At 42.1% G+C, this 288358-nt stretch overlaps 1 protein-coding gene across 1 annotated transcript; it reads left to right on the forward strand.

The window, feature by feature from the left end:
- The first annotated feature begins 61810 nt into the window (after nucleotides 1-61810).
- EPHA4 (EPH receptor A4) lies at nucleotides 61811-167260 on the forward strand. Its single transcript, XM_058031631.1, has 18 exons — nucleotides 61811-61927; nucleotides 62857-62924; nucleotides 67247-67910; nucleotides 102697-102852; nucleotides 118018-118356; nucleotides 138362-138486; nucleotides 139652-139811; nucleotides 141685-141796; nucleotides 146932-146990; nucleotides 147755-147868; nucleotides 148050-148235; nucleotides 152122-152183; nucleotides 152716-152925; nucleotides 155432-155581; nucleotides 157955-158148; nucleotides 161427-161582; nucleotides 161867-162740; nucleotides 164945-167260. Exons 1-17 carry the CDS (start codon nucleotides 61837-61839, stop codon nucleotides 161979-161981), a joined length of 2961 nt encoding a protein of 986 aa, XP_057887614.1. The 5' UTR covers nucleotides 61811-61836; the 3' UTR covers nucleotides 161982-162740; nucleotides 164945-167260.
- The last annotated feature ends 121098 nt before the right edge of the window (nucleotides 167261-288358 follow it).

The following is a 288358-nucleotide window of genomic DNA, read 5'->3' on the forward strand; positions in this document are numbered from 1 at the left end:
GCAAAGCCACATCCCATGACACAAATGAGATAGCAGCATTTGCTGCACTGCTCAGTGTGCCTGCCAGGAAGGGGCAGCTGTAACTCTTGCTGCCTGTGTTTCCTCTTTCTTTCTTTAATGCATGTAAACTTTGTCACAGGGATGCTGTCCTTTCTGAAAGGGAAAAATTCAGCCTTTGCAAAACTGTTATATCAGTCAGGCCTTGGGAAGAGGGAAGTTTGCTCAGAACTGTTGTTTCATACCAGGCTGAGGAGTAGACTGGGCACCCTTTGCTTGCAAACAAAAATCCATTAAAAAGTAAGGAAACCTACTCTCTTAGGTCAGTACTTGTACCAGACTGCCCTTAAGGGCTTTAATTCATTATTACTTAATCTCCCAAGCATTTATATAATACTATACTTCACTTACAACTTCATACAGTACAATTTCATACACCTGCAGCCTTTGGTACCACTATTTTTACTTTAAAAAAACTCGTGAGTCAAGTGAAGCCAACTTGAGCTTACTTCTATGAAGGACAATAAAGTTATGTGGGCGTGGTGACCATTTAATATTTTTGGAGGTATTTAGCACAGGATAGAATGGCAACTTGAAATACTAGAGCCAGGAAAAACACAAATTTGATAGGGCAAATTTCTTTTTCCTGTCAGAGATGTGTATTTTAGCAATCAATAGTGACTTGTACAAAGCCAGACTGTGTAATCTATATATGAAATCTATTTTATAATTTTGCAATTTTACATGGCAGATTTTCCTATGAAATATCCAGATGGATGGTGGCTTATTTTCCTTGTGACTCTGTCTCTCAAGTGTGCATGACTCTCACTCTAGGAAACGCTGCTGCATTAATAAACCCATAATGAATTTTATCTCAGTGCCATTTTTCTGTGCAACAGGACTCAGTGTTGTTATTTTCCAAGATACTCCTCACTACTGTCACCTGCAGCACCTTTGTGCTGAAAGTGTGAGAAATCTCATTGCCTAAGAGTGTGGCATTCACATTCTCTGGAAAAATCCCTTCATCCAGGATTTTTCTCCTGGGAAGCTGAGAACCCTCAGAGAAAAGGAAAACAATATTATCTCATTTGCTTCTCCTGTGTTGTGCTCACATGTGGAATGTGTTTGGAGATTGTTTACCCACAGGTGATTGTTTCATTGGATTCTGCTGTGAGTTGTTTTCACTCTTTGGCCAATCAGGGCCAAGCTGTGTCAGGACTCTGGAGAGAGTCACGAGTTTTCATTATTATCTTTTTAGCATTCTGTAAATATCCATTCTGTGTTCTTTAATACAGTTTAGTTTAGTATTCTTTAATATAATATAGTATCATAAAATAATAAATTAGACCTCTGAGAACATGGAGTCAGATTCATCTTTCCTTCATTCATTAGGGCACCCTGCAAATACAATATAAGAGCTCAGTTATGGGGCTGTGGAAGGCAGCACTTCTCTCACATGCTCTGTGTGAGCACTGCAAAAGAAATATGCCAGCCCAACAACCCTGAATAAACTTGGCCTGTCAAGCAGACAAACAACAAAAGTGGGAGGGGAGTAGAGTGAAATAATGAATAAGTGAAAATCCTGAAGACAGTATGATGAAAAATTTCCCTTTTTTTTTCTTGTGTGTGTGAGACGTGAGGTGGACTGATACAGATTTTGGAGGGAACACTGCCCCTGCTTCCTGGGCTCTTGTAGAGGTGATCTGGGGAAGGAGGAGCAGTGTTGCACCCCACAAGTTGGAAATGTGAGCAGAGCTGAGGAAGGGAAGGTTGTCCTTCCCTTTCTCAGCCAGGGACATGCCTCTCCAGGAGTGAATCGGTGCATCCCATGTTCCTCCTGCTCTCCAGCTTCCCTCCCTGGCCCAAGGGCTGGCTCCTCCACCAGGCTGCTCCTCTGGGTGCCTCCATGGGGGCTGAGTGCTGCTGGCTGTGCCTGTGTGCTCAGGATCCTCAGGTCCTGCCCTGGCTGGAGATGCTGCTGGTGCACAGGGAGGGAATCAGCAGTGATGCTTATTGGTGCTGTAAAGGCATGAGTGACTCTTTTAGTGTCCATGAAATCAAGGCAAATGCCACAGAGGAGCATTTGTTTTTAACAGCCGCTTGGCTGGGGAGATGTCTTGCATTGATCTGGTGCTGTTGGACAGCCAGATCTTCATTCCAGCACAGTTGTCAGTAATGAACTGGTGGTAAGGAGTGCTTGGAGGGCTGAAAAAACTGCAGCTCTCCAGTGAAAATCTCACCACAGAGAGAAAGGATGGTTCCAACACACATAAATATAGGAAAATTATGATCTGCAAACAGAGTCCTGTTGCTTGAAAGGCTGCTCTCTGAGACTTCACCTCTGCTCATTCTGGCAAGGTCCTGGTAGAGGAACCTTGTAGGGTGTCACACTGCACTCCTCTGAGCTGAGCAGGGAATCTTTCACAAGAAAGATGAAAAGTTTAAAAAAAATAGATTCCATGACTGAAAGAAGAGCAGATAATTGCTATTTGTCTCTCTGAGCTTTTGTGGGCAGATATTGAATAGAAAATGGTTCATATAATTGTATTTTTGGGAGCCTAGTTGCAGCCAAAGATTTATAGGAGTTTTTTTTCCCTGCAAAACCCCTGCTCTTTTCTATTTTAAAAAAGGGACTATCACCAAGTGTCACCCTGAAGAATTGGAGCCACTGCAGCATTTTGTTACATATCAGAAAACGAAGAGCAAGGCTGGTACACTATTAAGCAGCAGCAGCAGAGATGCCACTCTCAACCTCATTATTCAAGGCTCTCTTTAGTTCAATTATACACCTCTACAGCTAAGGAAGATAGATGAAGGTCATTTGGGAGCTGTAAACCACAATGCATTGAATGCAGAACTATGTTCTTAAGCTGATTTACACCTTGTTCTCCAGTGTTATACAGCATGGGGCTTCGATTGAAATGCAGAGGCAGTGATTGAAAAGCCTTTTTCCTCTTCTTAGCTCCAGCTCCTCTGCCTGTAATTATTGTCTTGATTAGATGGTGAGAGACAACAGCTTCTGCTTCCATACCTGGGTGGCAACAAACCCCAAAATCTTGGGACTTGGGCAAAGAACCACCAGGGATGCACAATGGTGTTTGCATCTGCAGTCAGTTAATTCTGGGTTGTGTGTATTGGTCCAACAAGGAAGAAACCCAGCAATTGAGGGAAACAATTTGCTTTTCCAGGAGAGACAAAGAACTGCCATCTTGTGCTGATTTACCTCCCATATTTCTCAGCATGAGGAATGGCAAGTACATTGAAGAAAGTTAATTAACACTGCAAATGCACACAAAAAAGAGAACTCTTTCATGTTAATGACAAAGGATTGTAGGCTTCACTCACAGGAAACAGAGACATTTTAAGAATGACATAGTCTGAGGTGTGCTGTGCAAGCCTACCTGGGACCAGATCCTGCAGCAGGGAATCTGTGGGTGCTGATGCTGCCAAACTTCTGATTCCTCAGTAAGGCCTCAGGGAGAGACCAGTCTGGGTCTCTGGCACTTTGGTAAGGAAAAAAAAAAAACATTGGTAAAAAATGTAAATCAGTCTCACTGTCCCTAAACATGGTTCTAGACCCTGTGCAAAGCCCCTGGCTTTGTACACTGAGGTCAAATTGCACATCACACTTTCACCCATCAGTGGAAGCAGATGCAGCTCTGAGGATTAGATCTAACTAAATATCACCTGCAATTCCAGGCTGCCTTGGGAAATATTTTGTCAGTCTAAGCTAACTGAAGAGGAGAAGATAGGCAATAAAAGCAAAATGATTTGAATTCTTTTCTGAAATGCGGTTTGCTGAACATCCTGCATCTCTAGCAGCTCATATTTATTTAGAAATAAATTCTGACAATACTCATGCTTTTGTCCATTTAGCAGAGAGAACAGGAATCAGCACAGAGCCACTAGTAGTTATGACAGAGAAATAAAGACTACTTTAGCAATATTGTACTTCTATCCGTGGACTAGAGTTTGCTTTATTAACATTTCCCCTCTTTTTATAGCAAGGTAGAAGATTGAGCACCATAAATGCATATTTGTTTATGATATTTCAGCTGGAGATATTTTTTTGGGTATTCTTATTTACTGGAAATAACCACAAGAGACTTTTAAACATTAATATTGTATGAAAAGATTTTTGCTCTTAAATATTTAAACTTTTACACATATTTATAGATACATGTTTAATTTTTAGAATTAGTCCTTTCAACTTAAAATCATGCTATGATTTCAATGTTGTAACTCTGTAAAAACCTAATTCTGTCCACAGATGTGCACATGTGGTGCCTATTCATTTCATGATAGTACCTTCACCTGAAGGCCAGCATTTCCTCTGTGTTGTGGGCCTGAGTTTTTTACTATTTGCAGCACCTGACATCCTTAAAAAAAGAGTTTTCTGACAAGTGCATGTCAGGTTTTCCCTGCTGAGTTTGGCCTAGGAACAAATATGCATCACCCACTTCTAGAATGGCCCCATACTTCATTAGCTCTAATTGTACACGAGGCCACTCCTGCCTCTTTAAAAATCAATGAGAGCACCAAAGGGGCCTGAGGTTGTTGAAAATTGGGATCTCTAAGAGTCCATCAGGGATAAATGTAATGATAATACATCCAAAGACAATAAAATTGCAATTATATAAAAATTGCTACTAACTTAATTATAGATATTCTACACAAAAATCTGGACTCTCCTTTTCTCACAGGAGAAATCCTGCATTAGTCAATAAGGCTGAGGTGTAAAAACAAAAAGTGGGACTTGGCTGGGATGCACATGACTGCAATTTGCAGTTTATCTGAGATTCTGCATTGATTCTTCCCCGCACTGAAGATTTGTGCTGCACTGTTTATAATCCTTTATCTTCTATTAAGTATCTTTTTAAAGGGGAAATCAAGTCTCAGAAATAGTCCCACAATACTTCACAATACTTTTGCTATGAGATACTGGACATGCTGAATGTGCTTCTCAGCAATCATTGCAAATGCAATGAGCTGCAATTGTTAAAATGAAAGTTCTCTAGAGTTAATCCAAAACTTTTGGCATTAACATTTAATAAAAACTTTGGGCAGAAATTCCCTCATATAAATTGAAGTTTGTTCCCTGGTAGGATTTTGTTAACACAAATAACAATTTAGTTGCTGTCTTATTTTTCCCCCTTGGTTGTACTGATGCAATTCTTTCCAGTGCTGCCTGGCAAATCAGATTAGGGAATGATCTGGATTAAAAATCACATCAAAAGGGCTCTGAAAGCAGTGGAGGTATGGCAGCAGAGAGAATGCTTGGGAATGCCTGGGGAAGGATGAGCAGGAAAGCTCCTTATGCCAGGATAGATGCTGACACCTTTCAACCTGGAACTGAGTCTCAGCAGACCCAATGCCAGACCAGGCAGTGCACTCTGATTGTGAGGGTGGGAGCTACCCACACATTGCAGGCTGATAATGATTGATTTTCTTTCAGTCTTCTCCCCCCTTGATTAATTAGCAATTGTACTCATGAGGCAAAATGAATAACTTTGAATAATCCTGGCTTTCTAATTTTTTCCCTTCTTCTGGAAGTAAATTTTGAATCGAACATTCCAGCTGAAATGCTTTTCTGAGGCTGCACTGGCATCCTGAACATTCTCTTGGAAAGGTCAAGGCATGGCTGTGCTCCAAATTAGGGGAGCAGGGAGGAAGGGATGTAATCACTCTGGGATGCATGTGCTGTACCCTGTGTGCAGAAATTCCCTGCAGAGAGCACTTCAGGGTCCATTTTATCTGCAGGGGTTGGCTCAAATTCCAGATTCTTCCTTCAGGGAAACTTTGGACACCTGGAGGTGTTGCTCTTCCTCTGATGCTGCTGGGTGAGATGACAAACCTTAATTTCAGGGGTTGAAAATGCAAGATATCATTGAAATTTTCAAGCCAGGGATAGACTAAGCCTTTTCCATCCAATCTTCCATTTCCTTCCCCCCTTTTTTTGGGTTTCACCATGAAACCCAGCAATGTCAGCTCCAGAAATGATTGCCTCCTCCTAGAGAGGGCACTGAGTGCATTGCAGAACTGGCAGGTGATGGTTTCTAGAACCATGCTGGTGCCCACAGAACCACATGTGGAGCACTGCAATGTTTGCACCTTCCTTCTGCACCTTTCTTACAATATAAATGTGGGCAGGACCAATTGTGTGTCCTTCCTTCTGCTCCTTTTCCTCCTGCAGAAATCCTTGGGGTTTTCCGTTGAGAAGGGACCAAAGTGAAATCACCCTGCTGGTTTATTGGGACATGTGGCAGGCATGAGAGCTCTCCCCCCTTGTCCATTTGGCCCTTGGAAAGGCTGTGCCTGCCAAGGCTGGGGTACCCACCAGCTCTTAGCTGGAGCCTTCTGAGAGAGGATATGGCAGGCTCAGCTCATTCCAAGAACTATTGGAAATAACAATCCCCTGCATGTGTCTGAGTGCTTAAACAGAACACTTAGGGGCTTATTTCAGTTTTTTCATGCAATAATCTTCTTCAGCAGCAACATCTGATAGCTTTACAAAAAAATCAGAATGAAGTACTTGAGCAGATTATCCAGGCAAGCTCTCAATTAGCTGAGACATCTTGACCTATGAATCTGAATAAAAGGTGCTGAGCTTATTGTTGTGACCTTTCTAACAAGCATGAAGCTGCTGTGGGTAGAGGAGTCCCTGAAACAGCCCTAATGTGGGGCAGTAATTCTGAAAGAAGGTTACACCTACCCAGTTTTCTTTTTTGCTCCCTGTATGCTGCAAAAGGGTTTATGAGCTTTGGTTAATGATCCCAGCTGTTCCCAAGGAATTCTGCTGCAGATTGGCTTGGACTGAGAAATGTAACATAAACAAGGAGTAGCTCCGTGTATCCGTATCTTAATCAAGCTGGCTGTAATGCATTGCATGGGTACACACTGTGCACATCATTGAAATGCAGAGCTGTGTAGGCACCAACCAATCAGTAATGATATATCTTATCAGAGAGATGTATTATTAAGCAAAGACATCACTGTAAACTTTGTCTGTAATCAAAAGTACAAGAAGCCTCAAGCTGAGGCACCTGCCTTTCTTGGTCTTAGGATAGAAATAGTCTTCTTGGGTCTTATGCTAGAAATTTGCATGCTCTACATTGTTTGGTTTTCCTTTTATTTTTTGGAAGGTGTTGAGCTGATCCTTCCAGAGCCTCAGTCTGCTCTCAGCTGCTCTGTCCTAATAAGGGTCTGTTAATTTGAGTGTGCAGACCTCCTTCCACGCCCTTCCATCTCAAACAGCCTACTTTGTATTCAGAATTCTTGCTGCTTCCTGATGTTTTAATGTGAGATAGATTTAGACTAATACATTCCTGGTTTTTGGATTCTTGCTGTCTTGGCCAGAGCCTGATTTCTTAGAAATGACAGACTCCCATGGCACAGATATATTAATGTCCTGTGTGCAGCCAGAACCAGGGCTGTTTTCCCACGTGTCCTGGCCCTGGTTCCTGATTCCTCTTTGCATTAACCATCAGGCTTGAGCAACAAAAGGTGTGATTCCACCTCCTGAGGGCCCTGACAGCAGGACCCTGCTCCATCCTGCATGAGCTCTAACCCCAGGAGCTGCAGCATCTCCTTCTGTGCAGTGCCACAGTGTGTGGAAGGGAATGAAGCATTCTGAGTGTGCCAGTCTGGGACTGCACTGCTCTCCTCTGAGACATGAGCTCTTTGGGTCCTGCAGGTCCTCTGACAGTGACCACCTCTCCTCTGACCATGCCTATTTTAAAAAACAAAGGCACTACAGATACATTTTGCAAGGCTGTCATTCCTTAGATCTGCTCTGAACATGGCAAATGGAAGGGGCACCTTCAAAGGACTGGGGTGCTGTGTCTGCCCGCAGATCGTCAGCCGTGCTCAGGCTGGGTGAATAAATGCACAAGTAAAATGCAGAAAGAGATTTCACTTGCAGGTGAAATTTAAAAAATTACTACATTTAGCTGCTCCTGTGCTGAAGTGCTTGTTGAAATACTGAGAAAACTGCAGGTGGAAGGGAGCTCTGGAGCTCATCCTGTCCAGTCCCCTGCCCAAGGCAGGGCTGTCAGACGGTCCTGAGGGTAAGAGCACCCAACCCACAGATCACAGAACCAGCTTCCACAGTCCTTGCTGGACCTTTTCCAAGCTGCCAGGACCCTCCTGTTACCTGTGCACAAGGAAATGGGTGGAGTGGGGAATCCACAGCTCTGGAGGATGAGATTTGTATAGCACAGGAAAGGAAAAGCCCTGAGTGAGTTATGTGGCAACACAGAATTGCAGCAGCGTGTAGTCTGGGTGCTTTTAATACAGCCACAGGTTTGGAGCCAGAGGGGAACATTAAATTTGCCTGTTCTGACCCTCTTCATGATGATACAGGGGCACTGAATAGTTCTAATGCTGGAATAAGAGCCTGCTTAGCATTACTTTTCTATAACAATTTCTAATTATTATAACATTTTTCTGAGTTATTCTCTAACCCCTAAATTACTCTTTTTCATATAAGGCTGTCTGTCAATCTCTTCTTTACTCCTCTGACAGCTCATCCCCACCTTCCAGTGTCTTGGGTGCCTTTTTTTCTGCTGTCAAACTCAGGCTAATTCATTTTCAGTTCCCTTAAGAGACCTGTCTGAGCACTGAAAGATCTGGACTCTTGCTATTTCATTAGCTCTCATTATTTTTCAGTTAATGGTTAGCTGGCAGCATTGGTTTTGATTTTCTTTGTAATAGGAATGAAGCAGGTTTGTATTTTATAGTCCTTTCTCATCAGTCTCTGGGAGGAAAATATATCTGCCTACCAAGATATTACAGTCTCCCTGAATGCAAGCTTTATTGTTATTTGCATCACTTTCAGTTATGCACAATTTTAGTGGGAAAAGTAGATGAAGTTGGAGTGCGTGCAGCTGTGCAGGATGCTGGCAAATCCTGCCAGAGATGCTCCCTTCCCTTTGTGACAGGAGCATCATTTTCTCAGGGCACCGAGAGGGAACCCACTGGCAGAGACAGAGCAACAGCACTCGCTTTTCTCATAATGCTGAACGTTTTCTGAGACTTTAAAGACACAGCAGAGCTTTTAGGGGTAACATGATTAATTTTGCTACTCTGGAAGAAAGCACAGAGAGTTATTGACTTCAAAGTGTCATTGTTCATGCTGGCTTTGCAGCCAGCCGGGGCTGAGCCGTGGTTTTCCAGCAGGGACGTGGGAGTAGCATGCTTCCCTGATTACCCTCCACTGATGTTATTAATTAATCAAGCACAAGATCATTACAGTGACTGAGGAATGACTCATGAACAATCATATCAGCTTTTTAATTTTTTTAAATTTTATTTTGGGGAGGAGAGATGAGAGAGATATAAAAAATATAACAGTAGCATTTGACAGTATTTTCCTGAAGACAGCAGGTTCACAGGGAAGGAAAGACTGAAAATATTCAGGTCATTAGCCTGAAGTTTACAGAATAAATAGGAGTGCTAGATTCCCGTGTTTCCTCACCAGCTTTGGTAATCTCAGCTAATGCAAAATCTATCAGAAAATCAGCTAAGTATATCTTAATTCAGAGGAGGCTTAATTGTCCTGTTGAATTTACCTGCATAAAATCATGTCTGCAGGGTGACTTTCCATAGCTGATCCAGTGAGAAACAGAACTTTGGAGCCTGGGATTTGAGGAGCACCACTAATAGCCCTTGCCTTGAGCAGCAGTTGCATGTGAGCAACCCCTCTCAGATCAAGGTGCTTGTCACTTTTGATTCCTTCAACAATAATCTGAGTGGTTATCTGTAAAAAAATATTATATTCTTCCAACCTGGCCAATCTCAGAATTGATACGAATTCCCCATTTTTCATTCCTTCTTTCATTGTTTGTTCTCTGTTGATCTACCATGGACAAACCATCTCCATAACTGAGTTTACATGGAATGTCAAACCTATGAAATTAACATTAGTTACAATTATGTTTCAGAGATGATGAGGAAAATGGCAAGAAATTTATATTTAACAGAGAAAGGAGGAGATGGAGAAAGGATTATGAGTAGTAGTGTTTGGTAATGAGGTTAGTGTCATAAAAGAGTTATCCAGAATTAGCAGCAGGAGCAGCATTTGCTTTCCTGCTTTTCCCAGAAATGGTTCTGCTAATAAAACAAGCACAGATGTGGAATGGTTTTATAGCTCATCCTTAAGTATCCTCGTGCAGTGTCTGAAACCTAATCATTACAATGTTTTGCATGAAAGCCAGAAAGTGAGCAAGTCATTATGTTGCTACGTGTTGACATGGCTCCTCGGTATCTTCCTCCTGAAATAAATACAGCCTCTCTGTAGATTTGCTATAATTGGATTCTACTGCACAGTAATATGTAAATTATAAACTTCAATTACCAGTGTATAAAAATAGAAAGTCATGTAAAAGTCTCAGGGAAAAGTGTTTGAGCAACTATGAATATTTAGGATTACCAAAATGTGTGCTATTTTGTTACAGTTGTCATTACCCCAAATCTTTAGGGTGTTTTTGTTTGGTTTTTACTTCTTATTTTGCAGTTCTTGTTTGGTTCAGCAGTGGCAGTGAGCTATATTTCACCTGTGTTGTCCCATACAGCTGGCTGGAGGTGTGTTGGCTTTTTAGTCTGCCTGTGTTGGCTTTTTAGTCTACTTTAAAAAAAAATAGGTTAAAAGATGTTTTAATTTGTGGTGTTTCAATATAATCTGAGTGTTTAGCTTGCCATTTATTGTTCCTGAAAGCTCTGTGGTGAGTGACTTCAGCAGTTGGTACATCTGGCTTTTCAAAGGTATGAGAGTGGGGATGGCTTATGCAGCACCTCCCAAAACGAGGTGTTGGTGCAGTGAGGCGGATCCCACACAGGACACTCAGGCTTGCTTCTCCCACAGGTGACACTCCACAGGTGTGCTCTGCCCCAGCAGAGCAGACTTGGTCACAAAATAAGGAGGGGAATTAGGGGACAGCTTTTCTTGGAGATGGCATTTCCTAGCCCAGATGTGCTGGTTTCACCACAGCTCACTGCTCGTGCCGGTGGAGAAGCTGCTGTCTCACAGGCCTTGGCAGGGAGCAGATGGGAACAAAACCTGCAGCAGCTGTGCTGCATCAAAGGATGGAGCCTCATGCACAAGGCATGAGATTGCGCTTGCTGATGGAATTTGCCAAGTACTGTTTAGAGGCAGCCAGCAGGAAAATGGGAGAGGGGTGGGTGAGTTCATCAGTGCCAGCTGAGTTAAAAGAACAAAAGAAGCAGTCTTTGCCCCTTCATAATTTTATTTTATTTTATCAGTGAAGCTCACTTGTCTTGATTCCTTAAATAAGGAGGACCAAGCCCAAATTCCATTTCCATCTTTCCACACAGTTTGTGGTAAGGGCTGTGGGGCTGCAGCCTCATCCCCAGTGGGCACAGCTGTGAGGAGCAGGTGAGCAGCACTGACAGCAATGAGCCATGGAGTGCCCAGGGGCACTGACCAACCACCAAAGGGAACAGAGGGCACACAGGTGCAATTCATGTAAGATGAAGGGTAGAAAAGAGGAGAACATGCAATGATGAAGAAGAGGAGCCTTCGATATGTTACTCAGTGTGGTGGTTCTGGCTCTGTCCATCTTGACTGCAACAAGCTACCTGTAGAAACATGCTCCATCTACATTCTGTTTCCTGTATCAGTATGCAGGATTCAAACAACTGGGGTGAGACCTCATGGCTTAAGGTGAGCTTTACAACTGGTGTCTATCACCATTTTCTAGAGAGATCATTCTATTATAGTCAAATTACCTTTACTTTAGCGACATGAGTAACACCAAGCCTTCTGTGGTACAGGTTATTCTACGTCAATGTGTCTCAGAAAGACACATTTTATTTTCTTACCCATCTAGAGGATTTCAGTAACAAAGAGAACAAGAAGGGAATGTGATTATCTTCTACCTACTTCTTGATTCTTAATTGTTTTTTTTTGTCTTGGTGCAGTTTAATGTTATGCCAAAGAAATCCAGCATTCTCTTTCTGTAGAAAATGTGTGAATTCAGCTGTTGTCTTTTGTTCACCTCATATTCTGTGTATAGGTCCAAAGAATAATTAAGGAAAAAACATTAAAAAATACCTTGAAAGGGCTTGATTTTCATTGAATTCTACTGTGATATTGGTGTCTAGTTCTTGAAGATTCTGTGTAGCCTATGAGCCTAAACAAACTTCTGTTACCAAAGGGGCAGTACAAGTTCAAGTAACTTTAACAAACTCCTGTATTTCTCCACTGTTCATTAATGTCAGATGATACTGAAATTTGCACTTTGATAGGATTGAGTGCAATGCCTAAAATCCCATGATAAACCAGGCCTTACATCCTCAGTAAAGAAAACAGACCAAGGAAAGCTTGCTTAAAAGCAGTACTGATTTCACAAAACTTTTGTACTAAAGTGAAAGAAAGAAAAACCTGCTGCTCACTTCATCAGAGTTTACAGGTATGGCTAAAGGGGAATGCTTTTATTGTTAAGAATTGCATTTCCAGGGAAAGGCCTTTGATACTAAAAAATAAAAAGAATTGGCTATGCAATGCTGGAAAAAAATCCCTTCACTTCTCTCCAGCTAGACCTGAGCCTGTAATGCAACAGGAGACTATCACAATCTTTTTCATTCACTGAGACCACTATATTTTTTCTTGACAGAGCAATTACTACTTAATCTCATTAGGATAGATGGTAATGGAGCCTAGTTGTAAAATATCCCTTTGTGTTTTTCCTTCTATTTTGTTTTGAATATATTGCTTTGATTTTTATCACATTTATGTGCACATTAAGGCACTATTATTCATTGTTAAAGTCAATCTGCAATCAATGTCGTTTTCTGTATTTTGTTTACCCAGATTAGAGGTTTGATCCTGCTCATTGACTTCAGTAAGTGCTTGACTTGGCCTCTCCCCCCTCTCTCTGGGCTCTCCATTTCACAGAGGGGTTTGTCCTTGGCCCTGGCTGGGTGCACAATGCCAGGGGCCCCTGGTGCAGGCTGCTGTGTGCTCTGGGGGAGCCCTGCTGGTGTTTGCTGGGCTGGGCAGGGCACAGTGTCACCCTGACAAGTCTCCCTGGCTTCCAGCAAAGGATAAATGGAGGGCAGGGGCTGGGAGAGGCGGGAAGGGGAAGTGCGAGGAGGGGGATGACAGATAATAGCTAGCAAATGTTTAAGAAAGAGACAAAGCATGGCATCCCAGGGTAAAGGCTTTGCCACACCGAGAGCTGGCACTGGGCTCTCCTGTGGGTATGAAAACCTGCAGGGCTTCTCTGAGCTCTTGGGACACATGTCTGTGTATACGGAGAAATTCAGGCAATGAAGGCAGCTGGAGGGAGGAAAAAGGAATGTTCTCAGTGCTTCAAGGGACAACCTAGAAGGATGAAAGCAGTCCTTTCTGACCTTCAGATTTGTCACTTCTTCACAGTGGTGCCAGTTTCGAGCAATTTTCTTTGTGTTCACTAGAAACCTTCCTCCCCAGTGATGGGATATTTGTGCTCTCCACCCTTTCCTGTGATTTTGCCACTTGTCATATATCCCCTTCCTTAAGTTACAAATAAGTAGTTTTTTCTCCTATGAGGTGCATTCCTGCTGTGGTGAACAAGAAACTTAAGGTAATATTAAGCAAAGAAAGAAACTCATTTCCCTATCTCTCCAACCTGACTCAAGCTATCAGTTACCCTGGAGTAAAGTGGAGATTAATCGACCCCATGTGTACTTGCAGTATTTAACAATAACAGTCCCCTTGTCTTATCAGCCTCCCTGTGGAAGTTTTGATCACAGAGCTGGAGGAAGAATAAGCCTGTGTTTATTCTTGCTGAGGATCTTGACGTCTGGCAGAGTGTTTGCCTTGCTGGTTCTGTGCCAAAGCATTACAGGCTCCCTGGCTGTGCTGGGCTGGGGGGAGACAAGAGAGAGACAGCCCCATTAGGGAGTGCTGGGAGAAAAACCTGCAGAGCTCACGGGGCAGTTCTGCTGCCCAATTTAGCTGGGAGAGGTGGCATAGGCAAAGCAGGGTTTTTCCACAGGCAATGAGCCCTGCCTGCCACAGGGACCACACCAACTTAGCCAGGCTGTGATGTTTTCAGTAATTGAAGTGTGTTACTTCTGCTATTCTTGTTTTTCTCTGAAGCCAGACTATTTTCTGATGCTCCAGGTGAGATCACATCTTCCCCTCACATATTTCAGTGTGAGGACTATCCAATTACCTTGATTCTTGCCAATCTGTCCATGGCAAAAAGAAATGTTCTTCCTTGAGTGATCTGAAAAGTCTAAATCATCTCCATCACTTAATCCTGCCTTAAGAAATGTGCTGTACACAGGAGTTCAGCTGTAATGTGCTGTGCACAGGAGTTCAGCTGGTCAGCTCTGTAGATTAGTGGCACTTAGCAAAGAACATGTTTCATAGAGAGTTTTGTTTAATAAATGATAGTGAAGAGTGTCCTGGAGTGTTGTAACTGCTAATGTTGCACTTCCTCTGCCACTGCCCTAATTTAATTTCCTAGAAAAGTACATTTTGAACATTTCAAGGCACTGAAAGTGCCTGATGAATGCAGCTATGTAGAGTTTATAAATTCATCCCGGACCGTGAAATATTATTTCACATAAATTACAATTAATAACCTTTGGAGAACATTCTCAACTCATATGTATGACCAAAAGTCTGGAGCCAGCCTGTCAGCAGTGACTGTGATTTTGCACCCATAAATTGAAACTAATCCCCAACTTCTCTTCAGTACCAGTTCTGTGGTGGAGACCATCTCCTCCCTGTGGCTCATGTGTGGAGCACCATGTCCCATAGTTTGGGAATGAGGAGAGCAGGGCAGCCCTGCAGGCTCCTGGGTCTGATGGCACCCAAGGCTCCTAATGAGAAAGGGAACAGGGTGAGCAGCAGACATGCTGCCTCCTGCTTTGGCATTTCCATGGAGGAGCTCTTGTATGACAGCTTGAGGCAAAGAATGCAAAGTTTAGTTTTTAGGGGGGAAAAATAAGGATAAAGAACACTTCTAAAAAAATAAAATATTATTGTTTGTACTTGATTTCTGTCAGTACATTTCTAGCTTTTTTTAAAATTAATCTTTATTCAACATTACAAATATATAATTTTCATTGCAAGCTATAGTTATTTTGCTAAGTTCTACTTTTCCCCTCTATTGATTTTGTTCCTGTCTAAAACCACTTTCTGTCACTCTGTAATAGAATAAAAATGGGCTAAATCAAGCACTTTATCCAATCGATGGCTCTTCATACTTGACCAAGAATCTCTGTGCCAGAAATAACATTCCACAGTCTGCAAGTGATAAGGATGAAAAGGTCCATTACAACATATTAATCACTGTTCCTCCATTTTTCTTTAGGCAAGACAAGTCCCATTGCTGTTTATTTTGTGACTTGTGATGGGTATCTCTGGAGCTGCCTTTACAACAGCAGTGACCCTAGGCTCTACAAGATTTATTTATTTTTTTATCTGCTGTGCCATAATATATGCCCTGCATAATTCTCATGTGCAGTTCCAGGAGTGGACACATTGGTTGGTCATTTTTCTGAGCCTGGCCTGAAAGAGCAGGTGTGGTAAGTGGATGGTGAAATGAAATTCCAGCCATGTGTGGAAATGCTTGGATGGGAGATATTGCCTGTGCAGGAGGTGAGCTCTGGGGTGGAGCAAGGAGGCTGCTAAAATCCATCCTTCTCTGCATGTTTCAGGAGAAGGGAAATAGGCAGAAAGGGTGAGAGGTCTAGGGGTGGTGAGAGCTTATCAAAGAAACACAGTCCAGCTGCTTCTGTACCAGACAGGAGAAGGAAAACTTGTGCTCGATTTGGAGTAGGGCTGCTGATGCTATAAAGTAAATGCCAGAGACACAGTAGAAGAAAATCTTTTCATTTTAAGCTGAGTGTTCATCTCCTACCTTGCTACTCTGAGCTCTTTCTGTCACATCTGTGCTAACTGGGACGTGCAGCACCAAGTGTTTGTTTGCAGTGGGCAGGTTGATTGCCACAAACACTGCTGTAGCTTTTCTCAGTTCAGGAATAGATCTAAGAAAATATTTCAGAGTGGCTGCCCTGCCTTGGGCTCCCTGACAGTGCATGGGAAAGCACAGGGCAGTTTCAGAGTGTCAAACAATGCACGATGCTGAGCAAGGCTGTACAAACAAGGCTGCGGGAAAATGGGAGAGAGACAGTAATTGTCAGTCATTTTCTTCAGCTGCAGAGAGACTCTGTGCAATGTGTTACCCAGAGCTTGCAGATGTCTCCTGAAGGTAGGGACTTCTCAGCCAAGCAGGGCTCTCACCCTGCTTCTCATTCCTCACTTCTATAAAATCAATCAGAAGAAGAAAAGGAAGAGTGGTGCTGCTCAGTCTTTAGTGGTTTAACCACAATCAAATCCTCCTTCCGCCAGAATAAGTTCATCCACACATCTTCTGGAAGGGTTCTCTGTAGGCAGTTGTGGAGAAAGGTATGGTGTCATGAAGACAAGAAATTGGGATCAGGAAATCAGGCTAGACAAGGAACTGCAGCTGTGAACTGGTGTGGATTATGCAGAGTGGGATTCCCTCTCTCTGGATTTTCACAGTCACTCTGATGCAGTGTACTCCATTATTCTTCTCTTAAATTCATTTTTACAGGAAGGATGGGCACTCCAATTTCCTATCCCAATCATATGTATTTGGGATACATTCAGAGTATTGCCCTGGAAGAAGGACATTTACACAGGCTTAGGGATTTCCCTGCAGAAGGCAGATATGGCTGGGAATTGCCTCACTCAAAAGAAAATCTGAGGCAAGGCTGTGGTAGAGGCACTTCCCATCCACATCTGTCCTCAGTGTAACCACCATCAAGATCACATTATATTTATTTGACCACAGGCTTTCAGGACAGAAATTTTGACATGACCTGAAACAGAATTTTGGTACTTGAGCTTTATTCAAGAACTAGCTCCTGATCAGTGCAGAGGTGATGTGTCTTGCAATCAAAACTGGATCTTTAGAAAGAGTGTTCTGCTGCATGTGCTGAGTGGAGTACTTGACCCACAGATATTTTTTAGCATGCAGAACCTGGCAGTTTAATTCAGATGGTCAAGCTTTACCTCTGAAATAGCTGGACAGCTTACACTGCTTCCTCTTTACAGCAGTACTTACAAAGCTGGTAAAATTGAACATTGTGGAGTGTAACTGAGATCAATAATTAGAGCTACTTTACATAATCTCAGTCCATGAGCACAACTGTTGTGCATTTCTCATAGAAGTCTGTAGAATGTTCTTACTTTCTTGTGCTTAATGTTACCTGTGTCTTGGTGTTTCTGCACAGACTTGAGATAGATTTTTTTGATGTGTATTCTACCATTTTCCAATTGATGTGCATCCCCATTTCTTGTCCATTTACTTAATCAGAAGTTTTGCAATGACTTATGCAGCCCTCAAAACCATGGTGGGAAATATTTTCTAGGGTTTGTCATTTTACAACGAGACGGATTTTTTAAAAGGCCAACATTCCTCATACTGAATCACATGTTGTGAAGTAGAGATACACAGTGTGGTGGCATGTCTATTCATGACAGATCTATTTTGTAAGGAAGGTTATTGTGAGAAAATGCAAAACAAACTGCCACAAGAGGTTGTAACAGAGATAGATCACAGGTGACATTGGTTTCTGTAAAAAGTGTAGGCAGATAAACCCAAACAAATTAGTAGAAGAATGTTTCTTTTCTGGTATTGTTGTCAGAAGGATCAGATAACTTATTTACTTGTTGCCTAAAAAACAAAGGAACAGAGGAAATGTCATCAGGAAATATTTTAGACTCTAGATCAAGTGCTTCTATAGTCCTAGAAGGAAAGCAAGCAGCAATATAATCAATCTAAAATTGTGACGTATTAAAATCAAACATTCACACTTGGATTCTTCCATGCTCCTTGTGCTGAGCAGAATCTTTCAGGAGCCCTCAGGTGTCCAGAACCAAGCCTGTATGAGGAGCACAGTGCTGACCAAAGACAGAATCCTGCCCCTTAGAGCATCCCCCTGCCATGCAGCAGCTGGCATGGTGCAGTGCCAACATGGGGCTGCCATGGCAGAGCAGCCTGAGCTGGCACTGCAGCATCCCTGCCCCTGCAGCATCCCTGCATGGGGCTGGGGCTGGCAGGGTGTCTGGGTTTGGAATGACAGGAGTCTGCTAAGGAAGGCAGGAGCCTCCCCTGAAATGGAGAATGTAAACCCTCCCCACCCCTCCGAATTGCTATAAATTTTAAATTAAGGAGCTCTCAGGCAAAAATATGGGAGCAGGAAATAACAGTTCTTTAATTGGGAAGAAAAAAATTTAAAAGGATAAAATAAACAATGCAGTACACGAGAACAACACTGACAGAGTCAGAACCCAACCTGACACCCTGTGGGTCAGGGTGTTGGTGGCAGTCCAATTGGAAATGTGACTGCAATCTTCCTGAAGTGTCAGGGGTGGTTTTGCTGGAGCAAGGGTGTCCTGTAGAGAAGGATGTATTCTTCCTCTGAAGATCCAGTGGAAGGAGAGGCAGCTGTTGTTCCTCTGGGGAATCCAGTGGAGAAGCTGTGCCAATGTCTCAAAAACCTCTGGATTATATCTAGGTAGCAATGTTTGGCTCCTCCCTCTGGGCGGAGCATCTCACAATGGGATGTTATAGTTCTTATCAGTCATGCAGCGACATTCAATAGTCTGTTATCAGCAGATGTCCCCTCCTGAGGGAGGTGTGATTGTGGTCACTCAAAGGCAAACTGCCCACTTTACAGAGGTAATAGAAAACCTTGCAATCTGGAACACATGGGCTCTTCTCTGGGCACACAGAGACTGGGAAAAACAAAACCTGCCCCAGGTGAGCAGGGCAGTTGGGATGCTCTAGGAAGAGCTGTCTGAGCACTGTCACAGCCCCAGAGCACTCCCCACATTGCCAGTCCCGAGCAGGGGCTGCCCTGGGAGCGCCCTGCCTGCAGGTTGGGGTGGCAGCAGTGACTGCCCCTGGCTCTGGATAGTGACAACAATCTCTCCTCCACATTACTTCTGATTATCGCTTCTCCTGTGGCTGGAGGGTCCAGCTTTTGTGAAGGATGTTTCTTCGCACATAGTGTAACAGATATCAAATTGACCTAAGGGTTATTTCCTCTAAATTTCCTTTGGGTTCTGTTTTTGTCGGCTGGCTGAAACCAGGTTATTTCAAATGAAATTAGCCTGCCATAAATCTTCTTTTGCCTCCTTTTCTGCCACAGGCTCTTGCTTCCATGTCTGTGGTCTTAGATGCTCTAAAAAATATTTGTTTTAACATAGCTCTTAAGCTGATTATCACAAGAGTGTAAATTTCCAAACTCTAGTATGAGTAGCATGAGAAGTTCCTAGTAACGAGAAGTTGCACCCTGCCCCCAAGGATGCTTGCCATCTTGCTCCTCTTTTGTTGTGAAAAGTAATTTTAACATGTCTTTGTCACTATCCAAGTTTGATATTCTTTCTGAAGTAATTCAGAAGGAAATGATTGAGTTTTCTAATGCAATGGCTTTTAAATGAGCTGGCCATCCAAGAGTTAAATGAAGATATTTCAGCTGTTGCTTTATAGGTTCTAAGTGCTTGGTTTTCATCAAAGCCTTAAAGGTTAGCTTATTCCAAGGGGTCAACTGTTATATTATATATCATTTATCAAGGATTAACACAAAATTAAGTTTTAATTGTACAGTATGAAGGAAAGTTGGATTAGTTTAAAAGGGGTAATAAAAGGAAATTTATGTCCCTAACGGAGTATCCGAGTGGGATTGGGTGACTAGAGAATGCCTAATGTTTTCTCTAGGAAAAGTGAGGAGGTGAAGGCAGAAGGGCAGACAGGCACTGTGCCTGCTGATAACCCTCCCAGCCCGGGGAGCTGGGCTGGGCTGTCGTGCTCGGGTGTTGGGGGATGACACTGCCATGGGATTTCATTTAAGGCAAGCCCCACAAAGATTAAAGCCACTTAGGGAAAGGCCAGCTCGCCAGCTTTTCTTCCATCCTCAGCTGGGAGGGAAGCTCACTCTTCACTTGTGTTCCCAGCAATTTGGGGCTTGACTGAGATTGAGTTTGACAGTAAAAGAGATAAAACTTATCATTTGGTGTCATGATTCAGTACATAGCCCAGAAGATAAATGACTCATTTCAGAGGTTGATAAAAATGTATTTGTTCATTTGCCATTATATGATCTGTTATATTTGCAAGCAATCTTACAACTGAAGGAACATCCATTAGCTCCAAACAGCTGCGCGCTGTCTGCAGAGTTAAAAGGAATTAAAGCTCAGTTGTGTTTAGAAAACATATGTGTATTTTCAGATTGTAGCCACAGCTTGATGAAGCACCATTAGGTACTTGGGTGGCCAGAAGAGCAGTCAGTGCTGACATGGACACCCAGGGTAATGTCAAGTGAAATTCCTCCAGGAAATTACTCAGAGTGTGCCAGTGCCTGGCCAGTGCCCAGCCCCACAGAGAGCAGCTAAAGCTCAGCCTTCAAGGAGCCCAGCTGTAATCCGGGGGGATCCCTGCCTGTGCATTTGGTACCCAGCCCTGTTGGGAAAGGTGGCAAAAAGCCCATGTGAATATGCAGAGATTATGGGAGGATTATCTCTGTGAGTGAGAGTTCAGCAATCTTAATGGGGTTATGTGTTACAAATATCAAACCCTTGAAGCCTAATTTTAAACCAATGGGAGAATATTTCTTCCAACAGGGCTGAAGTAAATGGTATCTCTTCTGTCAAAGAGCTCTGAGCCATTTTCTTCATCTTTTATGCACTCCCTTTCTTCTTTTGCAATTTCCTTCGTGTCCTTCCTTAATGGACTTTTGCCAATCTTGCCTTTGAGTGTGGGAGACTTTGACTCCTGTGCTGTTTTCCACAACTGTCAGAACGGAGAACAAGCTGCTCTCTCCTGTTTTCCTACCACTGGACTCACATTAGCATCCTTTGCACAGCTCCTATATCAGGAGCCAGCACTGTTCTGTTAAATCCTGCTGTGAACAGTGCTAACCATGGCCTCGAGGTTTCTTTGGCTTCTTCCCCTGCTTCTTTGGAGGAAAAGACATTGCACACTCAGAGGAGCCAATTTAAACCATTGGGAGATGTATCACCAGTAAGGCATTGTCTTTAGGTCTGCAGATGCAAAAGTGATCTTAAAACCAAAATGACTCTTGGCATGCTTTACACAGGTCCCACAACAACATGCATTCCCTCAACAAAAAGTTAAACTTCAGCTCCCAGCTCAGAAACACAGTTCAGGCAGTGCTTCAGTTCTTTTTTGATTCATGTTTCAGCTTGCATTTTCTTCCCTTTTCCAATGTACTTACACTAATAACTCGATGGGAAGATGTTTCACAGGATATATTTTTGTACCTGAAAATAACTTTCCTGTAGCCTGTGAGATGCAATATGATGCATTTTCCCTGTGTGGAGAAGTTTTTTTCCAAATGTTCTTAATAAAATTATTATTACAAATGTAAATCCTTGAAACAAAATGAGATGAAAAATGAGAGGAGATTTTATAGGTTCCTCAGAAAATAAAAAACATTTCAATGAGCACATTATTTATCAGTCCCATATATTTGTATTTATACAGGACTTCTCATTGTGAGCTGCATTAATTATCCTTTCAAATACTGTCCTCTAAGCCAGGGAGTACTGTATTTTCTCTTAGAAGAAATCTGCTGAGAATTCATGTGGTTTCAACCACTTCTTGAGACCATACATATTTTTTATCCATTTTAAATATCCCTTCCATAGCACAGAAGGATGTTTGATTTGTTTCCCTTGGTTTATTTACAAGTCAGTACTGTTTTCACTTTCTTATGATGGTTTTGTAATTAGATTTTTGTCTTCTTTCTCTCCCCTTGATTTTTTCATAATCAACTCCCAAACATGCAGAATCAGTTATTAGTAACATCATCCTCCTTTTCCTTGCATTGTCACCTTTCTGAGCTAGGAAGTAAATCTGTTGTCTTGTTAATAATACAATTAAAACTTTTGTACAGGCATGATAATAAATGGTTTGTATTTCCCTGTACATAAGCCTCAGAATGATGCAGTGCTGTGTTCCCATGATGGATTTGGGCGCTGGCAGCATCACAGGAGGGAACCTGGGCAGTGTGGAGCCCGTGCTCTGCAGCAGCCCTGCCCAGCCCTGGCTGCCTGGGGCCCTCCTTTCTTTGGCAAAAGCCCCCTCAGCTCTCCCCCTTTTCCCTTAAACCTTTCTGGTGCCTTTTCTCTTTTCACGCCTTGTGCCACCTCTTTGTGATACAAAACAGGGGTGGCAGAACTGAGGAAAGATTGACCTTTTGTTCATCTGCACTTCTCCTGGATGATTTTTAACCTATTTTTGGATGAAGAAGAATTTTTTGTCTACTAGGAAGGAGCTCAGTTTCAAAACTAAAGAAAATATTTCTGAGCCATGTTCAATTTAAATTTCCTGTGCTTCTTGACTTTTCTGTCTGTCCCAGATTTATCCAGACAATTGTCTAGATGTGCAAAGAAGCTCCTTATTTAATGAGAAGGAGATTTCTTCCTAGTAGGAGTGAGGCAGACCATTTACTGCAAGCTTATGTTTTTGTTTGGTTTTGGTTTTTTTTCCCTGTTTACACCAATCTGCTGATCCCTAGTGGTTATTCTGTAATATTTGGTACACAATATATTTGTTCTTTTCTCATCTGCTTGCTACATTCACCTGTGGCTGTTGGGGAAGGATTTACCTTTCCCAGGGACTTGATGGTGCAAAGAACAATGTGGTGATGTTCTTTAGGGATTAGCCCCACCTAAATAATACCCAGCAGTGAGCTGGCTGTTTAATTCGCTGTGAGCAGTGACTTTGTGTTACTGTGCTCTTTATGAAAGATGGACACAAGACAGATGAAAGTATCATCAACAAAAACCCCATTACTCCTGTGCCACATTTATCTGTTATGTTGCTTTTGTATCCTGCCATATAAGAGTTAAATCCATGCAACACAGTTCACCTCCAGCACCTTTTTAGAAAATCAGAACAAGTCTTGTTTTGTGTACAGCATCAATTAACCCAAAAGGCAAAAAGGCACTGTCATTGATTGAATCTTGCTGACTGAGTGAAGGTATAGCAGAGCTTTCCCTGAGAAAACACCTATCAATACCCTGTGCTGTCAGGGGGAAAAGGCAGAGCAGGGTTCAGTCTGTCCATGTGCACCAGCTAATGTCTCTGTGACTTTTTATAATACTGGCAGGTAATTATTCAAAACACAAGCAGGTTCAGGAGCATTTTCCCCCAAGAAGGTAAAAATCTTCAATAAAAATTAGTGTAGAGAGTAAGGAAATTTTCAGTCATCCAGTCTGGACTCAGCTATTTGTTTCATTTATAGCTGTGACTGATTGGCCTGGATTTTCTTCTTACCTCATTCTCCTCCTTTTTAAAATTAAAATAATAGTTTAATGACATTCATAGATGGCTACTTAGCATATTGTTATTTCTTCTAGAATACAGCAAACTTCAGAGATATGTTTCAGTCCCAGTCTGTTACTGTGGCTGGTACCATTTTTGTCATTTATTTCTGCAGCTGTACAATGTGGATTTGTGACAAAAGGTTCAATCTATTTTGATAGTGTGGAGATTGAAAAAAGGGTTATTGTGATTTTATTTAATGACATTATTTCTAAAAAGAAAGCAATAATGGTTTCCCCCCCCAAAACAGAATATAGAGTCCATGTTTCAATAAAAACATGCAAGCCCTCTTTTCCTTAATTATTGTCCAGAAAAATGAAAAGAAATGAAAAAATATTTCACTCAGGAGCTCAGGGATATTTGCCACAAGTCTGTTACCACATCCTGCAGGGCAGGTCACAGCCATCTGCCTGCTGTGTGCACCTCACAATTTTGGCAGCACCTGCAAACAGGGAAACCCCCAGACAGGGGGGGTTTGCATTCCCCAAACCTCTCCCATCCTTTTCCCTGCCCTCATTTTAGCAGGTTGGTTTCCTCTGCAATTCTATTGATTGCAGAGCCATTGATCAGAACTGATCAATAATTGGCAGCCTGGATTTTTTAGTGTATGCTGCAAGGTTTGGAGGAGGAAATTCTGACGTTCTCAAAGTGAAAAATATTATTTCATAAAAGCCCCACCTGCCCCCAATCATAGTTTGGTTTCCATGCAAGGTCCACCTGAGAGCCTCAGCTTGGCTGCCAGCCCCAAACTCCTGCAGAATTCAATGGCAGCTGCAGATGGAGCTTCCAGAAGCACATCCTTAAATCAGACTTGGAGGGGAAAGTGCTTTCTCCTCTCCCTCCCCTGCTCCTACCACTTGGAAATGCTGTACAAAAAGGTCTGAAAAGATGGAGCAGGGAAATCTTCAAACTGAAGCTTTCTTTTTAGATCTTAAAATAAGGTCAGCAGCAGAGACATTGGAAGGCCTTTCCTTTTGTTAGGCTGTTTTAATGAGAGTGTATAAACTGGCACTGTTCTCTCCACATTAGGGTTTATTGCCTTGCCATGCTGGAGATGTTTTTAAGTGATAAAGTTCTGCTCAAGTGCTCACTAAATAAATGCAGTACTAGAGAGATTTGGCTTATGTCAAGAAGAGATGAACCAAACAAAATGGGCCATAATAGGCAACTTTTTTATGAAAACATTGGGGTATTACAGGAAAAATGGAGTTTGCCAGTGTCCTTTGAACTCCATGAGAGTGGGTTCTGTGTGGTCTTATTTTAAGGGTGGGGGAAATTGGATCAGGTCTGAGTGGCTTTCTACGTTCTCCTCTTGGCTCTGCTGTCGTCTGCAGTAGATGCTGCTAAGGCAGATCAATGTTTCTGTTGATGTAAAGTAATCTTGCCATTGGAAGAAGTCTAATTTAGACACAGCCTAATTTAATTTGCTCTGTTTGGACATGCTGTTTAATCCGGTGCTGAAAACCAAATCCTAGAACAGCTTTTCTTGACTGTACTGACAATTACACAAGTTAAGTGGTTGTGCCTTTTGGGACAGCGTGTTCACGTCCTTGTGGCAGGTCTATATTTGTTTTATTTAGGTGCTATGTCAAGCCAGGGCTTATGTGATAACCACTCAGGCAGACAAATTAGCTGTTTCTGTTCTAATTAATCTCAAGTAACTTTTATTGGACGTCTTCAGGAATATTACTAATGAACATATTCAAGATAGATTACTTACAAACAAATACTTATGTCTTTATCCCTAAACCATCATTTAAGTCTGAAAATATTGTCACACGATTTCAGAAAGTTGTGCTCTATCCAGTGTAAATGTAATGATTACATTACCATCACATTCACAAGCTGTCAGCTGTCAGATTTTACTGGTAAATATATTGAAGTAAATAGAGAAGCAGCATTGCAATTTCTTATGTTAATAGGGTTCTGTAGCTATTAAAACAGTCTAAATACATAATAAATAAATAAAACTCAACTTTGTGTGAAATGCTGACATGAGGCACGGTTTGTTTGCCTCTCCAGCAGTTTGTGGCTCTTATGGAAGCATTAGCTTGGGACACCCCACCAGTGGGTCTGAGATTAATCCTCCCCTCGTGTGTTAACACTGGCAGGGCCTCTGCCAGCTCAGGGGAGTCTGCTGGCTCTCAGAATTGAGAATATTTTGGGTGCAATTTGCCTTTGCTGACCTCTTGGAGGGGGTGGGTTTCTCTCTTGCCAAGTTCCTTGGGGTAGATGGAAAAGCTTGCATTGCAGAAATGAGCAGGAGAAAAAGCAGTTTTGTGTTTTTCTGGTGCAGTGGAGGGGAAAGTGGGGCTGGCAAAGTGCTGGGATGAGCATAACTCTGGGTTCTCTTTCTCAGCTTGTAAGGAAAATGACCCATCCTTCCCTCCAGGTGGCTCTTTCCTTTCTGCAGGGCTGGGAATAACACTGAAGTGAACAGTAAAATATAAAGTGCCCCATCTTACAGTGTGTCATATCATTTTTCCCTGACATCTCATAACTTACCCTTTTCTACATCTTTTTGTTCTGAGCCAAATGTCACTACTTAACGCATGAATAAATGAGGATGGTTCTCACCACTTTCATGATATGTTGCAAAATATACACAGGTGGTGCTTTAAAAGCTGCCATTTGCCTCAATAACTAAATGCCATTTGCATTTTACTGGCTTCGCTGTGTGTCAGATCCCACACCTGTTCCAGACTGAGTTCAGCAGGCATTATACCAGAGCCTATATTTTACTTCTCTCCAGTGGTAAATAGGTCAGTATTTCAAGACAGAAATCTATTAGAGAGAAAGTAAGTGTTCTGTCTGAGAGGAAATACAGCCTGTATGAAGTTAAATTAAAAATAAATTGGGTAATAATCAGTCAAAAATTATAGAAGTGCTGGAGAAATCAGTCCAAACAGGAGAAGTAAAAAAAAAAAAAAAAAAAAAAGCAAAGAAACCCCAACCTCGAACTCTCATGTATCAAATTCCTTTTTCCATAAAACCTGTAAGTATGTGCTTAACTCAGATATATGACTTGCCCAGCTGTAATCAAAACACATATGCTTGAAGTTATAGGTGTTGTTATGTACCTTGCTGATCTGTAGCTGAAGGGGTCAAGCTTAGTAAGTATCTCTGGAAAACATAGCTCTGATTACATGCAAAAAATTCCACTTATGTTCATAATATTTGTTCCAGTGAATATCCCTTAAAATACAGCGAGTTTGACCATGATTAGAGGCATTGTGACAGTGGATGTTGTGACTCTAAATGAACAATAGCAACAATTGTTTAAGGGTTGTTCTCAATGCATACGTGATGCAAAGGATAGTGGCTTTGGGGAGAGGTGATTTTTAATATTCCTGTCAGCACCAGGGGCTGCTCTAAGAAAAACACTCTCCCTTCAAGGCATTATAACCTGTCTGGAAGGATTGCTGGTGCTTTTCAGCTTGCTGCACCCCAGTAAGGTGCTAGGAGTGGTTCCAGTGCAATGTGAGCATTGCCTGCCTGAAGCCATCCATCAGCATTCCCAGGCATTTCATCTTGTGCCTCTTGTGCCCAGCTAAGGGCTCAGAATCAGCCTGAATGAGAGTGTTCATGATGTTTACAGTTTACATTAAGCAGCTTTTAGGAAGGAAGAAAAGCTTTTACTTCACAAATTAATCGCTCTGTATATATTATTAGGAGGTACTAATAGGGGCTAGTGTACACAAGAAAGCAGAATAAAAACACATCAGCTCTCTTTGTCAGGCAAATCAGAGTTTTTAAGAGTTGCATATACACAAATTAAGTTATGTTAAGAAATTTATAATGCTATTAGGTGGCCTTTACAGGCTTTAAATTTATGGAGCAGGGTTTAGGCTTTCCCATATCCAGTTGTCAGTGTTGTGTGTGCACACTGAGGGCTGTAATGAAGAGAATTAGAGACCAAGAGCAGAATCCAGCACACAACTAGAAAAATGAACTACCAGCAAAACCCTGGGGTAGAGTCAGGTGCTTTGTCCAAACTGTGCTGTCCTGAGGCAGCTTGTACAGTATTTGCTAAGGAAATCTTATTGTGGCATGCCTGTATGTTGTGATGTTGAGAGGGTTTCTAGGATGAGGTGAGAGATGAGAATTTAACTTTAAATTTTTAAAAGGCTGATTTATTATTTTATTATATGATATATGAGAGATATGATATGAGAGAGATGATATGGAAATTATATACTAAAACTATACTAAAGAAAAGGAAAGGATGCATCAGAAGGTTAGACAATAATGAATAATAAAAACTTGTGACTGACCAGAGCCCTGACACAGCTGGACTGGGATTAGTTATTAAGTTAGAACAATTTACATGGGACCAACCAAAGATGCACCTGTTGGTAGGCAAATTTTAGATCACATTCTAAGCAATCAGATAATTATTGCTTACATTTCTTTTCTGAGGCTTCTCAGGAGAAAAATCCCGGTGAAGGGATTTTTCAAAAAATATCATGGTGACACCTGTACTCCTGCCACAAGGTGCAGGTTTCCCCAGAACAAGCTCTTGGAGTGGATGTTTGTATCACCAGAGACCCTTTAAATCAGTGTCAGAATAGAACAGAAAGGGATTGGTGACATGGTGACCACAGAAAAATACTGAAAACCTTGGAACAGAGCTGGAGTGCTCTGAACCAGTCCTTCAGCACCACCAAGAGATTTATAACAGATGTCCAGAAGGATCCTTGGGAACATCAGAGCCACAGCAGTCCATCCTTCGTAGCTTTCCTCAAGGCATAGTAAACCAGTATATTTGTTCATGAAAAAGTAGAAACAATGTGACTTTCACTCAGATGTCTGCTGTTTGTTCTTCAGCACTAAAAAAAAAGTATGTTTCAGAAATGTGCAGCATTTTCTGCAGGAAGTTGAGTCTCAATTAAAATAACAGTATTTTTAAAGAAAAGGTAATGAGAGTGCTCTCACAGTATAACATTTTGACTTTTCCTTCCTCAGCCATTATAAGGAATACAAATATTCATCTGGGACCATTGAAAAATACCATTTATAGAAATAAAATTACTCCATCTCAGTTGGCTGAACCAACACCTTAAGTGCTGAAGTACATTTATGCCTACTACACGAGGAAGGGTGTTTTATAGCCTAAAAAAACACCTTCAAAATTACCACTGTAGAGTTAAACTAAATTTTCCCCCATTTTGCTGTAGTAGGAGGCAGCACACAACTGTGCTGCCTCAATGCAGACCTGAGAGGTGCCTGGTGCTGGAGGGAAATGTGAAAATTGTGGCCATTTTCATCACCCAGGGGCAGTGGTGTTTTCACAGGTGGGCTCCTGCTGCTGGTTGCTACTGGATGCTGTTGATGGCAGGTGGAGTTTCCCTGTGCTCTGTCAGCCCCCTTGGATTCCCTGTGAGTGACCCTTTGCTGCTGAGCTGTGCAGAAAGGTCCCAGCCCTCCCTTTCTTGCTGCCACTGGTGCCACTGGCCACAGCACAGCCCTCACCATCACCTCCTTGGCACGATGAATCAAGGAAGGAAAGCAGCTACACAAATAAAATCTCCGTAGTGCTGAGCTGTTATTCCTGAATAAATCATCTGCCAGCCCCAGCCCAATGTGGGCACAGGTCTGAGGGTGCTGAGCTTTGCAGTGGGGCTGGGAAAGCTGTGCAGCTGCCCTGGCTGCTGGGGGAAGCTGCAGCGGGGCTGTGCCGGTCCCTGCTCCAAAGAGCTCCCTCAGAACCATCACAGAGCGAGGCACAAAGCACACAGAGCTCACATCAATCCAGCTGCACCCTGCCTGGCTGCCTGCTGCTCCTCTCACAGCTGCACTGCCTCTCAGAAGGGTTCTGCTCTTACCTGTGGAGGAGAGTTCCAGCCTGTCTCACACACCATGTGCATCTCTCTTGGCACTGAGGCTTCCTGAGGAGACATGTAGAGAGATTTTTGAGAGTGGAAAGGAATTCTCTGCTTTCCCAGAGTGCTTTGAGTTGGGGAAAGTGCTTCTCTACACAGAGAAATTCCAGGTAACCTCACTGTGCATGGGCCATGCTGCTGTGCAAGGTACATTGCCAATTCTGCCATTGTGAACCCACCCGGCCATGCTGCTCCTGCTCTGTGATGTCTCTGGGAGAGACCTCTTGGCAAAGGCAGGATGTGCTGTGCTCTGATTCAGCCAATCTGCCTCCCTGCATGCACCCCTCAGGCCATCCCTGGGCAGCCAGTGTGTGCAAGTCTCTGCTCCAGCAGGAGCATTTCCCAATCCATATTTAACAGGCTTTTTGGCAAGTAGGCTCACCTGTGACTTCTGCTGGCTTTGAAGGGATGAATTCATGATGTTCCTTAAAGTTGGATGAGTCTTTGATTCTTTTGGCCAGCATTTTAAGCTCAATATTTTAAAACATTTCTCATGTCATATCATGACCATATTGTAGGAAAACTATGGGGTGAAAGCTGAATCATGGACTTCCACCCATGTATTGCTTTATTCAGGAATGTTCCTTAGCCTGTGCATAACTGTCCAGCCTCCCAAAAGAGCAAATTTTGTAAGTATGCTTAAAAAAAGAAGCTAAAACTAATGTGTGTTTTCCTTTGCAAGTTTGGATTTTAGTGACCTCCATTTTCCAGATGAAGTCCTTTCTGAACCTTCCACCTGCAGATTATGGTGCACATTTTCCATGGGTGTAACATTTGTTTGGGGTGCTGCTTGTGTGTAGTGATCATTTGTTGTTGGTGTCATCACATGTGCCAAACATCAGTATCTTCAGATTCTTATCACCTGTTCTCACAAATGCTCTCAGAATCTGGAGGTGCCAAAATCCTTTTGAGTGTTTACCTATTCTTACATTTATGAGGCTTTCCAAGAGACACCCAACATTCCTGATGTGTTTGTTTGCTTTGAACAGGTACCTATTTTCTAAACACTGGCTGTTACACCATGAAGGATTGGCATGGTTCTCATAGCAATTAAATCATGTTTTTTCCAGCTGAGATTAATTGTCTGCATTTCTGCATCAGAGTGGAAAGCTAAATAAAGATAAGCCCTTTTAGAGTGGCTGTTGCAGAGTCAGAATAGTGGAATGTGGAGGGGGTTTAGCCCTGGAGCTGAGATTTCTGCAGAACCCCAGTGGCACTCAGAGCCTGCCCAGCTCTAATGTGCTCCCCTGCCCCAGCCAAGGATTTGGCCTTGGGATTTGTGTTTGTTTGAGTTGTGTGCTAAGGGAACGTGCAGGGATGTGGGCATTGTTCTGTTGGCATGGAAGTTACCCAGACTTATGTATATTTACTTTACTGAACCAATGGGATGAAGCACTTGAAACTGTTAATTTATAATGAGACATAAATTCGCTAACATGGTAAAGAACTTACTGCAGAATGATGGACAACTTGTATTAGAATTCCCCTACTAATGCAGTGCAACACTCATTTATTATTATTATATGTCCAAAAGTGCTTTTGGCACAGCTTTGACACACTTTGCTAACAGACATCCAGTCCAAATTTATTGCCAAAGATAGATCCCCAAAGGAATGGCAAACTATCCACACTGTTCCTGTACTGTCAGATACCAGGCTCTGCCAGCTATCCAAACAACTGCAGGCAGGGGGCCAGGGAAAACATATTATAACATATTATAAAACTCTATTTTGACTTGCACCTTTGTTAAAAAAACAGAAGGCTGGATTTTAAAGTAATAATAATAGAAGAAATGCTTTTGAATTGGAGACCTAGTAATCTGAAGGTAATTCAGTGACCTATCAGACTAATCACATATAAAATTCTGCAGTCAGTGCAGGGATGTGAAATGCAAACTCCTACACCTCACCAATAATTTCTCCTTTCCTTTATGATTTAATATTGAGCAATGATGAAATATGTCATCCATAACGGGAGAATTGGATGAAGTGATTTTCCAGTAATTAAAAAAATGTATGGAATCTGGGTCAGTTTTCCAACAAAATAGCCAACATAAATTGATTCAGAGAGAGCCTAATCCATGAAACATATGATTTCAGTTCATTATCTGATTTCTGCAACGCTGTAGTACCTGAGGATCTTGTTTTCATTATCTAGGCAGGTGGAAGGTGATCCAGATTTATTTTAAAAGGAGAGGGGTGCATTGCAGTCTCCCCGTGATGGAAACCATGCTGGGCATGATTGAAGAGAGCGTCAAAACTTCAGGAAGTCCAGTGTGCAGGGAGGGGAGAAGCATGTTAAATCTCTTCTCTGGCCCTTCCCTGGAAGGAATTTTCTGAGTTGCTGTGGTGCTCCCTGCCCCTCTCTAGCAGTGATAGGCCGAGTTCTGGCCATGCACTTGGTTAGCTTGAAGCCAACAGAAATATTTTTCTAAGTAACAAGAGTGGTCTCTAGCTGCACTAATTGCACTCCTTTTTTTTTCTCTATTCATCCAAAAGGCTGCCCTCTGATTTCAGTGAGCATTAGATGTAGATTTTACAGCTTATTTCTTTTTTTACTATAGTAAATTCCTCCTGGTTTCTGAGATGCTTTTCTGGCAGAAAGTCTGCAAGATCATCCAGACTGCAAGTAACTCCCTGGTAGGATATTTAAAATTTGGTGTTTGTTTGTTTTGGGTTTTGAGGTGTTTGGGTTTTTTGTTTTTTCTCTTCTTTGTGGTAACAAGAGCTATAATCTTATTTGAAGCCAGACAGTTCCCCTGTCAGCAATTTCAGCAAAGTAGATTGTGAGATTTTGTTTTTTAAAATTAGGATCTCTTTATTCCTATTTCATTAGAAGAATTACAGATTTGTAATAAAGGGTTTGAAATCACCCTAATTTAATGGAAGCTCTTTCTAATATGAATGATAGAACCAGTACATGACTAATCAAATATATTAATGCACAGAAGGGAGATTGCACAGGCTCATTTGTCTTTTTGTCCATGTTTTATACTGGCTATATTACACTATTTTTTTCCATTTTCCCTCTACCTTTTTACTGAGCTTCAACTGAACAAATTCACTTTGGGTTCATTATAAGATGGTCCAGGAGTAGATTACACAGTGCTTAATGGATTGTATTTCTGCAAGACCATTTAAAATGCATTTATTAGGGAGGTTAAGTTTATAGAAAATTAATACAAATATCAAAAGATTTGTAGCATTACATATGATTCTGGGGTCTATAATTTTAACAGTTTTGTGTGGAGGTCCACCATCTTTGCAGACCATGCAAGTGATATGTAAGTGAAACAATCGCTGCTTTCTACAGAGCTTTCATGTTGTACTGTTTGCTCAAGATATTTTAAAAATCAAGAAGTCTTATAAAAGTTAATTAGGTCTTTAAAAAAGTGAAGTGTAATCAAAGAGTTTTCATGGCTGGATTTCAGTGCTAGACTACTGCATGATTAAGAGTCACTCCTCTAATTTAGCTATTAGACAATCATTAGCCTGACTACCACATATTGACTGCTGCACTTAGCTCTGCCATCATACTACAGGAGGGGAAAAAAAATATAACAGCAGAAAGGAATAATTTACTGATGACAGCTCTGCTTAACAGTTCTCAGAGCTGCTTTGGTTTTTAAATCATTTTCCCTTTCACGGCAAAGGCTCACCTTGGCATTTGGGGATGTAAAGGCCTGTGGGTTGTTAGAGCAGACTGTGTGACTGGGGCTGGGGTTCGTGCTCTGGATGAGGCCAAATGCTCCCTTTGTATCTCAGGCTCTGAAGTCACTCCAAAGCCAGGCTGTATTTTTATAAGAGAAGGTAGAGTTTTATTCTGCTTCTGAGACCCAGAAAGCTTGAAAGCCATACTTCAGAAACATTTCCCAGCTCCTATTGAAACCCCTGTATGTAACAGCTTCCTACCTGGAAAGCAGGGCTGATGTTAATGGGGTCTGTCTGGTCCTGCAAGGCTGCAAACCCTGGCAGAGGCTGTCTGCAACCTCAGGGTTGGGCAGTGCCTGGCATGGGGGGACCTGATTCCAGCTGGAGCCTCTGAGGACAACAGCAGTAATATAAAGTAAAAGGTAATATGAAGGCAAAAAGGACAGGTTTGCTTTCAGCAGCAGTGTGGTGGCACAGCCAGCCTGCTCTCCTGAGCTATGGATGCAGGGAGCAGTTTCCCTCCTGCCCTCCCTTCTCAGGGACCCTCATCTGTCTGAGCTTTCCAAACATCTCCTCCCATCCCATGCACCCCCCTGCACTGGGCAGGAGCGTGCTGACAGGGAGGAGGCAGAAGTCCTTCATCTGCCTCTCTCCCAAGGCTGCTCTGAGCCCATCAAAGCCCCCCTTGCCTGGACACCAAGGCACAGGCATGGGCTGGCAGGGGAAGCTTGGGCTCCTCCTGGAGCCAGGGCAGTCCTGGGCAGAGCTCTGCTGCCTTTGCATCTCTTGTAACATTTGTGCAAATGAACTGGGCCAGTGATGGACAGCCCAAACCCTGCCTGTTGTCAGCGCAAGAAATGGGTTCCAGTGAAATCTAATCAATGCCTTAATTGAATTTGGGGCAAATTTCTCCCTTCTGAGTTTGTTTTGTCCTGATCAGGCTGTTGGAAGATGAAGCCCTGGGAACAGTGAGTGCTCTGTATCACCTGTGGCAGGGCTGATAGCTGCTGCTAACAGCCAACACTTCCATTCTTCCTCAGCCTGGCCCCGTGACCACTCTTTGTGCCAGGCTGTTTGTGCTGAAATGGAGCTCATCATACCTAGCATGAGCACAGAAAGCTTTATCATCCACTGCTTCTCTGAGGCTTGTTCTGTGGCTGCACTCAGCAGCACAGTGAATATCATCCATAGTAAGTAGCTAATTTAGCATCTCCTTTCTGAAAATGTGGTAGTGATGAATAATCAGCAAAGATTTAAATGATCAGGAACTTAGATACTTTTTTGAAAGGCTGAAAGATGAAACTGAGATCTTCTATTACAATATTCTGTGTATACTATATAATGCTAAGTGCCTATACAGTAACTTATGTTAAAAGATTACATGAACATTGCTGCAACTTAATCCCATATAATGCATTTTTATTCTCTCTGCAACTAATCTTGAATTATTTTCCTTGTCAGTATGATTGACTGATCCTGATTGAAGAATCTTTTATCATTAGAGAATGCCTTTTTGTTTTATAATTTCCCAATTAGCTCTAAATCCTGCTACTCCTCTCTGTAAAGAACTGATGTCTGCCAGACCTAACTGCCCACATAAATGCAGACCCCTCTGAATATTGCCTCACAAAACTTTCTTTTCCGTATCAAACTTTCTTTTCCATATCAAAACTTTCTTTTCCATATCAAACGTGCCACACAATAAAGCTAAATGGCTTCAGCTAGGAAAATGATAAGCATAGAAACACTTGTCTCAGATAAAATACCAACCTGCCCAAGCCTCCCTGGCATACTCATGGCAGCCTGGGCTGCTGCTGTTGAATGTGTTCTGCTGGGTTTTGGGGATGATTTACAGCTGTAGGGATCCTTGTGAGCAGCATCCCCCCTCCGTGGTTTTCCTGGGAATTTAGTCCTGAGCCTCAGGCTGTGGGTGAGAGCTGCTGGCTGCTACTGGTGCCTATTTTACATCTAAATCCCAAAGTATCTCAGTTCTTTCCTACTTGTACTTCCCTTCAGGTTCCTTCCTCGCTCCAGGAGCTTTTCCCCTTTGGTGGGCAGTTTGCAGCTCAGGAGGGCTACAGAAAGCAGAAATGGTCACTGTTTAGAGGCCATGGCATGGGCAGAGGGGCTGGTGCCCCAGAGCCCTGATGGGGATGGGGGCAGCTGAGCCCCCCTCTCCCCCAGCACAGCTCGGGGCTCCTCTGGCCATGCCACCAATTGGGGCTGCTCCTGGAACGGGGACCTGACCTGCATGAGACTGGAAAATAGCACCAGTCGTGGTTTTCTGAGGCTTTCAGCTCCATAAAGGGTTTAGATCAGCTTTGGACAAGTTTCTGAGCTGAAGCTTTTGTGGGGCATGAATCTTTTTTCTGCTCACGTCAATGGGTTTTGGATCAGGCCCCTGGTTGGGATAGGCTGACGCCTTTGATATATTAGCCTGTTGCTGATTAAATGTATATTTCACTTTTTAATTTTCACTTTTTGGGGTAGCCGTCATTCTAATGGAGACCCATTTAGTCATTGCTATAGATCAAACACCAAGCTTGCTCTGTGCTGCTATGGATTTTCCATGGAGCTACCCATAAGAGCCTTGTAGTTATTAAATCCTTTGTTTTGCTGTCAATTAAAGATGGGTAAACATCAGTCAAGGAAGGGTGGGTTGTGGTTTTTTTGGCTTGTTAATTAATCAGCGAGCCCCTTCTCCCTTTCCTCTATGCTTTCCCTCTCCTTTCTGTGCTTTATTTTATATCTGTCCTGGATTCTTTCTAACAGCAGCAGGCAGCTGTACATTGTGGACTTCAGTGCTTTAGCAGCAGCACTGTGTGCCTGATCAGTCACAGCCTCAGCAATTAGAACAGCCCCTGTATGCATGTCCAAGCAGGAGAGAGAACAGCCCCTATTTCATTTCATTTTATTTTGCAGTACTGCTTTGCACACAGCACACACAATGTCCTTTCACATTAAGAAATGAGTTATGTTTCCTTGATGACTCACCTTCTTATTATGTTACAGTTGGTATAACTGTTTAGGGCTACTTCTAATTATTCATATAATATTGTCTTATGTATGAGGATGGCCCATTTTCCACTAATTTCTCAACCCTGTTTTTCTTTCTCTAATGGCATATGACCAGCTCCTAACGTAAAAAAGAAAGAAAGGAGGGTGAATAAAAGGATAGGGAAAGAAAAAGAACTCTGCTGTACAACTGAAACGGGTAATTATGCTCCTCTAAGCACATCACTAGAGCCCAGCTGGCACAATTAAAGAAATAGCTGATCAGTTCCAGTTATTGATTCTGCTAACATGTTTGTTCACGGCTGCTTCTTGTCTAATTAGTTTTTTCTGCTTTCTTAGTCTGAAAGCATACCTTTTCAGTCAAATCTGTTTTCAGGCATCAGATAGCAATGCTTTATTTAGACCACTTGCTAGCCATTTATTTTAATGCAACAGTACTTCTGTTCACTTTTTCTTTAACCCTCTGTGGGGCTGGTTCTTTGGGACAGTGTTGAATTTCCCGGAGCATTTTGAGATAGTCTAAAATTTAAGATGAGGCTTCATAATGGTGCAATGAACAGATCTGAAAGCAGGGGTTAGGGGATCTCTTGGGACCACCTAAAAACATTTAGATACCTCTTGCAGGTTGTCAGAAGTTAGTGGCTGTACTTGGCAATTAGGGAAGAATGAATGCTAAGGCCCCGTGCTCACATTCTAACTGCATGGATTGGCAATTTTAACTGCCCAGATACTCTTCTGTTTACCTGAATTTGTCGTTTTTTTCTCTCTTTTGAAAAAACAGATCCTATGTAGAAAACAGTACTTTGGCAAAATGGCCCTTCTTCACAAAATGGGGACTGGACAAAGCAAAGGCAGCAGGAACTTGGTGAGAACCAGGTTTTGTCATTTCTGAAGTGCAAATATATAGCTATAAAATGCTTTTTATTTAAAATATGAGTTTTACATGAAAGTGAAGAGAATTGATATAGCAAACAAATAATAATTTCCCTCCTGTAAACCTGGATGAAGTGAAAACATTTAGAAATACAGCTTTTTTGCCCTGACTCAAAGAGCAACAACAAAAAAGAAGAAATCTTGGGCTGTTTTGGAGGACATCAAACCTATTTTCTAACCAGCTCTAGTTCTGGTGTTCCATTGTGCTGCTGAGCAGCTCTCACGCTGCACCTCAATCACAAATGCATTTCAGTGCTGGATAAAGCTTCATATATTTCAATGAACAGTAAATAGATCATTGCAGTCTGAATAATTTTTATTTTTAAAAACACCAAACAGAGAAGAATATCCTGCAGTCTCCATGACACAATGTATGTGTCTGCACACATGAATGAACACAATAGTCTAAAATGGATAGTGGTAGTCTGACAGATTTAAAGGTGCAGAACATAGGAAAGATGTCATAATTCTCTAACTTAAAAGTGTTGTTCAGGTAGGGATTCCTTCATAAGAGAGAATTGCTTACTGCTTTAATTTGAAGAATTGCAAAAATCTGAATTGAGAGAAAAAAAATCCTTTTATGTCTGTTTGAATCATGCTGTTATTAAGATTTCTTTTTGTGTTATTGCGACTGTATAAATACAAGTTGATTTTAACTGCTTTCAGCACCCAGAGATATGTACATATTTTAGATATTGCAGTAGTCCTTGTCTCTGTGATTGACATTATTCATTCCTGATTTCCCATTTCCAACTAAGTGGGGAATCCAAAAAGTATTTAAGCAGTCAGGAGATGAAACCTGCACCCTACCAATCTGGTTCTCATTCCAGGAGCACACACCACAAATATCCAAAAGTTTTTGACACCTCTTGGCTCTTTCACTTCTTTCCTGGCTGAAATATTCTGTGCAGCTTAATCCAGCTCTTGTCCCAGCCTCGCTCCCTCTGCTCCCTGGGACACTGTGCCTTTCCTGATACCTGAGGGCACCTTGCAGGTCCCTTCCTGCAGCATCATGGCCATCCAAATGTAGAGGGGAAGGGAAGGGCGGGAGGGAAGAGGTGTTGAATGTATCTGGGCTAGGTGCTGGAAGGGCCTGGGGATGTGCTGCTGAGGGACCTGGGGGATGTGGGATCTGCAGAGGGTGGCTGAGCTGGGGACAGGGTGTGGGACAGCTTTACCTACCCCTGGGAACTTGTGATGTCTGGTCTGCCCAGGGTGCAGGTGACTCACTTTGCCACAGAGATGGGTTTGCTCAATAATAGCTGCTCATGAGTAGCTCACTTGGGTTTCAGGATGGCAAACTTAAATTCATTTTGCTTGGTTTTTCTTGCTAGACCATGATGCAAAAGGTACAAGGGCCAATCTTTGCTGTTTATAGCTTAGTTTTCATCTTTCCCTTACAGTACGTAGTCTCTGTCACGCCAATGGTGTCTTTTCTATCGCCTATACTGGGACTAGTAAATGCTTTAGTTGGGTGTGGGGAGTAGCTTTGTTATTCCAGGTCATGTCGATTGGGCTAGAGTTATTCCAGGTCATGTCGATTGGGAAGGGCCAGCAGAGAGACCAGGAACAGCCCCCCAGTTAAAGAAGGGATTTGGGAAGCTGAGGTTCAGCTCCAGCCCTGTCACAGGGGACCTCAAGCGGGTAACCTGATTTCACTGTGCCTTGGTTTGCTGTCTGTAACATACAGAAAATAGAGCAAACGTGCTTTGCACTGCCTGGGGGTGTTGTGGGGATGGGAGCTTTGGGGTGCAGGGATGAGAGGGGCAGGATTGCCTGGGGAGCCAGGGAAGAGGGGCTGCCTTTGGCAGGGGGCTCTGGCAGGGCTGGGCTGTGGCTGCGCACGGTGCTCAGCCAGACGTGGGGCTGTCTGACCTGCCTTTATTGAGCCTGCAGCTCATTGTGGTGAAGCTTTCTCTTCTGCCTACCATAAAAAAGAGATGTAAATTGGAAGGGTACAGCACTTCTCATAAAAACTCTGTGCATTTATATTTAAACGCTGAAGTCACACCACTCCCTATTGAAAAGCCCTCGGCTCCATTGTTGCACATGACTAGTCCAGAAAGAGGCCATTATACTCAGCAAAAATGTATTTTCCTTGCTCATTTTCCTGGAAACAAAACCCTCCTGAGCTCTGGTGGCACAAGCCTCACCAAATGGTATTGATAAAGAGGGAGAGATTGCACATGGCACCGAGTCACCGGCTCCGTCTGAGAGGGAAGGAGAAAAGCTCTGAAATATGGCAGCAGATGCCTGGGAGATTGCCTTTGTGGCAGAGCAGAGCAGTTTACCAATAACGCTCTCTCTGGCTGTTATAGTTGTGTTCAATAGCAATGACAGCTGTCAAGGAGCTCAGGGACTTGCTGGGATGCCTTCAACATTTTAATCACTCCAGCAAAGGCACGGAAAAACTGTTTGTGTTTGGAGCACTGCTATTGTCATATGATGCTTAAAAAGAATTGGTAATTATTATTTACCTGAAAATGAGAAGGAGCTTTTAATTGTTGCAATACAGCTCTTGTTTCTGTAAACAGAAAGGACAGGTCCTCTCTCATTTTAATTCTGAGCAGTTAATTGGTTAAATACGTAGCCCCTTTTACTATCACACTCTCTATCTTCAGATGATGAACTATTTTTCCCTGTGAAGCTCAACTGACAGATTTTAATATTCCATTAACTTTACAGTTTTACTATAACATCGCATCTTGAGACACTGGGGCACTTTGATTCAAACTGCAGGAAATTAATTTTCTCTCTTTTATTATACCACCAGTAACTACCTTAAAAAAAGAAACTTTAAAACTCCTGGTGACATGAGTATAATACGTAAAAATGACAGGAAGAATTATGAATTTTATTTCCATAAGAGAAGGAAAAGGGGAGGGGGGTGTAATTATAGTGCTGAACCATTGTATTCAATCTGAAATTAAGATACTTTTCTAAGACATGAAATTCACATAGTCAAGAAATGATCATGATGGAAATCTTTGTAGTTGAAAGGTATTAACAGTTGTTAACCCCTTTCCCTGCAGCCAAAATGTTTTGACTGAATATCTCTGCAAAAGAGGGGAACAAAAAAGTCACAAAATTTGGTGTTGGGAGGACTGAACCTTTAGGTCTTATCTAAAATGACCACAATTCTTCCTGGGAAGGAAAAAAAAATATATCTGCTTGACTTGAATTTTAACTCCCATCTGAATGGGAGTTCAGTTTCTTGGTGATATTCTATTGTGGCAAAAGTTTGAAAATATGCTGAAACATTGGTAGTTCTGGCTGGGTCTTAGCTTTTATTTTATAGGCAAATATAGAATATATTTATGAATATAAAATATTGCTTCATCTATATTAAGCAGGAATATATATTTTAATGAAAGAGTATTTATATATTCCCTGAACACAGGCAAAAAAATGGTTAAAATTAAAATACTTTCAACTGGAATAGCGCATTGTTCTTCACATATCGAAAAAAAGTAACGAAAAGAATTAAAATGTGCTTTATGCAATTTCCCCAGGCAGCAGAAATGCTGTGAAGTCAAGAGGCTTCCTGGCAGCTTTCCATGCTGCTGGCCTCACTTATCTCTGCTGCCACACTCCAATCTCTGTCCCCTGCCAAGCCACCCCCATCCCCTGTCCCACGCTGGGAATTCCAATGGCAATGCCCAGGCACGGCTGCAGTGGGTGCTGCCCCCACAGCTGGACGCACAATTTATTTCTAACAATTCAGTGATTAAAATGGCACAAGATGTTTGGGTTTAGGGAAACCAGTCTGGCCCTAAGCAATGGATGAGAAAAGGAAAGTTTCTGAAATGCAGTAGTGTAACCCATATTACTGGGATCATGGAAAAACATGAATGGGAGGATTCAAAATGCCTTGGTTCTGTTTGCTTTTTAATTTCAACTCAAATGGGGATTTCCAGGCTCCCATGCCATAGAATTATTTTTAAAATGGGATTACGCACATGAAGGTTTCATTCGATTTACCTTAAATTTACACAGAAAGGACTTTCCCATGGAGTGTTGTGTTGGGTTGCACAAGGCTGGGATGTCTGCACATCATCAAAGACAGCAAGTGCCATAATTGCTGCACAATTTGTGGCTCAGGTTGAGAAGGCATTTCAATTGCAGGGGGAGGGATCCTGCCAGCAGAGAGGTTTTGGTTGCAGAGTGTTCACTGGTTCTGCTTTAAAATGAGAGTAGCTTGGGGAAGCTTTATTATTCCACAATAAGGAAGTGAGATTTCTGCTATGTTTTTAGAAGGCAGGAGAAAATATGAGCATAGCTTCTGAGGAGATTCCAAATAAACACTGTCTCTGTCTTGTTGGAATTAAGGCAAATGGAGACTAAATAATTTGAAGGTTCTCTCTTCTCTTTCTCAAAATAGTAATATCCTAATAATATTGTGTCCTTTTAGCTCTATCCTAATGAAAAGATTGCTCACCATCTTAATTGTTTAATTAATGTTTACACATAGTTTAAAAAACTGAAGAACATATTTTGCTCATACTTTTTGTGACACATAATCCATTGCATTAGGGATGACCTGGGAGTTGTAGCTCCTGTCTGCTATTTTCACACAGCTTTTAGCAACCAATCCCTGCACCTTTATATCCATGGGTGAAGGATTAGTCATGTGGAGAGGAACCTGTGCAAAGTAAGCAATGTGACACTAATATTCCCTGCTGAGATAACAGCTCCACTTTCACAACAGGATGAGTGGAGAGGTAATTGAGATCTCAGAGAAATTAGTTCCACGCACATTGCAGGCAGTGACTCTGGCTCTGGTAGCTCTATGTTACCATAACATGAGAGTTTTAGCATAACTTCTATGTGTTTCATAGGAAGGAAAACAGGGATTTACTGCAGTGCTACAACATAGGAGGATCATACTGGCTGCTTGAGAATTCCACTGAGGTCTGACAGATAAGCATTAGCGTTTAGAAACAGCTTGCCCAATGAAGTCTCCTGCCCCTAATCTACATGCATCCCATAGCTTGAGAAATTCTAGTTTGAAAGTGTTGATTAATCTATATAAAGTCTCAGATAAAAACTGTCATTCACCTTTAACCAGTCCAGTAGCCTCTGTGATGGCTCTGTATTTATTACTGGTCTGAAATGTTGTCTGTGAGGAGATAAAGGAGAGGAGCAGAGGATTCTTCCATGGCTGTGCCACAACACAGATCTGCTGTCAGGTCTCTGCTGTTCCAGCCAAGCCAGCACAGTGGAAGTGAATGATAAATGCAACTGTTCCACAGTAAAGAGTTGGTTGTAAATTTGGGCTGAATTTGGGGGTTGAGACAGTTTTTTTAAGTAGCTCTGACCTATCCATGCATTTTCTTTCAGAGTTGGAGATTGAGCTACTCTTTCAGCTTAATCCCCATGAAATGCTGCAGTAAATTCAGGTCATCTTACTATGGTAATTCAGAGCCCTGGAAATGTTACTCCTCTGCTCTGCTTTGATAACTAGTGAAGAACCATCTTTAGTTCTTCACTAGTTATCAAAGTAAATAGTTTTAGTGCTTCAAAGTTATCATGCATTTTACACATGCCTGTGTGCCCAGTGATGAGTTCCTTGCTCAGCACCAGAGCCACCACTGTGCAGGATGCTAGCAGGACAGATATTTCACTATTTTAGTATTAACAGTAGAAGCACTGGAAAAGATACACAAGTATTTATTGCTTCCTTTGATATATTTGTAAATGCCTGTTGTGAGTCCAGTCTGCTGCAGAGGTGCTTTGGGGCACCACAGCTGCAGAGCCTGGCCAGGGTAGTGGGGCTGTGGGACAGCGTGTCCCTGCTCCTCCTGGGGCTCCTGCTGGCCTGTCCCCTGCCACGCTGTCCCCTGTCACTTGCCTGTTGCCATGGAGAGCAGATTTGGTCCTGCACACTCATGACTCCCGTGCGGCTCCTCTCTGCCAGGGTAATCTGCTGTCACTGCGGTCATCACAATAACTAGCTTTGCTTTTTTTTTTTAATATACTTTTCTCTGTACCACAGCTTGTTTTTCAGCTGCCTAGATACGCTCTTGGTGTCAGCAGCATGATGTGATGCTGCTCATTTAAACTGGGAGACAAAACCCTGATGTGATGCTGCTCACAACATTGCTCAGTGCTCCTGTATATTCTGCAAGGTTACTTAGGATACACACAGCACTGCTTCACCTTTTGTCTTTAAAGTGATGTAGGATGAAAATCTTTCAAATGGAAAGACAGGCAACTGGAAAAAAAGGGGGAAAAACAAGTAACAAGATCAAAGACATAAATAGAACAAAATATGCACAAGAGATCTCATCTGAGATCAAAGATGTGAACGTAATTACCATGAATAAGACGTGCAGAGCTCACCAGAACAGAATGGTTTGTGCCTGGAGAATTCTGCAGAAATAAACCATTCTGTGGGAAATTGAGTGCTCCACAGAGTGACAAAAGGACATTTATTCTGCACTGGAGGGGGAATAGCAGAAACCCACCAGTACAGCAGGGTTGCTCATTGCTGCCTGACCCTGTGTGGGGCTGCAGCCATCGAAGTAGCTCAAAAGAAATCTCTGAACCTTTTATGTTAAAAGATTCTGATCTGGGGCAAAAAAACCCCCCAAATCCCAGCTCTTTAACCTTGGGAGGTGTGTTGTTCTTGGGCAGACATTTTCAAGGGCAAATGAAGTGATTGTGTTACAAGTGCAGTTGGAAGAAAAACAATTGCTTCAGTTAAGCTTAACACATAGAGCAATTTTGCAGAGCATAAATCATTTCTTTTCACTAACCCTGTTTGGTCAGGGATTGTGATTGTATTTTTGATTTTTATGGCTGTTATGTACACGTGTCCACTGGCCCTAACAGAAAATCCTTAGAAATGCAATAAATAAATAAGAGAAGTCGAGAAGAGAGTGTAAGGAAAGTTACAGTGACTGAGCTGAAATTGCAAACTGCTGATTCTTCTTTATGAGCTATATGCTGGTCATAGATACAAGAACATTGTTTGATTTTTAGTGGAGTTACTAAATAAATGCCACTAAAAATAGAAAAGAAAAAATAAATCTTTATTTTTCTTTTTCTGATAATGCAGATCTGGACACTGATCAGTCCTTCCTGTATTTCCAGATAAGATGTGCCTTTGCCATGAATATCTGAAACCTGATGAGAACATGAAAAGTCAGAAAGTTTTAGGAGTGAATTTTGGTTTGGTTTTATTTTACCTTTCTCTTTCTGTTGACTTGAAACAGAAATTCAGACACAGGTCTACATATCAGGCTTATTTTCACTGGGGAGAGAGGTCCAAAAGGAAATCCTGGATGCTGAGCCTACTGTCAAGGCTTATTTTCACAGAAACTTTGTTAGAACTGTGTTTAGCATGTAGATGATTTCATCAGCAGCCTAGTCCATCTTTGCACAGAAATATCTCCTGTAGGGAACCTGGAAAGCATGTGCAGCCACTAGAAATGAGCATTTCTGGCTGCTTTGTTTTTGGGAAGAGCCCACCGCTGTCCATGTGTTCTGCTGCCTGTGACTGAATCAAACAGTGGGAGTAGAACCATTGTCTGTATCAGATCTCATGTGGATCTGTGAGCTGCACAGCCTGGGATGGAGATCCAGCTTTTCCATGGAAATGGAATTCCTGTCTCCATTGCAAAATCCCCATCAGCAGGCATGGGTGTGGTGCTGTGCCAGCTGATGCCTTCAAAGGGTCATTTCTGCACAAGGCACATTTCCTCTTCCCATGACAAAAACAATAAATGTAAAACTGTATAGTTTGCATCAGGCAAAAAAATCAGTTTTCTTAGTAAAGAATGTCCAGCTTCTCCTATTTTTTTTTGGAAGAAGAGGCCCAATTCTGCCTTCAGTTGTATCCCCAAGTTCTTTGTGAAACAGAGGTATCGAGATTGAATTGAGAGAATGCTGTGTCCTTTTGCAGGGGATGTTACTTCACAAAAACAGCTCTTTCTGTCTTTAGGCCAAAATGATGTATGATGTATTATCTTAAGATCATCAGTTACTGTCAGATTGGAGACTGAGGAGAGTTTATTTTGTGATGTTCATAACTGTTTCTGTTCTCCTGCAAGTCTTTGCTTTGACTTCGGTTCTCTCAGGAATCTGTAAACTTACTCATAATGTGAAATCTATTTTTTTTTTTTTTTTTGCTTGGAGGTGTTTCTAGCATTCACATACTTTCAAAATAACAAGTATGCCCATGGTTGTGGGAAGCCTGTGGTAGGTGACCCTCCTTGAGAAAGGGGATGGATAAAATTCTCTCCACAAGTCCCTGCCGGTCTCGGTCAGGCTGTGGCTCTCTGTTTGTGACTCTTCATTGGGATTCAGGTGATAGAGCAATAGAAACCTCTGTCCTGTTTTATTCTATAAATGTTATCCATTCTACAAAATGGACTTCCCACAGCAATGGCACTCACAAAATTTGTGAGTGTTTTAGTCCAGTATATACAGTTTTTTCTTTAGTTAATACTATGGATTTTGGCTCAACTTAGTGCTTAAATGCCAAAGGCAGGCACACAAATAATCTTGAGGAAGTCAAGAGAGGTGCTTTTATACTTAAGCTTAAGTGCTTGGCTGCATAAAAGCCAGCCTGATTTTCACTGAAACAGTACTGAGAAAAGCACATAGTTTGTGCAGCAGAGAGATGGGTGCATGTCATCTCTACCCTTTACACAGCCTTTGAAAGCCTGATGCTTAACTGATTGATGCACAGCTATCTCTCAAAACACAATTTACTGCTTAACAATGAAGTAAACTGGATTTTGGACAAACACCATCTTGCCCAATGACCAAATAGTTATTTCAGTTTTTCAGTTTTCTTTTCTTTTTTTTTTTTTTTTTTGACTGAGCTGTCTAACCTATTTTGTGGGCCAATATAGACAGAAGACAAGCTCTCCTCCCCATCACCTTACCCTGCTCTGCAAGTATTCTGTCAGCTCAAATAGTTTATTCTTACCTGAGAGCTGCTGTAGCTCATGGACTGTGGGCAGCCATCAGGGGATCACAAAGCAGCTTAAAGCAGTATGGCAAAAGAAAGCCATAGATACCCTCTCAAATCTCTAAATGTGTATACCTTTTTATTTATTTTTTTTACTCATTACATCCAGGTTGCATTGAATATATCTAAATTGTAAGATTAAGATTACCCCAAAGCAGTAAAAAGTAAAAGTTATGGGACAGTGTGAGCTCGTCCCACCCTTACAAAGGAAACCAGGACAGGGATCACTCACCATTGTCAGGGCACGTGGGCTCATCTGCCCTCTTTCAAAAATATTCACTGTGTTTTCTTGCGTCTAAAAAGTTCTACACATCCACAGCATTTGGGTAAATGAAACCAATGAGAGCTGGGTTCCAGGACAGGATCAATACAGGTCAGGCCCTTGTGGGTGTCTCTGCTGCACGGGGCCTCCTGTCTGAACTGGCACTGTCACAATATTCTGATCTGCCCTCTCCCAAAAATCAAACCCTTCCTTGCAGTTTCAGCACTGACAACAGTTTTACAGTGGGTGTTAAGATGATGCAAACCTCAGTTTAAATGGGACTCAGACCTGGAGTGAGTGTATTGAAGACTATTTGAATTACATTCAGCACTGTTCATGGGTTCTCAGGAGCTGCAGAGCCTGTTAGAAATGAAATGAAGCTTATAGAAAGGGGCTTATGTTTTCTACTGTGCTGAAAAAGAAATGAAGAGGAAAACATATTTGTGCCTGTTCAAAGGCTGCCCAAGGACAGCTTTCATTCTTTGTGACCCAGTTACATTAAATGCTTTCACAGGAACTCCTCAGATACTTATTAAAAAAAAAAAAAAGAAAGAAAAAAGGAAAACACAGATCAATGCTTCTGATCTTCACTCTGAGGACATATCCAGGCTTGGAGCCATTGACAGCTATCTTGCATCCCTTGTTACCTGTGCAAAAATTAAACAAAGCAAGAGATGAGCAGCACTGGATGAGAAATTAACTGTGCCCATGGAACTATTAAATGCCATAGTTTAAGATCATTTTGTTTTTAAGGAAAAGTGCAATCAGTCATGACTTTGGCCAGAACAAGATTATTTATTGCTCTTACCCTCATTCTCTGGTATTTTACCCCCTTTTTGGCACAATGTGAATCCTTTGAGAATTTTGTCTGGTATGACCAGAGCTCCCCAGTCCAGCTGAAAGTTTTCACTGGCTTTTGACAGAAGGTAGGAAATCCTGCATTGTACATATGGGGACAGACAGGAGCTCAATTCCTTCTGAAACTGATGGGCCTCAGTGTACCCTGTGGCTTGAATCCTGACCAGGTGTATACAGGAACTGATCCCTCTACAAATATTATTGATAATGAAGCATGTTGTAGACTTTGTTACATCCTGCCTAAACCCCAAATTAGCCTGTGCTTTGAGGGACAAAAAGCAAAGCTCTTTCTGCTACTTCTTGGTATTGCATCTGCTTAATGGTGTTTGCTGCTATTTGAGGAACTCAAAGCTGGAAGGATTTTTTGGGAGTTGTAGTATATCCCTTTCTATGTGCCAGGGCTTCCAGAAGTGAAAGAGAGTACACAGAGCTCCAGAGAGCACTGGGCAGGAGTACTGCAGGTACACAGTGACAGAAAAAGCCTTCTGTGGACTTGGAGTTCCTTTGGCTATCTTCTTGTCAGTGACTGAAGTAGTTGCAAGTATTTTCTTTTTGGTGGTGTTGTTTTCTAATGAAGGAGAAAATACAAATTAATTAAGTCTATTGTAATTGCTTGCTGTGATTTGAAGAAGTTGAGATATTTACCATCCACTATACTATTTCCCCTGACACTGTGCCCTATTACATTTGCCAAAATCAAAAAGATTTTTTAAAAATTCAATGTTTTCTCAAAACACTGGATTCTTGTGTTTTTCTGTCATATGAATATTGAGTCATTGATATTTTGTGTGTCACACAGAATGGTTGAGATATCAGAGAAAACTAATGATTTGCATAAGCATCCCAGAGGCATTTTTGGCTTCCCGGCATGCAGAAGCTTTAGCCTGTTGTCTTTACACAGACTCCGCTGTAATGCTGCATGCCAGGGATGATAATTCACTTTGTGAAACATGATCAGAAGAACCTTTATGGAGGTGTGACAGATGCAGCTGTAGCCATCACTTGAAGCTCTTTTCCATAACCTTAAAAATGCGTCTCCTTCTGATTTTCGTTCTTGATGACTTTTTTAGGTATTGTTGAGTTGCAGCTGTCATGGGAAATGAAATTCCTAAGAGAGCAAGGAAATAAAAAGGTTAAAGTGCCCCCAGTCACAGTTTCAGGACTTAATTGGACACTAGCAACTCGGTTATGAGCATTCCCCCAAAGAATGGCGGAGTTCTTGCAGGCTTTAAACAATGGAGATGCGTGGGTTGATGCCATCTGCAGCCTAGGGCTGGTGGAACAAAAAGATGTTTGAAGAAGAGGGAAATTCTCAGAGATATGGTAGAATGGGACTGATCTGAAAGTAATCAATCATTAGGGTGACATAAATCACAACGCACAAGAGCCCAGAGCCAGGAGATGTCAAGCACCGCCCGCGGCGCATCAGTCTCTCTGGCATCATCACTTTTGTGTGCTGTGCCACTGCTCTTTTGTGGCCCATCCATTTTGTGGGGCGCTGACACCCAGGAATGCCGGGCTGCCCCTGGCTGGCTAATACAGCTTTATGCTTGCGCACCCTGACGTGCACCCGGGGCGCGCTCGTGCCCTGACCCGAGCCAGCGATCGATTGTGAGCCGGGTGCCAAAGCCGCCAGATGTGGCTTGATCTCATAATTACGTTAGCTCCGTCGCTCCAGTGCAGCAGCATCAAAACAATACCAGCCAATCTGGGGCACAAAGAGAGGCTGCAGCTCTCATGTGGTCATCTGGGCCACGCTTGACATTTTTTGCCTAAAGCCCTCAGATGTTAAACTTAATTTCTCTTCCTTGATTATAAGCAAAATGATCTGTGCACATATATTAAAAAAACATTTATCAGCTGGAAAACAGCAAAAGGCATGGCATAAACTCATATAAATGTTAATGAAAGGCAGACAAAATTGAGCAATAGTATTGTATTCTTTAGGCTTTTATACACTTAAGAGAATCTGGGGGAGGAGGTCAGGACAGGATTGAAGGATAAGCACAGAAAATATTGGTTTGAAATTTACACCAACTCTTCTTATTGTTTAAAACCCTGGTCTGGAAGTCTTGTTAGATGGGACAAGTATAATCCTCCTTTAACTTATTCTGATATTGATCATCAGATCAATGTAAATCATAAATCCCTTTACTTCAATAGAAAGGCTCCATCTTTCTACTGTTGCCCATAAAAAAACCCATGAATTTTTGGCTGCCTAGCTGCTTTTAAGAAACTGTCCAAAGTGGTAAAACAAAGACTGTGGCGGTTGTCTAATTAGGTCTATTCCTCTGAGTTAGGGTGATGCTATTTGGATGGTCTACAGGGCAGCCTGAGCAGTGGCCTCCAGGTCCCAGTACAAAAATACTTGAGTGCATAGGACTCAAATTATCCTTCCCTTTGTCACATTGATCTTTAATTTGCTAATGTAGAGCTGAAATACAGCAAGGGTGTTTTCATCCCATTTTTGTCAGCCCTCAGCCCCCCAATTACTCACCAATTGCTCCTTTCCTTCCCCTGCTTTCCAGCCCACAGAGCTCCAAGACCTGTGCTTGAGTTGTTCAGCAGTGCTGCTGTACGTGGGGGCAATAGGGCTCTGCACAGTCCATTGTAATTTTCTGCTTTTTCAAATAAATGTAGTGAGTTCTCATCAGCAGCAACTCTTAAATTAAAGCATTTTCCTTCCTCTCAACTGTGAGCTGCAACACATATCTCAGACTAGGCACAAGGAAAATTGTAGTACAGGACAGGGACTATCAGCTAAAAAGATATTCTAAACAATACAAGTTGGCCTCAGAGTGCCCCACTAATATTCTCCATCTTGCAGTATTTTCATTTCAACTAAGAATACGAAATCATGCCACATATAAGAGAAATTTTATTTCCTGTACTACTGCAGTTTTTTAGCATAATGGCCCATGTAGATCACTGGGCAAATATTACATCCTAAAGTTTCAAATAATTGCCATCTTTACATTTCATATCTGATCTTTAATAAACATTATTTTACACAGTGCAATTAGACTTCAGGATGTAAAACTCAGAGTAATCCAGAACCTTGTCACAGAGCTGGGTATTTTCAGGGTGCACTGACATCTAGATTCTGATCTAACTAATGGCACAAATCTGAAGCAATTTCCTAGAAATCAGTGCAATTACATCAGCACAATCCCCATAAAACTAGGATGGGAGTCAGACCTTTATTTCTTTTCCAGCCTGCTCCAGAGATACAGTATTTTCCATTTAGTCAACTGAAGAGAACTGTAAAGGTATAGAAAGAAATGATAGAACTAAGTTTTACTATTTAACATATGGGAAACTTGGTTATTATTTTACCATAAGCTTACGTAGGAAAAAGACTGTGCTGCAGTAAAATGGAAAAAATCCACCTCAGGTGCTGTATCATGAAATCCAAGGAAGTGACATCAAAGATTAAACCTGGCCCATTTACTTTTAATCTGTTTTGTTTAAGTATCAGATTTTATGTCTGGAGATTTTCTCTACTCTGTGAATTTTATTCCTTTTTGTAAGCATAAAACTGAATGAGGACCAAAAAGAATTTATTTTGTCGTCTCAATGCCAACATCAGACCCTCGTGTTGGCCCCTGAAATTCTTCAGACAGTTTTGAGTGTTTGGTACAGAGCAGCTGCACCCTGGGGTCAGTGTGCACAGCAATTGTGGTGCAGGGTGGTTTTAGCCAAGCAGGAGACATTTCTGTATCCATGGGGAGCCCTGGCTCTCCTACTGCCAGAGTGTCACCATCATATCTTCTGAAAAATTCTCTTTGCCCAGGATTTCTCTCCTGGGAAGCCGAGAAACCTCAGAGAAAAAGGAAAACAATAATATCTCATTTGCTTCTCCTGTGTTTTGCTGCTTTGGAATGTGGTTTGAGATTCTTTATCCAACATGTGAATTATTTTTGCTTATTGGCCAATTACGGCCAAGTTGTGTCGGACTCTGAAGAGAGAGTCACGAGTTTTTGAGTATTATCTTTTAGCCTTCTGTCTGTATCCTTTCTCTATTCTTTAGTGTAGTTTAGTATAGTATTCTTTAATATAATATCATATCATAAAACAATAAATTAGCCTTCTAAGAATATGGAGTCAGATTCATCTTTCCTTCCTGCCACGGGGGACCCAGAAAATATCACACCAGAGCAGCTTCTTTGTTCCAAGGACAATCGTCTGCACTACCTGGTCACACAGAGACAGTGTGGGATAATTCAGTGTGGGATAGGATTGTCTCCTGGTCATTGCTCTGTCTGGAGAGGAGAAGTGGGAGTGCCAGGGCTGTCTGGGCAGGCAGAGGTGCCGTGCTGTCTCCTCACACCGCATGGAGCCACAGCCTGTTCCCAGCTCTGCTGCCTTCCTGGGCTCAGAATGGTTTCCTTTAATTCATTTCACTGGCTCAGAAGAGTGACAGAAGATGCTCGGGAAACTACAGGAAAACTTCCAAACTCCTATGGGAGAAAGATCTAAAGGGACACAAAAGGCTTTGTTTTGGATAATGGGAGCCAATGGGGAGAGCACATCAGGGATGGGTGATGTGGGGACAGAGCTGGCTCTGGGCTGACCCATTGCCTGCAGGCAGGAGGGTACATGGAGGTCTCTCTGCCATGGGCCAGCCCTCATCACCCTGTCCTGGTGCTCTCTGGAGCATTTACATGGACTTTCAGGAGCTGGAGAACTTCAGAGCAGTGTGGCAAGTTTGGTACAAATGAGATGTATCTGTCATACGAAATTTTGTTCCCAGTCCAAAACTGAAAACTTTTTTTTTGTAGGAAGAAGTTAACTGGAACTGATGAAGTTTCTTTTCATGGATTATTTAAGCGGTACAAGATGTTGTTAATTCTGAGTTTCTTCCATGTTATTTGGGAAAGTATGTCTGATTATGTAAATTAAAAGTTACTGCTTAAAAATATTTTGCTTGAGAGATTGCAAAGGCAACACAGTAAATGAATTAAGATCAGAGTCTTGCTCAAGTGAGAAGATTGCATAAGTAACCACATGTGGTATTGAAAAATACATACTGTTTACAACGTATTCTTGCAAGATCCTTAAATATTTCACTTTGAGGTTTGCTTGATATAAAATATTGCATTTGTTCAAGCTGTCTCACAGGCTGGGACCTAAGCCGATTTGCAGCTACATGCAGATTAAAACCACTCTGCTGTCCCACTGCAATTTTGGATTTAATTTGGTTAGTTTCCGTCTTTTTAAGAGAAACAAGAGAGTTTTCAAACCAACAGGCATTGACTGCTTACCTAATTAAAAATGTATCCATCTGCTGGTGGCTGACTTGTTATTCAAAGCATGCAGATCTAAGTAGGTTGATTTATTTATGAAGACCTTATGACACTGAGAGATATGCACTCAAAAACATGCAAAAATAAATGTGGTTGCAGATGGGTAGACACACACAGATCTTTACGGGGTTCTAAATAACAGATAGAGAGAATTTGGAAAATGTGCTCTAAAGGGAAGATCCTTTTATGTTGCTTTCACGTGTTTAACATTTAGAGCTCAAATAACAGAGCAGCCAGAGAACATGTTGTGAGATAACTCTAGTCTAAATATCCTATAGTGCCTTTTAAGTTGCAACAATTTTTTTTCTGAAAGCTTAGTGTGAGTGATAGACTCTGAAGCAGATGCATTTTAAGCAATGTTTTATTTAGAGAACACTTTAAAGGGAATTTTAATTAAAGGAGAAAAAAAAATCATTAGCACTTACAAACGCCATGCATTGAAATCAGGCTAAATGCTGTCTTATATTTGATTTCATTGGTGCATTGGTAAATGTCTCCCAAATTAGGTTTCTATGCCCAAGCTTTGGAAACTTCAAGTTCCAATGTATTCATTCTCAATGTTATAAATATTGTTGCAATCCTCAGGTAAATTTTATTCATCAGTTTATGAGCTCCAGGAGCTTCCCAGTGTGACGAAGCCATCAGGTGTTTCCAGGTGGGGTGTGGAGCTGCTGCCGTCACACTTCACGTCACCCCTGGTGCAATTCCACTGCCCTGGGACTTGTGATCTGACACAGAGGGAGTGGTGCCCGAGCTTGCTCAGAGCTCTCTCCATGAGGCTCTACATGTAGGTTTGCATTTGCCACCTGAGAAGTTTGAGGAGAATGGAGAATGCCATGTCTGGGACAGCTCTGGGGTGGCTTTATGGCCTCTGGTTCTGTTCACAGCACTGTTTCTACTGGGCCCTTTTGGTTTTTCATTCCATCCACATGCTGGGCAGTGTGTTTATTCAGGTTTTGCACATTTGCATGCCTGTTTGTGTTCATTGGTAAAAAAATGTATCAAAAATAGACTGAAAATATTTCTTTACAGACTGCCTTATCATGCTGCTGTACCCTTAAATTGAAACTGTCTTCCACTAGATGATAAAGTTGCTTTCAGAAGAAATGTGTTTCTTACCAAACCATGCATTGACAATTGTGCTCAGCTTCTCAAAAAGATAATTCTCTAATCCCAAGGTCAGTTTAAGCTGATTCCCCTATATATACATTTTCAGATTCCCTTTGAATTGCTTTTATTTCCATGTCAAGACAAGCATGTGGGTTTTCTAGTGCCAGCAAATATAGAGACATGCTTTGTATGTAGATTAGCTAAGGAGGATATTAGACTGAGTTGTCTTTTGGTAGGAAGCCATCCTGGCATTTCTTTGAAAAACTCTAGAGATGTTTAAATAATCCTTATACTAACAGATGTCACCACTGGGAATCTGTTTTACTTTTACAGTTCTTTGTTTGAGTGTTTTGCTGGCATTTTTTGATATTTTGGAATGGGGTGTGGGTGTGTGTGAAACACAAACAAATCTATATTTTCTTTTACTTGATTTCTCCCAAATATATATTTTGATTAAAGTTTCAGATAGTAATCAAGGGAAGAAAACCCATAAATTTTGCTCTGGGTGTTCCTTTTGTGCAGAAGGGAGAGGACAAAAAAAAATGACCAAGAATCCTTTCCTTTAGTTTTCAACACACTGCAAATGACTGTTTGCTGCTTTCCTGGTCCTGTGCAAGCCCTGGAAATGGGGGACAAGGGATCACAATGGGTCAAGGCAAATAGTTAGTCACACTCTCTCTTAGAATTGAACCCATTGTTCAAGCAAGGCAAGCAAGTTTTCCACTACTAATTTTGCATTGGAAACTGTGGCCAGTGTGGTTGTGTGAATAAGGATTAGTAATGGTGGGTGGGCACGGGAGGTAGCTGAAGGGGTGGCATTTTTGTGCCTGTAAAAGCTGTAGTGGTTGCACATTTCTCCCCAAACCTAATATTTTTGCTGTTTACCTCAGAATACTGCGAGGTGACTTCATAGGGAAAAAAAATATCACTGGAAATACCAATTGCAAACATGACAGGAAAGTCTTACAATTGACTGTCTCAGTAAAACACCAATGAGTAATTTCTAATGGAAATCTGGCCTTAAGGTAGAATTCAGGGAGATGTGTCCCTTCTCTTTATTGTTGTTACTGATCTGCTTACAAGAAAATATGCTCAGGGTTTGGGTCTGACTTTCATTAAGAGAATGAGATAGTTACTGCTGAAGGGAAACTCTGAGGGAAATGGGACACACAAAGAGTGTTTGCAGCTGGAGAAAAATTGTTTGTGGTGCCTTTGGTGTAGGGAATAGGAGAAACTGATCTACATGTCAGAAATGTAAAAATACTTAAAATGAGGTTGATGTCTATGGAAGGTGTAATGCAGGTATAAGACAAGTGAACACGTTTTGTTCTAAAGCAGCAGTGATGTTCAGCTCCTTGAGAGTGGATTTGAGGTCTGGTTGTGCTAAAAGCTGTACCAGAATATCTCAGTGCAGGACAAGGCCCAGCAGATGGGCATAAATAAAAAGAGAACAAGGAAATACTCTGGCAGCATTGCCCAGCACAACAAACTACCTTATTCTCTGAACTCCTCCACTATCAGTGACAGCACTGAGGGAAATAATGGCTGCCACTTTTCTAATATAAAAGCAAGGGATGTTTGGTTTTTTTTTTCAATTGTCCTTGCAGTTTTTCATCTCTGTGCCTACTATTTTGCTTTCATGAAGTTAATCCAGAATTTGCAGTATTCTCCTACAAAATCAGTGCAAACAGTGAACTAGAGCACACACATGTACATATACTCACTTCTTCCAGCTAGTGGCTCCCTAAAATAGGACAAGTAGTTCCTTAGCTAATAAACAACCATTCTTCTCTACCTATACATAATCTGAAAACAGGACAGAGAAACACAGGAATGCTTCAGATCCTGAGCAAGCTCACCATTACTTAAAAGCTGGCCAACCTCTAGACCACAAGTTCCACACTTCCTTACACGTTACCCAAGGAATTGCACATCTCAAATTTTTGGCAATGATGGCACAACAGGCTCTGGATCCCTACAGATCTCTCTGACTTTATATTAATTTAGCATCACAGTTTTAATGGGGCAATCACATACATTCAGCTTCAAAAGTGGCTATTTCAGGAGGTCTGTACAGAACTTGGAGTAGAGTGCTTCTCCCAGAGGTAAATTCACAAAATTCATCTTTCTCCTGTCCGGTGAATGTATCAGTCATGCCTGCATGCATAGAAAAAACTTTCCACTTTGTGGAACAAAAAGCAATGATTTTTTAATTTAATTGTAAAGAAGGACAAAGAGTCTGTCCTCCTATTAAAAACAGCACACATTAAAAAATAAGGAGGAGTTGATATTTTTTCTTACTTTACAGAGTTTTTTCCTATATGGTTGCAAATATTTTGTTCATAATAATGGGTGGACCATCTCAGATAGGATGGTTTAATCTGAGTTAATTAGAATTTACACTCTATTAGAAGTGCCAGAAAGCTTCAGTGCTCTGTAGGGAACCTGTCTCTGATGCAGTTTGATTGGTACCATCATTGCATAAATAATCTCTGAAAAGATTGCTGTCTCTGAACACAGAATAAAAATGAATTAGTGCTCTGACACTCTATTCTTTTGACAGTTTTACATAAAAGACAATTCAAAGATTTTTGCACAAAAATTATCTTTGTTTATACTGAACTTTTACTGGTGCAATTAAAGTAATGCTTTATTTTTTTTAATAATACCTGTAGTAAATTATGGCAGGAAACCTAAAACTCCAGTATGAAAAAAATCTGGGAAACACTTTGTTTTAATTTATATTAATTTTAGATTTATTCTGTTTTCACATGAAGGGCCCAATTCTACCTACATATTAAAGCTTAGTAGCTAAGCTGCTGGTAAAATTCAACTTCAGAACAGGCTGGTGCAGAATCTTAAACTGCGACCCTATTCTTGACAGACAAAATCCCAGCCTGCCTGACTGATTGTTTTTCCCGGTGCAGAAAAAATGTGTGGGTGCTTTTAAGGCAGTCTGGATGCAGTTTGCAGTTTGAGCTTTACCTTTCCAAGCAGCCAGGGCTCCTGTGGAGCTGCTGCGGGCGATTCCCGGCGCGCTCTGGCACGGGCGCTCGGGCTGGCGTTTGTTGCGTTATTAATGGCACACGGAGCCCTTGGGAGGAGGCTGTCCCTGCCTGTCCCCTCTGGCTGGTGGCCCTGGCCCTGCCAGAGCTCTCCTGCCTCTGGCACCGCTCCTGTGCCAGGCTGACATCACCATCCCGCCAATTTTTCATTTCTGGAAGCGGAGCCACTCCCAAACGCTCCTGAGTAAGGAGCGCAGCTGCTGAGGACAGGCAGCACAAAAAGGGAGATATTCGAAAGCAGTTTGTAATAATTAAGGTGTCTGTTAACCTCCACAGCTTTAAATAACCTTTCAGGGAAACGTGGGCAGGCACATTCCTCTGCAGGTTGCCAAGCATCTGTGCACTGCAAGCAGACTTACACAGTTATTTGCTCTGGTTTATTGGTCACACTTTCACAGGAAAAACCTGCAGGTCTCTGCTTGCCCCCGGCCTTGCTGAGGGTGAGAGCTGTGGTGAGCTAAGCCGACACCTCTGCTGCAGAGTGGGAGCTTGCACTGCTTACATTTGATCTGCCCATTCAGTGAAAAGCAGTAATACCTGTTCTGACATTTTGCTGCATTTATTTCTCTGCTTCATCCATACTGATTTTATCTTTTGCCAGTACCCTTTTGGGTTTATTTATTTTAGGAAACATAATCTGCATTGTAAACACTCCTGGATTTGTAAATAGCTTTGCTGATAGGATTTCTTTTCACCGACCTGGTAATGGCATATTATAAATTTTAGACTAACTATGAGATTTGAGTTGTTTTGCCAGGACCAATGTAATAAAAGATACTCCTTCAATTGTCATTAAAATCCTGTTACATTTCACTTACGCTTCTCTAGTTTCCCTTAGAACTGCTGCTTAGAAAAGGCAAAAAAATCTATGCATCTGTCTGTCTGTATATTGTCAAGTCACGCCGTGTGCTTCCTCTGAATAAAGACACTGTCACAGGTCCTGTAATCAGCATCAAGGCAGTAATGAATAGGAAAATCTTGTGATGATGATCACGATTAACAAAAGGAAATGTAAATAATCTACAGTGCCTAAAGCTCACTTTTTTTTTTGCAGAGTGGATTTGCAAGTGAGCTATAAACCTGATCCTTTTCTTATTGAGGTCAGTAGCAAAATTCCTGCTAATCCCAGCTGAAACAAAATCATTCTGCCAGCTTGATGTTTATAGAAATGCATATTACCTTCATGGAGATGTTCTCCCGCTACAGCTTTTTGTATTACAGCCTGCAACTTCATCTAAAGCAAACATGACCTGAGGAATGAAATCTTACACATATCAAATAAAAAGCTGTTATTCTGAAATAGCTAGCAATAAATTTTGTCAAGTAATCTACTGGAAATGTTTAATACTCACAGATCCAAAAGAATCAGTGAATCCAGGGAGGGGAAGGCTGGGCACATCTGAGCACTTGTACTGGGAAGGAGCCGGCGGTGACTGGCTGGTGCCAAGCCTGATAAAGGTGCACCTTTGGGGCATTATTTCCTTTGACAATGAGACTCTGTGTGTGACTCTTACACTTCCTGGGGTTGTTTTACCCTCTTTTGCAAATACCCAAGTAGTGTGGAAGTCGTGTGGGAGTGGAGTAAATAGGATTGAATTTTTGTAGGAAAAGGCTTTTCAGAGGTGAATTTTTCCTTCAGGCTGTGGAATTGCATACTAAAGGAAGAGCTGCTTCCTTCCCCCTCCCTGCTTTCTTATTTTTCCTTTTTTTTTTTTTTTTCTTTCCCCCTTCTAAATGTAGTGCTGGGCCTCAGGAGGCCCAAGAACACACAGAGCTTCCTACTGAGGTTGTCACTTGACTGACAGCAAAAAGCTTCTGGGGAGATGGACGAGCATGAGTAGGTGGACATAGAAAAATGGAGAATGAAAAGATAAAATAAAAATAGAACCAAATGTTCATCCAAAATCACAGCCCTTTCAGGGGCTTAATGTAACTTACAAATGTTATGTTTGTGATTGGAAAAAACATAAAACAACTCTGTATGTGTAAGCATACATGTGTGTGAGACATTTGATATCCATTCAGTGTTCTGCTAGAAATTATATTAACTACAGGGATACATCCAAGACAACGCCCTTGTGTCAGTGCCCAATTATTTATACACTAATATATTCCCTCAGTGCTTTAAAATATGAGGAGAACAAATTGTGAGTGAGTAGGAAATGCAGCAATATTTCAGTCCTTACATTTCAAGATGATTTAGAGTTTCTCAGAGGGTCTGTGTTTGTGTGTCCATGTGCCTGTTTGTCTGTACCGCTCGAGTCCTGATCTCTGAATAATTCAGCTGAGCTTGAGCTCTCTGAAGCAGACAGGATCAAACATTTAACACACTGTCATAATTATTGCAATGTCTGCTGCAAGTGAATACAATCTCACCATGGAACTGAGACAAATACAAGCTCTGAGACAAATACCAGAGATGCTGGCTGTGCTTTATTGAGCTGCATTAAATTGACCGTTTAAATGGTGTAAACTTGATGATGGTGCAAACATGATTAGTTCCCATCAAAGCCAAATCACTCCTGATAGTGAGTTACAATAACATAAGTTGTCAGGTTGGCAGCAGAGCAGGCTGCTCAGGTAATAGGCGTTTAAGACAAATGTAACAGCTCCAACAGCTGTAACAAAATTTTAAGGAATAAATTTTGATGTCAGATACTTTGTTGAAGGGTGGAGTTATTGGCTGAAGCTGAGAACAGGATTTAGTCCAAGTATCAATGACATCTGTTAAAACCAAGCTGGGCTTTTAGGATTCGTTGAAATGACACAAAGTAAGGAAATTGTGATTATTTTGGCAAGACTTCTTAAAAAAAGCCCCACATACTGGAGGCAAAATATAGTAGTTTTGGTAGGACTGCAAACATTTTATTTTATGACATTTGCAGGCCTTTTTTACATTGTCTGTGTTTATTTTATGTGACTTTTTTAACAAATTAAAGTTGCATTAAATTACAGAAAAAATTTTAAGATTTCAAAGCATTTTATATATATTTAATGACGACTGACTTTTCTGGCATTGCCACAAAAATAACTTTAATTAAAAAAAGAAGACGTTTTGACGCTTTACCATTCCCATAAAGTTTATCCTGACTAGTAGTAGATCTGTCAGAGGCATCAAAGATGTGAAAAGAACATTCAGATAGTTTTAATTGAGGACTGCCTATATTTCTGTGTAAATAATAAAAAAGGCACTAAACCTTTTCTTCCTTCTCATTAGGCCAAGAATTCTTGTAGATAATTAAAGTCAGGAAGTACAAGTTTTAACAGTTGCATTGACTGTGCTACGCTGTTTTCTAACTCCCATTATCCAAGCAGCCGCCTTAAAGATTTATTTTCTACGGAAAGAGAAAAACACACCAGCTATCTTTGCAGGGTTATCTTGAAAGTTCTGCCAGTGGGAGCTCCAAAAGAAATGTTCAAGGCTAAGGAAAACAATCTGAGCCTCAGAAATAGGAACCTCATTGTAAATACTGTGTTACCAAACCTTCTTAACAGCAGTTTTAAGAGCCAAAAAAAAAAAAAAAAAAAAAAAAAGCGTCCTCCCAAGATCTTCACCTGAAATTAAACCAGGTGAAAGATACTCTATGTTTTAAACAAAAAGCGTCAGTAAGGGCGTGTTTGTAAGTATTATGTTTCAGACATACTTGGATTTGGGGAAAAGTAGAGCGATTTAAAGAGAAAACAGCAGATTCTGAGCAGGCGTGTTTCCCGATGCACAGAATTGTTAGTCAGACTTTAAGCCGCATTCAAAATATTTTTCTAGCTAATCGGGCCTGTAAAGGGCTTCTGTGCGGAAGCTACAGCTAACTCTGGCAAGGATTCGTTTGAGCCCAGACGGAGGAAAAACTCCTCGGAGCGCCTGGATGCGATTCCCCGAGTGCGGGGCGCTGGGATGGAGCCGGGGAAGGAGCCGGGTCCCGCACGGAGCGAGGGGAGCGCCGGGCGGGCCGAGAGGGCGCCGCGGGACAAGGGGTGCTGCTGCTACCGCCTCGGGAAACTGAGGCAGTGCCCCGGGACAAGGGGGCTGCCCCACGGGATAAGGGGAGCTGCTGCTACCGCCTCCGAGCCTCGGGAAACTGAGGCAGCGCGGCCGCCGGGAGCCGCGGGCGGGAGCCTTTTCCCTTTCGAAGAGGGACGCGCTGTGGGAACCGCCGGCTGTGGAGCATCCCGAGGCTCAGGCAGCGGTACCGATAGCGGCGGAGGGACGGAGCATCACAGGGAGGGCAGCGGGGGAGCTGCTCGGTTTCCCCCGGTCCCGCAGCGCTGTCTCGGCAGGCGGCTGGGGCGGCCCGACAGACAGACAGACAGGTCTGGGGGCTGCTCTGTGAGTGCGGACTGTTCAAGGAGGTGCTCAGGACACTGACGCTGCCTGACCCACCAAGGCTTAGCGGGCTTCTAAGCTACGCTCTTATTGTCAAGGCGCGTTTAGAGAGCATTATTGAAGAAGTCAGGTGTTGGGAGCGTCCAAAGCAAAGCGCGGCTGTGGCTGCTCAGCGCAGGAGCCCGGGGACAGCCTGAGGGCACCAGCCAGCGCCGGTGTCCCCGGCACGGCTCGGGGGACGCGTCCCGTGTACGAGAGGGATGTGCACACCGCGAGCTTGTGCGTCCCGATGGATCTTAGCGTTCACAAGGGACCGCTCCGAGCCCGGCTTTCCCTCCAGCCCGCCTCGCCCAGCCGCTGCCCCGGTGCACAAAAGCGTGAACGATTGGCACCTTCGCGGTGAGCGCCGGGCCCGGCCTCTGCCGCTCACAAGGGAAGCGCTGCTGACGGTGGCCGTCCGCACTGCCTGTCCCTGCACATCTCTGCCCACCCCGGTCCGTCCCGGTCCGTCCCTGCCCGGCCACGGGGAGCCGCTGCCGCAGGAGCCGCTGCTCCCGCCAGGTGGCGCTGTTGCTCAACGGTGGCGCCGGGCCGGGCCGGGCCGGGCGGGGCGGCGGCAGCTCCTGGGACGCTCCCGGGACGCGGGGCCGAGGCGGGCTCGGCGCGGGGCAGGTCCGTCTGCGCGCCGCGGTCGCGGCTCCCCCGCTGCTCTGCCTCTCCAAACTTTGTCTTTCCGCCTTTTCCATCATCTTTCGGAGTTTGGGCACTGTTGAGGTCGCAGAGCCCCGCGGAGCGCTCACCGGCCGCGGCCGCTCGCTGCCGCCGCCCGTCCGGGGCAGCGCTCCCCTCACGGCCGGCCCCGCCGGAGCGCCCCGCAGCGCCCGGCCCGGCTCCCCGCGGGGCGGGACGGGGCGGGGCGCGCGGCGCGGAGCGGGCGGCGATTGGCGGCGGCGCCTGACGGACGGGCCGGCCCCGCCCCCTTGGCAATGTCTAGCGCGCGCCGCGCGCCCCATGTAGGCAGTTATTCCGCTGGGATAGCGCGGCCGGAGCGCGGCGGCGGCATGGCCGGGGTCCCGATCTGCGCCCTCCTCCCGCTCCTCGTCGGCGTCTGCGGCGCCGTCACCGGCTCTCGGGTCTATCCCGCCAACGAAGGTGAGCCTTGCCGGCGGCCGGGCTGCGCGTTCTCCCGGCGCGGCGCCGGGGGCGAAGTTCGGTGTCCCCGGGCGGGCAGCGGTGCTGTCCCGTCCCGTCCCCCTCCCCGCCGCTCCGCTCGCCGTCCGGACGGCGCTGGCCCCGCGCTGCCCTGGCCGCTCGCCGCCCGTCCGGCGGGCGCGGACCCGTCCGAGCGGCGCTGCCGGGGCTGCCCGCGGTGCCGGCACAGGTGTCGCGGGGCGGAGCGGAGCGGAGCGGCCGCCGCCTGCCCCGCGCGTCCCCCGCGCCGCCGCTGCCCCGGCCCGGCCGCCCGGGCTCAGCGCTCCCGCCAGCCGCGCCGGGGCGGCCCCGGATCGGAGGGCGGCTCATGGAACCGGTTCTCCCGGGAGCGCTCGGCGGCTCCGCGCCGTTCCCCGGGGCCCCGGTTCAGCCCGTTCTGCGGGACGCTCCGGCGGCGGCTCCGCGGGAGAAGCCCGCGGCCGTCCCGCGCTGTGGGCGTGCGGCGCCGGTCCCTCGGGAGCCCCTGCCCGGTGTCTCGGTGCCCCGCCGTGCTCCCGGGGTGTCTCGGGATGTACCCGCTGTGAGCCCATCGCTGCTGCGGGCGCTGTCCCGGCGGCGGGAGGCGCGGTGCCCGGCGGCGGGGAGCGCTCCGAGCGGCGCTCCGGTGTCTCCCGCAGGTGTGCTGGGACTCCGCCGCTCCCCTCCGCGCCCCTGAGCGGCTCCAGTGCGCCGGGAAACCAACACGCGGTTCCTCAGTGAGAGTTTCGGAGTGTTTTTGATATTGACGCGTTCGGAAATAACATTTCGTTTCAAGTGGAAGGTGGATGCGATGTGCTCCGCACATATGGAAACGTTCAGGTAAACCATTTATTTTAGTATTGCCTTTTGGCAGCTGGAATTTAATCTCTTTTATTTGTACTTTTCTGCAGTTACCTTGCTGGATTCCAGATCAGTTCAGGGCGAACTGGGGTGGATAGCAAGTCCCCTGGAAGGAGGGGTAAGTTTTAAACCGCTATCTGATCAAAAGGGTAAAGGGGGTGATTAGTAACTTTCAGAGAGTCCTAATGGCTCGATTATTGTTGATTGTGGTGAGGAGGTCAGATTTCTTCCCTGGCTTACCAAGTGAATTACTCTTTGTTGGAGAAACTCTATACTCCCTTTGGATAGCTCTGTCATGGAATAAGTGGAAACCAAAAGGGCAGAAAAGAGGTTTCAGAATTAAGAGATTGGTTGAGGCATGGGCTTAGATGCCTATTTAAAACTGAAATACCAACAAGAAATGTGATCTGCAGACTGAATTTGCATTCTTGACTGCTATTATTTTATCTGTGGACTGTCTCGGCTGGGAGATGTTCAGGGCAATTGCTGTTCTATTTCTGGATGAGGGAGTAGGGATCAATATACACGATGGACCTTTTGTTGTGATGGGACAGTTGTCCTGTTCCAGGGTGTAAACATCGTGTGTTTTGGTTTCTGAGCAGATAAACTGCAGCACCCAGTGCTTGACTGTGATTCCTTGGAGTTTCTTTTTATGTTCTTTTACCATTATCTTATTGAACAGAAGGCTGCTTGAATGCACTGCCCAGTGCTGATGTGATGACGTTAAGAGGTTCATTGCTGGGCTTAGAGTCCCTTTGCTAAGAGAGCTTTAATTTTTGGTGTAGCTTTATATTATTGGATGCTCCTTGCTGTTCCCTCATTTGTGCCCCGACCTACACGATGCCCAGTGCCTCTCTGGGAAACTCCTTGGAATGTTGGACTCTGGAATTGCTGGGATCTTGGGATCTGGAGGAGACTGTACTTCATGGGACTTGCTTTTAATAAGCAATTAGAAAGGCTTTTTCTTTCTTCATATGAACAATTTAAGCAAAAATGCCAGCAATGTGCACTAAACACTAATGTAAAAAAAAAAAATCCCAAATCCTTTTAATATTAAAGGAGTAAAAGCAGCTTGGAATCCTTAAGCAGAAGTAACTAAGTCAAAATGTTTGAAAAAAGGAAAATGCTGAAAGATCAGGACCTGTGCACAACAAAGCACTGGATTCTTCAGGAACCTACAAATTTACTTTTTTTTGTGTGAGTGCGTTCCCGCTCGTAATTAGAAGAAGCAGAGCTAAGGAAACAGCAGTGAGCGGAAGGAATCCGAGGCTGCGTTGGCTGCTGATGCATTATGCATAAGCTCTGAATAACCATAACACGGGAGAATGGGGGATTGTTTTGCTCCCCCATTGTCGTTCTGGGTGAACTTGACTACAGTCCTGGCTTGTGCTGCGCCTGAGCGCGCCGTGCCGTCCCTGAAACTCGCTTTTTCAGAGAGTGGGGATGTGATTGGCAGGCCTCTGGCAGCGCCCACGGTGCACACTCAGCGCTGATTGCAGGCAATTGCCCTCGTCTTTTGACAGCGTGGAAAGGTACAGCTCTATCTCGGGCAGGGTCGGGCTTCCCTGCTCATCCCACAGCCTGGAACGAGACGGGGTCTTTCGGACGCCTCTCCAAGGGATATCTACGCTGTGTATTCAAACAGAACCTAAAATACAAGTTTTAATAAGTCAGCAGTGGAATCAATGATCAGAGGACAGCTGTGTATTATTAATGGCTGTTGGATTCCCCCCTTTCTCCACATGCTTTTTCTGAAAGCGCCGTGCAAGCTTGAGAAGGAGAAATGCGTGCTCTTATTGTGGACGTGACTCGTTTCACTAAACCTACATATGTGTGTTCTATTTTTAAGCCTGTAGTGAAAAATTTAAGAGTACATGGTCTGTTTCTGAGATACAGTGCTTGGAAAGCATTTACTTTACTTCATATGCTGCAGATTTATTTCAAGCAGCAGAAACAAACTCCTTTTTCTTCCTGGGAAGAATTTGTCCTTCAGTGTTTTTCTTGAACTGTGTATACTTTATTGTCTATTAAAAAAAGGCATTTTTCTAGATCTGAACCACACTGTTCCTGGGGTGTGAGGGTTGTGTGGACAAGAAGGGCTGGAGATAAAGATTTAGACATTTAGCAGTGACTAGCTATATAGTAGCCCCAGAGGAATTAATGAATTGCATTATAAATGTAATTAATGATTTACTCTTGTAATTCACAGTTGAAAAGCAGGTTTTGTGCCCAGAATGTTTTAATCTGCATCATTAAACTGTGGGAAGGGCTGAATTATAAAATTTAATTTCATCTTGAAAGCAAAAAGTTACAGCTTTGACCACATATTTGGAGTCACAAGTCATTTACATTTTGGGCTGGACATTTTGGGCTGTCGTTATTTTCAGCTCTGTCAGGAAGATGCACTTGGGTTTGTTTCGTATTTGTGTAAATGGAATAAGAAGCCCAGCTCTGCATTTGTGTGTTGGTCAGCAGATGGGTGTGTTGAGAACAGGATCCAAAGCTTGCTGAATTCAGTTGCCGTGTCTGTGACCTCAGCGGGCTCGCTATTGAATCCTCCAGCAGCATCCTCCATTGTGTAAATGCACTAAAGGAAATCCCATCAACAAGTATTATTTCCCTCTGCTTTTTCCTTTCTCTTGTACCACACACAATATTGGTAGCATAGGCAATCTGAAGATAAGCAGAATGGAAAGTGATGGATCATAAAGACAACATTGTAACAGTGCACTAGCTCTGTGGTGCTCTAAATTAAACAAGTCTGTCTTCTTACTAACAACATGTTACACTTTACATTGATAGATGGCTTTTTTAAGATTTATTTCTTCCCTTTCTCTGGAAAGGAGTGACATGCTGAGTATTGATTTCCCCCCTCCTTCATTTTAATTTGCAGTTATCTCTAGGCAGCAAATAAAATATTATTCTTTCTGCTCCTAGTGACTCATGGTGCTAACTGCTGTCATTCTATAAACGGATTCAGCTAAGCTGGAAGCTTTTTAAGTAAAAATCACTTGCATAAGAGCAATCCTTGTGAGAAGAATGCAGGATATTATACAAGAAGCCCCTTCATCTTAAGAAGGCTTCTGTTTATCAAAGCTATGGCTTCAGTAGTTTTGAAAAGCACTTCTGAGAAGTCTCTTTAAAGTTATTACTGTTTTCTAAGGATAATTTTATATGCTTCATTGTATTGCTTGCAAACCTAGTCAGCATATCATTATCTAATATTGTTATAGGGAAGGATAAATTGAATGATATGAATTGAAGTGCTATGGTTCTGCTGGTTTTATTTCCTGGAGAGATTTCTTTTCCTAGTGCCCCTACTTTCCCTTCTCTCCCTGCCAGTAGAGCACTCTGATAAAGTTTCTTCTGTCCATGATAATTCTTTGACCAATTTTTTTCAGAGCTGTTGAGTATGTGCTTTCCTTTTCTGAATTCATTATGCTGAACTCCTGCATCTCCTCCTTCCATACCCACCTTGGATTACACATGTTGTTGTTGTTTCATAATCATGTTGCCTGGTTGGCACTTCTGAAGATGCCTGAACTTGATCTGAGGGGTGTAACAATTCTGAGGAATGCTGCTATCCTGATCTTTCAGCACTTTCCCTCTCTGCTAACCCTTTTGGGATTTTGATAGCATGAACTTAGATGTTCCTCCAGAAAAAATTTCCTCCAGAAAATACGTAGTATTTCCTAATTTTTTACCTTCCTGCTAGTAAGAAACTCTGTTTGGATAACAAAGTTATGGTGATGTTGCTGGCGGACTGATGATATTGTCTTTTTACGTGTTTTTCCTTTCTAAGAGCTACCCAAGTTCTTTGTAGACAGCTATTTCTGCCCAGCTCCAAAGCAGAATTTACTGAGTCTCTCTGGGGCATTGGTTGCCCAGGAAAGCAGTTGGCAGCTTAGAGAAGTAATAAGAGATGGCTTGAGAGTTTTGAAAATAAGTGGTAGTGATGCCTGAAATGTGGATTCACCCTCTCTGTGTGACTAAGTTGCACTGTGTCACCTGCTGGCTATTCCCAGGTGTGAGGCAGGGTCCATGGGATATCTGCTGCAGAGAAAACACTGCAGGGCAGTGCTGCTCTGTGGGCCTGTGAAGTTCTGTGTGTAGCCCTGCTCCAGGCAGTGGACTGGAGACTGAACTGTACTGAAATAAACCCAGTCAGTCGAGGTAGTGTTCTTGGATTGGTTCAGAGGGCCCTTAAAGCACATGCTTGCTCCTCAAGGCATGAGGGATTTGGAATTTGTTTCTCCTGAACAGATGCTTCCCTTAATGTCCAAGTAGTTGAAGTCCTGGCTATGGCTTGGTCTGCTGGGTTGTTTTTTGGTCTGTTTATTTTGGTTTCCCCGTAATGGAACAAGTGCATGTTGTTTGTTGTGAAGCTCTGTTGTTCCTTTTAGCACTGATGTGTTTTTCTGTCCCTTTTCCTCCCTGCAGTGGGAGGAGGTGAGCATCATGGATGAGAAGAACACTCCTATCCGCACCTACCAAGTCTGCAACGTGATGGAGCCCAGTCAGAATAACTGGTTACGAACTGATTGGATTCCCCGAGAGGGGGCTCAGAGGGTTTATATTGAAATCAAGTTCACGCTCAGAGACTGCAACAGCCTGCCAGGTGTCATGGGAACTTGCAAGGAGACTTTCAACCTTTATTACTACGAATCAAACAACGATAAAGAGCGCTTTATTCGCGAGAGCCAGTTTGCCAAGATCGACACCATTGCTGCCGATGAGAGCTTCACCCAGGTGGACATTGGTGACAGGATCATGAAGCTGAACACGGAGATCAGGGATGTGGGACCGCTCAGCAAGAAGGGGTTTTATTTGGCTTTCCAGGACGTCGGTGCCTGCATTGCTTTGGTCTCTGTCCGCGTGTTCTACAAGAAGTGCCCGCTGACGGTTCGGAACCTGGCGCAGTTTCCAGACACCATTACTGGGGCTGACACCTCCTCTCTGGTGGAGGTTCGTGGCTCCTGTGTCAACAACTCGGAAGAGAAGGATGTGCCAAAAATGTACTGTGGGGCAGATGGCGAATGGCTGGTGCCCATTGGCAACTGCTTGTGCAATGCTGGCTATGAGGAGCGCAACGGAGAATGCCAAGGTAGGATGAGCCATATTGTACTGTTCATTAGGGCTCAGTGGAATGCATAATTGAATCAGAGATGAGAGTAAATGGACTAAAGCCAGCGATTAGCAGCCCTCTGGGATGTGGTGGGACAGAGGGGTTTAATGAAGAAGTCCAACAGCTCCAGGTGGCAAGGCTAAGAATTATATAATGCAAAACAAATGATACTGCTGTAATAGGCAGAAGGTGAAACACATTTTCTAGCAGACGCCTAAATTTGATTTGGCTCGAGATAGTCACCAAAATGTGGATGACTGCAAAGCAGTGCAGTTGAGCTACCATTGTTTGAAGAGAGAAATCTTTCAAGGGAACTCTGTTAAACACGGGAAATTCTGGCAAAGTTGACTTTGGATAATGCAGTAGGTTAAGAACCAGTCTGGGAGGCAGGACAGGAGTTTTAGCTGGATTACTTTCCCACTTTAGGAAGTGGAAATCTTTGGTGTTTTACTTATCGCAAATTTTTAGCACTAAATACCCTTTGATATTTGACACTGCTGCCTTTGTTAAATATTTTCATTTCTCAGAGAGTCTCTATTGTCAGTTAAATAATAGAGGTGCTAGGATACTCTTAGAAATGCTAAAAGTCTCCACCCCACCCTCCCACACACACACACACTATCCTGTGTGCTGCAGAATTAGGGATTAAAGTTTGTATAAAAGAGAGATTCGCCTAAAAGAAAAACCTTCAATAGCGATATTCTCTTCGCCTTCCTTTTCTGGATAAAGAAGCTGTAGAAGGTTAGGGAAGGAGAGAAGACAGTTTATAAATAAAATATCTTTAGCCTCTGCTTTGAAAGTCTTGCTCATGTAAGCATAAATTAAGATCAAACTTAAATGGTTTTTTGCACAGGTCAGTGAGCTTAATTTTGCTGGGTGCTGAATTGAAGGTGCTTAGCTCCTTCAGGGATTTGGAGTTATGTTTTTAGAGAATGTTCTTTGGAGTCAGTTGCCTCATCTTCTTGGTGTTTTTTACTAGAGCATTTTTATCATCTTGAGACTGAGAAGGAGTTAGCAAAGCAAGTAACTGGCTGGTTTTGTGATGGATTCCTGAGAGAATGGTGTCTTTTTAATGTCCTACTTGATTTCTTTTAAGTAGTAATTTACAGTCAATATCAAGTTCATTATTATGCATTGAAATTATATTTTAGTAGGAAAGAACTGCTATGTGTGAACTTCAGCCTTTATTTCCTGAGTTTTTGCTCTATGACAGAAGCCTAATGTGGCATAGTGGCAACAAAACTGCCATGGGCTGAATTTACAGAGGACTGAAAGATGAGCTGCACAATGACAGGCCATCCTGTCTGGGGTAAAATGCTGTTTTTGCTTGTTGGTTTTTCCATCCTGTGAGATGGAAACTCAAAAGCCTGTTTGTCACCCAGTGTGTGAACCTGTGGCTGTGGCACTGCCTGGGTGCTGCTGGGGGAGCCATTGGTGGCTGGGGAGATGCTGTTAATCTCTCACAGCTCAATAACCTCTGATCAAAGCTTCCCGACACCTTACCAGCCGGGGCTGTGAGGGGAGGAAGTGAAGTGAGGAAGCATTTATTGGTTTATTGCATGGAGATGATTCCACCTTTTCCCAAAGCCTATTAGGTCAGTACTGGGTCGTTCTGACTGACACAGATTATCCATTTCTCAGTGTCAGTGGCCCAGATGTGGTGAGCTAATTGTCCAACAAATCTTGTGTTGTTTGGGGGAATCTCTTGAGGTTTTGCTGATGGGCAGTGGTTATACTGGCATGCTTTTTAAGTTCATTTTTGTACTGTTGGACCAGACCTTGGGGATGACTGCCAGCTTACCTAAAGGCTCTCAGCTGCATCTGGGGACGTTTGGGCTCAGGAAACCCAATTCTCCATTTCCCAATTAAAAGGGAGATCAGGTGATGCCATATTGACAAAGGTGTTAGAAATGTTCTGTCTCTTGGGCTCTCCAGAGTGAAGTTGGCCGGTGCTCGTCATTTTGAGAGCGTTCCAGCCAGCACATAATTGAAAGTGCTAAACTCATTTCATCAGCTGTTACTTGTGGTTTCCTTTTCTCACACTTGCCATTCTCCAGCCAGAACAGTTAACTGGGAAGCTCCTCCTGATGAATTCATGAAGCTCACCAGAACTGTGCAGCTCCTCTCCAGTTTCCAGTGAGGCTGTTAAAGCAGTTTGGCCTTTGACACTACTGAATGAGGTTTCCCCTTTTCTTTCCACTCTTAAGTTAATCGTTGAGCTAATGTTCTGCTCTGACAGGTTTTTGGAGGGGAGGAGGAGGATGAAGTGAGGAGGATTCCTGTGGTTTTGATGCAGAGGACTGGGGGCAGGGGAAGAGACTTTGAGTTTGGGAAAGGCTGTGAAAGGGCGCTGGTCTGGGACAGGAGCTGTGAGCAGGTTCCACCCCAATTGTTTTTCAATAGGTTGACTGTGGCAGGACAAATACAAGGAAAGGTCAGAGGTTGTCCGTTTCCTCATCCATCTTCCCCTGTGATCCTAGGGTCAGAGTGAGGATTGATTAAGATCTTAAATGTTTAACAAAAGCTCAGTGGGCAGGAATAGTTTGGGCCAGTGGGCTGGGGCTTTGCACTTGTTGGGAGATGCCCAGTCTGTGCTGGAGCTCCTGGTCCTTCCCTGGGAGCTGCTCCCTGCCCACAGGGCTGGGACAGACCAGCTGGCCCTTGGGTTGCCCTGCAAGCTCCTTCAAGTTCACTCGCCCTCCCAATTTTTAAAATAATCCATTTTCCTTGAGATTCTTTTGCCTAATTTCTGATGTCTGTGTGGGAAGCATAAAGGAAAGCCTTTTCACATCTAAAGTTCTTGTAGTGGGAGTTAATGACTTTCTGACCTCAAATGGGATTTTTTAAAAATTGTGTTGGTGGTATGGAGGTGTTTGATTTTGATGACAAAAAGCTGTCCTTTCTCTGACTGCTTTTTTATCCCAGTTAATTTTATTGATGATGATATTCTTATTGAACATCCATAAGTGTGTGTTTATGTATATATGCAAAAACCTGGAACAGGAAGGAAAAGGAGCTAAGTATTAAATCCATATTTATTTGGGAAGCTTCACAGGTGTGTCATGGCAGTAGTTCTGCAAAATTGGTCCTGATGTGTAAAAGTTGTAGGTGAGTTCTTATTCTTTGCTTGCAAATGAACTTGTAGCTGGGAATTAGATGCCAAAACAAATTCCAATTTGCTGTTTCTACTACTGTTTATTCTCCCTCAAATGTTCTGTGTTAGGGGCTGTCCATTTAGGAGAATATGAATGTGGAATATTGTTGATGGAAGATGACTATCCCAAATAGTGGAATAGACATCTCAAGACTAAAGCAATTAGTGCTTTAGGGCAAAGCTGAGACATAATTTTAAGCTTCACTTGTAGACATCATTGTTATGTAAATTGTTTTGTTACACATTAATAAAATGTGGTTTGGATTTAGTTACGATTTCCTTATGATAAAACACATATCTTTCTAACTCAGAGGAGGGGGGAAAACAAGCAGGAAGAGAGAAAAGACAGATTAAAGAAGCAATAGACTGTAGCCATCTGTGATGATTTTGATGCTGTGAAATTACAAATCTCAATTTTAGACCTGCCATTTAGTATAAATATGTGAGACAGTTGAGATTTTTACTGTGATATTGTAAAGGTTATGAGAGCCAACAGCTTTGTCTTCATCTACACTTGCTTTTTCTGAGTTGTGAATTGGCCAATTGGCAGAAAATCCAGTGTCATTTAAAATATGGCTCAGTCCTGGTTTCATATCACTGCTGTTTTTAGAATTTTCCTTCGAACTTTGATAAGAGCATCCCTAAGAAGTAATAATTTGAATGATAAGATTCTTTTAATCTTGGAGGCTTTGAAGAGTGTCTGTGATCATTGAAAGCAGCAGTTCAGTTTGCATCAGAAGTATACAGTCTAATTATATGTTTTTCTGTGATAAGATTCTTGGATGGTGGGTTTTTTATGGGTGGGGAAGCAATGTAATTTGCGTGTGCTTTCCCATTTTAGTCATAGATAACTCTTTTTGTCAAAATAGCACTGATGTACAGTCTGTCTGCACAAAAGGGTGATCAGAAGGGTGACTAAGACTGTGCAGATTTGAGATTTCAGGAGGATTTCTTTTTCAGGTTGATTATTTTTGGCAGGGGAGAAAATGCACAGACTCAACATGTTAGGTTTTAAAAGGAGCCGAGAAGACGGAAGCTCCAGGCGGGGCCTGGGAGCGATACTGAAACACAGTCTGTCTGAACCAAATTTAGTTGGTTCTCTGCTCTGCTGATTTGGTTATGGTATGTTCTCATGTAGCTCAATAGATCTTCCAAGGGTTACTCCCTCTGTGAGTTTCTTGTACCACCTGGTGCATTTCAAAATCAGCATTTAAATGTTATTGCAGGAGCTGTGCTGCTTTTCTCCTGCCTGGCCTCCTCCAAAGTCAAGTTACAGTTGTCAAACAATTGTCCCTTCATGTATTGCTTGGAAAAGAGGAAGCAATCACAGCCTTTGAATTTCTGACAAGATTTCTTCTAGTATTGCACAGGGGAGCAATATCTGGTCCTTATTCTGTGTGTTACTGGTGAAAAGCTCAATCCTCACAAGCAAAGCCAGATGGGCTTTGTGGTGGTAATGAATTTCATGGTAGGTCTGGGTAGTCTTTTGTGGGACTTCCAGCCCATCTTCTGGTTTGTGTGTTCTTTTAGGATAAAAAAAAAAGGCAACCCAAAACTTTCCAGACAACTCATCCAGTGTGTGTGATGAGTTCAGTATTAGATCTTGGCTGGGTGAGGGTTATTATCTGTCTAATAATATGCTCCACTGAGCTTGGTCTTTATTGTGCCTGTGAGTAGTGATTAAAGAAATGCTCAGCAGTACTCTAAGGTCTTTTGAGACTGCATCAAAAAGCCCCCCAAACTTGTGAGATAAATATCTTATCTGGTTTCCTCCCATTATGTGACATCCTTTTCATATGTTGCAGGGAGCAGGTGAGGTCACAGAGTTTTGTGAATCAGAGACAATTAACACTCCCATGACTAAACGGCCATTTTATGAATATTCAGAGCCTGCTTCACCTCCCTGGGAAGCAAACATGTTGGTTCCCTTCTCCTTCCTCCTGCTGGAGACTAGGGAAGCTCTCCCTGTGAATGGGGATTGGCAGCTGTCGGCCCCTTTGCCTTTTGCATGCAGCAAATTCCTCATTTCCATCATTTGTATACACCCTCATGCAAAGCAGCACACCCACTTCCCCATTTCACAAAGGAGATAAGAGCTTCCTTTGGAAACGCCAGCCAGAATCTTCTTCTGTTTATGCAGAGCTCAAAAGATTTGGATTTTATGCAAATGAATTCTGGTTTGATTTTTTTTTTTTGATCTCTTTGTTTAAGAGACAGTGTGGTATTTGCTCAGTGTGCTCCTCATGTCTTGCCCATGGCTGGCTGTCCCTCTCGCTCCCTTGCAGCTGGTGTGTGTGACAGTGCTGTGCTCACACCCTGACCACCTCCAAGGCCATGGCTGGGTGTGCAAGAGCCTCTCCCCGTGCCTGGAGGGGCTGCAGGCCCCTGGGTGTCCTCTCTGTGCTCCAGATGTTCACCAGTGGTCACCAAGCCCTCCTGGAGCTGCAGCCTCAGCTGGGGGGTGATGAGGTTCAGGAGGTGGGATCCCCTCTGGGCTGCAAGTGAGCACTTAGGGCATGAAAAAGCAATATTATATTTGACATTTCCTATGCTTTGGGCCAAGTACCTGCTCAGGCCTGGGCTAGGGTTCTTCCCTTTGCTGGGCTGGCCTTGGCCCATGGTTATAGCGTGGTGAAAAGGAGCTCCCAGCACTCGGGTAAGTAAACATGCACAAATGCTCTGCTGTCTTTATTTATTGAATGAAAATAATCTGTGAGAAAAGTTCTGCTTTCTTAAGCCTCATGATTATACGAGAACCCATATTTTATTTTATTTTTGGTTTTAGTGGCTTTCTTTTCTTTTTAACTTTTCTTTATTTCAACTTTACTTAAAATTGCCTTTGGCTTGAAATAAAGCTGAGGCTCATTAAATGCTCCCAAAACACAGGCTTGTTCAGAATGGATTTGTTGAAAGGTTTATTGATATAAGTTAGAACACATGCTGCATGAATGTACAGTATTTCTTTAAAGGACTGGTTTTCATTTTGTGTCTTTATAAATCAGTGGTATGAAATTGGGACCCCGATCGTGTTGGAGCTACATCCTATAAGAAACCAGAAGGAAAAACATGGTTGTGGGGGGCTTTCATTTTTGTTGGATGTCCAATTAGTGTTTAACTTGAAGGTAATTTCACAGGGGTAGTAAACTGCTCAGTGTGAAACCGGGTGGCATAATTAAATGGAGGAAAGGCTCTTTAAAACAACAAAGGAACGTGCAAAAACTTTACTTTTGTCCTAACAGTCACCCAGAAGGGGAGGTCATGCTGTTCAAAGTACAATATAGATGGGCTATTAAGGTTTGGAGGGGAAAAAAAAGCAAAAAAAAAGCACTATACTATACAGTTGGTATTTGCTTTGGCTCATTTAATCATGGATGCCTAGAAAAAAACCCATTTGCTGGTCTGCTTTTTATACTTCGCTTAGATGAGTGTGTGTAAACCTCACTAAGATTGAGTTGATCTGTACCCAGTGAAAGAGGTGTGCTGGAAGCAGGCTTTGTATTCACTGGGGGCCAGCTCAGGCTGGGACAGGCAGCAGTTTGAGCAGCCTGGGCAAAGGCAGGTCCTGGGCAGGAGCAGGAGGATGAAGGATGCTGCCATGCTGCAGCAGCCAGAGGATGGAGGGATGAAGCCTGGGTAACTTTCCCAGAGGCACACAGTATGTCTGTGACTGAGATAAGACCCCAGTGAGGGCTGAATGTAGATGAATGTGCAGATAGCTTCTGCCCCTCCTCACTTGTCAGAAGTTTTTGCTCACCTTTTCCTAATGAGGGACCCATCTTACACATCCTTAAAACATCATTTGAGCTAAGGCAATCAATACCTATTGCTTCTGCTTGTATATGTGAAAGCTTTGTACAGCCACACTACAAAGCTGCAGTACAGTGTCTTAATTACCCAGATAATCCTGTTTGCTTGTATTTTTAAACTATGGAGCGCTGGGTAATTATTCAATTCTTAATAGAAGGCAAATGGCAATGTAAACAATAATTAGGATGTTAGACTAATGTGCTTCAAAGCAAATTGGATTTTTTTTTCATACTGTTCAGCATGAAGTCCCATAAAGCTGACAATTTAGTGGCAAGGAAGCAAGTTCCATTTTGCTTGTGTTTTCTGGTGTTATCTCCTCGTGCCTTGTTTCTGTGAATGAGCGTGCTGTGATGCTGCTGCCTGCTCCAGAGCAAAGGCCAGGCTGATAGTCATTTCTCCCCATTTGCCTGTTCTCTCTGCAGCTTTTTGTCTCCTGCAGCCGGGGGTTAGAGGTCAGCAGCATCCCAAATTCCCTCCTTGCCAGGGCGTGTGAGGGTGGAGGGGCACAGCTGGTGCTGCTGGTGTAGCTGGCACTGGGCTCAGTGTGCTGGGACTGTCCTGGGCAGGGTCCAGAGGAGAGGGAGCACGCTGAGCTCGGTGACTGAAGCTCTTCCTGCATTTGGAAATTAAGATGTATTTCAAGGGAAAATCAAGTTTTTGGCTCTTAAATCTTTGCAAACAGAGTAATATACTGTGTGTCAGAACTACAGCTCGTTATCTCCCTTAGCTTGGAGAGCACTCCTGGTTTTCATAGCTCATATCAGGTTTTCCTAGGTGCATGATGCAAGCCACAAACACTGATGCAAAGCACTGAATTGATTTCTGTTCTGCCTGCAAAACTTGTGCAATGTAACATATTTCAGTACTTGCCCAGATCTTTAATTAAACCCTGCTATTTTATCCATTCCTCACTTTGTATTTAGCCTGTGATTGAAAGGCCAGTGTTGGTAGCAAAGGCGTCAGTCAATAACGCTGCTGCTTCCCGAAATACTTCAATAATGGCTCTGGCACACCGAGGGTTTTGTCTGGCCTTCCCTGTGTGTTCTCAGCGGCCTGAAGGGATTGAACAATTGCCTTTATTCTCCCCATTATCAATGCTAAGAAAGGCCAAAATGTTCTCCAGTGTTGATGCTGAATTACAGAAATTGAATTACAGAAATTTAATTTTAAATACATTTTATTCTTCTCCTAAGAAGTGCATGTGTGGGGGAATCAATGGAACACTTCCAGAGGTTATGGCTGAATATTTTTGATACAAATACAGGCTATCTTTATATTAAAGTGCACTTAGAGGGCGTGGATTTTCTTATTTTAAATCCCAGAGGGTTTTTGCCAGGCCACATTTTAATAACCCTAATTAACAAGTCTGTCTTTCAGTACATCAAACATCTCTGTCCGGGGAGCTGAAGAATACCTGCGAGTTCTTCTGCGAATTTGGGGCTTGAATTCATTTGCTTCCAGTTTAAGTTTTTCTGCTGCTGAAAAACACATCGCAGCTTTGCAAAGAGTTTCCTTTTGAAGCGTCCAGCCTGGCAATGACTGAGCAGCCACTGGGCAAATTAGCATGTTAAAAGGAGCGGATCAATACTTTCTCTTCTCCTGATCTCTGCCGGGGCTGGGTCTTGGCAGCCCCTGCTCGGGGTCTGGCCAGCTGCACCCCAGCATTCCAGGGGAGCCGTCAGTAGCAGGGTGGGTTGTGTCAAGCTGAGACTGCTTGATCTGGTGCCCAGGCTCTTTCAAGGATGGTGATTTGAAAATGGATTTGAGGGAATTGATAGCTTTGGGAAGATCAGACGGCTTGTGTAATTATAAACAGGATTAGAAGGAAAGTGGAGGGAGAAATAGGAGATCAATCGTAGGGCACAAGTTGGCTGAACTCCTCTTCTGATGCTTGAGTTTTGTTGTACTTAGCTGCTGTGTGTGGAAGATTTCTTTGGGCTTTTTGAAGAGACAAGTAAACACCAATTAAAGTGTGTGGGCAGTCCCTCCTGCTTGGAGGCAGTGGCTGCTGGAGAAGTGTAGCAGGAGATGCTCAGGTGCAGCTGTATTTGCCAACAAGCTGCAGAAGGTGGTTCTGGCTTCTTGTGTGAGCCCCAGCCTGTGTGCAGCCCTCACACCTGCAGGGCACCCTCTGGAGCTGGTGTGGGCTGCTCTATCCAGTCCTTGGCTCTCTCTGCCAGACTCTGCTCACCTCCCTCCCTGGGCCTTGGCAGAGCCCTGGTCTGCTCCCTGAGGAGACACAGCCCCTGCCTTGGGAGTGGGGCAGCACTGGGGCTCCTCCTCTGTCCACCACTGTTAAAACAAAAAGAGCAGTAATCCAAATGGCTCTGGAGCTGTTCTGAAATGGAGACTGTTCCTTGAGAAGCATCCTGCAGTCTCACTCACCAGAGGTACCAGAAGATAGCAGAGTTCTCTTGCCGTTTCTTTTTAGTGGCTTCAGTATTTGCATCTTGCACATCTGCCAGCCTTCCCTTAATCTCTGAAGTACCCTAACACAGTTATTAGGTTGACACATTTTGTCCATTCGTAATTAGTTCTTGGATGTCCTCATTTATTTTTGTGGTGATCAGTAGTGTCCAGGGTAGAGCTAATAAGACAGCTGAAATCAGGACCAGGTCCCTGTGTGCACTCCACCTGCTCATTAATCAAGGACTCTGCAGTTAATGAGTGTAATTTCCAGGTAATATTTAATCTTAGGGTAGCAATAGTTACACTTAATGTGAAAGAACTTTTTTTGTGGTTTGTTGCTGCAGTCATTCCCATGGCACGTTCCCATTCCTTCTGCTGCTCCCAGGTGCTGCTCAGTCAGGCTGGCCCAAATTTGGACTACTTCCAAAAATCCATACAAGGTGAAAATACTGGATCCAAGTATTTAGGCTGGACAGGACATTTCAGTGGGTGCTAGTGCAGCACACATGCCTACAGACGTGGCTGATAATGTAGAGTTTTGTCATGCTTTGAGGTTCAAAGGCCTCTCTATGTGGGGAAGAAAGTTGAAAGCAATCAGCTAAAGGGGTGAAGTCAGCTTATATAACTGAAGGTGCATCACTAATTACCTGCAAGACTGTTTCCATCCTTTTCATCTGAATCTACCCCAGTGCAGATCCTTTATCCATTTAGTTGATTCACCTTAAAGTTCTCAGTGGCTCTTTGAAGACGTGCTCTTGGTGCCCAGTTTTAATGTGCCCAGAATTAATGCACTGGGTAACCTTGAATTCAACACACCCAACAGCTTGGGAAAGTGAGCTCAAAGGGTTGTGGGCACTGTGAAAGCACCCATTTGTAGCTTTAGGATTCTTTAATTTGGGAGAGAAGAGAGAGCAAAATCCACCTCCAGTCGCAGCAGGGGCAGGAGCACGGCCACAGCTCTGCCAAGGCCAGTGGCTCCAGAGAGGGGCAGGAGCCCTTGTCCACATGCAGGAGCAGCCCTGGCTGGCACAGAGGCTGGTGGAGATGCACTCTGGGCTGGTCCAGCACTGTAAGGACCTGCCCTTGTCTTAACAGGAAAAGAGCAGTCCCAAGAGCAGTATGTGGCCTTATTATCTCATCTCCTTCCCATTAGGCTGCGCTGAGGCGGTGACTGTGCAGTGTTTTTATTCAAGATGATCTGTAATTGGGGTATGAGAGCGTGCAAAAGGAGATCCCCACCCTCTTTCCTGTTTGGTTGGGCATTGGTTTGTCTGTGCAACCAGAGGACCCTGCTGCTCTAACTTGTGCTGAGCTTTTAGCAGCTCCCAGCTCACTGTGGTGATATGGGGGAAAGAGTTCTGCCTACTATATTCCTCTGCTTCTTTAAAGGTAGCCAGTAACTCCTCTTTCTTGTGGCTGTGTGTTTAGCTAGCCTTTTGCAGTAATGCTAATTTGACCTCTCTATACACCTGTATTAAAGTTTGAGTCAAAAATGTAGTGTAGCAAAGGAGAGACATTTTTCCGTGGGATTGTTGAGCTCTTTGAGAATGCCGAATGACAAAGTTAACTCTTGTGCAAACATTGCCTTTTATTTGACTTTGTAGTTTGCCCTTTGAAATACAAACATATTTGTGTCAATCAGCAAGTCTCCTTTCCGGAGTTCTGGTTGACCCTGTGGAAAGAAATGTGACTGTGCAATTATTAAAGGTGAGGCCTTCCCTTTAACAAATGCTGAGTAATTGCTATTCACTCCTTTCTGTGCCTGTGCCATAAATGACAGTGAACTGCCCTTCAGCCTGGCTAAATAACAAGGAAGATACTTGTTTGCAAGGAATAATGCTTCAGAAATTTGCAATGTGTCAGAAGTGTTGTGTCACAGGGACTTGTGGGGAGGAAAAAAGTTGTCTGTCTCAGCTTAGAGTGCAAGAACCTTAGTTGGGCTTTAAAATGCAATTAGGTCAAATACTTCATCTATGTCACTCAGAGCTACTAGGGGTTGTCAGAGTATAGAAGAGGGCAGACTTTGCCCATTATAAAAGAATATGAAGTGTATATGGAGGTGTGATGCTCTGACAATTTACCTATAACTCTTTATGATTAAAAGGATGAAAGCTCCTCCTCTCCCCTGCCAGAGTGTTGGCAGGAATTGGAAAAAGGCTCCTAATGTTTCCAAGGAGTATTTCCACAGTCTGGGAACTTGGTCCTGCTTGGTGCCGCTGCTCTGATTGATATTGTCCAGGGAAGTTGTCAGCCAGATAGTGAGGCTATGGATGAGTTGTGCCAATGAAATATAAAGTTAGACCTCATTACTATTTTTGGGAAATAGCCCCTGTCCTCTGCCAGGTATTTCCTTCTTGTTTTTTATGTAAAAACCTTCAGAAGAGCCACAAGTATGGCATAAATTCAAGTTTATTAATCATTATTGATGCTTTATAGAGGTCCTATTGACGTGGCCCAGTGTTGATTTGACATGTACATTCTTTCTGTATTAGGTTCTGACTTCTATATCTTCAGTCAGTCTGTGATTTCTCAAAATTAATTGTTTATTGCTCTGAGTTTAGCATCATGAGGCTCTGCTTTCAATAACAAATAAGTCCTCCTGGTGAGGTAAGGGGAGATAAATTTTTGAGAGCACTTCTCAAAGAGATTTTTCAGAAAGTAATAGATTCTGTTTTACCTATTCACATCAACAAGCTTATTTTGGCCTTACTCCAGAAGGAAATAATTGAAACACTACGCATCGGCTTTCTAAGTAGTCCAGAGCTTGATTGATGGATTTGTAGCCCTTAAGCAGGCTTAAGAGACTAAGGCATCCCTTCTGCCTATGGTAGGGCTTACTGTCCAGTTCACTTTTAGTAGTTCAAAGGCTGGAGTTGCTTAAAATTGAAGATATCTTGAAATGTCTCTCACCTTTATTCTTTAACCAGAGGTGCACAGAATTTGGCTGTAAAGAGCTGATAAACAGGGCAAGAAAAAATAGCAAAACCAAAAGATTAGGCTAGACACAAGGGGGAAGAAAAATTAAATGACTGAGATCTGTAGTGCCAGTGCAGATTGCCCAGGAATGTGGGGGAATCTCAGTGTCAGAGGATTTTCAGAGTAAGTTAGACATCCAGTAGCATGGTGTAACTACATCTTATCCTGTGTGGGGCTGGGAACAGGCTGACTGGGATCACCTCTACCTGTGTCTCTTGTGGAAAGGGCTCCTGTACAGTTGTTGTGGGATCACCATTGCCTTACAGGTGAAAAGCAGCTCTTGAGGTCTGACCTAGAAAGTGAGATTTGATCATACTGTCTCCTGGCTCCTTTCCCTCAAGAGAAACTTTTTCAGTCTGAAGAGGTCTCTTGGCTACTAGAGCTCTTGCTGTGCTGTTCAGCTTTCCAGTTTAACCAGCTCCTTCCAGCTAAACAGAACCTTCTTGAGGTGTCTTGGATAACCCTCTGTGTGTGTTCAGGTCCTTCATGGAGCCAGAGGGATGCTGGACAGGCCCCGGCTTTTCCAGTGAATCATGGCCCTACATAAGAGATTGACAGCTTCATTTTCCTGGCCTTACTATCCCCTCTGAGCATCTGAGCTGTGGTCATGATGGAGAAATGTCAGGGATGCTTTAGAGTGGCCATGAAGAGCTCTGCCTGGCTCACCTGGAAAGAGGAGCAGAAGTGCTGCTGCTGCTGCCTGGCTCCTTGCTCTGCTCTCCTCACTCCGGAGCCTCCTGGGCACTCAGAGCAGCCCAGAGTAGATGTGTGCACCAGAAATGCTGCTGCACTCCTTGCTTTGTGGCTCTGTGCTGGATTTTGGCTGGATTTTGCATTCCCTCCTGTGGGATACTTGGCAGATGTATCTCAGCCTGTTGAAGGATGCTCCCCTTCTGGCAAAGGAAGCCTTCTCTTTGCATCCAGGTTGATTTTAATGTGGAGTAGTACATGTGCTCACTTACAAGTTGAATAAGCAAGTAACTGCTGAGGAGATATTGTCTGCTCAGGTGCAGCCCTGTATCTGTGAGGATGTGGGGAAGGGATATTAAAATTGTTTACGAGGTCGGAGCTATAGTGAGCCTTGCAGAACCTTTGAGTTATGATATCATTACCTGAGCTGCAGAACCAAGAAATAAAACCTTTTGCAGTGAAATGTGAGGAGTGCTTATGATTTTGAAGTATAGAGAGGCAGAAAAATGTGCATTATGTCCTAGTACTTTTCTTTGTTTGGGTTTTTTGGTGGTTGTTTTGGTGTTGCTGGTTTTGTTTTGGTTTTGTTTTATTTGTAGGGGTTTGCTTTTGCTTACTGGTGACAAACATAGAATAGATACAGCATTTGCTAATGTTTGTGGTAGAGAAATGCTCTTTTCATTAGTTAATTTCTTTTTTGGGTCACACTAGGAAAAATGTTTCTTCCTAAAGGAATAAATCATTCAAGTTTATGTAAATAAACATGCTATTATTTATCTACCTGGTACCCGCACTGTTGCAAGTCCAATCACTTGTTTTCATTTTCAACACTGTGTTTCCTGTCCTTTCTGTGAACAGGCTTTTTCTGCCCTGGAGTAGGAGCCACTACGACATTCATGCCATATGAAAAGTTGCACCTAAAACATTGATGGAATAGAGCAGAGGTTGCTGAAGCAACTTTGATTAAGCTGATTATCCCCAAAGAGATGAGAGCAGCTAGCAGCTTACCTCTGTTATGAGACCCACTAGCTGTTTTTCAAGGACTGAAAGCAGTTGATGCTCTACAGGTAGTGATCTATCAAAACATATTTTGACAGTTTTTGTATTGTCCTGCCTAGGTACTTGTCTCATAAGTCACTTTTGTGGAATTAAACAACACTGTTATGAAGTTATGTATCTACAGAGCAAGAAAGAAATAAAAAGCTGTGAACAAGAGAGAAGAAAATGTAGGTGTAAAAGCTGAATGAATGTGGGCTATCAAACAAAGATGTGCTGTGGATAGCAGGAGAGGCAGCAGAGATTGTCCTGGGAGAAACTGAGGGACAGCTGCCATGCACTAAACCAGTATTTAGCAAAGTTAGCTTTCGGTTTCTCTAGAAAGTGGATTTTGTGGTCCTGCTGGTCTGCTGTTATGTCAGTGACTTGCATCAAAACTTCCTCAAGTCAGAACATCTGTTGCGGCCAATGGAAAGATTCCACTTGACTTTTATGTGCTTTGGATCAGGCCCAAAATGCAAATAGTTTTTCTCTCATCCTTTGAAGTCTTTAACATTTCATGGGCTCCCTTATGTTATTGGTAATTTGCACCAGAGGTATTTTGCATGCAAATGAAATTTTGGCAGTAACAATGACTGCATTGGTGAATATGCATGTAGGTGTATCAGTAAAGCAGATTTTACTTTTCCATGTATCAAACTAAAAATTTCTTTGTAACACTGAGTTGTTCACAGTATCTACAGCTGCAATCAAATGTATTGACAAATGCATGTAAAAGACTGTATAAAACTGTCAAAGTACATTTTGATACATCTGTATAGAGCCAATTGATTTTTCCTTTTTTTGTGGCTTGTGCACGTTAATACATGTTTTCTATATGAAATTGCATTTGTCACTAACTTCACAAAGCACTGTGGATGTCATAAATTTAAATACTGTAATTGAACCTGAATTTACTATGGATTTATTTAGCAGATCAAAGAGTAGCTTCAACCTACAACACTAATTTTGTTTTCTAGTATAAACTCCTGAGCTTAGGGAAGTGCCAGAGAAGGCCTGTTCCTTTGAATTATGTGAATGTGAGCAAATCACCGGGTTTCTAGTTTTTAATAAAATTGGAAGTGCATTTTTTAGCTGAGGGCTCATGCTGATTTTAGTGTAAACATTCTGAAGTTTCTTAGAGTCATAAAGACCATTGTAGTGTTCTCATGGGTGAGTGCAATACCAGTGCAATAAAATATGACAAGTTTACAGTGCCACTGTTTACCTTCTATTAGGAGCTTGCTTTCTCATGTGAGGTGGGTGTTTTGCTGTCCAGTGAGCCTTGTCTGAAAAACACTGAGCCCTAATGAGGGCAGCATCTTCTCACCATGGCTAGTCACCCACCCTGGCCACTGGGATGCTCTTCCCCATTTCAAAGCCGCCCTGTCTTGCTTGGTTTGATCTGGTCCTGAGCCAGCCTTTGTGCCTGAGCCCTGCCTTGCAGAGCAGTGCTGCTAAGCCCAGCAGGCTGAGCTGAGCTCAGGCCCTGGGGCTCAGCCCCTCCTGCTCCCTGCAGCAGCAGCTGGCCCTACCTGTCCTGGCTGCTCTTCAAGGGCACCGCCAGCCAGGGCCTGCCAGGAGAAAGGGCAAAAACAATTTGTGTTTCTAATTGCTCTAAGATATGATTACCAGCATCTTTCCACTGAAAAAAAATATGTCTGCTAAATGGGGTATTGCAGGAAGGGCTTGTCAGTGCTGTTGCTGTTGGGAGATTACCGTGTGTGACTGGAAATGTGGAGAGTTAGTCACTCTCCTTGTACCCCAGGCTGTTATTTAAAGCTCTTGCTGGGAATGCCATTGCAACAGGGCGGGAGTAGCAGGAAATTAAGGGCTGGGGTCAGCAGTGATGTTTGCCTAGCAGAGAGAGAGGATGTGTCAGCTGAGCAGGGGTGGCAGTGCTCAGAGCCCTCACCTGAGCTGCAGGGATGGTGCTCACAGCAGGGCTTGGCTGTGGGGGCTTCTCCCTGTTTCAGTGCATCTTTTTGTGTAAGAAAGAAGCACATAAATCATCAGAACCTGAATGGGGTCTTGTAAAATTTTAGGTGATTACCCCGCTCATAAAAAACACCAGTTGCCAAAAATACTTCTCAGTGAAAAGTCTTTAAAGGAAAGAAGGGTCTTTCTGGTCCTCTGTGTTTAATTTTGTGTGGATTTAGCCAAGTTTTGTTTTGAGAAAGAGGAAAGGCCATGTAAGGGTACCCTAAGGAAGCATAAAGGGAGGCAGCATTACAAGTCACAGTATGTCACTGGTGGCTTTGCTGGGACAAAGTAACTGTGGCAAACTGATGTACTCAAACTGCTGAGGACAGCAAGTGGTTGACTAACTCTGGTTGTGATGCCATAATGCTGATGGGAAGGGAAGGAGTGGGGCTATGGACCAGGCTTTGCTAAAGAGTGGATCTGGAGGAGCTTTAAGCCAAGCCTTTCCCACGGGCTGCTCTCAGCCTGGAGCGCCCAAGCCTTGCTGAGTCAGCCCCTGCAGGGCAGGCACAGAGGGCTCAGCAGCCCTGGGGAGCCAGGACCAGCCTGCACACTGCAGAGGCAGCCTGGGGCTGCCCCGTTCCATCCTGGAGCTCCTTGAGCAATCCCAGCTTCAGAGGGCACGGCTCTGATGCCTCCAGCTCCCTGTGCTGCAGGGCGGTGCCCCAGCCAGGCTCCACTTTCCCTCCTCAGCCTTCCTCAGGGCACAGCCTCGGGAATGGCTGCAGGAGAGCAGGAGGGGTGCAGTGACATCCATGCAAATCCTCACTGCTTTGGGCTCCTCTGCTCCAACCCAGGCTGGGGAGGTTCGTGCTTCATGGCCCGTTCCATTTTGTTAAACATGCTGCTTGTGTTTTCTGCAGGCAGGTGATGCCCTAAATTATTATGTAGTATGGATTCTTTAATATCATTAATTTGAGGGTTAACTTTGATATGAGCTGCATAAGCAGGGACTAAGAGTTGCTTCATTCCTGGCAGAGCCTTGGTGATAGCCCCTGCCAGTATCTATCTAGTTAATTTTTGAACTCTCTTACTCCATCCAAAGTTAAAAGCTGATCCCAAAGTTAATTGCTGATGACATCTACCACCTAAAACTGGGTGGTTAAATCTCAACCCATCAGCTTTGGTGGTTCAGGGGCCCTGCTCAAGCCATGCTGTGATGGCCAAGCATGCTTGAAATTCACCTCACAAATGTGCTGTTGTGTTCCTGATTCATTGCCACCCCTCCAAAGAGTCAGCAAATGACAGTGGGTGCAGTGAGAGCTGGGTTCTGTCCGAATTAGCATTCCAAAATAAGTGTGAGGAATTGCCCAATTAATGTACTCTGCATTACCTAAGACCATGAACAGCCTCTTTTGTGAGGACCAAAGTTGTCTTTATAAAGAAATAATACAAAGATGTGTTTAAATATGCATGGAATGTGTATTGGTTATTTGAAACACTAAAAAAGCCTTGTTATGTGGGGGACCAAGGACAGTTGTTTTATTGTATTGAGTCTTACAACATCTCTGAAACTTTTCAGCTGGGTGCTAGTCTAGAATGAGAATGTTCTCTTGAGGCTGAATCGCATTGAGTTGTAAGCAGTATTCTATTGTCAGTGCAGAGGGCAGGATGCAAAGAGGAACGTTGTCCACCCAGTAATGAGACAGGTTTAAAATGCAGAAATTAGGGGTTTACATGGTGTTTGTTCCCTTCTGCAGTTTGGGGTGGGGATGACTTGGTTAGTTTAATTTTTTTTTTTTGTTTTAAGCCCACTGGAGAATTATTCCAGGCTTTTTCTCGCTGCCAGGAGGGATGTGCTTTGCCTCTAGGATGTGAGTGACAGTGCTCACTTAATTGTCTGTGGAGGGTGGGATTGATAAAGCAACACACAGCGTGCAGGGAGTGCAGTGCTGATAGCTGGCCTCTGGCAAGCCAAACCCAGGCATCCTGAGGTGCACAGATCTGCTTTCTTGTGAGGCTTCTCAGTGCATGGCCCTTGGCCCTGCTTCTCCTGCCTTACAGCTTTTCCATCTGTGAAACCCCACTGACAGAGGATGAGAATTTCAATTTGCTGTTTAATTTTATGGTGATATCAGGGTGAGGAGGCTCAGGCCATGCATTATGAGGGCGGTTTTATGAGAGCAGTGAGCAGGCTTTGAGTCATTACATCTACTTTACACTTTGGATTTTAATTGCTTTATGGAGCTTGTTAATTTTTGTTTAGTTTGCTTGTAGCTTATGAGAGGTAGTTGTCTTTATCAAAAACTTCCACCAGCTCTTTCATCACTAATTCTCCATGGTACCACAGTTCTTAGAAACATGCAGGCAGGATTTTATCCCACGTGGCTATTACATTGTGGCTTCAAAAATACCATTATGTTTTATTTTGGCTTGTTTTCCTCTCTCAGTTGCTAGGAACAGATATAACACTCAGAACAGTGTGAGTAATAATCAGAACTTCTTAAATATCAACTAATGTGGGAGATAAAACTACCCAGGTGACATATTTCTAAGTGCAAGCAGTAGTAAAGCCATATGAGAAGTCATTACCTTCACATTTTTTAAATCATTTGTTGAGATGTATGTGGCTGTTTATTTAAAATACCCTTAGTACAAAGCTCCTGGGAGTACCAGTGAGAATGTGGTTTGCAAGTCTCTCTGTGCAGGGGTTTCCATGGGCAGCTGTTCTTTGACCTTGCCCTACATGAGGAGTTTCAGTCTTTCATTTCTGGATTACCGACCATCCTCTCTCAGTATCACACATTCACCTTAGCTTTCTCAAAATGCAATGGCAAATCAGATTGCATTAATGGAAAATGCCTGGCCTAGAAAACAGCTTTTACTGCTGACAGAATGGGCTGATGAAATCTGGGCTGGTAAGGTATGCTATTTTTGACTGTGAAAAGTAGCATTTTCTGAAGGTTTGCTGAATGCAGTAATGTGATTTCATGTTCCTCTTTGTTAGTTATCTCTAGCTGCTGGTGATGGTAATGGATGTTAATGTTCAACATTTAATCAGCTAAGGTATGTGTCTGTCTGCTTTTCTTTCTCGAAATTTGCAAGGATTGTTATCAGCTCCGTGTGTTTTCTAAGAATCAAAAGCAGCTCAGAGAAGATGAACAGAGGTCTGCTAAATCTATTTTAGAAGCCCATAAGTACAAATGAATGATTATGTGAAAAAAATTCATTCTTCCCTCTGACTAAAGAGGTGCTTGCAGTAAATGTTGGCTGGCACTCTCTTCCTCCAACCTTTCCATGACCATTTAGTGAGGTCTGATTCAGACTAATTCCCACAATCTCTAGGTTTTATTCCCTGCTGAGGCTGGAATATTTGGATGTCTGTTCAGACACAGAGTTTACTTTCTAATTAGCACATCAAGTGCTTTTTTTTCCCCTCGTTTTTTTTTTTTTTTTTCCCTTTTTCGAAGGCAACAACCTCTTGTCCCAATGTGGGCAGGTGAAATTTCACGGGCACTTCATCATGGCTCATACCTCAAGCATCCGGACACGCCTTTGTGATTGTCATTCATATCCGCCTGCCATTGCCTCTGGCATTTGCTGAGTTCACGTTTCCATGTGATTTACTGCAGAACAGTTTGTTTAACGAGTCTCTAACACACACTGACAGGGAAGTCCCCCTCAAGAAGCTGAACTAATGATAGCCTTCATCTTTGCTTTCTTCAGGTAGAAGCTAAAAAATCAATCTGTTGGTACCCCTGATTTAGACTTTGCACTTAGGGTGAATTCCTGAAACTTGGAAACTTTGCCCTTGAATCTGTGAGTGCTCTGAATTGCAAATGCTCTTTGTCATGGGCTCTGTGTGCGTAACAAGGCGGGGGACCTCTGAGGCAGCCCTGTGCTCCCCAGTTGCAGAATTTCCTGTGCAATTGGGTTATGAGTCAGCAGCAGCTCTCTGTGAGTGTTCAGGTAACCACTGAGGTGTCTGGATGCTGAGGCTGCTCCTTGACAGCATTTCTGGGAAACCTTTTAATGTCCCAGAGCAGCTGCCATGTCTTTTGGCCTTGGCTTCTTTGGCGCATGCCTGAATAAAGTCACTAAGTGTTTGCAATACCAAGATCCGCTTAATGTTGGAAAAAGTGATTCGTATGGGTCTTACAAAAGATTGCTTATCTCCCATGATGGGTTGGGTACAACTGCAAAAATAGCCCTATGTGTCTCATTCACAAAACCTAAGCAAATGCATTGGAATAAAATATAGCAAAAATCCTCTCTTCCCCCAGTTGGTTGCTGATCTCATGTATTTGGGGCTCTGCCTGGCACAGTGCAGATTTACTGATCCATTAGTGGCTGCTGTTTGGCTGCACCTCCACATAGGAAAATTATGTCTAGAAAATAAACTTGGCACATCAGACACGCCATAACTAAATCATTGCAGCCAGCACATTTCCTCCTGTTCTGCTTAACTGCCTCGAGTTTTGATTATGTACAAATTTAATGGTTTGGTTCTGCTAGAAAATCTGGGGTTTGTTTATTTAAATTTATATTTCTTAATGAATGCATGCAAGAGAAAGCGCTAAGTAATTACAAGTGAGGAACATGGAAAACTGCTATGCTGAGCTGAGCATTAGTTTCTGAAAGTACAGGCTCTCCTTTTTAATAGTCTAATAAAAATTTTGGTAAGCGAGTGACGAAGTGCTTGCAAATTCAAGCTGATGGTGGTCCCTGGAGGACTCCTTGCTGGAACAACCTAACAAATCTTCTGGGAACTAGGTTTTGCTGGTTAAAAGCAGAGTACAAGTAACCCTTCTGTGGGGTGGGCACAGGGGAAAAGCTCTGGTGGCCATAGGTGGATGCTGGGGCTACTCTAGAGGATTATCCATCTGTAGTTCTGAGGTTCCTCTCTGTGTGAAACTCAACAGTCAGAGGAACACCAGGAAGACAATGAAATTTCTTGAATACCTTCAATGAAAAGGTATTTCTACTTTGGGAAGACCCTACTGGTAGTTGGCAGAGGCAGAGTGAAAAAGGGGGAAAAAATCCATTTCTGCTTCAGGTCTTCTGTCTTGGCTGAGGGTGGGAGTGGAGGTTACTCTGTGTGACTTTGGGATCTCTTGAAAAGTGAGAAATGTATGCTGGAAACAGATTGTTCTGCATACCCAATCAAATTTGTTTAACTTCTGTAAGATCATCATGTCAAGAGCATTTTAAAACCTCGCTCTCCTAAGCTATCTTATATAAAATTCGGATGTTGGTGATAGCATTTTGTTAATTGTTGAGGCAAAATTAAGCCTTGATATGGTTTAGTGAGAGCAGATAAGGTGGTGCTCATAAGAGCTGATAGCTTATCATAGCAGGAAGAGCACAGGGTGATCAGGGCGGGCGTGAGCCACACGCCAGCATTGCCACCACTTCTCCTGGCTGCAATAAATTCTTGTGGCCTGGACTCAAGTCAGTGGTGCTTTTGGCCATTTCTAAATAGCTCCATGGTTACCATAATTAATTTCTTTATTATCTTGCATTAATTTAAGTATTGTGTAGATATTTGAATATATGACTATCGTGTCAACCATGGGGGCCTCCAAGCCGAAATGGAATGTTATTGTTGAGTTTATTTGCCAGTAGTTTTGTTGGGGACAGATGCTTTTCCAGATTAAGAAGCAGAACTGTGTTTGTTTTGTCACTTTCTCCTAATTAGCAGCTGTATGACATCCAGCAGGAATTCAAAGGGAAACTTTCCTTCTTGTGTGTCACCATTGCTGGAGTGAAGGCTCTGTGGGCTGGGCTGTGTCCTGACCTGGATCCCAGCCTGGGGACTGTGTGTGCCCTCTGGGTACCTGCTCTGGTGACCAGAGCTGCAGGAGGCTTGGGGCTACCTGACAAAGCCCCACTAGGAATGGGGTTGGCATCCTGGGATCCGTATGGAGAGAGGGAAGAAAACCCCTCGGGAGCACTAGCTGACATTAGCCAGTCACCTGGGAAGTCTTCATTTGCTTTAGCAGTTGGCTCAGCTGTGGGCTCATTCCTCATGCTGGAGCTGGTCTCTAAACTGTGTTATCCTGCCGTGGTTTGTGCCTCCTGCAGTGCCCACGGTGTGAGTTCCATTCCCACAGGAGCAACAGGCTCCTCCACCGTGCAGGCTTTCAGCCACGGTGGCTTTGCTCTGGTACAGGTGGATTCACACTCCAGATGCTTCCCCTGGAGCAAGTCAGAGGGCCCTGCCATCCTCTTGTAATTCATCATTTCTGCTGCTCACTGGTGTGTCTGCTGAGGGCCTCCCTGGAGCTGCCTGGCAATTGCTAAGCTGGGACAGGAGAGACCTATCACAGCTATTTTTGGTCATGCCTGGCATTGGCTTTGTTCCCTCAGGACTTTATTTAATTTACCTTCTCATCAAAAGGGAGACTTTCTGCAGGACCCTTGAAGAGTTCTTAAAGCATTCATTAAATGTCTGCCTCCATAAAAACCCCTACTTTAAAGTTTTACCAGGTGATATGTCCATTGCAAAACTGGGCCAAATCCTGTACTCCTGGAGCAGCAGCTGTGCTGTAAATCTCTGGGTTGCCTGGACCTGGAAGATGGATGGGCAGAACTCTTATTTAAAGATGCCATGCATCTTATGAATTCAGGATAGTAGGTGATTTAAAAACTGAGTCCAGCTCAAATTCTGAGTCTTCTTGTCCAGAACCCCCAGCAGGCACTCATAAAACTGGTCTCTCTTTGGCTGTTCTTTTTCTGAACCTTGCTGGGGCTGTGACCGCAGGTCCTCCAAACCAGCCTCAGTACATCAAGTGCCTTCCCCTCAGTCTGCAGGGATGTGTGAGGATGAAAAGAGGCACTCTGTGCAGCCGTGGAGGAGACATCTGCTCTGTGCTGGTGAACCAGAGTGGTGGAAAGCATTCTGAATGCACCTGAATGGGGTCAGCAGTGAGAGCTGCTCTCCTTCTCTTTCTGGGTTGGTGCAGTGCCACTCCTGGGCATGTCCTTCAGAATGTCATTATACACAACTTCACAGGGGTTCTCCTGTGCTGGTGTTTCTGTTGGTGACCTAACAGACTCTGCTTCAGAGCTATTTTCTCCTGAGGTAATTCCCTGTCTTGCTTTTATTTATTGGTGATAAAAGACTATCACAGATAAATAGGCATGTTCTCACTTGACTCGATAACTTACACGGCATTGCTGAAGGTGATTTACAATTTATACATGGAAAGGATTTGCTGATCTCATTAATAACTTTCCAAACATCTAGATAAACACGCTATTGCTCTGAATCAAATGAGCATAAAACAGCCAAGGTATTCACCTGCAAGGGCTTCTGGCACTCTGCTCTTTCCCAGACAACAGAAGTTTGACAAAAGAATGTGGGAACTGCCAAAACGCGTTTCTCCTCACAGCCACCCAATCACCCTAAGGTGGGAGATTTCAGCTATTCTTGCTAAATTATTCTTCTCTGTTGGAAGGCTTGTTGACAGGAGAAGATTCCCAGCTCTTTGATTTTTAAATCAGGGCTGTATTTCACATCTCTGAGACTGCGGCCCGTGCAGGCATTTTGCTGCATCCTCTTGAATGTCCCACCAAAGCCTGAGATGCAAAAGAGCAGCTGAACAATCTCTACAAGCTTCCTCCATCAGGGCTGTAAAAGGAGAGCTGAGACAGCCCTGGGTATTCCCTGCTGAGTAAGGCTGTTGCCATGATTTGTTTCATCAGAAATAATCACCTCCTCTTGTTTTATGGGCATCTTGTTATCTGCAGATCTCCAAGTGCTCTATTGCTTAATTAAACCTCACAACAGCTTTTAGGTGTATGTATTGTGAATCTTATTGCCATTGCCTGAGTGGATAAACTGAGGCAGGTATATTGAAGCATACAATTTGGGTGTCTGTGTGGTTACCCTTTTCAATTTAGGGGGCCCAAAGGAGCAGCCCTGCTTCCTCTGCTCCCTGCTTCTTTCATGCCATCAACTCCTGTGGGAGAGTTATCCATAAAAAAGCAATCTCCCATGATCTGTAGGAAGTCAAGCTGGAAGTTAGTGAGCAGAAGGTGAGGCCAGACCCACTGGGAGGAAAAGGAATGATTTTTCCTCTCTAAGACAGTGTTGTGTCCATGAATGCCAGAGGCAGGCCGGGCAAGCTGTTCTCAGCCTCTGGCAGAGCCAGGAATTACAGCTGTCTTGGTCTCCATGTAGCTGTGAGGTTGCCCCTCATTGAGAAGCTTCAGGCTGTGAGGGAGAAGTGTGGGTGAATAGCTTCCAGATGGCTCCTGGCATGTTTGGGGGTTTGTAGGTTTGCCCCGTGAGGGGCAAATCTCCTGTCCTGGAGATACTCAGGAGTGGTCTGGACACAATCCTGAGTAATGTGCTCTGCAGAGCCCTGCTTGAGCAGAGAGGTTGGAGTGGAGAACATCCAGTGGTCCCTTCCAACCTTACCCATTCTGTGAAACTTCAGCTTGATTTTCACATCTAGGAGAGGGTTGGGGTGAAAAAAGGCATCTAGGGAAATCCTGGGTGGTTTGAGTCTTCTTCCTCTTTCAGCGAGTGCCACATTTAAGCGAGGGTGCAGCTTCATGTGCCTCAAGTCCAACACTTCTGAAAAGGTGGGATCTGTGTAGAACAGAGAAACATGCAGCTTGAGCAGATTTAGGGAGAAAAGGACAAACAATTGGGCTGCTGTTTTCCTCTTGCTGAAGTTGAGCTTTGTGCTACATTTTGCATTGGTAATGAACTAAAAGTGCTCATGTGCTCCAAACAGCAAAGGGCAAAGAAGAGAGAAGCAACTCATCAATGTATGACCCTCTCTAAAGTGTCGTGGGTAATCAAGTGTGAAGTACTTAATGGATCATGATTTGCATGCCACTATTTTGATTGATGTACTACTTAGTAGAGGTTTGATAGTTTTTTACAGTGGTATTGATGGGAGTCTCTCAGAAGCAAAGGTATTTAAAAGATGTGTAGATGTGGCACCTAGGGACATGGCTTGGTGGTGGACTTGGCAGTGAGGAGTTAGCAGTTGGACTCGGTTCTTTCCCTAACTAAATGACTCTGTAAGCACCTTGTCTATTTTCTTTAGTGCTGGGGAGAGCCAAAGCAGTGGTTTTTTGAAGTCATTGTGTTCCCAGCATCTTTGTTAAACAGTCAAAAATAGTGCAGAGTTGTTATCTTGCATAGACCCTGATCTCACCAGAACTGTCTATATTTAGGCATCTTCCAAAACCTTTGTGTCAAGCAATTCTCTGGGGAGACCAAAATAGCTTTTTTTTTTTTTGTTTATATATAATGCTGTACAGCCATCTATAGAGGATGTGATGATTAAACCATATTAAGACATCTTGCTATAGCTCTGGAGATAGGAAGTTTAATTGTGTTCCAGGCTGCTCACAGTTAAAGCCAGAATAAAAAAAGCCCAGAAAAACACTGTAGTTTTTAGTTTGCTGCCATCACACTCATGATACAAGTTCAAACAGTAGCAGAAAACATTGCAGCTATGCTGAGTTCTGCTGCAGAGTGAAATTCCACTTGCACAAAAGAAACAGCATTAAGGGATTGAAGGCCAGCATCAATCCTCAAATTCTTCACAATAGACAATTTGTCAAGGGGTATTAATGTAATAATTATTTCAGCCAATTTGCAATGTCTCAATAGCCTGCATAAAATACAAGCACCTTTAAAATAACGGGGAATAACGTCTTAGGTGCTCTATAATACATTACAAGTACAATCTTTGCAAAGTCCAGGACCCTGAGCTGATGCTTGTGTTAGGAGCAAACAGATATTTTAAACAGGAATGTCAGAGCTCTGTGGTGGGCCTTTCTGTCTTAAAGTGCTCAAGCTGATGCTGTGCTCTATCACAGACTTATCTAACTTTGGAGGTTTAATTGCCTTTCTACAGAGCTGTTAAGATTTAGGAGATGAGAGATAATCCCAGGCTGGCTGGACAGTGCTTTTGAGATACAGATCTCTGTTCTCATCAGTGCTTTTACACCACTGGGGAGAGAAGCTTGCAAGCAGGTCTCCTGACAAGAGGATTAGGGCTTGTTAATGTAGAGATTCAGGCCAATTAATCAGCTTTCACTGGAGTATATCATAAAACTTCAGTAGGGATTTTTTTCCTCCCTGTAAAATGTAGTTACTAAAGAACATAAATCGCGTTTTTCTGTTTTGGGTTTTTTATAAAAAAAGCCCCACCTTATTATCTTAGGTTTGCTTGAAAATCTGTCAGTTTTGTGATTCTCCTCGTGCTTCTTCTGTTCAAGAGAATCCATCAACTTGTTTTTCTAATTGAGTAATTATTTGAAACTGATTAGTTGACTCATCCCTTAAATCTTACAGCTTGTAGAAAGGTGATTAAACTTCCAAAGTTAGATGAAGTCTGTGATAGAGCAGAGTGACAGCCTGAGCTCTCTGAGGAGCAGAACATCGAACCCTTGGCTCAGAGCAGTGTTTTAGAGATGCCCTTAGCACTTGGGTCAGTGCTGGTGCTCTCTGCTCCCCAAAAGGACACGGCTGCTCCTGAGCAGAGGCGCTCTGTCCTACCAGGGCATCTGTTCAGTGTTCAAACACTTTGTACAAGTAAACATGCAAACAGTGCCCTGCCAAGTCCCCAGTTCAGCAGCACGTTCCTCTTCCTTAAAGCGCTGAAATGTGGGGCTGTGTGTGCTTTCAGTGCTCTGCTGCCTGCAAGGAGGGGACAGGTCCCAGTGCCACTGTGCAGGCACAGCGTGTCCCCAGTGCTTCCTGCTGGTGGCCGTCGGCCGCTTCGCTTGCGCTGCCAGTGCTGGCAAATATCTTCCTGTAGAGAGCAGAGCAGGTTGGGATTTTCACTTCTCCTGCAAAGTGCTGACTTCTCACTGGGAAAGGCTTTTTATTTTTTTTTTTTTTTCAGTTATTTTCAGTCACAATTTTTTTTCACCTAGTCCTTGAATTTTTAGCTTTCTATTTTTATTTCAGACAAAAGCCCAATGCAGCAAGTGTTCTGTCCAGGGGCTGATTTTCCTTGGTGAGCTTTTCCAGCTGTTCCCCCCTCTGGAGCAGGGCTGGGAGCTTTGTGTGCTGGTGGAGTTGACAGAGCTGACGTGAGATCAGGGTGCTGTCAAAGACCAGGAGTGAGCATGATGTGAGAAATGTCAAGCTTATCCCCATCTACTCCCCCAGCTACCACAGCTGTAGCAGAGAAAAGGGTTGCACAGATAAGCTATTATTATTAATACATAGAAACGTGAGATTTTCAAATTCCTATATTTTTAAGAAGAGGTTTTTTTAGCAGTTATGACCTATCAGCTACGTAGCAAAGTTCAAAATAATTCTTAATTTTTAAGAATTAAAGCTAATTTTTCATTTTTAACTTTTCTGTGTACGTACCTATTAAACTTAATATATGAATTGCACATGTATTTAATTTTTTGGTTTATGATTTTGACTATCTAGTTTCTTTAGAAAAAGGGGACCGATGAAAGATTTAAGTGATCTGACTGATGGACAAATTTAAGCTTTTCAATTGATTGCATTATCAGCGTAATTATATTTCTTTTGCATGAGGTGCAAGTTGATTTGCAATATTTCTGTAGAAGACAAGCGGTATGTTTCTCTGTGTGAAACACAGGAGAAGTGATGCTGCTTAGGAGTGGCACTCCAAACCCACAAGCCCTGTCCCTTCAGAGAGGATTGTGCAGTGCCCAAGTGCATGGCAAAAACATCTGGCAATTGGCTCTGAAAGCTGTGCAAAGAAAATGATGCCCAGGTGAACAGGACCTCCTTGGCCGGGATTAATAGGCCATTCTGGTTCTTGTGTCATACACCTAGGAGTTTTGTTAGTGCCTGTAGCTCTCTCTCTTGAACAGATTGCTGTGTCAGATGCCCAGTCCTGTTGTGCTTGTGCCCTTTCCTCAGCTGGAGACTTCATTTTTTGTGGTTTGTTTCCCTGGATTTCATGTATATTAAAAAAAAATAAATTAAAGTTCTGCAATTCAGGTCAGAAGATTTTGGCTTGTTCAGGAATTTTATCAGGAGGGCAGTGAAGAAGCCCACATGGGTGGTGGGTTTTAAAGGACATGCTGCTGCAAGCACAGGCACAGCAGCTGCAGAAGGCCGAGGTGGATGGGCAGGGAGCCCTTGGCACAGCTCAGACACACAGGAGAAGCACCCAGGAGGATTCTGGAGTCCAGCCATTGCCTGAGGATGCAGAGGAGGTGTTGGGAAAGCCAAAGTCAGGCTGGAGTTTGTCTGGTGCGGGATACGAAGGACGCCCAGAACACCTGCTCCTGTGGGCACAATAAGGAAGGCTGAGGAAAACACGGTCCCAGGGCTCAGTGGGGAGGAGATCTAGTGACCAAGGACATGGCAGAGGTATTGAATGCCTTTTTGCCTTGGCTTTCACTGGCAGTGTTGGCCCTGCAGGTCCACCAGAGGCTGTCAAAGTGAAGTGTTACAGGAGAGGACTGAGCACAGGGGAATTTAAGTGAAGTGGAGCTAGTGGGATGTGCCTGATGGTGCAGCAGGGTTTGGCTGAGGGCAGTGCACTGCCATTCCCTGCTGTCTTTGACAGGCTGTGGCAATGGAATGGGCACCTTGCAGTGAGTGCCTCATCCCTTTCACTCCTGAGGGTTCAGTAAGAGACCTTGGATGGCGATGGTGGCTTGTTTCCACACCAAAGATCACTCCAGCTCCTCACTTCTTAAACTGAAGTAGGCAACTGACTTTCTAATCTCCCATGAGCCAAATAAAAATCTGGCCACCTGTCAGTGAGGTCTCTCCATGGGTGCACAATCAGGCAAGGCACTCTTAGATCTGCCAAAAGTGTTTAAGTTCTGTTGTGACTGGCATCATGGGATCAGTACCCTGCCTTAAATCAGCAAGCCACAGCACCAGCAACAGACCTGTAGCTAAGGAAAAAATAACCAAAGAGATTTATTTTTTTGTTAATGATTGTTCAGATTGGGTGTGTGAAAAGCTCCTCCACTTGATTTATGCTGCAGCTTTGCAAAGGAGGTGTGAGTGCTTAACCTGCTTAGGGTATCTGCATGCACAGGTCCAGTGGCTTGGACACTCAGAGTTTGGATTTCAAATCATACTACATTAATGTTCGAAGGTCCCTTTATTTCTGTTTTGAACTTCCTGAGTTTTTTACCCAATCATGGAGTAAAAGTACTCTGCAGTCAAACAGTCTAGACTCTTCCCCAGTGGGATTTTTGTGTTTCCTTGTGCCACTCATGCATTGAAAATACATGCTTAGTGTGTAGAAATACTGGTTTTCTCATCAGAGATACCAGCTAAAGATGGGGAGCTCCTTTTTATGTGTAGCAATAGTACAGTCATTATTAACAGGAGGCAAAGATCTTCCAGTGTGAACATCAAAGGAATCTGACGTTATTTGGAAAGAGCATTTGGTATATCACATCACATTCTACAACTTGACTTTTAAGAAATGCTCAAGAGAAAGCTTTTTTTTTTTTTTTTCCTCCTGCTTGGCTTCTAAGGATCTTTATTTATCACCCTCAGGGGCATTACAGTGAGTAATTAGATTGGACCAGGAGAATGACTTAATTTTACAAGAAACTCATTAATTCATCCTATTTTAAATCTTCTCATTTCACCCCAAACCCAATTATGCTTGTAGTGGCAATGATCTGGAAAGGCATTGTCTCGTAGGTATCAGGGGCCCACTGGGACCGCTGGGGTATTCATGTCGGGGAGACAAGGGTGACTCCCTTTCTTTGACTTTTAGGTCAAAAGACCTGGTTGCTGGGACAGCTTGACAATTAGAAAACCCTGATGAGCATTTGGAAGAAAAACAGCTGTACAATAACAGAGGGGTTCATGGTGCGGGGCAGAAAGCTCATCAAAAGAGACTATCCAAACAATTGAGTTCTATAATTAACACACAAAAATCTGTTCAGAAATGGTAATAACAGTAAAAGTAGGCTTAGAAGATGCTGCCTTCTTATGTGGCAGATGTAGTTTTGTTACAATGAGAGAGAGAAAATCCATCCTCTTAAAGCCTAAGAACAACATTCAAGGGGAAAAGTAAAAGTAACTTTTTGTTCCTGAGGGTGCAGTTAAAACGTGAGCTCAAAATATTTCCAGGGAGAAGAGCTGTAGGAAAAGTAACCAGTGATGAAACACATCAAATGTGCTATCAAAGTATTTTTTCAAGTCTTTAAACACAAATTTCTTTTCTCACTGAAATGTATAAACGTGACATTGAAATATGTTTTATTAAATTATATGCCTTGTCCTTCATTTCACCAAGAGTACTATTTTGGAACCTTTCTTTAAAGTTGGCTACAATCATTGACTTAAAAGTAGTTTTCTCTCCCCTGTTGTGCGCAGAGAGAGATTTGATTCAACATTGCTTCTCAAGGAATTTTGAAGTTTTCTTGGGTATGTAGCTAACATATTTTTCTGCGTCAAGAAAGGGAACTGGAATGCATAGCTTCTGACAACTGAGCTGATTGCACAGGTTTTAGCAGCATTGTTTGCCTGCCTGTGATAATAAATGTTCTTGGGCGTACAGAGGGCTCCTTTTGGGCAGGAGGGTGCAGCAGCAGGAGCACGGTTTGGTTGTGGCCCTTTCCTTGTGTGGAGGGCTCAGCCTTTGGCACAGGGACCTCATGGCCATGGCTCTGCAGCCAGCGCTGCTGGCCTGTGCCGGACTGCGTCCCACAGGATGAGCACTTCACAACATCTCTGTCACATTTGCTTCTAACTTCAGTTTATTGACTTAACTAGATTTGCTTGAATAAAGCCACATTTCTGTGCTTGTTTTCCCCTCTAGTCACTTTATTAGGTCCTAATCAGAAATCAGTATTTTCTTGGTTGCAATCCTCTTCAGCAGAGGCGGAGGCTTCAAGCAGGGTTTCTGATTTCTGCTCCCTTGGTCCCTGGTGTCCAGGGCTGTGCCAGAGCTCCTGCCCAGCAGCTTTCAGCTCAGGGCTGGCCCCCTTGGGCATTCCCCATCCCGTCACTGCTCAGATCCCAGCCAGGCCCAGGGGTGTCTCCCATCCCTGCCTCCAGCACTGCCAGAGCCTCTGCCTGGAGCTCCCTGAGATGCTTTTAGGATGTGCACTGCATTTTTAATGGTTTAGGAATTTGTCAGCAAAGAGGTTGGGATTATTTCTTTATCCAACCCTTTATGAACATTACACTATTTTAATTTTTTTTTAAAGGACTGTTAGGTGTGCCAAGCCTTTTCCTAACTCGGAAGGAATTACTGCCATTTCCACAAGGATAAAGGAACAATTTAAGAGCAAGCACTGTGGAATATTTTTTTTAAACAACTCTAGATTTGAAAGAATAATTTTCTTCAATATTTGCCCTGCCCCCAATAAAAAACCCCAACAATATAGCTTATTTAAAAATAGTTAAAACCAATTTAATGCAAGTATTTTGTTGTAGCAGTGTTTAAAAAGAATGTGATTAGAGCCCCATCCACTATGAGATGAGATTTTAAATTCTGAAATTGTTGCCTGAAATTTTCTAGTCAAAAATTGAGCATTTGGAGAAACCAAGCAAGCAGACTTTGCAGCCCACACACGTATTCTTTCTCTTTTTTTGAGGAATCTTTAAGTCTGAAAGTCAGGTTTTAATGTGAAAACAGAGTTGGAAAAACAGCTTGAGAAAATTTACAGCTAGATTTGACTGAAGTTCCATAATTCTTCAGAGCAATTTTTGAAGTTTTGACATGCATCACTCTGATATATTTGGAAAAAAGAAGGGAAAAGGCATGTAATAATGACCAGCAATGTTTGCCAGATCTTGTCTTGCTTTAAGAGAAATAGAAATCAAATAGATGTTAGTATTATAACTCAAAGACATCAGTGTGATTATTTCAAGCTGATGTCCATTTAAATTAATGTGATTTGTTCTGAGGAAAAACTGTGAAGTGAAAATATTTTTGTTTGAGAATTTCCCTTGAATGTGCTGCAGCTGATTGTAACCGTGTTACACTTGGGGGCGACCTGAATGTGAGAAAAATTTTTTTTCTCCTTCAAAATACAAAAAGAAACCTCACAGAAAGAACTAATTAAGGCAAAGCTAAGAAATTGAACTCAAAGTTTGCATTGCACATGTGAACTAATCTTTTTACAAAGGCATCTTTCGAAAACTGTGTAAGAACCCCATTCATGCTGGGTCTCACCCAGCAAATCCTTCCTAGAAAAGCAGCTGCGTGAAGATTTGTCATGAGCAAGCAATAAAGACTTCCAGGGAATGAGTTCTGTACAGGCTTCTTGTTTGCCTACTAAATCATTACCCTTCAAAAAAAAGTCCATCTGTAGTTGTAAGAGGTGTGTCAGCAGCACTTCATGCTAAGAACAGCTTTTACAGGATTAGGTTGGAGTTTTTAAGTGGCGCTGCCATGGAGCTCTTGGGGGCAAAGAACTCCTGGTTTAATGCAGCACATGCTCTAATGCCCTTTTATGTCTGTTGTGAAATGTGGTGAATCTCTGAGCACACTAAAATGAAGAAAACTGTCTTCAGGAGTAGTTGATTTTTTGAAGCAAAATGGCTGTGTGTGCTTCAGGAGCAGCCAGTGTGTTTGGAGAGCTTTCTTCAGGTCTTGAAATATTAATGATCTTGGCTTAATATAGTAGAAAACAAAATACAGTGCATGAAACGAGGGGGAAAAAATCCTTGAGTTACAGAGTGTTGACCTTGCAGTACCCAGTGAATACATCTATTCCCTTTTGGACCATGGAGTATGAAAAGATAGGGAGGAATGGTCACAAAAATCTTTACCTGTGATATTTTCTTGTCTTTCTAGAAGCATGTTATAGCCCAAATAGGATTTTCAGCCTTGAGCTAAATTGTTGAAGTTGAGTTGTTGAAGTATTTTAATACCCCAAATATGCTAAAGATAGCTCACTGTTTAATTATTTCTGTGGTTTGTGATGTTCATATTAAGAGTAATATTAGTTTACATGTTTAGTATTACAACTGTGAATGATAGAAACAATTTTGTGGATAAAGGCTGTCAACTTGGTTTCCTCTTGTATTCTGTTTTTCAATGCCTTGTCTTTATATGTGGCAGCAAGATCCTTCCTGTGGGTGTCTCTCCTGGTCATACACAGACTTAGGAATATTTCTCATCTGAGCTGTGACAGTGAAAACCAGGAGTAATATCTAAGACCAGAATCTGCCACTTGATTGCTGCTGTTGTTAAGCCCAGAACACGTAGGGATATAACAACTTGCTCACCAGATAGTGCAAATCATATGTTTAAAAAAAAGAAGGGTTATTTTGTTTGTTTGTTTGCTTTGCTGGACAATTCCCATCTCAGGCAGAATAAACTGTTTTCCAGGAGTTGCCTTTGCATTCTGATGGTGCCTGGCAGAGGTGGTGGGTTTGAATTTGTGTTCAGGGACCAAAACCGTTCCTGACATGGGTCAGGCTGGGTTTAACCCCTGCAGTGCTCCCTGCCAGAGCTGTAGCTGCTGCTTTTAATGGAAACCCCAAGGCTATTTGAAGCATGGCCAAAACACACCTTGCAAGTCGAACCTTATCTAATGCCACGATGCATGTGAGCTCTGTAAATCCCAGTCACTTGGGCAATGTGTTTTCCCAGGCTCCTCTGGTCCTGTGGCAGCCCCAGCAAGTGTCACCAGGCTGATCCCCCAGCGCTCTCACACACGGCATGTGGCACATCGTAAAGTCAGGACTTGTTAAGGACATTTCATAAATGGCTTTGGCTAATAAGAATGAAGTAACTTGCTCTTTTAGAAACGTGTTACTAATATCCCTCTATATTTCCCACTGGAGGGCTTCATAAGAGAAGCAGGGAAAGAGTGAGGGGGACTAAGGAAAGGTTGAAACAGCAAGAGTGAGCCCTGGCTGTGAGCAGGCTTATGCCCTCCCAACAGGAGCCTGTGTGTAGCAGGGGAACTCTAAAGGTAGTGTAGGTGATAAATGACAAGATGTGGGAGTGAGTCACACAGTAAATACTGGGAACAGCCTTTCCTTTTTACTGGTTTGGGTGCCTGGGAATTTTCTCTCTTCTCTGCAGTGCTAAAAGCCAGTGGTGGTGATGGTGGGCTTTTTTCTCTAGCCAAGGGAGACATTTCTAGGATGACATACCTGTTAGCCACCATGAAAATGTGTTATTAATGATGCTCATGAGTTTTTTCCAAGTGATGTAAAAGTAGCTTTTATGAAGCTGAAGTCACCCAAAGCTTGCCAGCTGCACGTGGGCCCGGGTGGCATTGGTGCAGCTACTGCTGTGCCCCAGCTTTGAGCAGGGGAGAGCATTGCTGCTCTCCTCCCTTGATGAGAAAGAGCCAAATGAATTCTGCCTTGCCAGGAGGGAGATGTGCCATTTCCGGGCATGTTGGGTTCCTGTCCCACTCCCTCTTAAAAATTGGCAGTGTCTGACTGTCAGCTGCCATTCCTTAAGTGGTCATAGAATAAACCAATTGCACCCCTTTTGTCATGCTCTGTGTGTGTGGGGTGCAGGTGGACATGGGTTAAGCCACATGCAACTCCACAGTAAGCACAAAGAGGCAGCTGATTTTCTGCCAGTGTCAACAGAAGAGTATAATTTTATTTTTTTTTTTTGCCATCTCTAAGCCAGCTTTTAAAATGGCTCCTTGTTGGAATTAGAAATCAGTATCCCCTGACGTAGGACTACTCATTAAGAGTGTGATGATTGTTAATTCTTCACCTGGGGCTAAGAGGACATCATTAGATCTCTTTGAAACGTCTCCTGCCTTGATTTTGAATGAGTAAGCTAGCAATTTATGATCACAGCCCGGGCCAGTAACACTCTCCCTTCCTGTTCCTCCATCCAGCTTGCAAAATCGGATACTACAAGGCTCTCTCGACAGACGCTGCCTGTGCCAAGTGCCCTCCCCACAGCTACTCCATCTGGGAAGGCTCCACGTCCTGCACCTGCGATCGCGGCTTCTTCCGAGCCGAAAGCGACGCTGCCTCCATGCCCTGCACCCGTGAGTTGGTCTTTGAGCAATCTCCTGCCCCTTTTATCACCTCTTCTCTGTGCCTCTAAAACGTGCTCTGCTTCTGACAGCAGCATTCAGTAGCTCTCATGACCCTTTGCTGATGCACTTTGCATTTTGGGTCACACTTCTGAGTGACAGTGTTAGTTCTCAGCCTCAGTTCCTAATGGTGGCATGGCTGTGCTGACCCTTGTATAAATAAATCAGAAGACACAGTTAGAAAAGAGGGACTTGCACACCTTAGTAACACAGGTAGAAATAAAATACAGGCCTCAGTTCCAGTCTGAGCACCTGGCCAGTAATGCACATCACCTTTCATATCTTTAACTATGAATATTTGTAAAAATTGTGAAAGCTTTCCTTGTAATTGTATGACCTCAGGTAAACAGGTAATATTTATAATCTCATTATATTTCTAATTTGCTGGAAATATAGCTGGTGACCCTTAGGAACCCAAGTGTTCATCTGAAAGGGTGGTAATAATAAATCTTAAACTTTAATGAAACTCCCAAAGCATGGTTTATTTTTTCCTGTGTAGGTAAATAAATCATGTGCAGCAAATGGAATTTGCTTTAGTTCCACCAAAATACCTTCATCAGGGAAAAGGAGAGAAGCATTGAGCACAGTCAGGGTTGCTAGATAAACTCCTTGTCCTATGTGTTGGTTAATCGCTCGTGCCGTTGAAGACCTGGGATTCCAGGCGTGTTCTGGTGTTAAATTGTGATCCTCTTGTTCCTTGGTTTTCACTTTCTTAGGAGCAGAGCAGTTTGAAACAATAAGTGAAAGGGCTGTATTTTACCAGGGGGATATCCATGTGTGGCATTCTCTGAAAACTATTGGAAGTGTTTCCAGATTTTTGGAGTTCAGCTGTATATTTATGTAGAGAGAGAGTGTGTGTGTGTGTGAGTGAGGAAAGGCGAAGATATTTCTTTTGTAACATTTTAATATATTGAGAATTAATTTTGTGAGAGATGACTCACATTTATTTAAACCTTAATTTCTCCCTTACAAGGCAGAAACAGAGTACGTCCATAACTAAGTTAGCACTCATCCCTTCCCCACACTCCCTTGATTCCAGCTGTTCTCCAGTGATTTCGTTCTTTTCAGCAGTGAGTTCTGCTGGGTGGTGGTTGAGGAGGCCAGGCCATAGCCAAGAGCAGCTGCTTTTGCTTATAGGAAGCAGAGTGGTGCACGTATCCCTTGCCAAGTATTGACTGGGAATGGAGTCTAACTGTATTGTGAAACCTTGTCTAAATGGGCAAGAACATGCTTTCTATAATATAATTTACACTACTAGATCTAAAACGTGACCAGTTTGATAGAGAAAATGTCTTTCTGCAACAACAAAACTATTGTGTGAAATGTACACTCTGAATAACATTATACCAACAAAAGTTTTTCAAAGCCCTGGTCCCTGTGAATGATATCTTGACCAAATTGAAATCAAATTAGTAATCAACTGGTTGAATTTAAATAGGCAAGTGAAGTTAGGGAAGTATGAGGAGAGAGCAAAACATTTCCAGATGGGGAAATCGTAAGCAAATGATCTGTATGTTTGCTGGTGTTATTGCAAAATGTACCCCTGCAAGCTCAGCCCTTTTTTGTCAAGTCTTGGGCCTGCTGCAGCCACTCCTCCCCATTCCTGTCTTGGCAGGTCAGACAAAGCTGAAGTTCCTGATCTTGGTGTTTTACCCCAAAAATATAGAGAGGAAAGGAGAAAAGGCAAAGGCTGTGGTGGTGCTGGCCCCAGTCTTCATCTCTGCAGCAGCCTGGGAGGGCTCTGCAGGCAGAGGCAAGCCAACACCACAATCCTATGGACAGCTGCCCTTGGAAAACAGGCCTGTCTCTGGAGGTCCTGGTTCATAGCTTTGCATTCTCCTGTAGCTGAAGAGCTTGTTTTTCTGTGGTCCAAGGTGAAGGATGCCCCAGGAGCTGTTTCTGAGCTGGCCTGGGGGCAGCTGTGCCCCCCAGCCCTGCTGTGCCCCTCTCTGAGCCCTGCCTTAGCTGTGCTGGGAGGGGCCTGCTGTGCAGGGCTCTGGGGGCTCTTCCCTTGCCATGCTGCCCCTCTGAGTGGCTTCTGCCCATGTATCCCAGGCATGGGACAGCATTCAGAGCTGCCAAAGGAAGACCCTTCAGAAGAAGGTCCCCATTTGTCTGACTTTCCTGACAAGACGTGTAGACAGAAGGGAGCATAAACATCAAAGGCGCTTTCAGGTGGATTCAGACTGTAATCAGTTCTTACCAGTTGGTTAAACCAGGTGACAAACCCAATTCCCTTGTGCTGACAGCCATAATAATCAGGCACCTTCTTTGTTCATTATGCTCTCTTTAACTCTGGTATTCTCATTCAGGCCTGCATTTAGTAATCGCTCAGTGTGACGGCACACTAATGAAGAAATAAAACAGTATCTGAGATCCATTCTTCTAGCAAAAAGATAGACTCTGCTCCACTGGCTTGTAAAATCAGGTTTCTGTTCACTTGGAGAACTATTAGACCAGGTGAATAAAAGTAACATTGGATAATTTGGAAAGAACACCTGGAATGGACTGTGGATTGATCCCTTCTTTATTATTCCTAAACACTTTTTAAGATGAAGAACTTCAGCCTTCTTAAGATGTGTTTTTGTAAAGCTTTGACCCTTGGCTATTGATTTCCTTTAGTAGTAAACTGGCTGGCCTTGTCATTTATCTTGCCTTCTAGGTTGGGGGAGGAAGGCTGTTAGGAGTTTCCATTAGCCTGATTGTGCTAGTGGATGAAAGGGAATTAGAGAATTTCCCTTCCTTTTCCTTTCTTGCAATTCCCATGATAAGTAACAAAAGCAGTAGCTACTTCCTGGTGTGCTGGCCAGGAGAGGTGCTCCAGAGTTTTACCCTTCCATCTCTCTGCTCTCTGACATTGCTGTCCCTTGCTGAGCTGTAAAACTGTCTAACCTCAGGTAAGACAGGCATCAGGCTCCTAAACAAGTTACTCAAACTCTGGTTTTAGTATTCTGCTCTATTTCAGCTCTGCTAGAGTGAGTAACAATGTCTGGTGTAAAGTTTGTGCAAGTAAGAGCAGAATGTAGCAGTGAGGGTGTAGGGAGAGCAGAGTGGGCTGTGTCAAAGCCAGGCAGAGACCCTGACACACATGTGTTTACTGGTGCACCTTTCCCTTCAGACTTGCTCCTGGGGGTAATCAGCAATGTGTCTGTCAGGGCCGAGGGGCAGAGCCAGCCTGGATCTGCTGCTTTGGCCAAACTTGGCAATTCAGACTCTGAGCTCTGAAGCACTATTGGCCTGTCAGCTGTGTGCTTTGGGCATGGAGATGGGATGATGGACTTGTAGTACACCTGAGCTCAAACCATTGGAAGCACCTTTCCCTTTTGGAAGCAAAAGTAATGTCCAGGCAACTCTACAGGCCTTCATTATATTCCAGTACTTGCAGAGAGGAAGGGTCTTTCATAAGGTTAGTAATGTAATGGAGAATAAATTGCCTCACCCACATATGAATCCGTGAGGCAGGAAAAAAAATCAGTCTCAGTCATGGCCCTTGTCCCTGAATTCCCTGCTCTGTAAGGGAATTGCAGCCTGGTGCAGGCAGGTGCAGTTCCCACCCAAATTAATGGGCGTTGCTCCTGCGTCCCCACCATTAATGAGTTGGGTTCTCTAACTCCTAACAAACAATGCTCACATTATGAGCCAGAATGGGACGGTTTTGTATTGTTTATGTTGTCTGTTCAATTCAAATTATTAATGATTTTTAATTGGGAGCCCTTTACAAAAGAGAGATTACCATCATGGACTGTCCAGCTTGAAATCTGCCTCAGTAAATGACCCTGAATAATTAAGTCAGTTGTGTCACCCAAACAGGGACTGATGGATTGATTGATATTTTTCATGGCCTGAAATATTTCAAAAACGGTTGCATTTAAGACAGTTTATAGTGGAGAAGCTTGGAGATTGTAAGAGCAGATGTAGTGAGATGCAAGAGAAGAGTGCCTGCTTTACAAGGACCTTCAGTCTAGGTTATCAAGAAACTGAATAGCCTGACTTCAAACAGCAAACATCACTTACTTGTCTTTACATTCCCCTCTTCTAATTGAATTTAGTGCACTGCTGTATTTCCTTCAGAAAGTATATTGTTTTTAAATTACCATTTCAGTGCTATTACTCAAGGCTCCTGCTTCTAATGCTTTCTGACAGTTATCAGCATAATGAACCATAATGAAATGATGAGCAATCTACAGTGGAAACTCAATGTGAATTCCACTAGAGCTGTGTGACTGTGTTGTTAAAATTTGAATGCACATTAAAATAACACTGTCCTTATTTGTTTCCAAGGTCAAGGCTTTAAAAAAGGTTTCAAAGGTCTAAACACTTCAATTTTGTTAATGTTGCAGTGTAATATATACCCTTAACTCAATCTTGTGTTACATTTAACATATCTCAGAGATAAATATTTGACCTGCATTTTCAAAAAAGAGTGAATTTACCTACCTAATAACTGTGGCTGCAAATGAGTAATTACGTAGGAGCTGATTATTTGAGCACATGTTTATAATGATTGCTTAAACTATAAACAATATAAATAAGCAAATGTGCTCTTCTTCCTTCAACTGAGCTTGTTCCTTTTTTAAGTTTCCAGTCAGATATGGATTATCACCACTGTGACTGGATACACCACACAGTTGTGCTGGCTACTGCATTTTATGTGGCTTTGCACTGGCTTTGCCACATTTCCATATTTGTGCTGGCACTACTGCAGTCCTCTGCTGTTGGAGCCTGTTCTCTGTAGTATGAGGTATATGCCAGCAGAGCCTGTGATCTTCTTTAAGAATTTAAATTTATGACATAATAACTCTTCCACATCTTTATATATATGTCTGCACCTTCAGTAAATGATTTTGTTCTTAAAACGTCCTGTGATATTGTTCATTATGTAAATAGTACATCAGAATACCTTTTAAGCTGTAGCACAGCAGTTACAAGAGCAGAGGGAACAGTGGGTAGGCTGTAAGGAGAGAATGATTTTTCTTCTCCACGTAGGCTGGGAAAATGGACCATCCATCCCTGCATTGCTGCCAGACTGAGAGAAAGGAATTGTGAGTGATGGGAATCTCAAAGGAGAAAGCTGTCTCCCCTTGTGTGTGGTGATGGGCTGAAGGAATTGAATAAGAAGGGGAGTGGTTATGGCTTGAGAAGAGATGGGAGTAATTTGACAGTGTGTGTTTATAATCAGTAGACTTGAAATCATCACTCCTTTAAATACAGCAACTGTTTATTAGCTGTCTTCTGATTTTCTGGCCAGAGCCTTAAATTAACAGAGACATTTACTCAATTAAATGGGGGCTTTGATTTGGTTAGTCAGGACCTAGTTCTGTAGAGTTGTTGAAGTAAATTAGAGGGCAAACAGCATAAGAAATTCAGCAGTTGGGCCAATTACAGAACAGCTTATTTTTCTGGTTGGATTTCTTTCCTGTCAGACTGTCAGATAACTTTCTGGTTTCCACAGTGGAATTCTTTTTATCTCGAAAGAGTGAGTGAACACAGGTGGCATTGTCTGCAGCACAGTGCATTAGAGTAGATGTGATAACATGGCTTAGCATACGTGACAATGCAAAATGTTCTTATATGGCAGCTCTTGGAAGGGAAGCCTAGAGCCCAAAGGAGTGGTACCTGCGAGCATCAGTTTCCCCACACCTCTGCCAGTGGTAACTGGACCTCTTTGCTTAACTTCTTTAGCCTTTTTAGGAGAGGAGCCATTAGTTGGATTGTTCTCTGGGTTAAAGGAACAAAGTCTATTGTGAAGCTGGTAACTGGGTTACTTCTGGCGAGTAAATAGGAAATCGTACATTCCAGTGAAATGGGCATTTTGTCACTGGCGCTGCTCCAGCATCCCTGGCTTGGCAGGACTCTCACTGAAGTCAAAGGAATCTTGCCCAAGTAAATAAATGAAGAATTGTTTACCAAATCATTTGCCTTATTATAACCCAGTTGTAAAGCTGACTGTGCAGAGAGGAGAGAGGATGGAAATGGAGCAGATTACTGGTATTTTAAGTGACTGCTGCATCTTGCGGCCTATTGGCTTTGGTCTCACCAGTTGTAAAACACATAATCTGTGATGATAAATGGTCAGGAATAGCCAGGCAGGCAAGAAGTGAGGGCTGTCCGAGCTGCCTTTGCTTGTGTGAATTAGCCCACAACAACAGGGGACCTGTCCACAACTGCTGAAAGAAGCAATTAGTGGCAGCAACATACACAACTGTCTGAGGAAAGTGTGGGCTTTATTTGCAAGCTTAAATGTACAGGACCCAGGTATTTACTTTGTGTTAGAACTTTTCTTTCAGATGGTTAGAGATCAACAACAAAGGCATATCTGAAGGGCATCACAGCTCGCATGCTGAAACATCATTGACAGCCCCACTGCTGTACAGGTTCAATAAAGCCTTATGAGATGGAAAGAGGAGGCCAAAGTGCTTCCTTTTGAACACTGCGCTTGGCACGGCTTTGCCAGACATTTTAGTCAGTGAACTTTAAGGTGTTTAAAGACATTGATTATTTAATAATTACTTTCTTTGCATCCTCTCTGCACATAGTAGCGAAATACTCTCTCTTTAATGCTCTCTGAAATACTCTCTATTTCACGCTCATCCCTGTCCCCAGTGAGATGATTCTAGGATCATGATGAAATTAAAGAGCATTGATTAGAGTTGTTAAAGGCCATCCATACAGTACCAGTGGGGTGAGGCCTTGCTGAGAGAGCAGCAGTGTGACCCCATGGGTGAGGCTGGCAACACAACCAGCAGCCTTAGTGAACCCTAGTGCTGCCTCTCTGTGCCTGAGCCAGCCCTTTCAAAGGCACCTGATGTACCTCCAGATATGTTCCAAACATCTATGGAAGCGTTCATTGTGTGGACCCTTTTTTTTTTTTTGTACACCTCTTTATTTGGTCTCTTTATTCTTGCTGTGTTAGACACAAAAGCTGCCTCTCAGATCTTGTACAGCAGATGTGCTAAACTTTTCCCTGCTTCTGACAGAGCATTTCTAGTCAGGTTTTCTTGCCATTAGGCAGTCGGATGCTTGCTCCCAGGTGCCTGCTGCTCCTTTAACTTATCAAAGACTTTGCTGCTCCTCTGTAGTGCAGCCAAGGCCAAGCTGCTGATTCAAAACAGGCCAGTTCATCCTGGGCTCCTTTTAAACCACGGTGTGTCATAGCAACCTTCCCTGTTGTATGAATCTTGTTTATTATGTAGCAAATTAGCTCAAGATTTCTGAATGCCCCGAGTTGCCTTTGAAATCAGGGCAGATGAAGAGGGTCAGCGTCCCTGGAGCAGGCTCATAAGGAGGATCCTTTTGTCAGTCCTGGGCCAAAGCCCATTGAGGCCTGCTGGTCTGCCTGATTGACTTTGATTAGCAAACACCCATGGCTGGCACACAGCTGCATTGAACAGTGGTTTTGCACGGCTTTCACAGTTTTAGGTGAAGCTAGAAAGCTTCAAACTGTAGCAGAATATTGTTTTAATTTTAATACAGTATTTTAAATTTTTTTTTGTTTGTTAAAATAATTTTGAAGCTAAAGTCTGCTTTTTCTGCCTCAAAAAAGAAGTGATATTTTCTTCAAGGAGAGTGCGGGAATGGTTAAAGAAGATTAAAGTCTTTTCTACATGCATGAGGTTTTCTGATGTCTGGTGGGAATTGCCAATGAAGCTTCCTTCTGATTTCACACTGTCAGGCGAACGCAGGCTGAATGCAGTGTGACAACCCACTTGAAAATAATTATCCACTGCCCTGGCTGCAGAGACATCCGTTACCTGCTGCAGAAATGTGCTTTTACACACGTGCCCAAGCAGATGGAGTAAAGTATTTTTTTAATAATTTTCTCCTTCCGAGGCTCAAAAGTTTCATCATGCTAGTTACTTAGTCACATACATACCTTTAGAAAGCATTTCTGTTTTAAAGGAGGTACATTTTAAATGCACTGATCTGGTGACTGACAGGATGCTCCTAACAAAGGCTTGCCTTCTTGAGGGTATATGTTTGAAATATCTCCATTAGCACTTCCATGGAGAGTGTGGGTTTCAGTTTGCATTTTTAATAGATCTCCTCCCACAGCCATATCTTTCAAGGTAATAAATCTTAACTATAACAGAGGCTAGTAGTAAATAGATGTGGTTACAGTCCTAATACTGATAATATCAGTTCAGTCCTTAATGGGTAATGCTGCTGCCAGAATAATTCACTACCACTGTTGATGGCTGAAGACTAAGCTGGCACACAAAAAGGAGCTCCTGAAGGAGCCCTCTGCCAGGCTGTGACAGAAACGTGCAGACAGGCAGCTATTTGTGGCCAAGAGAGCTTTATTTTGGGTGTCACCAGAGTGGGTTTCTTAGAAGTGCCAAATTCACTTTAAAGAAATTAATTGTCAGAAAGAACCCTGTGCTGAAGTGCCTTTTGGTTTGTTTTGTGGTGTTTTTGTTTCTCAACACAAGAAAATAGTATATTAGGGCTACTTGTGTCTGATACAATTGGCCAAACCAAAGCCCTCAACTTTATCTTCAGTCCTGTGACCATGGGACCTCTGAGAAAAGCAAAGAGGAATTTTTTTACTCGTGCCTACCTTTGGTGAATGAAAGTTGTTTGCCCAAAATTTGGAGCTGCTAGTTGTCTAGAGTGGGATTCTGGAGTCCTGTCACCCTGGGCCAGCAGAGAACCAAGCTGCAAGGTCTTTGTTATTTCTTCTCATTTTATGGGGCAACAAGGTCACTCGGGAGCTGTTTTGCTGGGAATCATTTCTTTCTCATCTCCGTTCTCTGTGCTTTAATCCACGCCTCCTAACCATACACTGTTGCTGAACTAAATTAACTGGTTTAGTGAAGACAGTATTCTTGATGTCAAACAAGTCTGTCTGGTCTCCTTGTAGAAAACTGTAATTGAATTTACCGCATACACCCACAGAGACTTTTAGAGAAACACCTTGCTGGGCAGAGCAGTAATAAAAAAGGAAGATGTAAAAACCAGGGATATTAAAACCTCTGTCATAACCATTTAAATGCAGTTCCCCAGCACAGTGCCCTTACAAGTCTACCTTCAGATCCCAGAGTTAGTTTTCAGGGATATTTTTTGGTTGCGTGGATCTGTCGGGTTTGCAGCTGTAGGGAGGCAGGGAGGACAGACTTGGTTGGAGTCTCCCAGCACAACCAACCAACCAACCAACCATGCCTGCCTGTGTCCCTGGAGCCCCTCCAGCTTCAGGAGCCCAGCTACAGCATGTCCTTTGCCATGGCTTTGGGTGGGTTTGTGGTGTATGGCATTTGTCAGAGGAGGGGCTCTCTCCTCCCCACTTGTGCCTCTGTGGTGATGCTGCACTTGCAGTCCTGGCCTGTCCTGGTTAGACCCTGTCCTTGGGCACAGTGCAGTCCTGGGGTCTGTGCTTTCCCTGAATTGTACATGAAGGGCTGGGCGCACTGATCCCTCAAGGCAGCAGGAATATTCACTCAGTTGTAGCTAATCCCCTTTGTGCTGTCTTTCTTTGAAACCATTCATTGCATTGGGGTAGACATTCTTTCTCCTTGGCAGAATGGCTTTGCCAAATTTGTGGGGCTGAGCCTCCTACATTTGTGCTGCTGTCCTTTGGGGGCAGGAGGAAAGGGGCTTTGGGATAACGTTCTCACTGGATGGCATCCAAACAACAGTCAAACAACCTGGTGATGTTTGACTCAGCTATCTCTGATTCCCCTTAGTCTTTAGGGCAGCTGATTTAAATGGAAAATACTGTACTGCTTGCAAATGAACAGCTTACTGAGGTGTTATTATGCCCAGTGTTAGTCTGCAGCCTGGTTTGCTTGCCAGCTGTGTCCCCTTGCCATCTGCACCCCACAGGTGCTGCTGCAGTCCTGGAGAGCGAGTTCATTACTGGATCTTCACTGTGGAAGCTCTCTGTGAGTCACTGCAGAGCTTGGACCAGGCTTGATCCATTCTGTGCATCATCAAAGCTCCTTAAGTGTGCCCACAGAGACCTGTAATCCACAGACAGCTGGCACCCAGGGATCCCCTGTGGTCTGGAAGGAAGGAAGGAGACAGTCAGGTGTTGGTATGTGCCCCTGTCATGGTTTTCACCAGGTCCTTGTCACTTGTACAGGCGTGTGTGGGAGGCTTCTGGCTGGAGAGAGACTTGAGTGTAGGAAGGGAGGGAGAGAAATGTTGATAAATGAAAAGTTAAAATACTGCCTGAAGTTGTAGAAAGAGTGCTAAAATACATCAGTCCTTTTAATACAAGTAGTGCTTATGCTATTAACACCTTAAAAACTCTTGTTTTGCTGAATGTTTGTTTGACATAGGGTGTGTTGTCCTTAAGACAGACATCTCTCTATCTGTGGATGAAAGACAGATAGCTGGAATGGCTATAGCCTATTGCAGCAAGAGAAAGCCAAACAATCTGCATTGCCCAATATATTTAAGGAAATCGAATAGGAGGGATGAGGAAGATGGCAAGATTAGCTTGATGAGGATTATTTGTTGCTAAACAGACTCTGCAGTGTTTCCCTCAGCCCTGACACACACAATGAACTGCTCCACCCAGGGCCTTCCCATTTGCTTCATGGCTCACTTGATTTTGATGGTTTTATTGTGAAGCAAGATTTATGGAGCCCCAGGAAGGAATAAAATTGAAAACTTCCGTTCCCTGTGTTCCCTCAGAGGAGCCCCCGTGTCCGTTCAGGGTGCTGGTTAAAGGGGCTGGAGAAGGATCCGGCTTTCAGCCCCGTGATCAAACTGTGTCCCCTTTGCAGTCGCTGGTGTGAGAAGACTGAGCGGCTCTGCAAATCCACCCTCAGATTTTGTTGTCCTGTGCAGGGAAAACACCAGCAGCTGCCTTCCTAACATCATAAAATTAATTTTAAAATTAATCATTTTTCAGAATTAAAATGTTTAGATTTAATTTTGATTTCCTGTAGGAACTGTCGTATTTTCAAACTGTTCCAGGCAGTATTAACTCCACTCTTCCACAGTGCCAAATAGCCCATGCAATACCAAGCTTCCATTGGCAGGAGATAGATGAAAAATGCTGTAGATTGTGGGACTTGTGACAAAATTACAGATGGTGGTGGTGATTCAGAAGCACAGGTCCTTGTCTCCTCTCTCATCTGCCCTGTAGCTAGACTTTTCTGTCAGAGGACACAGGTTTGTGTGAGGGTGATGGTCTGGCTGTCAGGATGCTGTTCCCTGTGGGATTCTGCTAGCTGGGTTCATCCAGGTACTATCCTGCCCTTGCAGCCTGCCCTGGCCCTGAAAGGGTTTGTCTCATCTATGGCAGAGGCCCTGTTGTCAGAAACAAAGCAAATCCTGATCACCATTGAAGGAGCAGACCCGCCCTGTGTTTCAACATCTGAAACCAGGCCCATCAATCTGAAGCTATCCCTGCTCCCTGTGCCAACAGCTCCATTGATGACTATACTCCAGGAAGAAAAGAAATTGCTTTTCCCCTCACTGTAATGTCAGCCCACCATTTGGAGACTCCCCCACATCTTCCTTTTCATGCTGGAGGTGGTGCACTCATCTCTGTGACCTCCAAGCATCTGCTTCCCTGGTTTTCCACTTCGCTGCATCTCTGTTTAGACACTGCAGTGCCCTGTCCCACATACTAATTACTGACTTTTTGCTTCTGAGGATCTTGATTCATTCTGGCACATTTTCCCATGTGAAACTGGACTTAGAGCCTTGGAAAATATCTTAATGGACACCAGACTAAGTCTGAGTTTAACCCCAAACTGGCTGCTGTATCTGAGCTAAGAGGCACATCTTTCAGTTGGCAGCTGTGGTAGTGTGAACCCTCCCCCCATGGGGGTCTTTGCTTTAGGAATACCCTCGTGAAATGAGGATGGCCCTGGCAGAGCTGGTGCTGCCTGGGGAAGGAGGTGTTTGCACTGGCAGCACCTCATCTCAGCCCCCTGGCTGTGCTCTGAGTGGATGTTCTCCTGTGTGTGGCTGCAGTGAGTGAATGCTCTGTTAGAAAAGCCTTTTGCTGTTCCTCGCTATCAGGCTCTTGGCGTTTCCCACAGGAGCAGTTTCTGCTCAGGGCTTGCTGCTGCCAGGTCCTGAGCAGTGTGTGGGAGGACACACAGCCTCAGCTCCCAGAGCCTCTGGCTGCTGCTCCGTGCAGGGCAGCCCTTCACTGTGCAGTGTGCACCTGGGCCTGCAGCCTGCTGAGGCTGCTGTTCCCCCCAGAGGCTCGTGTTGGTGTTCCCGTGACCGTGCAGAGGCACAGGTGTTGTTACCTTGTGCACCTGCCTGCCCTCAAGAGAGCCCAGGTGTGAGGCAGTTTGGGGAAGTCCAGGATAGAGAGTTTGGTACAATCCCTGCTCAGCAGCTCCTGTGCTGCCGCTTGAGTTCACGATTTCAGGAGTGTCTTCCACCTCACTGCACTCAGAGTTTATTTCTGAAAAGCAAGCTCGTGTATTTGCAGGCTAAGCAGAGACCACTTTCTCGTACCCAGGGGAGCTGGCAAAGCCAGCTTTCGAGAGAATGAGAGCTGGTTATGGGACAGAGGCATTGGGCTGGGACGTGGGACAGTTTTGACCACTGCCCTGATGTGCAAAGCATGTCCTGTGTGCCCTTGTCTCACCACATCTCTCTCTGCCTCCATTTCCACATGATGAATAGAGATTAAAACCAGTTTCTTTCCTTTTTCTTTCCCATCTGGTTTTTGGATCAGTAAACGTCTCTTACTGTGTTCAGTAACTGATCTTTGGGCAAAAGGGTTTTGTCCTTAGGAGTCCAAAATGCTGCCAGTGCATAAATAAAAGCCATGAATGGCAGCCTGGTGGTGCAGCAGGCAGGAGGGCTCCCTGGCTCAGGGGCTGGACTCTGCTCTCTCTTCTTGCAGCAATTCTACCTGTCAACCCCGATTAACTCAGAGACTGTTTCAAAGGTTTGGCAAGAAGGGAGGATTTCCCTCCTTTCAAAACAAATATATTAATTTTGTATTTTTAAAGTAAACACAGACAAACAATCCCTGTTTAGCCATGCCCGCAACAGAGACCTTTCATTTGGGTACCAAAGACCCATTTGAGCTCTATGTCATTTAAGACTCTTAAGCTAGCTACCTCTCTCAAAATTAAAGTCCTGTCTCCTGTTGAGCATGTGTTTTATCAGGTGGCTTCAAATACAGACCTGAGGAGGTGATGCAGCCCTCAAAGCCTTGTCCTGTGCAGCCTGTTCAGGCCTCAGGCTTCCTTTGAGATGAACCTGATAAATTGAGGAGGGAGCCACAATTAATCTTCCCCATAGTCATCCCTTAACAGTTTAACCTTTTTGCTGTTACACTTGATGAGTCACTTTGTAATTTCAGTAGAATTTCACATTTTCAATGTGTTTGGTTCCTGTCTTACCACGATTACTGTTTTTGTACCTTTGGCATATGAGAAATTATGACTTATTTATTTATACACTTAATGGAAACTGTTGGTGCTGGCTGATTCTTTTTTGCCAGGTTCATAGTTTCATAATGTTTGACAAATTTGCCAGAACTTTCCTTTCTCCTTTCCTTTCTCCTTTCCTTTCTCCTTTCCTTTCTCCTTTCCTTTCTCCTTTCCTTTCTCCTTTCCTTTCTCATTTCCTTTCTCCTTTCCTTTCTCCTTTCCTTCTTCTCCTGCAAGGAGATCTAGTTGAACTTCCTTTAAATTGCAAACCATCAAATGCATTTTGATGAAATCTAAGAAGCTTTCATAAGCTTTCCCGTGTCTTGAATTTGTGACTTTACAAAATTATTTCCAGCATTTTTCTGCTAATAATATTTGTACGTAAAGCTCTGACTATCAGTAATTAGTAAGCAGAGCTATTTTTACTGTGTTCTGGTTAGGATTGATACATTTTGCAATCTTCATTCTCATTCTGTCTCATTTCTGTTTGATGCAGTGCTTACCTGTCCCAAAGCCCTGTGTGTGTCAGAGTCCCTGTGTGCTCTCTGCCCCAGAGCAGGCTGCCTGGTGATGGTCAGGGAAGCTTTTTGGGGTGGATGAAATGCCCGTCTCTTTCATGGCTTCACTCTGAATCATCCACCTTAAATTTAAGGGTACAAAAAGTGTGTCTCAACTGTATTGAAATTAGATTAAGAGTTGCAGGATTAGCTCTTGTGCATTTTCAATTTGCCTGCGGGTTTGAGGCCTGTGGGGATTTAAGCACATCAATGGGATTTGTGCCTGTGTGTTGGCGCAGGGCAGAGCAGGGCAGGGAGAGGTGCTGCAGGTGCAGGAGGGTTTCTGCCGCTGGGCTCTGCCCAGCCTGCCTTGGGCTCTGCTCTGATCCCATAGTCCCTGTGTTGGAACCAGTTGGGAGCTCTCTGGCAGCGTGTTTATGAAGTCTCCCATCCCTGTGGTGGAAAAGCTGACCTTGTGTCTCAAATCCAGCCTCATTGCCAAGCTTGCTGTCTGGTCTCTTGTTTCTGACCAGGTTTCTTTTGTCAGCCCTTCCTTCAGATGCTGGCCATATTTTCCTCTTCAGTTCTTTCCCTTTCTCCAGCACTGCCCTGTTGTAAACTTTATTTTCCATCCTTCAAAGCCTTAGTTCTGTGTCTGGCTTCCTACTCAAATCTCCATCCTGCATGCTGAAGTGTCATGTTCAGGTCCCTGCTTGATGGGCTATGGTGTTCACTGAATGTGATTTGACATCAACTTGTCTGGAAAATATTGCACTTATATTTTTCAGAAAAAGAAGCCAGGAGATATTTCTATAATAATTTCAATAAGAGTCTGCCTGTAGGTAATGAGGGACTTTGAAAATCTCAAGTGAAGCCGAAGTTTGTGAATTTGATGTTTTGCTTAGGAAATCACAGAAAAAAAATGAGTGTAAGATATATAAATTTAACATTTTTCATAACAAGTATAAACAGTGAAAGGGAAAAAAGTCCCACTCCTGTTTAATTGCAATACTGAGCTTTCAGGCTCATTTAGAGCTGGAAAATACTGTTAGTTCATCAGATAAAGAGATCAGAGTTTGACTTACCAGCTATTTTTTTTGCCTTCATTATGACCATAGAGAAGTAAAATTCTGCTTGGTCTCTACTGTCCTTAACTTGAATGGGAGTTGCACAGCATCTGGGATGTGCAACTCTGATGTCACTATGTAGGCTTTGTTGATTTTTTTTTCCCCTTAACTAAAAATATGTGGACTTTGTCTTTTTAGGCCCTCCGTCGGCTCCCCAGCACCTGATTTCCAATGTCAACGAGACCTCAGTGAACCTGGAGTGGAGCCCCCCGCAGAACAAGGGTGGCCGGGAGGACATCTCCTACAACGTGGTGTGCAAGCGCTGCGGGGCGGGCGAGCCGAGCCGCTGCCGCTCCTGTGGCAGTGGGGTGCACTTCAGCCCCCAGCAGAACGGCCTGAAAACCACCAAAGTCTCCATCACCGACCTCCTGGCACACACCAACTACACCTTTGAAGTCTGGGCAGTGAATGGAGTGTCCAAGCAAAACCCCAGCCAGGACCAGGCTGTGTCGGTCACTGTGACAACTAACCAAGCAGGTAGGAACATAAACAGCAATGCCCTTCCTGTCTCTGCTGCCTGTTTTTTAGGAAAGCTGTGATTTCCATTACATTTAGCGCTAGCAAATGAATGAGAGGAGCCCTAAGATGTGTAACTGGGTCAAACCCTTATTTTCTGGTGATTTATATGGATACTTTAAATGCTTCAGAGGCAGGGAGAGGGGAGGGTTTGGGTGCTGTGTCTGCTGCAGCACACGGGCAGGACGCTGGGAGGCATTCTGCAGAAGCACAACAGCAAAGCTGCCCTGATCCCCCCTGGCCCCCCAGCAGCTCTGCTGTCACACCCTGTACAGGGACACAAGGATGTCCTTGGTGTCTGCAGAGGGCAAAATACATGCCTGGGGAGCACAGGGTTGTGCTCCTGCCCCCCTTGAAAAAGGGCTGTGTAAGATTCAATGAGCGGAACGAGTGGGCGCCCGCTCGCCTGCCTGCTCGCTCTCCTCTCCTGGAAAGTCAATTAAATTCTGTCCCCTTGTTAAATAAATACCTCCTTAACCTGCTGCTGACAATGTTTCGATTGATCAGAGCTGGCATTGCTGTGGAAATCCTATATGAGCTTTCAACTTCATGCTGACTGATTTTTGCTTTTCATTCATCTGGGAGAGCAAAATACTATTTCTGTGTTTACGAGATTATTTCAGATACCCTGGGCAGCTCTGCTTTTTTAGTACCCCATGCTTGACCTAGTAAGGGCAAAGGCTGCAGCAGCAGATTGCTGTTTTGTTTGATGCTAATTTGTTTGATCTTTTTCTTTAATTCCGTGAAAACATTTCTTAGTTTGCAGCCAGCTCGGTTTTAACGCACAGGGTTCCAGTTGAATTTTTAATTTAATGCACAAAATTATATACATTTGAATATGACACTCTTCTAAATGCAAATGAGATCTCCAGACTGTCAGACTGGCTACAAGACCGTCAAACCTGTTATCTGATGGCTCAGAGTGCTGATTGCCTTCAGGTCCCACAGATGTTGCAGGCGTTCAGCACCTCGGAGCGTAGCTCGCAGGGTATCATTTATTACGGGGCTTACGGTGTATGAGACAGTATTGATATTGCATATTTTGATAGGACCAGACCACGTAAATATTTTGAATTCTGTTTCCTAGTAGGTGTGTGTGAAAAATAGGTAGGCATAGTCTGAATGTGCAGATTTTAGCTGTAGTCCAGGGCATGTCAGTATCACCAGTGAGAGATACATTCAATTTTGCAGTGACAGTTACAAGCGAAATTGTCAAGTCCGCGCTGAAGCGCCTTTGAAAATCCGGTCCAGTGTTTTTTGTTCTTCATATACAGTTGACAGCATCCCTTTTAAATTATGATTCAAAAATTCAAACCACCACTTTGCCTAGTGAAAAGAAGACTAATAGAGAGCAGGGGCTATTAGGGAGTCTTGGGAGAAAGCCGTGGGAGAGTGCTGTCATACGCTCTACGGAAAGAGAAGGTTGAGAACAGCAGCAGGGACAGTGTTTTTGTGCTCTGAATGCCTAGCAAAGAGAGTATTTCTGACTGATTTTGGCATGTGTAAGGATTAGTGGATGCATATATGCATGAATAAGTGAGCGGGATCCATCTACCGTGTGAAAATTCTACCATCTTATGCTTTTATATGCAAACCAAAATCTGATTGAATATGCAAATGAGAATTGATTTTGTTTATTATCCATGAGTAGTATTCTTCCCATCAGGAAATTTGTATTTTTGCCAACGTTTCAAATTTTGAAACATGCCCAGTTTATCAAATGCGTCAGAGGGACAGAGAAAATTATACTGGTATAAATGAAAAATTAACTCCAAGGTGTGCTGTTCTCCGTTCTTCATACAACTTTGTGGTTTCTGCTGCATAGAAGATCTAAATAGAAATGTGTGGCCTAAACCTACAGATCCCAGCTGAGATAAATAGCCTTACATATGCAAATTGTCTCATTGATTTTGGTGAAACTGCTTGCTTGAGTAAAGGTTTGTAAAGTTAGACCCTTGGGTTTTACAAGTACTCATCTGTTTAATCATTGTAAATGTGTGTCTGGGGTGCATTAAAATCTTTGTGCCACTAATTTTCTTTCACTATATTTCATTATAAAGAAATCATGTCATGATGGTGAGCTGCCACAAGCTTGGTTTTCGTCTTGCACCTTTCTTACACTAATGTAAAGCTGCCTTGGTTTCTTTAAGGCAACTCTAAATTCAGATTAGAGCCAAGCTCCTCCCTTAATAACATTTCTAATAAAATGCTGTTTTACTAATAAAAATGAAGCCACCACCAACAACAATTTTTAAATTTCTTCATTGATTGTGCTCTCTATGCTTGTGCTTGATAGGAAAAAATAATGTTGTCAGTATGGGGAGTTTTTAATAATTCTTTACATATGAGCAGTGCTTTTGAGTTGTCTTCTGGAGAATTTGCTAGAAGTTTTTGCAGGAGGTGCATCTCTGAGTTAAATTCAGTAAAAATGATGAGTATGCAAGAGACCAGGGAATTCTTCCTTATAGCAACTTCACCTTTCAAATTTTCTTCAGTATAACGTGAAGAAAATAGGCAGGAATTTTCCAAGCAGTTTTTGATCAGTGAGGATCAGGAATCTGGGTGTCTGTGTGTTTGCTTGCCATGGTTCCAGCCCCTGTGGAAGGTGTGCATTTGGAGACAGGCAGCAAACAATGAGAAATCACTTGTGGTATATTCAGCACAAAATTGATGGAATGCATTGCAGTGACATAAAAGGTGCAGTTGAAAAGCACAGGTGGGTTTTTGTTTGCTTTTGTCGTTTTACTCCTGAGGTAATGAAATGAGGCAGTTTGCTTTCCACTCTTCATTTAGAAACTCTCTTTTCAGTTTCCAATACTATAGAAAAGTGTTTAAATGAGAATAAAATTTGCCATTCACAGTAGGATCAAAAATAGTTTGAAAAAGAATTTTTCTGCTTCTTTGGAAAAGGTATTGGTTATTATAGCTTGCTTATTTTTCAAAAAAAAGCTAAATTTCAGGCTTTGAAGCAAGTAAAAATTTCTATCTCCTCTGAAGTTAAATTCTTCAGTGTTGTGACTTTTTAAGAATTTTGAATTAATTCAGCTCATTGTTCTGCATGTTTAGTATATTTTTTTTTTCTTTTGAGTTGGGAACCATTGCTCTTTTCCCCTGTGAGATTAAAAAAATAGAAAAAGCAAGGATGGAACACTGAGTGGCTGAAACTTGAAGCCAGTGTCCTCAGCACAATGAGTACTGCAAATGCTGGTATTGGGGGTCTCACCACTGACAGTGGTGGCTTTTGGCCTTTCAGTTTTCAATGAAACGAAATCAGCACTCTGCCCATCTTTAAAAATTTGTGAAATTATTTGTGGAAGAGATGCAGGCCAGCAATTCTCATGTGATGCTGCCAGGAGAAGCTAATTTCAATGAGGAACTCTCAGGCTATTGACTGAGTAGCTCAGAAATCTCTGGGCTTCTTGGTTTTTGGTTTTTTTTTTTTCTGCTAAGGTTAATGCTGCGAAGCTGTTCAAAATTAAAAGAAAAGCTCTCAATAAAGACATCTTGTTCACAGCATGCAGGAAGCTTGTGTGGTTTTCTTTTGAAGACGCCTTAACAGTTTATATTTTTATTAAGGATTACAGAGCTGAGCTGTTTGTGTCTCCAGCCTGCGAGGCAGGTTCCCTGCTCAGTCCCCCTCTGGGGGCAGTGCCACAGGGACAAGGTTTTTGCATGGATGCTGAAGGCATTCACAAGGCAGGGGAGTGGTGTGGGGGGCAGAGCCTACACAGGCTTAAATGAGATTTAAAATCCAAACTTATTTTCCTGCTTGCTTGGCTCCCTTTGTTTTGTTTGCATTTTGTGAGGGATGGGTGTCCTGCTCTCTCCTTTGCTTGTAGGAGTTGAAGCAGTTGATATTTCTGAATAAACAAAGTGCCTGGTGATTTGTTACCTTGTTAGGTTACCTTGGGCTCTGTGTTTCCTTAAGTGGATCAGCAGAGCTGGATGGATGCAGGATGTGCCAATTAGGATGAAAGTACAGTGTATATAAATAAACTCACTTCTTCTCCCCTTGCATCACCCTGGATGTTTTCAAGCTGCCTGTGCTCAGGATCAAGAAATGATCTTTCTGGAGAATATCTTGGGCTCTCTGTCCTGGTTTTCTTGCCGCTGTTGTCAGTGCTCTGCCCAGCCCCTGTGTGTGTGCAGTCCTTTCCAGGCAGGAGCTAAAATGGGTCACAGTGCCACCAGGATTTCAGCACCCCCAAAAAGATCCACGGGAATTGAGTATTCTTTTGGGACAGGCTGCACTTGTGGTGAGCCCAAAATACTGACTTCCAGTGCAGGGAAGGGAAATGTCAGCTGTTACTCAGTTTTATTTAGCCTTTAGGTTTGTTTGTTGTTTATGTTCTTAATTCCTTTTAAGGGAAAAAAAAAGGAAAAAATTGAAAGGAAAAAAGGAAAAATTAAAAGGAAAAAAAACCCCCAAACCTGAAAGATCCCATTCCTTTGAGGAGAATGGTATTTTAAGTCAGAAATGGCAGGGGTAGGGGGGAAAGAAATGGGAGTTATGACTCATAAGTCGTACTGGACTTTTTGGTTGGGGAATATATATTCCCATTTTACATTTTGGTGGGTCTTCTTTGAAAGCCCACGTTTCCTTTCAAATGCTGATTAGCATTCCTCACGTGTTGTACAGAGCAGCACAGAAAATGCATATAAGGTCTTACATTATGCCAGTGTGGTTTAGCCTGTGCTGAGCTGCATTTGCAGTCAGTAAAAATTCATGGACATACATTGCCCTTGGTCAGTGTGCACTCCTCATGTCAAAAAAATAATAGTTGCTCAGGCAGATCAAAAGCAATGCATGCCAAGGCCAGGAAAGCTAAGGATTTTAGTATTTTCTTTTCAATGCACTATTTTCCTGGGTATTTATAACTTACCTATAAAGAATTGCTCTGTAGTGAAACATCAAAAGACATTGTTAAGTAGATTTCAGCCACAGAGCTTTCTTTAGGTGACTGCTTGAACACCTTTAAACTACTGCTGGAAAATAAAATTAACTGTTACTCTGAAGGCTGATCAATCCATCTGATTCTCTAAGCTCCCTTATGTTCTTTGAGTATAATCCTGGTTTCAATACAAGTGATAGTAAATAATTTTTGTTTGCTGAGAGTGAACATAACATTTTTTGATTTTATGTGTGGTGATATTTATGTGCATATTAAGAATCTTATCGATAGGGAGGTGCTGAAGTAAGTTAATTTTGATTTTAAGAATTGCAACGTCTGTAGTCATTCAGACTGCTAGTTTTATGCTCAGCTCTTGCAAAAAATGTTCCTTTTTTAATGCAGTCCTGGTGAAGAGCTGTTTATTGTTGTGTTGAAACATAATTTTTGAAGGGCTGTATAACCCCAAGGAAGACTTCATCTCCAAACAGCCGGCAAAGGAGCTCTGAGAATGTGAAGACAGAATTCATCATGCACTCGTGTCACAGTTTCACAGACCCTATGAAATAGTGTAAGCTGGCAAAATCAGTCATTTTCTGTGCTGGCATCCCCCTTCCCTGGTGCCTGTGAGGCTGTGGGGATGTTCATGTGCATATCAGCTCTCCAGCCCGGCCCTGCTGAGTTCCTGGGGGCGATGTGGGGATGGGGCTGTGCTGTGGGGGTTTGTGGAGGGCAGGATTGAGGTGCTGGGCCAGGCTGTTCCTCAGGAGTCTCTGCACCTCTGGAGGGTGTTGAGGTGGCATCCAGCTCGATGGCCCACCTGGGAGAGGTGCAGGAGGGTGAGTGAGTTCGTGTCACTGCCCAACAGAGGAGCGAGGGGCGCTCCAGATGTGGGCACAGCTGGTCTGCCTGTAGCCTCCACAGGCATCCAAGAGTCAATTTAGTTCTTTATTTTTATTCTAAGTACTTGCTACCAGCACAGTCCCACCCTTTCCAGTTACTTGTTCCCTGCAGCCAAAGGATACAAATAGCCTGTTCCAGTGGTCTTTTTTCAGGCACACAAACCCGTGAGGAAACTCATGCACGTAGCTGGGTGTGTATAAACAGTCACAGCACCCTGGCCACCCAGTTCCCAACAAACCTGATTTAAAATAATCTCTTGGCAAACATCTGGATGTGTGCCAGCTGTCCAGAGCATGGGAAGAGTGTGTGATACTACTGGCTGCATTCTTTTTTCTGTACAATGTCAGGGTAATGGGAAAAGGGAGCTGCAAAGGGGTGTTCTTACTTTGCTTTAAGGTGTTTGTACTAAGGATGATAGACCAGCAAATTATTCCCCAAATGGAGCTGTGTCAAGCCTGAATTCAGTAGGAAAGAAAATCAAAAGTAAGCATGGACTTGGAAAAGGGGTGATCCATGAGCATGACAATCTGAGTGATTTCTTACAGCATCTTGCAGAATTCCAGGGTAATTATATGCAACTTTCTCATTTCAAATCTAGATCAGTGGGGTTTCTAAGGCTTCATGTTTTTCTGCTGGACATGAGCAGTGATCCCCCCTGCACATTGTTCAAGCAGGAGGGCTGGGACAAGCTGCCTGCTGTTGTTGGGTTTTATGTGCCCTGGTCAGTGAGGTGACCTGCCAGCACGTGCAGGACAGCCTTTGCTCCACCTGCCTGTTCTTCCCCTGCTTTGGCTTTCAAAGGGATTTGTGTTTTGGCTTTGGGCATCTGAAGATTTACATTGAATGAGTTACTGCAAAGACTCCTGCAGCAAACCCAATGGTGTATTTTGGGAAACCACAGATCTTTCAAATATTAATGCAGTGGGTGATCCAGAAAGAAAAGTGATCCTAGTGCTAGAAATTTGGGAATTGTGTGGAATTGAACAGTGGAGGGGATACTTTTGAATGGGCAAATTTCAGCATTGAGCATGAGATTTCTCAGGGACTTGAAGATGTCATGTGTTGACTGCTTCAGGTTTCTTGTGCTGCACGTTTAATTACGTGTGTAAGTTTAAGTGTCTGAGTAAGGAGCTTCTCCAAGCTGGCAGATGCAAGTGGGAGTTTCTTCTTAACAACTCTGTGTTCTTGCAGAGGCTTTAACTGATGGTCTGTAATAAATATGTAGTTGTAGGCATACGTGCTCCCGTCTTAAAAACAAAACTGGGAAAACTATTGTTGAGAAGGATTAAATTATTATTTTAAGGTAACTGCAGCATTCCACAAAGAAATAATAATTAAAATAACAACTGCCTGCTTTCTGGCAAAGCTGTCTGCACCACCCATTTCCATGAATTTGTATTCAAGGTGGGGGATACAAGTCTTGGTCGGAAGGAAAAAAAAAAAGTGCTTTCTAAAGATCCTTAGTAAATAACCAGCTTCAGGGTTCAGTGAACAGCTTAGACAAGCTGCATGTCAGATAGAGCCAAGATGTAATTGCAGCATTTAAATAAAACTTTAGTCACATTTTTTAAAAGATCTCGTGATTTGCTATGGAAAATGGAAGTTAGTTACACACCCTCCTAGGGAAAGGGATGCTTAATTTCAGCATTGGGTAGTGTTGATCATATTTAAGTCATAGAAATTTACTTCAAAGAGGAATAAAATTCTGGTCTCAGTGATGTTGGTACAGATGAATAGTTACCAAACTGACAGTGATGGAGATGTGGTCCTGCAGCTTTTATTTGCCCTGGACTATTTAACTGTGTGCTCACTTTCCCTGGCAGCAAACTGACATTTCCCATTCATGGAGCTTGACGATCGATGTGAGCGCTTCCCTTAAATAACTGGCACAGAAATATTTTTATACGGAAGCAGAATTTGCCCAAGAATATTTGTGGCTGCTAAATGTTTAGATGGGCTTCTAAATTCTCTAGTTGTTTTTGCAGCTGACTAAATAAATTGGAAAGCAGCCAGAGAGACAGCAGAGTCCAGTCGGTAGTTCAGCAACAATAAAAGGCCTCGGAGAACTTTATCAAAGCTTCCATTAACCCCCTGCTGATGTCCTCAAACAGGATTTTTTTGAGAGAGTAGAAACACAAAAGCTAGGCTGCACAACTGCCCCTGTGTGTCCATTCACAGTTTTTAAATCCACACAGTTACTAATTAAAATGCCATGCAGAGTAGCACAAATAAACATCACTAGTCCCTGAAGCCCAAAAGTTTCAGCATTGGCTCATCGTTTGGAGGGCAGGATGCTGAACTGACCCCAAAGGGTGGGTGAAGCAGCCCATTCTGGTTCAGATATTCTGTCCTTGTGAAATGTGTGTCAAGTCCATCCATATGCATGAAATCCCACTCCCAGAATGCCATCCCAAAACAGCCCGTTATATTTTATTTATGTGTTGCATAGCGCTGTGCTAAGCCGTGGGGGCTAAATAGAGCTGTGGCATGCCTGCTGGCTCCCTATAATCATGTTTGCCAGCTTCTGGTGGACATCAAAATGCTGAGCACACGAGTGAATACTGCTTCTTTCATTGAGAAATGTCACTTCAGATTTAGCCCCACGTGTGAACTGGTGTGCAGGCAGCGCTTTATTATCGTGGCAGGGCTCCAGTGGGCTTCCCCTCCCCAACAAAGTGGGAGCCTCTCTCTGCATCCACTTGAAGGATTTCATGGCATCTCCTTAGATTAAGGTAATCTGTCTTCATTACTAAATTCAAGAACCAGAGCCCCAGAACTTGGAGTGCACTCTGAGAATGGATTCAGGGTCTCTGAAAATTGTGGTTTGGAAACTGCTGATAACAAAAGTTGACCGTGGTTTTGTATTTACTATTTTAAATGCAGTCAAAAGAGGTGTAGGAAGCTCAAGCATTTGTATTTTATTCCTGTGGTCATTTGTATTTCAAACCATCCCTTATGGAAAAATCCTACTGTTAATTTGAAAGGAAATGATAGCTTTTGTCTCAGCCTTCTGAACTGTTCCTGCAGAGTTTATTAGGACTTTTATCCCTGCTATCGAATTCTATCACCTAGTCTTAAAAAGACAATTGACTGATGCTGATTTTTTTATTAAATTCTTCTACTGCTCCATAAAATATCTTTGGTTTTGTCTGTATTAAAATCCATTGAAAGTATCCATGGATTATTACAGTCAGAAAAACCCTTAAACTGTAATGTGCTTTGGATATAAATGCCTTCCAATTCCACAGATTACCAAAGGCTAAAAGGAAAGCACTGAAATTTTTAATTAGCTTTTTATTATTTTTAATTTTCTGTGTTGCCTTTAAGTGGTCTTATAGAGAGATAATAGAACAAGACAGTTTTGACTGAGCAAAATAGGAAAGTATAGTGGGCTGGAAGAGGTGTCTGGTATATGAATTGAGTTTTGTGTGCTGTCCCATTTATTTTAGCAAACAAATCAAGGCATGATCTGGAGACAACCCGCTACAAGGGCTCCCTGGGAAGATTGTGCTTGTCTCGGTAACAGACTGCGTTCTTTAAATCTGTCCTCTGAATCAGCCCCAATTTATCTTCCCAGCATAAAAGGGAATGCAGATGGAGTAGCCAGAGCCTCCCTTATAGTTTATCAGGATATTGTGCATGCACATAAATAAGGCAGAAAGTGACTGGAATGTGTGAGTGGCTGGGTGTTAAATCCTGTGTTTTCCAAGCTCGCTGGGCACTCGGGGCTGGAGCAGCCAAGGGAGCCCTGGAGGAGCTGCAGGGGTTTGTGGCTCTCCAGACCGGGGGTGCAGGCCCAGTGGTGCCTTGGCAGGAGGTCAGTCAGTGTCATCCTGTCTGCTGGAATATGGGACTGGAAATGAAGGTCCAAACTCAGGATACAGACCAGTCTGACTGCTGCACAAGTTATTGTTTTCGTGGGCTTTTATTTGCCCAGACTGTAGCTCAGTGTTCTTCCAGGATATAAATCTGGCTGGTCTTTGTACAGGTCAACATCCTCATAACCTCACAAGGTTGATATTTTTTTCCAAATCTTTATTTATTTATTTTTTAGTATTGAAATTTTTCAGACTTTGTAATTGCACTCACATTGCACAGGAAACCAATTATTCTTTGGAGTGTTTTACACTGAGGCAATCACCTTTAATATTTAATTGCTGATTCCACTTGGGGTTTTTCCAATTGACACAATTTTAAAACAAATAATGCGCTGGTTTTCAGTATCCAGCATAAAACCAAAATAATGAAACCCCTTTATAAGTTTAATTATGTGCCACCTATGATGTAATTGACTACTGACATCATGAACTAAGATTTTAATTTTAAGGTTTATGTGTTTCAGGAAGCTTAGGACTCTTCCCCAGTTTGTACCTCATCACATTTTTTTTTTTAATGAATGGCAAACATAGGTAATTTTGCTTCTTGTAGCAACACTGTGTGCAGAGTTTTTTCCCTCTCATTGGGTCTATTAATGATTTTTAATTTCCTGAACAAATCTGCCCGTTGTGGGTGAAGGAAAGGGGGTTTAATTCAGTTCCAGTGAAAGGACCTGGTGGGAGAACTCCAAGTGTGAGTTAAGTGTGCTGTAGTCTGATTCTCTGTGGTACTTTCCAACAGCACAGAGTATCTTTGTTCCCTGGAAAAGAGACACTTTGGTGGGGGAGTATATCAGAGTGTTTTGGAGCATCCTGCAAGAAGGAGGATCTCAAGTGCTGTCAGAGCAGTGTTCTTCACAAAGTGCTGCTAACCTGAGCCCAGAAAACCCACACCTTGATTCAATCACAAGCATTTCTCAACAGCACAGAGATGGTATCATGTCAAATCCATCTAACCTTTGTACAGAAGGTACTTCACTGAAGTTCCAGCTGAATGCTCTGAATATCAGCTATAATTAAAATGTATAGCTTGTTCAGCTGAAATGTAAATACATAAATGCAAACCTTCTGCACCAGCCTCCTCTGTGTGATGGAGCTGAAACTAAATATGGCTGATGTTCCTTACCTTTGGTGGCTTTGAAACAATTTATGCACTCAAGTTATAAGATTTGAGTTGTGATTCTTGTTGAGTGAATCCTGGTTTTGGGTTCTGTTGGGTGCTGCAGGCTCAGGAAGGCATGGCTCAGGCCCAGCCTGCAGTGGCTCTTGGAGCTGTGGATCACAGTGGGAGTAAAATGTTTATAATTTTATTACTTTTTCTTCCCTCAAGAATCTTGCCATTTCTGACTTTGGATGATTGATCCAAGAAACCCAAATGGCAAAGTCTAAATCTCTGCTATTAAGGCAGCACTTCAGAAACCAGCATGAGGCAATGTGGCCAAATCTATTTATTAAAATAGCGAATGCTGCTTTAGCAGAATGAGTCATGCCATTTATTTATTTATTTATTTTGTTTAGAAGATACTTCAGTATTTCCAAAGCATCTAAGTGGCAAATAGGGCAGAGGCTTCTGTTTGTCTGGATTTTAAAAAGGCTTTTAAGCAGCACTTTTTACAAAATCTAATATTCTTAATGCTGAAGGTAAGTGACAAAGGACATTACTTAGCACATGTATATACATCATCTAGACATCCTTGTTTCAAGTAAATAAGAAGTAACTGTGTGAGAACCAGGGAGAGCAGTGTTGGGAGATGCCTTGGGTGCCAAATCACACATTTGCCCCATAATGGATTAAGCTTTATGCCATAACTGTTGGGTAACCAACAGGTGAGTTGGTGGTAAGTATAAGAAAGGACCAGGGAGCAGAAATGAGGTTTTCTCTTAACAGATACAGACAAGGGGCATCAGGTGAGAGCTGTCCTGTGCCCTGTGAGACAAAGGGCTGCCCCTTTGGGCTATTACAACAGCAGGGTCAGTGTTTTTCTGTTGTTTTATGGATTATTGAAACACTGTTGTAAGAGACTTGAAAGCTGTGCACAACAAGTGGTTTGCAGGGCACAGATACAGTCAGTTATTTCACTGGTTCTGTGCAATTTGGGCACAGCTCTTCCCCTCTTGGGTGCTGACTCATGATGTGAGTGCAAACATATCTTAACTGTGGGCAGGAGGATGGCACAGTGAAGGAGGAGCAGCTGGATGGTTGTTTGACTTGAGGAAGGGCTTAGAGAATGGGATAGGGGTCTCATTTCAGGGTAGCTGGTGTTTCTGTAAGTGTAGCTTTGATTTCCTGGTGGAAGGGGCTGGGGGGGAGTGGAGTTTGTTTAGAAAAGGCAGCTCAGCAGACCCTCCTCCTGTGCAAGGGTGAAAGACAGGCTGTTTCTGGGCAGGAATTAACTCTGGTGGCTACTTCTGGCTTCCTGGGAGGAACAGCAGGGCATGTGGGTGAGGCAGAGCTGCCCTGAGGGAAAGATGCTAAGTGGAGCATTTTGCTCCAGACTACTTATTTTGAGCTGTTGGGGAATGCTCAATTTCCAACTTTATTAGCTGCTTTAATAGCTAGGGGATATGGTCTCTAATCCCTCCTTTCAGCTCCCCCAGAGCCACTGTCCTCAGGGGGGCTGTACATTGTGTCATAGCATCAGGGGTTTCTGGTGGTCTGCGCTTGCTTGGACCAGCATCTGAGAAGTAAGAGGATGATTCCAGCACGTCCTTCCACAAGTGTCCCACCCAAATTCAGGTCCTGGAGTCCCTAAGTGTCACATCTAAGTGTGACAGCTCTGGCCCACAGCAGTCTGTTTTTCTGGACTGCCTGGTCTATTTTTCCTGCTTCTCTCAAGCCAATATAATGCAGTGGAGCATCAGTGTTGGCTTCTTTAGGCTACAAAATTTATTGCTGTTTATACTGGGTCAGATTCCAAGCTCAACCAGAGGGAAGAGTAAGTGCAGCGTGACTTGCTTTGTGACCAGCGGCTCCAAACCTGCTCGGGTCAGACAGCTGCTGACTAATTATCCATCTTAACAAATTACTTATAGCTCTAGAGTTTCTAGAGCAACTCACAGCTCAAAGTATGTTCACCCTTCCATGTTAATCATTCTAGCATTTAGAAATGTTTTGGTGCTGGGGTTTTTAAGTGGTTGTGATGTTCAGATAGATTTTTATAAATTGCCATCCAACTGAAAGGCTTGTTTTCCTGTTTGTTTTAAACTGGCATTGGTACATACAGGAAATACACGGTATTCTGCCATGTTTCTGTTGGCAACTATTAAGTTATCCTTGTCAGAACATGCCAACAAGATTTCTTAGCAAGCGAGCAGAAAGAAAACAAGCAGTTTTCAGATGAAACAGACCCCATGCTTGAGTTGTAATACAAATCTTTTGCTAAATGCTATGTAGATTCTATAATCTTTTGGTTTAAGGCAATCTTTGAGATTGTAGGTTGCAGATTCAGATCTTTGGAGTAATTCCAGAGCTGCATTGCATAAGCTGACATCATTATTTGGCCTTCAAAATTGGAGGAGCCAGTACCTGAAAATAATGTATTGCTGTCAAGAGCTGTGGCACTCTTTGATCCCCAGAACAAGCCATCTCCTGGGCTTGCAAAAATCTTCTTCACCCTCCCTTCATTTCTGTTGTAAACCACAGGGAACTCCGGTCACATCTCAATTCCTGTAATAGTTTTCAGCTAAATTAGAGGAGTTCTGGTATGTTGAAGTAGTCTGTGCTAAAAGTGACACAGAACTGGATGTGCAGCCCAGAAAATCCACAGGCTCTTTGTGGATGCTCAGCAGCCACTGCTAGTCGCCAAGAAATGAGGCTGGACTTAGGTAGTAAAAGTACAGCACTCTAATAATCCTCAACTACTACTATTTGTTGCTGCTGAGAGCCTGGGTTTTCCTTCAAGCTTTTGATTTGATGCAAGTCAGAGCCAGCTTTTGTGGTTTGGCAAGATTTGCAGCACAGGTTCTTTAGGGAGAGGCAAGAAATGAAAACTTTAAAACAGAGGAAATGTTTAAAACATAATAATACTGTGTTAACAGTCTTTAAAATCTCATTTTCTAGCCCCTTTCTTTACGAACACGTCATTACAAACAACTGATGTGAGCTTGTCCCTAGGTTTGAGGGCCTGTCACTTGTTTTCCTCAGAGGGCTGTGACTGGGTTGCAGAGCCTGGAAAGCAAGGGAAGATCCCTTGTGCCTGTTATTTTGGGATGAAAGTGTCCTGTGAGAATGTCCTGTGGCCAAGCTGGTGCTTTCCCTCAGCAGTAAATGAAGGAGGGAAAGTTCAGCTCAGCAGCATTAGGGCTGGCTAAAGGGATTGGGAGAAGCAGGCCAAGCTCAGCTGTCACACTGCTTCTCCCTTCGCTGGCTGGGATTTTGGTGTGTGGGTGGATAACCTGGGGCACTTTACTCCACGGGAGGAGATTTAAAGCCTTTGCTTTAAACACTAAAAGCGTGAAAGTGCTGCCCTGAATGTTGGCTGTCTCACTCCCCAGGCTGGGAGGTGTTCCTCGCCCGTCGTCATTCCTGGGGGAAGGAGAGGCAGACGGTGGGAAGACAGAGGACTCGGGAATGTCTTGGGAAGCTTCCAGTGGCTTGCTTGAGCAATCAGGCCTCTAGATCCTCGTCCAAGTCCTAACCTGGCCCAATCATTGCTAGCACAAATGTTTGCTCCACTTTTACAGAGGGAATAATGAAAAAAGCCCCAAATATGCATGTGGTTAGTTTGTAAAGCGCAGAGGCAGCCCACAGACTCTGGCAGGTCCCTGGGAGAAGGCGTAGCTGTCATGCTGACAGTGAGGAATGGGAATGCCAGACTCCAGCTTGGCTCCTCAGACGTGCACAGACATCTAATCTGGGAGTGCACATCGCCTCACACATGTGCAGGAGCCTTTGCTCTGTTATCCTGATGAGCATACATGCCTTGTGCATACGCTTTGCATATGTTTGGAACTGTGGTCATGCTAAAATGCTTTCTGGTCCCAGTGAGGCCACATCTGGAGTGCTGTGTCCAGTTCTGGGATCCTCAGTACAAAAATGAAAAGGAGTGACTGGAGAGAGTGCAGTGGATATCACAAAGATGGTGAGGGGTCTGGAGCATCTCTCTTATGAGCAGAGACTGTGGAGTCTGGGCCTGGTTAGTCTGGAGGAGACTGAGGAGATCTCATTAATGCAATAATGAGATCTCAAAGGGATGCCAAGAGCATGGTGCCAGGCTCTTTTCAGTGGTGCCCAGTGATGGGACAAGGAGCAAAGGCCAGAAACTAAAACATAAGCAGTTCCTCAGCATGAGGAAGAACAGCACTGGAACAGCCACCCAGGGAGGTCATGGAGTCTCCCCTTCTGGAGACATTCCAAACCCATTTGGATTAATTTCTGTGTAACCTGCCCAGGTGACTCTGCCTTGGCAGGGGATTGGACTGGATGATCTCCAGAGGTCCCTTCCAACCCTAACAATGCTGTGATTCTGTGGAAGAAAGCTGCCTTCTTTTTAATTTATTCTGATAAATATGTTTTAGTTTTATGTAAAACTATGTAAATAATTTTATGTAACTAAAGAAGGTTGGACATTTCTCTCTTCCCTAGATTTGAAGTCAGTGTGACAGCTAGTCAACTAAAATCCCCTCTTACATGAATAAAATTATCAGAATCTGTTTTAATAATTTCTAAAGGCCCAGAGCTTGGGCCTTTAGAAATTATTAGAACTGCATTTGGTTCTTTGTGCTGTATATAATTTTCTTGCTGTGAGATTATTTACTAATATAATTTACAAAATCTCATGTAAACGCCCGCAGTGTTACAAGGTAAATAGTCAAAGAGAAAACCTGAAATGTGCCAGGTTCCCTTAAATATGTTGTGTCCTAATCAAGAGAAGATTTTTTTAATGGAAAACCTTTTATTTTCGTGCTTTGATTTCTAAGAGGACTTTTCTTCAGGGTTAGATTCTCAGAAATATGTTCTTTTTTTCTCTCTCTTTTTTTAAAGTAATTAATAATGGAGCAGGCTTTTAGTATCTACCCTGGAAGGTAAAAACCCTTAATCACAGTAACATCATTAGTGCTTTCAAGCATTTAATTTTGCTGCTTGACAAAGCGCATAGCCATTGATAAGAACAAATAAGTGTTGTGTGCAATTGAGGGAATAAAGAAAAGCATGAAAACCCCTAAGCTTCAAGTAATTAAATTTAAATATGTTATTTGAATTTAGCTGAGATAATGTACAAACTGTGGGTATATTTTTCAGTCAGTGAAAGACCCCTTGAGTAAACATGATCCATTTAAATTCAAATCATGGGGAGTGGAAAGTAAACCCCGCTGTGGGTAAGAAGGCATCTTCAATAAAACACTGGGCATTGTGTATCTTTGATATCTGAGTACTCATGTGCTGTAGTTTTATAAAGGGCTGTTTTCACTCATGGATGCCTACATGCCAGAGACTTTATTGCATCTATTTATTTCCTGTTTTTTTCCTCTTTCCATTCCCCCCCCACCCCTCCTAATTTGAACCAGTAATGAAAAACTGACACTCTGCCTCTGCCATCCTTTAAAGTGCCTCGAAAGTGCTACAATTCAGCACTGGCTAGCCTTGGGACATGGCTTTATGGCATTTGGGTGAAGTTTTTGTAGTACATCTGTGCTCTTTCTCTCTCTGTAGGCCGCAAGCTCAGAGCTGAGGTAATAAAACTACTAGTAGGTGTTTAATGGCAGGTTATTGAGGAAGTAGATGAAAGAAAATTGCAACATTCACATCAGTAGGGAGCAGGGTTTTTAAGGGAGAGGAACTGCTGAGCTTTGAACTCAGGAAAGTTACACTTGGTGCTTTTGTTCGAGGGGAGACCCCTTTTTAGACACCAAAATACCTCATTTTGTGAAATGGGCTGTTCTGGTGAATTGGTGCTTGGTATGTGCAGTCTGTGCGCGTGTGGCAGAAAGCTGGCTGTTGTAAGCAGTGATGATTGAGAAACAAGTCATTGCTTACTGCTCCTTTCCAAACATAAAGGAGCAGGGTGGAGGAAAGTGCAAAAGGTGAAGGAAAAAGTGATCTCCCACTCCCTTCCATAAGTCATCATGGGATCTTACTGTGAACACCTTAATTGTGAACATTATTCTTTTTGGTCAAGCTGTCCTCAATGTGTTTTATGAAGGAATGTATGCATCTAATGAACAGTTAGCCCACGCACATAGGAGAGAGTATTCTGTCTTTTATTCTGCTTGTGATCAAAGCATCATTTTACAACCTGTTACATGTTTATCTTCACATCATCCCCAAGAGGCAATTTAAAGGCAAAAGGCAGAAGAACAAAGAATGTAAATATTTTGCACAAGCTCACTCAGAAGGCTGTGTCTGCTGCCTGGGGTGCCATGTTGAGTTGGCAGAGCTGTCATTCTCTTTGTCCTGGACAATATTGACCAGACTCTTGTGCCCTTTGGTAATACATGTGCAAGGAGAAACTGATGTTCTTCCAGGAGTCCAGTCTTTCAGGTCAGATAATGGATCCTGAAAAAACAAGGGAAAAAAATAACACTGATTTGTAAGGCTATTTGCAGAAATAAAGGGGAATTGGTAACTGAGGATTGTATGCAGTGGCATAACTGTAGTACCCTCTGGATACTGGGTGCAGCTCCTCGAGGTCCTCAGAGTTTCAGCTCACCATCCTATTGCACAGACCACTGTAGGTCTGTGCTGCAGGGATGGAGGTCACTCCTGAAGAGCTTCTTGCAGTTCTGTAATTGGACTTTGCCATTCTTAGTACTTCTGTATAGCTATGGAGAGGCAGGATGTGCAGGCAATACAAAGTTATGAACAAGTGGCTCATCTGCAGAATCCAGGACAAAAGAAGATACTGAAAGTTAAGGAGGATGAATTTGCATATAAAGGGCAGGAAGAAAAAAAATATGGCCATTCTTAAAAGTGTAAGGAGTAATGAAGGAATTGATGTACAAGTCCTTTTTGTGTCCTGGAAGGCAGGAGCATGTTGCTTATTCCAGTATGGTGTAGTGCCTAAGATCAGCTGTCCATTTTTTGTGAGAAGTGAGAAAGCACTTGTTAAGCTATATAAAGCTGAGAGTCTTTCACTGGAAGGCTTAGTTAATATAAATTCTTCTGCTGCAAGTAGCCATTTTACAGACAAGAAATGTGTTTTCATACAGCACTTACCAGCCCAATATTGAAGGACTCACTAAATTCCAATATAGATGCTTGCTGAAATGAAATGGCAAACCAAGGAGGTTAAAGAGAGGATAAAGGAAAGAAAGGGAACTTTCTCTCTACAGTTCTTGAGGTCAGAGCAGCATAAGTGATGGATTCTCAGCAAAAAGAATTGCTTGTCTGCCCTGCATGAGGCAGTGATTAACTAAGCAGATTTCTCTCCGCTTGGTTTATCAGTAATGGCGTGTGCGTGTGTGTTTTAGGGTAACAAATCTGATTTCTAATTTATTAGCTGAGCAGTATTCTTATTGCAGAGGGGAATTATACAAAGGTTTGATTCTCTCTTGAGGAAGTGTGAGGTTATTAAGCAGGTTTGCAGTCGTGCCACAGATATAATTTGATGGAGCACACCTGGATCCTCCCTGTTGGCTGTGTGTTTATAGTCTCCTCTGTCATTCAGTATTTGCCTTTGCCTGTGAGAGGCAGACAAGGAAAAAAGAGATAAAGGTTTTGGAGGCATTTCTAACAGAGATGCCAAACTGTCAAATAGTAAATTGGGAAGCAGCTCCCTGATGGTTTCACATCAAGAGGAGACACCCTTTTGTGACTGCAGCATCTACCGGTTATTTTCACTTCCATCAGAACTGTCTGATATGGTCAAGTAGGTTTGAGGCTTTCAACATTCAATTTTCCTTTCATTTATAGTGACTGTTTTATTTATTTGCCTTTCTTGGTAGTTTTCAAGGATATCTCTTTCAAGGATACTTTTAACTTTATAACATTTTCATGGATCGTCATTCCAAAGTTAAAGGTAGAAAAGAAACAAAAAGAAAGGGAAGTGGGGGAAACAGAGCAGCTACAGCATCAGGGGACAAAAGAAGAAATATATTCAATTTAGGAAGACCTCTAATCTCTGGTTATACAGGACAGCTTTGTTAGATAAGATTAAAAATTTCATGAATGTCCCTTTTTATCCCTGGAGACTCCACCATTTATACCAGCTATTGTCAGCATCAAAAGAGCTTGATAACAGCTGGCTAGAGATGTGACCACACAGCAACACAACAGCAAGGAAGGGGCAGCCGGGTTCATAAATCTTCAGAAAGCCCGTTCCCCAGCACAGCCATGAATCTGCTGCTATCACAGGCAAAGGGAGAAGGCATTGTCCTCCAGCCAGTCAGAAACCTGAACTTCAGCATTAGCAGGGGCTCTTTGGGCAGTGCACGATGCACAAAGAGATGTTTTCCATTATCTTCTTCATTGCAGCCTTTATTACTGACACAGATACAGTTTAAAGGGTCTTGGAGTTTAGCTTGTTGCTAGGTAGAGTATTTCCAAAAATGCTGCAGCCCTTACCCCTGGTGGTGCAATCCTGCTCTTTCTGTTCATGGCATCAGTGCAGCACCATGTGGGACAGGGTCAGGAGATGCCATTTTGGCACACACTGGACCAGTCTCTGGTATCTTTTGGCTGGGAAGGAGCTACCAAAGCCAGATTCTGGCCCTTGGCCATTTTCCAGGGACTGCTCAGATTTGGTTGTAAGCAGGGCAAGTTATTAGGCACAAATTGGCTGAGATTGTTGAAATACAAGTTTCCTGGTTTTAATGGGAGGGCCCAAATTAATATGTATTCAGCTTTACTCTGGCCTTACTAAATTCAGTGGCAATATTTTCTCAGCTTTAGAGAAAACAAGATTGGAACCTCAGGAACTTAATAGTTCCTTTGAAGTAAATAGCTAATGGAATAACATCAGTTAATTTTAGGAGATGGAAGAAGAGAGTGACTGTGGACCAAAATGACACAGGACAAAAATAAGAGATCCTTTTAGTACCACAATCTCTTATGAAAGTTTTACTGGGCAGCATGAACATTGCAGTGCTTAGACAACTGTGTTGTTACTTCAAAACCACCTATCTAGTACTGTCCAGCATCCAAACCCAATCTTTCTTAGAGATGATTAAATGTCATGTTGGTAGAGAAAACAGGAAAAATCTTTAATGTTTCTAATTTCCCCTCACCCTCACCCCCCAAGAAAAACACGGTTTCTGAAAGTGCTCATGTTGTGAAAGTTCCAACTAAAAATACATGTTCCTCATTAAAACTAAGTGATTGCTTATAATGTTTCTTTGTTTTTTGTTTTTTCCTCCTGGCAGCTCCGTCCCCAATTGCATTGATCCAGGCTAAGGAGATAACAAGGCACAGTGTTGCCTTGGCTTGGCTGGAACCTGACAGGCCAAACGGAGTCATCCTGGAGTATGAGGTCAAATACTATGAAAAGGTACTGCTCAGAAATGGACAAGCCAGGAGTTCCCTTTGGGCTTGGGCACAGCTTTTTTATTTCATTCCACTGTGGTTTATTTCCTGATAGGATTCCATCATTTGAAACGAGATAGATTCAGTGTAATAAAATCCAATTAAGGATTTCATGCACTTGAATGGTTGCTTGAAAGAGTAAGATTCATAGGCTGTTCCTGCTGTACAGTATGAATTTATTTTGTTATTTCTTTCCTACCTAGAAACTGAGCTTTTATAGCAATCACATTTATAATGAGAGTCAATAGTATTGGGCAGAAGTGAGACATTAGCTTTCCTTCATAGACAGAAGTATAATAATGAAGTATATAACAGAGTCATAATAATAAGATCTGTTTGCCGACAGCTTCTGCTTAAAGTGATAGCGTGGACTGGCTGGCTTTTAATAGAGAATAAGGAGAGAAAATTAGATTCTTCATACTTTCCAAGTTGAGGGAGATGTTATTCCTTCAAATAACTTCTCAAGTAGGGAATTATGAAAAGAGCTATTTTCTTTGAAGGGTCTCTGCAAAAATGAACAATTACCTGCTCTTGCTTGTGCGTGCTGTCTCTCACATGCACACGAATACTTCTAATTTTTTTATTAAAAAAATTCACTTACTTGCTTTCCACATACATTGAAAGGCACTTGCTTTGCAGGGAAGCTAGATTATTACATTTTCTGATAGATTTTCCAGCCAAAAATAGAATGATTTTTAATAATGGACTTTCTGGAAGATATTTTCTAAGTCTTTTCTTTTTTAAAATATTTTTATCCTTTTTTTATATGGCTTCTGGCTGGTAGGAAGAAAAGGAAAGTGCCAGCGTGTGTGAGTAAAACGTGCTTGTTCATCAAGAGGATCCTATTTGAATGCTTGGCCGTTTTCCAAGGGTTTTCACTGTGTGACTTCTTAAATAATCAGTGATATATGAGCATCATGCGTACTGCCTCATCCTCCTTTTTTGGCTTGCTCAGAGCCCCGTGCAGCACACGGTGCATGGGGGATTGAGCAAGGCCAGCAGCAGGAGCCCTCAGGGTGTATTTTGAGAATTCCATTGCTGTTACTCATCTTTGATCAGACAGTTTTGGCAAGGCAGCGGGGTTCCAGGTTCACAGCTTCACTCCATCACGCCGTGCTCTGCCTTGGCAGGACCAGAACGAGCGCAGCTATCGCATCGTGAAAACGGCCTCCAGGAACACCGACATCAAAGGGCTCAACCCCCTGACCTCCTACGTGTTCCACGTCAGGGCCAGGACAGCAGCAGGCTATGGAGACTTCAGTGGGCCCTTCGAGTTCACCACCAACACAGGTAAAGGCCTCCCCACCCCGTCCCTCTGCTGCTGCTCCTGCAGAGAGTGCTGATACAATGGGCTGTGTGCAGGGAGTTCCACGTTGGATGCTCGTGTGATAGATGAGTAATGCCATGATTGACTCTCACAATTAATAGACAAATATCATGTACATAGGTTAAGAAAAGTTTTATAGATTTATAGCTGTGTTATACCCCTGGCATGGTTATCAAGGGACAGCTGGAGTTGGGACATCTGGCTCGTCACTATGGAACATCCAATCAGGATTTGAGGAAGATGTCTCCCCCACTGGGCAGTCAAGAAGGGGTTGATGGACAGAACTTTTGGAGACGTTAAAGGGTTAAAAAGGGAAACCTCCATTGTGATGGAGCTGAGCACATGGCGGAGAAATCTTTTGCTCCCAGCACTGTAACCTTTTTTCTTTATTCACTCTTCTGTTGGATTTTTGATAAGGTTTAATAAACCTTCCTAAACTATGAAAAGTGAGTAGCTATTTCTCACACTTGGACTGTGGTGTGCGTGCTCTGAGAAAATGTTCCTGCATGGCCACATGGCTGTTGGTGATGGCATAGTGCTGGCCCAAGACATCTGTTTGGATATGCTACATTATTGTATTTGCAGGGACCCCCATGGCAGGGAGGAATGATGAATCTAACTCCATGTTCTCAGAGGGCTAATTTGTTATTTTATGATACTATATTATATTAAATAATGCTAAACTAAACTATACTAAAGAATACCGAAAGGATACTTACAGAATGCTGAAAAGATAATAATGAAAACTCATGACTCTCTCCAGAGTCCTGACACAGCTTGGCCCTGATTGGCCAATGAGTGAAAACAACTCACACCAGAATCCAATGAAACAATCTTCAAACACATTCCACATGTGAGCAAAACACAGGAGAAGCAAATGAGATAATAGTTTTCCTTTTCTCTGAGGCTTCTCAGCATCCTAGGAGAAAAATCCTGGGCGAAGGGATTTTTCCAGAGAATGTGAATGCCACACTGTATTGTAGATTCTAACAGTGACAGTGCTTCACTGTGATATAGGGAAACAGGCACCCCATAAACACTTGGAAGCCATTGATGCTTGAGAGATTTTGTTTTCTGAAGAGCAGACATTTGCACGTTTCTGGAATATCTTATTTCAAGGAGAATAGAGCCCTGTTACTCCCCTTTACAAGCTATTGACACAGATCAGTCAGGTGTCCTACATCAGCTCCCATACTTGCACTTTTCTTTAGACAGTTATATAAAGACAAGAATGTTCAAACTATGTTGTCAGTAAGGCTTTTCACTTTGCTCAAGGAAACATGCAGATTTAGCCCCCAAAATGTTTGCTTTTCAGTGGCAGAAAGGCACTGTGACCAAACCTATTTTATTTCGGACATAGAGGTCTCCTTAAATCAAGTTAAGGTCATGCCAGTTAGCGGCAATATCATTCAGGATGTTAACAACTGAAAACAATCCATCAGGAAGAGAGTAGCAGTTTTAAAATTACTCTCCTACTCTGGAGTGATCATCTGGCCCCCCTGAAAGAAAAAGGAGGAGGAAAGAAGTGTGGAAAGTAATTAGAAAGGCAAAAAATTAGTCATTATACCCTCTGAGCAGCACTGGAGGGGAGAAGGAGAGGGAGTCCTTGTGCTTGGTGAACTGAAGTTCCCCAAATAATTATCAAACATCATGTCTTCAGCTCATTAGCAGTTGGAAAAATTGTGTCAAATGACTGTATAATAAAGACCTGAAAGTAGATGTGAGTGCTACTCTAAACTGCCTCCATAAGCCAGAAAGCTCATTGAGCTCATTGAGTGCTACCTAGGTTGATTTTTTGAGGTTGTCTGACACAAATGCTCCCTTTTCTGTTTTCAGTTCCTTCCCCCATCATTGGCGATGGTACCAATCCCACAGTGCTTCTTGTTTCAGTGGCTGGCAGCGTTGTTCTAGTGGTCATTCTCATTGCAGCCTTTGTCATCAGCAGGAGGTAAGAACTTAAGCTTCTCTCTCCCTCTCTCTCTTTCATCAGGCAGCTTTTTGTCTCCTCCAAACAAAGCTAAATTCTTTGATTAGCATCATAAACAGTACATTTGCATTACAAGCCTTCTCCCGTGTAGCTTTGATCTTCTCGACGTTAGTACCAAGCAGCATGTGATGTAATGGCAATAGTTCCAGCTCTATTTGCCCTTCAAATGCAAAGCTGATTCCAATAACTGGCATTGAGAAGCAAGCCAGCTAGAGATTTGTGGTTAGTGTAATTTGAAGTTAACTTTAATGGGTATGGGTACAGTAGATTTTCTTGGACTGACTCCTGACAGACAGGGAGTAAACAACGGCAGTTTTGTTAACTAAGCCATCAGACTGCCATGCTGGTGATTTTTGTGCTAGTCTGGGAGTCTGTACTAGTCCTTCCTCTGTGAGAAGGGGTATGACTGTAAAATGGAAGCCACAGTCATTCAGCATCAGATGCAGCAACACAGCAGAACTGGATCGATGGGTGTTTCATCAATGCAGCACCATAATCTTCACCAAGTGCTTGTTCATTCTCCCAAATTCAACCCAGGCATCAGGAACAATCCTGTGAGTGGGAGGACAGTGTAGCAGAAACACAGTGTGAGTGTTTCTGTCTTCATCTTTGTGTTCAATCTCATTTAAAAAGATCAGCATGATCTTGCTTCAGTGTAATTTTGAGATAAAACTGCTTGTATCATTACTGCATCTGAAGCCTGGGATCTCAATGATGCACATGTCAATCTCTGTTGGTCAGTTTAATGGCATCAGCTGTAAATGCACTCAAACTCCTCTTCATTTGCTCTCTTTAAATTGTCCTGGGGAGCAGTTAAGTGACTGTGATTGTAATATCTGGAAAGTAGACATGCATTGTGATCACTTTCTGTGGGTGTTCAACTCAAAGCCTCCGTGCTGGCAAGAGGAAAGAAGAGCAGAACATATGAAAATGTGGTGTGGAGAGACAGGTTTATTAAAAGCCATTGCAACAGAAAATAGCACCACTGAGCTTGATGACTTAATCTCCTCTTGCTTTTATTGATCATTTTATTATTTAAGGTAGGATTGATAGCAGGATACATTGGATTTCTAATTATGAGTCGCCACCTTGGAGAATTGAGCCTGTCGAGCTGCTTTGAGATGATTCCTTCCCCTTCTCCCCCCATAAAAAAATGTCTCTTCCCAAGGCTGATAAACACTGTTTGGTGATTGGCCCTCAATGGATCACTCTTTAGAAAATGAACTGTCAACCCCTTGCCCTCGTATTGATTCTCGTTAGGATCGGCCATAAAGCTGTCAGAGCAGAGGCTGCCTGGAGCCAGGTGCTGACAGACCTGCTGGGCTCAGACAGCTCTGCCCAGGGCTGTCTGCTCACTTATCTCTGCCCAGGCTGTGCAGGCACACAAAGGCACCTCAGAGCAGGTGGCAGCAGGGACAACAGCCACTCCAGGCACTGGTGGCAGTGGGGATAAAACATCCTGGTGGCCCTGGGCTCAGGGATGTCCCCTGGCTCTGCCCTGGCCTCTTTCAGAGGGGCCATGGGAGGGGAAAGAGAGAACAAGATGAATGAAATACTAGGACAGTGAAACTACTCTGTGCATACTAATGGTGCCTTGCTAATTAATAGCCCTTAATACACAGCTCTCCAGTAGCTGGAAGTAGCTCTCAATAAACAGAATCTACTTTAACATTCACTGTTGCTCTAATGATTTTAACCACCATCACAATGTCATTTAGAGGTGTGGACTTTGGGGATATTTCACGATGTTCCTACGCCAGCAGAAGTTAATAGCAAAATAATTATACTTTGTTACAAAATTACTTCAGATGAGAATAAGCTTTTCTGTCCAGAGAGTCCCCATGAGAAGGTTTTGTAATCTAACCATGACCTGAAAGTCATATTTGTACAATCAAGCCTGTGCTTTGGCCTGCAGACATGGCCTCTGTGCATCCACGAGCCAGTGTGGGCACAGGGCATATGCTGTGGGTGCCCACTTTTGAGCACTGGGTTATTACTGATAATTTAGCCTCATGCTTTTTTCAAGACATTGTTCAAATCCCAAAATTCATCTTTGCAGCAGAATTAGTGCAAGGACTTTGCCTTGAGGCAGCTCAGGCTGTTTGGCTCTGTCCTGCTATGCGAGAAGCAATCTGCCTAATGTTCCTGTAAACTTGCCGAGGTTTGGATGGGGACAGCCATGGAGCACCGGCAGGACAGGGCGGGGGTGCTCCTAAACCCCACTCTGAAGGAATGCTGAGCGAAATTGCAGCATCTCAAAACGAGTTGTAAAGGATTTGGGGAAGTGTAAAACAGGGAGAGACACCTTCTAAAAGGGTTTGTGTGTAGTAAGATGGTCTGACCAAATCCTCTGGTCACCTGAAAGTTTCTGTCTGAAATTCTTCCAGCTGATAGATGGATTTATCTTTGCTCTGCTGGCACTTTTGCCCACCTTTTCCCGGTGGTGTTGGGGCAGGGGCTCTGCCAGCCTGGTGCCTGAGCCCCCATCCCCTCTTTGTGTGGGAACAGGAGTTGGGAGCAGGGTCATGGCAACCAGGTCCTGCTGTTTCACCTCAGTGCCTGCTAATTCCCCCGCTGTTAACTCCTCTTCATCACCAGCCCCACCTGTAGCTCTGCCTGTCTCTGGCCCCTGCAGCTCCTGAAAGCTCCTGTGTTCTTTTCCTGAATGCCGGTCCTTAATCAGCACTGCCCAAATCCCCGTAATTAGGGGGCTCGGATCCCTAATTGACAAAGGCTCCCTTCTGCCACTCAGGTGAGCTGCCCCAGAGGCTGGGGCTGCCGGGCTGCTCTCCGGGACAATGGCACACAGCAGTGTCCTGCCCAAAGCCGGGCAGGAGAGGTCAGCAGGTGACACGGCGAGAGGTGGAAGTAGGTAGTTAGTTTAGAAGGTATTATTTAAACTTAATAAGCTACAATTACATTGCTTGAACAGTAATCCCTTTGTTTCCCTTTGCTTTTGCTGCCTTTGAGTTTTAGTGGCGGAAGGTTATTTTTTAATCTGTTGTGAGGGTGCTTGTGCTTGTTAAAAATAAGATAAAGAGAATTTTTTTTCATACTTAAAATGCTTTCATGAAAAGTCTGTTTGCATTTTGTATTTCCCATCTGTGCCAGAACATTAATAAAATTAATTTGAAGGATCCTGATTAAAATGCAGAATCTTCTTTTTCCCTTTATTTTCCTTTCTTCTGAGATGGTTTCAGTTGTACAATACCTGAAACCATCTCTGCAGTCCCCTTAGCTGGCCTAGTCTTTTGTGGCCTTGGGTGAGATTTGTGCTGCCCCTTCCTTGTTACTCAGTTCAGTAGCTGGGAGCAGAACATCATCCCATTATTTCACTCAGCTCTTTTATACCAGTGCTGTAAGTTCTGGGGTAAATCAACTGTTTAAGTAGATGTTTGGATCCAATGTGTGTTTCAATAATTCTCTTTTTGTGATTGGAGCCATTTGTGTGTCAAGAGAAGAAGCTCCCACTGGTTTGTGGTTGGATGTGTACCTGCTTCTTCTGTCTGAACACAAGTCCTGCCAATGTTGGGAGCTGTGACCCTTGGTTCAAAGATCAGGCTGTTGTCAGATGTCAAACAGGGCTTTTTTCCTTCTGTTTGATGGTTAATTTGCATTTTTTTATTCTCGGCATAGAGTGCTGTATGACCCAGCCCCAGGGCTGCAGGGGGAAGGGCTGGGGGTGGGCTCCCAGCTGGCAGCAGTGGGAAGCTGCCATTCCCCACAGGGCAGCTGCAGAGTGGGATGTGAGATGCTTCTTGCTGAGGGGCAGAGGGGTTTTGCTGACAGGAGAGGTATGGTAGGACTCAGGGAGATTTGCTGCAAGTGAGGCTCTCAGTTGTGTCTTTTCTTCTGGTTACCTGTGAGGTTTTTGACCCCTTTCAGCTCACATCTTACAGGTTTTTGTTGTACCTGCTCTCATTTTCCTCTTCTCATTCACCATTTTCAGCCTGTTAGTTAACCCTGTGTCACCCTGGTGTCCCTGGCAGGCCTGGCTGTCCCCTGCCCCACTCGAGGCAGCAGCTGGACATTGCTGGCAGTGCCACTCTCCCCTCCTGCTCTCCAGGCTTGGTTTCTCCTTCTGCCTTCCCTCTTCTCTCCACCCCATCCTCTTGCCGGTCAGCTCTCCTGGGTCTGACTGGGAAATTTGGATTTCCTGGGAACAGGCAAACTGAGAGTAAGCAACAGTAAACCCTTCTCTCCATCAGTGTCTGCTCTGTGCTTGCTTCTGAGCACTCAAGGATGGGTGGGTAAAAGCCCAAGTGGTTTCTCTGCATCTACATACCACTGGATGCTGGGCAACTTCAAATTCCTGCACATTTGGCTGAGCAGAGTCCTCAATATCCTCCCTAATGGACTAACTTGTATCAGCTTTTTGTAGTGCTCCTTGTCCATTGAAGCTGAAAGCTGAACTAATTAAATGCATAACTAGATCACAGTATCACAGGTGTAGGTGTAGAAGTAGTAATCTATAGAATTAAAATACTCTGCTATGCTATTGCCTCCAGCTCAGAGAGTCAGTAGAGGAGCTCTGCCATCAAGACTTCTTCAGCCCCTTCAATTAAGCAGTGATTAAAAGAATAAGCAAAATCCTTGGGATCTTTATTTTTGATGGTCAGGGTTGGTGGTTCTTCCTTTTTTTTTCTGCTGAGATCCTGATTTCTGTGTTAAGAGACTTGTTTCCAGTTTTAAATTTGCAGTTAAATAAGTGTATTGATGTTGGCATTTGCCTAATGATGTTTGAAAGTCAATCTACCAAAACACCTCTGTTGTAGCATTTCAATCCCTGTGTGGTAGGGATAAAAAGCAATTTGGGCCCTCAATTGCAAAAGTAAGTTTGAAGAAAAAGTGGCTGAAGCACAAACTTTTTTTCCCCTTTCTTTAAAAGCTGAGATACAAATAGATTTGTGCATCCTTTGATGCTCTGTTGATGCCGGTAACACTCAGGGGAGTGTGAGGATCCTGCTGCCCTGGTTGTGTGTTGTGTCATGGCTGTGGCAGGTGCCAGCAGCTCGAGTCTCTGCAGGTCAGGACAGCTGGGCTTGTTCAGAGTGAGATCCTCCTTTGCACTCACTTGCTGTGCTTTGTCCTGACAGGCGCAGCAAGTACAGCAAGGCCAAGCAGGAGGCAGATGAGGAGAAGCACCTGAACCAAGGTAAAAGGCACTGGCGCTTGGGGGCTTTGGTTTGGGTTGTGAGACATGGCTCATGCTCTGGTGCTCAGGAAATTAGGGATTGTATTCCTCTAGAGGAGAACAGGTTTCTGTTTTCACCTCCTGCTTCAAAATTTATTTACTCTAGTAACAGGGAAAATAGAAGTGTCTGGGTAAAATGTTCGGAGGGTATAGAGAGGAGAAGGGTTTATCAAGTTTTTCCATTGTTCCTTGCCATTGAAAGATACCTGTTCTTAGCCACTTGATTTCTAGGCAAGGTTTTTCCCCACAACACTCTGCTAAAGCAGTTTCTGAATGGGCCAGAGGCAATGCTGCAGGAGAGGGAGTGTGAACTTTGCTGCCTTTATTCCAGCACTGAATCCTATTGTTACTTCCATGCACCAAAGCCAGGACCTGAGCTCAGAATTTCCTGGCTCCCATAGGAAAAAGGGATTTAGTGTTTTAGTCTCACAGGTCCCTGACAGGTTATGCTAGTGATGGCAGTGATTTGTGAAGCTCATTAATTGGCAAAAGCCTCATTCCTTACATCAATAATGGGAAATATTAAGTGTTTACACTTTAAAATATTGTACTGGGGGGAAAAAATACTTAAGTCCTTCCTTCCTTATCAGTCATTCCTGGCTTACAGTACATTTTTATTGTACACTCTCTTTGCTGTTGTATATCATTAAGGCTTCAGTCTCATATGTTCTGTGTTCAGCAGCATGTAGATCAGTGACTTCAAATAAAACATTTCTGCCTTGCAGGTGTTAGAACATATGTGGATCCTTTTACATATGAGGATCCAAACCAAGCTGTGAGGGAATTTGCCAAAGAAATTGATGCCTCCTGCATAAAGATTGAAAAAGTTATTGGTGTGGGTAAGTGCCAGAACTTTTGCATTTTTTTCCTGTAAATACACTTTTAAATTTGCTTTTAGGGAATGTGTGATCCTATGATTTTTGTACGACAGTTCTCCCAAATGTACTGACACAACAGTTTGACAACACAAGTGCATGCTTCAGGCTCCTGACCATGGATTCTTGTGCCTTTTTCTTCAAGGGGAGTTTGGTGAAGTGTGCAGTGGACGTCTCAAAGTGCCAGGAAAAAGAGAGATCTGTGTTGCTATCAAGACTCTAAAGGCTGGTTATACTGATAAACAAAGGAGAGACTTTCTGAGTGAGGCCAGTATCATGGGACAATTTGACCACCCCAATATCATCCACTTGGAAGGTGTAGTCACTAAATGTAAGTAGGTCATTTTCATGACAAGTCCAATTTAGAAGTCACTGAGAAATTAAGTCTGTATGGTGTGTGCTGGCTTTTTTTTTTTTTTCCTTCTTACCCTCTTTCCTGTAAAATGACAGATGGAACAGATCCACTGATAGCTAATAGGAGGAAATCAGTGCAGGACAAGTCATTAATCTTGTTGTCAGCTATAAATGGGTTTACGGTTTCAACTGATATTCTATCTGTAGGCAGCTTGTACAAGATTTTGTAGAGGGAATTAATACTGCAGGGGTTGGCTTTTTTTTTATCCCTTCTTGCTATGCCAAGCAGGCATCTTTCACATCTTTGCTAGACTGAGATGATTGTTACAGGATAGGCAAAAGCAGATGGTGAGCGAAGAATTCAAAATGATGGGGGAAAAATACCAAAACAAAACTACACAGTCATATGTTTGAAGTACAAAGCACAGATGTAAGGAGCAAGCCTTTGAAACGAGGCAAGCTATTTTAGTGTGAAACTTGCTTATTTGTTTTCTCTGATTTACAGGTGTGCTAATTTCACTCTGCAGAATTTACCTGGATGATCTTTTTGTTTGCTTTGTTTGGGGTTTTTTAAGCCTGACTGTGCTTTAGAGAGTGACAGTGCTGGCTGGGTGCTGTCTGTAGGCTAGAGCTGAAAATGCAGCTGTGAGACACCAGTGCTTGGGTGTGAGCTGACAAGGTGCCACTGCCATGGTGCAGGCATTGTCTGTGCCCAGCTGCCCTGGGGACCATGGTGGCAAAGCCTGGCTCTCATTGCTAATCCTAAAAGACTCTCTGGGTGTTGGGGCTCATGCTCAGGGTGAGCATAGAAAGCAGGCAGTGATCTTGTGAGCTGCTGTCATAGTGGACTTTGTGAAGCTCACCTTCTGCAGCATGAGGAACATGAATGCAGGGTATTAACAGTGGGAGCAATTAAAATTTGAGATGGATGAAAAGTTAAAAAGTAAAATATCACTAGAAGAACAAAGTACCTCTCATAAAAGGTTATCAAAACCATCAGTTCCACTGTAAAACTCTGTCCCTCTTGAATGTCAGTGAGAGCTGATACTTATTCTGCCACTTTTGTTTCTGGAAATCTTACCCCTGCTGTTTTGTGTTGCTGTCTCCTGGTCTGCCTTCTCTCAACAGTTGAAAATGGCTCATACAGTGTGTGGCAGTTTGCTTTTAAAGGCAAAGAGCAGTTTGGACTAATTTTGGCCATCCTTTACTAAGAGCCTCGCTCAAAACTAAAATTAACATACTCTCCTCCGTTTAAATTTGGAAGGTCTGAGTGTCTCTCTCTGTGATTGTTATAACAAAGGGAATGTGATCAGGCCACAGTGTTTGCCTCAGACAGTGATTCTTTTAGCACCTCAGTAAAAGAAAGACAACAGGGGAATCTTTGTGTTGCAATCCCACTGGAAGCCCCTGAGCTGCTACAGCTCCAGCACTTATAAATGGCCGTAGGCATTTGCATAATGCAGTTGTCAGTGAATTAAAATGATTGGGAATTTTCACCCAGGGGGGAGGTGGCGGGGTGACCTGGCAGTGCCCCGTTCCTGGCTCCCAGTAAGTGATGCTCCAGCAGCAACACGGCTCCGTTACTGCCAGCTGCACTCCTGGGAAACAGGGCCACTTAAGAGCACATTTATCTCCATTTCTCCATAGGTTTGCTGAATGCTGTGATAAATGGATGCATTTAATAAACTGAAAATTAAAATGTGAGATAAATAGTGGTATAGATGGGGGTTGAGAGAGGCAGCAAAAAACCATGAATAAATTATTGGCTGCTAGTCAAGTACTTTAATAATTGACTCGCTGATGGTAACTTCTCCCTCGTCTCTCTATCCCCCCTCCCCTGCTAAAGAAGTGTCTGAGTAATGAAATTACATGTTAATGCACTGAAAGAGTCTTCCTTTTTTCCCTTCTACGTTGACATAGTATCTTTTGATTGAAGAAGGTTAATTAATACTCATTTAGCTGTATTTGTTCAGTGGAAGGGTGGCCGTCGCAGTTGCAAAGCATAAATGTAACAGTGCCATATGCAGATTTGGTTGAAGTTTTTCCTCTTTCTACCAAAGAATGCTTTCAAAGGTGAATTAGAGGGAGGATGATGTTTAATCACATCCTTTTACTTAAGGATGTGCTCAGCCAAGGTCACTCAGCCCTTCATCCAGAGCACTTTGCTTTATGCAATACCGTTCCTTCTCTGCAACATTCAGTAATGGCATTTCCCAGGTGTGCTGGCTTGCTTGGGACCAAACCAGTAATAATTTGGATACCAGCAGGGAAGGGAAGTAAAAGCAGGAGTAGTAAAAGGCCTGTAAAGGGTAGGTTGGGACCGGAAAGGTGAAATAAGTAATGATGAGTGAAATAAGTTACGTATCACGCATGGATGTTGGCCTAAGTGAAATGTGGTAAAATGTTCCTACAGTCAGTCCCTATAGCATATGGTTTTCTAATTAAAAAAAGGTTACTTCAGAACCAGAAATCCCTGACAAATGATGAGAAAAGAATCTTGGTGAAAGATGCACTGAGGTAGAAACTATTAGGGGAATGTTAAATGCTGCAACATTTCACGGTAGGGTAATTTTTAGAGATGGCTGTTCTGGAGCAGATCCTTGCTGGTGACAGAAGCAAGGAAAAATTAAATAGTTCTGATACCTCCCATGCCAAGATGCAGTTGAGCTTTCTACAGTCTGGGTGACCTGGCCTTTGAAGCCTTCTCTTTCCCTGTGATGTTCCCTTCTTCAGACCTGCTCCAAGAAGTAAAAGCTGAGTTTCTCTGGGACACCATCTTTTATTTAGGAAGAAAGCCATAGTTCCTGTAGGTAAAGCACAAGAGAGAGGAAGGTTTGCTGTGCCAGACAGCACTGATTGTCAGGTGCTCACCTTGAAAGTGCTCATCTTTGGACTGGGCTTTTGCCATTCAACCTTTGATGAGTTACTTCTGTACTTCTGCCATTGCTCTTTTGAGATCTTATCAGACCTATTTCTACAAATACCTGTATGTCAAATATCAGTAGGATTTAACTCCATGAAATAATTAGTGTTCCTTGCATGCGCCTAAGTGTTCTCAGTTTCAGCACTGTGTGATCTTTATGAAACTCTTATCAACATCAAGCATTATTAGTGTATTTGCTGTTGTTTTAGGCAGGAGAGTGCCTAGAAAGCATCTCCCTGTCAGTAACATTGCATTTCTCCTCAGGTTGCCCAGCTTGGCCCCTGTTGCAGCAGGAGGAGCCGGGTGCTGCTGAGCTCTGTGCCCTGTGTGTGACACAGGGCTCTGAATCATTTTGCCCCTGGTTGACTTCAGGAGGCAAATGGCTTTGGCTCATTTGTAAATAACGAGAGAAACACAGAATTCAAGTTCAGGACAGTGAAGGTTGAAAGGAACAGCCTGCATTTTTCATTCTTGAATTCAGTTGTCTTGGAATACTTTGTAGCTTTTGGCAGCTTCCAACTTGCCTAAAGCATTGATCTTTCAAAAAAGACAGAAAGACCAAAGCATTCACAAATTCCATTTTCTGCTCTGCAAACAATATGTAATACTGAAGATTTTTGTCAGGTTTGGACAGATCTTTGTTTCTTAGTTCCCAATTATCAATTCACATATTCCTTAGGGAACAGGAGCCACTTTAGTTAAAGACCTTGTCAATGAATCAACCAAAGGGTTAACCTTCCAAATGGGCCCATTAAATGTTTCTGTCCTGTAATATTTCATCTCTTGCTTCCCACAGCTGAGGCATAAGCTTGGTGCATTTCAAATTAAATTAGATTGTGTAAGCCAGGTGTCTTGGCAGTAAAATCATGTGCAAGCCATTTTTATCCCATTAACATTGGTGTTCATCAAGGAATTGTGTTTTTCTTTCTGCACACTCTAGGTAAGCCAGTAATGATCATAACTGAGTACATGGAGAATGGTTCCTTGGATGCCTTCCTCAGGGTAGGTGATTTCTTCAAAAGCTAAGGAGATTTTATACTGGGAAACATATTTTTCTTTTTCTTTCTCTTTCTCTTTTTCTTTTTCTTACTGAAATTTGCGCTGTTTTAAAGAAATTGTTTGTACTTGGGAAATTCTGTTTTCTGGTGTTACTTTTATCGAAAACCAGAATTAATATAAAGTGGAAGAATATAAAATAAATGAATTTTTAAGATAGCAGGATTTTAAATAATCCATGTTTAATGTGAACAGTTCTGACTTGCTCCATTTTTGAAAGCATTGCAGTGCTGTAGACTCATTAAAATCAGATTCATTGCAAACAGGATACTGCATCACTGAAATCTGTGACAGAACCTCTGGGTTTTTGCTTTACTGGTGAATTATAGACCCTGGTGAGGGGAGTGAGGAAATAACATGGCATTTTATTGGAGAGAAGATGGGAATCCTCAGCTCTGCTCTTTGCCAATTTCAGCAGTGGCGATAATGTAGCTTTTAGCTTAATGCTCTGTGATTTTGCTGCTTTCCCCATATGCAGAAGAACGATGGCAGGTTCACAGTCATCCAGCTGGTGGGGATGCTGCGTGGCATTGGCTCGGGGATGAAGTACCTGTCTGACATGAGCTACGTGCACCGCGACCTCGCCGCTCGCAACATCCTGGTCAACAGCAACCTGGTCTGCAAAGTCTCTGACTTCGGCATGTCCCGCGTGCTGGAGGATGACCCTGAGGCAGCTTACACCACACGGGTAAGGAGGGAAGGAAAATGGCCGTGTTGTCGTGCCTGCATGTTGGTTTTGTCTGACTGTGTGGGAGGTGTCAGTGGTTTGTTTTAAAATAGTCTCAGTCACAACTGAAAACCTAAATCACAGCCTAAAAGTAAACATTGGCCCAGGCTCCACAGCTCCTATAAATTGATGTGCTGTTGCTGCTACAGCAGTGGCCACAGCAGTATTTCTTTTCTGAGGATGTGACCCATGTATTCCTCTTGTTCCTTCATCATGATGCAGCACGTGACAGGAATCTGGTGCCACAAATTAGGGCCTAGACTTCTGCTCCTTCTGATATCTACAAACAGGGTTTCCACGTGGCTGCTCATACTCATGTTTGATACAGAAGGTGTAGACACCCCACAGAAAAATTAAAAAGATGCACCCACTTTTGCCCATTACAAAGCCAGTCATAAATTTGACCTAATTATTTGGACTGGGAAAACTCTTAGGCCTGCATTCCCATTATTTGTTTCTTTCCCATTTTATCTATATTTCAGCATCCCACTGCTGGGTAATTTTGCTAAAGCCATTTTAATATGCTGCACAAGGAATAAGGCTAATGCAAGTATTCTGGCCACAAAACAACATCCCAGCCATTACCAGCCTTTGTACCAATACCTCTGATATCAACATGCACCTAAAGAGAAAAATTTGGTTTATAAAGTCTCCTTTTTTAATTGCTTCTTTTCTTCGTTTTTAAGTATCTGCCATTCTCCATCTGTTCTCCCCAGTGCTGAGTTTGTTTGCAGCACTCAGATCTTGCTGTTTAATCCCAACACTCATCCTTTAATGGATTCACAGCTCATTACAGGGAAGGATAGACTCCTGTAGTATTAAATGCTGGCCAGCCTTGATTTCTCTCACTCATAAGGGTGGCAAGTGGAAGAAGCAGAAGCAGAGGTTTGAAAATCTGTATTCAGGGAAATCAAAGTTTAGACAAGCACACAAGAGCAAGACAGAAATGACTGAAAAGCTTCTCTTTGAATTTAGCAAGTGAAGATATGGTATTGTTGGCTCTCAGGAGTAAACTAGAGAGAGTCAATGACATTTGCTTTGCAGTCATTGTCTTCATTTGCTATCAGTAATGAAGGATCAGGGATATTTGGATTAACTCCACTGTGCTCAAGCAGCTAAATATAAAGAGCTTATTGACAATTTTTAGAGTGACAACCATGTATAAACAATGTCAGTGCATCTGTGTCTGAAAGGAGGAATAAAGCTTTTGCATAACCAGAGAGGCTGTGATTGAATGCAATTTTTAAAGCAACATTTTTAAAGAAAATGATGTGTTCTGCTCCTGTTAGTAACTCATTAAAGTGAGAGCATCTTGTAGTCACCAAGGCACATATTGCCACAACCTGACTCACAAAGGGCCTGATGCAAAGGCTGAAGCAGCCAGGGGAAGGACCCCTTTTGATTTGCCTTGGCTTGGAACCAGTCCATATTAAACACTTGAGAGATATAGTAGAACAATATACTATTAAGTATGCACACACTGCACTCGCTTATGGATAAAAGCTATCTAGGAGATGGCTGGGAAAAAAACTACCAAAATAAACTTAATCAAAGAAGCATAAAAGCAAATGAAAAAAAAAATCCAAAAACCTTTGTTCAGCTTAAGTCATTCCCCAGATGGAACTGCAGGAAACCAAAAGCTCAATTAAAAACACCTTGCATATTAGCATAAACAAAAGGAGAAATCTCTGGCCTGGGATCACTCAGCTAAGGCAAAATCAGATAAACAGGATGGAGTGAGTTCCTTTTTAAACAGTGTAGGACCTCAGTGGCCCAAATCAAATGGCCAAGTGTTTTTATTTGTTTAAAAAAAAAGTATTGTAAGGAGAGGCAGATTTCTCCAACAGGTATTAAAAGCAGCCTTGTACCCTGGTTTGGTGTTGAACTCGTCCTCCAGGGTCTGGGAGAGCCCAGAGGCTTGCTTGCCTTCTCACATCTCTGGCAGGAGTTGGGATATTGCCCATGGGAAACACCACTGTATTCATAAATCTTCCCAGTTTACCCTCTCTTTATTTTACCTTTTTAAAAAGCAAAATGTTTATAATGCCATTTTTCTGAAACAGGCCAAACAGGTCAGACAGGCAAGCAAGGAAATAGTAATTAACAGCGTGCACTCATTTGTTTTGTCAACTAAATCTCTAATATATACTTTGTAAAACCCCTGGCTTGTTCTCAGGCTTCAGCATAGCCCTGAGCAGAGATCTCTTGGAGGGCTGATAAAAATACATTTAACAATTTACTGGTTCTCCTCCTGGTGACTGAAGCAAGCAGATGGGCAGCATTGCCTCCTGGTTGGATCTGACAGCTTTATGGCGAGCAGGAGAGAAAGTGGCTGCGTTTTTCAGAAGGGTTCTGGAGCTATACACAAAAAACCATGTGATTTTTGTACTTTGAATACACAGAACAGTGTCAGCCACACACAGCACTGCATTGGCTCACCAGCCTGTGGTTCTTTCCCTGGTGGCAGGGGGGCAAGATCCCCATCAGGTGGACGGCACCAGAGGCCATCGCCTACCGCAAGTTCACCTCGGCCAGCGACGTCTGGAGCTACGGCATCGTCATGTGGGAGGTGATGTCCTACGGGGAGAGGCCCTACTGGGACATGTCCAACCAAGATGTGAGTGTCCTGCTGAGCTCCCCCTGCCCGTCCCCTCCCCGTGCCTTCATCTTGTCCTTAGACGTCTGCTGATGTGTTTCTGTGGCAGTTGCTATGTAGCTGTAAGATGGTTATTCCAGGCTTTTAAAACAATACCATGGCTGGTAGACTCTTGTTTTCTCAGGGAACCTCTCTGGAACTAAAGTTCCTTGAGTACTTCAAAAGCTTTGTCTCAGCTCATGGAATAGGGGATTCTCAAGTTAGGGTCTATACACAAGGGTTTATTTGGTTTGGCCTTTTAAATGTGAAAAAATAGCAATTAGAGAAAAATGGAGGAAAGGGAAACAAATATATTTAAACCGTCAAATAATAATACTGTCAAGAGAAGGAAGATTTGAATGTTCATATTATATCTTGAGTTTACTGAATATCTTTGAGAGAAAAACAAATTTGATTTGGCTTCCTATTGGTATTTAATTCTTGAAGCTCCACTATGCTTATAAGTCTTCCAGGTGATTTTATTCCTTGTAGGATATCTAAATCAACACATAGGAAATCCAGTTCTGATTATCAGTCAGAGCATCTTTGTGACAATGGCATAGCTGCCCCCCGAGGCCATTAAAAAGCAGCTTTTGTAAATGACCATTCTTAAATTATGCATGTCCTGTTTAACCATACCATCTGGACTACTTCAGTGTGATCCAAGAGGGACTGTGCACAATGGCTGCTGTTCCAGAAGAGTATTTAATAATAATGCTAATAAGAGCTGTTGCTAATAGAATTTTTATTAAATGGGAAAAAAAAAATCCCACTGAAAATGAGGCCTAGATTATCCATAATTCTTTTCCCAGGGGATTTACAAGCAAGTAAAGGAAGAAGAAAATGGTAATCTGAATATACAGCCATGGGAGTGGTTAAGGCACTTTACAAGTCATCTGCTTTCTTCTGTAGAGCTGAAAGTTTTCAAAGAGTGTCTAGATGTGGATGGCATTTAATCTAAATGGGAGATATAATTTTAATTTCCTTCTGATGTGAAATGTCTCTTCTGGCACCCAATCTTGCCTTCCTTTTGCTAACAGGAAGTCATCAAGACTTAGCAAGAAAATAAAACACCAGATGTGTCTCGGTTATATCAGGCATGTCTGCACAGCACAGTGGAGCTCCCTGCAACAAACAGCTGCTTTTATTAGAGCTGTTTATGTTAGGCTGGTGTTCACTGAGACTGTGCACTGCTAGACCACGTTGAAAAGCTGGCTTGAACAAGACAGGGAAAGCCAATATTACTGTCTGTGCACACTCTTTACAGAACATAGCATAGACGTGCCTTTTTTCTTCCTTAATGATGGCAAGGGCAGTTCCTCTCACAACAAAGCAGGAGGGGATTTCAAATTATACTCAGTGTCTGTTGAATCAAGAGAAATCAAAAGTATCTTCATACTTCCTGGAGGAGTGAGAGCCACTTTATTTGTGGTCACTGAATAGCTGCTAATAATGCAAGCATATCGCTCACCTTGTCCTCCCAGTGGATTTTAGCCACTAATTGGACAAGTCCAGAAGGAGAGAATTTAGTGCAACTCAGTCTCTGAGCACTCCTGGTCTCTAGTCTCATGGTGAGTCCTGCCAGCAGTGTCATATTGATTAATTCAGATCTGAAGGCTCCTGGGTCATGTCCCTGTCATGTCAGAATTGAGTTCTGGTTGTGTCCCATTCTCCTGAGAGAGCTAAGAAGTCATTAGAGCCTCTGGAGTGCTTTTTAGAGGGTTTGAAGTGATTTCAGTCTGAGTTTCTCTGGGTTCTGTTAAATATGAAATACATACTTAAGCTGTGTTGGACTTCTGTAAAGCTGCACAAAAGGGTTCCCATCTCTGCATTTCTTGGCTCAGACCATACAGCAGTGGGGGAACAGGTTCTCTGCAAGGCCTCTCTTGTTGACAGAGATGAGCTAGCCCAGGAGGACAGGGAGAGGGAGTGATCTGTTGTACCTTAAAAATTATGGGGAAAATACAGTCTCAACATACTGCATCCGAAACTGACTGATAATAAAGACTTGCTGTAGAGCTGTTGCTTCTCCAGCCCTCTGTCCAACGAGGCTGGTTTCTTATTTCTAACCAGGGCTCATCTGTCATCCCTGTATATCCCATGTGCTTTTTTGTGACAAATTGCCCTGCTGTATCTGATGTCTGCTCTGGGTGCACTTTCAGTTTCGAGTTGCTGAGGAGAAATGACAGTTCTGAGACCACCAGCTGTCTGAGTCTGAGTGCAATTTTCCACGTTGTATCGCTTAACTGGGGATTTGTCACCATAGTCTGGACAGCCCTAGGATAAGCCTACTCTGCTGGTGGACTGAGCAGGGTGTGATGTTCTCCAATGTCTCCCTGATTGTGCCGTTTGCAGGTGATCAAGGCCATCGAGGAGGGGTACCGGCTGCCCCCGCCCATGGACTGCCCCATCGCGCTGCACCAGCTGATGCTGGACTGCTGGCAGAAGGAGCGCAGCGACCGGCCCAAGTTCGGCCAGATCGTCAACATGCTGGACAAGCTCATCCGCAACCCCAACAGCCTCAAGAGGACAGGCAGCGAGAGCTCCAGGTCAGCCCTGCTCTGGGACAGACCAGGGAGCCTGGGGAGGTGACACATGGAGTGCAGGTGACACACGGAGTACAGGTGACACACGGAGTGCAGGTGACACACGGAGTGCAGGTGACACACGGAGTGCAGGTGGCACATACGGAGTGCAGGTGACACATGGAATGCAGGTGGCACAGGCAGAGTGCAGGTGGCACAGGCGGAGTGCAGGTGGCACAGGCGGAGTGCAGGTGGCACAGGCGGAGTGCAGGTGGCACACACGGAGTGCAGGTGACACATGGAGTGCAGGTGGCACACAGGCGGAGTGCAGGTGGCACACACGGAGTGCAGGTGGCACACAGGCGGAGTGCAGGTGGCACAGGCGGAGTGCAGGTGACACACACGGAGTGCAGGTGGCACAGGCGGAGTGCTGGTGACACCCACGGAGTGCAGGTGGCACACACAGAGTGCAGGTGGCACACAGGCGGAGTGCAGGTGGCACAGGCGGAGTGCAGGTGGCACAGGCGGAGTGCAGGTGGCACAGGCGGAGTGCAGGTGGCACACACAGAGTGCAGGTGACACATGGAGTGCAGGTGGCACACAGGCGGAGTGCAGGTGGCACACACGGAGTGCAGGTGGCACACAGGCGGAGTGCAGGTGGCACACACGGAGTGCAGGTGGCACACAGGCGGAGTGCAGGTGGCACACACGGAGTGCAGGTGGCACACAGGCGGAGTGCAGGTGGCACACACAGAGTGCAGGTGGCACACAGGCGGAGTGCAGGTGACACATGGAGTGCAGGTGGCACACAGGCGGAGTGCAGGTGGCACACACGGAGTGCAGGTGGCACACACGGAGTGCAGGTGGCACACAGGCAGAGTGCAGGTGGCACAGAGTGCAGGTGGCACAGGTGGAGTGCAGGTGGCACACAGGCGAAGTGCAGGTGGCACAGGCGGAGTGCAGGTGGCACCCAGCTCCCAGGGCCAGCCTGCACAGCAGCCGCTGCTCTGCGTGGGTGAGCACAGGGCTTTGCTGGCTCTGTGTGGCCCCCCAGGGCACCCAGGCTCAGCCCTGCCAGCAGGAAAGGGGAGTGAGCAGAGCTGTGCTGGATCACACCAGCACTGAGAGAGTTCCCAGCACAGCCTTAAGCACGTCCTGATGCAGGCAAGCTCTGCTGAAAAGCAAAGTTTGCTGCTTCTCTTTCCCCTTCTCCCCCCGGTGAAAGGGCTTGAGTGGGTAGGGTCACCTCAGTCAGTGCAGCTAACAGGAGTGATGTGGTTTTCTGCAGGAAAAGCACATCATCAACTTTTATAAACCCTAAGATTTGTGTAGGATTTGCAAATGAGCGTTGCAGCATTACAGCCAACGCCTCGCGGGCATTGGGGAAGGTGTGGATTAATTTTTATGTGAATTTGAATTTAATTTTGTGGAAAGCCAGTTTCATGTCTCCACCGATCCCGCGTTACATTTGTTTTGTTTGCTAAGCATGGTGTACCTGGTACGTGCAAGAGAAGTGCAGCAGGAAGGAAAACTCCCAGAGTTGTAGGGTGAAACCAAAATAGCTTTGTTGGGACAGATCAGCAGTTTGTGTAAGCTGGTGAAACACTGCTGAAGTAAAAGGAGCTTTACTGATCTCTACCAGCTTTGGTCCATTTTTTCCAAATGTCTCTGCTTTGTCAGGTAGATTTGCTTACAGCAAATATGGGAAAAAAGTTTAAAAGAAACAAGGAAGATAAGAGGAAAATGTTTTTTAGTAGGAGGAAAGGTACAAAAATATGCATTAGACAATGCAAAATTAAGTTTCTTGAATCAGTGGGGGAGTAACAGAGATTCTGTCTTACCCTCCAACAGAACAAGATCCTTTTTTAAGCTTGTATGTCCCTTTGTGGGTCTTGCTTACAATGTATGTCACCAGAAGAGGGATCATTAACCCTGTGAGGCCACTATCACCACCTCTTCCAGATTGCCCTAATCTCACTGGGAGCCTGGCAAAAATGTATCCTCCCTTGAGGTTTAAATAATTTACGTGGTGAGAATCACAGTATGATCTGCTGTGGTAATTTGGTTGAAGAATCACAGTATGAACGCCTCCATTTTTGCTTTCTTTTCAATTTAAAGGTGGTCTTTGAAAATATATAGGTTTTCCAATAGTTAATAACCTGTTCAAGGTCATTGCCTGTGTATGTAAGCTAACAGCCTATTCAAGGTCATTTCACAGTCATGGCTGTTTATAAATATTTTTTTGTCTTCAGAATAGGAATTTCAAATATGCATATAACATTATTAATATATTACTTTATACATAAAGCATAATTATATAAATAGGTTATCATCATTGGTCTTGTGTTAGATAATGCAGTAAGAGAGTTGAACCAAGTATTGCCAGAGTGTACTCAATGCCTCAGGCAAGACCTAACCGTGCTTTTGCACACCTTGTCTTTGATGATGTGCATTTTCAAATAAATTGCTAAATGATAATTGTTTTGATTAGGTAGATAACACAAATTTATAGTGCTTTAATGAAACTGTGACTTATGATATACATGAAATAGTAAATGCAATATTAATAAGAGAAGAAAATGTTGTAAAAATAATTATTGGCAAAAGTGTGCTAGGCAAAATGAGAAGCACATTCCAGAGTGCAAACAAAGATCAAAGCTGGTGTGATTCCTACCACTCCTGGCACGCACTCAGTCAGGAATGGATTGATTAAAGAGGGGATTAACTCCCTGCTGTCCTGAGTTTGATTGAATGCACTGAGCAGACCTGGCTAGAAACAGGAGTTATCTGAACCTGCCTGGAGTTTTGCCCTCCAAACCAGTCTGGCAGGGTGTGAGCTCCCAGTTCTTTGCACATACTTCAGCAGTGTTTCTATAGCTGCTGAGCTGAAGTCTGACACATGCAGGGCTGGCAAGGTCTGGCATTGCTGCCCATGAGATACAGACCCAACAGGCCAAAATGCCTTCCAGCATTGCCATCTTCTTTGTTCTGGGGAGTAAAAGCTTTTTCTGTGAACTTGGTTATATCTAGGATGGAAATCATAAGCTGTATTGTGGTTCAAATTAGATCTCAAACCAAAAATAGAAACCTCAGGTGAAATTCATTCTTAGCAAAAACTGGCCCATTCCTTTGCATCTTGTTCAGTTTAGATCTGAGTTGATGTGCAGAGTTTCTTTGGGCACAGCATCTTGCCCTTGCTTTCCCTCATCATTGAGGTTAATTGTTGCAGAGACCAAACTTGGGTTTGTGGTTTGTGATCCAGCTGACACCATTTCTCTGTCCTTTCACTGTTTGGCATCCAGACCTAGCACAGCCCTGCTGGATCCCAGCTCCCCCGAGTTCTCGGCGGTTGTTTCTGTCAGTGACTGGCTCCAAGCCATGAAAATGGAGCGATACAAGGATAACTTCACAGCTGCTGGCTATACCACCCTAGAGGCTGTGGTGCATATGAACCAGGAGTAAGTACTCGGAGATATAGCAAAAAACCTGGTAAATCTGGATTTAATCAGCCTCTCTTGCTTTGTGCTGCATATCATTACACTCATTAAAGGAATGGAATGCCTTTCATTTGGATGGAGGATAACTTTAAAATGCCTCCACAATGCCTCCACTTATTTAATTAAACATTTCTGTACATCTGCTTTTGCTAATGCTGCTTGTGGTTGACTCTTAATATTTTTCTCTGCATCTCAGCATCTGATCCACCACTCTGAGCCCCTTGTTGTTCTCCTGCCTTCCACAGGGACCTGGCCAGGATCGGGATCACGGCCCTGGCGCACCAGAACAAGATCCTGAGCAGCGTCCAAGCGATGCGCACCCAAATGCAACAGATGCACGGCAGGATGGTTCCCGTCTGAGCCAGCACTGAATAAACTCAAAACTCTTGAAATTAGTTTACCTCATCCATGCACTTTAATTGAAGAACTGCACTTTTTTTACTTCGTCTCCTCGCCCGTGGAAATCAAGATCTGCAGCGTTGTTTGATGTACAGATTGCGGAAGCAGAGCGTGTGTTGGGAGGGGGCCTCCAGAAATGATGAGCCGTCCTTTGAAACCAGACCTGGAACAAATGGTTTCTTGGAACATGCTTCTCTGTTGATCAATGATATGTAAAATACATGTATCTATATAAATATAAAGTCACATTCAAGTTTTGATGCTATGTTTGCTGCCAGATACTGTGCTTAAAAAACAACAGCATTACTTTCCTTCTCCCTGTGACCTGTAGGATTACAACCATAGTGTTTTATTTGTGGGTGAAACCACCGTTGTGTATCTTTCACTGGAATGAAGAATCTGCCCTAGGATATTCTTTGCAGACTTGATGCATCACTAACACCTTGCAAAAACCTCAGTGAGAATATCATGTGGCTGATCAGTGCCTGCCAATTAGTGATCTACCCGTTTATGGGCTTGAGATGTGAAGTGACCCACCTTGTGGATTACTGGGCCAAACTGGACTTCTGGGGAGGTTCTTGGCTGTTGTGCCATGCTGAAGCCTGCCATTGAAAGACTTTTGTGACCATCTTGCCAGTAGTCAGCTGTGACAATCGTGGCTGTGGAGCTTTCAGACTTCTTTTCTCTTTCAAGAAACTTACTCCCTTTGCCTCACAGAAGGTCAGTGGAAGTACTGTGTCCAACATATTCATGGTGCTTTATTTTGTAAGCTGTGCTAGGATTTCACCACTGTTGGGGGAAAATAAAAACTGCTGTGGTATGTGTTGTTTGGGGTTCCTAACTGGTTTGTAAGAATCTCTGCTGGTTTCCCAGACTAATTGCTGAGCCTTTCCCATTGTTTGCTCTATTTGATGACAGTGAAAATTGCTCTATCTCAAATTGCTCTCAAGCTGTTGCCTGGTAGGGTGTGCAGACAAGGTGTAGGAGTGTCTTGGGACTCAGCTCAGTGCTGAAAGCTTGACCTCAGTTCACACTGAGAGCCCTTATGCTGTGGTTGGAAAAGCTCAACATGAATGGATGCCACAGTGTAAAGTACAAATAGTCATAAAGGCACTGAGAAGAACCAAAGACTTTTCCTGCATTCTCATGAGCAGCAGTAAAAGCAGCATTTGGGTTTTAGAAAGATGTGTTTCAGTTGTGGTGTCAGTGGTTTTATGGGAAAGGGAGCAGATAAAAATGGGGTAGAGCATGCAGCCTTGCAGGTTTTGTGCAGTTTGGGTGTCAGGCAGGGTAACAGCTCGTGCACCGTGATCCTGTTGGATCAGTTGTGGGAACCAAGATACACTTTGAAAGCCAGCCCTGTCGGGTGGGTATCTGGGATTATCAGGGCAGCTGTGGGTGTGTGAGTGCCAGGTGCAGACTGCACAGCTGGGGCCTGACACCCCTCTGCAGGTATGGCCAGCAAGAGGGAGCATGGAAAAGCTGCCCTCTGCCTCCTCCAGGGAACAGATGGGAGTTGGGTGACTGAAAGCATGCCCTGGCTTGCCAGGTGGAGGAGACTGCTATGGCAATGTGGTTGTCCTCAGCAGGTCACACAGGATAAAGCTTCATCCAGTAAAGCTCTGAACACACTGAGGCTTGAATTTATTTGTCATGAAGCTTTTATTACTCTTTTTGAACAGAGTATGTAAGTTAGATTCTTTAAAGTCCTTCTGAGGACCAAAGTGATGAGATGACCTTAGAAAAAAGACGGGCCACTTATTCTGTGCTGAGCAGGAGGAGGATTTTCATGACATGTCCTTTAGAACTGACATTGCATTTCAGCTGTGCCAGGCACAATGTCAGAAAGGTGAGATTTATCGTTTAATGGCACTAAGACTGGTTCTTTAGTCTATAATATTTTGGTCCTATTCCACTCCTGACAGCAAATTCAGAAATGATTTAGTGGCTTTATAGGTCAAACTTTTTTAATAATTGAGTTTATCCTAAATCCAAAACAGTTCACTCAGTTGGACAAATCACACAGACTGTATTGTCACTCACATCACTTTTTTTGTCACTCTTAACAATAACTTGCTGATTTTAACCACTAACTCTCCCTCACTCCCAACTCTCTCAGAGAACAACTTGTTCTGAATATGAGATGCTAAATTTGGACCCTGTCAAGTCATGACAGTTCAGTATAAACTGTTCTGCAGTATTACTTATAAAAGCTTTTCCATTTCAAGAAATTTAAGATTTCTTTTAAAAAATCTATTTAAACCAGCATGTTTTAATGTCACTTTGCCAGGCAACATAAGAAGTAGTTACTCATCTTAAAGACCTGACATTTGTACTTTCAGGAGGAAAAAATTCTTCTGCCTCTCAAGTGCAGAGATACTTGAAGTTTCCTTGCTGTAAATCTGTTGCGTTCTGTTGAGATCATCTTTTTTATCTAAAACCAAAATACACCCAGTTTTCTGGCCAGTTTGTTAAATTGCTGTCTCGGAGTCTAGTAGTGGTAATTCAAAACAGTGCAATATTTTCCACACAAAATGGAAAACTGTGTCCCTATAGAATGAAAACTGTGAAGGCAGCTCAGATGCTGGGTTTTCAGCACTGCCACTGGTGGCTGTGTTTCCTGTGAGATAAAATATGGCCAAGGAGGGGCATCCACTGGAATGTGATTTTAGCTTGAAGAGAGCAGATGGAGGGGAAAAAAAGGTGGCCCATGTAAGTATAGATAGAAAGATAGACTGGTTGATTACATATCTGTATGTAAGGTATGCCATGGAAGCAAGACTTTGGAATAGTGTGAGGGAAGGGAGAAGGACAGGGAAGGCAAAGGGTTCCCACCCTTTGAGCATTGCCATTTGGGCAGGTTTGGGTGTCTATCTTGGAGCATGTGGTTTAATACATTTAATTTGGGTTCTCTTTTCGTGCAGGGAAATGGATTTTGCTTTCACAGCCTCATAGCCCATCCTGTTGATCACATTGACCCTGGAGGAACACAGAGCAGACATGAAGCCGTCTGGACCCACAGTTGCGTCTTCCATAGAACTGATTCTGGAAAACACATGCTGAACAGTCATCAGTCCCTGAAGAGAGTGTGACTTTTACTTTCTCTTTTTTTTTTCCTGGGCCACCCACTCCGTTGTTTTTCTCCACTGAGCGATAACTGACTCGTTAAGACTCAGCACCCAGTTGTCACTTGAGGAATGTACTGTGTCAAAGCCCTGCAGACTTCTGGATTTTGTTTTTCCTCCTCTTCTGCTTTCTCTGCTTACCTTTGGTTTTATTTATATATTTTGTTGTTGTCTCTCCTCATTCCTCTGGCTGTCACCGCTGCATCCCGGACAAATGAAGGTGACAGAGCACTACACATCTTACCATGGACGCCAGGCCAGGTGCCACAGCAAAGAACTCAGTTCCTGTGAGCTGCCTGTGTACATTGCTGAAGTGACATTTTACACTAAAGGTGCCATTGCAGTGATATAAATATATTTTTTTCCTTGAATGGATAATGGATTATTATCTCCTCCGAAAGGTGCGTACGTGTGCTTGTGTGCGTGTGTCGGCGTGCAAGTCACCTCCTGTGTAGAACTGCCTGTGAACGTGCCCCAAACACCTCTGTCCTGTGAGACCAGGCTGATAGCTCATGTCTGAAACGATAACAAGAACACACACATTAAGAAAGTGTTTAAATTTCTGTATCTGTAAGTGTATTTTTTAGCGGCCACACTAACGATGTTGAGTAGTTCAGCAGCCTGAACCAGGGGCAATTTCAAGTTAGTTTTGGAGTAATGGATGCAGGATCTAAAGGGTGCTAAAGGTTCTTGTTAAGTGTTGTTTATTTGTACTAGTGCCCTGCTCATGACCAAGAACAACCAGTTTCTCAGTGGCAAGGTGGTGGAGGCAACACCTGCATCTCCATCCACTGGCAATCCTGAACTGAATTCTTACGTAGCCTTTTTTATCTTCAAAAATAGGATTTTAAAGACTTGTTGAATGCTAGCAAATATATGCAGTTCTTCCATTCACAGAAGCACCTTGCTCTGTGTGCAACGTAATAATCAGAACACTTCCCTGGTTCCCAGCACAGATAAGGAACAAAATGCAACAAGACCTGTAAAGTTAACAGTTAGCAGAGTTGTGCAGTGTGTCCTGTTCCTTGTGCAGCTGAAGGGCAGTTGAAGAGCAGCAGAAGACAGACACTGCATGGCCCAGGGAGCGTGCTGGCACTGCCTAGGAGAGCTTGCAGTGTTTGGGGAATTCACCCTGGTGTGCTGTGGGGCAGCTGGAGAGGAGCTGAGCGCCTGCACCCAGGGACACAGGGCCACCAGCAGCGGGCAGGGGACAGGTGGCCGTGCTGCCCACGTGGGCCAGGGGCTCTCGGGCACTTGTGGGGCAGCCTGGGCACTCAGCCCTGCCCAGAGCTGTGAGCTGGTGGCCTGAGGCTGCTCCTGTTCCCTCTTCCCCCCCTCGCTGACCCTCCGTGGTAATTCCTGCTCTGAAGGAGCAGCAGCAGGGCTGGCAGGGGAGTGAGGGCAGCTGGGCATGGTGGGCACCAGGATGTGCCAGCTGTGCCTGGCAGGGGTGGCCACCACAGAGAGGCTGGGCCACCCCAGGCTGCTCCAGACACTGCTGCCCTCGGGGACAGGCCAGCTTGTCCCCCACGACGAGTGTGTTCAATTGTCCTGCTCGCACACCAATGGTTGATGTTTGTCCGGGTTTCTTGCTGTGCTAATTTTGTGATGGATCTTATGTATTAAAAATATATATGTATAAAATGCAAAAAAAAAAAAAAAAAAAAAAAAGCTGGTAAGTAACCAGTAAACAGGACTTAAAAAGCAGTATTTTTCTTTTATGTGACATTTTCATAACCAGAAAAAAAATCTGAAATACTAATCAGACAAATAAAAAGAGAGTGCATTTATTTTTTTGTATCACTGCAAGTATGTTGGAATATGCAAGGACTGTGTAAATTAGAATGTATGAGGCATATTATAATTTAGTTCATACTGAAAAAATCTAACAGCATTTCTTGGTTCGTGCATTTGAACGATCTCTGGGTTAGATATATAGATTTTTCTATTTTGTTTTAATTTGTAATTTTTTTCTCCCTCCGTGAATTTTAGGTACACATAACTTATGTCATTTATTTATGGTCTTTTATACCTAGTTTGTAAAATTGTAAAATAGCAAACAATGCAAACATTTGCATTTGAAAATAATAAAGTAGTTGCTGTACAAACCTGAAATGGACTATTTTCAATTATTGCACGTTGCTTTTAATTTAGAGTTTATGCACAACAGATACAGATGGAGAATTCAGAGTAACAATCCTGGTGTCTGCCCCAGAGGGGTTTATTCTCTTCAGCAGATTTCAGATTGCCTTGCTTCTGTCCCATGAGCCATGGTGTTTGTGATGTGGGAGGGGTGCTGCAGCCAGGCTGCTGAAATAATATCAGTGATCCTTTCTTGGAGACCAGGTGCTATCAATGGGAAAAACCTACAGGGCCATAATTTTTGCTATTCATGAGTGGAATTGGCTAGGGGTGGTGTCCCCCCCTGCTCCCCAGCTGGACCTTGCCTAAGGTCAGGTGTCCTTGGCAGAACTCCTGCAGTTATCCCCGTGTCCTTTGGGCCAGGCTGTCACCCCTCCTGTGCAGCCATGGCCTTGCTGCTGTCACTGCCCACACTGCTCTGCTCAGGGGCTGCCTTTGCCTGTGCCAGGGGACTTGTGTTGGACACTCAAAAATGCAGAGGAACAGTTCCCATGAGGAGGCTCCCAGCCAGGAACCAAGAGCATGGATGTTGTGCAAAGGATGTCTTTAACTACCCAAATTACACATGGACACCATTCATGGCAGGCAAAGAAACAGTGGTGGCTCTTGTAGAATTTTCCTTAAGATTTTGAGCTATTTGAGGAAGACTTTGAACGAAACGAATTGGGAATTCATTTGGTTTGTTAATGAATGATTAACAAACCAAATGATTTGTTAATCAAATCCAGTGATATCAGCAGAGCAGCACTGTGCAGTGCTGGTGCCCAAAAGCCCTGCTGCTAGCATTGGGTGGGTGTGATTTAAAAGCAAGTTCACCTCAGTAGCTGGGTGAGGAGGGCGGCCAGCTGGGCGCCTCAGAGGTGCCTCTGAGGATTCAGCAGTTGGGTACTGAGGGAGATGTTTCATGGCTGGAGAAACAGATTCCATTTCTCACACACAAAGATGTTTCATTGTGAAATGAAAGAAGAACCTTTAAATCTTTTTTAAGAAACTGCTGTTTCAAAATGTCCATTGAGGTTTGAGCACTTGGGTCCTTCCCCTCCTTTTGCTGATTCTCTGCTCTTTCCCCCTTTTAGCTCCCAAATCTAACAAATCATCCTCTGGTAACTTTTTACCCCAGTGCTTTAATTTACTTCCAAGTATATGGATTTTACTGAAAGATTTCCTTGCCAAAAAGACATTTTTTTCTCTCCCTGCCACTCATTCTTTCCACATATTTATACAGTAGCATGAGGCAAGTGAATCTATTTCCACATAAAGCCTATATATTTGCATTTCATTCATAGTGAACATCCCTGTCCTTGAGCTGAGCATGGAGTAGTGCAAAAAACAGTGGGGGCCACTGTAGACATGTCAGGAAAAACAAAATATTTTCTGACAATTGCAAAGCAAAAAAGAAAAAGGCTTGTTATGCTCTAAATCAGCAACATGATTAAAACTAGAGCTAGGTTTGAGGCCTTGACCTCAGTTATTTTACCTTTTCTCTTGAAGGGAAGTACCCTTGGGCCATTGGCTGATCCTCTATTGAATGGGTTACAGACCCTGACACACCTTATTTCTGGCAGTGGCCCTGAACATAATTCTTTGTTTATAGGAGCCTCCAAGAAAGTTATATGAATATGTAGACTTTTAAAAATAAAATTAAAACCTAAAGCATTTCATTCCTAGCAGTTAAGTAAAATGTGTTCTCCATGGGTGGATGGAGAGAGTAGCCACAGGAATATGCTATGTTAACTTGCTTTCATACATATACATGTATTTATATATATGGGTCAATTATATCCCAGTAATCTGCTGTGGATTACTAGCCTTTCACCAGACCAAGAAAGATTATATAAATCCTTATTTTTATAGTTCTCTTGAACTTATTCATTACCCTCTTCTAAAAAATCTTGTAATTAATTAAATGGTCTGAGGCATTTTGAGACATTCATTTTTTGAAGACTGTTTTTAAAATGAAAAAACCCCACTGGACAGCAGAACAAAGCCATCATGAGTAACCCAGCTCCCCTCCAGTTTCTGCCGAGGTAACCAGCCTCCCCCAGGGTCAATAAGCATTTATAGGTGTGGGTAGATGCCTACTGCCAGTTTTTAATGATGCTGCTTGGCAGAGGGGTGCAGCAGCTCAGGTAATAAACTCCCACTTCCCACTTGGATTTTCAGCCTTGCACTAGGCATCCTGCTGGTGGAATTACCTAAACTGCACTCTAATCACCTTGGGGAGGGAGTTTTCAGAAGCCAACCATGACAGCAAGAAGCCACATGAATTCAGAGGGGCTGGAGAGCTGTGGAGGGGAACCTGCTGTGCTGCCCTAGTGCCTCATGCCCTGGAGCCTGCTGCAGTCTGTGCCCTGAGCCAGCCTTGGAGAGAGCTGCCTCTTCCCTCCTGCCTCCCCTGCTCTGAGTCAGCCCTTCCTCACCACGACCATGTCACTGGGGTGGTAAAACTGTGTCCTGCCTCCTCTCCCCGACACCAAGGTCTGACAGGGCCTGAGCAGGTCCAAGGTGCCACAGGGACCCCAGGAGATGGCTCTGAGCTCACTGCAGGGCTGGGATGAGATCCCTCACTCAGGAACAACATCAGAGGTTGGGCTGCTCAGCAGCTCAGGCTGGACTAATCTCTCTGTTCTGGAAATGCACATAGCACTGGGCATTGGAGGTGCCAGTTTTCAGCAGGTTTAAATCCAAAAGCTCTTTAAGGATTCTAGCCTCAAGTTTTCAGAATGCTGTGGGGGCCTGTGCCCTCTCAGTGCCACGTGCCAGTGGAGTCACCTGCAAACTGAACATGAGAGAATTCAGCACAGGAGTCCCCAGGGAGTGCCTGGTTCACCTGCTGAGCACATTAAGTTGTGTCTGAGACCTTACCCAGCCAGCAGATTCACAATGGGTAACAAGCATAAAAGACCATTTACTTCCACCTTTTTGGAAAATTGTAAAAATTATGTTTGAAGAAAGTGCTTCTAAAAAAAGGGTTAAAATTGAATGTTGATATTCTTCCACAGTTACAGAGGCTGCTGGGTTGATTGAAGCAGCAGAAATGAATGGCCTAGGAAAGGTGACACTGACAATTAAGGAAATAAGGATAAATGAGTTGATCTGAGCCTGGAGGTGGTATGAACTGATTTCACTGGGAGTGCCCTGACTTGCATAATCTCAAAGATCTAGTCCTTATCTACGTGCCACATGAAACTTGGGTAATTCTGTTTGTATATTTCACCAGAAAATATATTTTCAATTGTGGTTTGACAATGACTCAAGCAGTGATAGCACATTTAGGCTGGTCTTTTTGTCTGTTGATTTTTTTTTAAATGTTGCCATTACTCATACAAATATTTGAAGTACTTGTTGAACAAAACAAAATAATGGTATCCAACAACAGACAGGAGGGTTTCTGTGGAGTCCTGCAGCTCCTGGCTTTGTCAGCTTCTGTTTTCAGGTTTGATGGCAGAGGGGTTTTATTTGCCCAAATGGTTGGGATTGCAGCGTGACATCCTTAGAGACCATTTTTGTCATTTTTGCAGACTCTCCCAGTGCTCCACTGTGCTCCTTGTGCCTGCAGGAGCCCTGGGAATGGCAGAGCCAGGATTAGCAGCCCTCAATAAGCTGCCTGTTGTGTTCTCAGCAGCACCAGCAGGGCAGGGCTGGTTCAGTGTTGGAGGTTCACCCGCACTGATGCTGTCCCACACCGTTTCCCTGCAGGGTGGCTCTGGGGAAGGCAGGCAGGAGAGCCCAAGCAGTGGCAGCTGCTGAGCATTTACAGGCAGCAGCTCCACTTTTCCTGTGCCCAGAGACACTGCTCTCTTTAGTGTGAGTTCAAAAAGTGATGTCTGTAAGCTTTTCCACAGATGCTGCTTCACATTGCACCTGCCTTTGTCTTCACACCAGGCTGCACCCTGTTAGGAGCCACTTTTGACTTAGGCAGAATTTTGGGAATTATTAGTTTTGGAGCCAGTTTATCACCCTGAACAGGTGGAAGAGATCATCAACAATTTTTAATCAGCTTTGAAAGTGGGTGTAGTTGATCCAAGAACAAAAAAGCATTCACCAAGAACTAAATCAAATCAACCGTGGGTGACTGATTACTTTTAGCTTTCTTAATTGATTGACTGTGGCAGTTCTATGAAGGAGCTATTCTGAAACCCAAGGAAATCCACACAAGTGTTTCAATTCTTGGAATAACTTGTAAGTGATGTGTTAAACCTGTGTTTGTCTTCAACAGCACTGTGTGTTATAAGCCAAATATACAGATGGTTGTGCAAGAGCTCTGCTGGAATAATGGGTAGGTTTTTCCTCCTGCTTAGTAACAAGTTAAATGGTGGAAGGCATAGGTTTATGGATCCTTTGAAAAAGGTTTGAGGAGTTTTTCCCAGTTAAAAGCTCCTAGGAGATGCCTAGTAGCATCTAGCAACGGAATTTTCAAACAGAGGCTCCTTTCACCACAGCAAAGTAGCACAAAATCTACCTGCATCTGTCAGTGTGTAAGTGAAATTGCCTTTTACACACATGTGTGCAGGAGAGGAGCTGTATTCAGGCTGGCTGGGGTGGTGCAGCTCTGAGCACTGTGCTCAGCTGCTCGGTGTCCCTGGGGCAGAGCTGCCCTGCTGAGGACAGGCTGGACTCTGCACTGACACACAGAGTGGGCACACTGCTCTGAGGATGGGGCCTGAGCTCACTGTGCATGGCCTTATCTGTCCCGGGGCTACCCTTCGGACACAATTCAGGCAGGCTTTGTAGCACCAGTGTCAGATTTTTCCTGGTATTTTACCTCACTGACAGCTACATTTACTCACAGAACTGAGAAGGAACCTGTCAAGTCCTGAAGTGTGACTTTCCCAGCAATGTGTTCTAGGGCAAATCATTAATGTCATTATTCTTTTGTTTTCAACACAGTGAGACAACTCCAGCTGGCAATGAATGTGCATAATACACAGGGATGCCTTTGGTATGATACAGAGCAGCCTGTCAGAAGGTGACTCAGACCCAAATAAAGGTACCAGCCCTCATTGAGCAGGACTCAATCATCACCTTCAGCTCTCAGACCTGGCTGCTGATAGGTTGGAACCAAGGTTCTTGTGGGTTGATTGAGAACTTTTTTAAAAATGCTTCTGAACCTGGGAATTCTAGTGTGTAGTCTAACAATCAGAATCCCTGGGAACAATCACTTTCCCTGTAAAGCGCAGATTTATTCCTGGTTCAGCCCCTTTTTACTAATAACAGGAAGAAATTCCTTGGGAGTATTTTAATAAAAAATAATATCTTGTTGTCATAAAACAATTAAGTCACATGAATATGTTCCTGAGCTTGGCTTGAGAGTTGGGGTGGGAATGAAAGAAATTCAGTTGGCAAAATTCTTTCTCTGGGGCCACTTTTTACCTGTGAATAAGGGTAGTTTGGTTAAGGAAAAAGACAAATACACTCCTGACATTGGATCTTTTTGCTACCCTGACTGTCAGCTGCATTATTTTTGCTTCCATCTGTGGATAATACAACAGGTTTTCTTCAACATGCCCCTTTCAAGGTGTATAAAATCAGCAGTGGTCAATGTGCATCTAGCCTTTGCCAGCAATGGAAATTATCCAAGGTGTATCACAGCTGCTGGGCATCTTTTAATTGCAAGCACAATTACACTGCTCCCCTGCTCTTGGTTCCCCAGCCAGCAGCTGCTTGGAAGGGGAGAAAGAACCCACAAGGAGCAGTTCCCTGAGGATAAAAGGTGAGTTCCCCCTTTTTGGGCTGGGTGGCAGGGCTGGGAGCTGTTATGGTATCAGGACATGCAAATGCTGTTTCCATGTGAATTAAATAGCTGAACTGACTCAAGTCCCTGCTGGCCTCACTGTGCTCCCAGGCTCTGCCAGGGATGCACCTGAGCCCTGTGTGTCCTGGGACATCCCAAGGGATGATGTTCCTGGGCTCAGATGTTGGGGAGCAGCAGTCCTGGTGCTTTTGTGGTAGGTATGTTTTGTATCATAGCAAACCTTTAGCTTGGCATTTGCTTGAGGAAAGCAGCAAGCAACAAACAAGTGTGGCTTAAATCAGAAACACCTGCAAAATTATACAGGGTTTGTGTGTGTGTTTTAAATGAAAGTGGGGGCAAATTTTTTCTTGGCTTAGAGTTTTGCAGTTTGTTGAAAAATTACATGGTCTCCATTCCCTCCTTGCAAAGTTAATTGTTGTCAAACCCTGAGCCAACTGAAATAAGCTTTTGTTTCTCACAGTGGAGAAGAAAAGCTGAGCAGGATCTGTTTATGTTCTGAAAGCACACACAGCCAGTTCTGGGGCTGAGCTCTGGTTTGTGTTGCCTTGATCAAAGACACCAGATAGAGCAGCAGACAAAGCCTGGGCTGGGCTGGCAGCAGAGGCAGGAGATGCCCTTGGCAGGTTTTACCTGACATTCTCCTCTCTCCAGAAGCCTGCATGTTTTCATTGCATTAACTGTTCATTTCTCCCCTCACTGTTACCAGCAGTGCCAGTGCTGAGTTTCTGCACCAGTGCTTGGGTCTCCATTCCCTCCATGCAGACAGCCTCAAGTCAAGCTCTGTCTGATGAAGTCCTGTTTTATTGGTTTGCTGATTGCTTCTTTACTACAACCATCCCAAATTAATCATACTTCCTGTTCTTCAGCTCCCATTTATATCTGTTTTTTATCTTTTCCATCATTAAACCTCCTTCATCCCTCACTCTTGAATCCCCACTGGTGAGGAGTTTCCCTATTCCCAAAGCACTGCGAGTTCCTGAGACCACAGCAGTCTCAGGGCTGGAGAGGTTTATGCTTGTGACAATGACAAGTGCAGTGGCATCACTACAGCACCTACTGCCCATACAGACACATTTCAGGGGGAAAAGGAAAGCAGCTCTCCTTAAATTGCTGAGGGAATAAGGACAATGTGCTGCTGGGCACTGGAATGCTTCCTCCCTTTGCTCTCTAACAAAGCATTTGTCAAACCCAGCACGTTCTGCTGTGCGTCGTTCATGTCCTGTGGAGGAATTTGCCCCCCATGTGTGACTGAGGAGCATTATGTGGTATTGTCAACACACACAGGGCTGCCCAGGCACTTCCAAGTGCTCGCATAACCCAAACAGCTCCTCAGCACAAGAAAAGCCACCAGATGATTTTTGTAATTCTAACTCTTATTTTTTAGCCGGAATAGAAATCTTTTTGTTCACTCATCCTTTTCCTTATTAGGTCTAATTTTATTGATTGTTGAACAAACTTGTACTAATGCTAAGCCATTTCTGCTTGTATTAAAAAAGGGATTTCCATGGGCTTATAAGCTTGCCTTTTTGAATCAGAATGCCATGTTGGTTTATCTCATAATCTTTAATATCTCATTACCAGCAGGAACAGCATATGGAATCTTAAATTGAGCAACTGAAGGTCTTGGTTGTGAACAAATTGTGTTCATTGTAAAGTCTGAATCTGTGCAGAAAATCCCCCATGCCTCTCCCATAGGTAGCTGCATGAACTGCATTCATCCTGCAGATGCAATGGCTTGCAGTGCAATGTTTACCTAGAGCAATGTCAGACTGGTGGGACTGGAGCTGCTCTGTTTCATTTGTTTCATTTTGCACCTTTTTCTCTCCTCTTTGGATTCAAGTCCTAGGGCTTTGGTTCAAGTGGAACCCAGCTAAAGCAGCTGCCTTTCAGCTGTGCTCCCTTGTAGATGATATCTGATATCGATGGTGCTGCTCTTGCTGTTTATGTATCATTTTGTAAACTAAAAGGTATTGTTTTAATGGATTTGCTGAAGAGCACAGCCAAGCATTCAGCTCATGAACTGTCCTCTTTGATTCATTGCTATTTGAAATTCAGTGTGTGACTGATCAACTGGGTTGCATAGAATTTTTTTCTTTATGTTGCCTGAATCAATCAAACTTTCTCAGTGAGAAACTGTAATTTAAAAGAAAAACACACAAAACTGAAAAACCCTATTTATATTCTAAGGCCTGGATTTTTAGGAGTGCAAAGAGCATTAAAGAAGACTTAAGAAGTCAGCTGGAGTTTTGCTGGCATGAAATAGCAAAGAGTTAGTGCAGTTTGTCTTACAGCACTTTAGTTCAGTCCCAGCATTGTAAGCAGGTATAAATCTGAGCAGCCCTGATGAGTGAGGAGGTTGTCTCTGCTTCAGTCTGGTCTCCAGGCTGTGAAAAGTTGGTCTGAAATGAGGAGGCAGCTGGGACAGAGCTGCAGCCAGGCTGAGAAACAAAAGGGAGGCCAAGAAAGAGGAGGAGAAAAAAGGCAGAGGAAAAACTTCTATCAAAAAACATGGAAAAAAACATGTTACAAACTTTTTCAAAGTGGAGAATGTGCTCATTTTTAGAGCTGTCACAATGAAAAACTGAGTCACAAATGAACAGTATTCTCTTCTCTGGTGAATTAAAATCATATAACTGTGTTTACTAAGTGCCAAAAGAAAAGATAATCTAAGAACATAAAGTTTGTTGTGTGTTAAGGAGTTCAGAATACAGACAATAGACCCAAGACATCTCTGGCTATGGCCTGAGGAGTGCATGTTTGTAATGCATTGCATATGTCCTTCCATGCACATCTGATCTGGGGCTGGCAGTCTGGGCTGTTATTTCACTTGATTTGTATATTTTAAAAGCCCCAACTCCTTCCTCACTGAAGATGAGGAGATTATGTTTTTATATTGTTTTAATTGGACACAAGTAAAGCAGATTCCTGACAAAGCAAAAATCCAAACATTTTTCTTTCTGTTGCTTTTTAGAGAACAAATATTTTTAAGGGTTCAGAGGGCTCTGCAAGTCATGTGTCAGAACTTGAAATGAGAAAAGGTGGGAGATAGAGGGAAAATTGTGATGAAAAAGAATGACAGAGTCTGGCTGGGGAAAGCAATAATGTATATGGGTAGAATGAAAGGACTGAGCCCTTGGCTGGTGTTAATTGGTCCAACTCCTCTAAAGTTGGTAGAGGATTGATTCACAGCAGTTGTAATCCTCAAGTTAAATCCCAGCCCCACTGGGAGTTTTATCATTGTCTTCAAAAGAAGAAAGATTGTAACCTGTATGTTATTTTATTCAGTTATCCAGTGAATCTCTTCACAGCAAAAGAACTGGGCTCAGCCAGCTCTTCCCTGGGGGAGGAGTGGGGGTCAGAGTGCTTTAGGAGCTAGAAATGTGGAACTAGCTCTCTGCAAAAATTGTAAAAAACCTTCCAAACAAGCCTTTGTCTCATCTTAGTAGTTGATGCTTTTTCACAGCTACTATTCAAAACTGCTGAACTGCAAAATTTTCAAATCCAAGCCAGGTGAAAACTTCAGCTCTTGGCTCGTTTCCTGGGAAGAGTTTGGGTCTGTGTCCAACCTCCAGCAATGAATGCTGTGTTTGCACAGGGCCATGGCAGACAGCTGAGCTCCTGCTCAGACACAGGAGCAAGGCACAGAGCTCATTTGCACTACGTGGTGTGCATGGGAAGCAGTTGTTGATCCTGGCTTATCAGAGGGCAAATTCAAGGAATACAAACTGTAAGGTGTATACCAGGCCAGGTGATGGGGAATGATGAGATTTAATGACAAAAAGTACAGTCCTTGGCTGGACAAAATCTCTGCCTGAAGGAGTCAATGTGGGATTGGCCTTTGGCTGTCCCTAAGCACCACTGCTGAGATTTCAGAGGTGCCAGAGGCTGCACAAACCCTAAGGGACAGAAAAACAGCATAAAGCTCCTATTTTGCATATTTTGTGGGTTTTTTCCCATGCCTTGTAACTATTGAACCATCAGAAAGCTGCTTTTAGGTTGCTATTCAGACTTGGTTTGGCAGTTTCAAGCTTAGCCTCCTAATTAACTACGTGGAGTTGCAACCTGTGTATGCAGAATATTGATACATTCCTAATTATCTTACTCATGTATGAGGAATTTAAGATACTAAATTCAACTTCCCCTAGGATTAAACTTGGCTCTGTTCCTCAGGCTCTGGCTGAAACAGTGCAAGGAACATCAAAATCCCACTGTCAACACCGCAGAGATCCACACAAAGCCAAGACAAACTCCCCTCAGAGCCCAGCACACATCCGCACACGACTGCATGGGAAACAGGCACAGAAAAGCAGTTTATACATGGCTCAGAGATGAGGATATTCCTGGGGAGGACTGGCTTGCTTGCTCTGAGTCTTTTTCCTGAAAATTTGTTTCTTTTTCTGTTATTCAAAAGAAATGACTGGATAAAGAGCAAACTCCCCTTTGTCATAGAAAAGTGGTCTCTTAAGGTGGCTTTGACAAAATATCTACTGTTTGGGGATGTTCTGGTCAAAAGTAGATTTGAAATTAGAATACAAATTTTTGGCAGGAATTCACTTGGTTTTTATGTGTTGAAAATAAGCCAGAGTAGTAACTGCTATGCCAGAATAGTGGTGTTTTAAGGGCTTTCTTAAAGCAAAAGATAAGAGATTATTTTTTGTCCTCTCAGTGTTTTCTTTGCATTTTTTTATTTTCTGGTGAACCATTCCCCTGAAATAGTTTCTCAGCTTTTACTCCACGCAGTTGTGGTCTTCTCAGCATTACCTTTAGTTTGTATTTCCCCTTTGCTCCTGTACTGACTTTGTAGCTAGATTTTCAATTCCTTCCTTGGTCAGATTGCTGCCGATCCCTGTAGTGTCTGAGAGCTGCAGTAGTTCATCCCACGATTGTTTTCTGTAATTGTGTACCAAATAGAGGCTGCTGTTGTGTTTGATGAGGAGTGAACAGTGGTGCACAGCGATCATTTCCTGAGAGCTCACTGTAGAGTTCCTGATGTGGGCAGCATTCTTGCAGAGGTGAGGGTAAGGCTCTGCCTCCAGCTGTAGCTTTCCAGCTCTAGAAACCTTTGTGGGCAGGGGAAGAACAGGAAGAGAAAATAAAAAATAACCAGAGAGATCAGAACTATATATTCAGATTCCACTTTTTTTTTTTTTTTTCCTTTGCATGCATGGTCACAGCAAGCCTGAGTCTGTGAATAGATGGGCTGAGACCCCAAAGGTGTTTTACTTGCAAATTGTATCTAGGAATTTCATTTGGGAGTTATTAGTGAAGGGCACTTTGGGGGGTTTGCCTGCATACCAGAACTGTCCAGGCATCTGATTGACTTTGTATGAGGACAGGAGAGTTGAGGAGAGCAGAGGCCCTTGTGACACCCTGTTCTTCCTCTGTTCTTCTGTTGTTCCACCAGCTACCCCTGTGCTTGGGCTGCTAGAGCCTGGTGGAGAGGCCATTACTTAGGACAGTCTTGTGATTCAGCATGGATCAGCACCATAGCCCTGAGAGTCAACGTGGGCAGCTTGAGTCCAGCAAAAAGTTCAGAATGCTGATGTGGACTGGAAGCCACTGACCATCAAATTGCCACAACTTTAACAAAGACAAGCAAAGAGCTGGAGTCAAGCTTAGCCTGGCACATGGATCCTTCTCATGGCTGCTACTGAGCTGGCTCTGGAGAAATGGGTCACCAAACCCTGGACACTGCTGCAGCTATCAATGCTGGTAAATAGCTGAAACCCTTTAATTCTGTCCAGCTTAGGGGAGTTAAAAATTCCATCACATCACACCACAGTTTCCTCTTCGGGCTGCACAGGCACTCCATAAATCCACACAGCTCTCTCCCTCTTATCTGAATCGCAATGCAGTTATTAAACAAATTGTAAGTCTATTTCATATCCTTTTTACAACTTTGAAAACTGCACAATATAAAGCTTAATAAAAGCTGAATGCTCCAAAACTGCTCTTAGAACTGAAAATATGACTACATCAAAAGACTTTACAAGGGCAGGATTTTAATGGCTGAATAATATGCTGGAACAGAGCAGTAATTTCTTCTCGAATGCTGGGATGAATTATTTATGCTTTGACAATATTATGTGTCTCTAAAGCAGCTTTTAGTTATTCGCCTATTGGAGGACACAGCTGATCCTGCTGCCCACTCTTGTAATTACATTAACCTCTTGACACTACATGACAAGCTTTTCCTGTGAACTACAATCAATAGCCCATAACTGCTACCTATTTAATAGGGCCATGGTTACACTTCAGTTCAGATATAATTAGCTCTTTCCCCCCTTCCTCTTTTAACAGAGTGTGGAAAAAGCCCATGTTGTTTAAATTAAAAAAAAAAATACACACAACAAAATAAAGGCTGTTAAGGAAAAGAATAAAAGCATTCAAATCACTGAATAGGCAAGTAATATGTTCCCTGAGTTTGGTTCAGAAATATGCAGCCCCTCCATTAGTTCACATCTGCATTTAAAAGGAAGGGGAACCCATAGCCCAGGAGGATTTTTAGGAATCATTTGCAGAAGTGTTGGTACAGGTGGGCAAGGCTGTGGCAGGATAGAGTTGAAGCACAGGCTGATAATGAGATAAAGCAGCTTCGTGTCCTCTCTGTTTCACCTGGCTTTCACTTGTCATTGCATGCTATTGGAGCTGCCTCATCTCAGGGATGTATTTAGATTGAGATAAATACTTACAGGGCCTGAAATGAAAGTGTTTGACTAATTGTGTTAACACCTTCAAACAAGTAATGCTTTCTTGAAGCTAATCTTTTTGCTGTTATGGACAATTTGAACAGACTAATGGATACAAAATGAAAGAGATTGATCTTCATCTTGATGTAATAGAAATTACCTGTCATGGGGCCTTTAAAACACCTTTTCCTTCCTTGATCTGTAGGTAGGTGGCCATGCTCATGCCATTGGCCCAGACAACACTGCCCCAATTGTAATTTAAAAGTTTATTATTTTCTCTACTCCAAATAAATCTTTACATTTTCATGTGCTACTTTGAAAAATGGCCTTCAGGAACTAAAGAGGTTTTGTGTCTATTTTTGATTTTGTTTTTTGGTTGGTGGATTGAGCACTTTATGCTGCGGCTCATTTTAACAGAACAGGACAAACACTTGTAATCAGGCTTTCTAACTTTTTAAAAACAGGCAGTTTGCAAGAGTTGTATTCCTTCAATCAGGATCCAAAGAAATCAAGTTGATGAACTTCTTTCCAGCTCCTCCAAGGGACTTCCAACCAGGTTTGCACCAAGATCAATTAATGCTATTGACACATGACAAGACAATATTGGTAGTGAAAGAACCTGACTGATTTCTCTCATCAGAGCTATCTCTCTCTAGATCTGCGAACCCTTTTCATTGGGTGCCTCTATGTTTTTTAGGATCTTCACTCAATTTTACCCTTTTGGAGTTAGATGCTTAAACTTATATAACATCAGGGTCTTAGGACTAGCTTGTCTTCTCTGAAATTACTGAAAAATATTTCTTTAGTTGCTTGACTTCACTGGTAGGAAATGTTCTTTTGTGAGCGTACCTGTTGTGACAAGTTTCTTTAAAATGCAAAAATTACAGACTCTAACTTCAGCTTGTAAGCAGTTATTCTCTAACCTTCATCTTATAAGTAGTTATCCTCTAAAGAAAATACATTCACTTGTAGTAAAAATAATAGCTTTTGTTTCTTGTGTTTGTGCACTTTACAGACTTAGGTGGGGCTTAGATCATGGATGTGGCTGAGGCCGTGCTGGGAGTCTTCCTGACCCTGGCGATGCCTTGCTGTCACTAAAACAGAGCCTGAGCTGCTCTGTGACATTGATTCTCTGGAGTAAGGGTGAGGTTTGATGATTAACAATATGTAGTCCCAGGAAGGCTTACCTTTGCTTAGTAAATATTATATTTCCTATTTCAAGACTATAAGGAAGCCATGGTTTGCCCTGCCCTCAAAAGCTCAGAATAGAATATTAGATATGAAAGCAGATTTCTGCTATAAAAACTTCCTTATCAGTGTGTGCAGTTGCTATCTGGACACTTTTATTTTTTTCAGCATAGACAGATTACCAGAATTCTTAGTACTTTTCTAAATTAGAGTAATAGCCCTGTTTAAGATGGTAACTAGATGCTCCTGGGAATAGCACTGGAGTAATCAACCATAAGGCAGAGATTCCAAGGAAACTCTGAAACACCTTCCCATTTCTCCCAAGAGACAAAAGACAAGAAAGAGAAGAGCTGAATAAGCAGTTAATAACATATAATGAGTTAGAAGTTTAAAGTTTATGATGATTCATAATTATTATAAGAAACCAGTTTGTCAATTCATGAATTCAAGACAAGCTTGTTTTCCTGCTTGCTGCCTATTGCCACTCGCTGTGGCTGTGAGGTGTTGTACCGCCTTTCAACAGGACTTCATTTTTGGAGACATTTTTTCTTTCCTTCAGCATGTCTGTCAAGTAAGCAAAGGGTTTGGCTAGGTTTTCTGTTCATCCTCCTTAAATTTATAAAAAAAAAAAAAGAAAAAAAAGAAAAAAAAATGATACCAGTCAGATTTTCTAAGATATTTTTGGTAACAGAACTTCCCTCGCACAGATTTGTTGATCCCAGTAGTTGACAAGGTGTGTTAAAGCCAGTTCTTCTAAAACTGCTGTCCTAAGAAAAATGATAGATTATCTGCTTCTCTGCAGAAGGCAGACATCCTCTTTTCATGGCTTGAGTGTGTCAGAGGTGAATCTCTTGTAGACTTGACGATTTGAGAATGGAGTGAAGGAGACAGAGGTAAAGGACCTGAGGGCAGGGAAGGGAGGAGGAGGAGGAAGGCTGGTTCTCAGAGCACGGCAGAAGCAAACACCCCAGCAGCTGAATGGATGGGTCTGTCTGGGACACTGACATTTGGGAATGTATCAAATGAGAAAAGGGTCATTTAGCAGCTCACTAATTCCCACAATTAACAACCCCTCCACCCCAGATGGAAACAGTGATAATTTTCTTACTATTTTTATAGGTTACTTCTGATAAGGTGTTGGAAGATCTCAGTCTTTCTGTGAGGTTCCCCTTGTGTTATTTAACATGTCAGTTACAGTTTGTCTACCAAAGAAACCCTCACCTGTTTAGAAAAAAGGGAATGTTTTGTTTTTCCCAGTTTACAAAGTAGGAATTGAGACTCACTGAGAGGTAGTTATTTTATCAAAGGTCACCCAGACAAGTATGTGACAAAGTCAGGAACAGAAGTCAGATCTTCAGGACCACAAACCTGTTCTTTAATGGCAAGGATATTTTCCTTCTGCATTTTTACTGTTTGAAATAGGCTGAGAATCTCTTCCTGACTGTAGATTTGTTTAATGGTATTACAAGATTAACACTAGTCATCTGGCTGGAATTTTCCCTAACAAGTCATATCACTATGTGTTTATTTAATATGATATAACCTTTCATTTTCCTGCCGGCAAATATTTCATTTCAGAGATACTAAGCTGACTGAAGTTACAACTTGCATGAGTGATATGGAATTTGAAGTTAAACAGCAGACTGTTTGTTATATTTATAACTGATAGCAAAAGGGATTTCAGTTCATAATTAAAAATAAAAAAATCAGGAGCTTGTCAGCATTAAAGTGAGGGAAGTCCTCATTGGGAAATGCACAGCATAGCTGAGGTATTTATGCACCTATTTATTTTCTTGCACACCCATGTGATTAATCTGTGTGCTATCAGCTGCTCTCCCAAACAATGATTTCCTCAGCTCTGGGTTGCACAGAGCCAGGCCCAGCATGAAATGAGAGCGAGCTGCTTCGGTTTTCCTGGGCTGTTCTTTGTGCTGCAGCAGCAGGCAGAGCCTGGATTGTTATGAGCAGGGTGTTTCTCATCCTGCCAGGCCTTTTCCTACAGCCCCTGCCAATTTGGCCTCACAGTGGAGTACACTTGTCTTTGAAGGCTGAATGAGCTGAGAATGTGGTTTTGATTCTTATCTCTAAGCAGATTTGGCACCTTCATCTCACATGGGGAAGGGGAAATGAAAATCAAGCCTGGAATCACCAGTATGGCAATGCAAAGTGCTCCAGTGAGGCTGGCAGGACACAGACCTGCAGGGTACATCCTGAGCATAGGCACCAGTCCATTAAGGACTAGATTACCCCAGTTTGGGAGCTTCTATTCCAGAAGACACTGGTGCATCCTTTTCTAGATAGGAGAGTTCAGATACCTTCTAAAGGCACCTGAATAAACAAAGTCTGTGAGCATTTCACTGAGGTAACACTGGAAGTCCTAGAAAAGGATATTTTCCCTGTTGTGTGGTAACGCACCCATTTGTCCATACATTATTTAACAGTGGTCACCTAAGAATGGCAAGCAAGGGATATCTCATGTTCCCTTTGAGATGTTACAGGAATAGTATTCCATTACAGTATATAGTATCCATAATGGCTTGAGAGATATATTCACTGTATCTAGTGTCCATTTTGAACAGGGAGGGAGAAAAATGGTAACATGATCCCACTGTCCATAGCCTGGGAGTTGGGATACAGCTGGGCTGCTTCTGCTGATAGAAAAGCCTTGAATCCAGCAGAACAGTTTGCTTCCAAATCTGTTTTTCTATTGCATTATTCCAGATTTGTTGGGGAGGGGGGTTGGGGGAGTGGTTTATGGTATGAAAGAGGATTTCCGCTGCTGCACAGCAACTGTCTGCAGCAAGCAACCAATGAAGTCCACCAGCTTGTTCAGGTGAGCAGAGCACAGGCACTCTGACAAGAAAAAAACTGGAAACCTGGGCCCTGTATTTAGATATAAGTTTGTAGGCAGACAGTTTGTGGCGATTGGGATGGGGCTGTGGTAGCCTGATCCCCAATGAGCTACAGCGGTGAGCAGCACTGACAGCGCTGAGCCATGGAGTGCCCAGAGGCACTGACCAACCACCAAAGGGAGCAGAGGGCACACAGGTGCAGTGCATGAGCCATGAGGGGCACACAGGTGCGGTGCATTAACAGTGAGGGGCACACAGGTGCGGTGCATTAACAGTGAGGGACACACAGGTGCAGTGCATGAGCCATGAGGGACACACAGGTGCGGTGCATTAACAGTGAGGGACACACAGGTGCAGTGCATGAACCATGAGGGGCACACAGGTGCGGTGCATTAACAGTGAGGGACACACAGGTGCAGTGCATGAGCCATGAGGGGCACACAGGTGCGGTGCATTAACAGTGAGGGACACACAGGTGCAGTGCATGAGCCATGAGGGGCACACAGGTGCGGTGCATTAGCAGTGAGGGACACACAGGTGCAGTGCATGAGCCATGAGGGGCACACAGGTGCGGTGCATTAGCAGTGAGGGACACACAGGTGCAGTGCATCAACAGGAGGGGATAAAAGGCTGGGCTAAACAAGAAGGGCAGTTACTTACAGCTTTCTGAAGTGACGTGATGTTACTCTGTATGGGAAGAAGCCTGAAGCCTTCTGATGAGGTAAGGTGTTGGATCCAATCCTGGACAGGTTGGATCTTTCTGAAATGGTGGGGTAATGCTCTGTGTATTGTGGCCCTCTCAACTGTGACATAAGCTTGAGCTCCAGGGTAGATCCAGCCCTGCTCCTCTATCCCAGGTAGGAGGCAAAACCAAAGGGAGAGAGTTGCAAGCTCCCTGTAATGCCAGGGATGTGACACAAGCTGCTGAGCATTTTTGTGTTCCTCGGCATGAGAGCACCAGGCTGGGCATCTCCTGTGCTTAGAAATCTCCATGTGGGGCTGTCCAGGCTTTTCAGTAGGATTTCCCCCTCATCTGTTTCACCATGTTCTTCTCACCCAAATCAAGCAAATTATTATTCCCCAGTCTTATCCTTCCATACCTCACGAGTCTTTTCACTTGATTGTTGTTTAACTTTGTGAAACCCAACTAAGCCTCCCACAAAATCAAATATGTAAAACTACAGTAAAAGTGTATTTCCTATGTACTTCCTTGCTTTTCAGTATTTATATACAGCCCCTGATGATTTTTAAATGTCATTCATATTTTAGAATTATTTGATTAAATGTTTCATTAATTTTGCTCACACTTTGGTTAACTATTGCCATACCTAGAAGTCTCTGTTAGGTTGTTTGTTCACTTCAAAATCAGTCCTGCATTCAAAGGAATTGACTTCCAACTGCTCTGCAAGGGTCTGTGGCACAGTTTGCCAGAGAGTTTTTTTGCTTCTTAACTAGATGAACATAACCCTCCTAATCACATTCCTCTGGGAATTATCACGTATAGAAAGCTAAGATTTGCTTTCCCAAGCATTGAGAGAAAATTTTATGAAACTCAATTTCCATAGTAATTGTAGAAAGCAAAGGTAACACAGATACTCATATCCAGGGAGCATCTTGTCGCATATTATTATGAGATTTTTTTATTTCTTGAGTGGTTTTATGTAATTCAGCCACTTCACCTTTGTCTATGGTCAAAATCTGATTTATCAAATAAAGCTGTTATTTCCAGAGGTAGATGCAACTCTTGAGCTGAAAATAAAATGTAACATACTATGGGAAAATGCAAACTAAGAGATATGAGAACAAAACCTTTCTACAGCGTGCTCCAAATTGGCAGGGATAGAGCAAGAAATAATGTAGTAAAAAGACTTGGGATTGATTGCTTCCATAAAATTAGCTTTGATCTGCAACGTGATATAACCGGAAGAAAGGCTAGCACAGTTTGGGGCTGCATTGATTGGAACATGTCCTGGAGCAAATAAACCAGAGACTGGGTCTTGTTTTAACTCCTTGGGGTTTTAATGCTGTGGGTTTTTCCTAGACTAGCAGCCCTCAGTCTTTCTCAGTGCTGTCCTGGGGCCTTGGTTACTCTGCTTGCATCCTTGTGTACTTGTGTTTGGGATGTCTTGTAAAGAAATCAGTGGCCCAAAAAATACTGATTGCAGAGAAATAAATTGGTCTGGAAGGACTGCTGTATAGAGGTAAACATAAGGTGTTCTGGTAAAATTACATGCTTAGCAGGATAGCAGCTAAGTTGCAAATTAATGCAAAATAATGTAATTGATGTATATAGAAGGAAAACAAGGATTCAGTCACACCACAGAAGCTATGATATAATTAGGAGCAGTAGAATGAACATAAAAAGGAAAAAAGTAATTTGAATATTAAGAAAAATATTCTGAACTGCCTTTAGCCTTTCAAATAGCATCCCAAGTGAGGCTGTGGGGGATTCTTGAAAATTGATCCTATAGGTATTAATTAAAGAGCCAATAAACCTGCAATCGAGAGCAATCTTATCTCTCCTGGAGGGATTGCCCAGATGATCTGTGCAATATTTTTTGTCTCTAGCTCCTCTGGCTTATGCAGATGAAAGAGAAAAGCAGTAGTGGTGTCTTCAGCACAGGTGGTGACCTGGCTGTTGATGGAACATTGAGTCCACCAGGCCTGCAATGCCAAATGGAAAATGGCAAAGAAAGGAGGCACCTGGAGGGGGGATGAGCAGCAGGCACAAATGCAGTGCCCTGCTGAGAGCTGCATCTAGGCAGGGGAAAGCAAAGTGCAACAGGGGCTTTAGAGAGGAAAAGGAACAGAAACCTTCTTGGAGGACAAATGTGTGCTCTTATGGCTGAACCCAGAGATACAATGGCAGCTCTGCAGCAAAACAACACTCAGCGCTCAGGGTGAAAAGGTTCAGCAAAGTGCTAGGGTGCTGCCTGAAGGTCAAGGAGGTGCTTTCCTTCTGTGGTTTCAGCTCCTTTTGCTGAGTGGGTCCATGTGGGCTGCTATGGAGGAGCACTGGACCCCCTGACACCTCTGGACCTCCCTCCCCTCCCTGGGTCTGTCCCAGCAGTTTACCCTCTCCCTCAGCTTAGGGAGACCTGCTCCTGGTTTTATCCCTCCCAGGATTTGATGAGAGCACTGTTGAAAGTGAAGAGCTGTTTTAGAGACCAGCATCCAACATGTATCCATGGGTATATGTTTTCATGTGTTTGAGGGAATCAAGCTGAGAGTGGGGAAGCTAAAATTGTGTTCTGAGTGGGTAGTAGTAAATCCAATAATATAGTCCCAAATGTTGTGTTAGGTGAAAGTCAACAGCTAAAGCAATCATTGTATCAGCTGCTGGCTGTTCTGCACCTTGGGCTTCCCAGTCCCACTGTAAAGGACATTTTGTGTGTAGCCAGGAGCCACAAGCAGCCACTGAGGTGGCTACTCCCTGTTTGAGTGTCTCAGCAAACACAGAGATCTGCAAGGTCTCTGTCTCATAACAGGCAGCAAAGTTTTTTTCCTGTCTAGTATTGGGATTTTCTCTCTCCCTTAAGAAACACTAAGTTTGACTTCTCTCACACATTGTGGGAACTCTAGCTCCTGGGAAAGGGATTTCTGCTTGGTTTTGTAAGCACATGAATCTGCTCAGGTGAATTGCTTGAGAGTGTGAGAGGGTAAAGCATCACAAAGAGCAAGCACTCTAACATGTGGTTATTTTGTGAAGGGCTGAGACTGTGCTATCTGTTCAAGACTGCTTTTTTGCAAAACTCTATGTGATTTAATCTAATTTCACCAATATATAAAGGAATTTAAAATGTAGCACTTATTAACTATTTGGAAATGCAAAGAAAATTGCAGCTTTTGGTTTGCTGCTTGGTTAACATTGTAGTTGTTCTCCTTATTTTCCAAATGTTTTTGGTCTATTAAATGTATCTTTATTTGTGCAGGTAACTTAATTGTTATGCTGATTTCTTGTAACAGAACTCCTGTTAAAAGGGTAGATAATGCAAAAATGCTAGCAGTAGTGCAACACTTTTTTTTCTGTCTAATTTTCTTCTGAAAGATGGGCTCCTATTGATATCACTTTCCCTTGTAATCACATTGGCAATTGTTTGAAGGTGTGATGGGAAAGCTTTTAAACATGTGTATGTTCCAATTGCCTGTGAGTATCAGTAGTGGAAGTGCTTTTGAGGTCATGCAATGACAGATCAGCTCTAGTACAAGGTAACATTTCTGACCAGGCAGCAACTAATTAATGTTACTTGTGCAATGAGAAATGACTTTCCATGGCAGCTGATAGAAATCAACCCATAATGTTAAATCAAAGAATACTGGCAATTTGCCAAGCAAGTGAAAATCACTGATACCCTGCAACAGAAAAAAAAAAAAGGTTCAATTTCTCAGATAAATGACCTTTGTAGGTTATTAATCTAGGTCCCATCAGAGTGGGTGCTCTAGGTTTCCTCTCTTGATACTCCTCAGAAGAAATTTGCTTTGTTTTTCCCTACCTGATTGCTATAGCCTTTAGAGGATATTTGTTTTTAAGCCACAGCCTCTGTTATTTCCTTTTGCTGCCTGAGCTCAGTGAGAACCCAGTGCCTCAGACATGCAATAAAGCCCAGTAGCAGAGGAAATAACAGTGCAGTTAACCTCTTTAACACTGATAATAAATAAGCACTAATAAGATATGTACCAGGGTGGCAATTGCCCTGACATAATGAAATGCACTAGTTTAAATAAGTGGTAGCTGGTGTCATCATGCTTTTCAGTAAAGAACCTATGCAGGCACTATATTTTCTGGGTAATTTATGTGTCAGGTTTTGTAGGCAGCCTAGCTGCTGTTAGGACATTTAGTCCAAGTGGCCCAGTTTTCATAAATTCTTGACACCAAGCAGAACCCTTTGTTTTTGCAGGTGCCTATCTCTGATCTGAGCTGTTCTTTAAAAATATTGCCCCAGTTGGGGGTGGGGGGCTGAGCATTCTTAGAAATCCAGTCTCTGTATTCTCTCTCTTTGCTTAAACTGCACTTCACTGGATTAAAGCCAGCTCCATTGAGGATCTTGCTCTCCAGTTGCTGCCGTGACTCTTGATAGAGCCCAGCATCTCTGCCATCAATTTATGTCCTTGCAGATCAAACAGCTCTCTTCATCCCACCCCACTGACAGCCTCTCATGACAACTGTGTGGATATACACACTCTGGAACTGGAGAGGAAGTTTGCTTCATTGCAAAGCAGCTCTTCAGGGCGACTTAGTGAGGCATTCTGAAGGAAAAATTAAGGTTGTCTTTGCAGCAGGCCCAACCCAGGAAAATGCAAAATTTCCCCTCTCAAATAGGTTATCTCACAGCTTGGGCCCTGCTTAGAAAAACTTGTGCTGTAATTGAATTTCAATACCTACGAAAAAAGGGTCCTGACTAACCAGGAGATGTTTATAAGTAGGAATATTAATTAGACAATCATAGTTTATAAAAGCCACATGAGGATGTGATTTGTGAATCGTAACTAAGGCTCAGGGATTGTGCTAATTTATTATGCTTTGGAAATAGAACTGTAAATTTGTAAGCGTTGTGCCTCATTATTATGATTATTATTTTTTTTAATCCACAGTTCCCTTGACACTTATTGTGTTACTAAAAGACAAGAATAATAATACTAGAAAATGGTCATGTTTTATCTCTGTAATATTGCTGGCAAATTGAGACAGCATGGTAGCAAAATCATAGAAGAGGATTTCTCTGAAGTGCCCATGCCTTTGGTTTATGGAGCTTGTTAGATTTTTGTCCGTGCTTGGTTGCAAAAAAACATCTGTTCCTGCTTTTGGGAAATATTTGTAGCACTTTTACAGAAGGATTTAATTACTGCCAGTGAAGGGTGGTTGGGTGCCATACAGTACTAAAAGATTTTTATCTATATGCCTCTGTATCTATGAAGTGTAGATGACAAATAGGAACAATATTTAACAGTGACTTTAGTAACAAAGGCTACTTGCTGAAGAACTATGTGGTGAATGAGTTCAAATGATGGTCAATACTCAAAGGATTTGGTTTCAGAGTAGTTCACACAGTGATGTGATTTGTTACTTTTTCAGCTCCATACCAGAATGCAGCTTGCTAAATCCTAAAACTATTAGCCACAGTAAAATCTCTAACATGAACCTTGGGTGAATCTGAGGTACTGGGAACTTTCTGAGCACGTGCAGTCACTGTTGCTTATGCTTTTAAAGTGCTGATCACTCTTGGCTCTGAACACTATGCTTTTGATGGAGCTTTGTTTAAATAAATGATTTTCTTAGTTTTTAGTTGCCCATCTGCTGTTTGGGAGAGATCTTAGACATTTCTGTTACCATGAAGGTACAATCTGATTTTTATACTGTTCAGAAAGGGGGGCATCTCACTCCTCTAGAAATATCTAATGCATAAATGTGACTGATGGCATTTGATTACAACAATTTCTCTGGTAATTAGAGGGAAGTGCAATACCTGAGGCAGCAGCAATGCCAGCTTTGGCTTCCTCCTTTCTCTTCAAAAAGCTTACACTGCTCTGATTTTTTACAGCCTGCTTTCTCTCTGTTCTACTAGAAAAATAAGCCTTTTCCCACATCTGATGGCTTCCCTCATTTGAGTTATCCATGAATTCTCTGAACTCTTCATCCTTGTCAATTGTAATAGCTCCAGAGAGAGCACCAACAGCAGGTCCTGCATTCTCTTGCACAGTGCATGTCTCCTGCTGAATAGCAGAGAGGATGACTCTGCAGGCATCGAGCCAGCCTTGTCACAGATGTTCCTGAAGCTCCAGTTTTGCCTGGGGAATCTCTCTCCTGCAGCTCCCTGCTCTGCTCACACCCTTTTTGTACAGAATTTGCATGAGAGGGAAACAGCCCATCTTGGCTGGCAGGAGCAGGCCTGGGAAATTGTGGAGAAACTCTTCAGTACTTATGCATGGGGCATTACATATGGAAATGATGATGTTATTATAGCTCATAAGAAGCATTTATATTAGGGTGGCACCCACATGTTCTGCTCTACGTTTATATATGCAAATAAGTGACAAAGCATTAGCAGTTTGCAACTGGGAACCTTTTTTTTTTCTTTAATCTGAGTCCTCATTCAGTCCCTGCAATGACCTAGCTGTGGCAAAGGTTCACACTGTGGTATTTGAAACTAGTTTCAAACACCTTCAATGGTTTTTAGCAATACTGACATGCCTGCACAGGCAAGTGTCTGGACTTTCTTTATACCAGCAAAAAAGTGCATTTGCCAGTTTATTTTGTGTATAGTTCTGAAACTGAAAGGAGCCATAGCCCTGGGGACATCTTGCATTGTGTTTGCATGGGGCTTTTCTCAGCACAGACACTTGGAACCCCAGCAGACCTTGTTATGCTGGCAAAAAGCCTTGAGTGTCAACCTTTATTTTCTCTAAAAATTCTTGGAATTCAAAATCGAGTCATCCTGCCCTTTCCCTTGCTTTTGGCTCCTAATGTTTTGCAGAAGGTTTGGTGATGGATTGCTGTGTCTGGGTGTTTGTTGCACACTGATGTGCAATAGCCTGGGCAGGGTTAAGGCTTCAGAGAGATGGAGAAATCCTCCCTCAGCTTTCTCTGGAGCCCTAGAAACTCATGTCACATCTCATTCATTAGACAAACTAGCTGCTCTGAGAACAGCATGCAAAACACTCTGGATTATTCTGATGCAAAAACTTAGCAGCCTGTTCCCCCAAGGAGTGCCAATAACTCAACTTTTAGGCCTCAAGGAAAGCCTAGTTTGGAGGGTCCAATTTCCAACAGATTGAAAATGAATGTGGGGCAGTGTTTGTGAGGAGCTGGGAGCCAAAGCAGCACGGACCTGGTGAGCAGGGTGTGCCAGGGCTGCCCCTCACATACCCCCTGTGAGCTGGGTGTGCCAGGGCTGCCCCTCACAGCTCCTGTGAGCTGAGGGTGCCAGGCCTGCACCTCACACCTCCTGTGAGCTGGGTGTGCCAGGGCTGCCCCTCACAACTCCTGTGAGCTGAGGGTGCCAGGCCTGCCAGGGCTGCCCCTCACACACTGTGTGAACTAGGGGTGCCAGAGATGCCCCTCACACCCTCCATGAGCTGGGGGTGCCAGGGCTGCCCCTCACATCCCCTGTGAGCTGGGAATGCCACTTACAGCCCCTGTGAGCTGGGAGTGCCAGGCCTGCACCTCACACCTCCTGTGAGCTGGGAGTGCCATGGCTGCCCCTCACACACTGTGTGAGCTGGGGGTGCCAGGCCTGCCACAGCTGCCCCTCACACACCTGTGAGCTGGGAGTGCTCGTCACACACCCCCCATGAGCTGGAAGTGCCAGGGCTGCCCCTCACACCCCTCATGAGCTGGAGGTGCCAGGGCTGCCCCTCACACCCCTCATGAGCTGGGGGTGCCAGGCCTGCCAGGGCTGCCCCTCACACCCCTCACGAGCTGGGGGTGCCAGGCCTGCCAGAGCTGCCCCTCACACACCCCCTGTGAGCTGGAGGTGCCCCTCACACTCTCTGTGGGCTGGGGGTGCCAGAGCCGCTCCTCAAAGGCTCTTTGAGCTGGGGGTGCCCCCCACACCCCCTGTGAGCTGGTAGGGCCAGGCCTGCCCCTCACACATCCCCTGTGAGCTGGGGGTGCCAGGGCTGCCCCTCACACACCCCATGAGCTGGGGGTGCCAGGGCTGCCCCTCACACCCCCCATGAGCTGGGGGTGCCAGGGCTGCCCCTCACACACCCCCCATGAGCTGGGGGTGCCAGGCCTGCCCCTCACACCCCCCATGAGCTGGGGGTGCCAGGCCTACCAGGGCTGCCCCTCACACACCCCCTGTGAGCTGGTAGGGCCAGGGCTGCCCCTCACACAGCCCCCGTGAGCTGGGGGTGCCAGGGCTGCCCCTCACCTGCAATCTCTGCCCATTACCAGCTCCTGCCCCACTCCCAGCCCTCACAAAGAGCTGTTCATGGCCTGCTGACCTGGGGCACAACTCACATTTCTGCTCAGGGTATATAATTTCATTGCTTTGACACAGGCAGGATTTATAATAGCAGGGCATGGTGTTTTTTCCCCCCTATCTCAAATGAGTGACAATTCTCATATTCTCTTTCTATTGAGCCTTGTTGCTCTCAATTCTAATGTGATTTTCAATCTTGCATATATCTATTTGCAAAGGTAAATGAGAAATTTCCTTGTATGGATGCAGGTAACTGAGAGGATGAGAGGATTTACTAAGGGGTTTTCAGTGTAAACACCCTGAATTCAAACAGTTATACAAAATATCAGGCACCATCAACACACAATGCTGATTTACTTTGTTTCTGAAACTTCACTCAGGAATTAATTAGGAAATTCCTAGTTTCTGAAGTAAGAGAAAATTTTCTTTAATGTATATCCAGTAATGTGACATCTAAGTCAGGACACCAGAACTGGCAATTTTGGCATTAATATTGCCACTTCAGTATGAGTGATATTGCATCTGAAAAGATTTGTACGTGAGGATAAGTCCTGGAAACAAAGACCTGAGTGACTGAGAAACAAGACCATGCCTCTAGTAATGTCTTGCAATGACTTAATTACCTTCTCTATTTAAAAAATAGGTGTTTTAGTTCTAATGTGAAGTGACTGAATTACTAGTGTCTAGATGTTGCATTTCTCTGTGGCTCTTTTGCTGTTATTAGCACTAGATCATCTTTTCCTGTAGGTACTGCCTCAGGTGTGTCTGTGCCTGCTCCAAACTCATGGCTGTTTGTAGTATAGACAAATACTGTTTCCACTGAAGATGGCAAACCCAGCCTAAAGCAGAGGAGGATCCAGGTGCAGAGAGGTTGGTTACAGCACAAATGTACCTGAAAAACCCTGCAGCCAGACCAAGCTCTGTGCTCCCACCCTGACAGCTCTGGGTATTTATTTCTTTTGCCTCTCATTTTGCTCTGTTCCAAACATAGCAGCCCTTTACAGGTGAGATTATCCCCTGTGAAACCTTGCACTGTAAAGGACTCTTTTCAGTACTGGTAACAACATAAGTTTAGGAAAATGCTAACAATAATAGATTTTGTTCTGCATTCTCTAAGTGGCCCAAAATCTCCCATTGATTTTAATAGCTCTTTTGCCTGAGTAGTTGTTATGTGAGCACATTATGATTGAAATGGCCTAATTCTCATTTACAGGAAATATGTGTGAAATAGAAATATCCACAGCCAAGTCATCATTATATGTGTGGTAGAAAGGGTTTGAATGTAGTAGAAAGCAATTTAGCTTTAAAGGTGAAGGTGCCTCTCTTTCCATTTCCTTCCACCATTACCTCTGCTACTTTTTTCATGTCTTTTTCCGCCTTTCTTGTTAGCTTCTTCCAGGGACTGGAAGCTGAATGGTGATTCTGTCTGAATCTCTGTTCAGCTCAGGTTGTGATTCTGTGCTGGTCAAAAGTAGCTGTACAAATTTCTGAGTACATTATGGATTTCCTTTTCTAATTGGAAAAATACCACCCAGAACCAAGCTAGCTTAGAATTTCATGTCATGTTGCTCCCATGCAAAGCTCTTGCCTTCTCCAGCAGACTGAAAAAAATAGATTTAAAAAGTACTGTAAATGAACATTTACCCATTTGATCCCTCGAGGTAATCTCACCCTTTTAGATTTTGAGCTTTTTTTTTTTGGGGTTTTGCAGCATTTGAACCAATATTCATAGAACAAACAATCTAAAGTTCCTCACTGAAGTGGCAGATAACATTAGCAGATGTCTGTAGTCTTCAACAGCCTCATCCTGCACTTTCAAGAACTAGACATAGTGGTAGAAATGTCTCCCTGGGTCTGTGATACAGGATGGCACTTGTATCAATCAAGGAAGCACTTAGGAAACTGAAGATAATGTTGTAGCTGAAAGATTTTTTTTCCTTGCAATTCTTGCTGTAGAAAAAAAGTACATTAAGATAAATATCCCAGTGTCAGATGCACACAAGGAGCCCTTTTTCTTGAACAATGTCAGTAGATAAAAGAAATAAAAACACACGGTGCTGTCTTTCCACTGTTACTCCAGTGTAATTCTGATATTCGTCACTTGGTTGCAAAGAGAGCCATTCCAGCTTTTTACCAAGCTCATGACAGGAGAGTTCAGTCCCTCATTTCTTAGAAAGAATTTTTTATGGCAGTATATTTATTTCAGTAAACTTTTGTTTTGTTTTGTTTTTGCAAGAATGAGAGCTTTTCCCCCCTTGATTCCAATCTCCTGATTTGAATGTGTCCAGGTATACCTTTGGTGGATGACCTGTGTGTGAACCTGAGAGACAGACAGGAAGGAGGGAGAGAAAGGGTTAAGGGAGGAGATGATGATGAAAATGGAATAACCTTGCCTGATCATCACAAGAGAACAAATTCTCCAGGGGCCAAAGGATTACTGTGTCTGTAAAGGTACAATAAAGGGGAGGCTGAGCTGCTCATGGTGTCATCACAGCTGTAATTCTCAAGTCATAAAAAACCCAGTATGTCATTAATTCAGCCATTCTGGTTGCTGTAGAGATGTTATTCCAGTATTGCCATTAATTCATCTTTTTACCCACTGATACATTATTTTCTGCACAGATTCATTGTTTTAACCCTCAAAGTGAATTAGCCTGTGGCATATTTCAAAGGTTTCTGCCCAATTAAATCCATCCAAGGACATCCACATTGCATCAGAGCCACTAGCAATACATTAGCAAAGATAAAAACCCCAGTCAAGAGGGTAGGATATCTTTAATGGGACTTTATCACTGAGACTTGAAGTTATATATATGTGAGAAGCAAAATGTGGTTGGCAATTCCCACAGAGATCATGCACTTTAAAATTACCTTAAAATGCACAATCACTGGCAGCAGTATTTGTCACACTCATTGCTTGTTAGTTTAGACCAGAAAATTACTTCTGAATAAATGCTGATTTGCCGCAGAAAATACATAAAGCAGTAATGTGTAACTGAAAATGATCCTTGAGCTCCAGTGTTGCTGGGACTTGTTTTTATGCTTGTGGGTGATGAAAGGTTTTTAGCTGAAAAGAAATAAGCATGCATAGTGCTGATAGAGAGAGTGGGGCAAGGCAAAGCAGAATGGACATGATAGGAGAGATGACTGAGCAGGGGCTAAGCAGCTTTGGTGGACCTGGGCTTGTTTGGGGTCTCAGTACCTCCTTCTGCAGAAGGCAGCACCAATGTGGCTCATGCTTTGGCATTATCTACCTTTCCCAGGCTCCCTGCTGCCCTGGATTAGGAGAGCCATCTGTGTACAGACCTACCACTCAGTGCTCCTGTTCCCTGAGCAGCAGGCTGGGGGAGATAGCAATGGAAATCACAGATCAAACCCTCTGCCTTTGTCCCCTGCTCCCTGAGTGGGGTGAGCACAGCTGGGTGTTTAATTTTTGCTTATCATCATTTTCAGAAACTGAGATGAGAGTAGGTGTGAGCTTTGGATATGTACATTATTTCAAAGTGTATCCCCAAAGTATTTGTGCACCTGTCTCTCAGTACCCTACCAGTTCAGGTATTTATCACTAATATGGTGATATGGTTTATGCAGAATAACAGCTATTCTTATCCTAGAAATTAAGGAGAAACATTTCAGGATAGGATCATTTTCATGGTATCAGTAGCTGTTTATATGACACGGACATTTACAAGGATCTGACACTGCTCAGTGGCAGAATCCACTGGTTTCAGAAAACAACAATGCAGAACATAAAGTCAGGACAGATTTTTACGGGGTATTTTACCACACTAGGGGAGGCATTTAAAACACAAATAGACAACATGTAGCCCATGCACTATTAAGCTTTTACAGGACATTATTCCACTCAAGGGATGCTTGTGGTGTGAAAAGAGAGAGAAACAGCCCAGGACACAGAGAGCAGTACAGATCTTTATGAGGAATTATCCCACGCTGGGGAGGCTGCTATTGTGAACAGAGGGAAGAAAAACAAGGCAGGAGATAAAGATGAGAGATTTTGCAGGCTTTAAAGCCTGCCTCTGTGTGATCAAAAGCCTCACTGGTAGCACTAGATGAAGAATGCAGACTGAAAAGCTCATCCTAAGATATCATTCTGTTTTCCTGTTTGGTAATTGAGAAGGTTGAACTGGGAAATTTTTCTCTCCACATACTTTGTTCTGGGAATTTTTTTGTCGCAGTCTATAGGATAAAATGACCAGTGAGGTGCAAGTGAATGCACTTTTCAGAACTGATGTTTTTCAAATGCTGTGAAATAGAGCTGTATGAAAAATAAAGACCAGTGGGATTTTGCTGATAAAGGGAATTCAAGGAAAATAGTTACTGAGTTGAGGTCAAAATAGGCAAATGGTTTCAGGCAATTTTAAAATGCCACTTTTGTTGTGAATTTAGATGTGAACAAGAAAGTGTGTTCTCTTAAATGTGTTAAAATGAAGAAAATTTATTTTCAGCTTGACACAAAATACTTTGACCCTAAACAAAACTTTTTATTTTATGATATTCTCATTAGCTAGAATTTTAATTTTGAATTATTTTGAATTAATATTTTTTAGGTTTTGCTTGTTCAGGCAGCAATAGAATCATGCAGTTATTTGAGTACTGACATCAGTAAAGCCTCATTCCTTATGGAGTATGATCCAACATTTTCCTACACAAATATGTTGTGGTGTCTGAGAGGTGTTAATCCTTCTTATAGCTGGGCATTTATAAAGGTGCTGTGCAATCATTTTTTTCTAATAAGGAGATACCAGGATGTAGCCCTTCTCAGAATCAGGTCTCATGACATTCTTCTTTTCTCAACTCAACCAAAACCTGCAGGAAATGCTCTTTGGGGTCCTCTTTCTGTGATAACAAATTTAGTTTAAATGAGATGTTTATCAGGGCTACAGGAACCTGCTGGCTCTGTTCTGTTCCCAGCTGTAACTTCTTTCTCCCCATCAAACCAGGTGAGGGCTGCTCAGGGGGGCAGCATTCCCTGGATGCTGCTCTCCAGGGGCCTGCGCCAGTGCTCTGGGAGCCCCAGGAGAAAAGAGACTGACTGCCAGTGGGGACACAAACCTGGAATTAGGGTCACTGATCCACTGCTGCAAACCCCAGAGCAACAAAGAGCCTGCCCAGCACTCCTAAGAGCACCTGCATGCTCTTTAATGCACAGAGAGCTGTGTTTCCAGCTGTAAACAGGGATATTTCCTTGTTCCATGCCATGCTGCAAGTACAGCCATAATATTGATTATAAGATGCTCAGATATTATAGGAAAGGAGCTGCTATAAGCAGCTTTGTATAATTTAATAGACAGTGTGACTGTTTTAATAGGTTTTCCAGATCATTCTGCAGCATTTAATAGGCTGCTGTGTCCTCATGAGGCTGTAAGTAAAAAAGTGAACAAAAGAACAGGGCCATACCCAAATAATCCAACCACATAAAAAGCAGAACTCTGTTTCTCCTATGAAATTCTGTGGTGTTAAAACTAGTTTGATACAATGTCATGGCTGATAAAATCTAGGGAGCTTTTCCACAGAAAAGGGTGATTGGGGAATCAAATTTTCTGAAAAAGAGGAGTTAACCCAAGTACATGCAAGTCACAAAGGTAGGAAGAGTTAAAGTGAGATGAAAACAAAGGGAAGAGTGACTTTTCCAAAGAAGTTGGACAAAGTCCTCAATAGTTAAGAGAATAATAAAAATAGCATAAAGAAATATGAAGGAGGGTGGGAATAAGAAGGAAATCCAGCATGTGGAAACCAATCTAGCAGGTGGGAAAAGAACAACTGTTTATGTTGTTCTTTTATTTATTTTATGTGCCATGGCTGGCACAGATTCACCAGTATGCAGTTGCTGCTTCCTAAGACCCCTGTGATTCAGTAATTTCATTTTTTTTTTCTTACATTCTGAGGTAAAGAGCCTCAAACCTTGGTTGATTGAAGAATTGGAATATACTAGAAATAGAAATAAACTTCATTTCAGTATTTATTTTTATCAATATAGCATCCCTCTGCTCAAGTGTTTCTATGATGCTGATCAAGAATGTTTCTGTTCAGACCCTGTTAATGTGCATACATTTGTTTCATTCTGCTCTAAATTGATCTATTTTGTCTTTATTGCTTTTCTTTTTTTTTTTCTTTCTTCCTATGATCCCTGCACATACTCCAAGAAGAAAAAACATAATCTCTTTTCCTTTATGTAGATTAGTACAGTTTCCTAAATCAGGCTAGTTCTGAGAGGTCATCAAACCAAGAGACTATGACATTGTTCTAGCTAATAAAATTAGGGGAAACAAGGAGCTACATCTTGCATTCTACCTTGTAAGTGGTACAATTTAAGCTTTGTCAGGATTTCTCTGGGGTCATAGTCCAAAGAACTGCTAATGACAAAAAGAAGCCTTTTTTAGAGCCTGGTACTGCTCAAGACCTGGGTGAAGACAATTAGAGCATTCCCACCTGAATTGGAGCTGCTACAGGGCAGACCCTGCCTCTGACATTGGTAAACCTGACCTGCTGAGTGTTTTAGTTTGAGTTACAAAATAAATTGTTTACTGAGCTTTCTCCTAACTGTTCTGGTACTTAATTTCAAGTGTAAGTAGATATTGAAATTTGCAGCTGAGTATCTTACTCTGTTGAGCAGACCTGTTGTCTGTGGGGGCACTCCTTAGAGAGCACCTGCATTAATGCTCCCAGAGTCGTGAATCACATTCCCCGTTGGAATCTGGCAGCCTTGCCTGCCTTCATCCATGTGTTTTCACCTTGGAACAGAGTGAGTGGCTGTCAGCAGCCTCTGGGGGCAGCTGGAGGCAAGCAGGAATGACACTTGGGAAGGGGTGGTGGAGAAAGCCCCTGCAGCTTTCGGCCATTGCACAGAGGTGCTTTTAGCTGGTAGGGTTTTGCTGGTGACAGTCAGGTGTGCACAAAAGCTTTGGCCACTGCAGGTCATATTCTTCATATTCTCTGGTGGTCCATAACTTGTTCATTCAACAATCTGTATTTCTGCTGCTCTCAGATACATATCTTTGTATGTAACACTGCTAGATTAAGACTCAAACTATTAGCCATAACCCTTAAAAGTAATTTTACCAAGGTGGATTCTTCATGGTTCTGAAAAAATATTTCTGACCCAAGGCACAGTGTGACTGAAGGATACCTGATGTCCCGGAGCATCTTTCTGGGTCTGCAGTGGGCACTTGTGGCATTCACATTCTCTGAAAAAATTCCTTTGCCCAGGATTTTTCTCCTGGGAATCTGAGAAGCCTCAGAGAAAAGGAAAACGATTCTTATCTCATTTGCTTCTCCGGTGTTGTGCTCATTTATGAAAAGTGTTTAGAGATTGTTTACCCACAGGTGATTGTTTCATTTGATTCTGCTGTGACTTGTTTTCACTCTTTGGCCAATCAGGGCCAAGCTGTGTTGGGACTCTGGAGAGAGTCATGAGTTTTCATTATTATCTTTTTAGCATTCTGTAAGTATCCTTTCTGTATTCTTTAGTATAATTTAGTTTAGTATTCTTTAATATAATATAGTATCAAAAATAATAAATGAGTCTTCTGAGAACATGGAGTCAGATTCATCATTCCTGCTGTAGTTGGGACATTCCCAGCAAGTACAATAGGCACTCACTGAGTTTTGGTTGTGTGAACTATTCACTGTAATGGGTGATAAACTCTCAGCAGTGTTGGAAATTGTGGACCTGCCTTTGGTGAAGCAGACACAGGTGGCTTTTCAAGCAAGAGAACTTATTTCCTTTCATGAGAGAGAGGGTGGAAGCTGTCCAGCCTCTGTTCCCTTTTTGACCTGCCCAGGAGGCAGTGGTACTGTGTGTACTTGGTGGGGCTGCTGGTACACCCTGGAAATGAAAGAAAGCTCAGAGGAGAGTGGCCAGGGTGTTGTGAAACTCAGGAATAACACAGGACATGATTGACCCCAGCTGCTGCAGTGAGCTGAGTTTACCTCAGCACCAAGAGTCCAGAGGGTGGGCTCTGTTTTAGCTAAACACCCTAAGTTCTTCAGAAGAATGTCTCCCTAAATTAGCCAGACCAGTGTGCTAAATAAGAAGTCCTCTGCTACATCAGCTATCCTTAAATAAGTAAATTTGATATGAAATGTTCCACCTTCTAAGTATGGAGTAGCTAAAAAAACCAGGTCAGAGCATGCTGGACTCCGGTCCCACCAGAGAAATGGGATGTGGAAGAGCCTCAGCCCTCTGCTACACTGTGATATATTATAATACAGTATACCCTGCCCATTATACTATGCTTCCTAATAGGTCTTGTCCATGTCTGCACTAGATTGAGCTGTGTGTTTTTCTGTGTGGTTTTATTTAGGAAATTCAAGATTAGGCTTCTGGCCGCCTTCTCTCTTGCTCATGCTGGGACAGAGAGGAAAGAACTAATTTATAGCATCTGAGTTTTCTAGTTATACCTTTTGGGTTTTATCTTTGCATGCTCTCTTGCTAATGATTACAATAATCTTTCTGCTCTGATAGGAAGGCATTTTTAAAGATTGCTTTATTCTCTCATCTTATTTATTTTTCCTTTATTTTTGCTCACTGCTGGGTTCACAAGTAAATCTGACCAAACCAGCAAACAACAACCTGAAAGTAACTAGTGAAAAAGAAGAAAATTATTTGGCTTACTTATTTCCTTCTCCCGATTCAAGCTAGAGCAGGTCTGCATCTCTTTATAGCACCACTTCTCAGTACATTTGTTCATGTGGAAGACCTGTGAGCTAAAAGCAGGAGACCATCTAATATTTTCACTTCCAGATTTGCTCTGCTTCCAAATATCAATTACAAGGTTTGTGTAAATTACAAGCATGATGAACTCAGAGTAGCTACAGTAAATTTTAAATGTCTGTACAGGGATAATAGGGAGATTGTGAAAATCTGCTCTAGGAAGTCCTGGAGACATTTTCAGGTAATTAATGCAATGTGTGGAGACCTAAAATCAGCACTGGTTTTTGTGTTTGTTTGTTTTATAAACTAGTAATTTAGGAGTACATTATAGGAGCACATTAAATTAACCATTATTAGATGAGGAAATGTTAAGATTATTAAGATAATAAAAACCAATTAGTGTAGGGTTTTTTGTGCATAACATGGATCTCTTATAGAAAACCTATTATGCAGGAGGGACTATAAATATTTGGGGGAATATTTCAGGCAGAAGGTGGGGTTTCAGGTTCTTTCTTTAAACAGAAAAAGTGTGTTCTATGAACAATATTCTCTTTGAAACACAGTGATGTGATGTTAGGATTGAAAAAAGTGGTTCCCTCAAGAGAATTTCAGGTAGTGTGTAAGAAGTTTGTCCATCAGTCTTTTGGGAGCAAGTTGTGGCAGCTGGAAGAAGAACATAAAATTGGTAATTTGTTCATGTAATGCTGGAAACTACTTGCCTATTTGCCCATGCTGGAAATGTTTAGCTATCATTCCTGGTGAGTTAAAGCATCAAATTTTCTTCTGGTTAAGTAGTGAATGACAAGTATTTCCACTGACATTAAAATGTTGACATCAGTGTAAGGATATTGAAAATGAGGTAAGACACATTCCTAGTTTATATCTTGATAAAGGAGAACATAATTCTATAAAAATATTTACAGTGGGAGGTAGATGTCTTTAATAGCAAGGCAATGCACTTTCATAGTAACACAAATCTTCCCAGACAGTTTGTATTCTCACATTGTTTTAATTTTGCTCCTGTGCTGTGACAAACGATAAGAATTTTATGAGCACTTCAGGCAGAAATTATACAAGGTCAATAATTTCTCCATTATGATTTTATGACATCAGACACCCTTATAATCCTGCATCACATTAATTTAGCTGTTTCCTGGGCTGTTATCTGAGTCTCTGCTATTGATTCTTGTTGGGCAGGTTGCTGCTGTGTCCAAATCCACTTTTTCAGATTAGCCTCAAGCTGGAGCCAATTAAGGGGACCTTCATGACAAGTGTGTTTCCCATCTGGTAGTTTATTCAAATGATCTCTCTTCATTTACTAGTCCCAAATGCCAGATCTTGGTGTGACCAATTGTTGTCCTTCAGAATTACTTTCATCCCACAAAGCATAGCTGTCAACCTAAATTTCATTTGTTTCTTCCATGTGATAGATCTCTTGGAGATGCCATCTCCAGCCAGCATGGGATGGCCTCCACACACCTCCCACTTTGGGAAGAAATAGTGTCTGCTTTGATGTGACCTGTGGGCTGAAAATAAAACTCCAGCTTTGCAGAGAAAATATAACTCCATCACTGCATATCCTTTGGATGTATCAGGTTGTCTGCCTGTTGCTGAGTCGGAGGCATTGTGCTAGCATGCCTCACCTGTTGTTGGAAATAAGAACCTTTCTTTCAAAAGGAGTAGTAAATTCTTGGTCCCCACACAGCATCTATTTGCTGTTTTCTATCTTCCCTGAACTAGAGGTTGGAATTTTGGAATACCTTCTTTGGGAAGACTACAGAGTGATATCTGTCACATTGCTGTTTGTTTGGCTCGATTTGGTTTGTTTGTGTTTTTTTTTGTTTTTTTTTTTTTTTTTTTTCTCCTTCTTAACCTTCACAGGTTTTATATGTCCTGAGTGTACCAATCAGCCTTAATTCTCCAGACCAGAGGAGCCTGAGACCTCCATCCCTCCCTTGGGCATCCAGGAGCCTTTTGAGCTCAAACTGGGACCTGCATTGCTGCTCTGAGATGGAGGAGCAGAGCAGTGACAGCAGCAGTCTGGCCATGGTCAGTGCAATAAAGCTGCAGATCTGGGTTAGGGTAGGAAATCTCAGCAGCAGCAGCTCCTTGGGGGGGAGCAGGTACACCTGGGCTGTGTGGGGGCAGCTCCTGGTGAGGCTGGCTGGGCAGGGAGGCTCCAGGGCTGTGCTCAGGGTTCTGACTGCAGTAGCTGCAGTGTCTGTGTGTGTGAGCTCCTCTGGGCGTTTATGTGCTGAAAGGGCACCTCTGACAGCTTAAAGGTAATCCAGGCAGGGATGTTTCTGAGTTTCAGCTCTTTGTTGTCTAGGTTTGTCCTCTATTTTTGAACAGATTGTTTCCAAAAATGAACGTGACAGCTCAGGAAAAAAAAAATCTGGGTTTCACCTGGTTTTATCTGTGAGAAAATGGTTTGCTGCAAAGCTATTATTAAACCTTCATTTTATTTAAAAATTGGAACAAATTCTCTTGACATACTAATCTTCTGTCCACCTTTGAGTGAAGCAGGTCTGTGCTTCATGCTTGTAGCAAAATCTGAAATGAGGCCAAGGCTCTGAGCATTTGTTTTCCTCACTGACACTCACAGCACTCCATATCTGTGTACAGAATATCTACAGCAGTCATTAACGTGGGCTCATTACAGCCTGCCATCTGTAGTGGTGACAAAATGAGCTGCAGTATTGCATCAAATGCTGTGATCTTGAAATGGTTTTGTCCTGTGTCTTCCTCCAAACGTGCAAAGCAGTCAGGGAAATTAGCACTACAAGGAACTTCTCTTTCTTTGCATTTTCTGTTCTGTTCCTCTCCCTCAGTTCAAAACTTGCTGTACTTTTTTAAAATCCCCTCCATGTGAATATAAGGTGCTGATCCCCTCCAGGTGCTGATCCCTGTCTCTTTGTAATTTTACTTTATTTAGATTTTGTCGTCTTTTTGCTGTTTTTGGGGTTTTTTTGGCCGTGGGTGACAGATTTTATTGTCATCCTTTCCTAAGTGATGCTAAACGTTGCTCAGACTTTGAGTGAAGTGTGTATGATGTGCCTTTGGGTCAATACCACTCAACAGAGAAAATTCCTTGTAAGCCCCTGCTCAGACACAAAACAATGCATTTGTTCAGAAAGGGAGAAAACATGAAAGAAAGCAAGGATAACGATAGAGACAGTTTCTGGGCATAAACAGGTAACCTGATCTTGTAAGATTATGGAAGATTAGTGTTCTATCAAGGAGCAGAGGATTCCTTTTGGGAGAATAAAACCAATGGATTAAGCACAGAGGTACCTGTCCCATGGCAACAGCATTAAGGGTTCTGCTTAGCAGGGGAATTAAGAAAGTGTAAGCTGTCTCTTTGTATAAGTCTTCTCTGTTGGCAACATTGCAAGCCCTAACAAAATTCCAATTACCTCAGAGAAGTTTACATCCCCATTGGTCTGGGGAATGCTTCACTCTTTGTCAGAGTCTGACAAAGGAAAAGTTTTAAATGCAAATTTTTTCCAAAGTGGTGCTCAGAAATTATGAGAGAAGGAAACCCCAGAAAACTTTACCAGACATATTTGTCTCATATCTTTGTTCCACCTTTCTCTATTTCTGTGGAGGTAAAAATAAATTAGGTTTCTTCTCTCATCACTTCTAACTTTTTTCCTCTTTATTTTTTCTTTTGTTTTTATGGAATCATATACTTATTGTTACTCTCTTTGCCATACTATTCTGTCCTCTGCCTTTTCTCCAAGAAGATTCCTCTGAGTCCTGAAAACTGCCCTGTTCTTTGCTACCTCACTTCAGTTTCTGCCTCAGAAAAACTTTGTGGATGCATGTGACTGGAAGATGTGTAGGCAAAAGGAGCAAAGCAAATGTGTAGAAAGGTTAGAAGGCACCTACTTGTGATTAATATCAGATCATACCCCACTTAAACAGCCTGGCTGCTTTGTAGTGGCTGTCAAGAACTGGATGGAGTGGATGCATCATTAGCACAACGACCTTGATTTGATAAGGCTGACTTTTAGTCATTATTATTTACATGAAAGGTAACTGAGGCTTTAGGGATGCTTGTAGTAGTTAGTGCTGAAGATAAGTTACCTTCCTCGGAGTTCTTGCACCACTCAGTTCATCACAAGCATTTTTTTTCAGATGAAAGAAATTAAAAGAGACATAAAAAATCACTCAGAACTGATTTTGAATCCTTTAAGTGAAGCTTAAAGAGAGATTTTCTTTAAAACAATCTTGCCTGTCCCCTTTCCCAGCAGCAGGATTATAATGACAAGTGGAATGTGTTTGTCAGTACAGTTTGTGGGGGTGGCAGAGTGTGCCTGTGGAAAAGAACTGCAGCCTCAGGATGCAGTGGGAGATGAGACAGTTTTCTGAGCTTCAAAATGAGTTCAAGGTGGAGCTCCCCCATGACACCAGCTTTTTGTGCTTCTGAGAGAAGTGAGTGGCACCCCTGAGGCAGAGCAGTAACCAGAGCCACTGACCTTTACTGTAATCTGGGTAATCACTTTTGATTGACCACATGCTTTTAAAATCTGAGTCTTTGACAGTATTGGAATGTCATTGGACCTGTCTCATTGCTTGACTTTAGAGACAGCTAATGGCTGGGTGCTTACTGGGGGCTCTGATGTGCTTTTAAATCAAACACTTGCAGCCCTGCTGTCAATCTGCCCCTCCTTGAGTTCTCAGGAACTTTGGACCTTTTTGGCCAAATTTGATTGAGGGATGTTGGTTTCAAAGGTGTTAAGCAGTGCTCAGAAGAGGCTGCTGCATGTCCCCCCTCCCTTGAAGCAGAATGATTATAACTTTGCATCTGAGCCATGCCAGAAAGCAGCAGCCAGCTGGGCACTCATCGCACATGGAACTTGAGTTTGACAGCAGCAGCTACAAATCACTCTGGGTGAAAATTTCTCTGGGAACTGAGAGAGAAGGCAGGAGTGGTACAGAAAGGGTGTGGAGGAGAGGAGGAACTGCTAAAGACAGAGGGCACAAGTGGGTAGGAAACTTGCTTTACTTGGTTGCGGTACCCACAGGACAATTTCCTTAGGATTTTGCTTTCATTTCTTAAAACAATGTGAAAAATTGCTGGGGAATTTTCATAGTCTAGCAAGGGTTTGGTGTGATGTAAGGAGAAAACAGCGCACTGCAAATGTCCCTGCTGGAAAGTAATATCTTGTACAGGAAAGGTAGAGGTTGAATAGAATAAATTACAGCAAAACCTGAATGGAAGGATTAAATAGAGGATTACAGAAAATAATTGAGATGAAACCAACACTTCCACCTAAATTGGATAGTACAAGTGTGAAAACTGCTTATGGGGCTATTGATGCTTAGCCTGCTCCAAATGCAAGTCTGCAGCAGAACATTTTTCAGTACAATGATGAATGGTCTCAGTTGGGACAGGACATTTACTTTTTTTAGGGTAACTTGTCATAACTACAGGATGTCTGGAAACCCATAAATTTCCTTATAAATCTATATTGAGGCTGGCAAATTTTATGTAAAATGAGATTCTTGTGTGCTTGAACTGCTATTTGTGAAATGATAAACCGAAGGCAAAGAAGATGTGTCTAGAAAGGCTGGAGTGGTATTTATCTGTATTCCCAGGTTTTCCATGGCTGAGGAACTTTTAGCTGGCCCGAGGGACACAAGTTATAGGAAATTACTGTATCCACAGACCTGCTGGACTGGTAGGAACATCTTCCTCTAGTGACATAGAACCATTTATTTCTCCCACAAAATAAAGGCTTTCTAGAAAAGTGCTCAATATGTGACCCTCCTATCTATCAAAATTGGAAAAGCAGGAGGGTGATGGGGAGGGAGGAAGCAAGTTGCCCTGCTGCTGTGCTGCCTGGTTTTGGAAGAGATAAAAGCCCTGTCTTGCAAAGGGAGCACTGAAACCCTGCCTGTGCCACAGATCTTGTGAATGTTTAAAACAAGTTCTCCATCTCTCTGTGCCTCCTGTTAGTGCAGCAGAGGCTGTGCCACTGCTGTCCCTCAGGAATGTGGTGGGGTTAACTGCAGTTAAGGATAGCTGGGTGCTCAGCTTTTCTGAAGGTAAGAGCCAATAAATAGCCCAGATAGATAGAACCTCTCAGCTACCCTGAGGGAAAGTGAGGAAGCAGCTCTCAGGATTTTATGGCTCTGTAGCAGGATTTCTTTCTAGGATAGCGTGGATAATGTCCTCTGTAACAATGGGTTAAGGAATTGGACTGCTATCCCAGTTTAGAGACTGGGTTAAGTATCCATTTAGTGATGATCATTGGTACTGCAAATTAAGGCCTGGGTCTGGATAAAGCTATACAGAGATAGGAAAAAAATTAAAAACCAATGTTGTGTTTGACTGAGACAATAGAAAAATGGTGCAAAGATAAAGTCTGTGAAATAGAAAGAGAAAAGAAAACTAGAAAGATCTTAAACTGGGATACTGCTGTCATGGTTAAGAGAAATAGATGAAGTATTTTTTGGTTTGCTGGACCCAGCCTGTGGATATATAAAAGAGGGTGATGGATGAAGCGACCACTTGTTGCAAGCCTCCAAGCTGACAGGAAAGGGAGTAGGGAATACCGTTCAGACAAAGACTGTGCATGCCAGTTCTGTCATCTGTGTTATTAATGTGCTGTGTCTGGTCCCTGCAGAGAGCTTAAACTGAGTCAGGGACAGGATGTGCATGCAGTGAACATTTCCTATGATGCTGGATTCATAAGGTTATTTTTTTTATAACAGTCTTGAAAGTTAACTCCCCTCTTCTCTTTATCTGCCTTCCCTTCCAGAGAGGTCCTAAATGTTTGATTTGTCCCGAATTGGTTCCAGCATCAGTCACCAAATGTTTCTCTTGTACTGAAAGAAAAAAGAGAGAAGCCAGGCTCACAAGGAAAAGACAAATGTGTACTATCAGAACTGCTGCTGGTTAAAGAGTCGTGAATAGTTTTAGAGTTTGCTTTAAAGAAAAAAAAAAAACAAAAACAAAAAAAAGAAAATGGAGGCTTAACTGGAAGGGACTCAGGAGTGAGTCTTTAAGTTCTCTGCTTGGCTTTTTTTTTAAAATCTTGTTTCTAAACTTGCAATCCACTTTTAGTATTCAACCTTCTTTTGCTAGGAAAAACTTTAAACATTTCCAGCCTTTAACTTAATGCTGACAAACCTGGGGTGCTGCCTTGTTTGGAGTGATAACACTGTGCATGTTGTGAGGTTTTTGAATATTTGAGTGTATGTGAGACACTGGCCACTTGATAAGCTGGAAGTGCAACTCCAAATTGCAATGAATCTTGGTGGTGCATGCCAAGGCTTGGAGAGGCAGGAAAGAGTCAGTGCCACTTCAGTAAGGAAAAGCAGCAGAGTGACAGCTGCTTTACTCTGTTTTGTTGTACCTTTCTAGCACTTGTACCTCTCAATCCCTCTCAGGGGCTCTGTCTCTTCTAAGATCATGCAGCCAGGATTATTCAGCTCATAGAATAGAGGAAACTAATTAAAATTTGGATGTACAATTCACTTTTTGAAAGTGTGGGTAGACTTTAGGAAAGGGGGATAACTACTTGCACTGCATTCCTATTGTATACTGGATGTTACATGGATTAATTTTTTTCATGCTCACTTTTGGCAGATGCTTTCCTTTCCTCCTTATTAATAGCATTGATAGGATATGGCAACAGAGGAAATCTTGAGTTTGAGCAACAGAATTTTCTGGGAGTTTCTGAAAGGCCAGTTTGATATGAGTCAAATCTCTTCAAACAGTACCTTGATCTTACACACCCATGTTCCATTATTTCCGTGCCCTTATGTGTGGCTAGGTCATCTCAGTGTGACAATCCCACAAACTGTCTTTTATGGCTGTGTGATGGCAGAGCATCCTGCTTGACCTGTTTTTGGCTAAAGACCATCATTGCTGGGTCACAGATCCTTCTTGGGCTGCAGATAGGCTGAAAGAAGAGATGAGCCGCCAGGAATTCATGTCACCCTGCAGAATACCCCGTGCTGTGGTATGCAGCAGCTCCCTAACCTGGTTCCAGTCAGTGTGGAGCTGGATTAGGTTAGCAGAGACCTGTCATTAAGCTGTTTGTGCTAATCAGATTTTCTTTGGCTGGAATGAGCCCTCAGACAAGCAGCTTGGCTGGGAGGCCTGAGGGAGCAGTAGCCTGAGGGAAGCTGTGATGGGACATGGGCTGGTGGCACCTCTTGTGCTGACACAGCTGCTGGTGACAAAGAACTTGTAGCCACCACCTCACATTAAAAAAGTTCAGAGTCTGATGAGGACTGCAAACATGATCTGAGGTTTTGGAGGGCAGTGAACCCTTTCCTGACTAGAGAGGTGTGATGTTTTGTTTCAATTTTGGTCTTCCCAGCTTTGGCCTATTTCTTATATTTACTCAAGCAGCTCAGCTGGGTGGGATGGTGTCTCCCCAGAGCTGAACCTGGGCAGGGAAGGCTCCTTCTGCAACCATCCTCAGAGTTCTTCTTTATTAGCAGCACTAAGGAATGTTTTATTACTGGGGAAATAAGTAATTTATTAAAATCAAATGAAAGAATGGAGAGAAATAGGGGGTGTTTAGGGTAGCTTATCCAAGCTGGACCATAGCCAGGATACTTAGATTAATTTCTGCATTCTTTCCTGGGATCAGTAATGAGAACAAGTGGCCATTTGTGTCTAGGTTGTCTCTGTCAGCCTCTATAGGAGGTGAAAAAAGAATCCATATTGCAACAGGCTCCTGAGTTTTACTGTATTTGGAACATTTCAGCTCAGCTCCCAAAACAAAGAGCTGGCTATTTAAAAGTGTTTGCAGCTCTGATAAAACTTACTACTAACTGGTAAAAGTTAGTAATGGAGCAGCTCATTAGTCAACACTACCTCTTTCTGAATATTAAATGAAGAATGTTTTTCAAGTAGCAGGAAGCACCTAACAGTATCTAATTATAGAGAGTAGTTGGTAACTATGTCACTTTTATTTTAATGGCACAATCAATTTTATAGATGAAAGTTTGAATTCAAACTTTAGGAAACTGTAGCTTTAGGCAGACAGCCAAAGCTTGAATTACTGTACTTAGTAACTTGAGGGGGAAAAATTATTTATAGAAGGTTACCCATGTCTATATTTTTTTATAAAGAACTCTTGATTGCTTTTGTTTTATGTCTCTTTGGAACTGTTGACTAGAAATCATATAAGAAAAAATAATAAACTAGATAGCTCAAACTTAAGTGGCCAAAAACAGGAACATATGTGTATGGTTTCAGAATAAATATTAATCAGGACTGTGGCTGGATTTTGGAGTGAAGCTATCATGGTTTGACATGATGGAAACTATTCAGACTTGCCTCTTAACAAGAATGATGTTTATGTTTTTGTCTTATTTAATCTGAAGCTGTTTACATTTTCCTCTTATTTATTCCAAGGATATACTTTTCCTAGCTAAAGGGTTATTTAGACTGGATAGTTTTGAAAAGCTGTGTGATCTCTGAAATTTCAGACAAAAAGACCCTCTTAACTAATGCTGGGATGTGGAACTGAAATGTCTCCAAACTCCAGATTCTGCACATGGTTAAAAAAACAGGCCCTTCAGTGCCCCTTTTTGTGGGGAGGCGTAAAGGTATAAATTGAGGGGATTTATGTGAAATGGGGCTTGAGCTCATTATGAAATTAAATATCAGAACCTTTTTGCATATGCCAATATGTGTTTATTCTCAAAAATTCACATAATTCAGAACTGACTTTTCCAGAAACTGACTTGACCTAAACTTTTTTTTTCTTATGTGTTTGGGGTTTTTTTTGAGGAAATTTTTCTTAAAACAAATGAAATGTTAGGGTATTCTTTAAAATATTGTCCTCGGGTAATGTTAAACTCTCTAATTTGTATTTAAAACTAAAGCTGTTGAGGATTAACTCTTATAATGGGTAGACTAAGAAATAATCTGAATTAGTTTTCTAGAAAACAGATAATTAGTGGAGTGCATGGAGGAACATGTGAAGGTGATTGTTTCCTCTTCTAAGCACTGGCTTTTCTAGCTAATACCTAAATAAAGGAACAAGGCTATCTCTCCCAGGTTCCACAAAAATCATTTCCAGTCATTCTAAACAAAAATCAGGGATTTCTGGTTTTGCCCAGTGGCCAAAATGGAAATGCATTACTGAGCTGGCAGCACTTGAATTAAACTGTGCTTAAATGCACCACAGAGACTCAAAGACTGCATGTATATTCTATAATGTACATGTGCTATAATTTTAGTGACTGAAGGGTTAATATATATTAAAATATTTGCTGTTCTATACCTGCCAGTTTAATAATATTTTAGGATTATGAGTAGTGGTTTTTAAATAGGTTCAAAGCTTGCAAGCTGTGCATTCCAGGCTTTCTGGTAACAGCTGGAAATCCCTAATTATAGTTCACAGGTTACACATTCATCTGGCAAAATCTGTAAATAAACCCTGAAAGGCAAAAATTCCAATTCCATAGTTAAATTCAGAATGCTGCAGACTCCATCACCAGGGAATGGGCAAATAACTCTCCAATAATATTGCCTTTCAGCACACCAAGAGATTAAAACATCCACCCCTTGCCAGATTAAGAAGGGATTATGATGTTAGTATTTATGAAATACACAGGTTGCTTATAAAGTGAAAATATTTGAAATACTTGGATAAACTTGCTTGTTTCTTGCTGATTTCACCACACGCATAGAAGATAAATGGAACTACATCAAATGGCAAATCTCTCTCTAAATCTGTATTTTTTTGTACATCTTTTTGTGGGGGCTGAAACCTTATTGATCCAGAAGACAAGGTGGTGGATCGAGTGTGGTTGTGGACTGAAGTTATCTGCAGCCTCTGCCTCCTACAGTGCAGTGGATGTCACACACTTAACTTCAGCTCCCAGATCCCCTTCAAGCTTAACAGCTGTCTGATTTCTTGCTCAGGCTTGCTGGAGGACTGGTATCACTCAGATTCTTCCTAATCCAAGCATTTATGCCAGAAAATGTGATTAGAGAATCACCTTTTAGTGAGAGGCAATAATGCAGCATCCCAGCTGTTGAGTCCTTGACCTGGACTCGAGGTAAAGCAAGAGTTGACTGACCACTGTCTCCCAAACCACAATTAGTTAAAGCAATGAAAATGGTTAAAATTTAAGGGTTAGAGATAATTTCCCAAAAGAATTGTATTTATTTAGGATTTCCAATTGACTTAGTTAAAGGAGGTTTGCTCAGATTCCTCAGTAGTTTTTGAAGGTAGAGTAAACATATGTGAGTATATAGAGCCACATGACATAATTGTATCACTCAATGGGAATTAAAATGCAAGCTTCCATGGAGATATACCCGCCAGTTAGAGAAATCCATTGCTGCCAGTGTTTTTCATTTTTTTAGGAGAACTTCTCTATTTGCTTGGATAGAAAATATTTAAGCTATTTATTTATGCACTTAACACAATTAAAACAAAATAAACCAGCCAGGAAAAAAAAAAAAGTAATTTGCCTGTGATTGTCACACATCAGCCTTACCAGCATCAGTCAGTCTGAGTGTCCTGAGGCACTAGCAGATGTAATGTCTGACAGAAAACTGTTTTACTGATTTCCTGTTCCAGCAAATATAGGTCTCACTGTGTAACACTCATCGTTTAGCTGGCAATAAAGATAACGTGAGGATGTTTGCATTTATAAATGTGGGATTGAAACTGTGCTCATTGCTTTCCTTTTCCGTTGCATTTTTGGAAAAGACTGTTCTTGCTTGCCTTCAGAATTTGTTCATGCTTAATGAGACTTAGAAAATATGTTCTGTCTGCATTTCTGATCTCTTCTGTGCCACTGTAACCCCACTGATCACAGGGGTCATGCAGGGTGTGGGGGGTGTTTTCTGCTCAGAACTTCTGAAACTGAAACAGTTTGTGCCTCTGAAATACTGCATCCAACAATTAAAACACCACAAATTAAAACTGCTTATGCAAATACATTTATCTTCTCTTGGCAAACTTCTGTGCAGAGCACTTGGAAAATGTCTGTGCACTGCTGATGTCTTTCATGTGCTTGCTCAAGTGTGAATGCATCACTTCTACCTATTGCAAAAATCTAGATCTGTATTTAAAACATGTCCTTTTATCTCCTGCTCTTAATGGGGTTGTGTCTGCAGAGGTTCTGCTTTTCCTTTGTGCAGAGGTGGCATGTGCCCTCAGCAAGCACTGATGGCATCAGACAGCCCTGGTGGCTCAGCAGGAACACAAACCTGCCCAGCTTCCAGCTCCTGCTCTGGTGGTGGCTGCTGCAGAGATGTGCTCTCCCCAGCAGGGATGCACTGGCAGAAATCTATACACTGACCCTATAAACTGGGTAGGCTGCACAAAGATTAATTTCCTCTCTATAGCTTTGAGCTTTGTTTTTGTTTTATTTTTTTATTTGGCACTCTGATGTTGCAGTGTTCAGCACAGCACCAAAAGCAGACATGGTGAGTTACACAGCTCAGGTAAACATGGGAGAAGAACAATATATCCACAAAGCCAAACCTTGGTAGTGCCTCCTTTAGGTAGGACTTGGCTGATCTTTGTGCACTCTTCACTGTTAAAGGGAATGTGATCCAGTGTAGGAAACACAAATAACCACAACTGATCCATGGGGGCCCCTCTTTATCTGCAGGCCTATTCTTTGGGGTGGATCTTCTTGTGTCAGCTCCATATGTGTCCAGCTGGCCAAACCCCTGCTCAATTTTCTTACAACCACCAACAACAGCTCACCTCTGTGTTAAAATACTCCTTGAAGGACAGGGGTGTGCAGGGGTATTCCCAGCACAGAAGTCCTGGGGACAGCTATGCTGTGATGCTGCCCTCCTTGCCCCACAGACCAGAGTGCAGCTGTCATTTTCCCGGTTAAACCCACAGAACCATAAAAAAAGATAATTCTGAATCCTGAATAAGGCTTTTCTAAAAGGGAGATGGGAGCTTATTGCTACCTTGAGCTGTGCTTAAGAGAAATGTTACAATGGAGAATGAGGAGTTATTGTTTTAGAAAACAAAGTGTTCATTCTGCCAATCATTTTTATGCACTTATGCTAGAATCCATCCTGCTATATGGGCCTTATGCAACAGAGCAGGAGCCAACATCCTCAGCTGATGGATATTTTCATCATTTGTTGTTTTTAATGCTGTGTCTCAGTCATAAACCAGTTTATCTAACTGTTCCTAAGAGAGAACAGTGTTCTGAACATTCAATGCTTCAAATGTGGGTGTTTTAAACTGTTTTTATTGCAGTTCATGGATCATACTCATTGCACAGTTAGGAAATGCTTATACTTTTTTGTTACAGATATGGTATTTCATACTTCTGCATATGCAAATTCATGCTGAAAGGAAATTTCTTAATTTGTTGTTGTCAGATATTGTTCAGAATATTGAAGTGTGCCTTACAGTGTGTGATCCATTTGCTGCAGCTTGGCTTGTTGCTATAAGGGATTTGCTGATTAGTCAAGAGGAATGAGAGAAATGTGACATTTAATTATTCTGTGACGAAGGAATGCTTTATCACAGGACAAAGGTGCACATAATGAGAACAGGTGGATCATGTGAAAGCACATGGGAAAGTTCTGCAAAGGAAAGAGGAAAAATGATTTTGAGAATGGAATTTATTGGCATCTGTGTAAAAAGCTTTTAAAGCCCTTTAATTTACAGCTGTAAAATGAGTTTACTACTGGAGGTAGCCAATACTTACAGTTTTAGTGTATGCCGCTTTGTGTTTGTATATTTGAGACAAACATTTCCACACACAGAAAATCAAAGCAAACTGGTTTGTAGCACGTGCTCTGGTGTGCAGTAAGATGTGAAGACCTTTCTAGCTGGCACTTGATAAGAGTGAGCTGTTCCTGTGAAACAAGCATATTCTCTTAATTATTTATAGAGTTACAGGAAGGAGTGAGGGGTTGGGGAATGGTTGCTTTAGGAAAGCAACTCACCTGTATCTCCTGGGTAATAACCCCGATGCTGAATTGATGTTGCTCATGCATATGAGAGCTGAAAAATAGTAAACAAAGTTGCATAAAACCCCAAACCAAAAAAATGCATTTCTGTTAGAGAATTGTCCTTAAAGCAAATTGGCCTTTGCTGTTTTCTTCACCCTGTACTCAAGTTTCAGCAACCTCTGATGACTTCAGCAAAGCAAATTGCAGTGATGACTGGGAAGCACAATCCCTGAGCAAATACTTGGAAAAATGACCTTCAATATCAGGGGTAATGGAACAAGATCTACTATTTGTTATACTGGTAAAAAACCCCAGCCCACACTGATTTTGATGCAATGTTCATCTTTGTGCAGGGCTCTAAGCCATGTTATTCTTCTGTGGGGAAGGAATATGTGTTACAAAGCTAGAGAAGACCCTTGGATATTGCTAGACACAGTCTGTAATTTCTTAAATAATTAATTTTAATACTTGATTCTTACATGGCTGTGCCCAGCTGTACTGATAATGTGAAGAGTTGCCTTGTTATAGAGACAGCAGCTTCTCCTCCAGTGAGGAGTGCAAAAATGCTGAAAGAAGCAGAGAGGGAATGGGAGGCATTGGTATATTTAATTTTTGTTCCTGTCCTACTGAGAAATCCTATCTCAAGCTAAATTGCTTTAATCTCAATGTAGCTTAAAGTGGGAGAAAGGGTCCTGCTCTGTAAACTTTGGAACTCACACACTTATGGTTTTATAGTTTATTCTCTGAACCAGAGGTGCACATGAATCCATTCTCTGCCATGCACAGATTCCCTCTGCTGCTGTGGGATGCTCTTACTGCCCTTCAACTGCAAAATTGCCCTCTCTGAAGATGTGTAAAGGTATGTTGCGTGCTAATAGTGCTCTAGAGGGAAAGAAGAATGATTATAGCAATTTCTACCTTCAGCATTATTGAAAAAAAAATATAGCTTTACATGTGCACTCAGATGCATACACGTGTGTAGCTGCAGCATCACAAATGGAAGGTACCTACTGTTGAAAGGGAATTCCTCAAAGTGTCATGCAAGTAAAAACTTTCACGTGGGCAGGAAAAGAGAAGAAATGAGAATTTCAGTGCTGCAGCTTAGATCCTGCAGATAACTGAAGGTAGTTTTTTGTATATGGAGATGATTTATTCTGGTCTGCTTTCCTACCCATTCACCCTTTGTGCAGACAAGAAACTGCCCTGAGTCTTTGATACCATGATGCCCTTTTAAGCCTTAAAATAGAAACCCAGAAGGGTTTTGGTTTTGTCTTTGGTCTGTTTGGCTTTTTCCTGAAAAACTCCCAAAGCCTAATAATTCTTAGCCTGTATGTTGAGCTTGTGTGCTGTAAATAATAAGTCATTAACACAGGCCTTTGGATTATTACCTGCTGTTCTGTGGTGAGGTAGGGTGAGTGACTGATGAAACATCTTCTCCCTGATGTGTTCACACACCAGTGGTTTTTTAGTTCACCATCTAGCATGCTTCTGGAGGTGCTGGTTATGTGGAAGACCCTGATCAACATGGGCATAATTATATTTTATTTACAACACCTATTGACCAGTTTTTAATATAGGGGAATGTTCACAAGGAAATAAGTGAATTTCAAAAAATATATTTGCGTGACCGTTTTAGTAAATTTTCCTGGATTTTTTGCAGTTTGATTCTCTTGCTGTGTGGTAGCTTTGGAATCAAAGTATGTCACACCAATGAGGTCACCAGAGGCAGTACAAGAGTCTGGGTCAATGACACTATAGCTTTGAAATTTTGAATTCATCTCACTTGATAGGGAGGAATATCTGTAAAATGTTAAGGCCTGTTTTCTTTTTTTTTTTTTTTAATGTGGAAAACTTGAGGTTAGGAGATTTGTTTGTAAAACAGGTAAGCTCAGGGTTTGTCCATTTGTTGTGGCCCGTGTATATGCTCACTCCCTGGGTGCTTCACTGAGAGATGTGGGTACTTCCAGGGGATATTCAGCCTACTGCAGTCTGACTCTTCTTCCATGGGTGTCTCCTGAAAGTGATGTGAAGATTATTAGATTTCTAAATTAAGTTTCAATTAGTTTCTAATTCTCTCTGCTTTAGGTACCTCTGAGACTTGTACAGCACCCTGTGCCATGGGGTTTTGCTCTCATTTACACAGCCTTTTAAGTTCCCTAATACAAACAATAAACTCACACTTGTAACTCTGAGACACTGAGCAGAGTTTCTCCCGGTCTACTGTGCAGTGCTGGAGTTCAAAGTCAGACACCTGGAATTTGGGCTAAAGCTGCTGACAATCTCCCAATTGTGCTAGGAGCTTTGGCTGTGTAAACACCTGTGTTTCTAAAGCACAGATAGGAAATTTGTTCATTTTATATAGGCTACCAGGCAGCCCTCAAACAGGAATGATTTTCAGGCAGCCTGGTCTTGCCAGGTTTGATATGGCTTTGTGCCATGTGCTCAGTTTAAACTGGTAACTTGAGCAGCCATATCTCATTTCCGAACACCTGAGCCATGCAGAAAGCTGCTTTTACTTTAAACTTAAATGGTTTTGCAAAGCTCTGCAGCAGAGTATCCACACATCACAAATGATGTAACCTGACAGACATAAAGTGGAATTCAAGTGAAATACATGTACTGGTTAAAACAAAATCATCTCTGTCATGAATGAGAAAAACAAAACAGATGGAACTATGTACTTGGTCATGCATCAGAAGATTCTCAGGCTCTTGTAATATAGAGTAATTTAATAAAGGGGTAAGCCTTTCAATATTCAAAATGCAATAAAGTGAAAAATGTGATTTTGTAATCACGCTGGAATTTAGTATCAATAACTGCAAAATAAAGAGTCCATTGATGATATGACATTAGAGCTTAAGAAGAATATACACATTGATTTATGAATGATTGAGTTGATATACACTTCAATTGTAGTGTCACCAGCATGCTGACAAAGTGGCAAACCTTGCTGACAATATTAGCATACCCCATGCTAAAAGGAAGATTATATTGTTAGTGAGTAGAGGTGTGGTTAAAAGAAAGGACAGCGTCCTAAGGACTTGGATAGCCAGCTCTCCCCATCTGCAAAAGTGCTCAGGAAGAGTTCCAAGCAGGCAATTCTTCCTTCACACGCTCTTTATTCCCTACCACTGCAAGATGAAGCAGTTTGGGGTAGTGGTTTTTCTGGAGTGGGTAGTCAGCATCTTCATGGCTGGAATGCCAAGGTTTGGTGTCACTGGGAACCTTCCAGGGGCAGGGAGCAGTGCACACAGTGCTGGTTGGCAACTGCAGGGGGAGGGTGTGCATGAGAAATTATTCACTGTTAGGCACAGATTAGGCAAGATATGGCTGCAGGCTTTACACTTCTGCTGTTTCAGGCGATTTGTACAGAGGTGATTGTATGCAGATGCTTGTACTTATGGATGGTTTCAGTACCTGACTAATTTCTGTTCTGTGTAATCTGCTTTATTGCTGGGCAAGCAAAGCCTATACTGTACCAAACCCTTCTCAGCACAGAGTAACAATGCAGAATTGAGGGACGATAAATGCATTTGAACTTATACTAAACCTCACAGACTCACTTCAGGTGCACCGGTGACAACTTTATCCAGCTCTTAATATACAAATATTTTCTGTGTTATTTTCCTCTTGCAGTACTAAATACAAATAACAAAAGTCCTTTCTGTACTAGACAGTTTAATCACAGCAATATGGTCACGATCCAGGAAGAGGAGGTCTTAGGTACCACAAGTCCTTGGGGATTTTTATTACTGGAAATGGGATCTTTGCCAGAATCTGCAAACTATCCTTCTAGAGAAGACAAGATAAAATGGCCTCTTAGCATAGGATTGTGCCAGACTTTTAATTTTCAGGAATCTGTTGGTTTTTTTGTTTTTTTTTTCCTACTTAGAAGACAATCAACTTAATTTGTGCATCAGTTGAAAAAGAAATAAAAAAAGGAAGGGGAGGGGTAAAACCAGTGACATTTTAAGCTGTAGAAACCTCCGTAGAAAACAAATTTCTCTTGGCAATCAAGATAGCTTAACAACCATACACACATTGTCAAAGGGAAAAATTACATTTTTCCTTAACACAGATCATATACAGATGACTGATTTCTCTTTCAAGTTCAGGCACAAAGGGGCTGTTTATTTATATTCAGAATCTGACCTAGCTCTTGAAGAGAGGAGGAATGGTGGCTAACAGGCTCTCAAAATGCTTCCTGGCAAGGAGCACAGGATAACAATCAGTGTAAGTATAAATAGCTCAGAATGGTGATAACAGGAGTGAAGTTGTTGCTCCAGATAATTTGCAATGCTTGCCCACTTAGATGCAATCAGAAAAGGGTTTTTTTACAGTACATACCAGTTTTAAAGCTGTTTTGGATACCTGCTACTTTTCCTCTGCTTGGGATGTGCTAGGAGCCTTTGTCTACAGAAACAGAAAACATCATCTTCTTCTCCCTTTAATTAGTACAAATAAAACTAAAGTGCTCTTGCAGCATGCTCAGTTTTAGTGATCTACTGCTCAGCTGTGGCAGCTATATGGGTGTACTTGCAATATGCACCAATCCAGGTGGTTTGTATCCTGCCCTGCATTCACACAGGGTTGTTTAACTTACAGAATCATGCAAAATCTGGATGTGCTCAGCAGAGTACAACTTATACCAAGAGGAAGGTAATGATGTGTAAAGAACTGCATAAGAATGTTCTTATAATGTTTTTTCCCCTCAAGGCTTTGTACTTCCAGTGGTGCTGCCCTGACAGGATGTTTGCCTAGCTTTGACTTGCCTTTGGAGTCTCCTTTTGGTTGTGTTCTTTGCTAAACTCGTGTAATTTGCTATGTTAAATTTTCTATGTTAGAAAAGAAACATTGTCCTTGGTTGGTCCCACTGCTGTTCATACACCTTGCCTTGCAGGATTGTGGGTTTTTTGGAGATTCATATATAGTACCCCCATAATGGCAGAGGAAGTGGTGTCTGTGTGAATTGGGCTTACACAGAAGAGTGTAACTGGGTTCTTCAGCTCTAAATCCAGTATCACCCTATCTCTCTAACCTTTTGACAGTCCTACTGATTTGATAGGGATTGAGGCAGCATGGATGTGAAACTGCTAATATTACTCAACTGCATTCAAATAAATTTATGATTGACAGATACTTTTTTTTATAATGTTGGGAAACCTGATATTACCTTCATAGATACAGATTTTAAAGGCACTGCTCAGCCTTCTAGTCTTGCTGGTCCCCGCATGCTTTATTCCTCTTCCAGAGCTAACAGAGAAGGTGATAGATCTAAACTTTGGAAAGTATACCATAACCTGGAAACTCCCTGTATTATCAAGTGAGATGAACAGACGTGCACCACTCAAGGAAATTGCAGAACTGTAAAGAGCAGGATCCTTATTTCGAAGGGAGTCTTCACTAAACTGTTTTCTGTGTGTTTAATGTTAAGTGATCTAGGATCCTAGGTTTTACTTGGTTGACACCAAGACTTCTAAAACAAGCTTGTGATTTGCTGGTGCCCTGATCAATCTGAGTGACTTTGTGTGTTTCTGTCTGTCAGCTACACTGCAGGAATCTTTGCAAAAAGCACCCCAAAATGTTAGTATATCTAGCTAGAGGTGTCTTGAAAACTAGTGCTTTGCAGAACATTTGTAGAAGGCTCCCTGAAGGTTGTTGTTCAAGCTGAATACTTGAAAATGCAGGTTTCCTTCCCAGAACAGTGGAAACACACATGGCAAGGGAGCTTGTTGATGTCCTCTTGGAAAATGTTACTGGGTAAGGGTTGGACGATGTAATGGATGTGTTTCTAAAGAAAGGCTGAAACAGGAAGGCTTCTGAGTACCACAAAATTAATCTTCAGGCACTTCTGAAGATTTGTATTTTCAATACAACTCTGCTGATGAAATAGGGACTACAGAAAAAATAAACAAATTTGAATCCTAAGGCACACACAACTGGGCTGCTTTTTCCAGGCTGCTTCCTGACTTCGTTTTCTGTTAAAACTACTTACATCTTGTTTTTATCTTGCTAGATTAGAAGAACTTTCTGTCCTGAAGCACTTAATTAAATGCTGGTTTTACTGTTAGTTTAATATCCTGTCTATTAGCAGTTTAAGAATGGAGACAGAAGATTGAGAAACACTTTAGACCAAAAAAGTTTGTCACAGCTTACCAAGACACTGAAGAAAATAAGGCTTTTAGCTTAAGAAAATCTGAGAATGCATTAAAATGCTTGATCTAGGTTTTTTTTTTTTTCTGTCAGTGAAGGATTTCTTCATTTACAATTTCATCAGTGTAGTGCTGGATGAATCAGTCACAGATTTCCAGTGAACAAAAAGTAAAGGAATGCTCTTTATTGTTAAGACAGAATTAAACCCACCAGCAATGGAAGCTGAGAGAACTTAAAAGCAAGTGTGAGTTAAATGAATGTGTAGTGTAGTCTTGCTGATGAGACATAAAATGAAGGGCCTGACTGCTTATGGTTATTAGCAATCCAATGGCTCGTTTTGTAGGGCAGGGCATAGTAGCCCCAGTGTCCTGGCCCATTTCCAAATATGTGTTCATTCTCCTTCAAATCTCCCTGAAGTATCAATTTGATATGGTATTCTCTCCTCTCTTTCCTCTCATAAACCAATATGTACTGGGGCTACTGTTTCCCAATCCAGGGGCAGAACTTGGGGATTCTCCAAAATAAATAAAAGCTAAAAGTTATTTTTGTTGTTATAGTGCAAGTACTTCCTGACATACCTTTCCCTTGCATCTGTGCAAGGAAGTGCAGTGATTTCAGTGCTCACCTCCCTGTGGGATCCCAGTATATTGGAGAAAGTTGATTTGCTCTGAACCACAGACTTTTGTTTGTTCATGCTCTCCTTTTCTGGCAGTTTGACAAATGATCTTGCTATGACCAACCTTCAATTCAGTACGAAATATTCTGTTTGTGTGTAGCAATATTCCTCCCTCCTTTCTTGCTGTATGGATATTTATTACTGATGAAAACCTCAGGATCTCTCCCTTAAACCCAGAGACTGGTGTGTACAATTTTAGGATTTGTGTTGAAATGCAAGGAAAATGTCTGTCTGGATGTTGGTCTCTTCCCTGAGATGCAAGAAGATTTTTCTCTGTTTGTACCAGCCCAGTCACTTTTCCATCAGCGATCAGCAAATGCTGGGAGAGCTCAGCAGGGATGTTCAGGGGGAGCTGCACATGGCATTGCTCTGGATGAGGATCTCTGCTGCTGGATTTGGTCAAGGGGAACACAGTACTCTCTCTTTGTTTTGATTTTCTTCTTAAACATACCATCACAGAGGCATTACCAACCTCTGTTGTTGGCCCAGTTTTGGCCAGCAGCATGCCTATCTTCAGAGCCATCAGAGATTGGCTCTGGTGGAAGCTTCCAGGAGCTTTTCTGTGGCCTCTCTTTTACCCAAAACCAGGCCATACAAAATCACTTTTTTTTTGTTAACAAAGGGGATGTTATCTTTGGTACGCTTGACAGCAGAGCTGGAGTGAAAGGATGAGTCCTTTCAAATGTGCATGTATATTAAAAATACTGAAATGTATATAAAGATATACAGCTTTTGTGCATTTTTTGATGAGGATGTTGTCAGATCTGCTAGGCTGGGGCTATCAGCAGATGAGCAACAGGATCTGTGTAAGAGCAGCATCAGCCTGGAATGTCAATGGAGACATCTTGGTCTCAGTTCAGTGATCTAAAAGTACTTGGTGATATTTGAGGTGTCCCAGTGATGCAAGGATTCCCCATTAGGCTGCAGGTACAGCAGGCCTACAGGAAACTCAAACACTCTCAGCTGAGGCTGGGTGGAGGCCCCCAGGGCATCTCACATGGCACCAGCAGCTGTGCTGGGCCAATGCATTGAGCCTTTCACTCATGTGTCAGAGGCAACATTTCTACTGACTTCCCTGGGACCCTGTTTTCCTTTGTAATAAGAATTAAATAGTGCCAAATTAAATCTCACCATTTTCTTGTAATCTCATCCTGAGATTATTCCTGCATGCTGCTGACTGTATTGGAAGAGGTATATGAGAAATCCCCTGAGCCTTTCATTGTTTTCGCAATTTGTTTCATGAGTTGTTTCTTTTAATGCAATAACCTAACTTCAAATTGTATCAAAAAATAAATAAAGAAAATCTCTGAGAAAAAAATGTGGAAAATGATACAACACTGTCATGTTCTTGTTTTTAATAGCTGTGAAAATATATTGTTGGGCTTTCAGAATTGCTATACTCAGTAAGCAGCAAACACAATTAAAGCCAGAATATACTGCATCACAACATGTACTAAATTCATTTATCTTGACAAATTTCACATAGTTTAAATAATTCATGCTGTACTTTTATTAAAATCTGAAAGGAAAAGTAATGAATTCTTGGTTGCATGGTGTCTTACTGTAAACCTCTTACATTATTAAAATTATAAATGTAATCACTTGAAACAGTTGCTTTTCTCCCCTCCCAAATAAAACTGTTTGAGGTGACTTTTTGTAGAGAATTATGATATGAGAAAAGGTAGAGGTAAAAGGAAGTGCTTAAATGTGATATTGCAAAAATCCCAGTGCAATGCCAGGGCAGTCATTATTGTCTCCATTCTGCACAAACCAGGGACTGGAGATATGGAAAGGGGTTAAAGGACTTGCAAACAGCCATCCACAAAAACAGTGGCACAAGTGGAAACACGACTTTAACAGCTATGTTCTTTTCCAAATTCTTTTTCTTCCCTGCACCAGCACCCCTACATTCCTGTGCAATGATTTTTTGTCAGTGTACAATATTTCTTTCCATTATGATTTCTCTGTGGCTTTGTCTCCTGTGACTGTTGACCACCATTGTACATGCTTGTGATGAATGTCTTCATCCTGCTTTTTAATCTAGTTCTAGTTTATGGTTCTTGGAAAAAAAATAGGTATTTCCTGTGAGAAGAGATTTGAACTCTCTTGCTGCATGAAAACCTTACTGTCTCCTCTGTACAGTCTCCTGAGCATAAGGATGGGAACAGAAGATCATAACCTCAGATGCAATAGAAAGCAGCTGGAGAAAATGATTCTTAACAAAGAAAAGGTTGGTTTTGTGGGCATTCTAACAGACTGATACAATATTAGCTGAAAGCATGTCTTATAGCAACAAAACTGCTCCTGAAGACTGTGTTTGACACCCATCACTGAGCTTAGATTTCCTGAAAAATTCTTTCTTCCTAGAAGTTCTCTTTTCCTATTTGAAGAGTGTGATTGTAAAATAGCCGAACCATAATCATCATCATAACTATAATGTAAACCATTTTTCCCTCCTAACCTTTTCTGAGAGCTGTTTTTTGGAAAGCCTGCTCTGGGTGGGAGGGCAGGCTGTGTTCCCTCTGCATTCCTGGTGCTGCTGTGGTTCTGCTCCTTCCCAAGGCCCTTCTCAGTAGTTTAGCATGCGGGGGGCTTTGCTGTTCACTGTGACAGCATGGTCTTCTGACCTTCCAAATGACATTGTCCTCACTCTTTGTCCTCTCACCATGTCCCAGTTCCTTTGTCTTCTCCCCATTTAGTTTGGAGGTGATGATTTTAGCCTCATTACAAACCCATTACAGGATCCAGTGTCGCTGGCAGGAATTCAAGAAAGGCTCCATAATGCAATAGCTGGCCATTTGCAGAGGAGTGTCATAAAGAGATGCTTCCCCAAAGACCAGCGGGTTCCAGCCTCTTTAATGCTCTGTTCATTTTAATGGGTGCCAAATTCACATGCAGTGTTTAAACTATAATAATAACCTACACATAAAACATGACTAAAAGATGTGTACACTGTAAAATGTTGCAGACTCTACATTCAACCATGTGAGCAAGTTATGTTGTAGTTGTCCACTTAAATACAGTCTTTTGAGTGTTTTGTCCTGGTATTGCAGAGTTTTTGGAGGATTTTTGTGTCCTACAATTATGTGTGAGGTTTTTCCTCTCATGTACCTCCCATGAGAGGCTGACATTCATAGGACCCCTAAAAATCAGCTGGAATGTCTGATACTGACAGCATTCAGGCATTGTGATAAACCAAAACCTTGCTAAGGAGGTCACATCTGCAAGAGCTGACAAGCAATTTCAGACCCTGCAGATTGCAGGTAAGTGGGAAAACTTTTCAGATTTTGTTCTTATTAAGGAAACCAACTAAAAATAGCCTTTTGTCTATTCTTAGGATCTTGGTTGTATGCACAAACAGAGAAACATGAACTCATTTGTGCAGATTCTCCTCTTGCTGCTGTTTTTGCTCAAAACTGTAGTGCTGCGGGTATAGCTGGATCAGCAGGCTGGCAGAAATGAGGTAATAATACCATTGGGGAAGAAAAAAATATAGAAATCCAGAAGAATAGGATAGTCTTATTTTTCCCACTTTTTTAAAGCAAACATCTTTCAGATTTCACTATATTTCAGATTTGTTTGGTTCCAATGAATTTTATTATCTTTATGCCACCCAAGTGAACTGACTGACCTCTGATCTTCCAAATGTGTCACCATTGACACAGGCAAGTCCAGGAGAGACAACCTGAGGCTGTTTACTTTCTACAGGTGCAGTGTCATAGCAGCTGACAGGCTGAACAATTTCTTCTTGAGGTCAGGAGTTGATGAAATTGTCTCCAGTCTGTGAACTTTCCTTAGATTTGTGTGATGGTGCGTCATCTCTGACTGTTAATCAGAATCTCATTAACTTGTTGATGTGTTGCATCTACATCCGCCTTCAACTTTATTTTGTTGTTGTTTAGTTGTTGGTTTTTCCCTTTAAATTCTCTGTTAGTTTTCGTTCTTACAGTCATAGGAAAGTTCAAATCATACCCTGAATGTGTCTTAGCATGAATTATAGCCTCTTCTTGAGAGACTTCTACTGTTTTAAATCACAAGAAGTCCATCTGGCTTTAAAAATGCCCATATAGTTTGCAACATGTGGACTAGATGATGATTTTCCTCTGGGAATGTAGACACCATCATTCATTGGCAAATTTTTAAAACTTGTAATATTCTCTTCTTAGCTGTGCTGAGAGGAGCCAGTGAAGCATCCATTTATTCACTGTGGACAGAAACCTGCATTTAAAGCTGTATTCATGAGGTTTTCTTGGTTTGACCAAAAATTATCTAAATCCCAATTGTATCCCTTAAAGCTCTTCACACAAGACAAATCACTGAATCAGTAAAATGTTTGATGAATCATGAATCAGTGCTTTAAATGCAGGCAAAATTTTCCCTGGAAGGCAGGCATGGCTTGGGCAAGTGAATCAGAAGTAAATTGCACCCAGCTTGGTTGCTTTGCAATAGCATATGGTAAAGATCTGAACAAAGCAGCAGACTGGGGATAAACCATCTAAACAAGCCTTGTTTGAGCTTGGCTGGACTATCGTGGCTCATTGTTCCTCATAGCATGCTCTTCCTAACCCAGGTTTTTCTTGTGTTAGCTTTCAAGCGCATGAATTATTGCATATTTAGTTATATAATCTCTTTTTATTTTATCTCTAGTGGATGTTTTGCAGTGCATCCCCAGTCCATTAGGATTTGATCTTCTCTTACAAGTAGAATTCTTTCTCACCTGCAAGCAGGAACACCTAGCAACCATATCAGTCCCAGAAGTGCCAATATTTTGGGTGTTTCTCAGAACATTAATAGAAAACTTAGTTAAATGTGGAAAGAAGTGAAGATGCTTTACTCTACCTTATACAACAGATATATTTTCCTACTGTAATGTAACTTGGAACTGTTTCAGAAACAAATAACTTGTTCAAATGTTTGTTCAGCTAGAGGTTCTTCATGGCCGTGAATCACACAATGCATCATGCTGATAAAGTCAGTAGAGTTAGCAGCAGTTCTCTCAAAAAATCCTCCAGCTTTTATTCAACACTTCTATGAAGAATTTTTTCCATTCAGACCTTCCTGGCTCTAATTAGCTTCTTCCCACTTATTTTCCACCAATCTTTTGTTAGTTAAAAATGAAATTATTCATTTTGATAAGCTGTTGCATAACTTTGAAGTACCTGTCTCTGACAAAAAGGCTATAAACTAATACATCAGATTTCTCTTTCAGTAGCAGATTAAATTTATTTTGTAGCATAGATAATTTCTGGAAAAAAAATCTAGGGAGAAATCTACTATGTTACCCAATGTACCTGTTAAAGTACATTTCTTTTTCAAAAACAACTATGACCTCTTGATATGTGTGCATTAGGAAAGTTAAACTGAAACATAATCCATTGGAATTAAATGCAGATTGCCTAAATGACATCAGTTCCTTCTCCCAACCCTCATTCAAAACTAAAGGGGCTTTAATTTAGGTTAGAAATGGAAGTAAATTCAAATGTATTTGTTTTACTTTGTATTAATTCTGAAGGAGAGCTTCCTCTTAGCAGTTTAACATTGCTAGTTTTGAAAATTCTGTCCAAAAAATGAAAACATGACAAAATGAGAGAATTTGAGCTATGCTACTTCATGATTTTCTATAGTTCATGCGTGTACTCATAGTTTTCTGCTACAAAAATAAAACAAGCCAGCTTGAAACATGTTCAAGCTTCACATAGCTCAAAAAGCTGGCTTTTTTTCCAAATGCATCTGATTTCTATTGCTGATGATCTACACAGAAGATAAATTTGAGTCCTCTTTGCAGATAAAACAGGAAAGGTGAAGCCATGAAAAAGAATGATGGCAGCATCTGCTGCTGCAAAAATCACCAATGAGCTGAGAGCCAATCACATCCTGAACTCCCAATTGCCACAATAAATGTGGCAGCAATGTAGGCATGTGGGGAGCTGCTGAGGAGGAGGGAAACAATCTGCATGACAACAGGGAATGCGGGAATATTGCACTGGGAGATGTTATTTGTGTGCTTCCTTATCAGTATATTCTCTTGATATCACAGAAACCCTTCTCTGAAAGGGAGTGAATCCCACCCCGTGGCAATGGTTGTGTGGTGCCTGCATCACAGGATGTGCTCATTCCCATGCAAGGGCTGGAGGCAGCACAGTTATCCCTGGCGTTACATCAGCAGTGTCCTGCAGCTCAGCAAGGGACAGCCATTGTGCTCCCGTGGCCAGAGTGTATGTACAGCCTGCTTACACTTAAACTGAGGCAGAAAATACAAACAAATGTTTTTAATAAGCTATGATTATCCAAATGTTGTCTGGTCTGAAAAGAACAGACTGTACAGTTGCAAATTGGGATGCATTTGCCTTATAACAAAGACACAAAATAACAGCCAGGAAAACCAGTTTAGAAACTTTTGCTAGGTTTTGACGAACATCTTATCTGAAGAATATGATGGGGGAAATTTTTTGCATTCTCACTAGAGTTAGTCAGTAGGAAAAAGATCCTTACCATATGAGGTTAGCCAAAATCCAGCTGGGCCAATAAACTCTTCCTCCAGTGGTGCCCTCTAAGAGAAGTTCTGGGGATTTTTTGGCAGGAGTTGGGGAATAAGCTAAATAAAGAGTGCAATGACACTTCTCCCTATTTACTCTTCCAAACTCCTGTATCCTGTGGTTTTGGCAATTCCAGAGCTGCAGATAATATTTGCTTTATTTTTACAATAGGCCTTGGTGTAGATCTATTGTCTAGACTATGTGGAGATTTTTTAGGTTTTTGTTCTGTGGGTTCTTTTTGTTGATTTTTTTTGTTGGTTTTTTTTTTTTTAACTGACCTATGACTTTGGCACACACAACATCCTGTGGCAAGGAACTCAATGATTAAATTATGCATTGTGTGAAAAAGTACTTCCTTTTGTTTGTTTTAAACCTGTTGCCTGATAATTTAATTTGGTGCCTGCTGGTGTTTTTATGCTTAGAGAATTAGTAAGAACCTTGAAACACCACAGAAATCTAGAGTTAAACAAGACATTAAAATATATTGATATGACCTATGCATAGCTAGCATTCAAATTCACTGTCAATGACTAGGCTTGCAATAAAAAGTGTATTTTTATAGCATTTTATAGGAATCTGTTGTGCTTGATTCTGTCCACTGTAATAAGGTCATATCTGTCTTCAGGATTATTAATGTGGAGCCCTTTTATGTCTTTCTTCTTTTTAATTTAGGATACATTGGCTCACACATCTTAAGCACGGGTCTATTTTTTCAGGATGATTATAAAGCATCTATAGTATCAGCTTTCCAGCTTTAGAAGAATATAAATGGCAAATTTAAACACAATTTATTTGAAAATTCTAAGGTTGAGGAAGTTTATTTGCATTTCTAGTGGTTATCACATTTCAGGAACGTAACTTGCGTAGTTAGGTTTTATACTGCTCTGGAATTTTCTGTCCTACTTTGCTTACCATTACATGTGTACAGGCAGAGGAACACTTGTGGGTATATTTGAGCAGGAGATTAATTTTGAGTCCTGTGCTGACCTTTGCTCTGTGAAATTTATGGATTGGAATCACACCAAGCTGGTGCCTAAGAGCAGCACGCTCCTATGTCAGGGTCAATTTGGCATAGAGGAGCAAAACTCTGAATTTATTGTTTTTCTTTAAAAAAACACAGTTCTCAAGATGCACATCCAGCCAGCATATTGCAAGCTGTCTCTGCAATATTTTGTTTGTTTGTTTTCTTAACAAATGTCGTCTTCTGATGGAAATGGATTTCATTCAGAGCCTTCACCCAGCAGTGCCAGGCTGAGGGCTGGGTGCAGACACACCCTGTGCAGTCTCTGGGATGGAAACTCACCTGGCTTGGGCACAGTGTGTTCTCCAGGCTTCAGCCTTGGACCCTCTGGGCTCTTGAGACCAGACAAGTCTCTGTGACTTGGCCCCTGTGAGTGTGGGTTTGATGAGTGCATCCCTGGAAGATGAGCTTGACTTGAACAGGTATGACACATCAACCAATGTAACAATTTGGTTAATTAGTGAAAGCAGTTTAGTGAAGGGTAGTTTCAGAACATAAGCTGGAGCTGCACAGCCAAAGGTAGCTAGCTGAAGAAAGAGCTGCACTCAAAAGGCTCTCAGTGAGTTTTCATTTAGCATTGCATGCAGTGCTAATATGATTTCAATTCCAAGAACTAGGAGATACATGCATACAATTTCCTTAACTTTAATTTGTCAGGGCAGTCCTGCCTACAAAATTTAGACACAGAAATATGTGCTTGTGGAAATGAACTAACAAAGCACAGGCTCTGGCTTAAGAATGCTGCTTCTAGTGTTACTTTGTCATAAATCTACTGCTGTAAAGCAGGAATTGCTCACCAGTTGTGGAGATGATAAATAGAGGTTATTATTGCTCAGTTGGCCAAATATTTTGGTAGAACATAGTAACAGCAGGCAAGGTCTGCCAACAGCCTTCCTGAGATGCACAGCCTTTCCATGATGGGTGTGCTGCGCACAGAGCAGCACTGAAAAAGCAGCTCAGAAGACCTGTATTTGTCCTTGCATTGTATTGCTGCTTATCAGAAACAGAGCTTGGCTTGGCAGGCAGAGCTCGTGGCAGGAACACATAACTGAGCCTGGAATTTGCTGTCCATAAAAGCTGAGAAGCACATTCCCTGCCATCATAGATCTCATGGAGGGCTTGGGCTTTTTCCTTCACTTGTGAGAGGAAATGTAAGTGGTGGTGTTGGAGTAGAGCTCTGGTGGAGTGCTGAGCTGGAGATCATGTCAGTGGCTCAGGGCTAGCACAGCAGGCTGTGTTCTGGGGAGCGTGGAGCAGGGCTTCCTTGCCTGCAGGCAGATGGGGCTGATATGCACACCTTGGCCAGGGAGCTGCAGAGCTATGAAAGGAAGTGCAGGGAGGCTCAAGGGGAGGGAGATCAAAGAAGTAAATAATCATGTGCAAAAGGCCTGCTGGTTCCCCGTGAGCAGGGTGGAAACAAGAGGAATTGTTATTTTAGTGGCACAGGTAGGAAGTGTTTTGCTACCACAGTGCTTAACCCTGTGCTGGCTGGAGCTTTCTCACTGAATTGTACCAGAAAGGTTGTTTCATGATCTTGGGGCTGTTGCAGACCACCCTTTAATGTTGCTTGCTAACCGTAATTTAGATTTGCATTGGATTTTGCAGGGGATTTTTTTATTTCTAAGCATATTTGTTTCTTGACTCAGTATTAGGGAACAGGGCATTTCAGGATGACTAATACCAAAAATCATCTATTAAGCTTTGTTTTCTTAGTGCTAAATAATTTCTAAACTGCAACATTTATCAGCTATATTCGGAAAGGTAGTGAAGAAATACCTTGTTGTTTCACCCTTGTTGTTTCAACAAACATTTTAAAATTAAAATTGAAAGATTCCCTTTTTAAATATAGAAGTAGTTTTGGGTGAGAATATTTTATTTTATTCAAACTATTTCAACTTCTGGTATAAAAAATACTGATAAAATTGATGCAGGAAAAATCTTATTACAGGGATAAGCATGATGATGATGAGCAACGTATTTAAAGATGTTGCTGGCAGCATGAAAGGAAGCCTTCTTCAGTCTCACATTGCATTGAAATTATTCCATTATGGTAAGAAAATTACGTATATGAACATTAAAACAACCATATATAACAGAGAATAAAATCTGGAACGTGACTTTGTATTTTTTACAGAGCTCAGAGAAATCCCCTTGTGGGAAGTGCCCTAACAGCTTGGGAATAGGGTCAGATTTGCCATGAGCATTCCCAAGGGACCACGTTGATGGAAGGCCTGGCCAGCACTACCTGGCAGCAGCCACCTGTCCCCTTCCAGAGCCCCAGTGCCCTGCCCAGTGCCAGTGGGGTGTTCAGCACACACTCCTGTGAGAGGCATATTTGCAGCTTAAGGGAGTTCTTAGAAAAGTGGTAATCCTGGAGCATGAACAGCTTTTTGTAATAATTTCTGAGGGCTTTCCAACCTTTCATTCTTCGCAGAAAATGCCTGTGGAGCTAAATAGAATATGATAACCAGTCTCTGAGATTTCTGAGTCGTCTTAGGGAATTGTGGCCTCAATTCCAATAACAGGAGCTCTGTTATCAACTTTTATGGGCCTGCATGCCTTCTATGGAATAGTTCCTTAAATTTAATAATACTAGAATAAAATGAAATAAAACATTCTCAATTGAATTCTTCTATTTTGGAGGGTAATTTTTATAGGCTCCTATTAAATTCTAGGCAACGTTTCAATGATGGAGGTTTATCTTGTCTTTCAATGATATTAGACATAAAAGATCTCAGGGGGTGTCTCTGATGAATAATGCTTGCTCTCTCCTGGTTCCAGAAGGAGGAGGAGTGCAGCAGAAAGGCACATAATTACCTTGGTGCAGAGCCATGCTGCTGCTGCTGCCACAGAGCTCCTGGCAGGAGAGTTAATGGTGTTCCTTGGTGCTGTGCTGATAATCCAGCTCACACAGAACTGGGTGGGGTGCTTTAAGATGTCATCAGATTATGCAAGATAGAAATGCTCTGAGATCTTACCAGCAGCTCTTTTTATGGAATCCTACTTGAAAGAATGAAGGATGCTGTAGTAGGAATGTCTGTGCCCAGGTACCGTGGTTTTAATAGGAGTACTACTGAATCACCAGCCTGTTTAATTAGACCTATAAAAGTTATTTAGCAAGGTGTGGATTGGGGCTTGGGGGAGGAATATCAAGAGCACAGCATGTCTGGAAAAGTGTCTATAAAAATCCATCTATAAAAGTCTCTTACTATGTGGTCTAATTAAGGTCTGGATAGAGCCCATGCATTGCTCTACAAAACAAACAGGTTGGTTTCTGTTTGACGCACTTTATTTTTATAACCTGATTACAAACTGAAAGAGTTTGTTAATTTAGCCTCAGTTTGGGTATACAGCAGAAAGCAGTGCTTGTCACTGGTTTGGATCAACCCTTCTCAAGGCATTCTTTGGAAATAAACACAACCAAATCGAGTTGTATCAAATAACTGCTCTTTCAAACAGCTAATTTGCTTTTTCTTGTTGGTGTAAAGTTAGATTATAAACATATCAATGGTATCCAGCTTTTGCCTGCTGCCTGAGGAAAGTTGTCATATGCCCACATCCAGAAGAGGTAAAATAATTTCTGAAGTATGGAAAAGTGTAGAAGCTTAACGGTGAAACTATACAAGAATATTTTGAGTTGTAACTGCATTGAAGAGAAGTGTGGGATGGCCCAGCTGAGAATGGGAGAATGGTGATCCTACATTAGTGCTGTTCAGGGAACACTTGAGGATGAGTTTGCCACAATTATAGTGTTTGTGCTCTGTGACAGCAGGGCAAGCACAAGGTAACCCTGAAGTCATTCTACTGCCACCACTTACAAGCTGAGTCTCTACTATATATCATGAAATTATTCAAAACTTAAAATAGTTTGTTGCTCTTCTTTAGATCTTGTTTTCACTAGGGTATTTCTTAAGGATGGCCATAAGAAATGTTTGTTTTTTACAATGAGGGTGGTCAAACACTGGGGCAGAGCCTCTGCAGGCCGTTCAACCACCCTCCTTGGAGCTGCTCTGAACTCACCTGCACTAAGCCCTGTAACAGATATAGCCTAACACTGAAGTTAGTTCTGCTTTGAGGAGCATCTTTGTCTTCAGGGCCTCTTCCTACCTAAAATATTGTATTATTTTGTATAATAGGGCCAACCTCTACGGCCAGCCTATGAAGCATAAGCAGCTGATAAAAAGACACAGTGTAGAGCAGCACTGATTTCTTGGAACATGGGTGGTGGCTGCAGTCAGTTCAGTCAGCTCCAAATAGAATAAGCAGTCTTTGGAGCTATTTTGGCGCTGCAGTCCTTGTTCAGTGAGTTTTAAGGGTGATAGGGTGACACTGGCTACACTGGCTCCCCTTGGTTCTCAAAGGAGTAACCAGCTCCATGGTAAACTCTCTGGTTATGCCTGGTGTACAAAGTGTGAATAGCATCTCAAACACTATGAAATGTCAATAAAAGTACCTGATGTTATTGCAGAGATTCATTTGAAGTCAAGCAAGCCTAAATCTAACACAGCTGATCAGTGTTTTCCAGCACAGAGGGGCAGGTTATACTCAGCTGCTCTGTTGGCTTGTTTTAGTGTGTTCTCTTTATCTTCTAAATTCATCTCCTTTGCTGCACTGCTCTTATCTGCTGAAGAAAAGTCTGAAATAAACATCTCAGTGAGGTACCAGATATCTCAGTAGCTTCTCAGAGTGAATGAGAAATGCATTGTGCAGGTGGGAAATAGTACTTCTGTTTCATGGAATAGGGAAAAGAAATTGTAACTTAATCTGTCGTGACAGGCTTCAGAAAAAGTGAGGATCAGCGGGTGGTGGGTTACTGGGTGAGAACAAATTTATGGCCTAGGAAAAAATAATCCTGGTAGGATGTAGTAGGATTATTGAAAATGACAAGATACAAGGTTCTGCTGGATATTTTTTCATTATGGTGAATGCTGGCTCTGGTTAAAAAGATTGTCTATCTGGCTCTACATCAAAAACCTGGCATTTGCTTTTGCAAGCTTGTAAAATTAAAAAAAAAAAAAAAGAAGAAAAAGCAAGGAAAAATGCCTCTACTTTTTTTTGTTTGCTTGTCTTTCTCTCTTCTTCCATCTTCTGGAATGGTTCTTTAGTGCACAAGAACTGTTCTACCCCAATCAAGTTTTTAAATCTGAGTTAGTGAAAGTCCTATCAGTCCTTTCCAGCAGCTGCCTTTTCATGTTTTTCCAGCTATTTCTCCAGCACAAGAAGAAGGTTTCTAATAGTGAACTAATGCTGTTGCCACATGGTTTCCTGAATGCCTGGGAGGGCTGTGCAAGTTAGATTCTGACTGATGTTCGTGCTGGCATTTGGGATTGTTAAGGAGGAATTTAATGGAGCTATGCTGATTTATATATGTGAAGGTCTTTCATATGTCTAGTTTCTTCTGTTTTATAGTTACTTTTTATTTTATTGCTGACCAGCAGCCAAAGTGATTTCCTTTCATCTTTTTCTGGCCAAAGTCTGAGACCAGTGTCAGGGTGGTGTGACAGGGCCATGCCCATCCTAGGATGGACAGAGCCCTGGGGCTGTGCTGGGGCTGTGCAGTACCCACTGAGAGGTACCCCGGAGCAGAGGGCTCCCAGGGCATTGTCCCCAGCCTTGGGCACAGCAGGAGGAGCAGCAGTGTGGCACTGATGTTCTGGGGCATGGGCAGAGGCTGCACCTCCCCCCCAGACCAGGTTTTGCTGTGGATGCTGTGGGAGGTTTCCCAGTCTGGTGATCCTCTTCTCTCCCTCCTTGATTTAAACCTGTTTTAACTCCTTTGGCACCCACAGAGCCTGCCTCTGCCACTGAGAGAAGTGGCTAAAGAACTGGGCATTTCCAGCCCTATTTTCTCTCGTTATTTTCCCAGCCTTCTGTTTAACCCTCCTTGCCAAAAGCACTGTTTGGTGACTGGCAAACTAATTGGCCGGAGGAGGTGTCATCAAAAATTCATCTCAGATAATTAGACATTGAGCTATCATTATCCTTGAGGTTCAATTCATTTTTGTTTTCATTAGCTCTGTGCTTCCCTGTGGCAGATATTTCTGATAATTTTTGAGCACGGAGGGGGTCATTTTTCAGACCCCATTTTTCAGACATGCTTCTCTTGCATGTCCTTGCTTACATAGCAGGAGCTGGGGGAAAGAGCTGTGTTGGTCAGGCTGAAAATTCAGGATTTTATCTGTTCTACGGGGCATCTTGTGTAAGGAGCAGAAGCTTCACTTAGGGTTTGATAGAGGGGTCACAAATTCAATGCCACATAGTTTGTGATGCAGCATTTCTGTTTTTCCTGCATTTTAAAATAAATGTCATTTCAAACAGCTGTTGATAGTGTTGAGAAATCCAATTTGCATTTTCTGTCAGTCTAATTACATAGTAATTAATTTCCAATACAATGGCAAATTAATGTTAGAGTGAGGTCCTCGAAATTTTATTGCTTTATGTGAAGCTGCACTTTTGGTTATGAGTCCTTACATATGAAAGGAATATAACAAGATTTCTGCTAGCAGAGCCTTAGCCCTTTAGTGCAGTGTTTTTAATGCAACATTGAAATTTGAAAAAAAAAATATTACTGGCAATTCCATAGTGAGGAATAATATGCCTTTGTCTCTAGTAGTAAAAAAATTAATTCTTTCAAAACTGCTGTTCTATATTTTGCAATAACAAATAATTCTGAGTATTAGGGATAACAAAAAAAGGAATCTGTGTAATTTTTTTCATTGTTACGCATAATCAGAAATAATAAAATAAAAACCAAAACTATTTCCCCAAAATACACACTTAAAATTTTTCTTGAATTAACTGAAATAGTCATGGGAAAGTAATTTTAAAAGGGAAGCTGTAATTACTTGGCATGATTGAAAGAAAATTAATTTAGAATCAGTATCATCTTATAGAAAATAGAGAAGCTGATAAAAAATTCAGTGTTTTAATTTGAGGAGTTTTCCTTGTAAGTATTTGTCATATTTTATTAGACACTTTATGTCCTGGAAATGTAATATTGTTGGACTGCATGTATGTATTTAAAATTTATAAATATTTGAATGTATCTTAAAAATGTATTCATATTTTCTGAACACATCTGCACACTCAGCCTTTTCCAGAAAATTATATCACCTGTCTCTAGAAACCTAAAGCAGCCAGTGACAGTAATTATAAGCCCTGATGCCATTGATTAAAATGCTTCATGGCTTTTCTCTCTGGCTGTTGATTAGTTCCTGCTAAGAGAGGAGCTGCTCGTGCCTTAGAGAAGTGGAATTGGCTGGGAGAGAGCAGTTCATTTACAGCCTGTCTGTACTCTGTGTGTGCCTCTCATGAACTCCAGGTTGCATTTAGGATGCAGTGGGACACAAGCAGGCTGTGGTCAGTCCCAGCCTGTGCTCGTGGAGAAGAGCTCAGGGTCTGCATTCTCCAGGAGGGCTGGGGAGTGCTGCTAACAAAGCCTGCCTGCAGCAGAGTAAAATAAACAACAGCCTGCAATAACTCCAGAGTTCCTGTTTGCTTTTCATCAAATCTGGTTTAGTTTCTTGGGTAGAGATGTCATTTATTGAAAGATTTTGGTGAGCACAGAGCTGGTAGGAAAGACAGGTGAGTTACTGGATTTGCTTTTTGTTTTGCAGGATAGCTAATCAGTTTTGGCTCATGACAAAATAAATCTGTGGCATCCCAGCATCTTTTTGCAGACCTTGAACATAGATTATGTGATTTTTAGATAGCTTTAGTGCAATTGGAAATTATTAGATATTTTTAAGGTTCAAAACTAGGAACCCAGAGATTTGCTGTATTTCCATGTAACCTTTGGAAAAGTTAAATCTTTTTCCTCTAGTCTGTTTTTCTATCTATCTATCCATTAAAAGCAAGCTCAGCACCATGTTACACATCTCGGGTTCATCCTGCCTGTGGCTCATCCCCACTGGCTTTAGTGCTGATTGCTGCTGGCACACTCACTGCCTTCAGCTCTGCTCATGGGCACAGCTGCAAACAAGGCTGAGGAAATGGGAGCTTTCTAAAGCTGTCTTTATTAAAATTACTTATCTTCCTGTTGTCTCTGGCTTTTACTTCTGAGTTATGAGCAACAGAACCACACACTGTGTAGGCATGTATATTTCCCAGAGGTTGTATTTCATATTTTTCTATTTCACATTTTTCAAGGATATGCCTTTTTTGCCTTTTATTTCTTTATTTTTTTTTAATAATAAATCTTCTAGGCTGTCTTCTCCATGATGAGCTGCTTTATCACATTACCCTGGGGGAATAGTATATTCTTCTGTAGACTTAAACTGGATGGAGAGATGAGTGAGGGTCACTCATTCTCCTCTTGACTAAGGAAGCAGAGTTAACATTTTTACTGGTGACTTGAACCTTGACAAAATTTCATTCTAGTGTATTAGCTGGTAGATTGATAATTTAAAATGTCAAGTTCTTTCATCAGTATTTTCATATGTACTTGCAAGCCATCTAATGATGTGAAAATATTTTAGGGAATAACAAAGTGAACTACTGTGAGTATTTTCATTCTTATTAAAAAACCAGGTTGAAATTAATAAAAATCACCAAATAAGTAAAATCTCTTTTAAAAATGTGGTATCTTTGTATCTTGAGAGAAAAGCAGCCTTTAGAGTGAAACAATATTGAAAAATTCATGGGCATGTTCAGTGTTAAATAGCATGGTGAAAGGACATGGAGACCTTCATCTTTCTTTGATAAAGTAAAGTATTTTTGAAATGAACATCTTATCAGATCAGAAAAGCTGGTAATATTGGCAGATCAGCACAAGTTGGTTATGTCAATCTGACATTTGATCATAAGTAATGTACTTTTGGTAAGAAAGAAAGTCAAATTGAAGGACATCACAACTTTCATAGGCAGTGTTTCAAACTCAGAAAGATGGTATTTTACAAACATTTTCTTTTTCCATTTCAAGTACCAATTCTACTCTTAGATCCTCACAAAATGAATTCTGTTCTTGCCTCAATCTCTTTCCTTGATCCAGACATTTGACTCTGTTAGCTCTGGAGAACATGGCACAAGAGAAGTTTGAGGTTTTATTCCTAAGACATTACTGTAAAGAATTTTGTATCCAAGCTGTTGAGTTTACTGCAAAACTTTTCCTAATTCATTATTTTAATGATCTGTGATTTAATTCTTTTTAAGAAAACCTTGTCTTTTATTCTAATCATCACTGGTTAAACTTTCATGTCTGATATCAATACATGTTGATTGATAAATGAGAGAACCTCTTCCCAGACAGGAATTTCACCATTGTTTTCTTGCACTACAATCAGGTTTCCTATGCTGGTACACTCTGCATTTGGCTAAACAGCTGCCCTTGAAGGGTGCTATATATCTGTAAAATATAGATAATAATTTTTTTCTGTGCCTGGTTATGTCTTGTGCCCTGCTTGTCTCAGCTTCAGACCAAGTGTGTTGTGAAATAGGTCAGTGTGTTGTGGAATAGGTCAGACATAAGTTAATATATTAGGCAAAGCAGTCAGGCTCTATTAATTCTATCTAATCAGTGGCTAATTAATTGCTTTTGCCTTGCAGCACAGGTGAGGCAAAGCTTGCATTTGCCTACAGCACAGTGTACACACACTTTAACCTGCATCACTGCAGGTGAATTCAGTATGAATTCTTGTTTCATTGAGATTTCTACTGTAGAGTAGAATTGTGTCAGGCAGTGTGAAGCCTTGCCCTTTAACAAGAGGCAGTTTGTGTATGCTGCATTAATGGGCATTTGTAGCGGGCTCTTAGCAATTTATCTTGGATACAAAGAATAGATACAGGATTTTACAAATTATAAATTCAATGTACAGGTATCTCCAGCTCAGACCAATCTATTAGCTGGCATTCTTGCTTCAATGACAGTGATTGGAACAGCTTTTAAAGCAGTTTATAAACATAAATCTTGAGGTTTAGAATGGCAGTCAGATACAGTCCAGAAGCCCTGTGAAATCAAGTTGCCTCTGAATTTTCTGCTACTACTGGGGAAAATGGTCTTTTTCTTGTACTTGCTTCAGGCTGAAAGCAAAAAGAACAGAAGGATAAACTCATATACTTTTCAACTTTAAAAGGATATTGTTCATTTTATTGTGCTTGTTTTCAGGTGTGCTGTATTGAACTGACTGCATTGCAAGACTGAACCTTTGAAAATGAGAATAATAACAAGTGACAAATGAGGTAGACTTTATAAATCCTTTTGTTTCTGCAGTTACCAGCCCCCATTGTGAATTTCAAAGGCACCTACAGCCGGTGTGCATTTTTAGGAGCTCACCATTTGCAGAGTGGGTGCTGTTTCCTTTCTCAGGACAGGTAGGGCCACAGCCCCAGGGCCAGAGGAGATCCATGGTTGGATTCTGCTGTGCCTTGGTACCCAAAGGAAGACCCCAGGACTGGCTCCTGTGCCTGGCTCCATGCTGGAGCATCTTGCTGAGCTGGATTAGGGTGAGCAGACAGTTGGAGGCTCTTCCCAAAATCCCTAAGGAGCTTGTTTTAAATGGAGTGTTAAAAAGCAGAAGTTGTGGTGAAAAGAACTTGTCTTTCTACCAGAGCACATAATAGTTGAGATGAAAACACTACAAGGGGCCTGTGAAATGTTCCTAAACACTCTAAATTAGGTTAGTGGTATTAAAATTATTGTTTTGTGTTGTGTTCCTCTTGTGTCTCCCTCAAGCAGGAAGATTTATGGTGCTTGATTGGATAGAAGAAGAGTAGTTTGGTACTTATGAGTCACAGGCACCACAAAATCAGGATAATGCACGAGAAATGTCTTACCAGTTATATTTGTCAGGGTCCAAATGGTTCAGACTGTGTTTATATTCAAAATATGGATAAATGTGTATGACATTGACTTTCTGTGGCATTCAGCAATGGCAAGGTTTAGTGGAGGATGAGATTAGAATATTTTCATTAGGACACTTTCTGAAGGTTGTTGGGGGCCTTTAGCCCAGAATCTGGTGCTACTTCTTAATAAGTTGTAAGTACACACAAAATAGAGTAAACCCTGAAATTCAAGTTTCTTTTTTTATTTTTCCCTCTTTCAGATAGAGTTTTACAGGAGACATAAAATATTTCCCTAGGCCTTGCTGGACAGCCTGGTATGAGGTAGCAGCACTCAGATCATCTTTTCAAATATGGATATTGAAACAAAAAGAATAATTTTTAAAGAATATTTTCCACTGTCATCAAAATTTACCATATCATCAGAAAAAAAAATAGTAGAATTCTACTCCTATCTGCTAATCCAGCCAAATAATTTAAGACGTATCTCATTCTTGCCAACTCTTTTATAACATATTAATTATTTTATTTTTCTACTTATCTTAGATACTGTATTCTTCTAAATAACGATCCTGGGGCTTTCAAGCTGGTTGGCACATTTTGTTTCCTTGGCTGATATTTGGGGTTTTTCCTTCTCCTTTTTGTGTCTTCCAGGCACTGCCTGCTGCTTCTGTGCTGTGAGCAGTTATCTCCCTCCTTTCAGCCATATGGTCTGGACACACAGGAGGGCAGGGCCCTTCCCCATGGCCATGGTGGGAAAGGGGAATCAATCAAGCAAAACTAGAAACGTGGAGATATTCCTCCCCCCATTTTCATTAGTGTAAGATGTAAACTTTGCCACCAACCTTGCCTCCATTAAGAGAGATTAAACTGAATTAACTGGAATGAAAATTCACAGCCAGTTTGGTTCTGCCAGATGAATACTTGTATTTACTCAAGCAGCAAAAGAAAGCTCCTGTAAAAAACAGGAGAGGAAGCAGACTGGATAGAAACAGGAGCAAGGTGTGAGAGAGGGGAAGCAGCAGTTGTGGCAGAATATTTGTAGTCCAGCTGCATTGAAATCTTAGTTTAGGAACATCAGAAGTTCTTGATCTAAAAGGCAGAAGCTAACATCTACTGTAACTAGGAATAGATACTTGTACCTGCTGCAGATCAAAATTACATTTATTTTGTAAATATATTTACTGTATTTGTTAGAATGATCAATATTTACTGTAGAAAAGAGGAAATCATATCCCCCTCTCTGAGAAAAGTGGTATCTAATAGTTGTAACCTATCTTTTTTAATAGAAGGAGTGAGGTTGTTGTACATGAAACAAATTATTTTGTGGCCATAAATTTAGTACCACTAACCTAATTTTTTAGTCACAAATAATTTATTAAGTTTAGTTTCTAACTATTACTGTTACTGAGGACATGTGCTTGGCCTGAGCTAGATCACACTGATCTGCCAGACCTTGATCCATGTCAGCAGGTTTGCAGGGCCTGTTTATGTTTCAGCATTCCTAAAGTTTGTTTCTGCTGTTTTCCTGTGTCATAGCATTAGATTATGTCTGAAAGAGGTAGTGATCCCCTAAAATATCATTGTATACATTTACATTGTCTCTTTATGTATCTTCCAATTATTTTTAAGGTAAACCAAAATGGGAATGGCAAGATTTTTTTTCTCCTTTCTATCTACATTTCTTTGGTTTGGATAGGAAGATGTCTTAAGGAACAGATGGAATAATTTGGTAAATAACATGGAGGACTGGGAAAAGAGATTATTTCTAAAATCAAAAACAATATATTTTTTTATGATAAGGTCTAGTCTGGATATGAAATGAATCAGAGAACTGAAATAAATAAACAGGAAACTTGAAAATAAAGGTCTCATGCAATTAGCATCATAGAATCAAAGGAATGACTTGAGTTGGAAGAGACTTTAGAGTTATTAGTGAGATTAGTGGGAGTTATTTTTATTTATCTTTACATCTCTCAAATGACTACTGGATAGTGTTTCTGTGAAATTGCGTTTTAAAAATGGAAGAGTGAGTGTGAAATAGGTGTCAAATTTTTTTTAAAGACACAACTTAAGACATAGCCTGGGCAAAGAAGGTGATGGCTACTTTTTTTTTTTGTCCAGTCAGATGATAAATGCAAATACTATTCTTAAAGAAGGCCAGAGTCATTCCTGTTAAGCAGAACAGCTATGTACTCCATTTTTTCATCTCCCTTAGCCTACTATTTACTATTTACAAGGCATATTTAAGAGTAGTGGTGTTTCCATTCTTCCCAGCGAGCATTTAGTCTGTTTAAAAGGATAGTAAGAACAGAACTCAGAGGTATCCAGACCACGTGCAGCCCAGAAATCTCACCCTAAGAGAGCTCCTACCTATTCTGCAGCCCTGTGTTCCAAAAGGCAGAGCTCGTTCTGTAAGGAGCTCCTGCAGATCCCAGCAGCAAATGAAACTCTCAGCACCCAGGAGGATGCCAGGATCTCTGTTTTTGCAGTCCCCAGCTCACAGCACATGAAGGTGTAAATGTGCTTTGCAAGGACCTATTCTATTGTTTGCAGTACAGCAGAACTGTTTCTTTTGGATGGACACGAGTATTTCACTTGGAAGTCTTAACTCATTGCTCCTTTGGATATCAGGTTATTATGGGAGAAAACATGTCCTGCAGAACTAGCAAGAGAGGGACAGTCCAGTGTCATCCTTTGGCCTACAAGCATAGTAATGCTTTCAGTTGAAATGATCAAACATATTCTATGTGTTGAGGATTTTTTTTCATCTGATTAAAAGCTAATGAGACATATGAATACCAATTATGAGTTGTTACTTGAATCAGTAATTAATAATCACAGACTGAACTGTCTTTAAACAGCTAGTTCTAAATAATCTGAGTTGAAACGATGTCAGCTTTAAAAATCAGCCAGATTTGAAATGGATATCAAGGGTGCTTTCAAAAAGCCTATTGCAGGAGTAACTGTGTAAGACAGAGCTAGGTGGATGCATTAATATCTGAGCTGTCAGATTTGCTACTCAATTTACATGTCAAGTGTCAATCTGATGGACTATCTTGATAAGTCCCTACAAACTATACTCCTACTTAGTGCAGAAACTTTCTTGTTTGACAGTTCACATTTAGAGTCTTCTAGCAAGGCTCTTTTTCCTTTGAAACTAAATACAAGGTTGTAGGCACAGAGTTTGTGGTGATTGGGCTGGGGCTGAGCCTCATCCCCAGTGGGCACAGCTGTGAGCAGCAGGTGAGCAGCACTGACAGCACTGAGCCATGGAGTGCCCAGGGGCACTGACCAACCACCAAAGGGAACAGAGGGCACACAGGGGCAGGGCATCAACAGGAGGGGATAAAAGGCTGGGCTACAGAACAAGGAGGGCAGATGCTTGCAGCTTTCTGATTTTGTGTGCTGGTGCGGCTCTGTGTATTGTGGCTGTCTTGACTGTGACACAAGGTAATGTCCTAGGACACAGAAAATGTCCTTACACGTTTGTTTAAGGACAGACAGACTCTGGAAATCACCAGGTGAGTGGTGATATGTGGTAATACCACATCAGCCAGGGGTCCTTGGTTTTAATGGGAGTTTTCTCCATCAGCTGCAATGATTTTACTAGGCCCTAACAAAAGAGATGAGTGTAGGCTTTAAGACATTTTACTTCAGAGGGGATTGTTACTTACTTTCTAAATCATCACCTATAAGTGTGTCTGGGGTATTTTTTCTTTCCACTAAAGATTCTACCCAAATCTTGTACCGTTTCATAGAGGCACAATCATGTCCTCATAAAGAATAAAATCCTGAGAAGTTACACTTCTCTTCACTGGTTGAAGCTGCAGGTCTTGGAGCAATATTATCCTATCATTAGGTCATATTACCAGCAACATGAAGGACAGCTCTTTGTCCCAGATCAAAAGAATAAGGGTATACTTTGTGCTTTTTTATGTCACTCTGTCAGAATGTGAAATCTGAAATACTTCACCTTGCATTTAAAAAAATTCTCTTTTTAATCTTAGAGTTGACATCCTTGTTAAACATTCATCTTCAGACAGCAACATCTCTTTCACCAAAATATTCTGCTGCGATGGGTTAAAGAGGTAACAAAAAAACCCAAAAGAGCATATATTTTAATATTTAGTATAAGTACTATGTCCTTTCTTTTGATTGATATTTTAGAATGTCAAATAAATTACTAGGAAGTGTTTATTATTTTATGCAAGAAATTATGTAATACATTTCTGCTTACAAGTCAATATGTAGATTTGTACATGACACCATTTTTATCACATCTTGTGAATTTATGGTTACTTTTTTCACTTGAATGCCAGGTAAGATTTCTAGACTAAGGAGTTTAATTGTTACTACTGAATACTATTATTAGCAGAGATTATTATTGGAATAAAGTGTAGCTCACATTCTTTTGTGGAAAGAGAGAGAGGTTTTGCTTGATAACAAGGGCAAGTTTAGTCCTCTTCTGTCAGAGAATTCCTAGTAGACTGAATCAGAAAGGAAGTGAAGGGAAACAGGGGGGTAGGGGGTGTAGAAATAAGGAACAGCAGAGGGAGAGAGGAAGGAAAGGCAGGAAAAAAGGAAGAGAAAAGGTAGAGAAAACAGGAAAAAATATTTAGGCACTGAAAGTCAAAATTGACATCTTAATCCTGACTAAATCCACAAGTTAAAGTTTCTCTATCCTCTAAACGTGTATCTAGCCATGAAAATTATTCTGCTTTGCTGAAAATTCCTTATATTCTACAATTCCTGCTTCCATGCATGTCCATGGCTGCCTTGCTTTAGCTCTACTGTGACCTCTTGGTGATGTTCTCATAGTGATGGTAATGGATTATGTGATGGGTGATTGTGTGATCAGGACATGTGTGACAGAAAATTTATACCCACAAACAGAGACAAGTGGGACTGTGGAACTGTTTGAACTTTAGATTTTCCTGAACCAAGCTGGGCCCAGACTGTTACTCTCAAAGGGGAAAGGACAGCACTTCAACCCCTATATTAATTCAGTCTCCTCCTGCCAGCTGGTTTAATGAACTACAGGAGATGATGGCACATCCTTAATATTCTTTGACAGTGCAATATTTTTACTTAGACTGTCTATTCCAGAATGATGCTTCTCTGATAGAATGGCCAGTCAATCTCACAGCATGATAGAAAACAGATGTAAGATTAGGATGCAAAGTAGTTTTCCAGATACTTGGTCCCAGCATGCTGTACAACCCAGACCTAGAGTTAACCAGGCAAGTGCTGACACATGTCTTATAGCAAAATATCACTCACAGCCACAGTTCAAAGGCCTTGCTACCCCCCAGGGCAATTAATACAGCATCACATTCAATGGTGCTTGAACCAAATCCATGGGACTCTCAGGGGAGGAATAGGGAAGCAATCTCAGGGCTCAGACATGAGCAGCACGCTGCTGCAGCTGAAGTTTCAGTCCCTAGGAACACAAATGTTCCTTGAGAATGCCTGTGTGACAATGCATTATAAAAAGCAGATTCTTCTGCCATTAACATTTTTGACAACAGTCTCATTAGGTTCACTAAGTAAAAGTTCAGACTCTAGATGTGGATCTCCACTTTTCAAAATATTTATCACAAAGGAAGTGCCAAGTGTTTGGAAACTGTCTTTTGAATGAGGAATTTAAAGAACATTTAGAACAAGTAAATAAGAGGTTTGTGCTGTACATATGCATTTTTTAAAATTAAGTGATATGTATATATGCAGTGATGGTGCTAGTAATAGTAACAGCCAACCATAACAACTTTTGCTTCAAGTAAGTACCTGAAGTGATCACTTTTCATTTTAGAAATTATAGGGAAATTTGAATAGTAATGCCTGTATTATGCAGCATTTATCCAACTAATGATGCCATTGAAAGTGCTGAGGCGTCTCCTGGTGTAATTTAGTGCTTGGTGTGAATGGGATTTGATGGCCAGCCTGTACCTGGGCTGCCTGAAATTAACTGTGCCTATGATATAATTGTGTTGTGCTGTTGAGTGCAGGGAATAACAACAAGTGGCTTTTAGCTCCTGATTTCTGTTCAGCAGCTGGCACTTCAGTTTCTGCTTGTTGATGTATGGATGATGTGCTCCCCCTGATCCTGCTGCACTGCTTGTGGCAGTTCACAAAGCAAGAGAAGCCACGTGTGGAGGAATTTTGCACTCTGCTGAATGTGAATATTGAACTGAATATTTTTGTTGAGGCAGTTCCTGGGAATTCCCACACTGGTCATAACCAACAGAAATTAATAAGTAGTTCAAGTTCCATTGTAATTAAATGTAGCATATGAAAATGAGCAAATGAAAGAGTAAAAACTTAGTGCTTTTAATAGTTAAGAAAATTAATATTTTCATGGTGATTCAATATGCCATATTTTTTTTCTTTAAGGAGAAGCTCTGCAATTCAGCAGGAGGCATGTGTACATTCTGTCCTATAGATTAATGGTTTATGGCAATCATTTTATTACCAATGTGCATACCTGTTTTTATTTTTAAATTACATTTTAAATGGATAAAAAATTTGTGTATGAGAACAGTGATTCTCAGAAAGTATGTTTATTTGCTTATTTGTTTTGTTTTGTTTTTTATTTAAAAAATTTTATTTATGATCTGCAGTGTGATCATAAATAAATGAGATCTGAGTCTCCATACCTGTTTTTGTCCTCCATTAATTTCTCTTGGGTAAGTTTCAAAGTTCTCTTGTAAACAAGCATGATTTCTCACATTCCCATGTAGTTCTTATGGATGTGGACAAAGGTTGCTGTTTCAGAGTGCTAATTACAAGAGAGGTACTGGAGTTTCAGAAACCATATTCAGCAATAGAAGTGACTTAGCCTTAGCCTTTCTAGGAAGGAAATGGTTGTGATATCAAATAATTTTTCAGACCAGTGTAACAATCTCTTGAACACATATTGGTACTAGGAAGATCTGTCTTTACATTTGCAGATTATGTGACTTAAAGGTAGGAATATTACATAGAAATGAGTGCTTTGATGGTTCTAAATATTTTAAGGTGTCTTATTAATGAGCATAGCTGAGGTTTTTGGATAAAATATTTTCTCCTGGATTGTTTTTACCAGAAAATAGTTGCGTTCTTCCAGTGGGAAAGTTGGTTGCCATCTGTAGACCATCCTTCCTATAAAACCATTACTTTGATTATTTGCGCTGTCAGTTAGGCAAATTCATCCCTGCCTGGTCACTCTAAAACAATAGTTTGAGGATCTATTGTGAAGTGCTTCCTTCTTCATCTTTCACTGTCAGAAGTTCAATGCAAAGCAATGCAAAAAGACTTTTTATAATTACTAGTTTGGAACAAGTAGTTGATGGGATAGAAATTGCTTAGAGAAAGTCTTTATGCAGTATTAAAGAATATTGAGATAGAATGTATAACAAGGTCTATAAATGGCAAAAATATTCTAAGAAACCACTGTTTTTCTGAAGAAAATACCCTAAAATTATTTTTAAAAGTCATGATTAAAATTTTAAAATGGAAATTTTTTTCTTTGCTCATGTATTGTCCTTCATTCCCTGTAACTGATTTTGTTTAATGGGCCTCTGATGCCTCCCTTTTATATGATTTTCCTTTCATAGCTCATATTACTTTTATTGCCTCTCTCCAGATCAAAGGCATAGGAAGAAAAGAAAAATGGTGACTAAGACTGATGTCTGCAATCTTTCACATTTTGGCATTATTTTTCTAAGTATTCTTACCTTGATTTAATGCAGCTTTTGCTAGTTATAATTTTAGGAGTCACTGTAGATAATTCTTCACCCTCCTGGATATTCCAACCTTTCATACATTTATGTTAATGCTTTGCAAACCACAGTGATAAAAATTGAAGCCAAATATATTTAGAGATTCTAAATACATTTCAGTTGCTTCCTTTACATTTTATTTGCCATCTGGCTATATACAAGCTAGTACAGTTTGCTGGGGTTTTTTTGTTTTGTTTTGTAACTTTGAAATCTAGAGGCATGACTGTTTCTCTAAAAGAATGCCAAATTATCACATGGCTGCAGGCACTGATGATTTTAGGAAAAAAATACCAAACATTTTGAATAGTAACCCACCTCTGTATTTCACACATTGGGTTTTGAAGCCCAGTTCTTGGTGTCTGCAGTTCTCACAAGGAGTGGCTTTGTTGTAGGTATTAGCATGAACTTCTCCACTGTGCTCTGATGTTTTGTCCTCCCTCTCTTCCCATGCCAAACCTCTCCCCCACCCACAGGTTTGGCCTCTTTCAGTAATGATGTCCTTACTAATGCAAAGTTAGTAAAACTTGGCATGGTATAATTCTTTTCTTGGTAATGATTGCATAGCTGAATATCATCTTCCATTAATCTGTCAGTAATTATTCTTGTGTTTACAAAATAATAAGAGGATATTGAAAATTTGAATGGGCCTGGAAATGCAATTTAAAAGTGAAGTTGTACATTGTTTAAATTCTTTTTGAAGGGATAGCTCTATTGAACAAAGCAGGGAAAATTCCATGGAGGACTTGGTTTAGAATTTATAAAATCCTGAAAACCATGGTTGTTGTATTTTCCTCTAATTTTTAAGATACACATTGCCATGGGTACTTGTAGCAGCAAAAAAATTGGATAAATTTAAGTACTTCTACAGCACTGCATCATTTTCCAAGAAATGTGGAAAACTTTCAGAAGTGTTATTTCAACAGCACAGTTCATTTCTGTAATTGGTCAGACTTCTGAAAAATCATGGATTTGGTGTCTAGTAACAGCCTGAGCTATCTTCCAACTAAATAAAGCAACCTGTTCCAGGCTTGACCTCATTTTCATATATACATTAGAAAAGTCAGTGATTGTAAACACAGATGGTCCAACACATCATGTCATGCTGCTGCCCTTGTGTTGGAACGAGGCTAAATCTTGCATTGAGAATGAGGATTATTATGTCAAACGAAGCACTTAATTAAGAACAGATTTCAATATTTAATGACTACACAGTAGCTTATTAAAATATTTGCACTTGTGTTTACGATGTTTGCTGGATTAAATACCAATATATTTGTTAACTGTAGAACAACTTCCATTGCTCTTACATCATTCTTGCATGAAATCCAAGTATTACTGCTGTGATGCTGCAGAGGCTCCCGAGCCTAGAAAAGCAGATTTAGTCTTTGTGCATGTGGGATGGTGTCTGGAGAACTCAGCATGGTTTGGGAGGCAGGATGCAGTGAGAGGGTACGGGGGAAGCTGAAAGGACAATTTGGTAACATTTCTGGTAGGAAGGCTACATTCCTGAATCACAAACAAAAATCTGGGTAAAATCTCTGTTTGCAGATTAGATGAATGCTTTCTTCACTATTTAGGTTTTGGAGGGTTAAGGGGGTCTGTAGAGATTCCCACAGTCACACAAAGATGTTCTCATGCTCACAATCTTCTGCAATTTCTTCCCTGAAATCATAGGTTGAAGCCATGGGTGGTTTATCTTCCTGAGTTTAATGTATGAAGCTGATGGAGTCTGTTATGTTTCAAATGGAAGGGCACAGTAGCAATTTAAATAGATATCATTTTAACTGAGGCTCTTGTAGAACCCACCAAATTTTTCCCTCATTTAAACTAGGGGCAAGAGACACATTTCCCTCTCCTGTATTGTCTTGGTCCATGGTGAGGATCCCTTGCTGTATTCATGCCATTGGCTTGCTAAGTGATAAACATAAAGACCACAACATCTCTCCTTTCCAGGACAAAGATGTTTCAGTGTTCTTTTTCTAGAAGCTCATTTTAAAATTATAAACAAATATCTCATCACTCTTTTCCTTTGGGCCCTTTCCCTCCAGATGAAAGAAAAATTCCACCACTCAGCTCCCTAAACGATGCTTCTCCTGAGGAAGTCATTGTGGCTTCAAACTCTTACATATGGAATCGTGCACACATACTTAATGCTGTGGTCCTGGGAGAGATGTCAGCAATTTATGTCTCCATCTGCAATAAGTTATGAGCACCTGCATCAGCTCAAGCATGCAGAGTGTGCAAGCCCTGCTCCATCCTGCTGCCTCCCCAGGCTGACATTTATGGGGCAGCCCAGTGCCTTTGGACACTGACATCAGGCTCTTGTCCATGGTCTCCCATGGGAAATGTGGGCAGCTGAGGGCACCATCCACCCCTGCAGAAGGGGTGGGTCACCCTTTGGGGGAAAATTGTCATCTGTTGGTGATTAACTTGAAAAAAAAAAAAAAGGCAGCATAAATATTCATAGTCTGGATGACTTCTTGCAGGCGGTTCAGAGAGCTCTGTACAGCATCATGGCTCCTCTGCTGCAGGTTTTGCATGCTATGGTGGTAGGGCAGCTAGGTGTGGCCTCTGTCAACAAACACAGCAATCACTTCTCATGTGTATTTCTGGTTAACTCTAAGTTAAAATCTCATTTTAAATAATCTATAATGTGATTGTAGCTTATTGTCACCAAATGTTAAGTTATCGTAAAATAAATATTTAAATTTCTGCGGCAAAGGTTAAAAGCTTGATGGAATGATAGTTTTGGACAGCAGGAAAAAATTTGAATGTTTATGACTCTACTTCTCATAGAGTTACACTCTTTGGAGCAGTTGTTTTCTCAGTTTATGTGGAATTAAATGTAGCTCTGTATATCTGATTCTTCCCTCTGTCTCATTTTCAAAGGAGTAAAAGACATTATTGCTTCTCATTGTCAAAGGAGTAAAAGATATTATTGCTGCTCAGTGCAAAATTCTAATTTTTTCATTTCCATGCTATCTTCCACACAGAAGTCTCAAAGACTGCTGATATTAGTGATGCAGCTTTGTAGCACCCTTGGAGACCAGCAGCATCATGATCAGTGTGTGAACAATAAGACAAGTCAGGCAAAGAGAATTTGAATAACTAAGCAGACAAAAAAGCTTGTGGTAAAGCCAGAAAGAGAATACAGGGCTGTTTTATTTACAGGGGAACTGTTCATTTTTAATTTAATTTCTTCCCTGAAAATAACTCCCAAAGCAATACAGTTTCAATCATTCTGAAATGGTTTCTGAGTTTGACTAGGATTTATGAAGCAGTTTTAGATACAAGTTCAAAAAAAAGATGGGTTTGATTCCTAAGTGCTGAAATGCAAAGTTTTCACTGTGTAGAAGGTGAGGTGTCTCCCTCCAGCTGCCATAAGCAGGAGGGAAGGAGGGCTGTGGAACCCAGTGTGCCCCATGCTGCAGGGTGCAGGGAGAGGGGCTCGTGCCTGCAGGGCTGCAAGTGGGTTCCTGACAAAAAATGACAGGAATTTTATTAACTGAATGCAATTTTTTGTTTGTTAAATTATCTGCTTACAGTTTTGCTCCTAAACTTCACTCATATGTACTTTGCTTTCCAGCTTGCCCTGGGTGCCTTGTCCCCTAGGAGCACTGCTGGGGTGCAGTGAGCTGGTTTGGTTACTATTGCTGAAAGAAAATAGCAATAAAATGTTTGATTTATGTCACCTGATTGGGCCAGATTGTTCTGTAATGTGTAAGTGACTGCTGTTTGTGAGTACATCTGTAAGCATGAGCCAGGTGTTACACCTCACCTGCAGTGGGACTGATACTTCCTCACCCCCTTGGAATCTTGAGTAATTTCTGAAAAACAGAGTTGAGCATAATGCTTTGTGGATGGCAAAAGTCAAGGCATTTGGGAAATCAATTTGAGTTTAAAAGGAATGAGAGAAGGGCAGATTTGTCCTATCATGCTACACATGTATGGTGCATTATATAAGTTGTTGCACAGCTGGAAGCAAACTCACGAAGTTTCGCTGTTGATTTACCCCTAACAGTACAGCCAATCATTATAGTAATGAAATATTTCCTCTATTTATACCAGTCCTGTCATGAGATCTCAGCTTGATTTCCAGACCTTGCATATTAGTGCAGAGTTACTGAGGTATGTAAGAATTACTTTGGAAATCTAATTATTTTTTCTGCTTAAATGGTAGAACATACTGCAGTGCTGAAACTTGGGAGTAGAGCAATTCATAGCAGATGATTTGAGAGATTTTTGCCCCTTTTTCTGTGCAAATATTTTAAGCATCTTTTGCTGCAATTTACTTGCCTAGTTTATCTTGTTATGTAGTTTTTTTCTGTGTGAACAAGTTCAGGCCGATTGATTTTTAACAATCTGCTCCATGTAGATGACACTCACATTGGTTTTTTTACCAAGACTGTCTGGCAATCTGCTCTTTTCTAATTCTAATGCAGTGTTGTAAATGGTTCAGTATGGGGCCTTTGTTCTCTCAGGCTAAGGGAGAAAGAAAAAGTAGAAGATGAGTTAATCTTGGAAGTTTGATGTTAGTATTTCTTCCTGGTCCTGTCTTAAGAAAAAACATAGGGCATATGGACCTGGTGTTCAAATTTTCCTGGATCTTTATCTGGAGGAGGATATGATTTAAGCTTAGTAGCTTTCAGGAAACTTGAGGTTCCTTTCTCAGCTATCACAGTTGTGCCATCTGATTGCAAGTGCATTCATTCACATGACCCTGTCTGAAAGATCTGTCAGATCTTTCACTGGTTTATTGACTTCACCTGGGTGCCTGAGCTTTGAAGGTGGGTATAATTTTCTTGATCTCTGTAGCCCCAGATCAGCAGCACAAGCTATTACATATAAGTGCCTTTTTAAATGGTGCTTTTTTTTGAGGAAAACTACATATTTTTAAGTGTCTTTTTCATCTCAGACTGAATAAAACAGCTTTCTTGGGCCTATAAGCAACCTGAAATTAATTCATTTGCCTTCTTTTTGTAGGCTGTGTTGTTATGTTTGCATTTGTCCTAGCAGTTCCCCACTTTAATGCTTAAAGGAGTATTTGCACTTTTGTTTTTGTGGAGACAGTGCTGAACAGAAGTTAAAAACGACTAGCACTCAAGGGAGACAGCAGCAATAAAATCACAGGGTTCAGAGTAGCAGTATTATTTTGGCTAAGGAATTTGGAGAGAATTTAAGCTGTAAATTGTGCCTGAGGGCTGCTTCTTATGTCAGTTGAAATCTTGGAGAGGTAAAGAGGTAGTCACAAAAGTAACTGAAGAGGAAACATGAGAGAGTTGTGAAGGATCTCGGAAGGAGCTTAGATGTTGGGTGAAATGGCTTTGGACAGTCAAGAAGCACATTTGGCAGGCATCAAAAGGAGGGGGCTGCATTTGTTGAACAGCTGTTCCAGAGGTGTGCATCAGTTGTGTTAGAACCTGGTTGAGGTTCCACAGGACAAGTAAGCCCTGGGGAAAATACAAAAGCCACATTTTCCATGCCGGTTCTGAAGTCTTTTGGGGTGCAGAGGTTCACAGATTTGGAAATAGAGAAGTTTTTTTGAGAGTTTTACTTGGAATCTCTTCTGGTGCAGGCAGAATCCCAGGGTAAATCACAGAGTTTATTTGACTAGCCCACAGAGACCAGATTAGTAGTTGGAGACAAAAAGGGATGAGTACTGTGTTTCTATCATTTTGATAACAACAGTGTTTGCCTTGCTTCATGTTGCTTACAATTTAAATACACTATCCAGAAAAGTTTTGTTTCCATTTTTACGGAACAAAAATAGATATCTGTGGATTTGCATTTGAAGTTCTTGTAGAAAAGTGTTGGCACAGCTGGGAACTAAACTTTGAGCTCCTCATTCCTAGACTAAAGAGTATTCTCCCTGTATTTACAGATCCTCCACTGATGCAGATAAATGTTATAGTATGAAATACAATTCAGCTGATTTACATCAATAGTGAACTGACCTTTTATAAAAAGCTAAAACTTCAGAGTTCCATTATCCACTTGAAATCTATTTTGATTTCTAAATACAAGGACTGTAATCCAGCAGAGAGAATGTCTTTTGCATATTAATATACATCTTGTTTCATTCTGTATCAGTTTTATCTTGTAATAAGGTTATACAGGGAGAAGGTTACATATTTTGTAGTCATACAACAGCCTGCTGGGTATTTGGATTCCATACTTGTGTCATACCAGTGTCTGTTGACCCTGTTAAGTTGGTTTCTTACAGAAAGACACCCTATATGTGATTCTGGGGTGGGCAAAGAAAATTAACTAAAACACCCTAAAATTAATTTCAGAACTATGCTCACTGAAGAGAATTGATAATGAAAAACATGATGTGGAAAAAGAAAATAATGGAGAGGGATGATAGCATAATGACATTTAAGAAGAGGTGAGATTTGGATTTGATCTTTATGGTGAAGAGCCAGTTGCTGTTATTTTTAATGATTCAAGAATATTGAGGTTCAGCTGTATGGGAGGTTCCTCCATTGTCTGCATCTTTGAGAAGACTGTAAATAACCCTGAAGTAGAGGGACTGACATATGTATTTTGGAATCTTTTGTAGTATACGTAATTTATCATTTTAGAGTGGTTGCCAGAGAGGGATCGGACTGAATTGTGGGGTGGGAGAAGACTTTTTTCCCTTTTCTTTGATTATTAATAATGATTGCCAGCCATATGCCATTTCTGGTGAACTTTTGATTCTTTCTCTTCTGGGGGCAATAATTCTTGTGACATTTTGACATGTTTAGCTGATTCTTCACCCAACATTTCATTAACTCATTGGTCTTGATTTTTTTTCTCTTATTGGGATGAAAACTGAGAGCAGCATGTTGGTGTGCAGCTAGTGTGAGTGAGACCAGGTTTAAATGCAGTGACAGATTCCTGCCTCCCACCAACCTACTGTTCCAAACATACTAATGTGTCTTCTGGGATTCTGGCACTGCAGTTAGAGTTTGGCTAATAATACAACCCATACACTCTTACCCTTGTGTTCATGACTGATATTCTAGCACAAGCTCTTGCATGACAAAGTGGTAAACCTGACTGGAGAATTGATTTGGCTTCAAAGAATCTGGCAAACACCCCCACTTTGTTTTTCAGCTAAATCATATTTAGTTTTGGCTTGTTGGATTGCTGCTACATCGTTATAATGCTCTGGAACAAAGGGTAAGGAACAGGGAAGTGAGATTGTCATTATTGCACCCCAGAACTACTGTGAAAACTTTGTGAAAAGGGAGGAGATGCCTTGAGATATTTTGCCTGTATTGCTACTACTGGGTGCCAGGACAAGCCTGTGATTCTTCTTTAAACTAAGTGGGAAATGCTTCCCTGGTCTGAGAGCCTCAGAAATCTTCCTCCTTTCTGTTTTAAAAGAATATTTGTCTAGTGTTGACCATTTTTATAATTATGTCTTAAGAGTGCTTTTTCTCTGAAGCTCTGTTTTCTCCTTCACGGAGATTTTGCAGATGCCCTTTAACACATGATGCACTCAGGGAGCATGAAGAGCCTCTCTGTTGCAGAGAAAAACAATTAACCTGGCAGTGATGTTACATAGATTATGGGCAAAGTCAATCCTGACTGGGGTGCAGAGAACAAACTCAATTTCTGATGAGGGGAAAGAAGAACACTGTGTCCTTCTTACTGCTAAATATGATGGAAAATAGCAAAGATGTTTTGTTGTCCTTATAGATATTTAAAAGTAATGTAAATAAATCTTTATGTAAAGGTTTCTAGAGGTCTCTACCTCTGTGATCCTCTTTTTCTCCAGTGTCAGACTAAGATAGTTGGACTGATGATTCATAAATGCAGGAAAAGGTGCTGCAAAGAGGGAGGGAATAATCTTCTATCCATGTCTAGCAGCTACGGCAAGAAATTATGGAGTTTTACTGTAGCAAAACATATTTAGACTCAGAGTTGAGATAAACCTTCGTGAGGGGGACAGTGCATGTCAGAATGGATTACTGGCAGGGATTGTCAAGACTCCATAACTCTGCAGAGGAAATCCTGAGGAATGCAAACTGTAGATCTGTCAGGAATGCTACAGATATCATGGTTCTTCCTTGGGGAAGGGGTGTGGACTACAGGATTTCTCATGTCCACTAGAGACGGATTATTTTTTTTTAACTGAAGAACTCTGTTTAACTGACTTTTTTTCTCTTTTTCTTTTTTCCCCCTCTCAGCTGGGAGATAAGAGATTAAGAGGGTGGAGTTAATAGGATCCCAAGAAAAATCAGGTGGGAAGGGCCCTCATGGCTATCTGTTGGCCAACAAGTTTCAAGCAGGGTCAGCTGTGAGCTCAGACATGGTTACCCAGGGTTTCAACCATGCGGGTCTTGAAAACCTCCAAGGATGACGACACACAAGCAGCTGCTGTACCTCCTTCTCACAGGTGATTCCCACCTGATAAATATTCACCCTCTTCCTTGTCTAAGTGCAATTGAACCCCCTGCAAATAGAGTTCAGCTCTAAAGGGCACTTCCTTCCTTTATGAAATTATACATGCCAATGAATACAAGATTTTTTCATAGTTTTTGATTTTAATGTTCCTGTGGATGTATTGGGGGGAACTGGAATGAAAATAATGTTTGTGTTACTTGAAAAATTAAGGGAAAAATTATGTGGAGAAAACCAAAATAGAGGAACACAAGGTAAACAGGTACCTTGGGAATGACTGATGAGCTGAATGAGTTGGAAGAAATGAATGTAAAATAGGGCATCATAGCTATTTTTGTATCAAAGGGAGAATGATGCATATTTAAAACCAAAGGGTTTTATTGTTTCTTATCCACAGTGCTTATTCTTCAGTTTGTTATAATTTTCTAATTATTCTATAATAGGATTGCTATGAGCAGGTACTCTTGCTCATAAATGGATTAATCTGCTTCCCCTGAAGACAAGGAGACGTTTCTATTGATTTCAGAGGGAAATGAATTAAGTCCATTTTCTTTAAACTTGGCACCAGTTGTCATCACTTGGAGCTATTCAGGGGAAGGTAAGTAGTAGAAAAGATGAGAATTAGTGTCTGATTGTGTTGCCCTAAATATGCTCTGGACCCGATCCAAATTAATTTCGTATTTGTGCAAACTGTCCAACATATTGAATTGTCTTTGTCCACTGATTTCTTTCCCTTGCTTGCTGCCATTCTGAACCATTTTATTTACTTTGCCTTTCCTCAAGCTCTGTGGGCCCTCACTTTGTGGCTTTGAGAGTCTGTGGCCCTCAAACTGGGGATGGAGTTCTTGTTGTGCAATGGGTTTAACAAGGACCATATATCCTCACGGTGTTTTCCTGTCCAGACCAATCCTGTCCTTGGCTGTTTAGCTGATCTAGTTTCCTTCTTTAGCAGACTGCTGAGTTGCAAACATCCACGCCAAAGTTCCCATTCCAGTGGGCTCCACTGCTGGAGTCCTATTTTATCTAACAGCTGGCTGTACGTCATTGTAAAATTGTAAATGCTTAAAACTTTTGCTCCCGTTCCCAGGGGTTCCACCATTAAAATTATTTTGCATTCACTACCTGCCAACAGGGCCTGTAAGTGAGCCAGAAAAGCAGCAGATTAGGCATAACTATGAATTCTGAGTGGAACGGAGGGGTTGGAGATTGAATTTTTAGGTGAAAAAACGGGCCTTTCATGAGAAACAAAACTGAGTACAAAGTACTCTGTGGGGCCTTTATATTGAACTGTAGTTCACAATTAACACCTCTGCTGTTTTCTCACCATGGGAATAGAAATCCCCCCAAAAGTTCATTGTGTTAAGATTTGCCCTTCACATTTTGGAGATCTTCTTCCAGCCAGATTCTCTTATTTCTGTAGGCAGAGTAAGTCATTGTGGCTTTCTGTTTAAAAAGAAGCTGGGTATTAACTGCCCCAATCCAGTCCTTTCCCTAGGCTTGTAATCAATGGATGTAAAGTTTTAATCCTTTCAATTTTACAGACCTGCAGAAATGAGTAATGAGCAAAAAGCCTCTTGCATATTTTCACCTTTAAGTGCCCAACTTTCCAGTGTTGTGAACAGACCGATTGTGTGGAGCAGCAGATGCTGGGGTCTTTCATCCTTCATAACAAGGAAGGAAAAAAATCAATTACACATTTGCAACCTGGAAATGTTTTCTAAGGAGTGAAGCTGTCTTTCTATAATGAATATTTACAATATGATTCAGTTCTTAATTATCACGAGGAGCATCTCTCTTCCATTTTGCTTCTATAACCTATGCTTGTGGGAATGGCAATTTGATCTTTCTTGTGATGCCATTTGTTGTCAAATATGAGTTTGTGTTTCTAGCAACAGGCCATTTCTTTTAAATGATTCATCTGTTTTCCTTTCTCCTGTGATAACTTGGCCTATGTGCTAATGATTGCCTGCTGATGTTGAAATGTAGTGTCACTGCTCATGTTTTGTTAAACTGAAATGATTGTTCTTTTCTTTTAGTGTTTATTTTTGTTTGACAGGTGGGGAGAGAGAACGCTTGCCATCTTTTATTTACTATTAAAGTTCACTTAACATTGTACTGTGTTGTCTTTGGAGCTGTATTATCTTAGGTGCTTGATACTGGAAAGCTGTTAAAAAAGAGATAATTGAATACTACTTCAGCTTTGTGTAGCTGAATAAGACCTGATACCAGTATATAAATGCAGAAAGGATATTTTGGTGGTAGATATAATGGACTAACTAAAATAGTCAAAAACAGGAAGACCAAGGCCACTTGTCAGTTTAACTTTAAGAAATCCTCCTTAGAGATGTGTTTAGAGTGGGAGTCACTCTGTAGAAGAGAACCTGAAAGGAAAACAACCCCAGCTAAGCAAAGGCAGGGCAACACTTTCACTCTTTGTTCATATTTGGATTTTTTCCTCCTCTCATTCTTTAAGAGAATCCAGAAAAAAAAAGTCCAACTCCTATTCCCTTTCTGATAATCAATGTATAAACCAGTAGCCAGTGCCATAAATAACAGCTGTATAACTGCTGAAATGTCTGGGAACTGAAATATGTGGTGATGTATGATAGAACATTAAGTGATGGCTTTAAAATATTATTTGGGATGCATTTTGTCTTTCTCAACATAATTCAGGAAGAAAACAAGAAGGCAAATAATTGAAACAGGCTTTAAATGTGCTTGGCTTTTTCTTTGAGTGGAATTGAATTAGAAGTTTTATATATGTGCATGTATATATATTTTTCATGGTGTTTGACAATGTGAAGTTCTTGTGTTTAACATTCTGTATTGCCTGTAGTTTAAAATTCTTCAATCAAGTGAAGGAAAACATGCCAATATGATCATGCTGAAATATTAAACAAAATGGCATATTTCAACCAAATATAGATAGCAAGACATATAAAAACATTTTAGCCTTATTGGTTGACATATTTATCTTCCTGTTCTTCCTACTTCACAATGCTTGACTTGAGCTGTATTCTAAATTGTGACAAAGCCCATCATTGAGATTTGGAGATCTTGAAAAGAACTGGACCATGTTACAGAAATAAAGTAAGTAAATTTGGTAATTCTTACTCAGAGCCAGTTTGAAAGATGAGGAGTATATGCCTCTAACAGAATACTTGTGAAAAAGCCCAACCCTTGGAGCAAGAAAATTTCAGGAAAAGTCACGGAATGACTCATTTCAGAAATACGGAAAGCTCACAACTGAACCTATAAAAGACAAGAAAAAGATCCAGTGTTTGTCTTTTTGGGTGGTTGTTATTGAAAATTTTGCTTGATGAGACATTCAGAATAATTTGCCATGTTTTGACACAGGCAATTGTTCAATGTCTCTTGAACTGTCCCTCACACTGTACTTATAGACCCAGTGGTTTCAATTCTTGACCTGTATATGAATTAATTTCTTTTTGATTTTGTTGGCTCTGGAGAACTTCTCTTTCCACTCAAGAGACAGAAAGGAAGATTGATCACAGGCAGCATTGCTGCTCCTCAGGTACATGATCATGTACTTATGTGTTTCATGTTCCCAGGAGGAAGGAATGAAAATTCTGGTAAAGTGACCTTCCCTGTGTCATCACAGTATTATTGATGACAGACGTGTTTCTTTTATTTGCTTGTCTCTACCATTACTAAGTAATCTGCTGGTGTTGCAAATCCTTCCCCTGCCTGGTTCATGATATTCCACATTTTTATTATAAGCCTTAAGCTAACCTTTTTGCTCAAAACCCCAGACCATACCTAGTTTATTGAACAGGGATAATATAGCATGCTTTGTTATTTCTCAGATTTGGACTAACCATAAAAAAAAAATTGTAGCAAAATGGAGGTTAAAATGTGACTTATTTTTTACTACATTTAGAAGAATTCATTCTTAAATATAAACACATTCTTATGAATCACAAAGTTTTAAGCTTCTATTTTCTTTCTCTTCTATATAAATCTTAAAAGTGCATTCATATTTTTAGGTGAGAAAAAGATAGATGCCCTTTATAAATTGCAGTCAGGGTGGCATTAAATATAAATAAACCTGGCAAGTACAGGTACCAAGATTAGTGTGACCTTTCACAACTTAAAATGCAGTTTTGTCCTTAACTTTGATCTACACGGATGTAGTGTTATTAATAATAATCATGAGATTGTCTTTTTCTTCAAGAGTGGTTTCAAAACAATATGTTTTTATAGCTACTCATTTGGTGATTTCTGATTTTTTTTTTTAATAGGGTTCAGTTATCACATTTTGCTTAAAAGCAGAGGTAAGCAATTGTTTTGAAATCTGACCTTCAGAACAGTCACAACTGGGATTTTAACGAAAAACTCCCAAAACAGTGAATATTTTGATAAAATTGTGTACTGACAATGTTATAGTGTCTGCTTAGCCCATGCATTTTTAACAGTTAATAATACTGGAAGCATTATGCAGTGGTAGTGTTTACATGCTCGGTATGACCGTTCACTTTGAACAGGATGGAGACTCTCTGGTTATTTCATGTGAGATTTCAAAGCTCTGTCATAATTATCAGCTGCATTTGGGTTTGAAATACTGACTTGTAGGTGAACTGTGTCACACCTCTTATGAGTTTTTATTCCACTCAGGAAACATGGAATTCCAGATATGCTCTTTTTTTCCAAATCCTTTCAATGAGTCAGAGGTACAATTTTCTGCAAAAATTCCCAGAGAACAACATGATTAAAAAAAATTTAATTACCTGGTATCTTATAAGTTTTTGTAACCTAAAAGTGGTTTGTAACTCTTAGAAAATAGGGGACATTTCAAGAATATATTGATGTATTTTCTTTTTCATGGCTCTTTTCATCATCACTGCCGTGACACCTGAATGAAGGTTTCCCCTCAGCAGTTCAAGGAGCTCTCCCCATATCCACGTGGAGGTCATTCATGGAGTTTACCTGGGAATGAATAATGCAGCTGGGAAAGAGCAGCAGCCTAAGAGCTGCAAATAAGGTATTTGAGCAGAGTGACATCCCAGTGATCATCAGGTATAGCTGACCTCTGAACATATTTATTGCTGGATTGGTCCTTGAGGGGGGAAAAGTGTCAGAAAAGGTGGATAATGTGGCACTGACACAGGGGATGAGTTATGAGCTATCCTTCATGATATTTTATTTCTAAGAGCTCTCCTTTTCCAGTTGTGGCAAGCAGTTGGTTTTAGTTTTTCTCTTCATCCTTTCAAAAACCTCAACAGCTCCAAATCCCTAACCACAAACCAAAACAACAACAACAAAACAAAAAGTCCAGACCTGAAATGCACAGAAGAACCAGTTTTAACTCACTGTTCTCCAAAAGCTCTGCCCTGGCTCTAACTTGCAGCTCCCTCCCTACCAAGTTCTCTGTCCCCCCATGCAAATGGGCTCTGCAGGATGGGCAGACACAAAGGGCAGTCCACAGATGTCAAATCGACAGATATCATTGGTTGATATAATTTGGCTCAGTCACACCAGGGCTGCTTTAGCTCACCTGAGAAGTCCTATACTTTCCAGGAGAAAAAAAAAATAAAAATCTTGGTTTCCTTCTTGGAAAGATCAGTGAAAACTTGAAGAGATTTTACCCTGCATCATTGCTGTCCTTAAAGCCCCAAAGCAAACTATGTAGTGTGCTAGCAGTTTCATTTACCTGGTTGCCCTGAAAGAGAATTAGATTCTACGTTTCTGTCTGAAAATGAAAAAGACATATCTGAAACACTTATGCTTTTTCAAGAGTGGAAAATCAAGAAGGTAGATCAACCATGGAGCAGTAAGTGATGGTCTTAGAAGCAGTGCTTTTTGAAGTATGGCAATGGTTTTCACTTTATTTTTACATATTTACATATGCCTTTAGTAAGAGTGTGGCCTTTCTTATTTTCTACAACAATACCTCAAGATGGCTTTTCAAATAGGAATGGTTAAACATTTTACAAATACCTTTTCAATCTCAGTATTGCTTGTCAGATTGAGGCAGATTATTTGTGGATCTTGCACATTAAAAGTATCTCCTTTGTACCTTATTGCTTTTCAGATTGAGGCAGATATTTGTGGATCTTGCACATTAAAAGTATCTCCTTTGTACCTAACAGTAATAATGATGCTATTTTCTACCTACTTCTGTCCTTTGGGGCAGAAGAGACAGTTCATTCATTGTTCAAGGTGGACAAACCTATTGAACATGAAACCTATTCTTCAGCTTTATTAATGAGTAATTTATAAGCTGAGAAGAATCTTCTCAGTTTCAGTCTGTTCTTCTTTCTTCCACAGGCCCAGGGGGAAATCAGATCAAGGTGTTTCATTTGGGAACATCACATTTTGGAAAATATCTTGTAGAAAGTTGTTTCAGGATTTTAATTCTGCAGAAATTTTCAGCTTGAAGTTTTTGGATGAGTCATGCAAACAGTTTTGGTGTAGTTAAAACTGGTGTCCAATCAGGTGTCATTTCTGTCACAGGTTTTCATGGAGGCTTTCAGTGTAGTGCTGAGAATCATCAGGATGTACATGGTTAAAGGAGTTAAGATTCTTCTGATAGCCTTAATTCTGGCTCTTTTTTTTTTTTTTTTAAGCATGACCTTAGGAAATTTCTCCAGTATTGTTGCTATACGTCTAACTATAGAGATTATATCCTATGAACTCTTTGGTTTCTGGAATTTGTACTCCATTCCTCCCTCTCCAGAGCTTTCTGTTCCCTGCAGAGCTCCCATAAAGTTCCCTCTCAGCAGATCACACCAACCCTTAACCTGGAAGGCAAAGGAGAGTCAGCCCCTGGAATAATTGTGCTTTCAGGGTGGGAGATGGGCAGGGGAAGCCAAGAGCTCCTGGCTGCTGCTGAGAAGGGGCTGGGTGTGCAGACCTGTGGGTGACAAACTCACTGGAGTGAGGCAGAGCAGAACATTTTCTTCCTGGCCAACCTCATTGCTGTGACCCTGCTCCCTCACCAGCAGCTTATTTCCAGAAAATGTGAGCTGTAGCTGGCTGAACTCTATCACAGCAATTGGAGAAGATGCAATAGATACCCTGACATCTTGGGTGTTATTTTCAGCAGAACTTTGAAATCTGAGGGTGAGGATCACATGAGATCTGTTGAGAATCTGCCTGTGCCTCAGAGCATCTCTGTCCCAGCAGATATCAGCCATGTGACACCCAGAACTGAGAGTCATGTGTGCTCTGTGCCTGAGATACTTTGTGGGTACTTACAGACAGATTTTTCCTATCATGAAGCTGATTCAATCAAAACATTACAAATTTCTAAATAGCCTCTAACAATAAGAGCTGTATGTAAAGTAGGACAATTATCAGATGGATTTTCAAGACATGCTGACAGTCTTCTCACTGATACTTTTTCCTTTTCAGCCCTGAGGTCATATTTTGTCTGTATGTTTTGCTGAATGTCTTATAAGAACTCTATAAATAAAAAGTTATAACCATGTGTTTGCATTTTCCTTGATTAAAATGTGATGTAAATGTATTTAAAATGGTATGCAAATGATATGAAGGCTCCAGGCATATTTTTTTTCCAGCAAGACCCTCTGCATTGTAAAGGTTGTTAACAAAGTAAGGAATTAAAAATTTAAAAAAAAAAAAAAAGAGAAAAAAAGAGAAAAAATTAAGTCACTACTGGAAGCAAGAGGGCAATGAAGGACACCTTTTACAATTATAAAATGGGTTTAGAAAGAGGAGGCAAGACATGTTGGTACAGAATTCACTCATTGCTGGTGACTGTCAGGAAGAATTAACTGTATCCTTGGGTCTTTTGCTGAGGCTTGCTTCAGAAGGCCATGCTATAATATACTCTATATTTTCTACTGGTTAGAGTTTATGTATTAGGATGGAATTAGCTGAAGTATCTTTCTGAAAATCAGACTTAGTATTGAAGGAATTTATGGTTTCAATTCTTTCTTGTCTGGAGTTTGACATATCACAATTTGGTGGTACATGAAATTGTGATAGGAACCTTTATGATACAATTTTGACTCCAGGTTATAAAATAAGAGGAAAAAATGTGCCTTAAAAATGTGATACACTATTCACAGGCCTGTTTTCAGAAAGGGGTTTAGCATTTCCAAGCTCTGCACTTTTTCTGCTTTATTGGTGTCATACTTGAGCTTTTTTGAAACCATGTTTTCTTGTTTTCTCTTCTGTGTGTGTGCATGCACGTATAAGGATGTGTGCATGCATAAATATGTCAGTGTGAACAACATGAAATAACTCTTCTTGAATGTCTAAACAATGGAAAACCAGATATTGCTGAATTACAGCCTTTAGACAATTCCTCACTGGATTTATATCTCCATATAAAAACATGGTAGGATGAGATTCTTGGGTTCATTGTGCATGCTCTACACCTGCTTGTTTAGTTTAACTGCCTTTGGAGCTGCCTTTGGTCACTGACTTGGCATAAATAAGGCATCAGGATCATATTAGTCAGCCTGTTTTGCAATAGTTTGCTGGAGGGAGGAATGGGGGCCGTGAATGAAATTGTCTAAAGGCACTTGCTTGTTGAAGAAGTCAAAACTTGCCTAAGCCTTCCTAGCTGGCACAGAAAATTCACAGCCACTCAATACCTGCTGAAGGAGTGTAAGTCTAAGTCAATTGTGGATAGGACAGCTGAAGGTCAGAAAAAAATACTTAATCAGGTAGTTTTATTTAAGCAAGAACAGAACTGTGATCCTGATTTTAACTTTTGCATATTCATTTATCTCACCATGAGTCTAAATATCTGTCATTGCAGCAGACTGTGAGTTTAAGAAAAGAAACACCTTTCCTTGGGCTGGAAGATTTTGAAAAGGAAAATGTGACCTTTGAGATATCCTTATTTTTGTCCACAACAAAAGGCTCAGCAGTTCTGGGATGCAACAGGGTAAGTCAGATGCAATGTGCTGCAGAGCTGATCAAATTCTGTGGCAACTGGATGCACAAGTTAAGAGCTGACTTGGCAGGTACTGTTCCCAAGGCAGCTAATTGTTTCCAGCAGCTTTTCTTTTACTTGCTCTTTTTTAAGGACAATTTTCCTGGGTGACAGAGAAGCCAATGCAAATATCCATAATGAGTACAGCTTTAGGTTTCATTCAGAACACAGGGCTTCCCTAACAGTGTGTGAAAACTCCAGACATTTCCCACAGCTCAGACTGAACTGGAGTAAGAGCTGGCTTTGGACAAGAATAAATAAACCCCCATGAGAGAAAGCCAGGTTATGTGGCAGGTACCTTCTTGGGTCAGCCACCACTAAAATGAGAGAGATTAGAAGAAATTCCCTTTATGATTTAGTGTGGTATTTTACTTTTTCCCCTGAATGCTATCTTGATTAAATTAACTGGGGAAAACCTGCCAAGGTCTCTTAAGATGTATAAAATAAGGTACGCCAATAAAGTCAAAAGGTATGTTAGTAAAGTTCAACATGTTTGTACTAATAAAAGCAGTGATTCAAGAAACTCACACTTCTGTAGCCTTTGAATGAGAGAATTTGTTCACTAGGTGTGAGTGAGTCACATTGCATGCATGTCCAGACATTTCAGGGGTTTATGTGTATGAGGCTAATGTTGTCAGAGTGCTACTGAGCTCATAAGGAATGTAGAGGGGAAAAAAAAAATTCCTAACCAAGCCTTGTATGTTTTTGAGAGGCAAGGAAATATGTAGAGGAATTCATCAGATATGACCAGTATATTTAAATTGCTTGCAGTGATAACAGAACAAGATATTAATAACAGATAAAGGAGTTCTTAGTTACATACTTAAAAGCTTATTTAGAGAGCCCAGATTAGATCATAGATCAACACAGCCTCCCTGCAAAAAGCACTCGTCTTACACATCAGGCTGCACACTGCAGCACTTAACTGAGACTTTGGTGAGATAAAGCTGTTTGGCTTTTAAGTCAACCTTGAGATGACTTTCCCTTTAAAAAAAACCCAAACCACTTTGATTATGTATTTGGTTTGCATGCTAAATAAGCTGCTCAGCTAAAAATATACCCCTGCAAGGAGCTTATGTCATCTCCCCCCAAATGTGTGACAGAGAGTGAAAGACAGGCAAGGCAGAAGAGGCAATGTAAGAACCCAAGTTTTAATTTTTGTTAGGATGAATTGGTAAATTTGTATTAAATTATCTAACGCCTAGACAACAAAGGCTTTAGCTTTTAGATGACGAATCTATGACAGCTAGAGGCCAGATCCACAGGTAACATGATCATGTGCATTTGGGGAACTTCGTTCATTCTGTGCTGTTTCACACCACTTCCAGTGCTCATGTGTAAACCTCATGACCTTTCTGTTCATTTTAAAAACTGCAGCACAGTCAGGTATAAAACTTAAGGCACCTGAGATTGGCTCCTTCACCCCATTCCCACTGAGCACCTTCACAACCAGGTGCACACTGGCTGCTGTGGGCTGGATTTTCAGAGATCCATGTGCAGAGGAGCTGCTGCTGCCCCTGTGCCCGCAGCTGGCACACGAGGAGCAGTGACAGGCCCAATAGATGTGCTCTCCTTCCTGCCCTGTGTGAAAAGGACATGCCCTCCAGATAAATTCAGGCGCTGGCAGAGCTGACACCTTTGTCCTGAATTAACAGGAGGCAAAGCTCTGAAATGCCAGATTCCCAGTAAATTCTCTCTAAATTTTCATTAGTTCTCTGGTTGTAGATATTTACCCCAGGAGACCTTTAAGGGCCTTTTTATTGTTCTAAGGAACTTGTTGGAGTAATTTAAATAGATAGGAACACTGTGTTCTCTGGATGGGAGGTGAAGGAACCGTGATAGGGCTATTATTTTACTCGAAGGTGGAGGTTGAAAAATAGGGAGTGTTTAAATTTAGAACTCTCCACCACTGAACAGCACTGCCCAAGGGCTGTGGAGAGCAAGGCAGTTTTCAAAGACCTATTCTTTTTTTTTTCCTTTTGTAATCTCCTCAACTAAACATGGGTCAGAAAATGGAAAAAGGAAACCTCAACAATGCAGCCTAACCCCTGGGGAAGTAAAACTGATTAATGGACAATTTTATGGCTCATTTGTAAAAAGGGAAACTAGCAGAGTGCTCTGTTTACTTTGTCCATACGATTCATATCAGCGTTTACGGAAAAAAACAGAAGATGTTTGGATATCTTGAATACCTTGGGAAAACAAGCAAATATCTTATGGACATCTACAGTGAAGAGTACAAATTACTGGAGGATTTATTACAAACACTGCATGTACTGCAATGGTCAGACTCATGCAGATTTTTTCTTTAGCCTCATATTATTCCTGTCGATTTACTTCTGAAGATTGGTTTGGAGTTTAGGAATGAGTTTCCCTCTAAGAGGGACAGTGTTTGCAGACCTACTGTTTGGGAGGTCAATGACACTTTGGAGTCTCTCTCTATCTCTTTGTATGTTTGAGCTGCCATGGTTTGATTTGCTGCACTGCTGACTAAGTCTGGAATCAGAGCAGCAGCAACAGGCTATTATGCATTTCTGAAACTCAGCAAGTTAGTTTAAGAGGTTCTGGCTTCTTTATTCTGAATTTATTTTGATTCAGTTGCCTATTTCACATGCCCTGTCTCTCCTCTCCCAAAAAAGAAGAAAAAAAAAGGAAAAAAACAAATAGGAAGAGCTAGATTAGCCTCTGCCAAGTTGTACACAGAGTGGCTGTCTTTGGCACTGAACTGACAGGACTGGGACCATTGGATTGTTTTCAAATGTGTTATGGCTATCATGAGATGTCAAATGACTGGGAATCACACCTTGGGAAGAGTAAAAGGTGAAAGAGAAAAATCAGAAACAAAGAGGTATTATACAAGGAGGGGTGAGCTGGGAGAATGCTGGTGAAGTATCAAATACCTCCTAGATTTTGCCAAAAATAGCAAGCAAATTATGTAAACCACAGAGGAGAACAGTCTCTTTAAAGTACACAGAGATCTGCATGTGAATGTACACAAACATCCATTACACACATGTGGTGAGGCTCAAGGCAGTGCAAGTGCACTGGAGTGAAAAGCTGTATTGAAAAATTTGTGTTTAACACCACCACCTCCTGCATCATGGATGTTAATGTTAGTGTAATGTTACACTTGTCAGATTTGCTTCTCTTTTGGTACATGTATCTGAGTTACCTTTACTTTGATGAAAAGTTGTAGAGTGCCTCAAGGTAAAATGAAACCTGCACTGAATACATTCTTAGTAAATGTACACAAAACTTGACTCACTATGGATAACTCTATTTTTGATAGATTCTAATGGTAATTGTCATTTTTTCACTGAATAATTGAGGTTGGGAGAGATGTCCAGAGATGTTCAACTCCTCTGCTCAAAGCAGGATCAGCTGCAGCAGGTTGCCCATGTGTGATCAGGATTTCTTATGTTTGAATGGAATTTTCTTCTGTTGAATTTGGGCCCACTGCCTTCTTTCCTGCCACCTGTTACTGGATAGAACTTGGCCTGTCTTCTTAATCCTTCCCATCAGGTATTTATTTTTATTTGCCCTCCTTGTCCCATCCCCACCACTGCATTCCCCCCAGCCCATCTCTCTGTCTCTTTCTCTAGTCCATATTTCATGTGTTGTCTGTGTGGATATTATGGGAGACTGTGTCAAAAGGTTTGCATAGGTCAAGGTAAGCAGTACCCACAGTTCTCCCTTCCTTCTCTGCTCTAGCAATGTGATAATAGAATGCTGTCAGGTTGGTCAGGAATTATTTCCCTTTCATAAATCCATCTTGTTTCATTAGGAGCTATAGCTGCATTTTGGAAAGCAAACCAGGGAAACAAAGGAGGTAAAATTAATTCAGGAAGCTTTACATGTAATGGTAAATTTTGTCATATCGGATTCTCTACCCTAAGCTCAAAGTTGCAGTGTCATACCAGAACCTGCTGTGATAACCTCCTACCCTAAGAGGATCTAAGGTATGTGTTATCTCTGATTTCATATCCAACACAACTGAGAGCTCATACCTGGCTGGTGGGCTTCCATATTGTGCTGTATTTCAGAGTGTTAAATGAGCACCATCACTGAGATGCCCTAAATGTCTGTCTCTCCTTCCCTTTCATGACCTATGGTGTCCCTTGGCCCTTCAGTGTAGGGGCTGCCCTACCAATGCTTACCTGTAGAATTTGCTTTCTTGTGAGGCCACCCTACCTCACCAGACCTCTACACTTTTCATTTAGCCTACTTTTGTATATGTTTGTACAGTGAATTCCTAAGTCTCTTGGCAGACAATTTAATTGGTTAATTGAGTTTTGTTACTCTTTCATGCAACAATCACAGTTGCCTTCGAGGGATTGTCCTTGCCTGTTGTACAGTCTTGTACATTGTGGAGATTTTGGCACTGATAATTTGCTTTTGGCCAGACTGGATGTGTGTTATTTACTCCTATTTCTTCGGAGGCAATTATTCTAAGGTTGACTGTAGCATCAAACAAATATCCAAACCTACAAATGCCTCTGATCAGCTTTTAGCTGTCTGACAATGCTGGGCTTAGTGGCATGTGTGTGTTATTGGGAACAAGCCATTGAGCTCTGGAGGGGATTCAGAGCCAAAAGTCAGAAGCCTGAATGGATTGGCCAGGAAACAGGAACTGAGCATTTCTCCATTCAGCACTCTGTGTTGTGAGTGCCTGTGAAAAGCTGGCCCTCCATATTTCCATGGGCATTTTAATGCCTTGGGGTGCCATTTCTCAGAAGAAAAGTACAGGAAATCTGTGCTTCTCATCATCTTTCATTGCTAGATATTGGAAGTATCTTGAGGGCAAGATCTCCTGTTGTTTCTTCCTCATAAGGGACTTTTTGAAGGAAACACTATCTTGGAAAAACACGGACCCATGAACCACCTCAGCTATTGAAATAATTCACTTTTAGGGGGTTTCTTGTGGGATACAGTATGCAAAGCTTGTTGAGCAAGATCCCTTCTGGGTGGCCTTTGTCCATCTCCCAGTGTTTTCATCACATATCTTTTACTGCAAAGAATAATTAAAGGCTTCACCTCAGAGGTTCATGAAGAGTGGAAGGAGTATTGCCTGAACGATGATGTGCCCGACACTTTTGTTCCTATCACTTTCCTGATAAGCTCAAGCCGTTAAACTCCAGCTAACCAATCAGGAGAACAATTTACTACCTCTGTGTCATTTTAAGTGGGCTGTCTGGCTGGAGCAGGATGTATTCAAATGAAAGTTAACAAAGTATGTTTTCTTTTGAGGATTTGTCTGCTGTAAAGAGCTTGAAGGGAACTTTTGAATGGGCATTCTCATCCCGTTACAGCTGAAATATCCATTGTACCTCCCACAGCTTCAATAACTGCAGTTATTTTCATTTCCAGCACATTTAGAAACAAACGATGTTGAATCTACTTTATTTGATGGGAGAGGTTCATAAAGAAATGGCAAAGGGCTTGCATTTTTAAAATATTTGGCCTTCAGATATCCTCCTCTTTGCAGATCCTTTAAGCCATGCTCAGGTGACCCTTACAGGCTGAGCAGCAAAACCCTGCTGGGAGAGAGGGGCCCAGAGCTGCCACAGCCTCCCTTGTGGTCCCTGCCAATCAATGTCTGCTCTTATTCCACAAAGAGGCTGGACTGTCTTGGCAGGGAAAGCTTCATGGGATCAGGTATAATCCCCTGAGGAAAACAATTGTATACAATAAGAACTTGAAAGCATGAAAGGAAAAGATTTTCAACTCCTCTAAGCAGAGCTTTGTTGATAAAAACTGCATCTGCCACTTTTCTCTAGTTAGTTTTCTATTATGCGAAAAACTGTGGAAAGCAAGGCTCATGCCATTCATAAATGAGCTTATCCTGTAATTGAAAATAAAATAAAGTTATTTGGCTGCAGACCGGATATAAGCTTGGTGGCTGAGTGCAAGGTATTTGTTTTCTTGTGCTGACTTCTCATATTTTCTCCTCCCTTTACTCCAATCCATCTGCAGAAATGTTTTCTTTTCTTGTTACCTCAAAGCCTGAATGTTGTAGATTCTGGGTGAAAGACTTAATTCAAATCCTTTTCTCCCATTCTTCTGTAGAAATTCAAGACTTACTGGTTCAGAGAATGTGGGTTCTTCTTGTCTTTCCTCTTTTTTTCCTTTCAGGATGATCATGTTGTAGAGTTTTAAAACTGAGTGTTAGCTAACAGTGACATGATGTGTTAGCTAACAGTGACATGATGGTGAAATGCCTATTTACCTTTTGTGTGACTGCAGCAGCTTGTTTCCTCTGATAGGGAATGTAGAAACCAAGCAAGCTACAAGTTTATGGGTTTTTTTCCCTTTGCTTATGAGAGAGCCCTTGAGGATATTCTTAAATATTTTTATAGGACAGCCAAACCCCGCAGGTAAATGTTACCTGTAAAAAAGGAGCATTGAACTTGTGCTGCATGTACCTGAAATGTCTTTCTGTGTGACTGGGATGCCAATAGGAATTTCCCAGACACCCCTCAGGACTGCAGCTGAGAAAAAAAGGCACTAAACTGATCCTTTGTCTGCTCTGACTGCCTTGGAACTAGCTTTATAGGCCTTCATTTTCTTTCCTTCAAATCTCTGAGCTGGCTGTGCACAAGCAGGAGGAAGGCATTAGCCTGGGCTGCTGTCTATGATGCAGGGGATGGGCAGGGCCAGAGTGCTGCTCTTGCCCCCATTCAGGGTAAGAACTGCACCTGCTTGTACCCTTGTACACTGCTCAGAGGTTTTGGGCAGCATCAAAGCTTGGGGGACCTTAGTGTTAGCTCATGTGTCTGACTGACCTTTATTCAAAACATATTTTTTTAGCCCCACGTGTAGATTATCCTGGTTTAATTACTGGGCTTTTCAAATCTCCCTAGAAGGTAGAAAATGAAGCTGCATTTTGTCTCTCTCTAGCTACCAAAGCTTAAACTTAACATCTACTCCACATTCTTGTAGTCTTAAAATCCTACCTGCTTCCAAGGAGTCTAAATGAGTCTGGAGTGCAATTAAGCCAGTCTGTTTAATCTCAGCTGTGAAGAGAGGGTTCAGAAAGAATGATGTTTTTGACATCTGTCACTTGCACAATCACCTTCCAGTGCCAGCAGAAGAAATCCATTACCCTTTCTGATTAGAGAGTGATTTTAACTAGCACAGTTACAGGGTGATATCAGCCACAGTGACAGATATATATCCTGGAATGCTTTCCCAATCCTGCTGTGTTTATAAAAGGGATACAATCAAGACAATGTTATTTTTTTTATAGTCACATTTCTGGGAGGCAAAAAATCCTATTCTTTCCACAAGCAATATTTTGATATGCACGTTTAAATGATATTGAAATTACACCTATTAACTGCTAAAAGTAATAGATGCACATTAGTATTGCAGAAAGAAAATACTACAAGAGGCAAGAAGTGAAATAGAGCTGGGAAATTCAACACCATCAGTGAATGATTTGTAATGTTGGGGTTTTTTTGCTGATGATTATTTGTGATAAAAGAAGTTCCCAGCTTTTAAAAGAAACAGCACAGAACAGGATTATATCCTGTCATGTTGGTAACACCTCTTCAAAATCAGAGACAAATGAAACCCACATTTAAATTAACCATTTAATCTGAATAGTATTATTTAATCTAAATAAAGTAATAAGTTAAACTAATAAATAAGCAATGTTTAATTTAAATAAATTAGTAACCCCACATTATTATAGCTATGAACCAGTTCTGAAAACTGGGGGACTGTAAAAACCCATGAGCTTCTATAAGCCATGGTCAAGTAAGTATGACTTTGTGATGAGTCAAACCAAAGCTTCAAATCCAAAGATTCCTGAGCAGTGGAACATTTAAAATAGGAATCTGGCTATGCATCTGTGGCTTGATTCTGTGTTCCAAAGGAGAAACCCCTTTCCTCAGAGGAAAAAAAATGTAGAAGTTATAGAAAAGAAAATCAGATGCCATCAATAGCTGTTTGAATGCGAGCATCCTCCACCACAAGGACATTTGTATGTCATGTGCCTGCCTAATGTCCCCCTCCTGCGCACAGGTGTGTATCTGACACATCTGACAAGGTGGATGCACTCATGTCCCCTAGCTGGGCTGTTATCTTTGTCTTACACACCTGCACATTCAGACTTTGCTGGATGATGAAGAAAGGTGTTTGGATTCTTGGTAGAGAAGGTAAAAAGGAAAAGACTTTGGTCACTATGAAAAGTCAACCTTGGTATGTGGGTATGGTGACCTAGGAAAATGATGTCCTAAGGATGTGTTGGAAAATGGACTTCCAGATGACTTCTGGTCCACAAGTCATTAATCACTTATCTATGCTTTTAGCTGACCATCACCATAAAATCAGATAATATCTGATCTGGAATGCACTAGGGTTTTTGCTTTTTAACTCCCAAAGCAATACCTGATAAGTCTGTTGGAATGCAGAGTAATTTATGCTGGTTTGCAGCTGAATCTTTCCTGAAGACTTTCTAGAGCACTCAAATTGCACATGCACAAAGTCAGCTGATCTTTCATGAAAATACTGTGATAATGTTTGATTAGCTTTACATCTTTCAAGTATTATAAGAGTGCATAATTGCTTGTTTTCCTCGAGTGTCAGCAGCAGTCCTTTTAAGAGGGAAATTTAATAGAAAATTTGGCAGGACAGCTTTTAAACTTGGTGGAACAAGGAGGCCAAACTCACCTTTTAGTATAGGAGTATGCTGTTGATATATTTCTTGGTTCTTCTTAGCCTAAACTACAGCTAAGGTCAAATCTTGAGCAGTCTGCAACAAATATAATGAAGCTTACGGCCTTAGAAACTTAAGTATTGGTCTCAGGAGGAAAGGGCTCTACAGCACAGCTTGTTCGTCCTTTAGTTCTGCTAAAAACTGGCTAAAAGTGAGATTTGAAGGGTTCCTTGTTAAATACTGGAAATGTTGTTTTCTGACTGTTGGTTTCTCCTGCCTTACTTCTGCTCTGAAATGTGCTGAAGTCCACAGAAGGATTCCTGTCACCTCAAATGAGTTTGGGATCGTGCCACATCAGCGAGGTGTGGGAAACAAAGGCAGTCTGTGCCTGCTACTCGGGAATGAGGATGAGACACCTGTAATGTGGGTCTTGTTCTCTCCTAGTTTTCATATCCTTTTCATACACTCATTCTTTATTTCCATGCCAGTCATTGCATATCACTAAAGGCAGCTGCAGTTGTGCAAAGAGAGGCAGGAAAATGAGAGGAATTAGTGCCCCGGAGCAGTAAATGTGGATTAGGGCAGAGCAGAATCAGAGAGGGCTGGGAGCATTGTTTATGCTAAAAAGGCCATTTGCTGGTGCTCTCTGCGTTTCCCACTGTCAGGTGGCAGGGAGCCCAGTGCTGGCTGGCTGTGGCCCCAGTCAGAGCAGGGCTGCACACAAGGTGGATGGGCTCCCTGTTGCACCGAGGGCAGGGCTATCTGCTGCCTACAGCCAGCGTAGAAATGGCACCAACCCCCAGGGACCACACTCAAGGGGAACTGCAATATTCACCAAACCCCCTTTTTCAGAGCCAGCTGCCAAGTTCTGAGCCTGCCCTTATGCTCCTTTTAAAGAGACTGGCTGTGTTGAACTAGGTGAATCTCACTATTCCCCTCACCCTCCTGGTTTGTATGTGCTCTGTGTTAAACCCACTGTGAGCAGGTTTCCTGTTCACTTGGTAAAACCTGGGCTGTGAGCACTGCCTGGCCAATTAATTTTTTGTGGTACCGAGGGAGCAACAAAGCCTGAGAAAGCATGTTTTTCTTTCTTCAATTACATTCATTGTGGTAGCAAGGACAAGGTAGGAATCTCTAAAATAATTTGATCCAAAGTTGTTTTGGCAGAGTGCTTCTGTGATGAACTGCACTGTGTTTACTACCAATGTGGGATGATGAGGGGCTGCAAATAAATGAGGAGTTGGAGCAAACAGGTGAGTCAGGCTTCCTTTATGTGCCATAAGGACAAAGAGGGGCAGTTTCACACCGAGCATCCATGGTGGAGAATCAGCCTCCCAGAAGTGCTGTCATTAGAAAGCATTGTTGGAATGAAGGATGGTTTAAAACAGCTGGACAAGGCAGGAGGCAGGCTACTCCAGACACTAAGCAGGTGCAGAGGACAGCAGGAGGGTAACAGAATTTGTTAGAAAGCCTGCCATTAATGATATTTTTTACTGGTAATTTTATTAGAGGAAAGGCTTTTTATTATTATTGTTTTTTCATTAGAAATAATAGCGCTTGTGTGTGAGGCATTTTTATATATTGTACCCCAGGACTAGATTTGCTCACAGAGTCTAAAAGAGCATATTGTGCAGTATCTTATATGTTTGGGGCTTTTAATTGCATCTTGTTTCCATCTCACTGAAGTGTTTCTTATTTGGAAAAGCTGACTAATCTTTGTCATTTACCTACACAGTAAGTGGTTTGAGTTTTCTAGATCTAGGACTGGGCTTAAGAAGGGAAAGAAGTGTTTTGTGTGTGTGCCTTTTATTTTGCTTTTTTGCTGAGTAGTTCTGGGTGTTTGATTTTTGTTGTTTTGTATTCGTGGGTTTGTTTGGTTTTGTTGTATTTTTTGTTTTGTTTTGTTCAAATGCTGTTTCAGGTGTCATTTTGGCAGAATAAAATCTGCCAAGTTAAGGAAAAAAAAAGAATCTGTGCCAAAGTCCTGTAGAGAATTCCTGCAGGATTAAAACAGTTATAAGAATCTCTTTCCTCCTCTTACATCCATGCATTTGGCCTCACAAACACACATTTCCCTCTGCCAGCACTGACCCGTTTTTGAACAAATCTCCTTTGCTGAAATTTTGCAAATGACTGCTACACTCTTTGAGATGGCTGCTCCAAATGCAGGTGTCTGCCATGCAGGACCTCACCAGATGGGTGGTTAAATGCCCTGCCTTTGCTGCAGCCTGCAAGCTGTCTTACATTGCATGAGAGAAGTCAAAAAGTCAATTAATATGCTGACCAAGACAAAATAGTTCTTTGCACCTATAGTCAATCCCAGTGTGGACTCTCTTATGAGAAGATTATTAATAATAAGTATGTTGTAGGCCTCATGTCATCTCTCTAGGAGATACTTAATCCTACAAGTTGGATCAAGAATCTAATTTGCTTTTAATCAGATGGGATGTAGCTTTGTGTATGAGGAGGAACTGCTTAATCTTTTGCATTCTGGTGGGGAGACTGGGAGTCCAAAAGCCATTGTGATTTAAGGACTCATTCAATTCAGGTAGAAGTGAATGAATTCAGTATTCCAGGGACTTAGCGTGACTCCTGTGGTTCCTTTTGCCTGTCCTTTTAGAAAGCGTTTCACTTAGATGCCCAGAAGCAATCTGGGCAGGGTGAGCAGTGTGAGAGGGAGCATTTCAGGGTCCCAGGGCAGCTGCTGTCCCAAAGGCTGTGGTGTTTGTGCTGCAGACTGGGAGCTCTGCAATCCTACAGCTGCAGCTTTGGGTGTGCAGGGGGTGTGCAGGGCCATCCCAGACACACCTGGGCATCCCCTGAAGCACCTCCTGGGCAGCACTCAGCGGGAGCTCAGGGGGGCCAGGAGTGCCCTGGCAGTGCCAGCTGCACCCCGAGGAGCCATGGGGGGAAGGTGTGACCTTCGGAGCCAGACAGGGCTCCAGGTATGTGAGACTGCTGCCGACCAACCTCAGCCCAGGCTCTCCTCGCTGTTTCAGTGTGCACCTTGGCAGCTGTGCTTGGTAACAGGCAAATTGAAATCAACCTCTGTGTATGTTCTTCCCTCCAAAGATTAAGATGTGATTTTGCACTAAACACCAAAAAGCAAACTGGGATCAATTCTGAGCCTTGACATCTTGGTTAAAGTTTAGACTAAGCAATATAACTTATTTTTTCTTTTTCTCTAGGATCATTAGGAGAAGTGAATTTGGCCCATTAGACTTCATTTGCAATGCTGGGAGGTTGTGAAAATTCTACTTTTAAAAAGCTAGCTGCAATCTGTCATTTAATTTGAAGAGTCCCTGCAGCACTGAGATTCAGGTAAGAACCAATTAATGATAATGGTATTAATGAACTTTTCCAAATGCATATTTCATTTAGTTATAACAAGACAGTTATCTCTGATACACTGAATATCAAATCAGCTATCAAACTGGGAGAGAGATTAATTAGATAAATAAATATACAATACTTTTACTTTAATATGAGAGTTTAAAAGTCAAGAACTAACTTGTCATCCTGGGCAGATAATGTTTAAATAAACACTACTTACAGATTTGGTAGTCCAGGGTTTTTAATATTAGTTGTAGTCTAAAATAGTGAAAGAATCATACTTGGTGATTCCTACGGGGAACATGCCCAGGTGTAGACTGGAGGAAAATGCTGCCTTTACTTCCTTAGTTATGAGTAAATGCTGAGTAAGCTTGTAAGATAGAGGTTTTTGTCAAGATACATGTGCTGTATCAAAAATGTTCCAACAATATAACAGAAATTACACTGAATGGATAAAGAATAGGATGTATGTTTTATTATTTCACTCATAGCCCAATTTGGTGGAAGTGGATCCTCTCTTTCCTGTGAAATTATTTTTAATGAGCTTAATATAATTCCTTCTCTACATACAGCCATTTGTTCATAACCCTGGCCAGTGAATAAGAGAAAATTATGTATTCTTTGAATCATACCAGGCACAGCTATTTTCTAGCTTCTCAAGAGCATATTTATATTAATCCTAACAGCAGCCAGGCAAAAAGCCTGAGTGACAAAGCAGGCTCAAAGTGTCCTTTGTGTGTTAGGACTGCTCACCCATGTCAGCTGGGTCTGGCCATGGCAACGCTCAGGAAAGACTGGACACTACAGCAAAAGTTGTGTAGGCAGGAAGGCAAATCATTTCCATGGATAACCTTGGGAAAAGGACAGGAGGAGAGATGGACAGAGAAATAGAGCTCTTTAACCCCCAAAAGGTCAGCCATTACAGCAGAAATGAAAGAAGGGGATGCTGTGGAGGGCATGGCACGTATCTCACACAGCAGTCATGCATCCCTGCCTCTCTGCTGAGGTGTCACATATTCAGCTGAGCTCTGGGTGCGCTACAGACATCAGTAGATGTCTCTGCAGTGCCCAAGAAACTATTCCCACACTGGGCCCTCTGATGGATCAAGGTCACGCCATGTCTGCTGTGTCTGCATAAAGAGGCAGAGCAAGGTGAGGGGCTCACATCTGCCTTTCTCCCTATTCCACTCAGCAGCTCAGCCCTCAGAACTCTGTAAATGTCCTCTCCTGCCAAGTGAACTTCACCCCTACACAAATAGCAGCACTGCTTGTGGCTTTCTGCCGCCAGCAGTGATCCAGGTCTGGCTTCTCACTCGGTTTCTGTGTCTTTGTGACACCTCAAAGTGCTCAGCCCTGCCCCACACCCAAACCCAGCTAAGACCTGTGGTAATTTAGTCATAGTTTAGATTTATCGAAAATGCAAAATGAACTTTGAAACCTGCAAACTTTTATTTGAAACCTGCAAATAATCTTGTTCCTTGATTTGAGAAAGCTGTCACCCAGCAAAGCAAGGTGACAGCTGATTAGATGATGGGCACAAAGCTGTTAATGGGAATCAGCTGTTCTGTGGCAGGCAGGGCTTTAAGGGAATCCCCCTCTGTTGGTTCCTGAGCAATGCATCAGCTTCAGCTGGTATCTAACTGATATCTAACCTGCCTTTCTGGGCCTTGGTTTTCCATACCTAAAATGGGGACAGTAACTCTTTCCTACATCAGAGAATTGCTGAAAGAAAACAGTGTGTAGCACTTTGGATTCACAACAAGTATAATTGAGACAGGTAGTAAACAGATTTACATTATATTCTAAGAGGTAATCATAGAAGACTTAACAAGAGATTTCCTTTCAGAAAAGCAACAGAACAAATAGAGATTTAACAGATATAGTTTAACAAAAGAATATTTCATTCTCTCAGTTGACTGTTTTTCATTACAGGCTAAGCAGGTACAATTCAGAAAAAATTCCAGTGACTTGTATAAAGAAAAAAAGTCATTAGCTGAGAATCTGATTGGTTTTTCAGTATAGATTTTATATTAGTTTTATGGCCTACATGGAAGAAATGAGATAAATAAATAGCTTCCTATTTTATTAATTTTGAAATATATAACTTAGTGTATAACATTAATTGAGAGAGGTGATGAGGAATATTGCTATTTAAATACTTATAACCAAAATGTACCAATAAATCACTGTCTTAAATGTCATGCAACAGGTGGGCACTGGCCTTTGCAACGGCCCCTTTGAGCAAGCTCTGCAGGAGGTGTAATTGACAGGGAAAATGGGAAAAGTGTTCCTAGATGTTCAGTTTGTGGCTTATAGGGAAGGCATCAGGCTTGGCCCACATTTACAGTCTGACATGGCCCCTTATATTGGGACTGGGAAGAGATCCCTGATTGCATTTGGTGAGGATACACAGGGAAAAAGGACACAGTGGTTTGAAAGCAGAAGAACCTTGGCTAGCCCACAGGAAACTTGTGCTGGGGACACCTCAAGAACTGTCTCTGGGTTCAGGTTTTGGGTCCAAGGCTGGAGAAGGGGTAGGCTCTGCTGTCTCTTCTGCAGTGGTAAGCAGAAATCCAAAGCACAGAAGAGACAGAGCTGTTCTACTCCAGGAGCAAGGAAAGAAGCAGGAAATGCCTGAAGACAAATGTCAATTTTTGTGGACTCTTAAATCTCATATTCATTTATGTTCAGTGCATTCAAACTGTTTTCAGAAATTCAAAGATTGAGCGTGGAAGGCTCACAGAGTGATCAGGGCTGTGCTTTTCTGTCTTTGTTTGCTTTCTCGTGATTATAAATGACCAAGCCACTTCAATTCTCTTTGAAATTAAAACTATTTTTGTCAAAGCAGACAACAGTGCTGCTTTTTATGCCGCAGATGAAATTTTCTGTATCAATACAAATTCAGTAGGGATTCCTGCTTTAAAACAAGAAGCCCCTTGAAAATGTGCCTGCAATAAATAGCAAAATACCATTCTGTTGTTTTCAGCTAAAACACCACAATTGTTCTGGTTGCAACTTAAGAACAGCTTTCCTTGGTTGAAGATAATTACATTTCATTAATTGTTGTGAACACTGCTATGCTTTAGTGAGTTTCTGCTCAACAAAATACCTGGGAATAAGTAAGAGAACACCTGAAGGGGAAGATAGTTAATGGTGGGTTTCAGGTACTGAAAAATGCCTCTCTCACTTGGAAACAAAGGCTGAGCAAAACGTCTGGTAAACAGCATCAGTGGAGGTTGGCATGAAGCAAAGCAAAGGCCCGGCTCAGTGGACTGGCTACTGCCAATTAAATGGTTTCATGCACTGCCTACCTCAGGTAATGAGGTCTGGCTAAACCTTCAGGCCCTGGGCACCTGTTAGAAAAGACTAATATAGCTGGTAGGGAAAAAGAAATTCCATTGGGACATCTTTGATTTAAACAGAATCAAATGGCAAGCTGCCATGTCAGTGGTCTTTCATGGAATGCAAATAAGTCTGTCTAATGGAGAAAAAATGCACATCGCTCATTTTAGACTATAATTAGCTTTTAATTTAATCAAGTATTGGTACCAAAGCAGGCCTTGGAGAAAGATTTTGATATTAAAGCCTTCAAAGCTTCTTTGGAGAACTCTAAATGGTTTGTGTGGTAGTAAATCAAGTTGCAAAGTGGTACTATACAGTGTGCATATCTTAGCTCTATCACAGTCTATTATAAAACTTAAAACAGGGAACAAGTGGAATGCAGCCTTTTTATGAAAGAAAACACTGAGTCATACTGTGAATCACTGTCTCAGGGAGACAATTTCTTTGAACATTGGCTTTTAGAAGAGTAGTAAAAGTACTACCAAGGACAGTGTGCACTTAAAGGTACTTCAATTTGCATTTAGGGGCTAGAGTTTATGGTATAGAATTATTAGTAAATAATGTCTAATTGCATCACAAGGGAAGTAAATATGAAATTAATAATGCATCTACCATTTTTCATTATTATGGTCTTGTCTATGTGAGCAGATTTATTCAGTCTTATGTTCCACTCTGGTTGGTCTTTGAGAAAGGAAGAGATATTTTTGGGTTATGGAGTATGTTGGATAATCTCCAAAATTATTTTCATCCCTGTCAATATCCTGTCTTGCTCCTTAGGTACTCCAGCCCTGTCAAGCAGAGTGTAGCTCAACACAATGCAGCTGGAACTTCACTGTTTCTGTGGAGAGCAGTCATCACTTAGAGATCTCCTTTCCATTTCTAGAGTGCAGGCTGGGTTTTCTGTCTAGAGTGTCTCCCATCTTTGTTAGCAGCTGATGTGTAAAGAACTCAGTGTTTTCTGATTGCTGCTTGATAGTGAAAGCTGGGGACTTGCTCTTGAGCACATGGAAATTAATAAGAAAGCATTCTGCACTGGATCTTTCAGCAGATACTAAGTGTAGAACATGGAGAAGATCAGTATATTAATTTCATACCTGATCTTCAATTTAACATCCAAACTGTAACTGGTATTATATAATCTGTATTATTTGATTTTGTAGTTGGTATTAAAAATGCACATAGTCAGTTATGCATCTTAAATAATTCAAGATCCCTTTAAATACAATAATCTTTTTTTGGTGGACTGCAAAACCTTTTTTTACATTGAGTTTAGGAAAGAAGAGAGGGCAAGAAAAACTGTATATTCCCTAGAAATGGTTCAGAAAAGTAACATTCTTTGATGATGAGATCTGAGCTGTGGCAGGGTGTTGCAATACAGAAGAGCTGATCTTCAGAAATAAATGCATAAAAACTGCAGCAAATGAGGACTACTGTGAAATTTCATCATTGGGTCTGGACCTTGGTTTAGGAACTGATTTTGCTCTTGCAGAGCCCACTGATTTCAAGGGAAGGCTTTAACTGGCTAGCAAGGTAGACTCTAAAAGATTTTACAGCAGGGTCAAGCTGTAAATAAGACAAATCAAACTTCATCTATGAAAAGAATAAACTTATTTTTCATCACTGACAAAGGCTTATTGACTGAACAGTCTATGCACGTTTGCAGCTCCTGCTTGGGTTAATTGTGACTTAGCAGTTTGCCTGCAAGAGGTGTCAATTTAACATCATCTGGGGTAATGTGCTAACTCAAATAGCTTCTGAGTAATTAGGAGATTGCTCATTAGTTTGCCACTGTCCCTAGCAGAAATGTTACAGGCTCAGTTTCTTGGACACTCTGAGGAGTTGATTTCCTGCCCTGCATTGTTTTCTGCAAATTGTGGCTCATGAGAGCATGGGCTTTTACAGTAATCACAGCAAAAGTAAACATCTTAAATTAAGACAAAGAAAGTTTGGTTGTTAGGAAGAGAATCAGTCAAGCAGGAATTGCCAAGCAAAACAACATTCTTCAGGCACCTGATAGAAATATGATTTTCCAAGCAGCCTGTTGGGTCCTGCTGGCTGGGGTTTTCCTGCACCAAGTGCAGGGTTAGTGATCCTGGCTGAGGTGATTCTCATCTCATATAGAGCACAAATCTCAGACTTTATGTTTGTTTTACACGGGTGTTACTCTTAGCTTGCACTGAAAAGCGAGGCAATCCCGGGACTTGCCCACTGCTCTTGGACTCTCTGAGAACTGCCAGCAGCTGCACTGTGAAATGGGAGTGTTTCCATTTGAAATATGTGGTGTGCCATTTCAAATGTGGCCTTCCAGTTTGTTCTGAAAAGCTTGCTCTACTAGTGTCCATATTAAAGCATGTGGGAAACAGAAAGGATCTTGAAATACTTACCTGCATTCTTACACAATAAAAAATATTTTACGATTTCTTTTAAACACATGTTCCCACTGAAATCAATCAATTGAGAGATGAGCCAAGAAGGCTGCTAATTTTTATTGAATTATGAATTCTTATGTGTAAAATCAGGGCTATTGTTTCCATTAATAGTAGGCCTATGAGATTTCTTCTGATGGGCAAAAACTTTCTTGAAAGAGACATTAAAAACAGTTGTTATCTAGTTTACTGTACTTGCAAAATTTTAGTTTGATGCCGTGTTGATTTCCTTGCTGCTAATGTGATTGAAATGACTTTCCCCTGCTGGTCATCATTTTAATTATGGTGCTCTCTCATTAAACTAGATGAGAGGAGCAATAAGCAGAATGCCAATAGAGAGCTCCCACTCTAGAGAAGCAAGATCTGTACAGTGACCCTGGTGCCTCACCAGAGATCATCACTGAGGCTGCCTCAGAGCCTTTGCTCTGTAGCCACAACCTTGTGGCTGCCAAAAATTAGATCTGAAGGTTCCCTTGGGATCTGGCCTTATGATATCACCTCACAGTCCAGCTTGGCCAGCCCCTCAGGTGGCCTGTGCTTACAGAAGGACAGGAATGGGGTTCGGCATCTTGTGGGAAATGGTTTTTACTTTTACATTTGTTTCTGTAGGGTCCACTTCTTCAATGATTAGCTACCATGGGAACTGAATTCACAAATCCCTGATCTGGGTGTAGCTGGGAACACCTCTGTCCTTCCATTTCTTCATCCTTACCTTCCTCTACCACCCTGACTTGACCAAATATAGATGCATTTATAGTGGAAGACCTTAAATTTCACATTGAATTCCCAGGGCTTAACTAGAAATCTTACTTGTTCTCCTTTCTTGTATTTTACATGTATTTTAATTCCTGAAGTTTCAGATCAGCATATTTTTTCCTTTAATAAACACTTAAGTTTACGGCCTTTAATCTTTTTTTTATTTAAAACCACAAATAAATGTACGACCTTTTACGAATTCAAATTAAAAATGAACTGTGATGAAAATGATTTACAGTCACTGTAGCTTAGCAGGGGAAATATACAACTCCTTTGCAGTACATCATATTCTGCTCCTTTAATTTATAAGCAAGCTGTAATGTAACATATTAATCATATGAAGAAAACGTAGCTTCAGTTTGAAATATTTGTTGTACCAGAGCTCCATGCACCTGCAAATTATTTATTCTTGAAAAAGAAAAGAAAACATGTGCAGCACACGCTATTGCATCCACAAGAAAAATGGATATATTTAGAAAAATCCTGCAGTAAATTATCTTTGTGTTTTTTACCTTTTTCCTTCAACCACTTTCATCTTTCCTGAGTTCAGTTTCCATGCTCTTTCAGATGTTCTGTCCCAGGTGGAAGTTAAAGGTGGCTGGACAAAAGAGAGAAGGATGCACCCTCACCTGGTGTCACAGTTTCCTGTTTGAACCGGAAGATGCTCCTGTTACCCTACAGAGGAAAAAATAAGGTTTGAAATATTAAAATATTTTTCAGCAACCATAGAGGTGGTTGCTATATTCACAATTTGGGTCTTTCAACCAGGAAGACAGGCAAAAAGACTGGCAGGGTGAAAAACTGTGCTGAACAAATAACTCAGCAAATAGACATACTCACAGTAGTCTTTGTTATATGTCTGACTGATAGCAGTAGAAAAGAGGGTTTCTTTTTGGGGCAACAACACTTTTGCCAACACCTACAAACACTGCACAAAAGCAGCCTCTCACTCTTAAGCATTTGAATCTTGCAAGCAAGTGTAGGAGACTTGAAAGCAAGAAGTATTTGAGGCCTGATTTGCTTAAATTACAGACTTATTCACAAGGAGCAGGAGATCCAGGTGGGTTGCAGCCAACATTTCAGAGGGTGCTCTGGATCCCTGCTGCTAACTTGGGCTGTGGTTTCTCTCTTTCTGCTTTCTGAATAAACCTGTCTGGCTTGAGACACCAGAGTGCCTTCACATTATGGTGATGTTTCTCTTGTTAAGTGCAAAATTATTTTGAAATGAGACTGTGGAGGAGGGAGAAATCATGATATAAATTTTGCCTTTTGCCTCCTTTCCCAACCTGAATGGGAGAGGTAGTTGGAAGATGATAAACAAAAAAGGGAGGAATGGGGAGTGAGAGGGCAGCGGCAAAACTCCCAGAGGGAATCATGAGTCTTGTTCTCACAAGTCAAAAGGCCTGCAATAATGAACCACTGGGGATAAATAAAAAGGAAAACATAAGTTGCAGGAAGCCAAATGCAGTGCCTTTGGGCATATAAGTTTGTGTAGAATGTGTGCAGGAACTTCTTTTAACTCTTTCATTCTGCACCATTGAAAGGGTAAAATTGATCTCATGTATCCCCTGGTAGAGCAGATGCTTTATTTCCTTTACTGAAATCTCAGAAACGTGGCTGATTCTTTAGCATGCCAGCTGGCAGGAGGCGTGGCAGAAACCAGTTGAAGATTTCCATCAGGCTTGGGTGTTACCATTTCTGTGGGGTCACTTCTGTCTACCAGGCTTTCTGCTGTGCCTAATTCTGGTTGTCTTAAAGAAGAGAGTAGCTGCTATCATGTAATTGAGTTGCTAAGAAATAGGTTTGATTTGCTTGGCTGAACTTAATGCAGACCTGCTATTTGTCCCCATCAAATCTGATGATTCCTTTTTCATATAAGCAATATGGCTGTGAGAGCAGAGGACTTGTGACTCTGGAGCCTTTAGGTTTAACACTGCCAGATGAAGACCTAGGGACAAGGGTTGCCTGTAGCTAGGGTTATCCCCTTAGACCTTGGTGAAAAGTTAAACTTCTAAATGGGGTAGAGTACTGAGGAACTGAACTATACAACCATTGTCTGTAAATAAAGTAAAAGGAGCCCTAGCTGGATTTTGGTGGAAAAGGCATTGGTGCAGTGGGCTTGAGACAGATGGGATGTGTTCACTTTGGCACAGGGTGCTGTTAACACTGCCATGCAGGTGTCTGGCCTGGCTTGGTGTCCTCACTCACCTGTGTGGGTGGTGACTGTGGAGAGGCTCCTCCTGCAGCAGCAGCAGCACCTGTGAGTTGTGCTCTCCAGGGCATAGTGCAGTTTCTGCAGCCTGCAATCCAGCCCACCCTGCTGCAGGACTGTGCCTTGAAAGCACCACCTGAGACTGAAGTAGCCGCTGGCTGGGGCCCAGCAGCTCCTGCTAAGTCTGAGAGGCTTCACTTCAAGGATGGGGAAGCAGGAAGAGAAAATGAAAGAGGAGGAGGGAAAGGGAAGAGCATAAAAAGTCTGGGTATGTTTGCACAAGCCTAATTGAAGGATTCAGAGACCTGAGTCTGAATGCTTAATCTAAGAGATAGAATATGTTAAAACAAAACCCAAATCACTGCTGTCACCAGAAAACCCACATTTCCTCAATGCTTTGGAGTGAGTAGTGTCTGGATCTGAGCAGTTGACAATGTTTTTGCCTCTTCTCCTCTGTTGCTTCCTATTTTATAACATCCTCCCTTGAATGCATCAATACTTATGGATTCAGTACATTCAAACATTTTGATCCAGAGCATTTTTTTTCAGTATCTGGAGAAGCTTTCAAATTCACAGTGTTTTTTTCCCAGGGAAGACAAATTGAAATTGTGAAATCCTCTACAAAACTAACTTCCATCCTCCACATAAAAGGAGGATAAAAGGCGCAAGATATAAGTGATAACTTTGTTGTAGTGCTGGTGCCTTGAGAGGCTACCTAGAGCAGAGGCTAGACAGTGTTAAAGAAATAAAGTAGGTATTTATTAAAAAGGCCTTGAAAGGATAGACCTTGGGCAATACAAGAGCATGGCTGAGGCTACACCCAAGATGGACGACTGGTCAAAAGTTTTCACACTTGTATAAGTTTTGGTCCATTTACATATTGGGGTTAATTGTCCAATTACAGCTTCAGGTTGTGGAGTCCCATCCTCCCAGATTGCTCTCTTCAATTTGTTGTTGTTTATGCTTTTTGTGCCTGAAGCTGCAACAGTGTTCTTGGACTGGAAAAGGATGGTTTTGTCTGACTAAACTGTGAAGAGAACTTGCTAACACTTTATGTGAAGTTCGGAGTTATATACTAATGCAGTACAGAATCTGGAAAATATGAAAGCTAAAACTTAAGGCATCCGTGTAAGACAAAAAATTCTAGTATTAAAAGAGTTTATTAGCAAGCTCTTGTAATGAACCAAGTACATCGGATGTGGGCAAAACTCTACTGAGCAGGTACAAACTGAAATAATAATGAAGCTAGGCAAACAGCTTGACATTCAAATTACTGGCTAGACCAGCTTTTAGTGTTGCCTTGGCTCAGTCTCTGAATAGAACAAGGAAGGCTTGAACCTTTACTTCACATTTTCTCAAGGAAAGTTGGAGACACCTATCAGAAATGGCTGATGAAACTAATTCTGACTCAATTCAAAGTTCTTGTTGCTGAAATCACTGTTTTAGCAAAATGTAGCTTTTTAAGTAAATTGAGAAGAACTCATAGAAAAACTTGATTTTGGAGATTCCCCTATTTTAGCCCTCCCATACCTCTCTCCTTTACAGGTGCCTGTGTAGGTTCAGGTGCCCACTGACTCCAGCTGCCCTGGGCCCTTTGGTCTGTCTCTGGTCAGCACTTACGCCATGGCTTCACTTCAGATCCATGCTGTCACTGTTGTAAGGGTACAGAGGGGTTTTGTCAGCTCTTTGTGCTGCTGCCTCCTTTACAGCACTTGTCTCAATGAAGAATATTGCTTGTTGACTTTGTCTAATTTGTTGGGGAGTGTTGGTGTGTTGTTAATTGGCAAACAAACCACTGCAAGTTAGCATATGTTTGTAGTTTTTTCTATTAGTCCTCTTCCCACAATAGCAATTTAGATCCCTCCTAAAGACCTCCAGAAATGATGACAGAACAGCTCGTAATTTTCTTTGGTGGTTCTAGAAGCTAATCATGTGCAGTTCTGTCTTATTTTTCATTTGTTGTATGATATTTTAGGCTTTATTTTAACCTATCAATATTTATCTAAATTTCAAAACAGGCTTGAATATTGGTTGGTTTGTGGTTTCTTGTGTTTTCTTTCTTTTTTTTTTTTTGAACAGGAGTGCTTGTACTTTG

Source organism: Melospiza georgiana, chromosome 10 (assembly GCF_028018845.1).
Source record: "Melospiza georgiana isolate bMelGeo1 chromosome 10, bMelGeo1.pri, whole genome shotgun sequence".
NCBI lineage: Eukaryota > Metazoa > Chordata > Aves > Passeriformes > Passerellidae > Melospiza > Melospiza georgiana.

What these genes read in the sequence shown, in the direction of transcription:
- EPHA4 (XM_058031631.1), top strand. Translation starts at nt 61,837, where the DNA reads ATGGCCGGGGTCCCGATCTGCGCCCTCCTCCCGCTCCTCGTCGGCGTC. An exon ending in CGAGTTCACCACCAACACAG is followed by an intron (nt 139,812 to 141,684) that starts GTAAAGGCCTCC and finishes TTCTGTTTTCAG; the next exon opens with TTCCTTCCCCCATCATTGGC. An exon ending in AGGCAGCTTACACCACACGG is followed by an intron (nt 152,926 to 155,431) that starts GTAAGGAGGGAA and finishes CCCTGGTGGCAG; the next exon opens with GGGGGCAAGATCCCCATCAG.